This window comes from Nymphaea colorata, chromosome 1, assembly GCF_008831285.2.
Source record: "Nymphaea colorata isolate Beijing-Zhang1983 chromosome 1, ASM883128v2, whole genome shotgun sequence".
In the NCBI taxonomy this organism is placed as follows: domain Eukaryota; kingdom Viridiplantae; phylum Streptophyta; class Magnoliopsida; order Nymphaeales; family Nymphaeaceae; genus Nymphaea; species Nymphaea colorata.
In genome coordinates, this window is record NC_045138.2 from 34,133,571 (window position 1) to 34,411,851 (window position 278,281).

General features: G+C 39.4%; 31 protein-coding genes and 2 non-coding genes across 56 annotated transcripts in view; 8 read left to right on the forward strand and 25 right to left on the reverse strand.

The window, feature by feature from the left end:
• LOC116246290 (cysteine-rich receptor-like protein kinase 15) overlaps positions 1-2,109 on the reverse strand; it is a 4,591-nt gene extending 2,482 nt beyond the window's left edge. The window contains exons 1-3 of the mRNA XM_031618096.2: positions 1,308-2,109; positions 636-743; positions 382-503 (exon numbers count right to left, since the gene is read on the reverse strand). Coding sequence (XP_031473956.1) covers positions 382-503; positions 636-743; positions 1,308-2,109 — 1,032 coding nt within the window. The remainder of the gene's footprint in view (positions 1-381; positions 504-635; positions 744-1,307) is intronic.
• A 4,597-nt stretch (positions 2,110-6,706) lies between these two features.
• Positions 6,707-9,006, reverse strand: LOC116255206 (cysteine-rich repeat secretory protein 38-like). The gene has a single exon (XM_031630992.2). It carries the CDS (start codon positions 7,837-7,839, stop codon positions 6,964-6,966), a length of 876 nt encoding a protein of 291 aa, XP_031486852.1. The 5' UTR covers positions 7,840-9,006; the 3' UTR covers positions 6,707-6,963.
• Positions 9,007-10,772: 1,766 nt separating this feature from the next.
• On the reverse strand, positions 10,773-33,152 carry LOC116255154 (cysteine-rich receptor-like protein kinase 25). 5 transcript variants are annotated; one of them, XM_031630922.2, is made up of 7 exons: positions 16,898-18,590; positions 16,121-16,231; positions 15,004-15,173; positions 14,719-14,929; positions 13,869-14,106; positions 12,611-12,764; positions 10,773-11,239 (listed from the first exon to the last, which is right to left on the reverse strand). In XM_031630922.2, exons 1-7 carry the CDS (start codon positions 18,390-18,392, stop codon positions 10,946-10,948), a joined length of 2,673 nt encoding a protein of 890 aa, XP_031486782.1. In that variant the 5' UTR covers positions 18,393-18,590; the 3' UTR covers positions 10,773-10,945. The 5 variants fall into 5 exon arrangements, with proteins under 5 accessions (XP_031486782.1, XP_049933978.1, XP_049933983.1 ...); XM_050078021.1 differs by lacking the exons at positions 14,719-14,929; positions 15,004-15,173; positions 16,121-16,231 and having other exon boundaries at positions 16,898-18,592; XM_050078026.1 differs by lacking the exons at positions 13,869-14,106; positions 14,719-14,929; positions 15,004-15,173; positions 16,121-16,231; positions 16,898-18,590 and adding an exon at positions 33,135-33,152.
• Positions 21,390-26,581, reverse strand: LOC116246299 (cysteine-rich receptor-like protein kinase 44). The gene is made up of 7 exons (XM_031618108.1): positions 26,021-26,581; positions 25,783-25,927; positions 24,499-24,671; positions 24,149-24,359; positions 23,142-23,379; positions 22,079-22,232; positions 21,390-21,686 (listed from the first exon to the last, which is right to left on the reverse strand). Exons 1-7 carry the CDS (start codon positions 26,579-26,581, stop codon positions 21,390-21,392), a joined length of 1,779 nt encoding a protein of 592 aa, XP_031473968.1.
• LOC116246303 (cysteine-rich receptor-like protein kinase 25) lies at positions 30,911-36,921 on the reverse strand. The gene is made up of 7 exons (XM_031618123.1): positions 36,111-36,921; positions 35,889-35,996; positions 34,626-34,798; positions 34,314-34,524; positions 33,135-33,372; positions 32,108-32,261; positions 30,911-31,207 (listed from the first exon to the last, which is right to left on the reverse strand). Exons 1-7 carry the CDS (start codon positions 36,919-36,921, stop codon positions 30,911-30,913), a joined length of 1,992 nt encoding a protein of 663 aa, XP_031473983.1.
• A 2,710-nt stretch (positions 36,922-39,631) lies between these two features.
• Positions 39,632-44,496, reverse strand: LOC116262859 (cysteine-rich receptor-like protein kinase 10). Its single transcript, XM_031642389.2, has 7 exons — positions 43,536-44,496; positions 43,296-43,439; positions 41,827-41,948; positions 41,085-41,295; positions 40,608-40,848; positions 40,321-40,471; positions 39,632-40,219 (listed from the first exon to the last, which is right to left on the reverse strand). The coding sequence occupies exons 1-7, from the start codon at positions 44,323-44,325 to the stop codon at positions 39,896-39,898; spliced, it is 1,983 nt and encodes a 660-aa protein (XP_031498249.1). The 5' UTR covers positions 44,326-44,496; the 3' UTR covers positions 39,632-39,895.
• Positions 44,497-47,536: 3,040 nt separating this feature from the next.
• LOC116246309 (uncharacterized) lies at positions 47,537-60,173 on the reverse strand. The gene is made up of 15 exons (XM_050075636.1): positions 59,269-60,173; positions 58,997-59,128; positions 57,559-57,680; positions 57,259-57,469; positions 56,738-56,978; positions 56,484-56,634; positions 56,121-56,354; positions 55,693-55,807; positions 52,200-53,063; positions 51,813-51,947; positions 51,141-51,286; positions 49,952-50,162; positions 49,314-49,554; positions 48,358-48,508; positions 47,537-47,993 (listed from the first exon to the last, which is right to left on the reverse strand). The coding sequence occupies exons 1-15, from the start codon at positions 60,083-60,085 to the stop codon at positions 47,631-47,633; spliced, it is 4,134 nt and encodes a 1,377-aa protein (XP_049931593.1). The 5' UTR covers positions 60,086-60,173; the 3' UTR covers positions 47,537-47,630.
• Positions 60,174-61,559: 1,386 nt separating this feature from the next.
• Positions 61,560-65,673, reverse strand: LOC116253068 (cysteine-rich receptor-like protein kinase 6). Its single transcript, XM_031627807.2, has 7 exons — positions 64,252-65,673; positions 63,966-64,100; positions 63,421-63,542; positions 63,123-63,333; positions 62,673-62,913; positions 62,403-62,553; positions 61,560-62,278 (listed from the first exon to the last, which is right to left on the reverse strand). The coding sequence occupies exons 1-7, from the start codon at positions 65,081-65,083 to the stop codon at positions 61,937-61,939; spliced, it is 2,034 nt and encodes a 677-aa protein (XP_031483667.1). The 5' UTR covers positions 65,084-65,673; the 3' UTR covers positions 61,560-61,936.
• A 1,517-nt stretch (positions 65,674-67,190) lies between these two features.
• LOC116253102 (cysteine-rich repeat secretory protein 38-like) lies at positions 67,191-69,051 on the reverse strand. The gene is made up of 2 exons (XM_031627869.2): positions 67,973-69,051; positions 67,191-67,593 (listed from the first exon to the last, which is right to left on the reverse strand). Exons 1-2 carry the CDS (start codon positions 68,778-68,780, stop codon positions 67,406-67,408), a joined length of 996 nt encoding a protein of 331 aa, XP_031483729.1. The 5' UTR covers positions 68,781-69,051; the 3' UTR covers positions 67,191-67,405.
• A 2,610-nt stretch (positions 69,052-71,661) lies between these two features.
• On the reverse strand, positions 71,662-76,867 carry LOC116253056 (cysteine-rich receptor-like protein kinase 10). Its single transcript, XM_031627798.2, has 7 exons — positions 75,928-76,867; positions 75,561-75,713; positions 74,395-74,516; positions 74,098-74,308; positions 73,000-73,240; positions 72,707-72,857; positions 71,662-72,427 (listed from the first exon to the last, which is right to left on the reverse strand). Exons 1-7 carry the CDS (start codon positions 76,721-76,723, stop codon positions 72,071-72,073), a joined length of 2,031 nt encoding a protein of 676 aa, XP_031483658.1. The 5' UTR covers positions 76,724-76,867; the 3' UTR covers positions 71,662-72,070.
• Positions 76,868-79,814: 2,947 nt separating this feature from the next.
• LOC116253077 (uncharacterized) lies at positions 79,815-85,722 on the reverse strand. 8 transcript variants are annotated; one of them, XR_004172396.2, is made up of 6 exons: positions 85,507-85,721; positions 84,568-85,385; positions 81,637-82,176; positions 81,271-81,484; positions 81,080-81,143; positions 79,815-80,117 (listed from the first exon to the last, which is right to left on the reverse strand). XR_004172396.2 is itself a non-coding variant. In XM_031627820.2 (4 exons), exons 1-4 carry the CDS (start codon positions 85,634-85,636, stop codon positions 81,374-81,376), a joined length of 1,599 nt encoding a protein of 532 aa, XP_031483680.1. In that variant the 5' UTR covers positions 85,637-85,721; the 3' UTR covers positions 79,815-81,373. The 8 variants fall into 8 exon arrangements, 1 of the variants encoding a protein (XP_031483680.1); XR_004172395.2 differs by having other exon boundaries at positions 79,815-80,543; XR_004172392.2 differs by having other exon boundaries at positions 80,925-81,143.
• Positions 85,723-86,986: 1,264 nt separating this feature from the next.
• Positions 86,987-90,970, reverse strand: LOC116263779 (probable galacturonosyltransferase 12). The gene is made up of 6 exons (XM_031643563.2): positions 90,587-90,970; positions 89,339-89,391; positions 89,005-89,154; positions 88,033-88,623; positions 87,646-87,948; positions 86,987-87,521 (listed from the first exon to the last, which is right to left on the reverse strand). Exons 1-6 carry the CDS (start codon positions 90,795-90,797, stop codon positions 87,237-87,239), a joined length of 1,593 nt encoding a protein of 530 aa, XP_031499423.1. The 5' UTR covers positions 90,798-90,970; the 3' UTR covers positions 86,987-87,236.
• A 1,709-nt stretch (positions 90,971-92,679) lies between these two features.
• On the forward strand, positions 92,680-101,776 carry LOC116246218 (histone-lysine N-methyltransferase ATXR2). Of its 6 annotated transcripts, XM_050075648.1 has the most exons (17): positions 92,706-92,831; positions 92,961-93,065; positions 93,595-93,670; positions 93,888-94,112; positions 94,643-94,728; positions 95,189-95,517; positions 96,420-96,538; positions 96,633-96,664; positions 96,856-97,007; positions 97,449-97,536; positions 98,907-98,955; positions 99,069-99,123; positions 99,266-99,335; positions 99,447-99,516; positions 100,723-100,799; positions 101,392-101,448; positions 101,557-101,776. In XM_050075648.1, exons 4-17 carry the CDS (start codon positions 94,094-94,096, stop codon positions 101,659-101,661), a joined length of 1,308 nt encoding a protein of 435 aa, XP_049931605.1. In that variant the 5' UTR covers positions 92,706-92,831; positions 92,961-93,065; positions 93,595-93,670; positions 93,888-94,093; the 3' UTR covers positions 101,662-101,776. The 6 variants fall into 6 exon arrangements, 4 of the variants coding, with proteins under 4 accessions (XP_031473834.1, XP_031473833.1, XP_049931605.1 ...); XM_031617973.2 differs by lacking the exon at positions 93,888-94,112 and having other exon boundaries at positions 92,694-92,831; positions 93,000-93,065; XM_031617975.2 differs by lacking the exon at positions 92,961-93,065 and having other exon boundaries at positions 92,795-92,831.
• Positions 101,777-103,024: 1,248 nt separating this feature from the next.
• LOC116245819 (peroxisome biogenesis protein 22) lies at positions 103,025-108,664 on the reverse strand. Of its 2 annotated transcripts, XM_031617386.2 has the most exons (9): positions 108,327-108,660; positions 107,071-107,304; positions 106,902-106,949; positions 106,312-106,368; positions 106,129-106,230; positions 105,164-105,229; positions 104,291-104,392; positions 103,554-103,681; positions 103,025-103,472 (listed from the first exon to the last, which is right to left on the reverse strand). In XM_031617386.2, the coding sequence occupies exons 1-8, from the start codon at positions 108,435-108,437 to the stop codon at positions 103,568-103,570; spliced, it is 834 nt and encodes a 277-aa protein (XP_031473246.1). In that variant the 5' UTR covers positions 108,438-108,660; the 3' UTR covers positions 103,025-103,472; positions 103,554-103,567. The 2 variants fall into 2 exon arrangements, with proteins under 2 accessions (XP_031473246.1, XP_031473247.1); XM_031617387.2 differs by lacking the exon at positions 106,129-106,230 and having other exon boundaries at positions 108,327-108,664.
• A 2,372-nt stretch (positions 108,665-111,036) lies between these two features.
• LOC116250297 (cyclin-U1-1) lies at positions 111,037-114,090 on the reverse strand. The gene is made up of 2 exons (XM_031623923.2): positions 113,546-114,090; positions 111,037-111,773 (listed from the first exon to the last, which is right to left on the reverse strand). The coding sequence occupies exons 1-2, from the start codon at positions 113,974-113,976 to the stop codon at positions 111,533-111,535; spliced, it is 672 nt and encodes a 223-aa protein (XP_031479783.1). The 5' UTR covers positions 113,977-114,090; the 3' UTR covers positions 111,037-111,532.
• Positions 114,091-115,289: 1,199 nt separating this feature from the next.
• Positions 115,290-140,286, reverse strand: LOC116247285 (serine/threonine-protein kinase TIO). Its single transcript, XM_031619367.2, has 23 exons — positions 140,103-140,286; positions 139,053-139,155; positions 138,898-138,972; positions 137,577-137,669; positions 135,922-135,996; positions 135,656-135,748; positions 134,858-134,921; positions 133,390-133,474; positions 132,285-132,357; positions 132,125-132,193; positions 131,939-132,019; positions 131,084-131,195; positions 130,840-130,986; positions 129,282-129,417; positions 121,711-121,882; positions 121,437-121,535; positions 120,801-121,337; positions 118,281-119,432; positions 117,972-118,205; positions 116,375-116,518; positions 116,203-116,283; positions 115,672-115,860; positions 115,290-115,605 (listed from the first exon to the last, which is right to left on the reverse strand). The coding sequence occupies exons 2-23, from the start codon at positions 139,140-139,142 to the stop codon at positions 115,360-115,362; spliced, it is 4,047 nt and encodes a 1,348-aa protein (XP_031475227.1). The 5' UTR covers positions 139,143-139,155; positions 140,103-140,286; the 3' UTR covers positions 115,290-115,359.
• Positions 140,287-146,541: 6,255 nt separating this feature from the next.
• On the reverse strand, positions 146,542-155,695 carry LOC116254176 (autophagy-related protein 18g). Its single transcript, XM_031629363.2, has 8 exons — positions 154,928-155,695; positions 151,171-151,635; positions 150,664-151,056; positions 150,272-150,502; positions 149,349-150,179; positions 149,084-149,250; positions 147,187-147,464; positions 146,542-146,908 (listed from the first exon to the last, which is right to left on the reverse strand). The coding sequence occupies exons 1-7, from the start codon at positions 155,177-155,179 to the stop codon at positions 147,188-147,190; spliced, it is 2,616 nt and encodes an 871-aa protein (XP_031485223.1). The 5' UTR covers positions 155,180-155,695; the 3' UTR covers positions 146,542-146,908; position 147,187.
• Positions 155,696-160,629: 4,934 nt separating this feature from the next.
• Positions 160,630-171,426, forward strand: LOC116256252 (uncharacterized). Of its 2 annotated transcripts, XM_031632561.2 has the most exons (20): positions 160,630-161,035; positions 161,215-161,303; positions 162,868-162,977; positions 163,089-163,143; positions 164,729-164,817; positions 165,502-165,568; positions 165,654-165,716; positions 166,080-166,250; positions 166,332-166,425; positions 166,502-166,581; positions 166,714-166,789; positions 166,954-166,997; positions 167,083-167,150; positions 167,369-167,451; positions 167,558-167,718; positions 167,802-169,101; positions 169,760-170,034; positions 170,193-170,402; positions 170,482-170,638; positions 170,810-171,426. In XM_031632561.2, the coding sequence occupies exons 1-20, from the start codon at positions 160,924-160,926 to the stop codon at positions 171,112-171,114; spliced, it is 3,609 nt and encodes a 1,202-aa protein (XP_031488421.1). In that variant the 5' UTR covers positions 160,630-160,923; the 3' UTR covers positions 171,115-171,426. The 2 variants fall into 2 exon arrangements, with proteins under 2 accessions (XP_031488421.1, XP_031488429.1); XM_031632569.2 differs by lacking the exons at positions 160,630-161,035; positions 161,215-161,303; positions 162,868-162,977; positions 163,089-163,143 and having other exon boundaries at positions 165,641-165,716.
• An 870-nt stretch (positions 171,427-172,296) lies between these two features.
• Positions 172,297-173,575, forward strand: LOC116264012 (protein CHLORORESPIRATORY REDUCTION 41, chloroplastic). The gene has a single exon (XM_031643893.2). The coding sequence runs from the start codon at positions 172,600-172,602 to the stop codon at positions 173,224-173,226; it is 627 nt and encodes a 208-aa protein (XP_031499753.1). The 5' UTR covers positions 172,297-172,599; the 3' UTR covers positions 173,227-173,575.
• A 2,906-nt stretch (positions 173,576-176,481) lies between these two features.
• Positions 176,482-188,076, reverse strand: LOC116254918 (zinc finger CCCH domain-containing protein 13). Of its 2 annotated transcripts, none has more exons than XM_031630569.2 (12): positions 187,809-188,076; positions 186,805-187,090; positions 184,206-184,334; positions 183,613-183,646; positions 182,779-182,920; positions 182,362-182,418; positions 182,014-182,111; positions 180,022-180,093; positions 179,607-179,818; positions 177,654-177,874; positions 177,231-177,437; positions 176,482-176,741 (listed from the first exon to the last, which is right to left on the reverse strand). In XM_031630569.2, exons 2-12 carry the CDS (start codon positions 186,926-186,928, stop codon positions 176,646-176,648), a joined length of 1,392 nt encoding a protein of 463 aa, XP_031486429.1. In that variant the 5' UTR covers positions 186,929-187,090; positions 187,809-188,076; the 3' UTR covers positions 176,482-176,645. The 2 variants fall into 2 exon arrangements, with proteins under 2 accessions (XP_031486429.1, XP_031486437.1); XM_031630577.2 differs by having other exon boundaries at positions 187,800-188,076.
• Positions 188,077-189,684: 1,608 nt separating this feature from the next.
• Positions 189,685-212,024, reverse strand: LOC116258697 (pentatricopeptide repeat-containing protein At4g21880, mitochondrial-like). Its single transcript, XM_031636023.2, has 15 exons — positions 211,629-212,024; positions 209,776-210,405; positions 208,203-208,382; positions 205,782-205,846; positions 204,285-204,392; positions 202,269-202,382; positions 200,721-200,816; positions 199,288-199,386; positions 196,140-196,259; positions 194,781-194,885; positions 192,686-192,850; positions 192,457-192,584; positions 192,311-192,380; positions 191,042-191,259; positions 189,685-190,441 (listed from the first exon to the last, which is right to left on the reverse strand). Exons 1-15 carry the CDS (start codon positions 211,792-211,794, stop codon positions 190,306-190,308), a joined length of 2,400 nt encoding a protein of 799 aa, XP_031491883.1. The 5' UTR covers positions 211,795-212,024; the 3' UTR covers positions 189,685-190,305.
• A 1,786-nt stretch (positions 212,025-213,810) lies between these two features.
• Positions 213,811-218,773, forward strand: LOC116249275 (uncharacterized). Its single transcript, XM_031622536.2, has 9 exons — positions 213,811-214,571; positions 215,446-215,493; positions 215,619-215,675; positions 216,066-216,155; positions 216,315-216,419; positions 216,926-217,039; positions 217,492-217,592; positions 217,727-217,838; positions 218,339-218,773. Exons 1-9 carry the CDS (start codon positions 214,035-214,037, stop codon positions 218,465-218,467), a joined length of 1,293 nt encoding a protein of 430 aa, XP_031478396.1. The 5' UTR covers positions 213,811-214,034; the 3' UTR covers positions 218,468-218,773.
• A 1,678-nt stretch (positions 218,774-220,451) lies between these two features.
• Positions 220,452-220,579, reverse strand: LOC116246542 (small nucleolar RNA snoR80). The gene has a single exon (XR_004170726.1). It is a non-coding gene; the product is annotated as a small nucleolar RNA snoR80 (small nucleolar RNA).
• A 259-nt stretch (positions 220,580-220,838) lies between these two features.
• Positions 220,839-220,921, reverse strand: LOC116246532 (small nucleolar RNA Z157/R69/R10). Its single transcript, XR_004170716.1, has one exon. It is a non-coding gene; the product is annotated as a small nucleolar RNA Z157/R69/R10 (small nucleolar RNA).
• A 2,453-nt stretch (positions 220,922-223,374) lies between these two features.
• On the forward strand, positions 223,375-224,222 carry LOC116245792 (uncharacterized). The gene has a single exon (XM_031617348.2). The coding sequence runs from the start codon at positions 223,397-223,399 to the stop codon at positions 223,904-223,906; it is 510 nt and encodes a 169-aa protein (XP_031473208.1). The 5' UTR covers positions 223,375-223,396; the 3' UTR covers positions 223,907-224,222.
• Positions 224,223-226,920: 2,698 nt separating this feature from the next.
• LOC116249006 (protein NDR1-like) lies at positions 226,921-228,236 on the reverse strand. The gene has a single exon (XM_031622094.2). It carries the CDS (start codon positions 227,691-227,693, stop codon positions 227,133-227,135), a length of 561 nt encoding a protein of 186 aa, XP_031477954.1. The 5' UTR covers positions 227,694-228,236; the 3' UTR covers positions 226,921-227,132.
• Positions 228,237-230,967: 2,731 nt separating this feature from the next.
• LOC116268407 (NDR1/HIN1-like protein 10) lies at positions 230,968-231,841 on the forward strand. The gene has a single exon (XM_031650065.2). It carries the CDS (start codon positions 231,043-231,045, stop codon positions 231,685-231,687), a length of 645 nt encoding a protein of 214 aa, XP_031505925.1. The 5' UTR covers positions 230,968-231,042; the 3' UTR covers positions 231,688-231,841.
• Positions 231,842-236,388: 4,547 nt separating this feature from the next.
• LOC116268237 (peroxidase 3-like) lies at positions 236,389-238,118 on the reverse strand. The gene is made up of 4 exons (XM_031649972.1): positions 237,909-238,118; positions 237,339-237,530; positions 237,067-237,229; positions 236,389-236,955 (listed from the first exon to the last, which is right to left on the reverse strand). Exons 1-4 carry the CDS (start codon positions 238,107-238,109, stop codon positions 236,540-236,542), a joined length of 972 nt encoding a protein of 323 aa, XP_031505832.1. The 5' UTR covers positions 238,110-238,118; the 3' UTR covers positions 236,389-236,539.
• Positions 238,119-241,971: 3,853 nt separating this feature from the next.
• Positions 241,972-243,651, reverse strand: LOC116265373 (peroxidase 3-like). The gene is made up of 4 exons (XM_031645947.2): positions 243,409-243,651; positions 242,897-243,088; positions 242,635-242,797; positions 241,972-242,531 (listed from the first exon to the last, which is right to left on the reverse strand). Exons 1-4 carry the CDS (start codon positions 243,607-243,609, stop codon positions 242,119-242,121), a joined length of 969 nt encoding a protein of 322 aa, XP_031501807.1. The 5' UTR covers positions 243,610-243,651; the 3' UTR covers positions 241,972-242,118.
• Positions 243,652-248,147: 4,496 nt separating this feature from the next.
• Positions 248,148-249,853, reverse strand: LOC116267173 (peroxidase 3-like). Its single transcript, XM_031648777.1, has 4 exons — positions 249,610-249,853; positions 249,155-249,346; positions 248,899-249,061; positions 248,148-248,789 (listed from the first exon to the last, which is right to left on the reverse strand). Exons 1-4 carry the CDS (start codon positions 249,808-249,810, stop codon positions 248,377-248,379), a joined length of 969 nt encoding a protein of 322 aa, XP_031504637.1. The 5' UTR covers positions 249,811-249,853; the 3' UTR covers positions 248,148-248,376.
• Positions 249,854-258,120: 8,267 nt separating this feature from the next.
• Positions 258,121-268,038, reverse strand: LOC116252844 (ras-related protein RABB1c-like). 4 transcript variants are annotated; one of them, XM_031627416.2, is made up of 8 exons: positions 267,782-268,038; positions 265,879-266,020; positions 265,028-265,114; positions 263,601-263,740; positions 260,114-260,196; positions 259,823-260,027; positions 259,150-259,218; positions 258,121-258,447 (listed from the first exon to the last, which is right to left on the reverse strand). In XM_031627416.2, exons 3-8 carry the CDS (start codon positions 265,071-265,073, stop codon positions 258,358-258,360), a joined length of 633 nt encoding a protein of 210 aa, XP_031483276.1. In that variant the 5' UTR covers positions 265,074-265,114; positions 265,879-266,020; positions 267,782-268,038; the 3' UTR covers positions 258,121-258,357. The 4 variants fall into 4 exon arrangements, with proteins under 4 accessions (XP_031483276.1, XP_031483286.1, XP_049933006.1 ...); XM_031627426.2 differs by having other exon boundaries at positions 265,611-266,020; XM_050077049.1 differs by lacking the exon at positions 265,879-266,020 and having other exon boundaries at positions 267,782-268,037.
• Positions 268,039-271,042: 3,004 nt separating this feature from the next.
• On the forward strand, positions 271,043-274,054 carry LOC126409606 (uncharacterized). Of its 2 annotated transcripts, XM_050075518.1 has the most exons (4): positions 271,043-272,733; positions 272,804-273,032; positions 273,116-273,178; positions 273,746-274,054. In XM_050075518.1, exons 1-3 carry the CDS (start codon positions 272,179-272,181, stop codon positions 273,139-273,141), a joined length of 810 nt encoding a protein of 269 aa, XP_049931475.1. In that variant the 5' UTR covers positions 271,043-272,178; the 3' UTR covers positions 273,142-273,178; positions 273,746-274,054. The 2 variants fall into 2 exon arrangements, with proteins under 2 accessions (XP_049931475.1, XP_049931474.1); XM_050075517.1 differs by lacking the exon at positions 273,746-274,054 and having other exon boundaries at positions 273,116-273,676.
• Positions 274,055-275,109: 1,055 nt separating this feature from the next.
• LOC116266251 (uncharacterized) overlaps positions 275,110-278,281 on the forward strand; it is a 5,577-nt gene continuing 2,405 nt past the window's right edge. The window contains exons 1-2 of the mRNA XM_031647394.1: positions 275,110-275,243; positions 277,674-278,281. The exon at positions 277,674-278,281 is cut by the window's right edge and continues 510 nt beyond it. Of these exons, the coding sequence (XP_031503254.1) occupies positions 277,813-278,281 (469 nt within the window). The 5' untranslated portion in view covers positions 275,110-275,243; positions 277,674-277,812. The remainder of the gene's footprint in view (positions 275,244-277,673) is intronic.

Genomic DNA, 278,281 nt, shown 5'->3' on the forward strand with positions numbered 1-278,281 from the left:
ACCAGACAATTTCGCACTTGCGTCCTCCCCCAACTGGTCCTTCAGTTCAGTTAGCTCTCTCTTTTTCGTTTCTCTTCTTCTAATACCAATGAAACTGTTCAACTTGAAAGTGTAATAAATTGGTCCACCATAGACAAATCAACTTCCTATTGGGTTAGTCTTAATGAAAACACTCCGCAAAATCTGCCGATCTGCAACTGAATCAATTATTTGAGCCTAGAAGGCCGATTCAATTACCTCTAATTTTTTCTTGATGCATCTGGCCGTCAGATTAATGCGTCTAGTTGTTAGAAACTAATTTTTTGAACAATTCTGACTGAAACCAACTGCAAACAGATCTTAATGAAGTAAAATTAATAAACTCATTTGTTCGATCGTTACCATATAGACAGGGCCGTTTCCACCTTCTCCAATCCTGTTTGCGTCAGAGAAATTGTTCGTGGCAGCTCTAATTGCATCAAGATCAAAACGCAATGAATCGTTAGGCCTCAGATTCTCCACACCTGCTGATAAGTTAGATTAACTTTTGTGCTTCAGTCTAGAGAACTTTTTCTCAGGGCACAGCGAAAACCCTGCTTTCTTCAAAATAAGGGAATGGCAATCATGATAGAACGTAAAAGCACATAGCTCATCACCTTGTGGTTCTGTTCTTCTTTTCTTCACTAAGCAAGCACAGAGGCCTAAACCAGCTGCTCCGAACAGAACCGCAGCGGAGATTGCAATAATAATTATTTTCACTTTTCCTGCGTTTGGGATGAAAGTCTTTAGGCAATTCACGTTTCACCGTTTCCAAAGTCGGGAAAAAAAAATCGTAATGATGAATTTTGTTAAAAATCAATTAATGGCAACAAAAAAACGATATTAATGATGAATATTATGCAGGCATCACTGATGATAACAATTTTGAGGGAAGATGTGCGTATCAGATCTGTGAATTGTCACACACCCTGCGTACTGCTTAAGAGGTCACAGGGGTGAGGAAGGAGGAAAATAGTTTTAACATATCTCATGTCTTAAAGGAGGACATAACAGGTTTTCTATGCATACATACTATCTTTTATGCAGCACCGTTAGAGATGTTGAGAGGTGCTTGATGCGTAACCTGAGAAATGCTAAGATGGATAGCCTACATATGTGGAGATTGGCACATCATCAGATTACATGCAATTGCATGTTAATTAATCTTAATCTGAGAAAGAAGATTAAGTGCGGTGTTTCACTGTCGGAGGTTCATCTTTTAACGAAGATAGTATTGGGTGGGTGTGTGTGTGCTTCTGTTCTTCACGATCAAACCCGAAAGGACTCACCGCTAACAGCGCTGCTTTTTTTCAGCTGCGAACTAGACGGTGGCTGCGTGCCTGAAACTTGCAAGAGAAAAGGTTGTACATCATACCGTGCATTGCAACCGTCATGCCAAACTCGGGCGCTATTTGTGGAACTGCACTGGCTCGCACTGAAGTACACCAGAGCTTGCAAACAAGCAAGGCAATCGTTGCCACTTAGGTCTCTCCTGCACTGCACCATGCCGTAGATCTTCTTCGACTCCGTGACGTCGATCTCGCCGGCTGCAAACATGTTGGTTGACGGATCAGTAGCCGCAGCGGACGTCAGGTTCAGCATCAGGGGCGCCAACTGCTTGCCGAAAAGGCTTGGGTTCGATTCACCGTTTCCGCCGCAGGTGACGTACAGCTTCCCGAAGGGGTCGCCGAGAAAGGAGTCGTTGGAGTAGCGGATGTAACAGTGATCGTACCATACGCTGGCGTCTGTGCTTTGTGGGCAGAGCTGCATCATGTCTGCAGTCCCATTGCTCAAACACGATTGGCAGTCGTTGACGGAGACGTCGCCGCGGCAGAGAGCGACGCCGTAAACTTGATCAGGGGTTTCGCCGGCGGTTGTGGTGATGTAACCGCCGGTGGGAGGCATGGCTGTTAGGGAACGAAACACCTGGGTCAGGCTTTGCTGGAAGGCGCTGTTGTCTGCGTATTTGATGCCGTAGTAGCATCTGTGAAGAAGGGGATTCGCTGAGCAAGGCGAGAATATGAGCACAAGGACAGCAAGAAGAACGTAGCGGTGGCGCCATGGATGCCTGGTTGATCCTGGTGGATGCATGTCATTAAAATGGTTGACAGGAAAAAAAGGAACGTTCTTCTTGGAATGATTGATTGATCGATCTCATTCTCATCATAGAAACCCACAAGAAAGAAGGGAATCCAAAAGTCACAAGTTGACCTCCGGGTGAAAGGAGAGTTGAAAGCCACCAAAACTTAAATTTTCAGAATGCATGACGTGCAGATCACATCATCGATTTGCAAACAGCCAATCCAAACCGATGGGCAAATAGTCTCCTAACCAAGATGTCATCAGCCACTGCCTTTGCGTATTAATTTTCATCAGTTATTTTAATAACGACAAAAGAAATTTTTGTAATGAAAAAAAAAAATAAAAAAATTGCGAATTCGATAAAAGCAAATTTATCAATTCATATATGCAGATCATTGTGAACAATATATTTCTTTAAAACAGTAAAATTTCGTTTTTTTTTGTCTCGTTCATATTGTTATTTTATTATTTCATAAATATTTTATTATCTAATACTTACGTTTACTGTTATCTCATATATCTTTTATTATCTTGCACCTATTTGTTATTTCATATTTATTTATTATCTCACACAAAATAAATATAATCTTATTGGACATCTTATATATACGGAGGCAGCCTACAAAATTCAGTCATGCCGATTGAGAGGGGTTGTGAGCTCTCATAATTTTTAGAGAAATTTAAACATAGCAAGCTAGTTTTTAGAGATCGGCCCAATACTTAGAAAAACACAAATGATCGGATAACTCTACAAAACAATTTTAAGAACGTATGATGCCCAACCATTTCTTTTAATAAAAAGTACCCGCGAATGAAGTGCTCTTACAATTTACTTTTTTTCTTTTTTTGTTATTGTCCCTTTTAAGCTATAGCCTTTTTTTTTTCCGTGAGATTATAGAAACAAAGGCAAGAAAGGGACAAATATAGAATTGTGTAAAAATGACTTAGGGAGACCCATGTTAGTGAAGTTCTCAGAAGAAATTATCTCTTAGGCAAAATAGTTGTTTTAAGTATACTTTAATGTTCACGTTCATATGAATATCCATGAAAAAGTTGAAATGTGTTTAAAAACATTATTTGAGCTTTAAATAATACTTCTAAATAGCAATTTTTTTTATTTACAAAAACCATTTTTTGAAGGGGTTCATCCAAACGCTACCAGTATTTGTTTGCAACTTTCCCTTCAAATTTGCCTCTTTTTAAGTGTAATTATTAGAAAGAAAAAGGCAAGAACGACAGAAATACAGAATTCCGAGAATTTGACTAAAAAAATGACAAACCTGTAATATCTTTAATTTATATCAAGGTAATTAGTCCTTTTAGTATATTTTAATATTTTCATTCATAAAGCATGCATTTACGAATGTTTTATAAAATCAAGTATTTGACTGTTCAGTTATTTGTGAATATAGAAAATATTGAATAGCTTTTTTATATTTTTTAGTTTTTTGAATGGCAAGGAAAACACTCGAGGATGGACGCTTTAGTTAATGGCCCGCTGTTTGAGGCAAAGACTTGTAGTTAGTAGGGGAGCTATTTGTTGGTTAGGGTGGGCTATTGCCCACACCAACCCGTCAAAAATTGCATTACAAATATCTCAACATTGCATTGGTCTGACTTTAAAATTATATACAATGCCTACGCCAAATTTGTGTCTGACTTTAAAATTATATACAATGCCTACGCCAAATTTGTGTCACTAATGCAATTGCCAAATGGTAAATTAAGTTAATCAAAACATTGCCTAATGCTCTCCACAACTCTCTTTTTTGTGGTGACCGTTTACCGCCAGTGGTGTAACCAGCTATGTGTTTGACGGCATCAGTTTTCCAGACTACGTACCTTACCTCTTGTTGCCACCTGCGATAGTGTTTGTTTTTTTATTACTTAGAAGAATTAGATAAAACAAATATTTATCTGTGATTTTGGTTCACCTTTTCAGATATATATGCTTATAAGTTTGGTTTACAGGAGAGATGACTCCAATGAAGTTTGAACCATGACTATCCAGGTAACAACCGAGCTAAAGGCCCAACCTTTTGCAATATCTATATACGTTTCGCTGAAAAAGACAAAAAAATTATCCAAAATACCAACTTTGTATGCACAATTTCAGGAACCTTCTTGTTAAACGTTAAACCTTTTTGGAAGTGTGAAACAACAAATAAGCCCTTCTTTGGTAAAATTGTAGCAAGAAATTAAGAAAATGCAAGCGCCTTTTCAAAATTTGGGGCTAGAAAGTCATAAGAGGCGCATGAAAATCATCTTATATGTATTATTTATAAGTGCCCTTTAAAATATAAAGGGCTAATGACGGTTAAGAAGAGAGGAGGAAAAGTCAAAGAGGAACTCTTCTTTAATGCAAAAATGGGCGGGCAGTATGACGTCGTCTTGTCATAACAGAGGGGGCGCTGCGCTGCGCTGCTTTCAAGGTGCGACTCGTTGCCGTTGTAGTTATTTAATTGTCGCTTGTGCGACCTGATAAGATGTTATATATGTTTTACTGCAGCTTTACTTTGAGTTGTTTGGTCCTGGAAGCACCTTTGAAAGGTTTATATGGATAGCTCCACGAGATTTCAGTCTACAGTCAATCGAAAATTTGTCAACCAAAAAAAGTTTTGGCTTTGGCCCATCATTTATGGCAATGTCTAACCTGGACCTTAAACATATTCATGGTGACGACGGCCTTGTCAGTTTTTATAGGAAGGAAAAGTCAGGAGAGGGGGTACCCGATCGGAGGCTTGTTTTGAGAACACGGATTTTGACTGAACGCAGTTTTAATTTCGAAGATGACGCTGTGGTGAGTGTGACCTCCCGATCAATAAATTTGCCATGAGTTAATGGCAGAGCATGAATGTGCCAAAATCTTCATATGAATAATTGTAAAGATGGCCTCTGTGCCACCACCCCTTCTCCTCTTAAACTAAATTTTACACCCATGTTTCATGCTGTTTCCTTCCCCCCCGGATTTCAAATTATGGGTTGACCACTGGCCAATGGCTACGAGGGAAGTTCCTTTTATTCAGCGTTATTCTGGTCGCATTGAAAGTGGAGGCATCTTGGGCAGGCAGAGGAATGAGGTAGAAGCATGACTGCAAGGCAGCCTTGGATAAGGGGAGAAATTTCTTGAGCTGGGGATCATGGCAGAAGAAGTGGAGCTGCTGTATGTGATAGGAACGAGGCCTTCTTTCTGTCCTTGGAGAAAAAACTGAAAAATAGAAACAAGAAGAAAGACACAAAGATTTTTCGTCGTTTAAAAACAGAATTTTCATAGATTCATGACTGTTTCCAGAGAGTACAAGCGCCTGTGTGCCTTAAAGCGGTCGAAAAACATATGACGGGGTTTAAATTAGTTTTACATTTTGTTTCCACCCCCTCATAAACATGAGGCTGCAAAGCATGAATACCCTTATAAAAAATTCACTGTGCAGATAATGGAGGAATCTTCGAACAATAAACAAAGAGGATGGCGACAGGTAGAGGACCAGCTTCGACTATGAAGACAAAGAGACGGAACAGAGCCATGGAAGCATGAATGCATTATTCCAATGTAGTTGAAGTGGTGGTTTTGATGGGAGAAGGGGAGGCTTTGGATCCTGGAGGTCGTGGCTCCTCATGAACATGACAAGGGTTCCCTGCAAATAAAGTTGTATAAAAAGCAAAGGAACCTTATCTACAAAGTCACGACAACTTTAATCATGAAGACCAAAGCAACTAAAACCCAGTCGGCGGCCCCGACCTTTCACACCTCGCAAGACTACCTTTTTTTTTTTCAATAAAATGCCACCACAACTTTAATCACCAGCGAAAGGCCTGTTGAGGAAAGTAATAAACAATAGAAGAAAAAGAACTCTTACTTGTCCTAATCTTCCTCGTTTCTCTGCAGGCAGCGGCTTTCACGCCAAGTTAAAGCTCAGACTAGAACACCTCTTCTCCTGAATTTTCGCTGATTACAGTAATCGTGCAAACAGTTTTCATGCCATTCAAGATCTAACGCTAACGGTTGAGATTAATTTTTGTTTGTAAATTTAGCAGCTTTGACATTTGATATTATTAAAATTGTGAGACTTTAAACCCGGGGTTTTCAATGCATAGATCAAATCCTATGAGAAAAAAAAAAAATCGACAACATTATTGATCTTTAAACTCTTTCAATGCCCATCTGCATGTCGAAAATTCACAAGTATTTTCTTTTACAAATTTTATATTAAGTTAGAGACAACTAAAATTTCATACCATTGGATTTTTTTATAAAAAGCACAGTTATACACTTACACTGCCAAGAGGGTCGGTTGACGGCTCGGATTTGTGAACATGTAAAATTCCTTAAAAGTGGTTCGACTTTGTAAAAACCAATGCAACAATTTTGGGACGTTAGGCAGTCCTGATGAGCAGATAATAGTCAACAGTGACCTTGGCCTAATTTCTCTCAAAAACCTTCGCTTTTTAAACTTGATGATTGAATTCTTATATCGGCCGCCAACACAAATATTACTGGAACAACAAAGCAGCCAAATAACTATCATTTGTTTTTTGGCGACGGCGATCGGCTCCTTTTATAACCATTTTGTCGTTTAATTATTGAAGTAGACAGCCCTGGTTGCACTTAATTTGCAAACTGCCATGCGGCTGGCCTAACAAATGGACCCTTATTTGGAGCAGGCCATAGCATCTTTCCATGCTTCCATGATAAACAGGCAAAGAGAGGTAAAACTTAAGCTCTCCTTATTCCTATTGACCTTGGATCAGGCATACAACATACTTGGCATTTTGATCCTGAACAAGCTTATTCTTTCAACACTTTATCTTTTACAAACCACACACACATATATATATCAGTGGCGGCGATTGAAGTTTCCAGACTTACGCCCTTCCTTCTCGTTGGGCACCGGCCGAAGGTGGCAGCACGTTCCCAAAGAAAGGGTAGATCTCGTACCTTATCACGCAACTTCCAGACAGAACTCTGGCACCCTGTTTGTCCGAGCAGCACTGATAGATGGAAGTTAAGGACGTTCTCAAACAGTAGCTGCAGGAACTGGAGGACAAGTCCCTCGTGCATTCCATCAGGCTGTATAGGGTGATGTTCTTCGTGTACGCCACAGTTGCGGTCGCGTACCTAAGGCTGGAGCTGTTGGTGGTAGCCGACGCAGCAAGGTTTCTGAACACGGAGAGCATGAGCGGCTTGAATTTGGTGGGCTGGTAGATGTCCTCGACGTTCACCAAGGCGAGCTTCGACTGGTCCACTATTCCAAAGAAATTGAAGCTGTTATAGCGCAGAAGGCAATTGTCGAACCAGATGACGGCCATTTTCTTGCTGGGGCACACCTGGATGATCTGGGACGCAGCGGAGGTCGCACATGTTTTGCAGTCGTCTGCGGAGACGTCCGGGTGGCACTGCACGAGGCCATGGACCTGGTTCCGGCCGTTCCCTACCGTGTCGTTGTAGAAGCCGGTGGGGGCGACGTTGGCTGTTAGGGAGGCTAACAGTTGGTTCAGGTGGCGTTCGAATTTGCTGTTGGTCTTGTAGGTCAGAGCAGATTCCGGGCAGCTGTAATATGGACTCTGGCCCTTGATCGTAACCAGGAACAAAGGAAAAAGAAGGATAAGGATAAGGCTATGGCTATGGCCAGCCATATCAGCCATTCCAAGACTGACTGAACGCAGTGAGGGGAAGAATGGTAAGGAGAGGGTGGGGGAAGATGGGTTACTTATACTTAATTTTTTTTTTTTCTTTTGCATCGACGAGTGAGTCTCATAGCCGTCAGAGTGGGCTTTTTCCTTCTTTTCTAACTGGGGAGCCCTTCCAACGGAGTTGACTCAACTAATTAGCAGCGGGCTACGCAGACTTCAGAAAGTCTTCTAATTAAGTCTTGATGTTTGTATGAACCTAATTAACCATGGCTGATGATTGACGTGTTCGCAGCAAGTATGATGCAACAAAAATTGCTCTGACCTGATCACCACCCGTTGTTGATGTTCTTCTTTTCTTATTCTATGACCTATGTGGTGAAAGGCTGATAAGGTACACGAGTTGTTCCTCTTTTTAAAATGATAAGGAGAAGGACACGACTGGCAGTGGCACTCCCAGATCCGCCCATCAGTTCTATCACAAAGTATTTGAAGAGCCGAAACGTTTTCCAGAAAATCAAGTATGCGTTCCATCACCTGGACTAAATTGATGATGCACTTTGTGGCCAGTGCGTGCTGTGTGTTCGTGGTCCTCGCGACGTTGGGTTTGAAAAAGGATGTTTTCTTCTTTGTCTTTTTAAGAGGCGGGGCATTTCTTTTCCGGTTGTTAACTAAGCCGCCCAATGCCAGATGGTTTTGTTTTTGTCATGTCTACCATTGAGCCATTCAACCATTGAATATGAATATGAAGCTTAAGGCGCAAACATGAGCCAAATGTCGATAGTTGTAAAAAGGATGAAGAAAAGCATTCTTTACATGGCAACGTGGGGCTGCTGCGAGCATTGGACCCGGAAAATGATGTAGGCTAATATAATATTATATGTAGTCATAGAGATGGAATAATTAGCTGTGGAGAATCATTTGGAGTACAATTATATAATATGTGCCTGCTCATTGAGACCTAGAAAATTTATCCACTTGTGCAATTTTTTCCCTGATCCGGGGTTTCATCTTCCCTACATCCTCACATGGCACCAGAAGAAGACTTCACGTACGTCCAAGAAGACGCCAGATTTGTCCAAGGAAAGGCGGCGAGCAGCTTTCTCAGAAGATCGGGTCCTACTGCGGGCTGACCCCAAATGATCGGCCAACGACTTTGCATCTCCCACGCACTTTGTGAGAGAGTTGGATCACCTTCAATAATGCCTTTTTCGGTGGCAAGCATTCTGAGACAGACTTTCCCCATCGAAATCTTGGCTATTGTGAAGGCTTTCCAGCCACTGGACTGCTTGTTGTTTTTATATGCCCATCGTTTTTTTTTTTTTTTTAATTCAAGTGGAAGTGGTACCATTGCATTCTCGTTTTCTTCTTTTTGTTTTGTCTTATTGAGGTTGTATGCATCCATTACTTTTTGGATGCTTTTGGTAACTTGAATTGAATCTCTCTTTCTCTCTCTCTTGTTCATTTTATAACATGATTGAAATTATATTTTATTGCTTATGGTGCTAGAAACTCCACAATTTCTTGTGGTTCTGCCGGGCAACTTTGGGGTTAGCTTTGTCTGCTATTCACGACTTTTCAAATGGTCCAACGCCTTTCATGCTTTAATGGTTTTTTTGCTTTTTTTCCTAGTAACGTGGACCAACAACAGACTCTAGATGCAAGAGAACAGGCGATGGGGAATTGTATTGCGGTCATATCGAATTGAACCAGGGTAAGATTAAAAAAAAAGAAGAAAAAAAGTACTACTTCAAATTTTTGTTAAGGAAATTTTGGATAATACTTATACACCCAAACGATTGATCTCAACAACAACAACCACAATTTCTTTTTTGTGTTATACAAAAGAAGCTTAATTCACTACCGAACGTCTAATCAGGTTCGGCAATGTAAACGTCAAAGTAAATGCGCGCAGGCTTTACACATCATTTATCGTTCACGTTCTAACCTGAATTTGAATTTGATACCCAGATTGGACCGGCGTGCAAAACCAAACCTGGCTCAACCGCGACCAAAATGAAGGATTTATTAAACGTCTCTCTCTGAAGGTTTCAATGTTTTAATTTCATGGCGGCATGGGAGAAAACGTCTCTTTTTCTTTCTATTCATCAAGAAACGGAGAACATTACCTTTTAAATCTTTTCCCCCACATTAAAAGCAGGCAATATTGTTTAATAAATCAATGATATAAATAATTGATTTTGACTTTTTAAAATACTGCTCTGACGATGCCGGCGGGAGCCAGTTCAGCATCTGCTTTCTACAAATATCAAAAGTCCATATCACAGCATTTGGAGGACGCGGAACACGTGATGTGGGTTTACTGGATCGGGTCAATCCGTGGATCAGATAAGGTCGAGGGTTTTTCGCTCTACGTGGACTTCCAATTCAATCCAATGCTCTGTGGATTTGGTCGATTCAGATTCAAACTGCTTCGATGAGCTGGATAATAAGATTTTTCTAATGTAGGGCCTTGAAAACACTATTAGATATGATTTTGTATTTGACATCAAAATTAATTGTTTTCCGTTCAAAAGTCTTTAGCCATCCATATCGTTTCGGCACACATTTAACTCAAACTTACACAACATATATACCGCAATTGTTTTAAATTGGATTGCTTTTTTCGGTTTACAGCATCCAAGTAAATTGACCCGGTTTGAGATACCATCGTCAACCCTAGGTTGATCGAGTTGCATTGCATGGAAAAGGAATACGAGTAGTGTATCCTCCTTGAGTTGGTCTACGGATAATACTTTTTATCGAATTGATAAAAACCGAAACACAGTTGCCACATCCATCATCCAACTCTTGTCATTATCGTTGGCAAAAGATATATAAATTATGCAAACAGGCTCCGGGTTTCAATTGTGTGATGCTTGAATTATATCTTAACGTGGTAGTCCAATGAAAATCTTCAAATTATGCTCGAGTATGTTTTTTTCTTTTTCTATTTGTTGTACCAACAAAAAATTGGGACCTATGCGTGGAATGCCACCGGTAAGTTCATCCCTCCATTGCATATGTAAGACAGATAACCCAACTCAAACAAATACTTAATCACTCCCAATTGTTTTTCAGTGGACAGAAAGGTTTTACGTTCTTTATTACAAATGAATTTTTCTGCACAAGCTTATGCACAAAAACGGACAAGGTTCCTGATCTATCATATAACTGATTAATGGCAGACAGTCTTTGCTGATGACGAATGTCGATTCTACCTTGGAGAAACCTCAGTGTTTGTAACTCCATTTACTGAAGATTGTGGTCCGCTTGAAACCTTCACACATCTTTTGCTAGAAAATAGAGGTTCTGTCGGCACCGGAAGCGCCAAAGAGTCGCTCCCAAGCATGAGAAGAACGGAAGCCATGGTTGGTCTGCTTTCAGCATCATCTTGAACACAGAGCAAGCCTATATGTATGCATCTTAATATTTCCCGAGTTGGGCTTGTTACTCTCAACAAAGGATCCACGAATTCCAGTCCCTTTCCTTCACGCCATAAACTCCATGCCTGTACCCCAATTTCAGTGGACGTAGCATGGAAGTTGTTAGCTTTAGCTTTTAATTAGAGAGCATGAGAAAAACAAAAGACCAATTTTTAAGCATATAATGATCGACTATAATCAGAAACGTATGTCTCAACAGTTTAGATGGATTGTGTCTCAAAAAACATTTTTCTGCCGCATAATTTTAGAACAATGTTCCATCCCATCCAATAATTTTAGAACAAAGTTCAAATTTCACAAGCAGAAGCTCTGACAGCAACTTCCATCCCATCCAATAATTCCATAGAGAAGTTTGTCCAATTCAGATGTCCCTAATGATGCAGAATATCCACCGACAACAAACAGATGAGTATTTCTTTCTGATTGTCAGAGGAACCCCAGTTGGTGTGATCCGATTTTCCTCTGAGAGGCTAAGAGATGCGACACGGACCATGCCCTGTTCTCCTTCTATTATTCTTACGGTAACTCCTGAGTCCTGACCTTAGATTCTGGTTGATTCAAAATTGACTGCGAAAGAGGCGCAACCCAATTATCAATCTACATTCTCTTTCAACTTGAAGCCTTCAAACCAAGCCACCAGGGGTCCAACTGAATGAATCTGAAACCATGTCACAGACGTAGCTACCCAAACACAATAACTAGTTTTTATTCTAAACCAGCTTAGTTCCTAATATGCTTACAGCATCATCCTAGTGGATCATAAGTTGTTTGCTTTTGCTACATAAAAACCACTAAACTCTGGGATCAATTATTTAGACAGTCAACAAATGATGCACAGAAAACTATCATTTACTAAGCCAAAAGTTTGCAAGCCACCTCCTCTGTTGTGTTACTTTCAGGTTCTGGAATCCTAAAGGAGATGCAGACCTCAGCTGGTCAACTAGACCAGGGCTCGACGCTGGTGCTTATCCAGGAGGTTCGCATCAATGCAGAGTGAAACATAGAAAGTGATTAACTGTAGTCTGTCAAATTCTGTTGACCCATCACTCACCCGATCGGTGACCTGATGTGCACTCTCCTTTGTAGAACATAAAACCAAAGGCGATTTCATCATGAATACAGAAAATACCGGAAAATCAGAACAATGTTCCATTAACAATGCATTTAAGGAAAATTAGATGAAAGACGTCCTCTGTTTGTATAATATCACATATCATCATTTAACTTTGTCAAAATTTTTGGAACACAATTAGGCTGTTACTGAATTATTTCCAAATTCAGCTGCACTACTGGCTTGCTATAGCTAGCTTTAACAAAAATATGGATATTATTAGCTTCAAGAATAAATGCGCATATGCTAACGAAGATAAATCATTCTATGATCTAGGACTGAAGAGGGGGATACGTATAGAAAGGAAACAATGAACGAGACTTACGTATCCAACCAGACTACGCGCTTCCTTGTGGGGATGGTGAAACTTTCTGTTGAGTTGGCCGCTGATGATTTCGAGGAGTAAGATGCCGAAGCTGTATACATCTGATTTAATGGAGAACAAACCATCCATCGCATACTCCGGAGACATGTATCCACTGTTGAAGGAAAGCAAAAGATAGATGGATTATAAGTGTTTGGCTTTCAGTGAACATGTAAAGTGGAGATGCCTTGCTATTCTCTACTTGGCGAAATATAAAATGGGCAGTTCATCTAACTAGGGAGAGCAGTATACGTTGAGAGCATCCACTAAAATATATCCACTAATAAAAAACCAAACAGAAAAGTGTGATACCTTTCTCCGTGTTTATTCAAGACCGTCTGCCGATGAATTGAGGGAGATAACTACAACTCTTTTCTTTTCTGAAGGAACAGAGAATACATTTGGGGAGTTCTCTCAGAAAAAGGTGGAGAGTGTAATCTTATTATGCCAGTCTTTTTACATTTAGTTTGCTGGAAATGCCAATGCAAAGGTGGTAGAAAGGAATGCTTTCAGACTAAGAATTAAGAAAGAAGCTAGCAAGGTGCCATCCTCAAATTTTACTGCAAAATTCGAGAAACAAAAGTTTTTGGGACAACCAAAAGCATGTCTAAGTTTCGGGAAATTGCAGACCTGACCTGAACTTTTCTTCTAATTTTTAAACTAACTTAGGAGAGGCTAGCAAGGGAAGAAAGGGAAAAAAGGAAGAAGTAAAATACTAATTATGTGTTTGGGTGACACATGCAAAACACAGGTTTTTGTGGGAGAGGGTTCAGGGTTTTCAATTCTTTTTCAAAACCAGATTTTGTCAAAATCGGGCTTCTCTTAAACTCAGTTTGATGTCACCCAAACATTTCAAAATGATATTCTAGAGGTAAAAATCAGAAGTTTTGTATTCGAAAGGACACTTAAAGTGTCATCCAAATACACTGTAATTGGCACTTGAAGTAGTTAACTAGGAAACTTTTGTGTTCCCAGTAACTGAAAGAAAAAACTATGTGGATTTGAAAATCGTCTACTGCCTTCGTCGTTGCTTGCCAGAAGAAATACATACGTATCTAGCACTTTCCATTATCAGAACTATAACAAAAGACAAGGTTCCATGATGACAAATATACAAATGACACTCAACATGCGCTATATGTCCTCGAATAGGAAAGACTTTTAAAAGCCTCAGAGAGTTAAAACTTAAAGAAGCCCTCGTGTATACTTAATTACTTACTATGTTCCAACAATTATTTTGGTGTTCACTTGGGTCTGATTGCCACTGAAAATCCTTGCCATCCCAAAATCTGAAATTTTGGAGTTCATCTGCTCATCCAAAAGAACGTTGGCGGCCTTAAGGTCCCGGTGGATGATGCTGAGTCGGGAATCATGATGAAGATAAGCCATGCCCCTTGCAGTTCCCATTATAATATTCAGTCTCTTCTCCCAATCTAACAGAGCACGCTTTTCTGCATCTGAACATCAGCATATATAAATAAAATAAGTGATGAACTCTCTCTACCCTCTGCTCTGATGTAATATGCAACCTTTTCTGCAATCAGATGTCAAAAGATAAAAGCTTTTCATGCTTCTAATAATTCTGAGTTTATATAATTAATCAACATGTTTCACAAACTAAGCATGTTTCAGACTTTTCGTTTCTGTACGACATAAAATTTAATCAGTTACAACACAGATTGCTAAGTCGAGAAACGAAGAACGCTAATGAAGTAATCAATAGTTAATTTAGAAAGGAATGAAGTCAATATTTTCATCATTTAAGCGCAGTTTTTCGAGAATCCTGCTCTCGCCCTTTGCCCATTCCCCTTTATTTTCTGTGGTGGAAATTGTTTGGGATATGTTGATGCACTCGTACGTATGAATATTATTAAAAACTGTTAAAAGAAATTGTTGCGTTTTTCTGGCAGAAATTAGTGATGATTTAAAGAGCCTTGAAGAGGATTGTGAGTTCTTTCATTCACACGCACACCCAACTCTGCTTGCCGATAGTGTGTCCGTACATGTGTATATATGCAAAGGTGTAAAGATTATGTGAATATAATTTAGGAGTGTAGCATAAATAAGACCATTCAGGAAGGCGTCGACGCTTTTGTTGGGCAGATACTCATAAATGAGCATCATTTCATCCTCCTCCAGGCAGCACCCCAAAAGCCTTACTAAGTTCTTGTGTTGAAGATTTCCTATCAAGTTCACCTCATTCTTGTACTCGCTTAAACCTTGCAAGGAATGTCGGGAAAGCCTCTTCACTGCTACTTCCTGCCCATTGGGGAGAATACCCTGAAAAGAAGAAAACTCAACCAATTTCCATTTTTCTCAAACCAAACTTGAAGGAAAAAAGTTAAGTGAATTACCTTGTAAACAGGGCCAAATCCACCTTGGCCCAGCTTATTTGACTCTGAAAAATTATCCGTGGCTATTCGTACAGTCCTAAATCGTACCGTTGGTAAGTCGTGGGTTTTCTCAAGCTGGTCGTCGCTGCCGATATCAAGCATAGTTACCTCGTGTCTATATCTCTGCTTTTCTGTTAGTTGTGGACAAATTGTTAAGTTGGCAATTGCCAGTGAATTTGCATGAAAAATGTGCATTATGTGAAAGCAGAAACAGAAATTGAAGTAGAGGAACTTTAATGTAGTTTAGCAGACTACATCTACGTTCACCACAGCTCTCTTCTTTAAGATAATAATATGTAGGGAAGCACCCCATAATGCTTCTTAAATACTAGATACCACATGAGAGGGCATCCCTCAACAGTTTCCCTACAGGTCTCTTGACAGATTTAGTTACAGAAGAATAAGGATGGTGTATTCTATTTAGCATGACAAATCCAACATTTTCTTGAATTACATTGATCTGATGTGGTTTCTGTTCTGCCACCTTTGATGCTATATCCACATTTTGACTGCTCTTTTTACTCATATTGGTCTATTAAGTGTCTCTGCCTTACTGTTTTGCTGCCTTTGATGCTAACTCCAGATTTAAAATGCTCTTGTTCTTTATCACATCTACTTACGCATACAGAAATACACAATTGCTCCTTCGACTACTCTTTTTGGAACCGATATAGGGTCTATGACTTGTTTCTCCTCTTCCTCTCTCCTGAATAAAAGAGTATTTGATATGTATATATATATATATATATATATATATATATATACGTTTAGTCAGGCCCACTTTTTTTCTCTTTTTGGTTTGAAGAGAGGAAGGCTCTTAGCCTACAAATGAATTAGAAAGAAAAAGCAGAATCGGCAGATCAAAGTGGAACATGCAATTCATTTTGCGTATGGATGTGATTGCAAAAAGGGTTCGAATTTGGTTAGTTGAATTTGAACATGCGACTATGTTGTACAAGAAAGTAAATTAATAAAATATTTCTTCTTTAAGTTTAGACTAGTGAGTGACAAATTTAACTTGCTGAAGTGTATAAAATGTAAAGGACACGAATATTAATAAGGTCGGCTACGTGTTTACCCATGTGTCTTCTTCTTTGTTGAACGAGGCACAGGGCACAGACAACCATGAATACACTTGCAATGGAGCTTGCAATGATCACAATTCTCTTGGAACTTTTTCTACCTTGCCCTGCAGCATGATGTGCTGGTTATTTTTCTCTTGAGGTTAAGAAGAAATGATGGTTTTTAAACAAAAAAAATTAACGGAAACTAAAGAAACAAATGTAAATGTGATCTCTATGTTTAGAAATGAGCGTAAGCAAAGACGTCAGCAGATAGGCTTTTACTAAAATTCTTGCATGGTAGGGGAGAGAGCCTGGCCTCATAAATAAATGGAAGGATATTGCAATTCTGTGTACATTGGTGAGGATTGACAGAAGGATGGTTCAACGCAGAGATGGGGACCATAGCAGCGAATAGTGGGCCAATTCCTTACGCCACCCGACACGTATTTGTGACAAGAATTTTTCTGAATACATAATGGTTGCCTTGCACATTTTGACCGGTTCGCTACTGAAAGAATAAAAATCTAACTAACTATTTTTACCTTTGAAAAATAAGCCCAAGATTGTATTTGGACGATGCCATTAAAAGAGCACTTTGTGAGAGCCGGGTTATGATTCATGTTTAACTAGTTTGTGAAAGTTTTGCCTTCCTGAAAACATCATTTTCTTAAAGTTAGGTTTTTTTATAAACCCCAGTTCTGATCTCCCAAACACGCCTTAAAATTAACTTTCCCAGGAATGGGTCGGAATTTTTTGAGGTCAAAGTGGCTGAGGGTAAGTTGGGGACTCACCGCCAGAGCTGGTTGGTGGTGGCCTTGTGGAATTCGGCTCATCGGTGCCGGTGCCGGTGCCAGTGGGGACCGTGACGTTGACTTGTTGATCGAAAAAGAATTTTGTGAGACCATACTCCGCTCTGCAGCTCCCTGTAAGAAGGATTGCTCTCTCCGAGCTTCTACTGACGGACTGTATTTCTCCCGGCAACGTGTCCAGGCACTTGTAGCAGTCGGACCTCGAGATGTCGTCCGTGCATTGCACCAAGGCGTATAACGTCTGACTTCCGTTGAACGCCCTAGATCCTGTCTCGAACATGTTGGGCGAATCCTTAGTCGTCGCAAGAGTCGTGAGGTTGTTGATCAGAGTGCCCAAGGTAAAAGAGAACTCTGGGGGTCGGCCTTTCGGTGCCGAATAATACTTGTCCATAATGTCTAGTTTGCCGAAGAAACTGGTGTTAGAGTAGCGTAACTGGCAGTAATTAAACCATACGATTGCTGATACACTGTCGGGGCAGAGATCCGGGATTCGTGTGGACGCACTCTTGGCGCATCGCCTGCAAACGTCCTCTGGGACGTCGCCTCGGCATTGAAACTGGCCGTAGACTTTATTGACTTCCGAACGAAGACTCGTGGGGGTCGTGTTGGCGGTGCTCAGGGAGTCGAGCAGCATGTTCAGATTCTGCCGGAAGGAGCCGTTTGACCTCTGATTCGTGTCCGCAGGGCAATTGTGGCCTACCAGGCTCACATTATCGAACATAGACGGCGTTAATGTTGATAGGTTTCCGAAGAAAGGATAGATCTCATACCTAATAACACAACTGCCGGACAGAATTCTAGCTCCCTGTTTGTCTATGCAACACTGTGACATGGATCTAATGGAATTGCTCAAACAAGAATCGCAGAATTTCGGGGACAAGTCTCTTGTGCATTCCACCAAGCTGTAGAGCGTCGTGTTATCTGTGTAGGGAACAGCACCGGTGGCGTACGAGAGGGAAGACTTGTCGGTGGTAGCCGACGCGCTGAGATTATTGAAGAAGGATATAGCAACTGGTTTGAACTGTGAGGGGTTAGAGATGCCATCGGTGTTAACCAGAGCCAGCTGGGAGCTATCTACCACGCCAAAGAAATCGACACTCGAGTAGCGTAAAAGGCAATTGTCGAACCATATCACAGCAATTTTGGCACTGGGACACACTTGGAGGATTTGAGAGGCAGAAGACACGGCGCAAAAACTGCAGTCATCGGGAGAGATGTCTGTGTGGCACTGCACCAAGCCATAGACTTGGTCGGGGCTCCTGCCAACTGTGGTGTTGTAGAACAAGCTAGGACTCACGGAAGCATTGGCTCTGAGAGAGGCCAAGAGGGTGTTGAGATCTTTCTGATAGGCACTCCCAGCGGCGTAGGTTGGGCCGGTGTTGGGACAGTTGTAGTAGGGGCTCTGGGCCTCAGCAACGAGGAAAAGAGGAAGAAGAAATATGAAGAGACTGAGACACCGAGTTGCAGCCATCACCATGCGGTTGGAGATGCTTTCAGGCTCGCAGCATCGCAGGGGAAACAGCAGGAGCTTCTTTTATGGTCGATCTTCTCAGCTCTTCTTGTCGACTTCGTCAGACAGTTTTACTCCTCCTAGATTTTTGGTGGTTGGGTCCACTCAGCACATGCAAAGGTCATACAGCCCCAAGCTGATTGCTGCCTTCCCTGCCTTCTTCTTCCATTTCCACAGTCTCATGGCTGGAGGTTGTTCCCATGAAAGCGGATGATGTTTTTCCCCAAAATTTGCAGGGCCCACATACTTTGCATTTACGTTGATGACAGGGAAAAAGAGAAGGGTCTTGCGTTTCTTGATAAAGAAAGCAGGAACAGAAATGAAGAGCGAATTATTATCCACGATATTGTGAGGGGCAACAGAAATGAAGAGGAGACTACCGAAACCGATGGGTCATGAGGGGAGAGCCAACTTTCGTTTGTCCTCGTCGACTTGCGAACGAAGGCAGAGGAGTTAGGCGTCCCCATCCCAAAGCTCCGTTGTCCACAAAACGGGGCTGGACAATGACAATGATGCCGTTTAGTCTATGGAGAGAGATTCAGTATGCTCCGCATTAGTTTACTTTCGAGTCAAGTGCGCGTTTGAAGCCACCCACCTGGCACGACACAAAAACACATCTTCTCCACCCTCTCTATTTCTTTCCATTTCCTGGCAATTCTCCAGCTACCTGCCCTCTCCTTTTTTCTATGATACAAGAAGTGCGACAATAACTTCTCGGAAAGGCATACTTTTTTTTGTGCATGTCCATTCTTAATCACTTTGTCAAAAATAATTTTTATACTTACTGTTTGTGTTTAAGTTTAGTTACTTGAGATTTGCTTTCCTTCTTTGTTAGAAACAACAACACCAACTCACTCAACTCGACCTCTAGTATTTAGACTGCATCCATTACAAGAGGCAACGCCTATAGGAATCAAAGTAATGACTATCCTTCTTCTACTTAGTTACTGACAGGGCGGAGCCAAGATTTTGTTTAGGGACGGATCAAAAAATTCAACCTTAAATTTGAGTAGGGCCAAAATGAATTTAAATAAAAAAAATACATTGAACAATTATTTTTTTTTTTTTTTTCTAATGTAAATTTTTTTTCTTCAGCTACCTCGGGGCGGGCCACGGCCTAGGTGGGCCCTCCCCTCCCTCCGCCCCTAGTTACTGGTCCTTGCAGTACGTGAAAGCACTTGGAACAATAGCTTCATATAGCTCAAAGTTGATTCATTTGTCAAACAAAGCAAATGAATTATGTTCGAGTTGTTAATTCAATTCAAATAATTTGGCGAGATTCGTCCAAGCTACGGGTATGAACTTGCCTCCTTAAAACTCCAATAAGGTCGTACAATCATAAAAGCTCATTCAGATGACTTGGTTTAGGTACTGTTTATGCAAATAACATTTGGTCGTCTTAGTTAACTCTGGCTTAACAAGTTACTAAATGATATATGGGGAGTTCGATGTTTTCATGTGTATGTTGCTCGATAGCAAAAAGATTAAAACAATGTCACCAAAATACGGTTGCTATATGAGCGTTAACGACAGTTGATGATGCAACAACGGTTCATGTTTTAAGCAATATATATATATATATATATATATATATATATATATATATATATATGAATGTTTTTATTTTATTTTAAATATTTTTTAACAAAAATTTTGAAGGGTTTGATTTTTAACCTTGATCTAGTGGCTCGGGATTTGCCAATATAAAATATATGACTGCATGATATTCTTTTTATGTTGTGTTACTGAAATCATTACAAAAGGTGTATTTATGACCTTCAATTGCTTGACTATAGTTTTTAGCTACAAAACACACTTTGTACAACAGTTTTCAACGACACAAAATAAATAAATAAAAAGTAACTATTCGTTAATACAAGTAGCCAACTGATTTTACTTATAAAAAAACAACAAACGAAGAGATTTCTCGCGAGGTGATTTGACATGAGGCAAAAGTTTCTCAAAATACAACCTTATCGATCGATCGCCTGAAAATGTTGTGAAGCATGGACATGCACATTTTTGTATCATTTTAAAGCATAAAAAATCTAAAATCTTCACTGCTTTGTTCAAAACATTTATACGTGCGTTAAAAAAGAGTCAAAACATTTGCCCCAATGTTGAGTGATTTCCAAAATCTAATTTTACAGAAGAAAAGCTCTGGGTTCGAGCGTTTTCTGCTCCCAATGAAATCAAAAAAGAGTTCGGCAGCGGAACCGGCCAAGGTCAAAATTGAACAGGGAGGAAGTGGTAATCGATTGCGGTCTACGCTGGGCTCACCGCCATAACTGATGGTCATTGCAGGCCGTTGGCTTGGCTTCGGCACCGCCATTTCAGGATTGAAAGTCTCCAGGCACTTCTGGCAGTCGGATCTCCTGATGTCCGTCGTGGAGTGCACCAGCACATGCAACGTCTGATTGCCGTTGGAGAAGCAAAAGTATTCGAATTTTTGAGTTGAACCCTTTTAAATTTGGAGAAGCTATCACACATTTTTGTAGCAGTATGCATGTGGTTGACTATTCCACACCCCAGATTCCTTATCTATCTATGAATTATGTTATTCAAGCAATCAAAAGGCCTGAATTATAAGTATCAGTCAGTCCCGATGTTCAATTTCACGCCCAACTAGCTAGTGAGCAGCAGGTTTTCCTTGTTGATGGATAGCTTGTAATCGGGGGCTAAATGTATCAGGGAAAAGCAATGGATTACTGTGTCATCCTGGGTTACGTTTCCTAATTATTGATGGATATATGTAACAGGGCCCTAAATATAGCAGGGGAAAGCAGTGGAATACTTATCATCCTGGGTTAAATTAAGGAAGATGACTAGTATTTCCTTGAGTTGGCCTTGGGAATCATTTTCCATTAAGCTCATAAATGATTGGCACATCAGTCTTCTGAGATTGGTGACTCTTACAAGAGAATAAAAATAGATTCATGTATAAACTGGTATCGAGCAGCACCTTTACCTTGGATTAACTTCAGTATCTGTAACCCCGTTCACGGAAGAAGATTCTGATTTGCTGGAACCATCTTTGATTTTTCTCGTCGAAAATGCAGGTACCGTCGGCATCGGAAGTGCCAAACATTCACCCCCAAGCATGAGAAGAACAGAAGACATGGTTGGTCTACTTTCCGCATCTTCTTGAACACAGAGCAAGCCTATACGTAGGCATCTTAATATTTCACGAGCAGGGCTTGTCTCTCTTAGCAGTGGGTCCACGAATTCAAGTCCCATCCCTTGATTCCACAAAATCCATGCCTATAACGGTATAACCCAGTTTAATTCATCCACAATGTTTCGTGTGAGTATCTCGAGTGATCGAATATCAAAAATTTGATAAAAAGTATGCCATGCTTTTCAATGTCACGTAAGGTTATCAAGCTTGCAGGACAATATTTTGAAAGAAGACAACTAGGCCTTGCTAAAGAATGAAACACCTTACAGGGCAAAATAGGCTCTTTTCCAATTTCGCTATGTTACTGGGTTTCCATATCAATTTTCAAAAATCATTATGGTATTGCTTCAAAACAAAAATATTGTCACTTTAATTTAGAGAAAAGGGTCCACCTATGCTAACTAGGAGTTACTCTACACTACAGTATTCCATGACTGAAGCAGGAGATATGAAGCAAGGAATCAATGAGACTTACAAATCCAACAAGACTACGAGCTTCTTGATGGGAATGATTGAACTTTCTGTTGAGTTGGCCGCTGATGATTTCTAAGAGTAAGATGCCGAAGCTGTAGACATCCGATTTAATGGAGAAAAAACCATCCATAGCATACTCCGGAGCCATGTATCCACTGTTGGAGGGAGAGCACAAAAGCAGAACAACGTAAGCGTTGGCTTGCAGTGAAGTGATTAAGCACTGCCTAAAGTAGATAGATCCGAGCCTCTGGTTTGCAATTCAAATAGAAGCACATCGGTTGAAAAAAAAGGGGCTAATCATCTAACTTGGGGAAGGGTCCAACTTAATCGATACCAAGATTTACTGAAGTATACCTACTGATTTATAAATAAATGGAGAAGTAGGGGAAACCTACTTAGATATCATCAGCCTTATGGGAATCAAGAAAAGGGCCCCCTGTATACGAAGTTAAAGGACAACAGAATACATCGGAGTTCTCAGAAAAAGGAAGCAGAATTTAATCTTGTTGTGCAACAAACTTAAGGAAAATAATTCAATCTAACTAGGTTCCACCATTAACTGACTAAGCCCCCCAAGAACAAAATGAAGAGTCTGATATCGTTTCGCAACAGTCTTCTGCACTAATTTTGCCGTCAAAAAGCAAAGTCAAAGGGATAACAATGAGAAGGCAGAAATTATTCACTTAAGAAGAAAGTATAAAGGCACCATCATCAAATTTGCAAAGAGAAAAACTTTCAGTAACGTAAGTTTTTTTGTTCACAATCAAATGCATTTCTGAACTTTAGAAATAGCAAACTCAACCTAGGAGCTAGAAGAGCTGAAAGGGCAGCGGTTGTGCTAAGGAGAAAGGAAAAAGCGTTAAAATAGTAATCCACTTCATGTGAAGTAAGTAATTTGGCATTTGTATATTTCCGTCAACAGAAGTTAAAAGACACAAGCATATGAAAGCTGTCATGTCTTCTTCATGTGGCCAAGGATTGCGTAATTTTAACGCTTCCTTGCAGGATAAAGCACTTAAGAATTTTAAACGCTTCAAAGTGTAAAAGAAAGCTCTTATACTCACTATGTTCCAACAATTATTTTGGTGTTTACTTGAGTTTGATTGCCACTGAAGATCCTTGCCATTCCAAAATCTGAAATTTTAGGGTTCATCTGCTCATCGAGTAAAACATTGGCTGCTTTGAGGTCGCGGTGGATAATGCTGAGTCGGGAATCATGATGAAGATAAACCATGCCCCTTGCAATCCCCATCATAATATTGAGTCTCGTCTCCCAATCTAACAATACTCGCCTTTGTGGATCTGTATGCCACCATAATTAACTTAGTTGACCTCTCTCTCTCTCTTTCTCTCTCTTTGATATGGGATGCATTCCACAATCATTTTGCAATTACATATCAGAAGTTAAAAATTCTCAAGTACTATTTCTTGGTCAGTCTGATCTGATGCACCTGATTAACATTTTGTAGAACAATAAAAAGTGTGTTCCTAAGTTTTTCATTGGGATCTCACGTAATATTTTGTTCACCTACAGAAATTTGCAATGCTTGGACCATGGATCCCAATTCCAAGGAGAAGATCAACTTACAACCCAATGCTTGTAAAGTTGGTCCCATTGAATAGCGTCACCAAGAAAACGCCAGCCAGGTTTTTCAACACCAACTTGCTGGACCACGTAACTTGGTGTTGCTTCTTCTTCCTCTCTTACATTTTCACAAGATTGTGGAAATTGCAGTAGAAGAATGTTATTCTCTAGACATTTCTAGGGTCCAAGAGAAAATCTGAGTCTTCTTGTTGTATAGTCAGTGGGTCATGCGGACCACACCTTATAATAGAAAAGAAAAATTTTGTAGATTGGTGGAAATTTACTTGTATGACCGACCTAAATCCTAATTATGAACCACTAGAGTTAGGGGTTACGCCTCAACATTGTCCTAACTAATCAGCGGTTATGGATGTCCAAAATTTTCATATGCATCTTTCACCCACCAAAGAAGAGAGAGAGAGAGAGAGGAAAAAAAAAACATAAACGCTTAGAAATGATATTATATGAAGAGCGTGGAATTTGTACCAGTGAGAAAGGTGTCAAGGCTTTTGTTGGGGAGATACTCATAAATGAGCAGCACTTCCTCCTCCTCCGTGCAACACCCCAAAAGCCTTACCAAGTTCTTGTGTTGAAGATTTCCTATCAGTTTAACCTCATTCTTGAACTCCCTTATGCCTTGGCCCGAATATTGGGAAAGCCTCTTGACTGCTATTTCCTGTCCACCTGGGAGAATACCCTGAGAAGAAAAACTCAAGTATTTCAACCATGTATAATTAGTGGGTAGACTTTTTCTGGAGATGAAGTGGTGTTTTGAAACGTAGGAGATGGGAGTGAAAGTTTTGAAATCGCGTAATATGGAGTAGTTAATTAAGTACCTTGTAGACGGGACCAAATCCACCTTGGCCGAGTTTGTTCAACTCTGAAAAGTTATGTGTGGCTGCTCGAACCGTCTTAAGTCCTACCATTGCTACTTCATAGTTTGTACCATGCTGGTAATTCGGCCCGTTTAGGTCAAGCAATGATGTCTCCCTTTCATATATCATTTTTTCTATTCATCATGAAAAAGCTGATTTGTTATTTCAACCCAAATCGATAAAAAATGAAATTAAAGGAAGAAAGAATATGTGAGCGAAACAAATAGGAATAAAGTATCAATCCCAAAAAAAGTTTGTGTATGTGTGTGGTGGATAATTTAATAGTGGATGTGATTGGTGTATTTGATTCGACGGAGCTCAGACTTGTATGATCATGGCTGTAGTTTCGAATGAATTTCACTGATTTATGGATACAACCCAGAATAAGACGTCAATAATGTTACAAAGTACCTCTCATTTTTTATTGTCTTTAACATTATTTTTCGTTACTCGGGCGACCCAACGTCGGCCCCCACCGACAAATTGACAAGAGAACATATGAGTAGACCTTCTATAGAGTCGGTATTGACTATCGGGCAGTGAGTAAAACATGAAAGGAAGAATTCATGAATGGTTTTATACATAAATAAATGTAACTTGTATTCGCTTACCTTGAGAGGAGGCGCTGTGCAATCAATGGATGTGAAAGAGGAATATAGAAATGTTTTTTTTCTTCATAATTAAATGTTAATTAAAGTATTTCTGGCTACTCTTAAAACTTAGAATGAGCAATAATTCTGTAGGAGCACTGTTAGTTAACATTTTAATTTAAATTATGAGATAAGGTCAGTAGCTTCTTTACCCATGTGTTTCCTTGTTCGAACGATGAACACGATACAAGCAACCAAGAGACCACCTCCTATGGGGCATACGATCGTAATAATTCTCCAAAAAGCTCTTCCACTGTTTCCTGCATTTAATTAACAGTTTTAGATAGATTGTTAAGACTGTAGCTAATAGAAAGATGGATGTGTTCAAACATTATAACTGGTAAACAAGATAGAGTGGATAATTTAAAATAATAACAGTAGCAAGCTCACAGCCAGATATGTAACAGTTATTATCGGTTTTTCAGAGCGACAAAATGCAGAAATGACTTGGAAATTACGTCCACAAAAGCGAAGATTAGTGGAAAAACTGGGGACTGATTAAGTAACAGTATGAAGCTGGGCATCTTTCCTGAGTAAAAAAAAAAAAGAAGCGGGATACATCAAACAGTATTGAAGAGAGGACGGTAGCATGCACCTGAATGATTATCCAGAGGTAATGCAGGAGAGCGGGGCCCATAATTAGCCGCCGGGGACGGCGACTCCGTCGGCTTTGAAAACTTTCCGAAGAATGGGTAGATCTCGTATCTCAGAACACAACTTCCAGATAAAATTCTAGCCCCCTGTTTATGTAGGCAACAAGATGAAATGGAATTTACGGAATTGTTCAAACAGAAACGGCAGGCAGCAGGCGACAAGTCTCTTGTGCACTGCACCATTCCATAGACCGTCACGTTGTCTGCGTAGGGAACGGCACCGGTGGCGTACGACAGGGAAGACTTGTTGGTGGTAGCCAACCCGGTGAGTTTGCTGAATAAGGATAGCACAATTGGCCTGAACTGTGAGGGATTAGAGATGGCATTGCTGTTCTGCAGGGCCTCTCTGGGGAAATCTGCAACCCCAAAGAAATTGTCACTTGAGTAGCGCAAGAGGCAATTTTCTTCCCAAACCACACCAGCTTTGAAGTTGGCGCACAACAGGAGGATCAGAGAACCAGCAATTGCTGCACAACTGCGGCATTCATCGGCCGAGACATCTATGTGACACTGCACCAGGCCATAGACTTGGTCCGGCTCCTTGCCCACCGTGGTGTTGTAAAAGAAGCCAGGAAGGGAGGAGGCATTGGCTGTGAGAGAGGCCACGAGGGTCTTGAGGTTTTTCTCGAAGGTGGCTGTGTAGGCGGTTGGAGAGGTGGGGCAGGAACTGAGCTGGGCCTTGGCAACGTGAAAGAGATGAAAGAGAATTGCAAGGAACTTGATGCCTGTAATGCCATCCATCCTATAGGTGATCCACGGCTAATGTCGTTCTGGTTTTGGATGCCAAGGATGTATGGTAATAAGAGAACGAACAATTGGGCTTTTAAATGGAAGAAAGAACGAGGCCAACAACATCTCTCGAGTCTTTCTCGCCGAGTTTGTAAAATCGGTGACAGACTCTCACCCATTTTTAGTTTCTGAAGTATATTTTCTTTGGTCGCCTCTCTCACTCTTACACGGATCAGCTCATTAAAGAATGATAAAAGGGAGACCACCGACCCTTTCCTTGACTCTGTTGACATGAGAAGCAACCAGGCAACTGACATGAAGCGGCAATTCATCGATTTAACAATATTTTATGCTTAGTGTAAGTCAACTGTGAATTTGGGTTGCTCTGATTTCACATTTGCTGCAGCAGTCGCGGTCCTTTAGTATGCGATATTGGTCCAAGGTCTTGGGAATACCCATTTTCGTTTTATGACTTGTATACTTCGCTGTTTGGAAAGAGCATCATAATATGCACCTATCTCAGATCTATTAAACATTTTTAAAAGTGTATCATGTATCTGCTCCACTTTTTAGAGCAAATATAGCGTACTGTTACTGCTGCCATAAAAAGTGCAAATGACATGGATGTGTATATCTTTATAACACCATGTATGAGACGAGAACGAATATATGGCAGGATACAGATGAATTTCAAATGTGTCCCTTTCATCAAAATTCCAATCTGAACGTGTTCCTTGCGACTCCAGGTAGAAAAACTGGAGAAATTGACGAGAGAAGTTTCGGAGGATCTTCTGCTTGCCTGCGTCCACTCGCTTCCTGGTAGATGATGCAACTGATCGATATGTGCTTCGCACTATCTCATTTCCTCAACATTGTGCTTAATAACCACTTTGATGTTGATTAATGAGAAGGGCAATTCTACCAGATCGTGAACATATCGTTTATAATTTGGAACTCATTTCAGGCTGATTTCCCTAAATTTTCGACATACTCGTGATTTCTGTTGAACAGAAATCAGCAGTTCAAGGACTTGAACCGAATTGGCCTTTTAAGATGATATGCCATTCAAGTGGGTTTTTTTTTGCCGGTTTCTGATCCGACAGATAGTGCGATCTTAAGCTAGAGTAGTTTGATCGGAAACATGCATAACTGAAGTTAATATCATTTCGTTTAGATGTGTTTTTGAACAATAAAAAAAAATTAATAGCCCTGATTACAACGAATTAAACTTGGTTGCCACATTTTTCAACTGTGAAACTAACTTTAATAAAGTTTGTTTTATCTTAAATTACTAGTCATAAAAACGTTGGGATATATATTATATTATATAATATTTAATATATAGATTTCTATTCTCTCATAATAAATCTCTCTCTGTCTCTCTCTCATTTGGTCGGACTAGGGTTTCGGCAGTCAAAACCCTTGTCCAACCATCGTCTCCCTCTTTTGTGCGGCGTCGTTTCGCTTGAGCCCGACCCATCGTTGCTCCTGGTCTCACCATTATCGTCATCCCCTCCTTCAGTAGCGAATACCGCCGCCTTCAAAGGAGGAAAATCAAGCCCTTCACTGCTGCAGCCTATTCCTTTCATCAATTTGCTGCATTATTGTCTGGTATATTCTCCCTTTCTTTCTTCAGCAATGACTAGCATCTATCCTAATTTAATGCCTTTTCTCTTTGTTGATATTTGAGAAATGCCAAAAACCTCTTATGGTAATTATTGGCCTTTTGTAAATTTGGCATAAACATGACATCTAGGATGCAAGCGCCCTGTTTTAACCTTGAAGGTAACTTATCTCATTGTGATTGTAGAAAAGGGGACGACTTCAAGTGAAGGAACTGAAGCTCAAAGTGGAAGCTGTAAATAAAAGGGAACCACCGTATACAACAATCAAGGAGATCGATGATTTGTGTGTTCTCTTCAATAGTTGTAAATTTGTAATGCTTCATGCATGACTTCTCTGCTTGGTTATCAGATCTCCTAGTTGTTCACTTATAACACTTCTCATGTTTGGACATTCATAGTAACAAATATACACGACTTTACAGTGCATACAGTTAGCTGGTATAGCAATGGAGGACAACTGTGGGATGGTAGCAACAGTGAAGTTGATGATCCAAAAGATGATGTTGCAAATAAGTGCAGCCACGACACTAATAGAAAAAGAACAATTATGAGGTTATCAGTTGTAAATATGTAGTTTAGCTATTATTAAGAATCGATTAGTTTAGTAAAATGACTTTTTGTAGCAACATTTTAGTTTGATAAGATAAGAAACAGTATCTATTATCCAGTAATGGCCTTCGTTTATTTACAATGGTTTTTATGTAGTTTTACCAAATATTGTCACCGTTGTGTTAATTCTTTTTTTCTCACTTGGTGACGTGGAATAATTGCAGGCTCGTTTTATGCTTGGTCTAGAGCACTATTACAATGAAATGAACATGAACTAGGCACTATGGAATTAGAAAAGGTAAAAGTATACTTCTTGAAAGCGGTTGAAAGATTGTTTACTTTTGTCAACACAATTCTTTCTGGAGTTCTACAAAATAATATGGAAGCAAGTCCAATTTTTTTTTTTTAAATCTTGGATAATAGGACGATTAAGTTGAAAATTGCCGTATGACATTTGTTTGGGTTGGTTGCAGCAGGGTGGGTTGAAAAATCGTGTGGCAAATTTTAATGAAAATGAGAACTTTGTCTCGTCTGATGTAGATCTTATCATACCTTCATCTAGAAGGTAATGATTCAGTTCATAGTATTAGTTGTTTGACAATCTACGGAGTGATTTCTTTTACTTTTTCATTATTCTTCATTCATGCTCTCACATGTTGTTTGTTAATTTATAAAAACTATTATGTTGTCAATGTCAACAAATTCTAAACTGTATCACGCAGGCAACCATCATGTTCATCTAGGAGGTCTTTTGGTAGCGGTGAATCAAATCACCGGCATATATAGAACATTTCAGCTTGCCAATTCCCCACGGCTCACCCGTTGAATAGAATTCCCCACGAGACCTTTCCCGACAGCCCTGAATCCGTTGGCAAATGAATGGCCGACGGCTTGTGGGGGGTTTTGCCAACAGTGAGAACCGTTGGCAACTCCCAAGATTGTTTAGTGACGTTTCGATTACAGTGAGGTGCTTTAAATTAAAATAGATCGGAGTGGAGGGTTTGCAAAGCTCATTGCTCGATAGAAAAGGTACACTTACATCGGTTAAAGTTCATTTATTAACCAATATACCTATTGATTAATAAATGAGCAAAAATTGGGGAATGCTTTTTACCATATTCATCCTCATATGCACACTTTAGGAAATGGCTCATTTATGCATTTAAAGAAAATGATTAACCTCTACTTTTCAAATGGACAACATGCATGGATAGAGCCCCGAATTTTTCATTATAGAGGCCAAACTATAGTTTGAAAATTTAAATAGGGGTTGAAATATAAATTTTTATACAAATTAAAATAAAATTTTAAATGTAGTTTTTTTTCCCGCTTCCTTCATTTGCTAACGGAACTGGGGGAAGGGCCTATCAAATCATCCCTCCCTTTGCAGCTTGTTGCTGAATTTTGTGATATTCTACGACACCTTGCAACTTTAATCTTGTTTTAATGCATCTTTCATTTGATGCTCTCTCTCTCTCACACACACACTCACACACACACACACACACACAGAAATGGGTGCCTATACTTTTGTCCTTAAGAAGGGCGTTTTCCATCTAGCCGGCACGGTCTTTTCTGGTCCAAAACAAATCCTTGACACACATTTATCCTTGTGCAAGACTTTCATGCAAAGAAATATATTTACAATTAATTGACTTATATGTTATAGATAAGAAAATATTGTTTATTTAATTAAAAGGCCTTATTTTTTTTCCATTTGTTATAAGATTTTAACAGTGAGTATTCAACTACCAACGAGTTGGTTTACCTCCCAGGGAGGATGCTTTGGTCTTTTGATGACCAGATTCCACAGTTCTCGCACTCCTAACTATATTAACCTACTAAGATGTCCAACGCTATATGTTTTCAAAAGACAAATGTTTTAAAATCTGATGAGAAAATCAGATTTTCCAAGATCACGAAAATCATCGGCATTAATTAGATTGGTTTTTCGGCAACTATAAGCGCCTACACATGTCCACTTGGGTAACAGTTGAACTTGACTTTTATATCAAACACACAATCTCTTTCACTTTTCCACTTACAAATGAATTTTCCTGCACAAGTCTTCTGCATAACATGACTAAGTAATTTCCTTTTGTCGCATGACTAAATGGCAGATATTCTTTTTAAAGGACTGCCAGAAACCTGACATCAAGCAGCACCTTTACCTTGGAGCAACTTCAGTATATGTAACCCCGTTCAGTGAAGAAGACTGTGATTTGCTGGAACCATCTTTGATTTTTCTCATAGAAAATGCAGGTATCGTTGGCGTCGGAAGTGCCAAACATTCTCCCCCAAGCTTGAGAAGAACAGAAGACATGGTTGGTCTACTTTCGGCATCTTCTTGAACGCATAGCAAGCCTATATGTAGGCATCTTAATATTTCTCGAGTAGGGCTTCTCTCTCTTAGCAGCGGGTCCACGAATTCCAGTCCCATCCCTCGACTCCACAAACTCCATGCCTATATCCCAGTTTAATTCATCCAATGCAATTCCGAAGATGTTATTTATAGCTTCGAGTAGGATGAGTGAGAAAGCAAAAATGCTAGCCATTAATCATCAGGAAAAGACCAAAAAATAGCAACAGTTTAGACCTTGATATCGTGTCTGCTCACAAGACATTTTTCTGCTGCGTAAACTGAATAGTAGACAATAAACAGTCTAGCAGTTGATTCCATTAATGGCTAAAAGAACTCCAGCTATTGCCATTCAATCGTCCTGTAACAAGCCAAGAGATGCCACGTTGACCATGGCCCTGTTTTGCTTGCTGCTTTTATTAACTTTTACTCAGGTACTCCCGTTCTTCCGGTTAGCTTTAATCTTCTTCATATCAAACAATGCGCAACGCATAGTTTTTTTTTTTTTTTTTTTTTTCAGTTTGAGCCCTCAAACCGACCATAAGGACGCATGTCAATGACAAGGCTAGATAAGCTGTCTAAAACTAGTTTTCATGATGAAACCAGATGGTTCTTGAAATACAAAGCATCTTGCTAATGGGGCAGAAGTTGTCAGCACATGCAAAACCAACACTAGACTCTGCTTCCTCAACGAGTTATTTAGAGAAACAAACAAAGGCTAATACCACGTCAAGGTTATCAAACATTGGCACTTCTCCGCCAATGCATTCAATTATAAAATGTGATAACAAATATCTTATGCTTATTTAAAATCGCATATCACAGTATTTTGAAAGCCAAATAGGATTTGCTCAAGAATGAAACACATTATAAGGCAAAATAGGTTCTTGTCGAAAAATATTTTGTAATTTAAACATAAGGGTTCATATATGCTAGCTAGGAGTTACTGCACAGTATTCCATGACTGAAGCAGGAGATATGAAGCAAGGAATCAATGAGACTTACAAATCCAACGAGACTACGAGCTTCTTGATGGGCATGGTTAAACTTTCTGTTGAGTTGGCCACTGATGATTTCGAGGAGTAGGATGCCGAAGCTGTAGACATCTGATTTAGTGGAGAACAATCCATCCATAGCATACTCCGGAGCCATGTACCCACTGTTTGAGGAACAGTACAAAGGCAGAATAATGTAAGTGTTGACTTGCGGCAAAGTGATTTAAGTAATTAAAGTAGCCAGATCCGAGCCGATGGTTTGCAATTCAAATAAGGTGCATCGGTTGATAAGAAAAAGGGGACGCCATCTTACTCGAGAAAGGCTCCAACTTAATCTGATAAGATTTACCCACTGACTACTAAATAAATGGAAAAGTGGGGTGGGGGGAAGCTTCTTAATATCAACCTTATACGAAAAACGGCCCAAATGTTGATGAACTTAAGGACAGCAGAATACATTAGAGTTCCCTCAGAAAAAGATGCATAATTTAATCTTATTGCGGCACAAACTTAAGGAAAATAATTTATCTTAACAGAGGGCCAGCATTAACATTACAAATGGAGAGTTTGATCTCATTGCGCCAGAGTCTCCTGTATTAAGTTTGCTCAAAGTAGAAAGCATAGCAACTAGAGAAACGATTTATTGAATGAAGAAGAAAGTACAAAGGCATCGTCCTCCAATTTGCAAAAAAGAAACTTTCAGCAGCATAAGTTTTTGGCCACAATCAAATGCACTTCTAAATTTTGAGAAATGGCCAAACAAACCTAGGAGCTAGAAGAATTGAAAAGGTCTGTGGCAGTGATAAGGTAAAAGTGGTAAAATGGTAGTAATCCATCTCATGCGAAGTAGGTACATTGATAATTGTTTATTTCCATCAACCGAAGTGAAAAAATATAAGCATCTGAAGGCCTTTATGTCTTCTTCACGTTGCCCAAAATTTTCATAGGTTTAAAGCAGTAATAACATTTTGTGCTTCCCTCGATCGATAAAGTAAGAAATTCAAACGCTTCAAAGGGTAAGAAGTTCTTATACTTACTATGTTCCAACAATTATTTTGGTGTTTGCTTGAGTTTGATTGCCACTGAAGATCCTTGCCATCCCAAAATCTGAAATTTTAGGGTTCATCTGCTCATCCAGTAAAACATTGGCTGCTTTGAGGTCGCGGTGGATAATGCTGAGTCGGGAATCATGATGAAGATAAACCATGCCCCTTGCAATCCCCATCGTAATATTGAGTCTTGTCTCCCAATCTAACAGTTCTCGCTTTTGTGGATCTGTATGCCACAATAATTAACTTAATTGACCTCCTCTCTTACTCTCTCTCTCTCTTTGATATGGCATGCATTACACAATCTTTTTGCAATTACATGTTAGAAGTTTAAAAAATTCTCAAGTACTGTTTCTTTGTCAGTCTGATTTGATACACCTGATCAACATTTTGCAGAACCCAGAAAAGCATGTTCCCAATTTTTTATTTGAGTGTCAACGCACTGTTTGTTCAGCTACAAAAAGAAAAATGCAATGCTTGGACCATTGATCCAAATTCCAAGGACACGACAAACTTACATGCCAATGCTTGCAAGTTGATTCCATTAAAATCTAATTGAATAGCCTCATGACCAGTATGTTTTTGTCTCTCCTAGCTCCGGAAGACGCCAGCCACGTTTTCCAACACCAACTTGCTGGACCACCTAACTTGGTGTTGCTTCTTCTTCCTCTCTTACATATTAGCACAAGCTTGTGGAAATTTCATAGAACAGTGTCATTCTATAGACACTTCTAGAGCTCAAGAGGACATCTGAGACTTCTTCTTGCAATTTAATTAGTCGGTGGGTCATGCGGACCTTACCTTGTAATAGAAAAAGAAAAACCTGTAGAAGATCGGTGGAAATTTACTTCTATGAGCGTCCTAATTATGAACCATTAGAGTTGGGGGTTATGCCCCAGCATTGTTGTATGAAGAAAGTGTATTGGCTTATCATGAACCCTTAGAGTTCGGGGTTTGAGTGAGCTGCTTCGCGAGCTTTGTAAGAATTTGCTTGTGAGAGTCCTTTGTTGTAAGCGGGTGATCATCTAACTAATAACGTAAGTTTATGGATGTCAAAACATTTCTGTATGCATCTTTCACCCACCATAGAAGATAGAGAGAGAGAGAGAGGGAGGGAAAACATAAACACCTAGAAATGATAACATATAAACAGTGTGGAATTTGTACCATTGAGAAAGGTGTCAAGGCTTTTGTTGGGGAGATACTCATAAATGAGCAGCACTTCCTCCTCCTCCGTGCAACACCCCAAAAGCCTTACCAAGTTCTTGTGTTGAAGATTTCCTATCAGTTTAACCTCATTCTTGAACTCCCTTATGCCTTGGCCCGAATATTGGGAAAGCCTCTTGACTGCTATTTCCTGTCCACTGGGGAGAATACCCTGAGAAGAAAAACTCAAGTATTTCAACCATGTTAGACTACTTTGAACCTAACATTTATTTGGTAATTAGTAATTAAACTATGGACCACTTAATTAAGTACCTTGTAGACGGGACCAAATCCACCCTGGCCGAGTTTGTTCAACTCTGAAAAGTTATCTGTGGCTGCTTGAACCGTCCTAAGTCTTACCATTGCCACTTCGTAGTTTGTCCCATGCTGGTAATTCTGCCCGTTTACTTCAAGCAAGGATGTCTCCCTTTCATATCTCACTTTCTCTGTTCATCGTGAAAAATGCTAATTTGTCATTTCAACGCAAATCGGGGTAAAATGAAAAAAACGAAAGAAAGAAGGAAAGAGTGCGTGAAAGATTGAAAGAAACAAGTAGAAATCAAGATTCTATAAAAAAAAAAAAAAGTGGTGTATATATATATATATATGAGCTAATTATTGAGACGCTGATCTTGACACTTGAACCTATCTGGGTTTATATTTTACAAATCCACCGGTAATCAGATCGTTGAGATTTACAAAGTTAGATTGTAGTTTCATTTAAAGTATTGGTGAAACTCAACTGTTTTAAAAGAAGAAGTAAGCAACGGCCATAATAAACACCATTCGGAAATTTTGGAGACACTCTACGAATGTGCATTTATTGATTTGACTGTCCATGGCGTTCGTTTGATGAGGTTCATGTCTTGGGTAAGTATGGGCTTTTGAATAAGGTTGAAGCATTTCAAATCTATGCCTTCAAAAAAGTGAACATTTAATAGTGAACGTGATTAGTTTTCTTAGTGATTTTGATTTCATGCATGTAGCTCAGACTTGTATGATCATGGTACGTTTGATATGTACAAATTTGTTGGATCTGGACATAACTCTGCTACCAATTACAAGGAATTTGGACCTGGATATAGCTCACCTACAAATGACACATGCTGTCCAAATCCAAATTATCAATATTGCATCCGAAGAAAATCCAATAGAGTCCGGCATCCCAAATATTTTTTTAATAAAAAAATTAATAGAGCTTGCCTAATCAAATCTTGATAACTGATTAACCAAAACCAATTCACTAAGTGAACCAACAATACACAAACACTAAATAATGAACAACTAGACTACTAGAGAAATACAATGAAAAATAACAAAGAGCCACGCTAAAAGAGGGTAACTAACTTGTATTCACTTATCTTGAGGGGCGGTGTTGCGCAATCAACGTGAAAGGGTCCGAATTTTTTTTTTCCATTTTCGTTATTAAATGTTAATAAAAGTATTTCTGGCTGGTGTTGGAACTTAGAATGAGCAATAATTCTGTAGGAGGGATCTTAATTTAAAATTATGAGATAAGGTCAGCAAATTGTTTACCCATGTGTTTCCTTGCTCGAACGATCAATAGGATACAAGCTGCCAACAGACCGCCTCCTATGGTGCTTAGGATCGTCATAATTCTCCAAAAACCTCTTCCACTGTTCCCTGCAATTGATTTTGAAATTACTCCCATAAGGCAAAGATTAGTGGAAAAACTCGGACTAAAATTTAAAGGTGGGACACATCAAACTGTACTGAAGAGAGGACGGTAGCGTGCACCTGACGGATTATCCAGAGGTAAATGAGGCAGTGGCCCCGGAGAGATCGGCCCATTAGCCGCCGGGGGCTGCAACAGCGTCGGCTTTGAAAACTTTCCGAAGAATGGGTAGACCTCGTATCTCAGAACACAACTTCCAGACAAAACTCTAGCCCCCTGTTTATGTATGCAACAAGATAAAATGGAATTTACAGAGTTGTTCAAACACAAACGGCAGGCAGCAGGCGACAAGTCTCTTGTGCACTGCACCAGCCCATAGACCGTCACGTTGTCTGCGTAGGGAACGGCATCGGTGGCGTAGGACAAGGAAGACTTGTTGGTGGCAGCCAATCCGGTGAGCTTGCTGATTAAGGATAGCACAATTGATCTGAACTGCGAAGGATTCGAGATGCCTTTGTCGTTCTGCACAGAGTGTCTGGGGACATCTGCTACCCCAAAGAAATGTTCACTTGAGTAGCGCAAGAGGCAATTTTCTTGCCAACACATAGCAGTTTTGAAGGTTCTGCACGACCCGGTGATCTGAGAGGTGGCAACTGCTGCGCAACTGCGGCATTCATCGGCCGAGACATCTGCATGACACTGCACAAGGCCATAGACTTGGTCCGGGCTATTGCCCTCCGTGGTGTTGTAAAAGAAGCCAGGAAGGGAGGCGGCATTGGCTGCGATAGAGGCCAGGAGGCTTTTGAGGTTTTTCTCGAAGGTGGCTGTGTAGGTGGTTGGGGAGCTGGGGCAGGAACAGATGCCCTGGGCGTTGGCAACGTGGAAGAGACGGAAGAGAATTACAAGGAACTTGATGCCTGTAATCTCAACCATCCTATCTATAGGTGATGACGGCTAATGTCTTTCTGGTTTTGGATGCCAAAGATGTATGGAAATAAGAGAATGAACTATTGGGCTTCTAAATTAGGTTACGAGAACGAGGCCAACATCTCTCTTTCTCGCCGAATTTGTAAAATCGGTCACAGATTCTCACCCACTTTTTATCTTCTAATGTATATTTTCATCTGGTCAGCTCTCTCTGTTATTCGGAGCTCATAAAGAATGATAAAAGGGAGACCACTGAGACTTTCCTTGACTCTCACGATATGAGAAGCAACCAGGCAACTGAAATTATGCTGGAATTCATCGATATAACAATATTTTATGCTTTGAATAAAATATGTCTTCATATTCATCGATATAACAATAAAATTTCCAACTGTAGGAAGTTGGGGCATCTCTACATACATCTTCTCTGATTTCACATATGCTGCAGCGTTAGCGGTCCAGCAGGATGCGATATTGATCCGAAGCCTTGAGAATATCCATTTTCTAAAAATGGGGATACGTTACTGCTGAATTTTTTACGATCTACACTAATGGTTTGTCTTAAAAAGTGCAAGTTACATGGATGCATATATCTTTCAAACACCATTTATAAGACAGGAACGAAAATATATGGCAGGGTAGAGTTGAATTCCAACCTGGACGTGTTCCTTATGACCCCGGGCAGAAAAAATGGAGAAACTGGATATAGAAGTTTCGAAGGATCTTCTGCATGGCTGCGTCCACTCGCTTCCTGCCATATAGATGTAATTGGTTAATATGTGCTTAATAACCACTTTGATGTTGGTTAATGTAAAGGGCGATTCCACCAGATTATGAACTTTTATCCTTTTTAATTTGGAACTCATTCAGGCTTATTTCCCTAAATTTTCCATTGCTGTTGAACCGAAACAAGTAAGCGCAAGCTGCAACCTAACCTTAAAACCAACCCAGTTCAAGGGCTTAAACCAAATTAACCTCTTAAGATATGCCATTCAAGTGGGTTATTTTTTTGCTGCATTAGGATATTACAGATCGTGTGATCTTAACCTAGAGTAGTTTGTTCGGAAACATATATTTAATGGCCCTTATAACAACAAATCTTATGGTATAACTAACTTGAGTATGGTTTGCCTTATCTTCCAATGCAACTCCCTGGAGGAAGGGTGGTTTTATCTTAAATTACTAGTCACAAAAAATATCCAGGCCAAGTGCCAAACCTGATGCGCAACCTTAATATGGAACATCCAACGCCAACATTCATAGGTGGATGAGTTTTTTATTATTTTTTTTTTTACAAATGGTGTTTTCACTTCCTTAATATGGGCATCATTTTAAAAACACAATTAAATATTATAAATTCTGTCTTTTTTTTTTCTTTTATGTAGACCAAAAATATGATTTTAGCAATTCCTTCGTTTTTATCCAAATAAGCCTTATAATCAAACTTTTTTCTTTTCTTTTCATTCCCTTCATTTCCATTTTTTTTCATCTCTTTGTTCCCTTTCCCTCCATCGAAATAAAATAAAGAGTAACTGTTCATATGCATTGAGTACAGGGTGGTGTGCAGTAGGCGCGCGGTTTAGAAACGAAAGTGATCAATTATTTTAGTGCTCATAAGAATATTATAAGTTATCAAGTTGACCTCATTTTTGATCAGGTTGTCTTTCAGTGAGCGCGCATTTGGGGTCAATGGTTATATATATTCTTCGTGGAAGAAGAAATGCGTCGACGAAAGCAATCTGAATGCGCTGTCAGCCTTGCTTGACAAATGCTTTTCTTGCTCATGAATGCCATGACACGAGAATGGAAGATATATAACCTGCAACACTTCTAGAAGATCCAGCAGTCCACCGAGTGACGACGACTTTGCCTTACTGAGATTAGTCGCCCAAGAAAAGATTGGTATGCATTCATTTATAATGAGTGAGCAGACAACTCAAAGCAAATGTGAAAGGCGTAAATGGTAGTGGTACATTCGGTAGTGGCTCAGCCTCAATTACACTAATTAGAAACTAAATTATCGGATAGTTGTAGACTATCTTTCTTTTTAATGTTCAGTTTTACAACCAGCAAGATAGTGGCAGAGACAAAAAAAAAAAAGGGCCGAAAGACGTCGATCGATCTCGAACTTGAACTTGGTAAGATGGGTATGCGGGCACCACCCATGGCCAGATCCTACTTTAACTCAGTGGCCGAGCTACATTGTAGTTGGTGTGGACAACCCACAAAATTTACTTTATTTACATATAAAAATTTCATTAGTTTTTAGGAACATGGTCAATTCGGATTGCTACAACCTCGAGCTGATGGTTCTAAATTGCTGGCTATATCTATTTAAATTCAAAGCAATTTTAATCTGCCATTGTTTTTATTATTTATAATGAAAGCGTGCATTTTGTGGATAACGTATGCATATTTTTATTTACTTATGTTTATAAAAAATCATTTTTTTCTTGGAAAGAATTTTTTTAATTAATTTTTTTCAAAATTTTAATTTAAAAGTCTATGATTTATGTTTTTTTGATACAGATCATGTTACACATTTCACAATGTTGGCTAGTACAACAAGGCATTTTAATGAAGGAGCTCCTCCAAGTCGAGAGTTGAAACCGTTTTCCAACATTAGCTTCAAAACCGTGCACTAATTAGCTTCTTCCTGAATTTTCTGTAACTAAAATTTTGAATTCATTTTCAAGAATGGTACATGACAATTAAGTGTACAATAACTTGGGTGCCCATGAAATTTAACCATTCGACCGTCTACATTACAAGAGTTATTACTTAAGAAGAAGCAAAAAGTAAAGCCTGTCCAATACAAACGCCTTATAAATCTGTCCCATTCAAAATTGGATGACTCTCACATGCAATATTTATTTCTCATATGAGCAATTCTTCCGTTTCAAATGTCTTGTTAAACAGATCGCGTAATTTCCTTCACATTAAGCTCATACTCCAATGTGGGATAAAAAGAAACACGTCCTTATCGTGCTTCTATGTCGCTCATCGTCACCTCATTTTGAGACCTCCCCTCCATTCCAATCATAGGGTACTCCAACTTTCTGCTCACCGTCTCTCTCGGAGAGTATCTCCCCACAAATGCAGGGTCCAAAGGAGAAGGAATGCTTATGGAGGTGTTACCAAGCATGAAAACCACTTGGGACATTGTTGGCCTATCTTCTGCTTCTTCCTGAACACACAGCAGACCCACATGGATGCATCTCAGTGCTTCACTTGTTTGGCATGATCCAGCTATCTTTTCTTCAACCAACTCCAGCGCTCTGTCTTCATTCCACAGTCTCCATGTCTGTGATCAATATCCATCAACATACACGTCAATCTCTGCATGAAAACTAAAAATTCTCTTGTCTAGGTGTGTTTATTTGTGATTGCAAAATCTTGACTTACATATCCCACAAGGTCCAAGTCAAGCTCAGACTGAAAGAAAGAAGCATTCCTTTTACCAGACACAATCTCTAACAGTAAGATTCCGAAGCTGAAAACATCGGATCTAGTGGAGAACCGACCCTGCATTGCGTACTCTGGTGACATATAGCCACTACAGAAAGAAAATTTAGCAGAAGTTAGGACCTCTTTTTTACTCTCTGTTTTGGTGAGGAAAATGTGTGTGTACAAAACACAAAAATCTTAGAAGAAAGCGAGAGAACAAAGGGTAACCAGATTGTAAAACTTACAATGTCCCAGCAATTCTGCTAGCATCACCTTGTGTTTGGTCCATGCCGAAAAGCTTGGCCATTCCAAAGTCTGAGATCTTGGGATTCATGTCCTGATCTAGCAAGATGTTGCTTGCTTTTAAATCTCTATGTATGACCTTGAGCCAGGAGTCTTCATGAAGGTACATAAGCCCCTTTGCAATTCCCATAATGATTTTAAACCGCGTTCCCCAGTCTAATTTCTCACTTCTTGCCGAATTCCCTTTTCAAATGAAGAACACAGTCAAGCTTTGTGCAGTTGAGAAATGTGTGAGTTTCAGTACCTCATGGGATGTTTGTATGCAACAAAACGCCCTAAAATCAGGATAAATTGACTTTCATTTTTTTTTTTTCTAGATAGGTGGAAGCAAGTACTAGTCTCTCGAGCAACAGTTGTTGAAATGAAAAACAAAGTCGTTCATATGGTTTATAGAGAACTAAAATTGTGGAAATATTTACCAAATAAAAATTTGTCAAGACTGGTATTCGGCACATATTCATATATAAGGATCTTCTCTTCTCCTTGCAGACAACAGCCATGAAGCCTAACCAAATTCCTATGCTGAAGTTTGGCAACCAGTTGCACCTCATTCTTAAACTCAGCTGCTCCCTGCGAAGAATATTTGGAAAGCCTTTTTACCGCAATGATCTCACCTCCTGGTAACTTTCCCTGAAACAACAGTCTACGTCATTAGCCAGATGCAGAGACACGCACCACAAAACAATGGGAAAAAAAAAAAACTCATCAAGAGACTAATTTCCTGCTAGGTTGGATCAACACATCCTCTCTAGCTACTTTGTGGTTACGTAAAATTCAGTAATGGTGTTCTCCTCTTAGTGTCCAAGTTCCGGAAAATTCAGGTTCATAAGGCTTGGTAAGAAGTATGGGAATCGGAAATAGGTCAGCTTAGGAATTTCTAGGTACATTGGTAGAGATTGCAGAGACAGGTTTACTAGATATTCCAAATTTATGAACTAGTTAATATATGTTGTTGTCTCGTATATGAATTAGAGAGAGAGAGAGAGAGAGTACTCCCTAATTATGCGGTCGTAGGTATATCCCACTCCAGATACTCATTTAACCACCCTATTCATCCTCCACTGCCCACGATGCTTCTCATTGCAGATCATATACCAATCTTACTGATCTATATACTTACTCGGACTACCAACATTTGTGGGTAATTGGAGATGGAATTACCTTGTAAACAGGGCCGAACCCACCTTCTCCGAGTTTATTTTGCAGGGAGAAGTTGTCAGTGGCAATTCGTATACTGTCTAGATCAAAAAGTAGCGCCTCCACGCTCTGCAATTCATCTTCACCTGCAATGGAAGTTTCAAGTGGCCATCAGATATATTAATTAGATGCGTCGGTCAAAGAAGCCCGCCTGCCTTTGTTGTACAAATGCATGGCCTAGTCACTTGCTTTCCCACCTAAATCTTCAGAAACATTTAATACTGCAGAATCCCAATTGGATTGTTCCACATTAAATGTTTAATGCGTTTTGACAATTTGAACTGCGATTTCTTGGACAGACGCAGGCCACTCAAAAGTTATGGGGGTTGAACAGATTGGACCACTGTAGATTGGACTACCAGTTCCTGTCACTAATATCGGATCAGTCTAAAAATATATGGCAAATGAATGGCCATGCCTGTGTCCAAATGGGATCACATAAACTCAACCAGTCCCTTATAAGCCGTATATGATAAAATTATTGCAGATACAATCACAGAGGAAACTGAATCTGACGGAAAGTCTAAGTCATCCATCCTTCTGTTTCTGACAGAATGCCTACTTCTACCTGCTCCGATACAAAGTCCATATCCGATTGCCAACCTCACTGCAAGTTGGGTTTGGGTCATATGGATTTCATGAAGGCCCTTGCTGCCATAATACAGTAGTATTGTCCCGGTGCATGCCGTGCACTGTCAAAATCATGATTATTTGGATTTGGACAGAATTTGTTCTCGAGTAAATGCTTCCGCCAAAAGTGGTTGAATGACGCTACCCCCCCAATAAATACCTTGCTGCGTCACCGTCCTCTGACATCTAGAATCAGTCATGGTTGAGATTGTAAAAGTTTGGTCTTTATCAGCTAATAGAATAGCTTGGTGAATCGGATTTGGTACATTCAAAGAAACTTAAAAAACCCTCTGCCTTATTACACATGGACAGTAACATATATGTAGCTATTATATCCAACACATGGACGATATAAACACTTGGGTATACTTAAAATGTTGTTAAAATATGTAGACTAAAGTAAATATGAAAAATTATGCGACTGTTCAGTTAGCTTAGACGATTTAGAAGTTACCCACATGTAAAATCATGTCTATAATAACATACACATAAAATGTCGTGAACTCTCAATCAATCAATCAATATTATATATATATATGTATATATATATATATATGAAAGGAAGGAGTAGGCGTTGACTTTATCCGCCTCTTTGTCATTCAACCAAAAAGGGGCAGTGAGGCGTGGCGTCAAACCAGCTGCACTTTTTTTTTTTTTTAATTTGAAAACAAAAAGAAGAGCCTCTGTTTCATTTGGGCGTAGAAGTTCAATGCATTTAACAATTCATTGGGTCGTCAGGTCGTAAGACTCCTGCTATTGACATCTGTTCACGACCAAGAAACGGAAATTTTTACTCGACTCACCATTTTGGGGCTTCTTCCTGCTTTTCATTTTCCTTTTGAGAAACAGGGCGCAGATAACACACAGGAAAAGCACAGACGGCACCAAGAAGGAAAGAGTAGTGACAACGATTCTGGACGAGCTTACAGCAGGCCCTGCATCATTCGCTGAACACAAGCTTAATAATTTCAGTAAGGCTCAGTACTGAACAACCAAGTGAAATACATAGAAGGAAGTAAATTTCATGGTAGTAAGAACAGAACCAGAAGGCCGCGTTGTATGATTGGCAGGGTTCACTGGTGGTGGTGGTTGAGCAGATGTGCTGGAAGCTGAGCTTGGAAGGAGAGGGTTTGCGCCATACCAAATGAAGCAGCTCGCAGACATCGCTGAAGATGAGAGCTTGTCCGTAATACACTGTGCAATATTGGAGATGGCCTTTGTTAAGCATAAATTGCAGGAGCTCAAATTCAGGTCTCCTGTGCATTGGGTTACACCGTATATCTTGATGACATCCGTGTATCCAATATAACTGGCAGAATACATGGCAGGAGATGAAGTGGTTAACCCTTTAAGAACATTGAAAAGCGACATGACAGAATTTCTGAATTTCTGAGGGGTGGAGACGCTTAAATTGCAGTAAGAAGGCAATCTATAGTTGGTGTCGATGACTCCAAAGAAATTCTGATCAGAGTAGCGCAATTCACATTTATAGAGCCATATGGTGGCAGATCTCTTTTGCGAGCAGTACTCGGTGATTAGGCTGGCAGCGCTGGAAGCACAGTCCTGGCAGGAGGCTCCAGTAACATCTCCTCGGCACTGAACGACGCCGTAGACTTGATCGGCCTCCCTTCCAGCGGTAGCCTTGTAGGATCCAGTGAAAGAAACGTTAGCAGCCAGGGAAGTGAACAACTGGTTGAGGTTATGCTCGAAGATGCTGTTAGAGGTGTAGGAGGCCGCAGAACTGTGGCAGTCGTAGTCGTATAGAGACTGGGCGTTGATCAGGTGAACCAGTGCTGGAAGAAGAAGAAATTCGAGCCCACCAATGGCGCCCATCTTGAGAGCGTTGAAAATTCCAGAAGAGAAGACAGGACAGGAACACAATCACAGCTCCAAGGGCGATAGTTTATTCCACAGTCCAGACGACCACATCTCTGGTTTGAGTTATTGTCCCACGTGCATAGTTAGTGCGCGTACCTCTCTCTTCGTTGGACGAAATTAATGCTTCTGTTGTTTCGTGAATTAACCTGAAAAAGAAAAGGATTTGCACATCCTATCAGCAAGCTTTGCATGCATGTGATTTCCCTTTAAATTTTATGTTTTATCTGCAAGGCAGGAATCAGGGCATGGTCCTGTTTACTTAGAACAGGTTTTTTCTTCAGTAGTACTTCCAGAAAGTGAGACAAGGTTTGTGGTCCGGAGTGCTGTAATTTTGACATCCTGCCGCTGAAAGTTGTAGGTAAGTTAACTCTAATCTGTTTCTGAAGAACAGGAACTATATGGCCCACTGTGTTGATTGCATTCAAGCCCACGTATTTAGTTTACATTATACAAACAAGAGACTTTCTGCTGATAAAGTCCCTTTATCAGGGTCTGGTTGTTGAATTTCTTGTGTCACACTTTGGGTTATACTTGTCCTTAGTTTCCTGTTGTCCGTATTGCATATAAATACAGATACAGGACAAAACCGACATCTGTCTCTGTTATGCCGGCTGGAATTGCTGGGGAGTTTTCGCCACAAAGTAAAATTTCTCTGATCCAGAGTGGTCTTTAACCATTTGTTCTTCTATCTCTTTCATTTTTCTGGTGAATGTTGTCACTTTGTAAGCATTTATGGAGGAAAATTGGTGAAAGATGATTATCTTTGGTATATATGGAATTGGAGATAACTACGTGAGCGCAGGCACTAAATTGACCAAAATTAGCTTAATTTATGGTGAGCGTGGACCGGATTACTGATACGCCCAACAATTATGGTTGAAAAAACTTTGCTTCCTGGACCTCAGTTACTGGTAAACGCAAGCAGCATGACCTCCAATTCTTTTAAAAGCTGATGTTATGGGAAATCATTTCAAAGTTGTTCTACTAATTTTGGTAAGCTGTTGTGAACATGGGTGATCTCATTCTTGTGGAGCGTGGAAATTTAGAAACCACTGCTTCTTCCAAGTGGGTACCTTCTTATGGGCTTCTTTACATGTGCATTCAGAAGATCGCTCTTCCAATAAAAATTTAAAATACTTAGGAGAGAATCTGACATCTATTGTCTTCTAAGTTGGAACTATGTTCTTTATCCTCCATATAAAGTTGATGACTCCTTGTTATGCCCTTACAAGTTACATATTGGATTGGAGAGAGAAAGAGAGAAATGATAAAATGGGAATGAATTTTGAAGACAAGAAGTTTCCTTGCTACAATAACAAATCGCAAAAACATAGAAGGACGAAGACAACATAATGTTGCAGGGTCCGTTATGCCGTTAGGACTGCGTGACAGAACGAGAAACCCGCGGGAGCTCCTCCTTTTCCCACGGTTTCCCATTTCTCCGTCGAAAATATCTGCATCATAGTTCGTGGCCCAAATCTCAGGTTGCGGGGGAGCTCTCTGGCGTTTAGCTTTATGCCGCCTATCGCCATTTCAAAGAGCAGTGGACAATGGCGAGCCCTCCGCCCTTTCCCCTCCGATCACCATTTCATAGAGCAGCGAATGGTTGCATTAACGCAAAGAATTTTCTTTAGCCATCTCTCAGCTTGGATTTTACTTATATATGCCTCTTGTAAATTCTGTAAATGGATAAATAGTGAGCTCTAGGTCTGGACATTGTTCACATGAGATCATAGATTGGTGCTTGTTTGCAGCGCAGCCCAAAAGAGACACAGGCCTTTTCGTGTTTTCTCCGTACCTTCAGAAAAGGAAATAGACAAGAAAAGCAGATAAGATCCATACAGAAGAAAAGAGCAAGACAAAAAATCAAAAGTAATACGGTTAAAGACAATCCTTTTCCCAAGAAACCTTTTCACGTTGAGATATCAAGAGCAGTCATCTGGATATCCAATAGCTATGTAATTGTGTCGAGATGGTTGCATCACCATTTCAAATTGTCCATGTGACATAGGTCATCATTGGAGGTAGTTGTACAAAAGACAATGGCTTGTTTACAAAATATGGTTCTCATTGTATGATTTACTGTTCTACAAAATTTACAACAGTTGTAAGTATTATCTGACTATCCAGCATTATCTGACCACTGAACTTGATATTATATTTACAAATTTGCTGAAGGCAAATATTTGTTCTTTTCATATATTTGTGCACTCTGTTGAAGATAATCTTCAACATACTCTCCTGTGAAAATGAGCTTCTTGTTTTTTGAATTCTCAATACTTCATCACAAATGAAGAAAAGAAAAATTAATCTTAGTGCTTGAACTTCCCCTTCAAACTGACATATTTATGCTGTTTCCCCTGACAATTCTATGTAATTGATGCATTGGCTGTGAAACATGAGAAAATGATCCTTTTGAATGGTTGCTTTCTTGGTTTTTCTTGTATGTAAGTCCATCTCCTGTACTGTTATTTCAATTACTTGTATTAATTTGATATGTCTTTGCAGCTAAGGACAGAGGTGAAGAAAGAATTATATGCATTATTTTTAATAGGAGAGATCATTTTGATCTCAATTGATGCTTTTCAAGTAAAGGAAGTCTATTCCAGGGACACAAGCAGTATAGACAGCTGTGTTTGTGGCACAAATGACTAATACAGATATTTATTCTGGCGATTAAAATAAGCAATCCCACAAGTGATTCCAATGCTATCTAGAGTAGTAACCGTGGCGGCAAGAAAAAACACCAGCATAGACCTCAAATGACAGTCGAAGAAGGAAGACAAATACCAGCCCAAGATAATTAGAACAATATCTTTGGAAAAATAAAGCAAAATTAGATGATCTGCAGAACGAAGAATAAATGGTCCGTGGCGACACATCGAAGTGATACGTCCCTGCAGTTGAAGGATAACTGGATTGTAACGACATAATGAGGAGATATGTCTGTCAACCATGATGTACCTTTGGCAGTACCATGTGAAACTTACTAAAACAAAAAAAATTAAAGAAACAGGATTAAACATTCTCTTTTATTTTGTACTATTCAATATTGACTTGTATATTTATATGAATAATTACAGATAAAAAACAATTGCAACGTTTAAAATACAGTCATGATAATATTTCTTTGTTGAGGAAAAGGGATAATTATGGGGGGTAAGGGCCATTTTGTAGTACGATCATTCCTAACAACCTCCAAACTGTATTCCATAACAAAGCCTCCTAGCCTGCCGTCTTTCATAGAAGGCATGACAATGTTATCTGGCTTCTAACAAGGTGATGGTGTCGCTGGACGGGAGATCTGAGCGGGCGTTGGCTGGATCACTTGCAACACATGATCCAACAATTTCGTCAACGTCTGAACCCTTAGGTGCTCCCCCCGTGTTCCTCGCTGTAGAGAAGGCAGGTGGTGAGGGAGATGGGAGCTGCATAAATGGGCTGTCCAGCATGTGGACGACCTTCGACATCTTCGGTCTGCTGGCTGCTTGCTCTTGTACGCAAAGCAGCCCAACTTGAATGTATCTCAGCACTTCAATGCGGTTGCTGTTGTTACTTTGATCGACCATGACATGGCGATCCATCAGTTCAGATGCTCTCTCTTCGTTCCAAAGCCTCCATGCCTACACAAATCCGCCGGGTAAGGTTGCTTTAATAATGGTTAGTTGCCCATTCAAGAACTCACTTCTTTCCGCTGAAAATTTTCATGAAAATTTGTCTCCTTATATCTAGATGGAACATCTTTTCATGTCAACAGAAATGCTCTCTCTCTCTCTCTCTGCTGTCTCTCCCTCAGATGGAGTGGATTTCAAACTTTAATTATCTAACTCTTACGAAGTTAGTTCCTGTTTGGACTTTCATCATAGCACGAGTACTTTGTTTATAAACTTCTCCAAATGCTTTTGGGACCGCAAACGCGTCTCATGGAAATGTTAGGAAAAAAAAATTCACATGAAAGAAGAAGAAGAAGAATCCTCCCGCACTTACATAATTTGGAAGGTCCCGGTCCCCATCCGATTCCTCTGCAGAAGCATTTCTCCTACCACTGATAATCTCCAAAAGGAGAACTCCAAAGCTGAAAACATCTGCCTTTACTGAAATCTGCCCTTTCATGATGTACTCCGGCGCCATGTAACCACTGCAACAAAACATGCTCTACAATATTGCAAGAATTTTCAACATCCATACAACATTCGTCACACCTGGTTTGTTCATCTGGCAAATTTAGCAAGAACGCAGACTTCGATTCTTTCGTAAACTGACCCATCCAATGCCTATGGAATGGTTTGACAGTAAAAACAGTGAAACTCATCAAGATAAGCGCTTGAATTTGCTTCTCAGTATTTTATCTTGCCTCTGGTGCCTAATAACTCTAAGCACATTGACTGCTGTCTTCTACAAATCCAGCTGATTGGGTAACTTAATACAAAATGTTCAAATTCATAACATTAAAAATCTGAAAATCTTCTATGTAAATCAGTTTTTATAATATTTTAAAATAATAATTTTAGCTCTCTCAGCTCATAAAACCTACCGAAACATCAATATTTTGGGATTTTCTTTTTATTTATGCTTTTTCACATCCATCCATATGGCTAAATTTGTAAAAAAACAGGTTAAAACATTGAGGTATATATATATATATATATATATAGTGAATGTTTCCATGTACCGGATAATTACTGGACGACTAAAATTTAAAATTCATCGTTAAAAGGACTATAAATCATTGGTCAAGCTACTCTAAACAGTAGTCATTTTATACAGCGTGCTAAATATCGACTTAGAGATTGTTTTTTAGCAATAATTTTTAAAATTTTAAGCATCCAGCCTACCCAAATTGAATCAATTTGCTATTAGTTGGATTCAAATGGACTAATTGAGGTCGATTTTGATAACAATGTACAAAATATTTGGTAGGCGTAGAAGAAAGTGTAACTTACAAGGTTCCCGCAACTCTGGTTGTTATAGCATGTGTCTGGTCGTTGGCGAAGAGGGTGGCCATCCCGAAGTCCGAAATCTTTGGTTTCATTTGTTCATCCAATAGAATGTTGCTGGCTTTGAGATCCCTGTGGATGACCTTGAGTCGGGAATCCTCGTGAAGATAAAGAAGTCCCCTTGCCACTCCCATTATGATGTCCATTCTTGCGGGCCATCCCAGGAGAGCGCGTTTGGTTGGATTCCCTTTCACATGTACATAACAAAAGGAAAATCTTATTGTTTCCTGCTTTTATTTTATTTCTGATGATGTCTGTTTGGTCGATGAGTTTCTGGGGAAAGGCAGTGCATTGAGCAGAAAGGGTAACTTGAGATAGAAATCGTTATTTTAAAATAACCTCTTGCGGCCGCATCATCATCATAAAGGTCTGGAGTGATAGCAGGTAAAATTCTTATGCAGATTTGGTAGCTTGTTTCATTTCAACTAAACTAACGAGCTTCATTATTGTTAGAGACAGGGAAAGAAAATGGAGAAAATATGCTTTTCGTGGGTTCTGATTCCTTAAATTAAAAGCAACTTCAAATTTCTGACCGACAGTCTGAAGTTTTTTGACAACTATGTAAGAGACGAAACCCCACTCACCAAAGATGAAGTTGTTTAAGCTTCCATTGGGGTGGTAGTCGTAAACGAGTAGCCTTTCATCTCCTTCCATGCAGCCGCCCAGAAGCGGAACAAGGTTATTGTGCTGAAGTTTTGCTACTAATTCCACCTCATTGTTAAACTCTCTTGCACCTTGACGGGAGCTCTTTGACAGTCTCTTCACTGCAATCTCTTGGCCGTTTATCAATGTTCCCTGTTACCAACATCTCATGTATAGAAAAGATGTAATGCAAATAGTTGCCTCCGGATTCAATTGCTTGAAAGCCACACAAGCAAATCTAGCTTTTGAAGCAAGTGAAACTCCATGTGAAAGAACCAAAAATAGCTTTGCATTAATGTTGAGAATCTCTAGGTGGTCCATAACCGATGGTCTTGGTTTCAAGTTTTCTTTAGACATCAATAAAAGAGTGGCGGTGCAGGTTGAAATGGGTTCGACTAGGCATTATTGAGGTCCGAAGCTGGTTTGTGTATCTACAGGGGTGTAATGCCCTTGATAAAGTGAAAAAGAAAAACGTTTGAAAGGACAAAATAAGAATTATGAAAACATAAAAAGATTAAAATGTGCATAACTTACAAAAATAAAAAATAAAAATGCCACTGTCTTCTTCTTTCTTTTTGTTAGTGTATATTTGTTGCGTGCACATAGGTGTGCACGCAACAACTCAATCTCATTGAGGTCAGTTTTGAGTTGGACTATTATTAATAGAGTTTAATAAAAAAATGACCCTGTGATGACTTCAGGATTTTGTAATGAATGTGACGCATACTTTATTTACTAAATACAGGCTTTATCCCTCAAATCTTAAGTGACGGCTTTACTAAGGTATTCCACTAGATAACATGACACTTTTGACTTTGACCAAGCCAAAATGAGTTAATCTTCGTCCTTTCTTCTCATTTTTCTTTTTTTTTTTTTCCTGTTCTGACGCATCAGTTGTCTTGTTCCGTATTACCTAACCATTTAAGAAAGAAAGAAAATTACTTGCGTCTTACTCATAATTATTATGAGCATAACATGCCACATATACAAATAAAATTAGTTAACCAATTATGATCCAACAAGAAATTAGAGTAACACAGAGATTGGTTTAGAACCAAACAAAGACACCCTATATGATTGCTTAAGTCGGGCCTATCTCCGCTTGTAGGTGTAAAAACAGTTGGTGCTTACCTTATAAACAGGACCGAATCCACCTTCTCCAAGTTTGTTTGCCAGAGAGAAGTCGCGGGTAGCAGCTCTGATGGTGCCAAAGTCGAACATGATAGCTCTAGGCCTTTCTCTTTCTCTATCTTTTCCTTCTAATGCGCCTTCTTCAACTGCAATGAAGTGGAGACTGCTTGTCAATTTTTCTTCATCTATTAAAAACACAACGACCCCTCCGAAGAGAAAAAAAGAAAAATGCACACAGCGTAAGACTATAATATTCTTATGTGCAATAATCTCAATCATATGATTAGGTAACCTTTGTTCTTGAAAACTACTTTTTAGTTGACGGAGAACATATCGGTGAGGTACGCACACTTCAGTTCTCATGTTCCATTGGAAATGTTTATATTGATTTAATTTCTTGACCATAATTAATCACCTTAAATACATCATAGATTCCTGTGCCTAAGAGGCTAGAAACTAATTAACGCCCTATTCTTAAAGCCCACATGCTAACCAGCAGTTGGAGCTCTCTTGCAAGTAATTTTGGTCAAGATGTTCTCGCCGGCAAAATTCCACTACCCAGATGCTAAATCCGTATATTTAAATGGATTTGGTTTTTTAAGAAATTACATATTAATTCTGATCTATGTTGAAAAAAGAATCATATAGGAGTAACATCATCTTGCAGCCTACCTCTGCTTTTCTTTGTGCAGCTTCCCCTCTTCAACCACCAGCAAACAGCACAAGTCAGGAGGTTAAGAAGCAAAAGGACACCTGAAACCGTGATTACTGTAACTACAACGGTCCCTTTGTTGCCTCTTTCACTGCCTGCATCCACCAACGGAAAGACGTTGGCCATTCAATCACTAATTAGCAAGGACAGATAGTTTACTATGAATATTGGCGAAGCACAAAAAGGTAAATCAAATCGATGGGAGATAAAGAAGACAAGGGAGAAGTAAGAAAGAAGAATAGATCTCTTCCATTCTAAGCAGTTCCTTACATTCGTAACCATAAAAATTTGAAAACGTTTGCCATGGTTACCGCTACCATGTATGACAGGACATGATGACCACTAACCTTTCGCTGATGAATTGTCAGGATTTTCAGGCGATATGACTATGGATTTGGAGTAGAAAAACGGGATATTGGTATCGAACCTTGCATTGCAACTTCCCTTGAGGACCTGACCACCCATCTTCCCGCTGCAGTAGACGGGGATAAGGGAGACGGCTTTTTCCAAACAAAACCTACAATCACTCATCGATACGTCTCTTGTACACTGCACCAGCCCATATATCTTCTGACTCACCGACAACTCAATTTCTCCGGCAGCGAACATGAGCATGGAAGGATCAGTCGTCGTCATCTCAATTAAATTATTCATCAATGCGGTGAGCCCTTTATAGAACAAAACTTCGTCATTGATTTTGCGGTCTATCCAACACCAATAGGCTTCATCCTCGTAATCCACCACACCAAAGAAATTCTCATTCGAGTAGCGTAGTTCACAGTTTTCGTACCATATAACCCCTTGTTTGGCATTTGGGCACAGCCGGACCATCTCCATAGTTGAATTGGTGGTGCAAGTGCGACAGTTATCAGCAGAAACGTCATTTCTGCACAGAACCATGCCATAAACTTGATCGGGAGTTCTGCCAAAACTCATGTTATAGAAGGTAGCTATCGAGGCATTGCCAGATAAGGAGAGAAAGAGGCTCCTCAGATTGCGCTCGAAAGTGCTGTTTGTAGTATAATTCAATCCGATCGGGCACGAATTGCCAATGAAATCATTTGAACTGAAAGCATGAATCAGGAGGAGAAGAAAGATAGCAAACCTAAGCTTGAACTCCATTTCACACCTTCTTCTTAGTGCTTGAGGACTAACTGATGAACCAACACATGGAGATGTTTCAATCTCCTTAGATTTAAGGAAGGGAAATCCTGCAGAAGGAGGTCCACGGGTTGTGAAACAACTCGTCGGTTTCAAGGAGGGACTTGGTCAAGAAAGATCAATACTAAGACCAAGAACTCACAAGATGGAACCATTTAATCATTCATTTGACTGTAGGACAGAGACAGAAAGCAGGGGCATAACAGATAAATCAATAAACTTATGGCATCGACTGTTGGCATAAGAAAAAAATGATTGCATAGCATATAAAATAATTGAGCCAGGGAACAGATGACATGTTATATACTTAATTTATTTTGCTTCTTCAAGTATACTTAATTTATTTAGATCGACTCGCCTGGATTAAGTACTTATTACCTCCTGTAACTGATGAGTATTATGCATATTTTTGAGGGTGTGAAACTTTATCCAAGTTAGGTCGGGATAAAAATCAGACCCTTTAATTTTTTGTTAAAATGTTTTAAACAAAACAAAAACATCCTAATGTGTTCATAAAAACTAATTTGATACGAAACATGCTATGGTTTAAGTTATTTTTATGAAAGATGGGAATTTCTCCATCATCAAAATTTTGATGTTATATGAACCGTTCAATTTTACTTACTATAAAAATATGATTAAATAAAAAAGAATAACTTAACGTATGTTTGCCATCAGCTTATTGTTAAGATCATATGAGTAAGGTTAGATCACGAAAAACAGGTATTTTAGCAGTCTGATTTTTGTCCCCTGACTCAGTGGTCTGGGACCTACCAGTTACTCATTGCGAGTTATTTGGGTTGGTTCAAAGGGAAAATATGTATCCTTTTACAAAAAATTTTGCTGTCACTGGGAGTGTGAGTGCGTGTGGTTGTGTTCCAAACGAATTAAAGCTTGGTATATAAGCGTCGCCGCGCTGCTTCTTCAACTCATGAATGAACTTAACATTGTGCTTGAAGACGTCGTCTGGAATTGGTCAATGTCCCTTGCAACGATGCAGTGGCTTCTCCACCTCGCACACAGACCCGCAAATAATAAATTTGCTCCTGCCATGTTGCTGCTAACAATTTTATGTCTGCTTTGTGCTTGATTGTGTCAATTGAATCTTTGATTAAAAATTGTTAACCAATACAAAAATCCATGCAATAGTAAAACAAAAGAAAAAAAAAGTGAACGAGTTGTTTATAGCAGAAAAATGACTTGATTTAAGGTGCAAATTGTCAGGGTTGAATTTATCAAACACCATAAAATAATCATCAATTTGTTAGTTGTTTAATAAGTCAAGGACAAACTTGGTTACAGAATCATACAAGTAATATCCCCTTACTAAAACTAAATGAAAAAAAAAAAAAAAAAAGGAGGGGTGTGGATCCCATAAAAACCACAGCTAACCCTCATGAGAATCTAATAAGAGACATGTGGATAACATGAAGTTAGTTACAGAGACAGAGTGAGTGAAAAAGAATATAAAGAAGTTTTGGACCGTCACATGATTTTCAAAGAACTTCGTCTATAGGTCAAGTGCATCACACTTTTAGAATGATCACGTGGAAGCGGTGTTAATAGTTACATACTTTGATGCTTTTAGTCGTTCTTCCTTGGCTTTCACACATGTTATCGAAACATCGATTTTACGAACGCTTTGCAGGCCTTTTCAAGAATTAGACATAAAATGTAGGTTCTTCGACTGAAATTCGATTTAGCCCAATATGATGCACGGAAAGGGCATCGGGATCCAAGTGGTAGATATAGAAATCAAGCCTCTATCTTATTAAATATTTAAATTAATAGAAAATGTGACGCATATAGTTTTTCTCTTTTACGAAAAGGGGTTATAGCAGCGAAAGGACTTGATTTAAGGTGCAAATTGTCGGTTGAATTTATCAATCACCATAAAATAATCATCAGTTTGTTAATTGTTTATCAAGTCAAGGAAAAACCTTGGTTATTGAATCATACAAGCAAACGACATGCTAAAATTAAAACTATGGGCTTCCTGGGAGGTCCGTTGAAATTGGGATGTTGGGACTTTAACAAATTCTCGTGGTTTAAATTAGAGAAACAAATATTAATTTGCTAACAGAAAATATGTCTGCACAGGAAAGACATGGTTTGAAGTTTTATGCTTTATCTATTTCATTTTTATTCTAGTGGTAAAAAAAATACTGGGAAGCCAATGAAGCAGATGGTGGGAAAAAATGAATAAAGATATGTCCAAAAAACCAAGCGCGTAAAATGAAAATCGAGAAATTTACAAACACTCCCCCGTCCTTTTGTTCGTTTAAAATTTTGCGTTAGATTTATGGAACTCATCTTCGGGTTTTAGTTTCCGTGCCAATATCGTGTCCTGGTAATAACCATTTCTGAAACATTTAATCCAGCTCCTTATAAACGGTTGTCAACAAAATTGTGAATTCTATCCACAATAAAGGTATGAGTTAGCATTAAATCAGAAACATATAAAGTGGGTTTTTAGGATATCGAGGTGCTGTCCGATCGATATACATTACTATTTGCACTATTGCATAACAGTATCGTATATATCATATGCTGAATTTGTACATAAATATATGCAATGTTTCTTTCAAACAAGTTTCTGACAGTATTCTTGTTGTAGGTTATCTGTTTAACATCCGGACGCTGGACTTTCTCTTTTATTTTCGACTTACACCCAATGACCTGGACGGCGCTTATGGATGATGAAGAAGGTCCGTTTATCCTCGCAAGCTACAGATGAAGCGAAGAGGGGACCGCTCATCCCTTGCTTCGAATCATGCATTCTCAAAATGGGCTTCTACAGGGGAAGAGACCTTTAACCAATATTAAGCTCGTTTTGTTCCTCACTTCCCGATCACATCACCCTCAAAATAATGTCTTTAATTACTTGTTCAAGGCTATACATAGTCAAGGGACTGATACAATTCCAAGAATGGGTGTAATGTTCTAGCTGTCGGCCATTGCACCAAACTAATGAAAAATTAATGTGGGCTCTAATAACATGAGACTAGCTAGTTTCAATAGTATCCAGCTTCTAGTTTAATGATCGTTACAGCATTTTCAGGTGACGTGGTGGCATGTGTGCTATTGACATGGTGAGATGTGAGTCAACTCATTTTGCTTCTCCCTCCCAATGATCCGACACTAGAAGGGGCTGCAAGTGTCATTGAGGTGTTGCTGAGCATGAGAACCACTCGAGACATTGTTGGTCTTTCTGTTGCATTTTCTTGGACGCATAGTAGGCCCACATGAATGCATCTTAATATTTCATTTTTTTGCAGTGGCTCTGGCATCCTTTGATCTACCAGTTCTAGTGCTCTGTTTTCTCTCCAGAGCCTCCACACCTGCACGATAGGAATCCAAAGTACCAATATGTGAAATCAATTTGGGTAACTTTTCAAACTACCCTTGACTCAGACTTGGGCTTAGATCGACAAAATTCTGGTGCTTGATTTAGCAAATCGTGTACTTACATAACCAACAATATCACCAGAATAATCTGCTCGATAGAATGCTGCGTTTCTTTCGCCAGTAACAATCTCCAACAACAAGACTCCAAAGCTAAAAATATCTGATTTAGTAGAGAATTGACCTTTCATAGCATACTCAGGTGACATATACCCACTGTAGGAGCCAGAAACTCAATTAGTAACATAAACTTTATTGTTTGCAAAGTTGGCATGTCCAAATAACTATAAACTGCTAAGGAAACACAACGACAACTTACTATGTTCCAACAATTTTGCTTGTGTTGCCATGTGTTTGTTCCATCCCAAGAAGCCTTGCCAGTCCAAAGTCGGATATTTTAGCGTTCATATCTTCATCTAACAAGATGTTGCTTGCTTTCAAGTCCCTGTGTATAACCCTTAGCCTAGAGTCTTCGTGAAGATACAAAATGCCTCTTGCTATTCCTGCAATGATCTTAAAACGTGTCGCCCAGTCCAGCAGATCCCTTTTTGATGCACGCCCTGTTGATAGTAAGATGATGTTACCAAAGGCATGATGAGGAGGATAACTTTTTGGAAGAACATCAATTTCACTGCTTTAACATAGCTACCTATAAATGACTTGCAAATCACCTTCGCTGACTATAAATGACTTGCAAGAGGAATTCGTGGCAAACCAAAATATCAACAAACAAAACATTCTTACGAGTAATGACAAGAAAATATGGATAATCAAGTTGATGTAACAAAATGAATGCAGGATAATGACAGTTGAAAGCAGATAAATACTAAGGTAACTTACCAAATAGAAAATTGTCTAGGCTTTTGTTAGGCACATATTCATAGACAAGTATTTTCTCGTCTTGTTCACAGCAACAACCAAGAAGCCTAACCAAGTTCCTATGTTGAAGTTTGGCGACCAATGCTACCTCATTTTTGAATTCAGTGACTCCATGCGTAGAATTCATAGAAAGTTTTTTTACTGCAATTATTTGACCATCTGGTAGCTCGCCCTATCCAACAGCTAAAAGACGTTCAGTGAGCCATCAAGCAACAGGAAAGTCAAGGTAGAGAAAAGATATTCAAATAGTTGGAGAACTACCTTGTACACTGGGCCATAGCCACCTTCTCCAAGTTTGTTTGCCCCAGTGAAGTTGTTGGTGGCAACTTTAATAGAATTCAAGTCATAAATCATTGATCGAATGCCTTCCATGCCACTTGTATCTGCACATAGATTTCATATAATATGTAAGAAGTTATTGATACAGAATGATGCTTTTGTGTTTTATAGAAAATCCTTCTCTACAAATCGAGGTAGGCAATTATGCAAATTTTGTCAATTCTGGAATGATCAAAATGTTCAACTTGGAGCTGCTTCTGGTGGGACTTTCTTCAAGATGATCGTTTGAATTTCCACCATGTCATGAGAAGATATTGAACGCATGATCGCAACATGCAAATGTAGCACCTTCAATATTGTCCTCCCAAGCAGCTCAAATACTTGGCAAATTCCGCTTAAGGATTTCTTGCAATTAGAAGGGAGGGAGTATCCCATTGGGTATCAGACACCTATATGGCTATATCTATAGATATTTGCAATCAAACCAAGTCCCTTTGTATTCTCAATTTTGCAAAAGCATACCCAGCTTCCATCACCAGCCTAAAGAGGGCATTTTGTTCACTGAAGCGCACAGAGTCCATGAAACACACAACGATGCAAACATGGGACATGTAGAACAAGCCCTTTGAAATGCCATTATGGCGAGTAATCGAGGAACGCTGATGAAGCAGAGAATCCATTTGTTAGGAAGCAAACACAGCTCGGAGAGGATCAGCAACAGGACGTTCCTTCCTGGAACACCAAGAACAAGGTGCAAGAAACGGATATCCCATTCCGCAACCAGAGACAAACGCCCTTAAGTATTTCTTTAAGTTGGGCTAACTGACTGTAGGCATCATATGTGTACCACAACGCCCATTATCTCCTTTGCAAAAGCTATTCGCACAATGGTCAGATCAACACGAATTATCAAGTATCTCCATTTAGGCAGAAAAACTTTTGCAGAAAGAACTTTCTTTCCAGGTGGACAATACATACACATTTAGAAAGAAATGTCTGATGTTAGTCAAAGTGGCCCTACATATGTTTCTATTTTCCCCATCTCTTTGCATATGAATTGAGGTGAAGATTTGACACTTTAAACAGAGGAGGAATCTAAAATTGGCTCCAATTCACTAAAGATTTCTAACCAAGAAAGATCTTGTCAACAGGGGCAGCATATGTGATATGTTTTCTTTGCTAACAAGGTCTGATCATGTGCAGGATTCTTGGGGGATCTCGTGTTAATGGCAGAAAACTTGTCGCATCTGTCGCACGACACCACACAAAAAAGACCATCCCTGATCAATATTGATAAGGAAAGGGCGATGGTTCAAGTTCGAGAATGGTGGCAGGGCCCTTTGGTATGTATAACCTGCACTAGTTAACTAAACCCCCAAATAGTATCATCTAACTTTAACAAATTTCTGAAGTTGGTTACCTGGTGTACCCTGACGCCGACTCTTCCTCCTCTTAAAGAAGCATACCAAGAAAATGCACAACAGCAGCAGCAGAAATACGGAGACTGACGTGCCCAGGATCACCGCAGTCTTCGAGGAATCCCCACCAGATACTTCACACGGAGAACACGAAATGGACAACAATTGAGAAGAAAAATGAATGATAACAAGCTATTTTCTTCCGTTTCTCAAACATGGAAGAACGGAAAACAGAAATGGAGAGTGGAGCAGAGAGGATGCACAGGATTAGTACCAGGAAAATTGTCCGGAGTTGAGGGAGTCGTAGACTGGTTAGCTGGTGGTGGTGGTGGTGAAGAAGCCGGCCGTGCCGGCGCCGGAGTTAAGCTTCCATAGAAAGGGTAGATCTCGTATCTTATCACACAGCTAGGGGACAGAATCCTGGCACTCTCTCTGTCTGAGCAACACTGCCAGATGGTAGTAATGGAAGTCTTTAAACACGAGTCGCAGGATTTCAATGATAAGTCTCCTGTGCACTCGACCAGACCGTACAGAGTGATGTTATCTGTATACCAAACATAACCAGTCGCATACATGAGGGTTGAGTTTTTAGTGGTGGCTGACATACTGAGGTTGTTGAAGAAGGACCGCAGAAGTTGTTTAAATTGTACGGGGTTGGGGATGCTATCTCCGTCCACATAACTGTTTTTGGACTCGTCTATGATCCCGAAGAAATTGAAGCTGGTGTAGCGTAAGAGGCAATTGTCGAACCATATGACGGCCGCCTTGCTGTTGGGGCATAGTTCTAGGATCTGAGAGGCAGCGGAGTCCGCACAGGTGCTGCAGTCACCGGCGGAGATATCTTTGTAGCACTGCACCAGGCCATGAACTTGGTCGGCGCCCTTGCCGACGCTAGTGTTGTAGAAGCCTGTGAAGGAAGCGTTTTCTCTGAGAGACGCCAAGAGACGGTTCAGGTTGTTTTCGTAGGTGCTGTTGCTGGTATAGTTTAGAGCAGTGGTGAGGCAGTCGTGGTAGGGGACCTGAGCGCAGATGACGTGGAAGAAAAAGAAGAGAACTGGTAGGGATTTTAGGTAATGGAGACAAGCAGCCATCACCACGAACCTTTTTGGGGAAGGGGAAGAAAGGGCAGAAGACGGCGGCAGGTAGGGAGGCCGTGAGAAAATACTATGGTCGTCGTTGTACCGTATTTAAGATTTTCCTTGTTGTTTTCGTCAGGACTGTTACGGTGTTACCGACTTTTGTCAAAAAGATCTGCCTTGGCAAGTCGCGATCCAACTGATCAGGCACCGTAGCAACTCTAAAGTCGATTTTTCAATTGTATTTTCAAAAGTTACATCTTCTGTGGTTAAATTTTTCAATTCTGAGCATTTCAGAAACGTTCCAGAACCCGAAAATTATTGATCAACCAACTTTGTCTCGGTATCTTTAACATCTCCATATGCAAATGGGGATATTATCAGGGGGAAAAGTCAACCGTGCAAAAGAGATCCTCGTTTTGTGGGCTCGTATTACTTGTGCTGATTATGAGCAATTAAGAGGTGTTTTATGAGGTCCTGTAAAAACAGAGAAGCTTGTTACAACAATAAAACCTCTATCGCTGTGCCTCTAAGCCGAACATGGCTGAACGGCCTTAAATCTAGTGTCTCTCATCTGTGATGCTGTTCACTTTCACTCGTTCTACGGTTCTGAAGCACGTGGGCTCTCATCTCGGTTGTTAAAAGTTTTAACGAAATGCTTGATAATTATACTGCAGGCGATCTGCGCTCAACGTTTTTTATTGTTATCGGAGATCAAATTTGGGTTTTGGGAAGATGGAGGTTTAGCTTTTCTTGCGTTAGATGAAATGCCCCTCCTAGTCCTACTCACCCAATTTAACTTTATTTTGGGGTTTGACGGTAGAGCATTTTGATGCCTTACAAATATCGTCAGAACAAATTTGGTTGTGTCCATCTTTCCAGCCCATTCGGTGTCTTAAAAATTCAAGGTTGTTTTCGTTAGAGAGGTTTACATCGAAGTACTTTGCGTGGTTTCTCTAGTAATAAAGATCACCAGAAAATCCATTCGTTTTCTTGAGTTCTCAGTGAGTAAAAAAAAAAATGTGGTTAAAAACTTTCAAAATGTTTTTTTCTTTTCGAAGAAAAAGAACTCAAAAGGATCATCTTCCAATATTGTTTTGATAAAAGGGCTAAAAAATCTAACTCCTTCAATGTCTGATGAGATTTTAACTGGTTCAACATAAGGTCTTAAACGCCGCTCGCGAAGTTTTTATGAATGTTGGGATATCACCGCCTTCATTAATTTCTCCGTTCCGACTTAAATGCTTAGATAAAGATGCGAGAGCTGATCCAAAGTGACTGCTGGCAACTTCGATCACAGAATTCTGTCTTCTTCGCATGAATGCGACACCTATCAAGAGTATATGCTGAGGTTGTGAATGGAATTCAACTGCTTTTGTTCATCGATTGCTTCTGCTTTCTCTTCTTTAATTAAAAGCAAGCCCTTTAAAGAAAGGCAATTTACGGCTCAAGGGGATAACTCAAAAACCAGTTCAGTAGCTAATGAAGCTTGTTCTACCACTAATTAAAGCCTTCCCACAACACCTTTATGCGTATTGTACTACAACATTTCATTACAGGACGAACATTATGTCACCAAGAGATGATTTGTAGCCCCCTCTGTGCCTGAAACCTGTGGCTGTTTGTCTCACAATGGTAATACCGTGCCATCATTCTATAGTAATCCCTTACAGTTGATTGGTACACTTGTACAACATCATGTGTCATATGTTAATGCGACAAAAGATCTTAAGAGACAATTGGTAAACAGAAATAGGACTTAAAATCAGCAAGCAAACATAACGGTGCCTGGTTCGCTCAACGGTAGTTCTTCTGTTGCATTTGGAAGCACTGGCTACTAAATCACACTGCATTAGACAATCAATTCTACCGTGCTTCTAGTTCAGAAATTGACACATCATTTACCGACCACTTCGGTGTGCTACCCATGGAATGATCTGGAGTGGAGGAGGTGACATGTGATTCAGTTTCTGATTGAACTTTGCTGATCCCTCCCAAAAAGGCTGGAGGAGAAGGGATTGCAAGTGTCATTGACGTATTTCCGAGCATGAGCACCACTTGAGACATGGTTGGTCTGTCAACTGGACTTTCTTGGACACACAGTAAGCCTATATGGATGCATCTCTGCATTTCACTTTTCTGGAGTTGACCGGGCATTGTTTTATCTATCACTTCTAGTCCTCTGTTTTCCCTCCAGAGCCTCCATGCCTACATGATAAGAATCCAAAAGTTTCAATCTGTGATGATGCAAAACTTCAAGCACCATTGCCACAAAATTGGTGCTCGATTTAACAAAATCCATATAGCTTGACCTAACAAATCTTATACTTACATAGCCGACAAGGTCTTCAGCACGAGCTGCTTGGTAGAAACTAGAATTTTTCTCACCACTAATAATTTCTAACAGCAAAACTCCGAAGCTGAAAACATCCGATTTAAGGGAGAACTGACCTTGCATTGCATACTCGGGTGACATGTATCCACTGCAGACAGCAGAAACTTGATCAACATGAGCTTAAGAGTTTACAGAGCAGGCATATTTGAATTAGGGCGTCAACTATTAGCAAAAGCTCAACGTTGAGGAAACAACAAGAAATCTTACTATGTTCCAGCAATATTGCTAGTACTGCCCTGTGTCTGGTTCAAACCAACAAGCTTTGCCATTCCAAAGTCTGATATCTTGGCATTCATATCTTTATCTAACAAGACGTTGCTCGCTTTCAAATCTCTATGAATAATTGTGAGCCTGGAATCTTCATGAAGATACAGGAGGCCCCTTGCAATTCCCAGAATGATCTTAAATCGTGTCATCCAGTCCAGCTGTCCACGTTTAGAAGCATCCTCTGCTCAAGGAATCACAGGCACCAAGACCATGAGAAAATTGATTCAACAGAATCACAAAAAAAAAGCAATAATGGTAAAATACATTTAAACAGACAATTTTGGTTGTGGATGCTCAAATAAAATAACCCACTTCATGCTACAGTAACGCGAAAATACAGGCAACATGATAACAGTTAACAGGAAAACAAGTAGAAAAGAAATCACTTACCAAATAGAAAATGATCAAGACTTTTGTTAGGCACGTACTCATAGACAAGTATCTTCTCTTCTCCTTCGAAGCAACAGCCAAGAAGCCTAACCAAATTTCTGTGTTGGAGTTTGGCAACCAATTGCACTTCATTTTTAAACTCGGCAGTTCCCTGACCAGAATTTCTGCAAAGTCTTTTCGCTGCAATTTCCTGACCATCGGATAGCGTACCCTGTTCAACAAAATAGAGCTCAGTAAACTATTAAGCAATAGTGAGGAGAAGCAGAAACATGACTTCCATATATGGTTGGAGAGTTACCTTGTAGACGGGACCGTAGCCACCTTGCCCAAGCTTATTTGCTTCAGAGAAGTTGTTGGTTGCAGCTCTAAGAGAATTAAGGTCAAAAATTATGGAATCATGGCCTCCTATTTCACTCCTAGCTGCACACAGAAATCAAAAGACTATGACAAGATTTTCTCGGTATATGTGGGAGCATGCTCTCGACCTCTTCATACAAGAATTCAGGCACTTGATTGATAGTTAAGCGGTGAAGGACAGAAATTTCAAAAAGGGAGTGGGCCATTAGCATGAATTTCCCACGAAAAAGAGATTCATTTAAAGAGGTATGACGCATGATGCTTAGTTTTCTAGTATGACTACTCTTGTAAAGTGGTGATCCGCGAGATCGGAAGGTAGAAAATGTTGTGCATTAAAATAGGTAGAAAAATCAGCAGAGACCTTTAACGCAAAGCAAGAGAGTACCTGCCCTCTTGTCAAAAATTATTAAGCAACTAAGCTTGTCTACCAAGTCCTAGCCATCCAAATAACCAGTTGAAAATTCATGAATTTATGTAGCTGGTTACCTTGTGGTTGTGCCTCTGCTTTCCTTTTTCTCGCGACCAAGCACACCAACAGAATGCACAGTAGCAATCCCGCTGGTATCGCTACTGATGTGGCGATGATGACAGTTTTACGCTTCGAGGAACTCCTACCAGATCCTTTCACACGGGAAACAAGAGATCAGCAGAATTAGGACGAAAAACAATTCAAGCAACAATAACAAGATGTCTTCCCTGGGTGTCTCCAAACTTTAATTAAAGAGAAAATGGAGGGACAGAGACTGAATGGAGGACAGCTCGGACTTGGCACCTGATGAATTATTCGTAGCTAATGGGGGTGGTGGCACCGGAGAGGTAGACCCGTTAGGCGCCGGCGGCGAAGCAGGCGGTGCTTTGGGAGGCGTCAGCGTTGATAAGTTTCCGAAGAAAGGATAAATCTCATACCTAATAACACAACTCCCGGACAGAATTCTAGCTCCTTGTTTATCTATGCAACACTGTGACATGGATCTAATGGAATTGTTCAAACAAGAACCGCAGAATTTCGGAGACAAGTCTCTTGTGCATTCCACCAAGCTGTAGAGCGTCGTGTTATCTGTGTAGGGAACAGCACCGGTGGTGTAGAAGCGGGATTTATTGGTGGTAGCCGACGCGCTGAGATTATTGAATAAGGATATAGCAACTGGTTTGAACTGTGAGGGGTTAGAGATGCCATTGGTGTTAACCAGAGCCAGCTGGGAGCTATCTACCACGCCAAAGAAATCGACACTCGAGTAGCGTAAGAGGCAATTGTCGAACCATATCACAGCAATTTTGGCACTGGGACACACTTGGAGGATTTGAGAGGCAGAAGACACGGCGCAAAAACTGCAGTCATCGGGAGAGATGTCTGTGTGGCACTGCACCAAGCCATAGACTTGGTCGGGGCTCCTGCCCACTGTGGTGTTGTAGAAAAAGCTAGGACTCACGGAAGCATTGGCTCTGAGAGAGGCCAAGAGGGTGTTGAGGTTTTTCTCGTAGGCAGTCCCTGCGGCGAAGGTTGGGCCGGTGTTGGGACAGTTGTAGTAGGGGCTCTGGGCCTCAGCAACGAGGAAAAGAGGAAGAAGAAATATGAAGAGAGTGAGACACCGAGTTGCAGCCATCACCGTGCGGTTGGAGATGCTTTCAGGCTCGCAGCATCGCAGGGGAAAGAGCAGGCGCTTCTTTTATGGTCGATCTTCTCAGCTCTTCTTGTCGACTTCGTCAAACTGAGTTTTAGTCCTTCCAGATTTTTGGTAGTTGGGTCCAGTCAGCACATGCGAAGGTCATACAGCCCCAAGCTGATTGCTGCCTTACTTGCCTTCTTCTTTCATTTCCAGTCCCATGGCTGGAGGTTGTTCGTTCCCATGGAAGCGGATTCGGAGGAGGAGAGACGAAAATTAGAGCATCAGTCTGATGCCTTAATCTCTTGAAAGATTGTCAATCGTTTGCCTCTAATGGTTGTTCCAAGCACAATAATTGATGGTTCAATTGGTTTGATGGGTACCTAAGAGCAAATAAATCGATGGTTGTATTTGGAGGGAAGGATGGGGAACTGCATGCGGATGTGAACAGGTGGATGTTTTTCCCCAAAATTTTGCAGGGACCACATACTTTGCATTTACGTTGAAGACGGGGGAAAAAGAGAAGGCAGAAGGGTCTTCTTCGTGTTCCTTTGTACAGTGCGACTGCTAAACTTTGCCACCCATCAGGGAGAAACACCAACACAAGCCGCCATATAAGGAACACACTTTCGAAAGAATTTGTATGTACTGGAACGCTACCTGAATTACAGATGAGGTTGAATCTATACCGCAAAACCAAATCGAAATCTAATTGCCGACATCTATACAAATAAAGCTCGGGAGGCCCGGGGGGTTCGATTGGATTTGGATCAATTCGTTGTAATCGGATTTAATTTAGAGAATGGGTTGGAAGGATTCAAAGAAGATAAATTCTTGAAAAGAAGAGCGAATTCTTAATTTCTTATCCATCCACGACATTGTGGGGGCAACTTTTATAAATGAAATGAAGACGGAGATGGGGACTCAATTGAGAACCTGAAAGCACCTTTGTCCACAAAGGCAACATTAATGATGTTGTTGAATGTTAAGTATGATGCCGCTACTTCTCCAACAAGCCTGCATTGTGCCCCACTCTATGTAATGTAATGTAACGACCATAGTACCCTACCCTGTTTATTATTTTTCCTCCGTATTAACTTCCGAGTCAAAGACGCGTTCACGCACATCGCCCTCGACCTCGTGGCCCGTCACGACAACTATCTACATAACCACCACAGCTCTCTCAATCTCCCCGTCCTCCTCCTTTGCTTTCCTTCTTTATGTTATTCGTTGATTGGTGACACGTCTTAATTCATTGTCACCACATACATTTTGATTTGAATGGATTTCTGGGCACATCTCTCTCTTTCTCCGTTTCCTAACAAAATTCTCCAATTACCTGCCCTCTTCTTTCTTTCTTTTCTATGATATAAGAAAACACGAAAAGAAATGCTCAACACGCGTGCTTCCTTTCATTTAAACATGTCTATTCTCAATTACTTTGCAAAAAATAGTTGTTTAATGAAAAAGGTAGTTACTGCCCACCCTTGCGATTAGGACGTATGAGATGACTAGGAGTTAATGGCTATAATAACCAAAGTATAGACTAAACTTTTGTAAATTACAAGGAGATAATATTAGCCTATAAGAACCGAAGCTGACTCGTTCGTTGAACAAAACAGATGAATTATGTTTGAGTTGTTCATTCAATTCAAATATTTTAGGGAGATTAGTCTAACCTTACCCTCCACAAAAGTTCAAGCTCTTATGGGAAACGTAAAAACAGTGCCGTCCCACTTGGGGCTACCAGACCCTCCGCAGAAAGTCTGTTCAGGACATTCTTGTCCACTTTGAAACGCCCAACCTCCACCGCTTATCCACGCATCAGCATCGTACTGGAGAGAGTCGTCCAGGACAAACATGTTACAGTTCCCGTTTCATTTTGAACGTTGAAAGAAAAGGGCATGACGGCTGACCGTCGATCGAGACCCTTCACCCACAACGACTAAAAGGCGGACCTCGTTATATACGGCATACTAGTTTATTAATTTTTCGTGCGTCAGTGAAAATACGATTTTTTTTTTTTTAAAATGAAAACAAAAAACCCTACAAAGTGCATAATTTTTTTTAATTGTTAACTACGGATGACGGTGCAGGCAATTCAATCTTACACAAAAAGTCACTGCATTTCATTGTCTCGCGACTACCAGAAAGATACGTAGAAGGGCATTTAGTCCACCACAGTCACAGATTGGGACCATTTATTGGCGACTCTTATTCTAGCACACAAGGAGAGGGACATTCAAGGACGGAAGCACGCATTTTACATCATATACGGCAGCTGGACCTTGTCTCCGAGCTCGTTCGTCGTCGTTGTTGTCCTCATTCCGAGGCAATTAAGTGGCTCTTGGAGCTCGACTGCTGCAGCAATCTTCTGTCTTCGATTCTCCTGTTTTTCCTGCTCACAAGGACGTGGCAGATGGCGCTCACCAGTAGGGAGGTTGTTGCAGAGACTGATGCAGCGATCACGACAGCATCTCTCGATATTGAGCATATACACCTATTACATCCTTCAAACATACAAAATCAAATATGAATGTCAAATGAGTCATCACAATTAAGGCGGGCGGTTGAGTGTAACGTTAGCAAGTAGTCTTTGATTAACAAAATAAATGTTGAGAAGACTCCGCTCTCAGTTGAGGCTGAGCGTAAATCCTCTTAAACAACCTCTTTTACTGGATAACACGGTCTCTGCTTTCATGGGGGTTTTTCAGTCAAAAACAGGTTCCCATGTAATCGAAAGAAGAAAGCGAAAAAACAGAGGCGAAACTTTCAACGAAATCATCCTCTTAACGAACGTATCTCTGTTTTTTTTTTTTTTTTTTCTCCAAAAAAATTTCCTCTTTGTTTGTTGCAAGAAAGATAAAACGATAGCAGAAAAATGCTCACCAGTAACAACAACAGAAGAATTCGTCGGAGCTCCACCCGATGTGGAGGAAGGCGGTGGTGGCAGCGTCACCAGCGAAGTCGACAAGTTCCCGAAGAAGGGGTATATCTCGTACCTTATAACGCAGCTGCCGGACAGAATTCTAGCCCCTCGTTTGTCGGAGCAACACTGAGAGATGGCACGCACGGAGCTCTTCAAACAAGAATTGCAGAAGTTGAACGAGAGATCCCTCGTGCACTCTGCGAGGCAATAGAGGGTGACGTTGTCGGTGTACTTAACACTTTCAGTGGCGTACATGTGGCCGGAGATATTGGTGGTAGCTGACTTAATGAGATTGTCGAACAAGACCTGAACGATTGGCTTGAATCTTGCAGGGTTGGACATGCTGACGGTGTTCACGAGAGCCATTTTCGATGCGTCGACGATCCCAAAGAAATTGAAGCTGCTGTAGCGCAGGAGACAGTCGTCGAACCATATGACGCCCATCCGCTTGCCCGGGCACACTTGGACGATCTGAGAGGCAGCAGAGGCCGCACAACTGCGGCAGTCGTCGGCGGAGATGTCTCCGTGGCACTGCACCAGGCCATGGACTTGCTCGGGGCTCTGGCCTACCGTGGTATTGTAGAAGCCACGAGAGACCGATGATTTGGCTGCCAGGGAGGCCAAGAGGGCGTTCAGATTGCGCTCGAAGCTGCTGTTGGTGTTGTAACTGAGAGCAGAGATGGGGCAACTGTAATAAGGACTCTGAGCGCTACTCAGGCGCAAGAAAGAGGGAAACAGAAAAATTGTGATGTACCAAATGGAAATCATTTCAAGAGTGCGATGATAATGGATTCGGGACTCGAGGAAGAAACCAGAGCAGGAGGGAAGGTTCAGGTGCTGATAGAGGGAGTACTGTAAAGCTCGTTTCTCGGTTGATACTTTGACTGGTGGTGCTGATGATTTTCGTAGCTCTTTAACCGCTACAAAAAAATTTCAATTTCAAGATTAAGACAGCAACCATATTTTGTTGTTTGAGATATCTATTCCATATATCTGCCTGTGTGGGACCGAAGTAGATAGTCAGAAAGACCATGGCTTGTGAACACGCACGGATCATTAGTCGGACGCACTGAAGCTGCACCTTTATGCTAAAATGGTTTCACTTTTACGGAAAGGCAAATGACTTCTTTCTCTGTTTTTTTTTTTTTTTCTCTGTATTTTTCTGAGGGCATTAGGGTTAGGCAGATTGCCACTTGTCATATCAAAAGGCGGCCAATCTTTGGGATTTAGGTCATGTGCACAGAAATTACCGTTGAGGAGATTTGCATCGACATTTTTCATCCAAAACGATGTGTACGGCGAGGGTAAAATTAACCCGCAAAAAAATCTCTCTCTTGAGTTTGGACCTTTTACCGTGGGGAATTTCACCCGCAACGCAGAATCTCCTCTCTGGCTGCCTCTCCTCTCTCGCTCTCTGGTTCCTCTACGCCGATCATCGCTGCAGCTATTGAGCTCCACCACCACATTCCGGCCGTGAAAAGAAGGGTTGGAGCTCCATCTTGCATGGTCGTTGTTAGGTGGCGTGGCCTTCGTCGGTACTACGATGCCTAAATATATGTACGGGAAATTTCGGCTTCCAGACAGTGCATGCCGGGTTTTTGAAGAAATCCCTCAAAGGAAAGCTTTCTCCTGGAACATTTTGATGATGGGTTTTGCTGACTGCGAAGGGATCACAGACGCACTCCAATTGTTCGGCGAAATGCCTGAACTGGAGCGAGATGAAGTTTCCTGGAACACCATCATCGCAGGATGAGTTCAGAATGGTCGAGGTGAGGAAGGCCTAAAACTATTCATCCGTATGTTTTGTTTTCTGATCATATTCCTAATTCGTTTACCTTAGTCAGCGCCCTAAATTCTTGTTCGAGTTCGTGTTGGATTGGCCTTGTTCACAAATTCATTCTTTTTCCCTTAAACTGGACGCTTTGGTTGATGACCATTCGATCCAGTGTGCGCTTGTAAGTATGTACATAAAACTTTGTGATATTAAGAGTGAGTGCGCAAACTGTTTTCGGCATATACTCTAGTGGAATTCCATAATTTCTGGCTTATTTTATACTGAGCGTTATATTTGAGCATTTGCGTTTTTTTTTTTTTTCTTTTTCTTTGTGTTTATACTCTATTGCAATCCAAATGCAATGGAATTCCTTTGTTGTGAATTTGCGTCTCTACTAGAAATAGAACCGGTTATTGTAAGGAATGAAGTTAGGAATAATTTTTGTCTGAAATAGAATGAGACATTGCCATGCATTCAAATAGTATGCTTAGGTGTAAACCTTAACATTTTGTTGTCTTGAAATATCATTTTCTTTCAATTCAATTTGTTTCCACGTGAATTTGGAGGGAAACAAAAAAAAAACAATTACTACTAACGGTTTTGAAACATGATTAATTTTACAGTGCAAAAAACTACTTTGTCATCAAACAGGGCTTAGTAAATTTTTCCAACCATGATAAAATTACCACGTTCAATTCTTACATGCCATCAAACGAACTCTTAAGGGTGATTGAGATCTGATTTGAAATCCCTTTCAGTGAGCCCCCCGCATTAAGTTTCAAGATTGGAGATCACCAGCATGGTGCCCAAACCTCAAATATATTTGAGTTTCCATGGAAAGGGGATTGACTTTAAATCCTTGAGTCTATCAAATCAAATTAGCTTGGAGCTCAACATGCCCTAAAAAATTTTAACTCCGACTTTGTTACCAAGTGGGAGGACAAGTAGTTCATGAAACTGCCGAGCTTTTCGGGATATATATGTATAATAATTTCCTGTGTTTTGCGCTAGCTAGTTGTTCCTTATTCCTATTTCACAGTCCTTCCCCTGCCTCGTTGAAGTCTACTGTATTTTCAACTTTACCACAATGCAAAGGCACCGCATCCAGCAAGATATTTCAGAAACAAAGAATAAAGTAAGGGCTCTCTTCCATGACGCCCCCATGAACCCTTTAAATCTCATTACCGGTGCTACAGAAATTTCGGTTCGGGGAAAAAAGTTAGCTAGATTGATGAAAGCTGTTGCGTTTGGAAGGAAAGTGTACGGTCAAAGTTGATTGAAACTATACGAATCCTCGTGGATGCACACACGGGCAAGAGAGTTTTGAGTTTATCAAAGCGACTTCCACCACATGAACCGAACGTTAGTTCTGTCTTCGCCATTCAAGCAACTTCTTATGGGGTCGTTTGATCTTTTGATTCTGGAATCAAAATTCCATAATCAAGTTTTCACCTCAACCTTGAATTAGAATGAAATTTTCAGTTTCATTTGATAGTATGGACTTTTGATTCTAGATTTAAAATAAACTTGTTTGATGAAAAAAATAATTAAAATTCTAGAGTTCATGAATTAGAGCTCTAGAGTTCACGAACTAAAGCCTTCATGTGGCCAAAAGAAATATGAAAAGATTCTAATTCTATATAATCATAATTTCATCCCCTAGGATGGACTCGTAATTCTGGAATTTGGATTCTAGAATGAGCCAATATTCCAAAATCAAAAATTTTTGTTCGAATTAATACAATTCTCATTTTTAAAAAAATGAAAATAAATGACTTTAAAATTCCATGGATTCCAAGTAAATCAAACGCCTACTATATGAATGCTGCTGCCAAGAACGTCCTTAATGAAAATAAAAAGGGGGAAAGATCAAGGTTTGGAAATTTAAAAATGTGTTGCATGCAACTTCGAACTCTGTTTTGTTTTTCAAGAGTAACAAAAAGTTTTGTGCGTAATCACAATATGCTCGAAGCAGAGAACAACGTCGACACAGGAGATAAACAGGCCACTAAAACCACAGCTACCCATTTTTCGTGGGACAAAACTAGAGAACCCGTGTAAAACACGTACGCAGGCACGCACACCCTCCACACACATACACATAAGCTCGAAAAATGGCAGATATCTATACCCCATAAACTCGAAATGATGTTGCTGAACCTCCTTGGTGGCGATTGGAAGTCACTTACCAAACCATAATTGTATGAAGTGGTCTTGGTTCCTTTACGAGTCTAAATGCAAGCCCAGGTTAAGGAAGAAAACTAGAAGGACTGGCATTAAGTCGTTAGTTCACGGAGGTTTTTGGTCCTGGTGGGTCGCCCCATACACTGAAGGTGGCATTGCCAGGAGTAGACTGAGCTGACCCAGCCGCACCCACCTCAGACTCGCCGATTGAGATGTCTGTTTCGGCAGTGCCTTTCATGGCAAACCAGAAGGCGGGAGGGAGGGGGAGAGGGAGGACCGTCGATGCGTAACTGAGCATGAGAACGACCGCCGACATTGTTGGCCTCGCCTCTGCATCTTCTTGAACGCATAACAAGCCCACATGGATGCATCTCAGCGCCTCGCTTCCCTGCAGTGAACCCAATAATGCCTCATCCACCATCTCCAGTGCTCTGTTTTCATTCCAAAGACTCCACGCCTGCTTGTTGCCCATAATAAGGGAAAAAAACAGAGTCATATCTTCAGAATGAAAAGATACTTAGTCTAAATTGAATACTGTTCTATGGCGTCTCTTGTTTTGGAATCAGAATTAGATGCCAAGAGTGCCCGGATTTCCATGTTGGCAGGACACAATCTTCTATCCAGGCAGGGAGACGGTGCAGAAGTGTGAAGCAAGCAGGCACCCAAGGTGCCCAAATTATAAGGAGGCGAAGAATCTCCAAGACGGGAAACTCTGGCAAGAAAAGATATTGCTTACATAGGCTGAAAGATCTTGACAACGATCAGATTGGTAGAAAGAATTGTTACTGCGCCCGCTTACGATCTCCAGCAGCAACACGCCGAAACTGAAAGCATCTGATCTAGTAGAGAATCGTCCCTGCATTGCATACTCGGGCGACATATATCCACTGCATGTACCAGTGAGGATGCCACCCGATCATTCTCTAATAAGTTAAATAACTGACTTGATCTTGCCTTGCGTGCATCCGACAACTACTGACCTAAACCAAAATATCTTAGTTGAGATTAATAAAAATCAAAATAGCTTACTATGTTCCTGCAATTCGGCTCGTGTTTCCCCTGGTTTGATCCACTCCAACAATCTTTGCTGTCCCAAAGTCTGAAATCTTTGGATTCAATTCCTTATCCAACAGGATGTTGCTTGCCTTGAGATCCCTGTGAATGACCTTGGGCATTGAGTCTTCATGGAGATAGACAAGTCCCCTCGCAATTCCCAGTATGATCTTAAATCGTGTTCCCCAATCCAGTTGCTTGCCTACCGTTCTCTTCCCTTTCAATGACGAAAAAAATGGAGCAAACAGTTATGATTCTGCACTGTCATGGCTGAAAGCAACTAATTCCCATCTCATTATCTTCTTCCATTGACATGGGGAAATGCTCATAATATTGATAAGTTCCTTCTTGTGCCACGCTGAACCATGGCATGACCGGTGCCTGTTTGAAATATTTCTCACTTGAAGGTAAAAACGCCCTTTTTCATGTGTTCCTAAAGCATGATTTCGTCAAAATATAGCTATCATAAAGGGAATGGTGCTACGAGAAAGGAACTCCCTCTCTCTCCCCCTCTCTCTCTCTCTTGAAATCATAGTCATAAAAAACGTGTTTTGTTTGAAAAAAAAAAAACGTGAACTGTTTAAAATTTAAAAAAATGTTCTTTAACGTTAAAAATTAAAAAAAACCTGAAACAACATGAGAAACTTATTGTTCCATGTATTGTTTTCTTTTTTTTTATGTTATTCATTTCTGTCATGTTCTTTTAATGCCAAACCTTTTTTTTCATTTTTTATTTTTTATTTGTTGGAATTCTACTTAGTTTTTGATGTATGTGTCATTGGTTTCTCATTTATTTTATTTTTTTTTAATAAAATTTACTGTATTTTTCTCGTTTTTTTTTTCAAGCTCATCCTATTATACTTGAGAAAACCTCTCCGCTTGAAACTGAGAAAGTTTTTTGTGACTATGTTTGCCAAATCGATGAAAGGAAATGTTGTAACCTCCCTGCCATCGACTCTGCTGATCATTGGCTGGAAATCGTGGCTTCCAATGATCATGTCGTCGACACATTAACCTACCACTTAGCTAGGGTCACTATTATTTGCCAATGAGCAAAGTGGAGAAGTCACTTACCGAATAAAACAGTATCAAGGCTTCTGTTATGGACGTATTCATAGATGAGCATCTTTTCTCCTCCTTCTAAACAACAACCCCGAAGCCTAACCAAATTCCTGTGCTGAAGTTTTGCAATCAATTGCACCTCGTTCTTGAATTCCGAGGCTCCTTGTGCGGAACTCTTGGACAGCCTTTTTACGGCAATTTCTTCGCCATTGGGCAGCATTCCCTGTAATGGTTCATAACTCGCTCATTTTCTTCCCTCCTCCTAGTTGAGAAGAAACAGTAACTTTGATCAATGTTTCGGAAAGTCACCTTGTAGACAGGACCGAATCCGCCTTCTCCGAGCTTATTTTCTTCTGCAAAATCTTGTGTAGCAGCTTTCAGAGAAGCCAGGTCAAAAATCAAGGGCTCCCCACTTCCCTTTTCTTCCTCACCTGCACATAATTTTAACTATGTTTGAATGTCCACACTTAGATCGGAGCTCAATTAATTAGCCGATAGATACTAAAGTAAGTTTGGTTTCTGCAGAAGCTCGTGGACTTAAATTGCGGAAAGTTTTCAAGGAAATGAGGTTAAACCGAGGTAAGTTTATCTATTACTTTGGTGGAAGTGTTCTGGAAAAGCAGCTAACAGACCTAAGTTCTGAAGATTACGTTAACTGTTACTGAGTTGAAAAAATCATCAGACCAATGCGTGCTAACATCTAGAAAATGTAATTTGGAACTTTGTCTCAGAGAACAGGATCACGTGTCTTATCTGGGGAGTGAGGCCCCTCATAGGACTGCGTTATTTTTTTTTTATATTCCCACGATACGGAAACGATAAAAAGCAGCATCATTTTCTTTTCTTTCTTTTTTTGTCGTCTTTGCTATGGACATATAAAATGTTTCTCTCTGCTTCTTTCCGACCTTATCACCACAATGTGGCTCGTAATAGACGTTCACTCATTTCTCATTTCTCATTTCTCTTTGTGATTGGTAAAGGAAAAAAAAAAAAAAAAAGTTCGGTTTGGTTGGGACAACACCCTCAAAATTGGTCTTCTAGTGAAATCACTAATCTTATTAAATAAATAGTTTCGAAACCTGGTTTGTGCGTTCGAATGACAAGACATAAAAATGGATTTTCATTTTTCGAAACATAATTTTATTTGGATAATAAACATGAGTTGATATATAGTAAATACAGATATTACTAAAAACTCTAGTTTTATGTGAAAAAACTGTTAGATGTTTTTGGGGCCTTTTGAAAAACAAAAACATAGACGGGGTTGGCACGGCAAGGGTGCCAACGACAAAGCCCTCCATTGATTAGAGTTAAGGCCGAGGTGACTCGCCCGAATAAATTGGATCAGAGTAGTCCCCTCGCCTACGACGTGAACGGTAGTAGCATGCTGATAAAAGTAGGGTCAGAAAGGCTTTCATGGCTGACCAACCTTGACCTTAGCAACTAAAATGGCTGATAAACAGTTGTTTTCTTACCTTGGAAATTGCCCGCTTTTGTCCATCCATCCCTGTGCCTCCTCCGATAAAGTATGTACAAGACACAGTGCGCGCACAGAGTTGCCACCAAGAAAGACACCCCAATCCCAACCAGCAGCTTTGCCCATCGCCTCCCATGAGATGTTTCATTATCTAAAATATTCAAAGCACCCATCGCAGAACAGAAAAAAAGTAAGAAACATGCTTTCTTCAAGATATTGGGATCTTTAATCAACCTATCCACCCAAATGGAATCCCCAAAAAAACAAATAAAAGAAAAAGTGAGATTAGACATGTAAATTTTGTTCATATGGTTTAAGGATTGAACATGTTTTCCAGCACACACATGAAAGGTTCGGTGACTCACCGGTAGATGGTGGTGCTGCCGGTGAAGAAACAGACGCCGCACTAGTGCTTAGAGGATACGTCTCACGTCTCACAATACAGCTTCCTGTTAAAAACCGAGCGCCCAAACTGTGACTGCAACATTTAGAGAGAGAAGCCACTCCGTTCATCAGGCAATAATTGCAGTCTTGGAGTGACAGGTCTCTCGTGCATTGTACTAATCCGTAGACGGTCGTGGAGGAACTGGAGTTTGTATAGGTGATGCTGCCCGTGTTATACATGAGACTCGACCCGTTCGATCTAGTGGCCGATTGTGTGAGGTTGCGCAGCAGTGAAACAACCTGTTGATCGAACGCTTTTGGGGTACGGAGAGGGTCAGTGTTCATTAGAGTCATCTCGTTCTGTGAATCAACGAGACCAAAGAAAGATTCGTTGGAGTAGCGCAGGAGGCAGTGGACCGTCCACAGGACAGCTGATTTCTTGTTGGCGCAGATCTGGAGAGTTAGTCTCCCGGCAACGGCTATGCAGTTCCGGCAATCATCGGGAGTGGCGTCTCCCCGGCAGAGGGCAAGGCCCATGAGTTGGTCCGGGAAGCTCCCCTTGTATTCCCTGCTGAAGCCATTGTTGAAGAAGGCGGTTGCTGCCAAGGAGGAGATCAGACTCTCCAGGTTGGCTTGGTAGGTGCTGTTAGTTGCGTACGTCGCGTTGCCTGGGCAGCTGTAGTATGGATCCTGGCCCCTGCTATGCCGAAGAATCAGCAGGAGGAGGAGGAGTACGATGGAACGTCGGATGGCCTTGCCAGTCCCTCCCATCTTCATGAACTGGTGAAATGCAGTGAACTCAAGGAGGTACAAGAAGGAGAGATACGTCTTTGGAAAAGCAGAGCAGAACCTACCATCTTCCAAAACATTATTCGTGCACAGTTGAAATGTTGGACAAATGTTCGACTGGCGGCTTAGTTTGGAAGATGTAGGCGTCAATAATTAATAATTGTAGGGGCAGGGATAACTTGCATTTCTTTATTCCGGACTATACAATTACATTATTTTTGCCAATGTAGATATTTCTTTCCATGCGATACAAGATGAGTCCCCACAGCCTCTACATCTCGAATGGGAACAAATGGGATGACGGTTTTTCATTTTTTAAATAGGTAAAATCACAATTTAAATCAAACCATACATCGTAATTTTTACCAGGTCTTCTAATTTCATAACAAGTTAAAAAGATTTATCATATAATTAAGAAGATTCAAATGACACACGAGCCACCCGGTTGATGTATTACATTTGATTTACTGGCACCGGTTAGAGTTTATGTTCGTCTTCAATTACATTTATCTCTTCCAATATTTTCTTATTGGAGCTTTCCTCATTTTATTTATTGAGAACCATGTTGTGAATAAGTTTTAGGCTATGTTTGATAGCCTTGCCTCATCTGAGGTCTGACCTCCACAAGAGTTCCGTAAATTAACAAAAGATGTTGAGATTAACAGTGGATTTCAAATCCAAAAAATGGACGAATTTATTGAAGATGGGGCCGGAGCCCGTCGTGGAAGGCTCCACCGGAATGCGTCAAGAAAGACGGCTCTGCAAGTGGGGAAAAAATGGAAACCGGTGGCGGATCCGAGGCTTGGCATCCTTGTAGTCAGTCATTCATAATATTTTTTTTTTCTTATTAAAATGAATGTTGGTGAGACGAAGACTTCAACTTGTTCACATGGGCGCTGTGGCTTTTACGGATCAAGGATTATGGGCGGATTTGTGTAGGAAAAATTACTTTGGGTGACAGACATTTGGTGCTGGTCAATTCTCCCATTTGGAAAGACATCTTAAAAGATTGAGCCTTGGATGAGCATTTGTAAGGGTGTTCCCTAGGTCCTGTTCAAAGGATGATGTTAACTTAGGTTCTTGGAGAGGCGACCATCGTAAAGGCGATCTGGTGGGGCGTCTAAAGAGGCTCTGACTGTCAAGAAGGCTCTTGCCGGTTTCAGAGAGGATTGGACAAGGTGGGATGACAGGTCCTGACACTATTGGCGGTTGGCACAAACTAAAGATTTTCTTTGCTGGAATTCTCATGGCTTGCTCTTTCATTGAGAAAACAGATCTGGCAACAGCTCACAGTTATGGGTACGGTTACCGTGTGGAGGAAGTTTATATGGTGCTCTAAATCTCTTCCCAGGGGTTATCCAGATGCTCTCTGTGCAAAATGGAGATGTAAGATGAGGGTCCCCTTTTTTTGGGAGCATTTCAAAACATGTTTTATGTGTTGAGACTCCCTGACATGGATTTTCGTTCAATATTGAAGTGGTGGGCTCGAGACATTTCTCTTGTAATAATGAATTTCAGTTTTGCTGATCTTCGTTTTCAATGTCGAAGTGTGGAATATTTGGACGTTTCGGAATCAGACAGTTCATGAAGGATTGATTAGATTGGAGCATGAAGCTAGGAGGGAGGTCTGATAGCCATGCATGGAAGTCATTTTGGTGCATTGTTGGTCTGATTCTACTAAAACATCCATCCAGCTTTGGGTGAAGACTCATATTTTCAGTTCCTCTTGGAAGTGGAAAGAATTTGATGGATGGCTGTTACAAGTCGCGGTGTCCACCTGTGGTGTTAATAGGAGTTACTTCTGCAATTTTCTGGTATCGATGTCTGATCGAACTGAAAGAGTTTTCTTCGTCCTTAGACGTGCAGGAGTTGTTGGATAATCAGCAATTTCTGGAGCTTTTTAACAAGGAAGCTGCAAGTTCTCGGGAATTACAGATTAGATCTAATTGCATGTGATGGAGAAGATAGCTTAAGGGGCTCAATGACAGTTGATGTGTTGAGCGGTGGTTGCAGGTGTTCTGAACAGGACGGCGGTTGTTCATTTATGAACCGTTACTAGGAGGTTATTGAAATGCTCCCTAACGTGGGGCTATCTATGGCTTGGTGATTTTGTTTCCTGTTCCAACTTTTACTTTTTCCCTCTATTCTTTCTGTAATCCTTTTGAAGATCAATAAAAGGGAGCTAGCCTCTAACCATGTTCCATTGAGAGAAAACCATTTTCGAGCAGCTCTTATTAGTATCTGTGCATATGACCGTTCGATCATCTGTATAGATGATTTCCCATCCTCTACCCTTGTAGGAGTCACCAGCCAGAATTTTCCTTGCAAGATGTAAAGGAAAAACGAATGAATATGATTGTTTTCAAAGTTGAATATGATGGTTTTCAAAGTGCAACTTTGGTAAACCGCGGTTGAGCGGTGGCGAACTTGTACTACGTATTATTCTTTTGTACATTTTATTTATAACTGTTAAAGTGTGGCTAAAACCGAACTTATAATATGTATTATGCTTTTGTGTATTTTATTTATAACAGTTAAGTGTGATTAGTTTTAACTTTTAAGTAATGAAAGGAGCAGGTGCTAACCCTAATGCCCTTCTTTTCTTCTCCCTCTTCTCGTGCAGACTACTTCTCTCTTCTCTCCTCTTCCTTTTTGGTGATCTGACATAAATCTGACATAAATCTAAAAGAGTGGTCTCAGTTTCCTTTGAAGATTTGATGGAGAGAAACCAACTCCTGTTTATGGACGCATGACATCGCTATTCCCAATCATATTACCGCTGCCATTCAGGATGTGATGGAAATATGACAGACAGGTATCAGATGAATTTTTCTCATCGTTAAAAAAAATAACAATCCAGTTTTATCAAATCAAATGAGAAGCACGGTGGTTGCACACGGAAGCCAGCTGCCGTCGGTGCTGCCGGATTCAGGTTGGTTCGCCCTTATTTGGCAGTTGCCCACCACCTCTCAATGCCGATACGGTTGGAAGTTCAGGGACTTGCTTGCGTGAAAATCTCATTTGGGAAAATTTTCACCTTTTGGGCGAGTCGCCTGAATAATTTTCACATGTATGAAAGTCATGGAAAAATCCCATGGCATTTGTCATTGTGAACTCAATCTATACATAAAAATGAGCCCGCACTGCCAAGGTTACTAATCAAATATATTGAAAGTCATCATTTCCTTTTATCCAAATGCATCAGAAACATTTACCAGGAATTTCTGAGACCACCTCTCGAGTACTAGCATAAGACACGCTATCTACATCTCCATTTCCGTCCTTCAAGCTTCACATTTCCTCGTATGGATCATCCTCGAGGCATGCCATTCCTAAGATAATGATGGCACGGAGACAGGGTAATAAGTCTCAATCACCAATTCTGAAATTGGAAACACCGAGCAAGGAAGGAGTTGTCAGTAATCTGCAAGAAGTTAACGGTGATAGAAATGGCAGAAAGCCTAGTATAAAAAGAACACTTTGAGAGGAGAATATACATGGATTGCCAACGACAATATACATGGGGCCACAGCCACAGAATACAAAGTACAGGTCAAGCTACTTTGGACAAGATGATAAGATATTACTAATCAATTGAATTGTCCTGAAGAGCTATACAACTTTAAAAACTTCAAGTTGCCCATGATTGCAGTATTCGTTGCCTCAAAATTTAAATCAAAATAATAAAAACATACAAGGATCAAATGAGATTAGCGTTGGACAAGACTTGGGCAACATTGAAGTTGCCAACTGCAAGGTTCCAGCTATCACCAATGCAGATCCGAACAGACTTTGAGAAAGTCGTAACCTGCAACGTTGTTGAAACTTGAAACAATCATGGGTGCTAAACTGAAACATTTGCATAAATCTCAAAAAATGGAAGTGCACCAGATCGTACACTCATAAGTGCATGTCTTAAACCTGCTCTCAAGAAGCAGGAGCCCAAAAAATATTTCACACATTACATGCAATAAAAATATCTTCCTTCATGCAAACACCAAAAGATCGAGTTGCAGGTTTACATAGCACATGTACATGCATGCAAACTACCACATATTAAGGATGAAGCTAGTTCACATACAATGTGTGCATTCGTGTGTCCATCATTTGATGATGACATCTCTCTCTCTCTCTCTCTCTCTCTCTCTCTCTCTCTCTGATTTTGAGTAATATTGATGTTAGGGCATACCCATCTACATAGCTCAGATTCGTGATCAGCCATTTTTGCAACAGAGATGCTACTAACTAAATCTTTTCAAAGAGAAACTCCTATGCACATAAATAAGTGCCGCGGCAACAATACAGAATCATACGACACAGTGCTGAAAGGGCACAACTTTCCACCTTGGCAACATTTTTGTATATATGATAGAATGAGTTTAAAGAGGAGCAACATGTTGAGGTACAACTGCAATGAAGAAATAAATCACAAGTCAGCATCACAAAGAAAAAACATCGTCAGCTTGATAGTAACCCTAATCTATGTTTGTACTAGATGATTCAAAGTAACAATCTGTATATGATTACCTATTTACCTTAAATAGTTAATTTTGTGGACCTGTGTAGCTCTAGCATCACCATTTGTTGCTTAGCAACCTTTTGTCACAAAAATCTCGCTCCGACAGAAGCAGTCTGCAGTCATGATTCCAAAAAGACAACTTCCTCATCCTCACACTTCCTAATCTTAATATTCATTACTTCATTAGTGAGGGAAATAATGTCACAGCACTGTCTTCGAGGTGCCTGCAACTGGAAAGGAGGGAAAAGAAGAAAATGAGGAATGCCAAAATAGAAAATAATGGATTACTAACAAAACTGCCTAAATCTGATGGTCTTGCAGGATAATCCACATCACAGGAAAGATCAACTACAAAAGGTTGAGTAAAATAAATAGCAGTTACCTGCTTAGTGTCTAAATCCAGTTCTGTGGACAGCACACGGACATATTTCAAATCCCAGGGTGAAAATTTATTTGAATAGCAACCCACTCCTGAGCTTCTGCTGTAATTGCTCTCAATGCCAGTCTCACCAGCAAGTACACTCTCAAAAAAGAAAATGGCAGGTCTGTTACATGGATTTCTTGGTAACTCCCTTGTATTGAACATATAAGGAACAGATGAAGCATTTTTTTGTCCTCTGCGCCATGGCATGAATGTCCGCAACAAGGGAAGAAGGTCTGGAACTAGTTGAATACTATTATAGATCTGAACACTGTAACCCCATGAAATAGAAACAGTCCAGGCCTTTGAATTTTCATAGCAAATAGTTTGTTGAAGAATCCTCCCTGAGTCAGCTTTAACAGCTTCAAACAAATGCTCTAATGCATGCAATCTACTTAATTTGGGGAAGACAGGGGCCAAAATATCAAGATGATGAAGTGTTACTAAAGGGGCCAAAGGATGTGCAGCCAGCATTCCAAATGCATCTCCTCGAAAGTCAACCTGGCAAAATGTATTTATTGTAACAGGTAAACACACACACACACACACACACACAGAGAGAGAAAGAAAGAGAGAGAAAATGGGTGAAAGCACTTAATGACCCAGATATATACTCAATGCATTTTCCCCAACCACTTGAGCGCATTGTCAAATGATTAATTACTCAATTGGACTCTCACCGTAGTAATGACTCGATTGGACTCTCACTGTAGTAATTGTAACCAATGTGCAATCGGGGAGCAAATTTTTCCTATTTCTTTTCATGTTTGAGGATGGAAACCATGAAATGGCACCTGAACAATCTCTAAATGGAAGCAACTGTATGATATACTGCAATTAAGATGTATACATGAGCTATGGTCATAATTAATTCAACAAATCAACAGATGAAGTCATCGATTTAAGATAGGCATTCATAAGCCACAGGATGCTAACTGGGGCATCCACATGCCAGAATCATACAGGATTATTTCAATAAACGAACCAAGATGCTAAATTTGCTTCTCCTTTTTACGATTAATTTGGGCCATATGACTCATTTTAATAACTCTCATTTTTTAAACACGCAACATTTAGAAATTTTCTGTGTGTCCTTCTGTAACTGATCACAGATATAGTTTATAAGACAGAAGTAGAAATTCTTATGGTTATGTAGAGCAGCAGTTCTTCAGTTCTTCTAAACAGACAACATAAGAGATATGACCTGCAAATATGTTTCCCAGTACTTCACTAGGTCAGAATGAAGTGCACACATCAAAAGATATATTTGCAAATATCTTCCTTTCTCTGGCTTAACATAAACAAATTTTTTGCAGAATCAAACATAGAACTGTACCTACATTTCTCCACTAACTCAGAGTTCCTACAGGTTGCTCCATTTGATGTTCACCAAAACCAAATAATAACTAGTTCTGTAAAAAAATCAAATCATTACACGTAGCTAATTGAAACAAAGACTTGAGGGCTTCTCTGTCTTTTCCAGGTATTCACAGGAGACGGCATTTGTTTCGCAGAAAGTGCCCACAATAGCAACAGAGGCATTCCTAGACAGCTCCAGCAAATCAAAGACTGGACATCAGAAAGAGAACGCTGTGGTTGGCGAATAAACTATCCATCAGAAACTACTTGTGACTCTCTTTGCCCCAACAGACTACACTCGCTCTCCCCCTTTCCCCATCTCTTCATCCTCTTCCTTTTAGGATAGTTTCTTCTGTTTCCACATATACAAATAAAAGTCCATTGATGGAATCAAGAAACAGGGCACCCATCCTTCTAATGCCCTCTCAGTTCTCAGGCAGCCCAGTATCAGAAAAAGATGTCCCTAAAACTGTCATAGAGACAAACGAGAAAGCACTGATCAAATGCTTTCCAAGCGCAGGTGCTAAATTTTATTTATTTTTCTTGATCTACACTTGATCCAGTCGATGCTTTGTTAAGAATTAATCTATATTTTGTTTGGTCGCCGTAATATCCTTTTCATGTGAGTATTTTGGAAGTGTGCTCATATTAATGCTTTATTATTCACCATCTTTCAATACTTGAATGCCTCATTTTCCTTATGGCAGTTTTTCAATTTATTCCATGAATCCTGTGCTTTTCTTTTGCTTTGTCATAGCTTTAGAAGCAATCTTCTGATTTGTCTTGGTTCTTGAACAGCCTTATGTAAGGGGTTCAAAGTCTAGAGCCCTAGCAAATTAGCAATACATACACATGTTTTTGTTGACAAAGATTTCTTTTTTAGACAGGTTCAATTCCATTCACATATGTGAATACCACTTACAGATAATAGACGTATACAGTCCTCAGTGTATCACATTTTTTCTAAAGACACCTTACCTACCGAAAACGTAAAGAATGATCTGCAAAAGCCCACTCAGCCAGAAACAGCTTCCAATCATAGTTTACTAGGGGCCAAGACAAATAATACTCGCAGTACTAACATACAGCAAAAGTAAATCCAATACGGCGATACCAATTAGTTTGAAGAGTATTCTCAAATATGGAAGAGCCAGGAATACTGCATTAAAGGGTACATGTAGCATTAACTGAACAGCTGCTGTTTTAATGAGATCGCCATCAAGAACAGCACAATATTAATGATCTTCACACTAGCATTAACTGAAATTGAAGTTGACATAAATCGTCTCCTAACCAAGAGAAAACAGAATCCTCAAAAATGAATAAAAGTTTAAACGAATGCTTGTACTTGCCAAGCAGCATCGCTATTACCATCATCGTCATGCAAATCAACAAAAGTACCTCACCAAAATATTATTCGCCAAACACTAGCAGGGGAAAAAAAAATCTACAGAAGGTCATCGAGAAGAAGAGAAAATTTTCGGAAAAATCAATAAGGAAAAGAAAACGGGCAAGAGCAGAAACTTGACCAACCTGATGGAATCCCCGTTCGTGGGTAAGCCCAACGCCGAGCTCCGCCAGGCATGCGAACACCCTGGCATCGCTGCCGTAGAGATGGGCGTACCGCACCAGGCAAGAGTCGAACACCCGCGCCAGCGCCGCTGCAAGTCGGTGACTGATGGCGAATCCGCCGCCGCCGAACCCCATGTCGAACGAGTTCACCCTGTTCTGGTCGACGTTCTCCGAAGACTCCCCAACGTAGAACCACATCTCATGATCGTACTTCCGCAGCACCCTCACCAGGTTGTCCACGAAAAACACTGTGTCGTCGTCTCCGAAGACGAACCACCGGACGTCCGGCAGGCCGAGGCGGACAGTCTCGGCGACGATCCTGGCTACTCGGATAGCAGACCGGAGGCCCTTCCGGTAGGTGTAGGGAAAGCGCGAAGTGTCCTCGGAGACGCGAACGGTAGGGAGGGAAGCGTCCGTTTGAGGGAAGGAGGAGTTAAGGGGGCGGTCAAGCCAGACGAAGCCCCTGGTCTCGCCAGGGCGCCACCATGCGCGGACGTAGTCCCGACGGCGAGGCCAGCTGCTAGCCGAGGAGGCGATGCCGAAGACGAGGTGGCGCGTCTCTGTAGGCGGTGATTCGGGAAGAATCGGGCGGTGGGCGAGGTGGAGGGAGGAGAGGCAGCGAGGGGAAAGGCCGCAGGGATGGGTGGAGAGGACGACGATGGCGAGGTAGGCAATCCAGAAGGAGCACGAGAGGAACGCGAGTCGCTTCACAAGACGGAGCGTGAGGCCTCCGGCGGTGAAAGGGTGGGGAGTCGTCATTGCTCGAGCAAAACGGCCTGCTGAAGAGGAGAACATACCACACACGGTTCAAACGAGAAAGGCGACAGGACAGAGAGAGGGAGAGAGAGACACACACACAGAGAGAGAGCACCCCCATGAAAGAGGCGGAGTAAATGGTACCGTTCAAAAGAAAGGGAAGAGACAACAGTAGTACGCCATGTGGGAACAGAACACCCCGCAGATCACTCCGTCTGTCTGTGCTTCGGAGTTGGACCTTCCTCGTCGCGTTGCCCCTCTCTTCCTTGCACATTCGGTCAAGGTCTCGTTTTGCTTATTAAAGAAGCGTTTTGCGTCACGGAGACCGGAGAACGCGGGCGCCCGCTCTTTTTAATGGAGAGAGAATCATTTTCAATATTCTGTGAAAGTGGGCCTCGCCTTCTTTTCCTTTCTCCAACTCCATGACTATGATGATCGCCATTCATGATGATGCCGCCATCAACTCCGCTCGTTCTTAACACGGCCTTCAGTTCAGTCGTCCATTTTACTTTCATCGTCTTGGAAAATTTTACAGGGACACGCTCAAGTGCTCAACTTTTGAGAACACACGCTTTAAGCTGCTAAACGTAGGAAAATTTAAGACCTAGGTGCTCTTGTGCACGCATATGACTAATGGAGTTGCGAGAAGCCCTACTTCCTTGGTATTTCATTTCAGATCTCACCCTGTTATCCTGAAGCGCGACGTTCCAAGGGATCACTTTGTTTGAAATAATGAAGGAACAAAGACCTTCCAACGCAAGTTAGAACCGTTCCTTCAAGTGCACGCAACCAGAAACAAAAAGTTACTACACATGTTAATTTGTTTAATTAAAGCTATATGGTATTTACGGTTATTTTCAAACAGTCTTGGCATCGGCACTTATTAACTTAAAGGGAAGGGCTACAGCGTCTGATAATGGCTTTACTGAAACGGTATATATTAAGATTTTATGAACTTCTTCAGTCACTGCATTTGTGACTCTACCGTCTCAAGTACGTGTATTATATTCAAATTTTAAAAGCAAGTGTTTTTCTCTAAAGTACGTTAAAATGGAGGTTTGGATCATTATGATTTGTTGCCTCTTAATTTGTTATTCTTTAGCTTAGATGATAGATAGAAGCAATGCTATCAAAATTGAGATGGTAAGTGAATTGGAACAGAAATTAGTAGAGAGAAAATCACAAAGCAAACAAAGTGAAAAAGAAAAAAAGAAAATATAAAGTAAAGTTCCACCAATGACTAGAACAAGACAAAAGGGTGGTCTGCATTGATTTACCTCGAGTGGTTGACGCTAATTTTAACTGCAAAAGTTAGATGACTCGAAAGAGTTGGTATAGCGGGACGGATGGCAGTCAAGTTTTGAGTTTCTGAAGTGCCACTTATTACTAATTAAGTGTATTTTCTAGAATCAAAGAACATTTATAAGATTTTCTTTCGAGTGGGTTTTTTTTTTTCTCCTGGCCTTTGAAATATACGCTTTCATTAGCGATCGAACACAAGATGAGGCCTAGTAAAAATAGTCAGTGAGCCCCATTCTTTTATGTTCATTTCTTCACATTAATACAAGAATCATTGATCTTATGCGTGTGTTTGTGTGAAAAGAACCATTGACTTTAGACAAGCAAAAAAAAAAATAAAAATTAAACATTGACCAATACACAATGTTATATCGTTACATTGAATTGCTATAATGGCCATAACGTTCCTCAAACAACAGAAGTACCCCTTCGCAATCAAAGTGCCCTAAACTTTGTGAACTACGGACAGTGCTTTTGGTGGGGGCACTTAAGCACCTCTTGTTGTCTCTAGAAAGAGAAAGAATATAACAGGAGCGGATGGCCAGAAATTAAATATAATCCAGAGGAGGCACTAGTTAGGAAACCATGATGCTGCATCCTCTTATGAATTTGTCATCCCGATCAACGTACTTGGCCCATAGTGGCCTTAGATGCGGGAAGGCGATGTCCAGCCATGGCTTGGCTCGGCCATTGAAGTGAATGACTGCAGCCCTGCTAGCAGACTCGACGCTGGTGTTGGCCTGGTAACCCAAACCCAACATGTGCCACACTGGGTCGATGACATGAACTTGGCCGTGGAAGGCGATCAACCCCGGCGGCAGCGTCCCCAGTTGCCACAAGTTCAACCCCGACCTTAGATTCTGCAGCCACAAATATCATCACCATTAGTGCTAGCTCATGACGATGGCTGTTCATCACAACAATCAAAGGTGTTAATTTCAAGATGCTGTGCTCTCTGAATCAACCATGGAATTTGTTAGATACCTCTTGAAGCCAGTAGTGGTAGGTTTCGCTTATGTTAGTCCTCCTCCACGCCTGCAAGTCGAAGACGTTCATGCCATACGCCCACGCACAGTCCTGAGGATCGAAGTTCTCTGCAATTAGGGGATGAGAGAAATTGAGGTAGCTCTTCAGCCTCTTGGACATCACAAACGGATCGTCTCCCCTGCATGTCTCCACTGCTCCGTTCACTTTCCCTTTCATATCAATCTCCCATAGAGGAGAAAGATCGCTTTGAACCACAACGTCGTCGTCCAAGAACACAACTTTGTCAAGGCTTGGAAACAACTGCAAAGACATAAAGGAACCAACAAGTTAGGACAACGTCCAAATTGAGATTTTGAGTAAAGGTGTCGATTATGCTTGTAATACCTGTGGCAGGTAAATCCTTATATGGTTCATGACAGAATTGTACTTGGGGCTCAGAGCTTGAAGCCTTGAAGCAACTATATAGGGACGCTCGCTGCGATTAGCGACGATGGCCGAGGAGCCGCCTCGATAGTGATACCTGATCTTCTGATCCCTCTCCATGGCTTCCAAGACAGGAACCTTCCCCTTCGTGAACCAGTCAAAGTGGTGCAAGCTCTTCACCTCTATAACGGCCGGGGCAAGCGAGTGCAGCGAGAACCAGGCCTGCATCGGAGCATAAGTTTTCCGGTCGGTAATGACATGGAACACCACCTTCTCCGGCATAAGGGAGTTGTCGACAAGCGAAGACGCCACCACCCATGCTGCAAGGATGTTGTCGGAGGCGAGGATGAAGTGGTAGTAGGAATTGTCGACAAGGGCTGGGACGAGCTCCGGGGAAGGGAGTTGCAGGCGAGCCTGAGCGTTGGAGGAGTACTCACTAGCAAGCTTAAGCGCGAGGCAGTGGAGTTGCTTCGGAATGCTGCTGGATGCCACATGACGGTACAAGTACTCTTGGATCTTGGCTGTTCTAGCCTTCTGTTCAAGAATTTCTACCTGAGAAGATGAGACGGAACAAACATCTTAATTTAGGTTTTCATGTGTATACGTATTCAAAACTTTTAAGATTCAGAAGGATTATGTTTTAAAAATTTTGATCTTAATTTTCACTTATATCTATTACATTGCATTTGAGATCTTACTAAAATTTTGATCCAACAGGTACAATCGTATACACGTACATGTGTCCCATAATCTGCCTTACTAATTGTATGCTTGTGCAATTTTTTTTTTCCTTCTCAATCTAGAAAGTGCTAATATACGCCTGAATAACATTTTCACACAAACATTTCCAATATTTCTACGTAAATGTAACTATTGGAAAATATAAGCACATTGAATCTGCTCTAGTAAAGTACGAAAGATGGTCAATCTTACGAATGCTTTCAGCTTTAACGCAAAGGTTCTGGAGTCAGTTCTGTTTGTCTTCGTCTCTTCTATGAAGTCTTCGAAGGTCTGTGGAACCACAATGCTCTCTGCCATCCCTCCAGTTTCGCTTTGGAGCACCTCATAGATGTCCTCTGGAACCTTCATCAAGACTTTGCGTTTGTTAGGTTTCTCTCGTAAACCAAAATTAATGAACTAAAAAAGAAAAGACATTCTGCATCGATCTGAAAATTTCTTTAAAAAAATATAAACAATGGTGATTCGCACATTCTTAATAAATACACAATAACATTGAACTTTTCGATTCAGAAAGGTTAAAATTTACCTTCGAACCCCTTCTGTCCCACAGCCGAGGCGTTAGTCTTCTTCCAACGCATCCTGATTTGAATAAAAAATCTAAATTAGGATGTGCACTATTTTCTCAACCTTATATATATATATATATATATATATATATATATATATATATATATATATATATATATAGCGAGAGAGAGAGAGAGAGAGAGAGAGAGAGAGAGAGAGAGAGAGAGAGAGAGAGCTGTTGTTGGCATGTCAAGAATAACGGCAGTTCTTTTTACCCGGAGGATCAACCAAAGGTGGATGGATATATACCTACCGGAAGGTGTTCATGGATTAGTTTGTAAGCAAAACAGGTTTCTTAAGAGAAGAGGCAAGCTTCTACCCAGGCGGCTATAAAAGGATTGCGGTCGATAAGGAACTGGATCGGAATCCAACCCTCACGAATCCGAAAAACCCAGTACTTTACTGATTAATATCTCCGGTTGATAAGGAATAAAATGAGGAGGAAATGATGGATTACCGTTTTAATTAGAGATATAATTAGTTGTTTTCATATTGACGTTTAATTTTCTTCCATGCCATCTTTCAAATTAAATCAATATTTTTCTTGGCTTTCTAAGGAGGCCTTCTGGTTGACATTCTTCACTTTCTCCTCGTAGCACCAATCAAAGTCCCATTATAGAGTGAAAGGACATGGTTTATGGTTACCTTGAATCATTGCTGGCTGCTACTGTTACAGTTTGAAGTTCATCATTTCATCATTCAGAAGATATTCGTATAAAAGCAGTCTCTACAAATGCCAGCATAATAACATAAAGTATTGTGTATTTAATTCAATAAGCCAACATTTAAAGGGGTCCGTATTATACCACCAATATGAGCCGAACTGACCAACATTCAAAGGGGGTCGTAGCAGTCCCAGAATCATTTTAGCAACGGGCTCTCTCTCTCTCTCTCTCTCTCTTTCTCTTCACACACACACATTGATACTCAAATAATGTCTGGAAATTTAGATAAAACTAGAAAAAGATGAGACGAATGTTAAATGGTTTTATGTTTGAAATGCAGAGGATGGAGATCATGTGGATCGAATTGGGCTAAGGAGAGAACATTATGAAGACATTCTACATTTAATAAACATGCGCGGATGTAATATACTGGCGGCCTTCATTAACATGTTAAAGCTCCTGGACTGCAGATTCAAATCACCAATATAACACCACAAAAGTAATTTCAAGATGAGGATATGTATCGAGAAGACGAGCAGTACCCAATGAAGAACACCTGCCGCCGCCGTCGAGCTTATCCATGGCCGTTATCACGAACACGAACCGAACCATGAAGGTGAGGAACAGCAGGGAGTAGAAGAGAGTCCTGTAAGACACCCTCCTGGGGCCAGCCTTCACCTTGATCAGCTCCCTGAACCCTTTCCCCGTCGAAACCGTCACGCTTTTCAAGCTGGGAGAGATATGGAGCTGCATTCTCTCCTCAGACCCTATCTCCAACTCTTTAAGAGTTCTTCTCTGCCTCCAAACTGGAACAGATGGGGAAGAGGGAGAGGGGGAGAGAGAGAGAGACCCAACAACCCCTTTCTTTCTTTAGCTATATTCTGATTGTTGGTGTTTGAATGGTGCGGAGTGAGGGTGGAGGGGGAGAGGGGAAGTATACCACTGTTAATGGAGGACAAGTCTGGTTTCCTTGTTGCTTTCCGTCACCAACCTTTTTGCCTTAGCTTGCTTTGCACTGAAACACTGGACTTGAACGTCTCAACTCTTGAAAATTCAACCGGTCTTCTTTCTCTTTCTGCTTCTGCTTTAGGCTAAACTTTTGTTGGTAGCTCTCTAGATAAACGAGAGCGAGAGGGATCGTGAGCAGGGTGCCTTAAAAGTGCGGTAAGCCTGCCTTCGTTGCCAGAGTTGGGGTCGCCGTTTGTTCTGTGATGTGCTGTTTCTATTGGGAGTTCTATGCATCGGTTGTTCGGAAAGAGACTACCCACTGAACTGAACTGATGTTTCCGATATAAGCACGCGGATCGAATCTATTTTAGATAGAAATCAGATATATATTGGATCTAGTTCTTGAGTCCAGCAAGACCAACGGTAAAGAAAAGCCTGCACAAATACTCCATTATATGCAAGCTTCTTCTCATATATAAAACTTGCCTGTGTGAAGACACTTCTTCAGGAAAATAGATCACAAGTTAATACTTCATTAATTATAAATAATAACTTTACATGGAGCAACTTGTGAGTAATCAACCCAGTTGATTATATAACATATGATCAATACGTATAAGCTTTAATTATATTTTTGAATAGCATTTAGAACACACTGTAGGAGGACCGTTCGAGTGGTCTTTTGGGTTTGATGAATTCCTACTTTTGTGGCTGACATGAGTGAGGAGACAAATTTGGTAAAGCCGCTACCTATGAACCGACATGAACGTATCCTTTGAATTAGACGGGAGAAAACGTGAGGTGAGAAGCTTCCTTGATCTATTTAATGGTTGCTTAAGGAAATCTAGATCGTTGGCTTCAAGGATCAGTTTTATCAGAGGTTGGTGAGACTTCATTCAAACAGGCACAACTGATCGTCGGATCAGGTCCAATTGGTTTTTTTAAGTGTGCAACTGAAATTTTAATAAAAGTTTAAGAATCCATTCACATCTCCCCATGGATTGCTTATACCCTTAGCATGCAATATGTAACTAGACTTGATGCACCACAGTGTCCATTCATTTGGTTTTGGATTCAGAATTTGGAAAACGATATTGTTAGGTTTTTCTTTTGCCAAATCAACAGCAAAAAAATTAACCAGAAATCCATAAGCAAAAACAAAGGTTCATATTGTAAACAATGAAACAATTTCTTCGCGTTTTTTTCACAATCATATCATATGCTGTAGGTGAGCAGAAATTGTTTTCCTCGTTGTTGAGAACACCGACTGACAGAAAGGTAAACTTTTAATCAGTTACTCTATATCACTATGAATTCGTGTTATTCTCGTTTCAAAAGAATACTGTAATTATGTATAATATTTGATTATCAAATTTAGGGACAATATTTATAATCCTTTTATAAAACGAATATGATGTTTCTAAAAATGTATGATATAAGAATTATGTTCCAAAAATATGATACTGTTCTTCCCCAACGTCCTCTCCTTGAATCTCTATGATTCAGGTTATAAATCTGAGAAAGTCCGTTTGAAACCATTTGTAGACCATCTGATCTGGATATGAAAATGTGAATCGGATCAATATCGGAGCCCTGATCGCTTGCACTGGACTATCTTCCGGGTCCAAATCCACAATGAGCCTGACAGAACACTTGGAAGACCGTGCGGCGTGCAACCTAAGACTAAGAGCATCCTTCCGCGGTCTCGGTGACTCGGTCCCTCCGCAGAAACAACTGGGGAAGCGGTGAAGCGAAATGGAGATACAGTGCTCGCTGGACGTCCGGTACGCCGAACAAATCGCTGCGCTTCTTCGACCGCCGTCTCCCCAAGAAATTCAGGTCTCTTCCACCTCTACTGTTTCTGCAGTCTTTGTCACTTCCCCTTGCTTCCTTTGCCCCTCATATTAACATAGTGACGGGTGTTCTACTGTTCTCACTGAAAACACTTGATACCATATTCGGGATAAGCTGAGATATTCCATTGTTCTTCATGAATCATGAAACAAGTACTCACACCGTCCTACTGCGCTGGATTGTTGGCATAATTCAAAGCACCCCACCATTGTACAACAGGTTAGGCTTTTGGCTCAAGTTTTTCATGGTGTGCGTGTTAAGATGCCTTTCGCGGTTCCTTCATCTTGGCCCCCAAAAAATGGTGGGAGTGCTTTCCTGGCGTGAAGAATGGGCCATTTTTAATTTTTTGAGCGACGTACAAAATGAGAGGATTGAGTTTCTCTTGCATCCGGCTTATCTTGATCATTTTCTGTAAATTCCTTTTCTTTTTCTGTGAGCGTGCTAACGACAAATCAATATACTCTTCGGGTTATGGTTCCCTGAACCATTAGTGACTTCATGCTGCTTTGACGTGAAAGCCTAGGGCATTCATCCCATTACTTTCTGCAAGACTTGTCAGTCACATTAATTCTTAGGGGAACTTTTATCGACATTAGTCGTACTGGTGCAAGTATTACATATTTCATTGGCTGTCCTGGATCCTTTGATCGGGTTGAGTTCAAATCAAATGTCAAGTTTGTTTTTGGTCGTCTGTTCTCATCTTATGTATCTGAACTCTAATTGCATGGTATGATTTTTGGTGGTGTAGGACTATTTTGAGCATCTCCTAGCTGCGAGAAATTGTCATGGCCTTAAGATCAAGCAAAGCGGAGAAATAGGAAAAGGTATTTTTGTTTTACTCTTGGATGCTAGATAACTGAAGGCTCGACTAGATGATTGGTTAAAATCGGGGAACGGATAATGCATCAGGCATGCGCGCTCTGAGCGTCCTGACCCACGATGAGCCAGCTTAGTGAGCGAGTGGACTAGGCTTAGAATCTTGGAGTGGTCCTTCGATTGGCTAATCAAATACCTGCTGTACCTTCCAATATGTGGCCACAGGTCAGCCGACGTGGTGCCTAGAATTGTGTTTACATCAAAATCAACGCAGTCCTGCCAATGAAGCCTTGGGCCTTCATCTATGAACCACAGGTTGCGATATTAATATAAAACTGGCCTAGCACTTTGATTGGCAGGGTTCCATTTGCCAGAGTCATCACAGCAGCACCTACCATCAATACAGGAGCCTTGCGATCTATGTTCAACGTATGTCCACCCACGTAATAGGTAAGGCTGGAAGCCTGGAAGCAATGTACCCGTAGACTTTGGAATAGTTACAATCAACATAACATAAAGTCATCACTTATATTTGGAAGTATTTGGCATGGGAAGCTTTCTGCTAATCATGCATAAGTGGCTATGATAGAACCACCATGATTGATGTCATTAACACCACACAGCTTGCTGGATCTATTTTTGTGTGTGTGTGTGTGCCATCCGTGTTTTGCTCGTTCTTGAATTCATTTCAGTGAAAGTGATTCCTATCTACGAAACCTGCATTACACTTATAAAACAACTGTAATATGGAAAGAAGCTGATTCTATTGACGTTAGATAAAGTGGTAAACCATTACTCTTGCTTGTATGATCTTTTACATATTAGGTTTTTATAAAATTTAGTTTAAGAAGGTGAGTTACTCTATTTCTTTAATGGTATTAAATGATCGCCCAAGACGCGATCTTTGTTTTCTGCCCATATGAGTTGGCTGTATGATTACTGAAGCTTGAAAGTTGTTTTATTGGACGAACAAACTGCAGGTGTATATGCGAACATGGATTTCGAGGAGGAAGATTTGGTCTTGAAGGATCAAATGTTGGTCGGTGCTCAGCACTTCTCTAATAAGGTAGTATGAAATGCATTTTTGAGTTTGCTGGTTAATATCATCCTCTAATGCACATTTAATTGTTATCATGCAATTAGTGATGTAAGTGAAATTTCTCTCTTGAGACTTTCTTATACAATCTCTTTCTTATACCTTGTGAAGTCTTCTTATTTTTTCCTTGACAAGTTTGTGAGTTTACCTCACTGAACCTTTTGTTTTTCATACTGATCAGTAAGACAAATCTATATTTCTTGTAAAAAAGGAGAGGTGCTAGTTGTAGAGCGCATTATTGTACATAACTAGTTATTTATTCCTTTTGATTGTGTGATTGCTTAGTTAAAAAGTTTGTAACACTATTTATTTGTTTATTTATTTTTTTTGTTCTGTTGTTTATAAGCTAATAGATTGCATGAGCCTCAAATTCGGGTCACAGGATGGAAAACCACCTGTTTGTTTTACTTCTTCTTGGTTCATTTTCTAGGCTGAAGCATTTGTCTGTAGCCACTGTTTTTGTTATATTGGCTCAATAGAGCTCCAAATTGGAAGAAGGCTCTATCTTAGAAGTTTGAAGAATCGAGATACTGAAGACCTTAAGGATCATGTGCATACATCAAAGCAGTCTAAAGTGCCTGAAAGTAATGTCTCAGATGTTCATGTCCAAAAAACTGCAGGCTCCTCAAAGGGTGCCATTCCTGAAGGAATGGTTGACGCTTTGATGAATGGTGGATTGACTTTACCATACTCAAAAGAATTTCCTTTGCCTCCTGTTTTTTCTTGTATTGGAGGATGCAGAGAGGAATACTACTGCAGGTATTGAAATTCATTTTCCTTTTGCTTCACTTTTTTCGCTTTCATCATGTTATTTTCTCTGTTTTGTCACAAATTGCCTATACTCTTATAATGTACTGTAGCTTTTACTCTGTAGTGATTCCAACAATGTACTTTATTTTTGCATTATAGGATAGGCTGATGGCTGATCTGCCACATGTTATACTTCAGTCATTGCCATGTTGGCACTGAATACTGATGGGAACCTACACCTGAACCTGCATCTATTCCTATCTGACATGTTTGCGTGGAGAGCTCTTCTTTACTAAGTTGGACACTACCAAGGACAAAAATGTATTGTCTGGTGCTCCCTTTGTTTGAATAAAAGCCACAGTATATGCAAACAAACATTTGGCAATTTTGGGATGATATTATCTATGGCTTCAAACTTGACCCAGGTTTCCAATCATTAATGCATGCAATTCATAATGCCTTGAACAACTCCATCTGTCCATCCTTGTATCCATGACCATTAAATGAACGCCATAGGAGCTCCTCTATCTGATCTTAATCTTTGAAGTTTTGGACTGCTTATTGTTGGTACTGTTTTTCCAGCATTCCGTTTTCTATTGTTGATAAAATAGCTAGATTGCCATTATTTTTCAGTCACTAGAACTGTTTACTTAGTGAAGTTCATTCTTATTTGTTCCGTTTGTTCTACTTTTGAAACATGGTTGAGTGTGTCCCATAGTACCCTTTTCTGAAGCTTGATTGACTTTTCAATTGCTTAGTTTGTGTTACCTATAATCTAGAAAATCTTTGACCCCTATTTTCTATTTAAGTTTGTCATAACTCATTTACTGCAGTTATTAGGTACTACTATGTCCAACATCTCATTGGTTGTATGATTCTGGCTCGTAGTGATCTGATATCCTGTGTTATAGCAAGTCGTGTGCAGAGGCTGACTGGGAATCATGTCATTCTTTATTATGCGTTGGGAAGGAATCAGGTGGAAGTGGAACATGCCGAGAAGCACTTGCTAGGTTCTATGAACATGCTGCTGGTATTTGGTCATCACTCATCAGCCCTTTAATCCTTTACAACTCCTTGCTGTCCTCAGCATTCCATTTCTAATTTAGACACCCTTTTCTGTGTAGAAACGAATGATATTTTCATCCTTGCAGCCAAGGTATGCTCATGTTTATTCCTCTGGCTATTATTAGTCTTACTCAGTATTCTTGATGAATGATGATTGATGATGGATGAGTTGTTTTGAGCAAATATGTTGGATATCCTAAATAAGTGCTTCAACTGAATGTACTTATCTTACCACGGTGATTCTTAAGGAAGATTATGATGCTTTTATAATTTATGCTGCAGGTAATCTCATCTACTATTCTAAAATACCAAAATTTGAAAACAGCTAATCATGAATGCCAAAAGAAGAAAATGAAGACAAGTGAGATAAGCGGCCCCAACTTTCCTTTTCTTCTGGAGGCTTGGAAGCCTTTCTCCATGGGGTATAAACAAAGGTAGGTTGCTATCCACTAGCAATCAAGCTACAGAATCCTAACTCATTTAGCTAAGCATTGGTTGGAAAGAAACTTCGCAAGTTTTTCTGGGGAGGTTGTACATATATTTTGCTTAAAAAGGACAAAAGGGAATGGTACCACATAGAATGGAGGTAGTAGAAATGTATGCTGATTTTTGTTATTTGATCATTTTATTTGGAGTTTATAGGCACACACACTGACTTCTATGTGTGTGTAAGCCATATTTAATGTTTATACTTTATATTGTTGGTCAATGGGTGAGATTAACATGCAAGTTTGTTTAGCTTTCACATTAAAGAATCACATACGACAAATTCCCTCTTTGTTTATTGTGAAACTGATGAAAGATTTTAAATCTAAAATATTTATTTTACCATGTCCAAATACACATGCACCTTTCTCATGTTTTATTGTCTGTAGATGGTGGGATTGTGTGGCTCTGCCAGATGATGTTGAATGTTCTGAGGAAACTTCCTTCAGAATGCAGATGAAAGACCTAGCATTTAAGGTAATCAAAGTATTTCTGCATGATCTTCATCTCCAGTTGTTTTCTTTGGATATACAAGTAATATACATAAATTGCATGCTTTTGCAATTTACTTTCTTGGACTGTCACTGCCATTTGAACTTAAATCCATAAGAATTGCATAGCTATGTAGCAAATTTACTGTTCAAATATGTTTCTGGTTTCTGTATAGGAGACCAACTTCTTTATTGGTGGAATAACTACTTGAGTAGGACCAAAGAGAAGAATTATGATTTAGATTTTTTTTAAGAATAAAACCATAACTTCTTCTAACACTTCTACATAATCCATGGATTTTCATTCCAACCCTCTTAGGGGCATTGATATAGCTTGATTGATTGATTACCATTATATATATTTGCTAGTGCACACAGTGTGATGTAAGAAGTTTAAAAGGAATAGGTTGTTTGAAGAGGGGGGGTGGGGGGGGAGGTGGTGGTGGGGTGTGGTCGTGTCTGGGTTTGGTGTGGAGAGAGAGAGAGGTGTCCTAACTAACAGGGTTTTCCATGAAATCACTAGAGATGCTGGAGGTAAGGGCATGTTTTGCATGCCTCGACAAATTAAAACTTCATAAGCTGTTATATCCTCATGCAGGTTGCTGGATTTTTCTTAATTAAGAAAGTTCAAAACTGAATGATGTTATTGGGAAGGTTTAGGGAAGGTCTACATTTTTACTATCTTGATTAGTTGCTGCGGCCTAAAAAGTGGGTACAGCCTTCCGATCGTTTTAGTTTAACAGGTTTAAGCTGTCATTTAATTGGAGAAAAAAATACAACAGTAGCAGCAGACTTTGGCTATCGCAGCTTTTATTCAAAATCAAGTAGGTCAGACAAGCATTGGGTTTTGTTTCTGGCAGCATTTTCCAAAATAAAGACCATGCACGAAACAAGTAGTGATGAATTTTACCTGAGATTTAGCACTGTAGACATACTTTAATATATTCTTTTCTTTTTCCTTCTGACCATCATACTCCGGACCTCATGCAAAGGTGGTCTCTGGGAAAAATGAACCAAGACACAATGGCAGACCATCTTAACATGCAATGAAAAAAATGTAAATGGAAGAAACATGTTTAAACCCTTGCATGTCTACTTTTTTTCTGCTCTATTTCAAGTCTGAATTGTATCTTTTGTTTGTAATTATTTTCTTTGTTTTTTCCTCCTAATGGTGCCTAAGATTGTTCCACCTTGTTCTAGGAACTTATCTGCATGATGTTGGTTTTTAGTGTAGTATGCTTTTACATTCTCATTTTGACATTCTCATTTTGACATGAATTTTGTTGATGAGTTAAACTGTAAATTAGCAGTTTCTCTCTTGGAATCCTCTTTAAACTTATGGTTTGAATATTTCAGTCATTGCAGCTTCTGAAAGCAGCAATATTTACGGAGGAATGTGCACCTTGTATCCACTCAGAGTTGTGTTTCTTCATCAGGCCTGCATTCTCTTTCAAGTAAATGACATTTTATTCATTGTCATGCACTTCCTCCATATTTGGCTCCTTAATGTTTGATCAGTATTTTCTCTGGAAATATATGGGCATATCATTGGCATGTTCGAGCTAAACAATCTGTAAGTTCTGTTACCTTTTAGAGGAAATTTGTCTTGTTTCCTTTGGCTAGTTAGTAAGGCACTTCTGACATTAGGGTGCAATAGGAAATTTAGCAGGTGATTTATGGTCTGGTTCAAAGTAACCTTGATTGCACTTCTTCAGAGACTTGGTTGTTGCATCTCCTGTGGAAGACTATTTTATCCATATCAGTGACCTTCCACCCCTTGAAATGGTTAGATAAAATACAACACATAGGTTGTAGGTTGAATTTATGTGCCCTTTTTTCAAATGAAGACCACATGTACTAGTGCAGCTGAACATCAAAGTCGCACATCTATTTCAGGAAGAAGCTGACAAATTCACACGACCTCTCTTAGATACTCTTGGCGATGATTATGCAGTTTCTTGTGAAGGTAGAGACTTCTAGCTTCTTTGTTTTGTCTAATTTAGTTTGCTTTCATCAGTTTGTCAACTAAGCAAGAATTTTAAAAAGCACTAGTATTGTTTGAAGGAATTAAAACATAGGAACTCTCTGTCCTATGATCTGTTTCAATCTTCAGGAGTTTATTTTTTTCCCTCTGTTTTATTTGAGGCAGTGGCTCCAAATAGCTGTTAGTTGTATGACTACCGGTGACTACCTCATCAATGGCTGTAAAATTTCAAACGAATATTGTATGTCAGAGACTTTCCCAACTTAATATGTCTAAAGTGGGAGTTCAAATTGGACACTTTACGTGTTAGAGAACTGTTTAGAAAGTTTGAATACTCTCCATCAGCTAATGTGGTATTAGATAACTGAGTTCTCTGAATAACAAGTATTCACTTTATTGCTTTTCACTTCAAGAAATCAAATTTGGAGAGCTCAGAAGGAGAAGCATGGAGCTTTTAGGAACAAATTTCCAGTTAAAAGGAGAATTTTTCATCCGCAAGCAATACAATTCTATTTCTGACAATTTGCATGTTAGAGAACTGTTCAGAAAGATTAAATACTCTCCATCGGCAAATGTTGTATTAGATAACTAAGTTCTCTGGATAGCAAATATTCACTTTATTGCTTTCCAATTCAAGAAATCAAATTTGGAGAGCTCAGAGAAAGGAGTATGGAGCTTTCTACCCTTGTTTCTAAGTTCAAAAAAATATGCTAGATACAAGTGATACATTTGTATCGCTTGTCTCTTAAGGAATAATAATCATACTAAATTTTTGCATAACAGAAATTGTAGCTTGACTCTATCTTGGAGTTATTCAAGAACCGTTAGAATTTATTACTGAATTTATGCTTCTAATTTGAATCTCAGATTAGATAACAGGGAACCCTTTAGTTTTAAGTTCTTCTACTGTCATGTTTCAGAACCTGTTATCATGTCAGAAGACCATATATCACAACATAGATTCCCTGACCTTGTGGTTTTATACTGACCATGTTGTGATGGATGCACAAAACTCAGTTGCGAGAAACTTCATAGAATAACGGTAGTTTTTTTGGTACTTGTATTATAATACCTTGTATGCTTATCATGAGAAAACTCCCTACCTTCTTCAAGACAAATTTCTTTCCTGACTTAGGGAAGCCTTTATCGGTATGGACACACAGCATCTGTTTTCGTGTTATTTTTCAGGAACAGCATTCTTTCCTATTCATAGTTGCATGAACCATTCTTGCTGTCCAAATACGAAGGCTTTCAAAAGAGATGAGGTAATGCAGTAGATATTGTTCACTACTGAAGCTTTAGAATTATCAACTATCAACTTGTTGTAGATATCTTTCTTCTTTCCTAATGTAATTTTGCTCACCTGAATTTAATGTTGGAATCATATGCTTACTGTTATATCGAAGGAGACAGTCTGGTTCTGGTTGGCTGATGGCATTGATGAGTGCTAGCAGGTTCACATGCTAACATGAAATGTCTGAGATACCTTTTGGTAGTAAATTGTGATAGAAATTTAGAGATTTGAACTAGATCCAAATCCATTCAGGGTAAATTTTTCTATTGGAAACCCATTTAGTATAAAAAATGATTATCCCGTTAAAGCAAACAACAATGGTCTTGATGTGTGTACAAGCAGTTGAAGTTCATATGATCATCAAATTTAGGAACTGGCTAGAATAAGCAGGATTTTCCAACTATCAGATCCCCTTTCAGGACCTTGACGATTAAAGCCAGATAGATGGGGGTTTGGTTACACATAATTTCATGGTCCAGCATAAATGCTTGAGTCTTTGCCAAAATGCTATTCCCTTTATTCGTCTAGTAGCAGGTAATAAAACAAAGTTATTGCAACTGCAGGATAGGGATGGTCAAGCAACAATAATTGCACTAAGACCCATATCGAGAGGTGAAGAGGTACTTAATCTTCAACCTTTTGTTATTATGTATGGTCACAACGTTTGAAGTGTAATTCATGCATGTGCTTCCGGTGGCTGTAATTTTCCAATTCTGAATTCCTAGCAGGTTACCATCTCATATATTGATGAAGACCTTCCATGTGAGGACAGGCAGGCATCACTTGCTGACTACGGGTTCCAGTGCAACTGTCCTAAGTGCCTCGAAGAATAGTGACCATCTTCATTGTTCCTGATTGATTTTTGTGAGAATACTATAAGATTCACTAGCATTAATGAGTTCAGAATCCTATATTCATTTTGCCAATTGAAAAGGACATTGAGGTTCACCTGGTTTTGAAATTACCGAATCGTGTGAAATTTTCTGTGATACTGTGATGTTTTCACGTGCAAGGCAACATGCAAGGGTCATAATGATGCAATGTTAGTCTCAGCCCTTTATGTAAACTTGAGAAATTCTTGTGAGTCCATAGGCTGAAGATGAAGTTTCTCTGGCACTGAAGTGGAATATGTAATCCATCGGCATAGTTGGAGCATGTGACTGCAGTGATTGCCTGGGCTTTCGGAATTAACAGCAAAAGCAATAGCCTTTTAACCTCCTGTAAGGCTGGTCGTATCACCTAATTAGGTTAGATCGACATATAGTTTGCAGATTCAGATTCCACATGTATATCTCTAGCATCCGACTAGCTCAGATCTGCATAACTGTGGCTACTTAGGGCCGATCTAGATCGGTTGTTGATGTCAATGGTGATGGCTCCCTCTTACTCCCTCTACCTTGGGTAGGCGTAGCTAGTCTGGACCAGCACGTGACCTAGGCTGAAGGCGATCCGTCAAGTAGTTCCGTTCTTACAAGCTCCTCATATATATATATATATATATATATATATATATATAAAGACAGATGGAGGGCGAGAAGATAGCGGGCATTGAGGCTTTGTCGCGATAATGAAGGACCGACAGCAGCGCATTTTTTTTTTCCCTCTATAATTACACGACCAAGGACCAAACCAAGTAAACCCACTAGTAAGTCATTCTGATTATAATCTGGAGCAACAGATGCAGCGTGATTAACTATACCTGTTTCCCGTACAGACTGTTAATCATGTATTGTTGGCCACCAACATGTGACTTATAGAATAACTTCCACGCAAGCCAACAACGAAGTAACATATACAGAAACTGGTTTAGACAAATCAACCTGAAGGAAAGGGAGGATCTAGTGCGGTTCGGCAGGTCTAGTTGGGGGAGGGGGCCCATATAAGAGGTATGATATTAATTGTGAGCTGCTTAGTCTCAGTTACAATTCGTTGTCCTACCTAATGGCAGGAAACTAAATCTAAAAGTTTGCACATGGCCCATGTTAAGTGCCTACTTTCAGATGAATTGACCACATTTTCTTTTCTTAATTTAGATCCCATACATGCTACCATCAACGCTTTTGCAATTGAGACCAAACCAAAAACAATTTTGTGGAAAACAAGATCTGGTTTATCATTTCTGCAGAGGACGGACCCAATCAAGAAACAAGACTCTCAGTCTATCTAGAAACGTAATTATAATTTAAAATGAGAATATAAAGAAAACATTAACTGCAGAGTAGATAACTATAAATAATGTTAATAGTAAAGGATTACTGGAACATGAAGCTACATGCTTCTCTTCAGGTCAGATCTACGATATTCACATAAGTATATTTGAATTTCATATTACATGCTGCAAAAAATGCAAAAATGTGTTTGTTTATCAAGTTTTCTCCGAGAATTAAGGTTCAACAGCAACCAGAAGCGAGAAAAGTAGAAAAAAAAATAATACAACCACTACGCTTTGCCAATTCTCACAGTCCTGAAAGAGTGCGCAAGACCAGCTTCAAGAATAATCCTTAGTCAAATCAGTTTATCAACTCCATATTCAAGACCTTGAAAACTTATCATGACAAATGCTGTTGATGTGAAAATTTCTCACGACATGGTTGTGTGCATCCTTTCTTTCTGAAGCTCCATGCAGTTGTAGACATCTTCAATTCTGTTATCACAGAAACTCACAATTGGCACATTTCAGAATGAAAACAGCCCTTGCATAAAAACCCAAACAAGTGAAAATTACCGGGTATCTATGAGTTAATTTCTTCTTGGAGAGCCAAAAAATTGCTCCAAGCTCACTGAGGTAAACACGTTAGGAGCTATATGTGCAGCCCCAGATGGAGAGATGAAAAGCTCATATCTGATGAAACGCTTAACTCATAATATAAAAAAATGACAATTATTAATATAATTTGTAATAAATATAAACACAAAAAGATAGCAAGAAACAAGTAATGGCAATGGTAAGATAATCTGATAAAGATGATATTCGAATAGGACATCGTTACATGAACACATACAGGCATCAATAAAAAATAAAACCATCTAATGCCATTTTTTGTTGACTTGAAGTCATTAAAGAATTGAATAGCACAAACAGTATCATGCATGGATGTTGGATGCCACAAGTACAAACTCTTCAACAATTAGAGTTAACAAATTAGAAGTAAATGTGAAAAGAATAAGAAGTGAAAAAAAAAGGACATAAGAATAACAAATTACAAAAGTAAAGCAACAGGAAAAGGGGCATCAGTAGAAGTCCAGAACATGTTTTACAAGTAGTGCAAATCTTTTTACGTGTATGTCATGTATCAGTTCTCTAAAGAATCTTCCTCTTTTTTAAACTAAAATACACTCAGTAAGAAAACCAAGTGAATCCTTCACAATTGCTACACGTGCTAACCTGTCTGCTAACATTAACTACCAATTCATGTTTCAAATTAGCTAATGGCTTGAGCATATGAAGAACAATATACATACAGCCAACTGGGAGATAATATCAAGATTTGAGTCGATATGCCAGTCCGGTTCAAGTTGGCGAACAAAAGATGTCCTTCCATTTTCTGTGCTACAGAATAGAACCTGTAGGGATTTGAGGACAATATATTACAGAATTGCTAGGTGAAAACTGAAGGAATCCAGATATAAAAGTAATAGAGCATAAAAATTACAAAGTGAACAAACTTATTACATGAAGAAGGCGGCATACATGCTGATGCAACTATATATTGAGGACACAATCTGCTCACCTTATTGAGAATGTATATATGATGTATTAGTAATGAAATGACATAAGCAGGAGTAGTTTATAAAAGGCAGTAACTTAGGTTATCTGCAACTCAATTGGATCAAAAATCTTATCCAAAGGAAAAGTAGGGGGAACACATGCATCAAACACTCTTACTAATGCAATACCACTACAAGGAAACTCGACATACTTCTTAGGAAGAAGCTTTGGATGTTACAAATGTCAGGAATACATTCTTGATGTTATAAATGGCATGCTAAGCTAAGTTGCCAGTTCCAACATATCTGGAAGGCAGATAATTCCTATGTCATCCTAAATCAGGAATTAAGAGTCACACTCATCTATTGCCTAAACACTTCAAACTGACAAACAGAACAGGCGTTCTATTTTTCAGCCATAAATGGATTAGTTAAGAAATCAAGAAAACTGATTTGCAGAAAGAGAAACAAGCATAAACCAAATGAGCAATTTGTTTAACGGTTCTAAGAAAATCAAGAACGCAAACCTCAATCCAGAGAAATTAAAATGTCTAACAAGCTGACATCCTGAAGTAGCTAGAATACTTTCCTCCAATCTTGAGATTACAAATGTCATCTAATTTATACCTTATCTTTGATCAGTCCCCCAGAACCAAAAGCACCAGCATCCTCCAAAGCCTTGAGAACTCTTTCCTGCAAATTAATTTAAATAGAAATAGAGCTATATCAAGTTGTTACGACAATCAGAAAGCCTGCAATTCAGATTGTTCTGATGCCATACAGAAGAAGTGTCACTATAAGTGTCAAAAGATGAGGTAGCAATATACAAAGATAAATGTATACGTATTTAATTCATCTAAAGTACTAGCCTACTAGGAATGGGAACTCTAATATTGTAGGACAATATTGCTCATAGCCGCTTGCCCTTCACCAATAAGCATAGAAGGTTCAAAAGAATGGTACTTGAGAGCTCCATTAAGCAAATATTAGGGATTGCAGACCAAATAGGAACAACAAAATGTGAAAGGCTTCAAATCAACATAACAGGGAACCATCAAGCTAATCATACAACAGTCTTCTCCCAATACAACACTTGGAGCTGGCATGCTGAATGCTTGCAAATTGATTACTTTTACCCAACAAATAAGCTATTTATATCAAGAAATCTACAATGAAGGCTGTAAACTTGCAAGGGAAGTTGTTTTGTCACTTCAAGTCAGTTTCACTTTGTTTGGCACCTCTTCTTCAGAATGTCTAAACATTGCTTCAAAAATAAAATACCTAAAAATTTTCCATATTTACAATGATAACAAGCAAACAAATAACACAAATTGCGCAAAATTAAAATGCAACACATCATTAAGCACAACAAAACTAGACATGATCCCAAGTCATTAGACATTCAAAGCATGTAGCCAAGTTTCTGAAGAAAAAAGAGCTTAGTTTCTGCTCAAGTGTACCATAAAAATAAGAGAATCACAAAGAAGAATAAAATGTTAATAATGAAACACTGTCAATATAATAAGTTCAAAAATGATCATGTGCACACAAAAAAAAGCTAAATAATCAGAATAACAATGAATTTCACGCACCCCACTTTCATCATCCACAATTCTCTCCATAAGATACAGATCACAGATTTTGGCAACTTCAACCAACACTTCCAAAACAGATTTCCTGATTGTTGCATGTATCTGCTCATGAATTATTAACAAAAGGTCATTCTCACATTGTGCTAAATATGCGAATTACAAGAACAAGACCCTCCAGCAGACCTGGAGCTCTTCTGGATCATTCTCCTCAAGCACCACACCAAGTAATCGGCATGTGACCTGCATGGGAAAAGAACAGGAGATGGGGTGAGAAAAATAGGAATACAGCAATTGTTCATATATTCGGTACCAAAAGTTTAACTACTCCTCTGCACAAATTCTGAAGCTTTTCTGTAACAAGTAAAACATGCATAACATGACTCGAGAACCTGACAAGCACCAAGGATTATTGGCATTCAGAGTCCAGACAAAGTGACTGGACACAAACCAAGTGTGTGACAAACAGGTCATTCGAGCTCTTCTTCACTGAAAAGGGTGTCGCAAGTAAAAGAGAATAAGAAAATTCAAGGGAAGAACTAACATGACTTGGTTAAGCTAGTAGTGCATTATACACTTTATGTACCTTTAGCAGAAAAGGGCCCCATCAAGCAATATGAGTATTGGAGACAATTTTTCATGGATTAAGTGATTAAGTTGATCTGATTTCTTAATCAGCTTACATTATGGTTTCTATATCCAATACATGCAAATAAATACAGAAGCATTCGGAGATCAGACCCACTACCGTCTATAAGCAACAGTTCTCATGATACCTTTCTACCTTCACTTAGTCTTTGCCTCACTATATGCCCAAGAGTTAACTGTCAATGAAAATGAGGAAAATGTCAATGACATACCATGGCCTCATGAATCATAAACTTGTAAATAGTTCATCTTTTTATTCTCTTTAGGGACTACAAAGTATTGGACACAATTTTGTACCTTTGCTGGTTGAAAGAAGTCACTTATTGCATCCTGTGTCTCTGGGTTATCCAAAGATGAGGTTAACCTGGATGTCAGTATTGACTCATTTGATGGGCCAACTCCAGCAGTACCTGACATAGAACCTTGTAGATGGTGTCGCCCTCTGTGTTGTCCACTGGGGGTCCTCAATAATTTCCACATAAAGACCACAGTTACAGCTAAACCGACAATAGCTCCAATGGAATGAGCACTCTGAAGCACACAAAGTAAAAATGAGAAAAGCTCTTGCCAAGACTACCCAATTTCTCAAAAATATTTGATGGGTCAATCTCCATGCAGCTTCTTCACTACTGCACCGAAAGTCTTTTAGTGGATATTAACACTTCGATATTTTCAGGCCACATTTATCCGACTGCAGTATAGATCCATGGTTCTTTAGAAAATAAAATCCAGTTCCATCATACTGAGCCGCTTAATGAGATAATAGGGTTTGTATCATCGATCCCAACTGATTTATCAGACGCAAAAGGAGTCCCTAAATAGACAGCCACGTTCTCCCTAAGTTAGATAACATTCAGAGGTGTCATGTTAGAGGAATGGTTGTTGCCACAGCCAAGAAACATTGCCGATTTGAAGAAGTGTCGGCATTTACAATCATATGGATGGACTTGTAAACAGATTCAAGACAAAAGCCTCTCAAAACTGAGGAAAAAGGGCCCAGAACGAGGAATTGCAAATTCATCAAGGGGTTCAACTCAGACACACGGTACGGGCACGTGTAACGCTGCCTAATCCAGGTTCTGAAAGATGGATCGTTTAATGCTTCAATAGTTAATCAAGCAACTAAGTATGCAAATACTGAACAAGGGGGCAGGACAAAAATGTCTACATGGTATACGGATACGGACTCCATTTCGAATGAGAAAAGATCAGCACACAGGCGCACAATTGATCTTCTTGCATAAGATGCAAACCAATATTGAATTCCTATCCCAATACAACATTAAATCCATTGAGAAACCTAGCGAATTGTGGTAGCAAGCGCCAACCACCAGCATAACTTTATCAGTCCCAACTAAACAATTGGGGCTTCAATAAATGGTTCCTTTGGAAGGTCCGTATTCTATGTTCTTGACCACTTGCAAAAACCAAACCAATCATGGATACAAATTTGTGAACAGAGCTTCGTGATCAATAATCAGCGGGGAAAAATTTTGTAAAGAAGCGGAAACAAAGAAAAGAGAAAAGGAAGCAGGAAAGACATTGTGGGGTACCCAGTCATGTGCAGAGACGCGAAGGAGGCTTGACATCTTGAGTGTTAGATAGGTGCCGATCTTCTTTACCATCTGGGCCAGTTCTTCTTCTTTGGAAGAAGAGTCGGCCATGGTGGTGTAGGAATGGCAAGCCGCACGGAGAACTTGGCTTCTATGGACTCAGATGCAGAAGGTAGTTGCCCGGTTGGTCCAGTTCGACGGGTACAGTAAACTCAGAACAACTTGACTTGAATCTGACGGAACCGTCTACCTTTGCCTTTTACTTTTCGCCCTTCGTTTTTCTTTTCGACTCGGTTTGAATAGAACCAGAATTGATGTTTATAGCAATAAGGAGTGTTCGAACCTTTGAAAACCCAGGAAGTAGAAAAAAAATACGAAAAATAAGGATGATTTATGTGGTTCAATGACTCCATCCAATGGAAAACAATGAACAGCTATTACTAAATAATAAGAAATGGAAAACGGAAAAGTTATTGCAGACCTAAACCTGTGCACCTACTGCCGTACTTTTCTTTTTTTTTCTTTGTCATCACTCTGATCCATTTTCAGCAGACACCTGAATCAATGCACCTGCTGCGTTATTTTCTTCTGTTTTCCATTTGAATCAGCCGATTCATTTCACTAACTAAAGAAAGTGCAAGTTAAATTTCGAGTATTCGAATTGGATTGGCCAAATCAGGGCGACTTAAATGGACTTTTTTGGGTGGCTGATTAATGTCGATTTGACAACACAATTGTGTGCTTATAGTCTAATTATCATTTTTAGGTGGATAGCAGATAAACCACTCTCTCTGATGAAGACCTTTTCAAGCCTAAGAAGTTGGGGCCCAGGATTTTTAAGGAGACGCATATCTTAAATTTTCATAAATTCAAATGTCTCGTTTGAAATGAATTTGCAAAGGCATGAGAACCGTTTACCGCAGTTCTCCAAGCGGGGAAGAAAATGCTACGCTTTAAAATGAAAATCGCACGTGAACGATTGGACAGAAAAGGCAGCATACATATCAATCAAAAACTAAATGGGGCTTTTCATTCTGCAAGTTTACTTTACTTTGCTGGGAGGCAGGAAAAGTTTGATGCATCCTAGTTTAACCCTACAATGGCGATCGAGTAGCCGAGTACTTTCACCTTCAATATCAACATTGTTAGGGGGTATTTGGTAACCAAAAAAACACTAACACAGTGAATCTGTCTCAAATATAATATTTAAGTAGAATATATTAGAACACAATGTTGTTCCATAAGTTTTTGCCCCAATCTTCTGAAACAGATTCGTGGAACACTGTGTTAGTGTTTCTGCGCTCCCATAAGGCTGCACATGGGCTGAGTTCGAACTGAGCTTGATTTGTCACAAACCTGGCCCAACCTGGACGGGGACAGACCAAGCCTGGCTTTAACTCAAGCCCCTCTTAATTGAATGAGTTGAACCCAACTTGTTAAAAGTATATAGATTACCCAATCTGACCCGGCTCGTCCCTGTTGATAAACTGACATTCACATGGCGCTTGATAATCAAGTCTTTTTAAGTTTGAATTTCTCTATGTAAATCGTTATTTTGAAAAAGACAATTTTGATTCTAAAAACTGACAATTTGATTCGAACCCTTGAGGTGGGATTTAATCGAAAAATATATTTAAAACATGCTAACCAATGATACCTTACAAAAGCACAAATACACATGTGGTATGCAGATAAACATGATGACTAAAAAAATAAAGCTATTTCTGCCGGGCTGAAATTGGAAATTTCAAGTCAAAGTCAAAGAACGCACCCAACCCATTAGCACGGGATGGGTCTTGGATCACTCACCAAGGTGCCGAGCTCGAGCCGGGCCACGACAGATTGGTGTCAACACCGAGCATGGCCCCTAATCGCTCCCCTAACACTGCAACATTCTGTTCAAGTTTTGGAATGCAGATTCAACTTATGAATCCGCTTGTATGGGCAGCATCTTTGACTATCTTATAGAAACCCCATCTAAAATCCACAATCCTAAATAAATCTGAGCTGCCATTTTACATTCGTAGATTCCTTTGATTGGCGAAGCTGGCATGGGCAAACACAATAACGCACAATACCATGCGGTTTAGATTCCACTGAACTTGATGACATAATATCTTTCTCGGCCTTTTGGCTAAGATTAAGTGCAGGATCTTGACGAGACACCACAAGAACACATGCTATTGGTTTAGAAACTGTTAACAGGAACCCTTGGGTACCCTTTCGGAGCCTTTAGTATCATGAACACTTTGTGGGTATTTCACGAATCTTCCTCACAAATTGGATCAGGTTTATGAAACATTTAAACAAGCACCATCTCAAGCTCACATGAACACCGTTAGATTGCACGATAGGATCAGTATACTGTAAAGAGATCGTAGAGATGTAATGCAATGTGTGGAGGAAGGCATTATTTCTTTTTATGTACAATTGATTGAATTTCAAACTTGGGCGATACATACAAGGTAGAATGCTGACAGAAAGATGTAAACAGAAACAAGGAGTAAGAGAAAAAAGATGGTCAATCATTGCAAAAACTGGAATTCAATAATTTACAAGGGGCTTAGTGCATCTTTATGCTTGTCTGCATCCAAATTTCTGTTTCGTAGCACAGAGCAAAAATTGAAGTCTCAAGATCCATAAGAAAAGGCTATTTCAGCTTTCGTCACACCCAACCTTCTTGTCTGCATGATTAAGAAGGAAGAAACAGTTTTCTGAAATAACCAAATTGCTGAAATAAGCTTCCACTAATTTTTTTAAAACACACACACACACACACACACAAGAAAAATGTCAAAGTTCGCCAGCATAGCTTCTACTTGCTACAGTTCCCTGTTTACATGATGTGCTCTATACCTCCAGCAGAACAGTAATACTATGTTAAGCCATCACACTTGTTCGAAATGAAAGCTTTCATACAAAGAAAGAGTAAACTGTAAAGTGCTAAAGGAGGAGAGAAATGTAACTTTTTTCTCGCATAGGCATTGTATACGCTGGGACCTACATTCAAAAGATAGCCCAAGTTGCTAGAGCAGCAAAATCTTAATTTACGTTATGATTGCATCCGTGGCGCTTAATTCTCGGTGTTTCGATATTTAACAGTTGCTAAGATTGGAAAACCAAGCTAGTCTGACATACATAAGATCTGCAGCGGATTGCCTATCCCACTTTTGACAGTTGACGCCCTCTCTGTACAGTTTACAGAATCATTCCTCTTCTGTAATGGCCTCTTCCCCGTTGTCCAAGGACAATGGAGGCAACTTTTCAATTTTCCTTTCAGATGAATACCACAACATTTCCTTTTCCAGATGCAGGCAATAGCTCTCGAAAACACGAGAGGTCACCATTACACTGAAGTCAAGGAGAAAGAGCAATTCCAGTTCCAGCCGGTTCAGTTCTTCATTGCTTACACCACCAACTCTAGCATAAAATGCATTATTGTAGTGCCTGCAAACCCAGAAACAGCATGGACAGGCGCATGGTTGATTAGCTTTAAAAATAATCATCTCAATTAATATGATACCTAAGCAGAATGCCCAACATAAATGCAATTTGTGAAGAATCAATAAACATACACGCACATGAAGTCTCAATTAAGCTCATGGATAGGGATCTACCCACCTGTTCCAAGTTTGAGGCCTCATGCAGGCATGGCCTGAACAAGAGGCATAATGAGAAAAAGAAAAGAAGTTTTCTCAGGATTAAGGGAACTGCCCTCAGACTTTTACTATGTCAGAACAGCAACAATAGGTACAATGAAGCAAAGAAGAGCACAGCTGGAGGCTGGGTCCAGCAACAATAGGTACAATGAGGCAAAGACCAGCACAGCTGGAGGCTGGGTCCAGCAACAATAGGTACAATGAGGCAAAGACCAGCACAGCTGGAGGCAGGACACTGTACAAGTTAGAAAATTTTAAGCAGCAGCAGTACAGCCTGTCTGTAATAATAAACATTGATGGACCCACAAGGTGGGATCCCCCTACAAAAATTAACATCACTATCCTAAGATGCCATTGACCTAGAAAATGAAGGCACACGGTCGACAGATTCAGGACGTCCCCTGCTGCCTTGGATTCTATGAACAATAAACTCCAAGCAGAAAAGTCCCTTAACGTCCTGTTCTGATAGAAAAGAACAGAACCGTTTGGCCATTTCGTTTGGGTTATATGATTGTCGGCCTCAGCCTTGAAGCCTACTCTTGCATGGAGATCCCTTCAAATTCGGGATTTTCAGTAAAAGTCCGAACACCTAACAATGTGAGTCTGATCAGATGTTTCAATGATCTTGGTAGGAGTTCCTTTTTCTTTACAAATACAAGTACGCAACATTCAAGCAAACAAGATCTCAACCAAAACACACTTACTTCCTAGATTTTAGAAGTCACTGCTACTGCTGCTAAAATAGTGGGGATTACTTAATCGTCCCAAATAGTTCCAGCGGTCCGATCAAGAATTTCAAGCTTTGGTGGGGATACTAGTAGGTTAAACCGATTTTTATGGATATCACGGACATTAATTTGTTGCGTTGCAAATAATAAGAAGGATATTAAAGACTTCATGCAAAAACCCAAAATCTGATCAACTTGCCTTTGGTGTTTGTTAAACAGCGTCCAAGAAAGAAAGATAAGGTAAGAATTGCATCAATTGTGTAAAAACGGGCAAGAAGTGGGGAGACAAAGACAAACAGAGAACTTCGGAAGCGCCATTCTGAAGTATTTATTTCCAATCAAAAGTGGAAAAGAAAGCAAAGATCACATGAAGCATAAAAGTTGCCACGACAACCTTTTCCCGCATGATATAGGGAAAGGATTTCACGTGAACAAATTCGCGCTTGAACGCAACCTTTTTTGCCGGACCCTCCTACTTCTTTTCCTCACTTTTTTGTTTGCAAAGCAACTTAAATCTCGGGAAAAAGGAAAAAGAAAAAAGAAAAAAAAATGAGAATTTTCACAAAATCCAGCATGTCCACCACAGAAAACCAAAAAGGAAAAGGTGATAAAAAGAACCAAAGGACAGGATCAGACTATCAGTCAGATCCCAACTACCGTAAGGACGAAGGATAAATGAAAGCCGGAAAAAATACTACAAAGGCCGACTGCAAGGCCCCAATTCACTTCAGGCAGAAATGATCAAAGCTATTTTTCGGTTTCAATTGGTATAAATCTATACCTTACAGGTCAAAAGAAAAAGGCGAAGGAAGGAAGTAAGCGAACAACTTACACGTCATCGAGCACCTTCGTTGCCACCATGATACTAGTCACGAGCAGACGGTGTACATTGAGGGAGACGACCGGCGAGCTCGGGTTTCTGTGCACCAGCCTATCAATGAAGATATAGCCGACCACAAAGCAGGAAGGGCTGCAGTTGGTGTACCTATAGATTCTCTCCAGGTACTTGGAGATGCTGATGCTAGGAGCCTTCACCCCATGGAACACACTTAGTCTCGAGGTCTCAGCAGTAGCCAGGTCCAAGCACACCTGGTCGTTCCTGGCCACCAGCCGTTCGAGCACCACTGACAGCATTGTGAGTACCCGCGGCATCGCGGACGAGCTCGCCTCAGCCTCGTCGGAATCCGGCGCAGCGGGGCTGCCGTCCTCTGTTCTTTCATAGTAGTGGTCGTCATCGACGGCGACCAAGCCCGCCGGCGGCATCTAGGTTGTGTCCAACGGAGCCTCAGCGCTGCCCATGCCCGGACCGGCAATCGCCGCGGCTAAGCATGGCAGGCCGGGCTTTTGTTTCCCTTGCAAATGCCATGTAAGCACGTTCCGATTCGTCGGGCTGATCTTATGCCGTCGGGACACGTGTCTTTCTTATCGACTGGGGCTGTCTGCTTGTAATGCAGCCAACAGGAAGCTGACACGTTTGACGGGATAAAGCTGCGAAAAGCATGAATGCTACAGCTGGGATCGGCTTTTTGTTTTGGCCAAAAATGGACGGATGAGATTGGAGCGAGTTTCCTTCCGACCGTTGGATACCTAGTTTTGCCCGGTGAGACGCCCATGACCGATGGCTTTTAAACCGCTCCGGTCCAAGGCTTAGTCCTTCGATTATTTGCCGACTCATATTTGACGTTTAAGGGAGTTAGCATGCAGGAGAAATAATTAGTGGTGGCTGTGAATAAATGATTTGAACACCAAAATTTACGAGCACTCGCTGTCTGTCCAACCTAAAAAAAACCATAAAAGATGAACAGGAAGGCACTAAACCACATGGTTTCACTTCTTCAAGATGCAAGAATTTGTCTCCGTTGCAGTTTGCTCCAGAATACATCATACCTACACTTTACTCCAATTAGTCAGTGCTAGGAAAAATAAATAAAAGAAAAGCCCGAGTGAGATTAATGGTTATAGCTGGCTTAATTTATACCCGACACTCTATTTAAGCGAAAATCGTTGAACACCTATCAGATAAGCGCCGAAAAAAAAATAGGAAATTAATTAGCGTGGAGACGATCCCTGAAGTTACATAAGGGGAAAAAACATCATAAAAGAGTATAGGACAGATCAAAAGGAGGCCAGGTGAGAGAGAAAGATCAGCCGAAGGGAAAAGATCCTGACCCAATCGGAGGGCAAAGTGGACGTCGTAGCTGGTAGCAGTAGTCAAGGGAACTGGACACATCCACTTATCTGACAATATGAATTTATAATGCTTACGGATGACAATAACAAAACATAAATCAGATGCTCTATCGGTTGATATCAAAGACGACCACCAAATTGTTGCCACCCAAGAGACAATTTGGCGTTTGGGTTTCTGAACATAGGGTTTTTACAATTCGATAAAAATCGTATCATCGCCACCGCCCTACTTTTCAATTTTATGAATTAAAAAAAATAAAATATTTAAATTGATTTATTAAAAATTAATAAAAATCTGCATTCGCCTGGTATCGTATCGTCGCTGATACTTTTGGAGCTTTTATATGATGGGAACCGCTACTTCTGATACAGATTTGATTGATAACTCAGTCTAAACGCTTTGGTCATTTATACCAACTTACATACACTACATACAAATGTTTTGGGTAAAACCAATCAGGCATCATGGAATCTAGTTAAGATTCGGGATGCATACTTCGAGATTGTTGGATCAGGTGACTGTCTCAAACGGGCAAACACCGAGAAATACTCTGAAGAAAGAAGAAAATGCCTACAAGGAGCATGGACGCACATATTTCCAAGAGCAAACAATGCAATTTTTAATGGAGATTCGCCTGCAGCATCGCCTCTTCTGGGACTCATGGCTGCCAAGGAACAGTCTGAAACAAGCTTCAGCAAAGCCTGCACAGAAATAACCGGATCAGAATCAGAACAAATGGGAAGGCAACCTCCACTATAAATGCTCACCTGCATCGCTCCATTGGAAATGATGTCCTCGCATAGCTTGTTCGAGTTGCGCACAAGGTTACTGAGAGCACCTGCAGCATTTGCCCTAGTCTTGTCTTCTTCGCCAGCTTGCAATAAATTAGTCAGCTGGGGAATGGACACTCTGAGCTCATCATATAGCAGGTCATTGTGGTACGCAGCATTGCCAACCTGGATGACACCAAATAAGATGACGAGTGTGCACCATGAAAGCTATAACAACCGAGCCTTAAATGTAGGATTTTAAAACAAAAAGAAAAAAAAAAAGGAAAGAACTAAAAGATGTATAACCACAAACAATCACAGTATTGGTGTCAACGAGCTCCAGAAAAAACACATGTCAGAACAGAGTCATGCAGATACCCCTTAAATAAGTGAAAGCAAATAACATTAAGAAAATCAACATTAAAAAGAAATTTACAAACAGTTGCAAGAAACACAAGAAATGCGAAGGTAAAGTAATTAATGATGCACTAAATGTCAAAATATAACTTTTACATATTAGGATCTTACAGCAAAACAAGCAAACTTTCTAGTCCGTTTGTCTGGATCTGAACACCGCTCGATGAGGGGATCAATTATATCATGCTTGATCTGTTCAAATTAAACAAGAATGACTACCGGATTAAACTTTGTCTTCACCACTACGTATCTATGACCAAGTTGTCATATACTAAAAACTTACTAGAGAATCATAGAAATAGGGGCTGTGACGGCACATGTTCCCAATCGCACTGCAGGCTTTTGCTCTGATATTGGAATCCTGATGAGTTAAAAACTTTCTCAGGAACTCCAATAAATTTGCTTTGTCTAAGGCTTCATAAAAATCCTGGAACAGAGTGAAGATGTTATCAGCTTGAAATTCATGGATTTAACTTACTAGAAAAGTCAGCTGGAGAGAGAGCATGTCTATGTGTAGCATTGTAACAAATATCATCTACGGGTTTAATCGGCGAGGTTTTTCTTGGGTATAATACAGCGAAGTTGAAAATCTCAGCAAGTTTTTAAAAAGGAAAACATGAAAAAATGAAAATAAAATGCAGTAATAAAATGCAAAAAGAATGCCAAAAAACATGAAAGAATGTGTTTTTTTTTTCACTTTCTCATCATTTTCAGCATCTTTTTCAAAAAGATGGGTTTATTCGCTCACCTATTTTTGAAGTATAAAAGGGCTTTTTTGAAAAATGTTGGTTATCTTTGACAATGGTGCATAGTACACATCTAAGCCACATGGACTCTTCAAAACAAACATTATAGCTAAGTCGACATGACTCACAGGTGAATGCAGATGTAGCAACCAAAAATTTGCTTTCTTTTATGCTAAATCATTGATAGAATCATAACTCATTCAATTGTTAGTTTTCTTGCTTGATATATATATATATATATATATATATATATATATATATATATATATATATATATATATATATAGATATATATATATAAATATAAACTGAATAATGATTCTAGCTATCCAAAATCGCCCCAGCTCATTCATGAAGGTCATCCGCTATGTCACACAGGTACTGCTTTTATGGAGCGGTACCTATGCCATACGGGTATGATACCAGTACAAATACAAGTATGCTTGTGGGTACGTTTTGAGTAAGATCAACGTACCACTCATTCAACGTTGACCAAGTCCATTTCAGTCCAAAAATTAGTTCTTTTATTTTTTAACTCAGTGTGTTTTTTACTTTCATGCATTGTTCAATAGTTTCTCCTCCATAGTCTATAACTGAATATGTTGTTTTGTTTGTTTGAATTCTTACGTTATATATATATATATATATATATATATATATAGTTGTATTCCTGTACCCAAGTTTTTTTAAAATAGTCTGCACTTGTACCCATATTGGCACCCATACCTATGTGACATAGGTTGCCTGATTCCCCATGATGGATGGTTGAGAAAAAAATATGATGGGCATTTTTATTTTCTAATATTAGTTCATATTTTTTTCTCCTTGTTTTTCCCTAAACCATCCATCATGATGGGTGGGCAGCCTCATAAGTGAACTGGGTGACACTGGATAGCCAAAGTCACCATTCATTCATTTTATATATATATCTATATATATATATATATATATATATATATATGCACCTGCACCTATGTATTTCTGAAAAATGTGCACCCACGTCCTGCACCTATGTGAATACAACATGCTACAAAGCAATTGATAAAATATTAAAACTCACACTAAAGAAAAGAGAAAAAAAAAAAAACAAGTTTGTGCAGCACTGAAGCCATGAAAAGATGAAATTTTACTAACCTTTGACATCCTTGCTAGATCAGAAATTATCATTAACAAATCCAGAACCACTTCCAATGGACTAGAATCTTGAAGAAGCCCTTTCATTTTATGTTCTTCCAACAGGCCCTCTCTGAGAAGCTGAAGTACCAAGGGTCGATAGCCTACCATTTTAGCTATGAAGGCAACAGTTTTTCCCATTTGTCTCACATCTACATATCCCAGACACCTGAGAACTCTTCTAGGAATGGAGGCCTGCATATTTGGGGGAAACAAATCAAATATATAACCAATAAACCAGGAAAATGATAAAAAATATAAAACAACTACCTCAAGAAGCATTTGAACATACTGAGGCATGTTAGCTTCAATTATTTTCACCATGTCAGCATTTTCGGCACACATTCTTGCACCAGGTGATCCTGAATTAAGGAGATAACCACTGCTAACGGATGCAGAGGTAAGTGGAGAACCAGGAACGCTTTGCACAGCAACAAAAGGAAATGCAAGAACATCAATAATAGAGTTGACTAAATCTTTTATCCCATCACTTCCACCACCATAACCGGTCCAGCATTTTAGAGCATTGAGATGAGTCTCAGACATCAAATCAGACAGAAGCTTAAGAGGCTCTCTCCTATACAATATATCATGGAAAGAACCGCCAGCAAGACAATGAGCTATGGAAGAAAGAGTCCAGACAACACCAATGGGTGACAATCCAGGAAGATCTTTAGCTATCACCTTTCCCTGAGAATCTTCCTTCTGAGGATTGGCCAATAAGCAAGTAAGATGTGCTGGAATGCCATTTGAGCACGCTTGCTCAATGGCCAGTGGACCTCCATACTTGAGCCGTTTCTCCAACAAACCAACACAACCATCCCTGACCCCATGCCAGTAAGTAAGCATGACACTGTTTTTACATGGAACACTAGATTCATCAGGAAATGCAAGCCTCAGATGCCCACGCAGCGTGGCCGTGGGAGGTATTAGAGCAAGTGCCATTTCAGCAATATGAGAATTCATATGGCCCATATCATCATCAAGAGATATGATGGATGAAAGTGCTAACATTGCCGCCGAACAGTGAGGCTCAATAGAAGCTGTCGATCTATCATCAGAAGCAGCTTGATGAGCAAGAACTGACAAACGAGCACGTTGTTTCTTCTGAGATGCAGTAAGCATGCAAGAAGAGGTAGCTCTACCAGTTAACTTCAAGCCTTGGGCAACTGTAGCAACCGTCAGGCAAGAAGACCGAACAAGAGCTCCAGGGTTTGATATTTTGTTAGATTTTGAATCATATGTATCACCAGTCATGTTCTTGTGTGAAGATGATGAACATAGTGATATGATGCAAAAGAGATCTGCCAGAATTGTTCCATCCCCACCTCCATCAATTGCATTAGCAGCAGGTAAGGGGCTTGGAAGACCACAAAGCACATTGCAAATTGTTGCACAAGATAGACACCAGCGCATCAAAAGCTGAGAAAGTGAAAAAACATTCTAAACTGTTAATGTCTGCAAGTATTTGAATTTTGATCAACCATTCAAGATGTTATGCAGAAGAAATTGTCTGGAGTCATGAAAGTACACTAACCAGAGACTTGAAGAACGAATACAGAAAAACAGGAAATAGAGAAGAGAATCTTAGACATAGATATCTTGTACAATTTGTTTGAAAAGTTTTATTATTACTAATAATGCAAATTTTACTAACTATTCTATACATGATGTGCATATAAAATGGTTGGGGGGAAATCGACAACATTCATCAAGGCAATGGCCTTGCAGCAACTTCTGGGTCTCTTTGACTATCTCATGGCACTTTTCAGGTCACTTTTCTCTTTTCAGCTTCCTTGTTTCTTTTAGTTACTAAAAAATTTCCTCCAATCAATATATTTAGCTTCAGTGCCACATTCATATCTTTCAGTCACTGGTTAGTGGTTACAGAACCTTCCTGCATTGCAAAAAATATACTCCCCTAGTTATGGTATTGAATTTAATGCACATAAGTTATGCTGACTCTTTTCAATGTGTGCCCGGGCCTCAGATATAAAGGAAATTAGATCACATGAAATGAATACATGAAACACTAGCAAAAACACTAAACATTTCATTTTCCTTTATCCCAATTTGCGAACATAATTAATAACAAGCATTGAGACAAGGCGAAGGGTTAAGGTGGAGGAAGTGAACCTGGAAAGGTTAGCCCTTGACCCACATGGTTCTCAACAGGATTCTCAAACCTAGGTTTGTGGTCAGTTTCTCATTTACAATTTGAATGACATACAATATATCAGTTTCCCAAAATTTAGAGTGCCTTAACAGAGTTCTCCCACAAACAGTGGTTGTTTATAATGTTTGTTTATGGTTTGTGCATTGTTTGTGTTTCGTGGACTTGCTTCTCCCTTGTTTATTCCATATCCATAATGAGGTTTGCTTGCTGTTGCAGTTTCTGCTGCACATTTAGTTTAGTGACAATTTTTTTTCTTATAATTGTTCATGGTATCAAATCTGCATGACTTATTGAATGTTAAAACCTTCTTTTACGTTCATGTTATAATTTGTTTTATGAACATGCGTTAAGCTTTTTCATGGCTTTTTCATGTCTTTCATTATGCACTTCTGAAATAATTCTTCCATGCATTGACTCTGTTGCGAGGTTCCTTTTTCTTTTTTTTTCATTTAGGCTGCAAAGGTCAAGTGCATCATCAAAATGGAACAAGTAACTGAAGGGCTGAAAATAAATACTTTTAATAAAAAAGAAAAGCTAAATGAAAATACCGATTCCCAAAATAAGCCTTTCCAAGAAAAATAATCAACATTTTTTAATGTGTAAGAAGAGAGCACCTGCATACAGGAGGGCAGCACTGACTCTGGACCTTGATGCAGCACATAGTAAATGGCTATCTGCATTCCCTTCGATTTCAAAAATTTCTTTGCCAACATATCAACAGAAATGGAGCTCTTCATCTCAGGGTTCTTACATTGGCCATGGCCATTTTCTTCAAGTAAAGGGCCTCGTGAAGCAGACAATGGGAACAAAGAAGTGGCTCCTTTCATAGATGCAGTGTCCATTGCATCCACCACAGCCCACAGAGCTTTGCAAGCTTCACAAGCAGCAGGCAACAAATTGACAGAACCAGACATAAGACTGGACCCTGAAGATGTTAAGCAAATAGCAAGTAGGTCCACGATATTAGATGTTATAGCCTGGTCAAGTATTTGCATCAGTGTCTCCACTAACAATCTGTCAGAAACAACATCATGGCCAGCAACAAAGCTTGATGTTTTGAGCCCATGAGGAACTCGACACATCACTAACGCAATGCACACTGTTGATTCATATAAGAGTCTTCCAGAAATATCTTTTGCATACCCTACAACCTGCAGAATTAAATATGAGAAAGAACAAAAGAACAAAGTTAATTTGCTAAAAAGAATAAATCAATGATTTGATGTGCAAAATCCACATGAAGAAGGCACCTGTGCATAGTATCCTAAAAGAGTGCGCCAACTGGGCCCCAAGGAAGTACCCATTCTGGATGCACCAGCTTCCATTAATTTCCTGAGAACTGATAATACCTGAACAAATGGAAATATTTAGAAAATTTAGCAAACCATTGCTTCCCCATACCACAGGAGATCTATTTAGACAAAGAATGTATCTGGTTGTAACAATCACTATATCTGAGAATACATGATGTTCAGAAGGGGGAAAAAAAAAAGGTAAGCTTGAGAAAGGCTTTCATTAACATACTTTGCAAGACAGAGTGTGACTGTCAGATGTTTCATTTGTAAACAGGGCAGTGAGAAACGTAATTATTGTAGGTATCATGCAATCCAGTATTGCATTGGAATGCAGTGTCCCTGCAGCTACTAGATTTGCAAGAATTCTTAACGACTGGTTTATGCAAGAAATTTGCTGATCACTGCAAGGAAATGAAAACAGAAAAATCAATACGATAGAACATGCAATATCCTGGCAGAAAAAACATTTGATTGCAATAATAAGAGAATAAAAAGTGTGTATGATCATCCAAAAAGGCACAAATTTCACCTTATCTTAAATTACTAATATGCACATAAAATCATTTTCAAGCATGCATGCAAGCACATTAAAATCAATTTGTTCGAAACAAAAAATTCTTCCATCAGTTACAAATTACAATCTAAAGATCCATTTTTATGAGTTCAAATTCCAAGAAAAATCTGCTCAAAATAGTCAAAATGGATAATCTGTACAAGAAGGCAGTTCTTTGTAAACAAGGCTCTTGAAAAGACCCAGGCTATGTTCCCATGTCAACTATATAGCACTGCTTGTAAGTGCCAAAGGCATCTGTGTTGCACTAAAAGATTGAAGTTTTATGCACTAGCTGGTCCAGTGGCCGGTAAGCAACCAGTCACTGATTCAAGTGGTATAGGTGCCCATAATCCTAGTGCCAACGGGGAGGAGGCGATGCACTAGCTCACCTACAACGCAGGCTCTAACACAGGCACCAATATAGCCCTGAAGTCCAGGGGGGTCGGTGTTAAAATATAAATCCTTCACCAGCACGTTGAAGAGGAGTCTCTTAGGATTCCACCTCCTTGTAGAATGTGTTAAAATATTTAATGTCCTTGTAACATGTGAAGAGTCTCCTAGGATTCTATGTTGTAGTTAATATCCTTGTTATATGGGAAGTCTCCTAGGATTCTATGTTGTAGTTAATATCCTTGTAATATGTGAAGTCTCTTAGGTTTCTATGATGTAATTAATGTCCTTGGAGCTTGTGAAATCTCCTAGGATTCTACGATTGGAGACTCTTAGAATTCTGGAAATGGGATTATAAATAGAGGCCGTGCAAACCATTTTGGCTACGGCTTCTTCTCCTCAGTTTCTTCTTGTTTTCATTCTCTCTCTCCCTCTCTCTCTCTCTCTCTCTATCTCTATCTTCCTGCGTGAGTGTTGTTTTCTGGTTACAGATATTGGTGCTAGATTTCTATCATGGTATCAGAGCGCCAGGTTACGTTATCTCTACCAAACGAAATGCCCAAACAGGTCTGATCTGGTTAGAACTCTTTTCTCATCTTGTCTCTATCCTGAATTTACTTTTCTCTTGCGAAATTCTTGTTCCTTTTTCTTCTTGCTTACCCAAGGACACATCTTGTTATATCGTGTCTTCTTTCCCCCTCATCTTCTACCTATATACCATTCCTTTCTGCTGTCATGGAAAACCTTTCGCATTCTAGCATGTCCTCAAGTTTTCTTCCTCACCTTATTACCGAAAAACTCAACCATGAGAATTATCTGATCTGGAAAAGGCAAATCATGCCTTTCATAAGAAGTCAAGGCCTCTTTGGACATCTCGATGGTTCAACAAAGGCTCCACCAATATCCATCTTACAGGAAATAAAAAATGAGGCAGGAGAAGTTATTGCTGTTCATGAAGACAACAATCCTGAACATGCTATGTGGATGAGACGTGATCAAAGTCTGGTTGCGTATATTTTGTCCACTTTATCTCAACAAGTGTTACTTTCAGTTTCTGATGATTGTACTGCAGAAGAATTATGGGAAACCCTTGCTGATACCTTTTCCCAAATATCAGAAGCTCGAATTATGTACTTAAAGAAAGAATTTCAGAATTTGAGCAAAGGTTCAACGTCTATCATGGATTATTTGGGGCGTATTAAGGCCGTCGCAGACCAACTTGCTGCCTCAGGGAATAACATTTCTGATAAGGAAAAGGTGCAGCAAACCTTGAATGGACTTGGGCATGATTATCATGCTTTTATTACAGCTCTTGAGGTCCTTCCTGTTCTGCCTTCCTTCAACGAACTACAAGGTAAACTTCTCCAACATGAAATGAATATGAAAAGAGTCATTGAAAGGACTGATCAAGGGAACTCCCAAAATGTGTTGGCTATGAATGTAAAGTTTGGTAAGAGCCATGGGAACTCCAACCATGGTGGTCGTGGCATTCTACCAACACCACATAACCAAGGTATGTCTCCTTTGGATACTTCAAGAAAAATACCAATTTGTTTTCAGTGCAACAAGAAAGGACACATGAAGGCACAATGTTGGTTTAATCCTCAAAATAAAAACAAAGGGGTAAGACATGATTATAAACAAGGAGGACAAAGTTCTAAATCCACCGCTGAAGATATGCAACAGCTATTGATGACCGCATTCTCAAAGATGACTATAAAGCAAAATGAGCAGGGAGAATGGTTCTTGGATTCAGGTGCAGCTACCCATGTGACAGGAAATGCAGGTAAATTGACTAACTTATCCCCTCATTACGGTAGAAGTTGCATTATAACAGGTGATGGAAAATCTCATCCTATTACACATATTGGAAATGCACATATTCCATTGTCATCCTCGTCTCTATCACTGTCTAATGTTGTTCTTGCTCCCAATATCAAAAAGAACATCATATCCATTTCTAAACTCATTGATGATACAAGCTCTTCTGTTGAATTCACACCTTCTTCTGTCTATGTCAAGGACCTCCAAACGAAGAAAATGTTCGCTAGAGGGGAGCGTCAAGGGAATATGTACGTCCTCAAGGAATGTCTACCCAAGGATTCATCCACTTTTGATATAGGATTGAAGACATTTTCTCTTTCTCATAATGCGTCATCAGTGCCAAGTTCTTGCCATTTTCAATCAAAAGTAAGGGGCCCTAACCAATTTTTGGAGTCTGATTTGTGGCATAGTCGGCTAGGACACTGTGGTCGACATTTCATTGAAAAACTTGTCACAGATAGTCTCATTCCAAGATCAAGTTTACCTCTTACTTCAAGTGTCAAAAAATGTTCAAGTTGTGGACTTTGTAAGAGTCATGTTTTACCTTTCCATAATATAAATCAAAGGGCTTCCAAACCTTTTGAAACTATTTTTTCTGATGTATGGGGGCCAGCCCCTATTGATTCCATGTCTGGGTCAAGATATTATGTCTTATTCATTGACTCTTACTCACGTTTCACCTAGATTTACTTCATGAAACACAAATCAGAAGTACCTCACATATTTCGAAACTTCTATGCCATGATTCAAACTAAATTTTCATCCAATGTGGTGCATTTTCAATGTGATGGAGGGGGAGAATATTCCTCGCTTGATTTTATTGAATTTCTACGTGAAAAAGGGATAACTAGACAAATTTCCTGCCCTTACACACCACAACAAAATGGTGTAGTTGAGCGGAAACATCGACATATAGTTGAAAGCGCCATGAGCATGATGCATGATACTAATGTGTCCATTTCCTTGTGGACTGAAGCCTTCCATACTGTTGTATACATAATAAATTGTTTGCCTATGACACTCTTGATGTCTAAATCACCGTATTTTACACTCTTAGGCAAACAACCTGATTACAAGAACTTGAAGGTTTTTGGTTGTGTATGCTATGTTCACGTTGATGCTGCCTTGAGGAACAAGTTTCAAGACAAAGCTATTCAATGTAGATTTGTTGGATATGCTGATGAATATAAAGGTTTTCGATGCTATGATCCAACAACTAAACGTATCAAAACTTCAAGAAATGTCATTTTTGATTAACATAGTTTTGATAATACAAATGAAATGCCTATGACCATTGAATCTTATGATCCCTGGACCAGTACACAGTTATTCAATGCAGATCCTGTTATAGAAAATGATGTGCCTCAAAGTGAAGATTCAGAGAGAGCAATACAACCGTCGGATATGGCTCAAAGTGAAAATCAAGAAGATCCAACACAGTCATCAAGTCATCACGAAAACAATAATGAAGAACAGAACAACAATGCACATCGGTATTCGGGTCTTATCTACAGTCGACGACTAAGGGACAGAGATGCTCACAGTGAGGAAGACAACATGCCCCACCTTAGAAGATCCCAACGCATTCGTCATCCCATTCACAGGTGGGTTAGCTATGATTCTTTATCACTTGATTTTCAGTTATTCATGGCAAAAGTTGGCAAGGAGGAAGAACCTACTTCATTTGATCAAGCATCAAAATCACATCATTGGAGAAAGGCTATGAAAGAAGAAATGGATGCCTTGCATGAATGTGGAACATAGGAGATTGTTCCGAGGCCACACGAAAAGAACATAGTGGGCTCCAAATGGGTATACAAAATTAAATACAAACCTGATGGCAGCATAGAAAGACACAAAGCAAGGTTAGTAGCAAAAGGGTTTACACAACAATATGGAGAAGATTATGATGAGACATTCAGCCCTGTGATCAAAATGGGAACAATTCGCGTGATTATATCATTGGCAGTTGAATATGGATGGAGACTACATCAAATGGACGTGAAGAATGCTTTTCTTCATGGTGATTTAAGGGAGGAAGTATATATGGAACAACCTCCAGGATACACGAAAGGAGACTCTCATGCATGGGTTTGCAAACTAAGAAAATCTATTTATGGACTTAAACAGGCCTCACGTTCGTGGTTTGACAGTTTCTCTTGCAAGATTCAAGAATGTGGTTTTCGGAGATGTCCTTTAGATCACTCTCTTTTCATTTATCGAAAGGAAAACATATTTACTTTACTTCTTATATATGTTGATGATATTGTTATCACAGGCAATTCAGAAAAACATATAAAAGAATCTAAAGTTTTGATGATGCAAAACTTCAAAATGAAAGAGCTTGGTGATTTACGATTCTTTCTTGGAGTGGAGATTGATAGGCACAATAATCGCCTCACATTGACACAACAGAAATACACGTTGGATCTGCTGAAAAAGTCAGGTATGTCTGATTGTAAGCCTGTTGGAACTCCTAGTGTTCTAAATCAAAGACTAAGTGCTCAAGATGGGGAGTTATATGAAGATCCTACGCAATATCGAAGTATTGTTGGGGCACTTCAATATCTTACATTTACTAGACCAGATATTATATATGTTGTGAATCAAGTATCTCAATTTATGCATGCACCTAGAGATACTCACATGGATGTTGTCAAAAGAATATTAAGATATCTTAAAGGGACAGCAGGAGATGGCTTAGTTTATGGTAAGAGTGAAAATATAACTACTGGACATCAACTTATGACATTCACAGATGCAGATTGGGTTGGAGATCCCGATCAAAGAAAGTCCATTTCTGGTTTTTGTATTTTCATTGGACGTAATCTTGTGTCTTGGAGTTGTCGAAAGCAAAAGGCAGTAGCAAGATCCAGCACTGAAGCTGAATACAGATGCATGGCTGCAGGTACTGCTGAAGTTACATGGGTTAGACATTTGCTAGAAGACATTGGAGAAAAGATTAAAACATCAATGTTAATGTGCGATAATCAAAGCGCTATTAACATTGCCTTTAATCCCATACAACATGGTCGAACAAAGCACATTGAGATTGATCAACACTTTGTTAGACAAAAGGTGGAAGACAAGGAGATTCAGCCTATTTATGTTCGTACAGATGAACAAGTTGCAGACTTATTTACAAAAGGATTAACAAAGGAACGATTCTGGTTTCTAAAAGGCAAGTTGTACATGGTGCAAAACCATGCACAACTTGAGGGAGGGTGTTAAAATATAAATCCTTCACCAGCACGTTGAAGAGGAGTCTCTTAGGATTCCACCTCCTTGTAGAATGTGTTAAAATATTTAATGTCCTTGTAACATGTGAAGAGTCTCCTAGGATTCTATGTTGTAGTTAATATCCTTGTTATATGGGAAGTCTCCTAGGATTCTATGTTGTAGTTAATATCCTTGTAATATGTGAAGACTCTTAGGTTTCTATGATGTAATTAATGTCCTTGGAGCTTGTGAAATCTCCTAGGATTCTACGATTGGAGACTCTTAGAATTCTGGAAATGGGATTATAAATAGAGGCCGTGCAAACCATTTTGGCTACGGCTTCTTCTCCTCAGTTTCTTCTTGTTTTCATTCTCTCTCTCCCTCTCTCTCTCTCTCTCTCTCTATCTCTATCTTCCTGCGTGAGTGTTGTTTTCTGGTTACAGATATTGGTGCTAGATTTCTATCAGTCGGTTCTCATTTGGATGGTGGAAGCTTTTCCCACTCACCCTGAACCACAATCAAAAAGCTGGGAGATAGATACGCAATTATAGCCTCAAAAAGAAATAGTGAAAATATCATGTCTTAACATAGGCAAAGTAGGTGCAATATAGACAGGACCATAAGATACATACAGCACTATAAGGATCAAATTGCAGATAGGCACACCAGTGGCATACAGAACATGGTATACTATCGCATCTAAAATACAAAAAGGAAAATGTCTTAGCATGAGTAAAGCAGGTGCACACTGGACAGTCTAAATTATTAAAACAGTAGATGTTGACGAGTGTGTGGATCAAATAGCGAATAAGTTCACTAAGGGCATACAAGACATGGAGCATCGTTATGCTTTAAGTTCATACTTCGTTCCTTCAGGAATTCCCCCGATTGTACTACCATGAAAGCATACATATTACATAATATTGCTTTGCAACCTTGAAGCATAAGCTATTTAAAGTAAGTATTGTGTGTATCATATGACATGAGGTTGTATCATGTGACACCTATCATAACGTTTATTACATGTGATACATTACACCCAGGTGCTAGTCAAAGGGGTGTAACAAACCTATATGACACTGTTAGTATGATATGGGGTTTATGATATAATGTAATACACCATATATCGTACGATATGGAGGCGGCGGCAAAAAGAGGCAGCCAAGTTCCAATTTTTAAGTTTTGATTTTAAAAACTTCTCGGATCCAGCTTTTAGACATTCTTAGGAGTTGATTGTGGGGGACATCTTGCCACTTTCAAGGAGAAAACATCCATTTGACGAAAGATTTGCACATGGTTGAAGAAAAGGGAGTTTCTGATTTCTACCATGGAAGATGTAAAATCATATTTTCATTTATTAATGGTATTGAACAAATAGATTTTGTGATGTATGACTTTAAACTTATTTTTTCTTGTGTTATAACATTATGTTACTGTAAATTGATAAATGCCCACTGCTATATTTATGTGTGATATGTTTTTTATAGAAAAAAATATTTTTCTTGATTTTTCCTAATTGATTTTTTTCATCCTTTGTTAATTAAAAAAATTGTGATTTATTACGATATGTTATGATACATGCTAGCTATTGGCCCAAACAACATATGATACGTACTTTGCAAATTACAACAATGAAATTCAAACTATTGACAGAAAGGATGATTTTTGCAACTGAAAAAGCCAATAACAAAACTCATGCATTGTATCTTAGGATAATTCAAGCAGAAGCAACATAAAACCAAGGATACAGACAATATATGAATCAAATACTCAAAAAGTTCATCAGTAACAAGAAATGAAAGATCAACTTGCACCTTAACTGCATTCCCTCAGAACTGAAGGCTTTGAAAGGTTGCAGTACAAGAGATAGTGCCTCATTATCATGACAAATATCATGGGCACCTTTCATCGTGCGAGAGCTGTTCTCCAGCCTATCAACAACATTAATTTCTGGAACATTTTGAGCCAATAAGACCAGCACATAATTATACAATATTTCATATCAGCAAAACAATTAGTGATTAATTTCCAATAGTAAACAAAAGTCATTTTATTATGATGCTAAAGTATCCTAAAATGCATTGTATAGGAAACCGAATGCACAGACCTATAAGGATTAAAAAGAGATGCATACTCACGAGAACAATCTGGGACATGAACCAAAAAAATATAAACAAATTCATCATCAATCATAGCATGAAAGTCCAAAAGTGCATTTGAGAATCAGATAATAGGTTTGATGAGACACCTTGACATACTTAAAAGAACACAATGGTTATCCCTTGCTGAAAAATGGGTTACAGCACGAAAAGGACAGGAAAAGAAAATGCGTAAAAAAACTTTCCATTTAAATCCATGGTTTTAGGGAGTTGAAGGAGGGGCCGTCCACCATAAACAAACTAATTTTGGTACTAAGGTGACATCCAGAATTTTTAAAAGACATATGCAAAGAAGGTTTTGAGGCACCTCAATTGTAGGCAGTGTTGTACGTATACGTATCGTCGTGTTTCAAAAATGCGATACGATACACCACATGTATCGTACAGTTACGATACAGGCATTATATCGTACGATACGGCAATGATACGATTATGATACGTACGATACAAGTACGATACGGTAATTTTTATTGATTTTTATTATTTTTTGAGAATTTCTTATATTTTTTCTAATTTTTTGTTAAATACAATACGGTTACGATATTTTACGATACAACATATCTTAAAGCCAGACCGATACGGCTTACGATACGCTTTTTAGAACATTGGTTGCAGGTCATGCAAAGAACATAAAAACAAGGTTTTATGTGTCATTTAAGGTGTTACAAACTTAATCCCTAGAAGAATAGAAGAAATGAACCATTTGTCAACCCAAATCATCTTCAACATCCAGACATTTTGATCACATTCCAGACAGAAGAATATTCAGCCTAAGCCATCTAATGCATGTCCCAGTAGAACCCAGCAAAAGCATGACTATTGATATTTTTTTCTGAAAGACAGTGAATACATAATGCCAACCAAAAAAAAAACATCTGCTAGCATCATATTAGCACCTTTTTGGTGTCCACATCAAAGAGAAGAGGTCTCACATCATTTCCTGGTATCTTACATTCAAAAATTGGCAGTATGCGACTAAGCTCTTACTAGCAAATAATTATCAGCATAACTGGTACTGACAAAAAAAATTGTAAAAGAAAACAATTTCCAGGTGCATGAGAAGTTACCAAAGTAAATTTTGAAGATATCATGGCCATGCAGTTAACATTAAATCATTCTAACCAATAAAAGATGATGATAGCTCAATATTCAACAACAAATTGTTAATGTTGGACAATAGCATATAATTTAACATTATAGCAATTTTGTAAACCTGAAGCATGTGCAATAGTGACAGAAGGATTAGGTTCATGATGTTGAGAAGAATTTGTCATATCCAAGCAAGGGTCTTGTGTCGACCTATCATCAGGACAGATAGGAGCATCCCTGCTCCGAGGAGAAATGCTGAGTTCCTCTTTGCCTGCAAAAGGAGACATCTCAGCAATAAGAAATCCAAAAAAAAATGCTCAATCAACACAAATTATGAGGAATAGAACCATAATAAAGGAAAAAGCTACCACTCTGTGAGCTTGGAACAGGACAGGTAAGCGTTGAAGTGAGCATGCAGTTTACTTCACCTCTCCAAGCTGCATCACATCCCCTAGCAGCAGCATTTGCAGCACGTAGCTCCTGGAAAAACATGGATATCAGCTATATCTCAGCCAAAAAATCGTGAGCTGTATATAATCTTTTGTAGAAATAAAAACAAAACCATAAAATTCTTCATAGGAAAAGAACAGATTTTCTGATATTTGTTATTTTACAAAATGTAAAAGTATGAAAAGCTTTAAATTCTAAAAGAAAAATATAGAAAACAACAATCTCTATAAGCAAAGCAAAGCAAAAAAAGTAAAAACTGTGAAAATTGATGTCTACGTAGCAATTTGTATCATGACAAATGATTTCATTTTTCAAGTGGAATCCATGTTTGTAACAGTGGTTCAAGATAATGGATCAAAAGAAGCCATTTTGATTAAGATGCCAAGGAGACATTCTGTGTGTAGAACCAGAAAAGATCTATGGATAGAATGTTCGTGTGCTATAGCTTATAAATTCAAAATACACATTAACCACTGGCACATAGCCGCCATTCTGTCACCTTCTAAGGACAAACGGAGATGAAATTATGCACAGATGAGACAACCTAATTGACATTTAAACATGTCAATTCATGAGAATCCTGTTTAACATCGAAAAGGTGCAAAAGAGAATCCATCCATGAATAGAATCCCTGATCTGCTCTTTCCAAAGACGTGAATAATTAATGCCATACAAGGGTTCACTATAAGGGCAAAAAATATGACAGAGAGAGCATATGTTAAACTCAAAAGTTGATGCACAATAACATGCAAGGAGCGGCATAAACTTCTCACCCTAGCTGCAATTTCCTCTGTATTTTCCTTGACAAATGGATGATCAAGAAGTGCAGGCCATGTCAACCGCTTTTGAGAATCCTAAACTCACAAGACCATAACTTCGTTAAGATACAAAAGGAAAAATAAGGTACACCATCTTAATCACAAATTTTGTAGTGCAAGCACAGTGTATCAGGTAGAAACCTTGTTAAGCAATCCCTTCAGAAAGCTCTTAAAATTTGGACTCATATCTTCTGGATATTTAACTGGATCCTGTCAAGAGGATAATCACTAAAAATATAATCTTTTGAATTCATGATCTATATTGTAAATAAATCAGCTGAAGGATCGCCAAAGAAAGCACCTTCACTATATGGCGAATCAATGCATAAACTGAGTTGGTGTAAAATGGGGGTTGTCCAACATAAAGTTCATACCTGCATTACTCCATACAAGGAAAAAATTTACACCATTAGTAGCTAATACAGGAAACTTATGTGTGGACACAGTAGTTGACCTGCTAGAACGTGAAAGAGATGATAATGGCATTACAAGCTCGTGATATTGGTGGAACACCAAGTACAAGGGGAAATTATTCAATGATAGAGAGATGGATAACAAGAGGCTAGTGAACCTAGCTATTTCCTAACAAGAAGAAACGATAACAATTATAAGGCATCCCGTCCTTATTAGCTTTACTACATTTGCAACTGTTAAGACACATTTATCCTTCTCTTAGACAGCTTTAAGCTGGCCCAGGCTAATAAAACCATGTAATGATGACAAAGCTACCATAAAGATATTTCGGATATCTATGTCAATTTCTTAGGTGTTTTAAAAAAAGTAATTTTGTGCAAGTTGATGAAAATGCATTTGCATGATTTTTTCTCAAAACGGCTACCTTGTATTCAGCTTTCAGTTGTTTTTGCTGCAGGTAAAAAATGTTATTTTCAAGATATTAACAATTTTGTTAGGATGTAAAATGGATGTTAACCTAAAGAGGCAATCTAGGTAAGCTAATAAAAGCCAATGGCATTTCAGAAGAATGGGCAACGCAGAAGTGTCTCTGTCTGTAGCCAATAAGGCAAGGTTATTATTAGAAAAGTAACTTACCATAAAAATTAAAAATTCAATAAAATTATGTATTCTAACATTTTAAAGCATCAGAAATTCTAGAAAAAGAAACAAAAGTGACTCCGATCCCCCGCCAAGGTAAATAGAATCTATATGGAACTTTAATTACAAAGACAAACTTGTCGGTCATCCAAAAAACAAAAACCAATAAAAAGGCAATCATTATCGCTACTAATAAGGAAGCAAAGAACCTTAATGAGAGCTTATTAGCAGGTCAAAATCAAATACAAATAGAAGCATTTTGCACAAATGCATCCAAAATTAAATATAAAGAAACAAGTGAAATGTGCAGTAAACAAGGCAGGCAAATCATAAGCAAAGACATTCTTACTCACAAGATAACCCCAAGCGACCACAAATCAGCAGTATGATTATAGGGTTGTTCGCGAACCAGTTCTGGAGCCATGTACAATGGTGTTCCTATAAAGCATAACAAAAGATCAGTGGACGCGCGCACACACATTTTATATGAGTGCACAAAGTAACTAGATCGGTTGATTGGAACAAGACAAACAAGTAAAGCAATTTCATTATTTATGAGACAAGACGCACGCGTGCACATTCACAGTTTCACATGCATGCACTTACAACCAGATACTTTGAAGTTTGAAGCTACATTTTGAAGATTCATAGCAAGTGAGACATGGCTTTTTGTGTTACATAATTTTTTAAAATGAGAAAGGAAAAACGAAATCATTTACAATAATATCCCAATAATTTACTAGACATTTAACATTTCCATTTAATTTTGGATTTTACAAAAAAAATGTTTTTTTGAAAGAACCATTCAGGTATCTAGTTGCTTTAATTGTTGATATTCAGCATGCAGTGCAAGCAAAATAATTGCAAATGATTAAAAAATGCCTTTATGAATAATCCTCATAACAAAAATAAAGTCGCAAATATAGTTCTTGGGTAGCTTAGATGTAACGCCTCAAAAATTTAATCTTGTATTGAAGATTGTGAGGGATCTTCAAAGGCTTAAAAAGAGGGTTATTAATTAGATGGTTGTCCTAGTTCTTTGTCTTTTTCAGGTTGGAGCCGAAACTGCTAGGGAGGCAGGTTGGGATCCATCGAACCAGGAGCCCAGGCCAGAAGTGGGTCAGGTTGTTATAGTGGTATCAGAGCCGGTTCAATACTCGAACCTGGGGTCCCACATGCACGAATGCATGTGCCTAAAGGGGAGTGGATTGTACTCCAAAAATTTAGTCATGTATTGAAGATTGTGAGGGATGTTCAAGGGATTATAAAGAGGGTTATTAATTAGATAGTTGTCCTGGTTCCTGGCCTTTTTCAGGTTGAAGCCGAAACAGCTAGGGAGGCAGGTTGGATCCGCCGAACCAAAGGGCCAGAGCCTAGAAGTGGGTTGTTACATGATAAGTATCTTTATGTTGGGAAAATTTAATGAATTTGAATCATTAAACAGTACAAAAATATAATAAAAAATTTTGTTAAAGTATGGGTTCTTCTACAAATTTTGTTACAAAAAAAATTAACAAAATTTTAAAATGATTAGTAAAATATTAAAAAAACTCATTGAAATTACTCATATGAAAACATCAAGACATTTTTTGCAAAAAAAATGAAACTGACAATATTTTTAACGGTGCATTTTTTATCTTTTTTCTCTTTTGCATTATATTACATCAATATTTTGAAAATATCGTATCTATGAGAAGGGTTTAAGCGATCAAACAAATATCTGACAAGGTCATTAAATGCAAATGGCCAACCCCAGATGAAGTCAACAACTAACACTACATTATATGAAATCTTTTTATGGGAATGGAACTTCGAAAGCACCTTTAATTGAACGGAGAACAACTGTATTTAAAGACATTGCCCGTGCAAATCCAAAGTCACAAAGCTGTCAAAGAAACCAGAGGGACATAAAATTAATCAGTTCCAACCGATACAAATCCATCATTTATCCCCACAAAAGCATAACAAAACTAAAAGACAGTACATATAGCAGAAAGATTGCATCTGCATGTGAATGTCGCTGACTTCTATCAGGAGACAAGAAATATCAATACATTAAAGGATCACAAAATCATGTAACAAAACCAAACAGGAATAGTTGGAAACACTTCAACGAAATAAAAATTAGCAGTTGAAATCTGAAAAGTTAAATATATAACAAGATATTCTGTTCTTAAAACAGATCAAAGAAGTACATTAGCATGCAAAATAATATGTCAATCAGCTCTCTCCTCAATTAAAAAACTCACACTACCTATCAACTTCATTTCCAGTCAATGTTTCTACTAAAGCTTGGCATAAAAGGGACCAGAAGCAAGGAACACAAACAAAAAAAAACTTATCAGTTGAACAGGTCGCCACTATCATGTAAGCCACTTACAAATACTAACAAACCATAGCCAAATTAACCAATAAAGAAATGTAAATGAGAATTCACATGAATAAAATAAATAAATTTTCAAAACCATTTTCAAAATTTAAAAGGAAAAAGGAGAAATGATTTATACATGAGTAATTAAAAATCTAAAACCGTCACCTAAGGAGAACAATATGCAGCCAAACAGCAGTAAAGCAAGCACACCCCTAAAGTCTTTAACTCTTTATGAAGCAAATCCTGACCTTTATGATAGAACCAGCTCCGATAAGAATGTTCTGAGGTTTCATGTCTCGATGTATTATACGATTAGAGTGCAAATAATGCAAAGCCCTAACCTGAAAAACAAACACATCGAGTTACCAGAATGCATTTGTAGACAATCCATTATCCAGAAATGAACATGGTCATGTGTACATCCAAATATGATATAACATACAACAAAAGTTATAATAACCAACCACTGTTGCATACCAAATCACCTAGATGGAATAAACATAGACTAATTTACCAATTGCTTGGCAATTGCTTGAACTTGCTTCTCAGGCAGGCATTTATCATCTTCAAGAATCTCAAACAGCTCACCCTGAAAAATAATAAGTTCAGAAAAACCAAGGAATCAAACTCAAGAAGTCAAATACATAGAATTCTAAGTATTTAATTGTGTCTTTATAAGCTTACATCAATAAAGTCTTGTACATGAGCCAGCTAAACAGGGCATCTGCTAGTAACAGTTTCATAGTTTTGTACATATATACATACATAAATATATTTATATATATATATATATATATATATATATATATATATATATATATATATATATATATATATATATATAATTTAATCTATGCGGCAGCCTCATCATGTAATCAATGACTTTTTTTCTTTATATTAGTTTAAGAAGTTCTAATTTTTCATTAAAAGAACAGCATCTTCTAGAATTGCAATTGTCATTCTGGTCATCTTTTGTCTTGCCTTGTAGATTCCTCCTCTTTTATGCCTATATCAGCTGCCAGCATTTCCCTCAACATTGTAGAGCCTATGTTACATGGATGTAGGGTGTGGATGCTGATGTAGGTGCAGATTTGGCAATTTTCAAAAAAAATTAGACGCAAGCTTGGCAAGGCTATATATATACACACACACACACACAATATATATATATATATATATATATATATATATATATATATATATATATATATATATATACACACACACACACATGCATACATAATCTATTATATAGCTAGTCTTATTGGTCATTATAAACGTTTGTACTAGGACTAGTTTGGTAAGGTGTGCATCTAAAATGGTCAGTTTTGGCCTAATTTGGTTGACTGCAATAGACGTGTTGTGTCAGAACCGCACCAGCACCCAACTCATGTCAACATGGGTGCAGCAGCTCTTTAGAAGCACCCATGTGACATCTAAAAATTTTCATAACATCACAGATAATAAATACACTGTACAATTCAGGGTTATTCATATTCTTTAGATATTAAAAGAGAAAATGTTCTGAAGCCATAACCTTGTGGTAGTATTATCCTATGGTTAAAGCACCTATGAACTTCAGCATTACCAAACAGGTGCAGCCATCAATTCAAACACAGGCAAAATTCCAAGTGCTCAGCATGGGCAGAAACAAAAGTGGTACTATATTTTAGTTTTACCTTTGTAAAACATAATTCTGCCATTTCTGTTATTTTCTTTTGATGGTGGTTGAGTGAGGAAGGTTTTAAGATTCTGACTCTTCTTTCCTTCTCATCTTTCCACTTCTTTTCTGTTCTCCGTGCTTTCTAGGACAATATCTTCTCAGACTTTCGTAGGGTTTTTATCTAGATGTTGCCTAGCTCTTTTGACTACCAAGAGGAAAGTGAAGAAAACAAAAGGACTGAGAAAAACTAGGTAAGACAAGAGCAAATGAAAAATAGCCAATGATGAAGATTGAGGCAATGAATACAACCTTTTCTATTCATTGTTATTCTTCTACTATAAATAAATGTGTAAAAGACAAATGTCCACGGAATGTAAGAAATATCTTTGCGTACATGTGTTTGCATGAAAGTGTACATGTACATACACACTGACCAGTGTAAAATGCAACTACATTTTCACAAAAGAAAAATCACTAGAGCATCTAGTATGTCTCACTAAACATACCTGAGCAAATTCCGTAACAACACAAAATTCTTGAGGACTCTCAAATGCATCAAGCATCTCAATTATGTTTTCATGCTTCAATTTCCTTAGTATCTGTACATAAAACAACAGAATAATTAAGAAAAGCCTGGAAAGTATGAAATTCAATATATAACAAGTAGAATGGTGATTAACAAATATGAACATGTACTACAAACATGGGTCGATAACAAGCAGGCCTGGCAGCCTTGTCTCGTCGGCCAGTTTCTTAAGTAACAGAGGAACAAGAGATGAAAAAATTGCATAGTAGATAATGTACTCTTTTCTCATTTAAAAATATTTCCACTAGAAGAAAGGAAGAAAACAAAAATAGTTCCACAAAATAAATCCCATGATGGCCAAACTAACAGCCTTCCTGAATTTAGAAGGATGGACCCTCTCTTGTGTGTGAATTCATGCATGCAATTCCATGTAACAATGACACTTATAAAAGACAGAAGTATAGGGGTTGATGCAACATAAAAAAGGTGCTGGTACCAGACACTACTTGGACACCGCAGACTTAATTTATGCAATTTTTGGTATATTTTTGTAATTTTTTATATGTTTGTATATTTATATTTAGCATTTTTTACTCAGTGAAATATATTTTATAAATGTCAACTCACCGCAAGTCAAATGTGAACCAAGTTCGTGAGAAACCAAGGATAACAAACTTCCAGAAGTTCAACATTCTAGAATGAGATGGATGAAGGATGCAGATTAGAAGAGTCCAAAACAGATGTAACCAAGTGCGGAAGCCTTTGAGTTTGTTAAGCAACATCAACATTAAAGCACAAAAAAATAAACGCAGTCAATAATTTTATGAAGAAAAAAAAAACAGAAAAAGAGAAGAAAATTTTCAAAATGCTACCAGAGTAACAAGGATGACAATGATAATTCATAGGAGAAACTAAAAACTGCACAACTCATATAAAGTTGGGACAAATTTTAGCTCACAATGGAGACTCGGCCATCTTCACCAAGACAAAATCAAACCAAACTGGACCAACCGAAAAAAAGGTTTACCAGACAAAGGTCCTTTCGAGAATATCATGGAGCTTTCAGACATCCTAAATTTTAAAGTTGTGAGCAAGGCGCTTAAAACTGATGATGAGATTTTTGTTTATAATTGGAATAACCTATGCACTTCAAATAAATTAAAGGAATCCAAAGTTTTAGGGGAAAAAACCGCACATAATCAATCATGTGTGAGTCCGTGTGTGTGGGTGGTGGTGGTGGTGGTGGTGGGGTGGGTGGGGAGGGAGGGAGGGGGGATGGTTACTGGGGAGAGAGAGAGTACCTCAATCTCCTGCCTTAGATTCAAGATATCTTTCTCGCTTTTTCCATGTTTGAGGATGAATTTCATGGCAACAGTCTGGGAAAGAATAAGACATGAACGTACCAGAAAATTGAAAGTAAACAAAATAAACAGGCAAACAGTGCGTCCAGTTGTACCTGTCCCGTAAATTTACGCCTGCCTTTGTATACTTTTCCGAAAGAACCTTCACCCACGAGCTCGATAACATGGTAGTTTTCCACGCCCATTCTAAAGAACAACCTGAACGGTTCCAGTAACAGAAAGGAAAATAAAAATCATTACACAAAAGGATACTTGACAAGCCTGTACATTCGAACAATGAATAGTTATGCATAGAACTTATGCTCATCCAACCGTTTATTATAGAAATCCAAATCACAGCGGACTAGCATATTTAAGTCTACCAGACGGATCTTTTTACTTCAGGAAGAGAGCACGGGGATGAAAAAATTAAAGTAGTGCAATGCTTTCTTTGGCAATCATGCAAGATTGCGTACATTAAAGAGGAAAACTGTGAAGAATGAATAAAGAGTGACAATGGGTCAAAAATTGGTTTGTGCTGCAGGTGGGGATTTTGAATTGGCATGGAGAAGGAATAGAAGGCACAAAGGGAAGGATGCTAGTGGGTGTCAACATAGAGAATAGAGAACTGCAATCGGCATACGTACAGAAGACGGACAGGGTTGGGGAGAAGAATCCGCCCGAGCGTGTGACAAAAGGACACCAGGTGCTTTGGATTTTGCCCGAAAGGAAAATCCTACCGCAAGAATCCGACGTCTCTATCTTTTCCTATGTCAATGATAGCAGAGAACGTGGGATGATCATCTTTGTAATTCCGTCTTTAATCGGCGATAACAACATAACGAAGAAATGTTGGAGGCGAAGTGGTCGATCAAAGCCCTGCCGTTCTTCAGAGAGATGCCATCAAATATTAGGATCTTGAGAGAGAGTCAGCCAGAGGAAGTAGATAAATGTGAGAGAGAGTGAGAGAAAGAGCTAGCAAGAGAGAGATTGGAGTTGTCACCGGCTCTGCGGATGGCCATCGGTGGCTGCTGAGGCGACGAAAATGATGACGAAGCGACTATAGAAGAGAACGCGAGGCTGAGAAATCGAGACACGATTCCAGCCAAACTCAACAGATAGATGGAGATACTGCTACTACAATACAAATAAACGACAAGGAATACCTAATTTATCCTTAATTTTGCGATCGATCGTCTCCCAGTACTCGAAGCAGCCACCGGCGATCGCGCCCTGAAAATGAAACCTCCGGTTATGAAGGCGTGTTGGCTCGTCCCCTCAAGAATTCGAGACGGGAGAAGAAGCACTGCCTCGCCGGGATGGTTGTCTCCTCCTATCCGAGCGTCGCCACATCGCTTGAGAAAATGAGATGAGATCGACCCGCGGTTTGTAGGTCTTTTAAACTGTGTGGGGAAAGTTCTTTCGCGCGCGCGGCGCGCTCACTCGACAGTCAGTTCAAATTTTCGGCTCCGGGTTGGTGGTGATGGGACCCACGACCCAGATTCATTTCCCTCACGCTATTCTGGACCCGGGTCCCGGACCCCGTCCGATATCCTACCCAACCCATCCAGACCACATGCTTTAGCCTTCATGCGACCCACAACAAGTACATATGCAAAAGTGTTGGACTCTATATATTATGGTTTTGGAACTCATTGCAGCTCTGGATCCAAAATGAATCTCTTGAATCAAGCATGGAACGATCCATGTAACGACGTAAAACAAAGGCGAGCGTTCATATCCTCCAGCATGATTAGATTCTAAGGCAAGTGTTTAAAGGATAAAATTTAGTGTTTGTTTGCTTGTAATTGTTTCATAAATCTATGCCAAAAATTGAGGCAGATTCATAAAATACTTGTTAAGGTGCTCTATGAATCTGCCACAACCTTTGAACCATGTTAATGGAACAGTTACGTACTGTTTCATTTACAAACAAACCTTTAAAAGTTACTATCTTCCCTTTTTTCTCTTGTCTAGTTTTAATAAACCCCTTGAATTAGTCTGCCCGTCTAAGAAAGAGCATCTTCTAGCTACTATGTTGCCATGTGACCGCAACACCGTTGGAAAACTCAGATTACGGCTGGATTGAAACTCAGTTAAGAGTTTTTTTTGTATCAATTGTCTCTTGGTTTTCAGCAGTGCTAATTTGAGCGCTTGAATGGCTTTATCTAACCGTTTAGACCACATTTTAAAAAAGCATAGTATTTTAGTCGCCACCTTATCTTCTTTTTTCTAACTATAGAGAACAACAACAATCCAAATCCTTGGTTTGATTCATTAAAAACTCGAAATCGTCACTAACAAGCCAATTAAAATGCCATTAATTTACAGTGTGTGTACAGGCGATAATTATCTCTCTGCCTCTCCTTATCTTTCAAGGACTTTCATGAAGGTGTCACCAACAATTCCATCTCATCTACTTGGCTAGGGGTTTTGCTTTGAGGCTTTCAAGATGAAGAAGGTCAAAAAAACAATAAATGACGCTCTCCAAATTGGGGGGGAGGCCACCTACCTCTTCATAAAGAATGAAATAATGTAACATATTTATAGATCAACCACAACACTGTTGAAAAAGACCCACCACCTCCACTGAATCCCCTGTACAAGATTACAACCAGAGGGAGTTCGTGCCATCTGAAGATGAATCTCACTAACAGGAACCTGCAATTTTCCTGTATTACGGAAAACGTTCCAGTGTTACAAATCTGGCCTGACGTTCAGCACCTTTAACCTATTCATATTAGATGACAAATAGTTGTTCGTGACTGCTTTCAATAACTAAAAGTAGCTAACTTTTTGTTATGTTATACCTGAAAGCTCGATCATATGCTCCAGCCAATGACAAAGTCCCCTCCAGGTTTGTTGCAAGAACAACAATGTTCTTCACACCCATGATCTCGTTCGAGATTAGCTAATAATCCAATGGCTGCTACCATTTTCAGGATTTACCTTCACCCCCAAATTTAACCGATACTTGTTATTGTCAAATAAACTCATCATTTTTCTTCGAGTAAGTTTTCCCACATGTTTGACAACCATCAGCCACCGCCTGTTTAGGGGATACCGAAAGCACCTCAATGCAACGCTATATTTCTCCAAATGCATGTACGCGATATGATGAAAAAATACATACTTACATAGCTTTTTATATTTTCTTATTGAATTTGCACCTTCTACCATAGGATGAGCATCAGATGGAATTCCTTTTTTTTTCTTCCAAAAGACCTGACTAAAGAAAGCCAGAAGTTAGCTGAAAATGGGGCATCTACAAAAATAGATTATGATGATCCTCACCAACCTCCACTGCCAAGGGAAACCCAGATTTTTGAAGTCTTGTATCAATAGGAAGTTTCCTAAGAATAGCAACTAAGATGAACCACGAAGCTTGTCGGATCTCTTTTGACATTTACGTATCAACTCCTTCCAGTTCGCAGCCACGACTTTCTTTCTAACTGTCTCCCAAAGAGAGACCAACTTAAGTAATCTGAGACGGATGTTATAAAGCGCTAAACTACAGATGTGCTCCCCGTCCCTAGCCTAACCGGCGATTTATTCGCAACTGAAGATCTTCTAATTCTAAAACCTTCCTCAAATCCAGGCATGGTCCTATGTCACCAATGAGGTTTTTTGAAGATCTCCTCTTTCCCCAAAGAAAGTATCTGCTATGTTTTTTCAGCTTTACTAGTATCTATCAAGGGCATGTTAAAACCATCAGCCAGTGTCGAGGAAGAGCACTCGGAACAAATTTGACAATACATTATTATCTCAGAACACAAAAGAAATCCCATTTTCCACCGTGATACTCTTCTTTGAAATTTCTGGATGACTAAAAACCATTCGCTTGCTCCAATTTCAGAAGGGGGAGGTAACACCAGGTGTTTAACCGGAAAAGAACCTTATTCCATCATTATTGGCATACAACAAAATCATCTAGCCATTGATGCAGGGCCTTTAATGTAGATACCATTGGCGGCTCCGTGCTAGTAATCTGTATCTTCCTTAAATTTGATAACGCTCCCAGAAGACTCTTCAAAAACTTTTGAGGCCTTAGTGTAAAGGATTGCTTCAACAACGTAAACTAGGGAGGTCATACTAGATTCACAGTTATCAACGGGAGGGGTTTCAATTATTCTTTTCCATACCTTGATGTTAATGTTTCTCACCATTGTCCCCATCACAATGGAGGAGGAGACAGAGGATCTCCTTGTCCAATTCCTCTAGCTGCACTGAGAAAGCCATCCTCTCTTCAATAACTACGCTGACGCATGAGACTGTAGCCGCACATCATATTATTTGATTGATCAGTGTTGGTTTGAACCTCAATTTCAATATTGCTGCGCAAGAAACAACCATTTTACCTTGTCAAGTTGCACCATTTTACCATGTTAATCTGCACCTTTTTAAAAGGTGCAACTTAACACAAATAGATGAAGACGCTGGCTCATGAAGATAATGAATCATTTCATAGCAATTAGGCGGCACTTTTGAGTATTCCAACCCTCTAGACAAAGCAAATTAATTACTAGGAAACTTTTATTCAATGTTGTTTTTCATTTTTCAAGATCATAATACTATATATAAATTTGTATACACTGTTACATAATGGGTACGTTACATAATGGGTACGTAATCAGTCAACCTAGAGGTGGATTCTCAATTTGGTAATTAGGACATTCCTTGTTTTATTAACTTTTTCAACTAGTTTTCCCTATGGAAGGAAGTTCTAAATAAACGTTAGTAGGCCTTCTCCAATAATAACCCAATGTTTTGGGAAAAGATATTAAGGAATCCTTCATGGCATGGACTACTTTCTTCAGATAATTCCATATCTAACTGTGGCTTTTCTTCTTATACAGGCGAAAGGAGAAAGGCATTCTCTTCAACCTTGCTGTCACCTTCTTCTCGTCGTCTAATCTTATAATTGTCTCAAACAATTTCCTCATCCTTCAATGCTTGCTTCAAGTCTTCCTTAATTTTTGTTTATTATAAGATCAAATCATTTGGTGTTGGATGATAATCGCTTCAGAGTTCCACCACCTTTTGTTGTTTGTCTTTGATTCGTTCCTACACATCCCCGCCAACTATCTTATTCTGCTCTGCTTCACCCGACCATTTGCCTCACATCACCCCACTCACTACGTTCCCCAAAGGGAAAAATCTCCAAGGGCCTGTTTGTACACAGAACGTGGTAAATTTACCATGGTAAATTTTTTTGAAAAAATATACATGATGAAATTTCTCCACCTTCCAATCTGAGGCCTTCTTTGATGAACAGGAAGAATTTAACATGGTAAATTTAACCATGTTTGATGCACATATTAGTTTTTTGCAAGGTAAAATTAACCATGTTTGATGCACAAAGTAAAAAAATTGAGAGACTTTTTTCAAAACTGTTAGTAATTGTTGTTGTTTTTTTTCTTAATGTTGATGTCTACACCTACGTATTAAGCAAAAAATAACACAATTAAAACGATGACATCAAACAGTGCAATATAGTTCACAAAATAAAATTTATAACCATAACAAAGTTAGCTAACTCATACAGGTTTTACTATGTAATGAGTACATGTCCACAAAAGTTTAATGAGTACATATCCACAAAAGGGTGTATTCTCTACCATCCATAAAAAAATAAGTTTAATGAGTACATATCCAACAAAGAAAACATGTAATCCAACATTTGTGGCTGCACTTCCGTTCAACAAACTTTGTGTCTTCTATATCTTGCTTTACGATGACATTTTCAATGACTAGAGGCCTACGTACTTGCACTACCATACTTGTTGTGGAGATACTCATTCATGTAATACTCAGCTGCTTCGATTGAATCAAACGATCTGAAAAGGGCGCCCTTGTATCGATATACTAAAGGTTGGCACCGCTCCCAACTGTCATATATGTCTCGCGACCGACCTTCGAAAATGACATAGTACTTTTGTTGAGGCATCATCTTTGTTGTCCTATTCAAAACAAAAGAAATGTCAAACAATTAAATGAAACAATAGTCAAAATTCATAAATAAACTTACTATTCAATTGAAAATATGTAAACATTTGAGATGTTATTGTTGCTCTCAAAGACTTGTTGCTTCCTCGTTGATGTGTTTAGCTTGCGAATTCCTATTCGCTTAAAACAAAGTTATCATTCAAAGGTGCATCTTCATCAACAAATTGTTCGGCATTTAGATTTTGTTCAATTATAAAGTTGTGCAATACACATGTAGCAAGAACAATTTAAACTTGTTTTTTGAATGAAATACTGCACTTGTATATTCAATATTGGAAAACGACATTTCAACATGCCGAAAGTTCTTTCTACTGTACTTCGAAGTAGTGAATGCCTATGGTTGAATAATTCTTTTTTAGTTCTAGGTGAGCGTGCTCCCCGAGTGTTAAACTCAGAAATATGATAACGATGCCTTCGATAAGGTGTGAGCAAACCTATGCAACGAGAGAGGAGGAGGAGACCGTCGAGTGCGAGGGAGGAGGAGAAGCAGACTTATGGAGTGCAGCGAGTGAGGAGCCCTTTCGTCGAGTGCGAGGAAGGAGGAGACGCAGACCTGTGGAGTGCAGCGAGAGAGGAGCCTTTCCGTCGACTAAGAGGTTGGAGGAGATACAGCAAGGTGTAGCGAGAGAGAAGAGGGAAAAAATGGGCGTCCACGGGAAAAGGGGAGAAATTGAGAGCCCTAACGGTTCTCAATTTTGTCTCCGCCAAAAAGTCAGTCCTGTGAGGACCGACTTTCTCACGGGCGAAATTTCACCCAATGGCAAAGTAAATTTCGAGTGAAATTTTGTGTGTTTGTTGCGAAGAATGGTGAACGGGTGAAATTTCACCCTCCCGTACGTTTTTAAACCAATGCATATGATTTTTTCAGTGCATCAAACGGACCCCAAGAGACCATTCCACCCCCATAAAAGGACGCTTTGTCCATGTCCAGTAGTATTAATTCGGAGGTGGGCATGGTAGAGTGTCCGCTCAGCCCCAATACGAATATCCAAGAAAGAAAAAAAAAAGGATATAAATCTAAAAGAGAGAAAGTTCCCAGAATTGTGATCAAATTACGATAGTTGTTTAACTCAAAATTGACGAGATGAAAACAAAGAAAAACACGGGAACTATGAATGGCCTTTGCAACTACGGTTGGACAAGGTTCTTATTGCCCTTTCGAAAAGAAAAAGACTACGAACTGGTTCGAATTCATTAATCCTGGTGAACACCAAATATGTTTTGAATAAGTCAAACTCAAGTCTTATTTTCACAACTAAAAAATGAATGGACGATATACAACCTAGCTACCTGATATATACCCATAAATCAAGGTGGAATCAAGTGTTATACTTTGACAGGTTAAAGCAAAAAGAGAAGAAAGAAACAAACCCAAGTCCGACAAGTTAGAGCAAAAGTTTTCGAGCCTACTGCTAAATTATTAGTCAAAAACGTCCTTATTTCCCGACAAAGTTGGTCTGCCAGCTTTGGCGTTCTCCCAACCCCCCAAGTGAGATTGCTGCCCTCTTTGCATAAAGGCAAAGTTCATAGCGGAAAAACGCATAAGCAAGAGGAAGCTACTTGGCAAATTTACTAGTAAGAAACAAGAAGAAACGCATCTAAAGTGAACGAACCATTCTTACTAAACAAATTGGAAGGGCCCATTGACCTCATTACATTTCCAGCAAATAACCAATGTGGCTACGCATGCCACATGGCCACCAGTCAACTTCCCCTGTACAAAGAACAGTGTAATCACATTATTTACATTACCATCAATTATGTAAGAATATTTCTCTTCTTTTTTTCGCTTGTTGCCTTCACAATTTTGTATTTACAACATATTACCAGATTCCCAACACCATGACACAGAATTACGCCACAGAGCGAACCCTCATATTAACATGTTAAAGAGCCTCCTTAGACAAATAAAAGAATTGATGCACCCGAGGAACGAATATGAATAGACAAATTTCTTCATTCATTCCTGCAAACAAAAAGATTGCGCCAAGTGAGCAAAAACAAAACCAATAAGCAAGGTGGACGAGTCCTAGAAATCTTATGATAATCTAGGCAAGCAGAACCACTGATGGACAAGTATACAATTAGACAAAACAAACGACAGTTTCATATATCCCACCGAGATGGGAACACACAACGCCTCAAGAAAGAGTTGAGTTTCCAATCATAAAGACCACAACTCTAAAAGCCCAGAAACTGCAATCAGACTGCTAAGCTGAACGAAACTGCCACCAAACTATTTACCTTAATCTGAAACATTCCCATCATCATGGTGCAGGGACTCCTTGGGGCTCTCATTATTATTTACAAAGCCCTCCATCAATTCCGTAGAAGTTAGCAGATCACCCCATCCATTTTCTTCTACAAGGGTGGAACTGGTGTCCGTTTCAGCTCTAACAGTAGCTTCTGACGCTCTGTCAGGAGAACTGCAGCTGCTTTGCACTGACAGCTTTCCATCACCCAAAGGTTCCGGCTTCTGATGCAGTAAGGATGTGCTGGAACGGTTTTCGTGAACAGGCACACTGTAAAAACAAGCGTTTAATTTCAGATTGAATTCACCCACACATGCACATGTCAAAGAAGGTCTGTGTGCACTAAGATGCATTTCCTAAGAAAAATTGAAAAATAACAAAAACCTCTCTCTCACACTCATGCATGTACGCACATAAAGGTTGATCGACAAGGCAAATTTTGAACCAAGGAATGGCCTAATAACATCAATACTAAAAACACCAGCCACAAGCTGCTAAAATTTCAGAGGTTCATGCAGGAACATGATATAGACTCCATTCAAACTTGAACCTGGCAGGATGTCAATCTGAAATTAAATTAAGGAATAAGGACATTACAGCTGCTGACCGACCATGAAATACTAGCAACCATTTAGTCTCTTCTTATGCTTTTTCTATGTTTTATGATGCAACAACACCTTAACAACTAATCATTATGTAAAGAGAACGCCTTACCTATGGAAGCAGCAAAAGCCCATCCAGGACCACACGACTAATAATCTATATATTGCCTCATTTTCACTTTTCACAACATACTATAACACATGACTTCGAAATGGTAGCACCGATCCCTTGTTCATTATTTTCTTGATTTGATTTTCTCAACACTTTTATTTTTTAGCAGTACTTTTATCAATCTTCATCCCGACAAAACTGGACAATCACTAAGTATCCAAGCTGACTTAGCTTTGCATAAGAATATTCACAGATCCATAAAAGGAAAGCAGATATATTTCCATGGAGGCTCTTCTGTGTACAATGTGACTCATAACACGTTTAATGAAGCAGCTAAATACACCTGATGTTGGGTCAGATGCGGATTTGGTACAGAGGAGAATGATAAAAAACACAACCATATATGACCCATTTCCAACCCAGACATTACTGGATAGAAGGTAAAAGATGCACCCTTAAAGAAGGTTCTTCATAAGGGCCCATGGATAAAATTCTTGTTTTTACTAATCTTGCTTGTCCCAAACCACAAGAATATGCCCCCAGAGGGTTTAAGAGCTTGTGACAGAAATTATGAGTTCTGCCCCCTTCCTTTCCATCCATAAGATGTGAATTAAGGCAACACATAACAGGTGCTGTTAGAGCTTGTGACAGAGAAATTCTGAGTTCTGCCCCCTTCCTTTCCATTCATAAGATGTGAATTAAAGCAACACATAACAGGTGCTGTTAGAGCTTGTGACAGAAAAATTCCAAGTTCGGCTATTTATTGCTCTACATAAGAATGGATTGCAGCGACACATAAAATGTTGTTAGAAAGCTATCAAGTGCATTGTACAACACTACCTCTAAAATACCTTCTTCAAGTAATGATTTTTAAAGAGAAACAGACTAATGTGTCTGGAAGCCACAAATACACTACTAGATGTTTAACATCCAAAAGACTATCAATCTTCAATTAGGATATTGATCAACTTCCCATACATTAGGCAACAAAGTCTAAAGGCAAAAAAAAAAACATGTTGAAAATCGAAAATAGAAACCTGTGAATATGCTAATACACGTTTAAAATGTGGAAGATAACATAGCCAATTTTTAATTGAGAAAATTTAAACTAATGATACATTATTAACAAAATTTACAGCCAGAATGGCATGTTGTAGATACAAATGAGCAATCACCTTAGTTTTTGAAATTTAGAAGCCTGGGGATAGTCAACTGCAGGCACCAGATCTTTGACTCTTGCTTCAACATTACGAGTTGGAACTCTTTCAACCTCGACCTCTCCACAAGAAAGATTCACATTTTCCATTTTGACATCATCCAGCAACATCACTTGAAAGTATATCTAAAAAGCAATTAAAAGAGATAATGAAACACACCAACCAATCTATTACAGTTTTTTGGATAAAATTTTTGCTCGTTAAACAGCTTAATAGTTAGTACCTGTGATCTTGCCCACAATGGAAACCCATTTTGATGCACATGCAATTCAGCTTTGGAGATATACAAGTGATGGTCTTCCTCAGGATTAAACTTTTCCTTTACAATAGAACCTTTATCAGAATGATGCATATCTGTGGTTCCATTTTTGTACCTCATTGAAACTTTGTTGATGTTGCCATTTATGTGGTCATAATAAGCATCAATATTTTCTTCTCTTTCTATTCTATTTCGCATATGACACACATCCCATTTCTGGAGTGTCTCAACAAGTAACTTCCCATCAGGATTATCAGCTGACTCATAAGGGCCAGTATTTACACCATGAAAAGCTGACCCTGACTCCACATCAGATGGAACACGCAATGCATACTGTACCACAGAACCAGATGGAGAGAATACAAGCAAATGATACTTTGGGCTCCGCAAATTGAAGTCTGCATGAAGACCATGACCATTGCAGTTGTGGAAAGAAGATGCAACAGCTCCAGGGAGGGAATTTACCCTGCCCGTCGCAGCTGCAGCAGCACCACTGACAGCATCTCTCCAACTGTTACCACTCTTGATCCTGCTTACAGCAGATAATGTGACTGGAGTGCCAGATTCATATAATGTCTGCTGACTCAATCTTGATGGACCAGAGGTAGGTGGTTGACGAATTGCTGATTGAGCAGTCAAACCAAAACCCTGGTTGCCATGGGTGTGAATGACTTCATCTGAATGTACATTTACATTCCCACCAAAAGGGGACATGGCAAACAAATGGCTAGTTCCTCTAGAAGAACTTATCATAATCCATTTGCTATCAAAACTAAAGCTGATATCCTGTATAACCTGTCAAAGGAGAAGCGTGATCACCATTGTCATGACAAAGTTTTGGCATTATAAAAAAAAATAGAGAGAATCTAGCAAAAAGGTTCATTTACCGCATTTGTAAGCCCTCGCTGAAGCCTGTAAAGATGCACATGTGCGGAAGCCAAATCAGCTGCTGAAGAGCTTCTAGGAGGGTTTATCCGGAAAACATTAATATTGTGACCCTGAACTGAAGCAGTCACCAACAGTGTTCCACTAGGATCAAAGCACAACGCTGATATAGGACTTCTATGTGCCCTAAATTGAGCGATAACACATTTGCGGACAATATCCCTGACAATAACCTGCAAAAGGCACAATTCAAATGACTCCATAAATAATTTCATCTGCCCATAAATAACAAATTGTTCCGGGTATTCTTTTGCAAATTAAATCTGAGAGAAGGGCAATGATCAAACAAAAGGCGAGTAGGAAACAACACCATAACTACTTTAGCACTACATACTGTTCCAGCATGCTCTGCTTCAGGACAACGTCCATTGCAGCGTGCCCTATGGGAGTTGTTTGAATCAGGAAGAAGTTCTGAACAATATCTAGAGAGCTTCTTATATCCCATGTCGCCAATGGTTGCTATCCCCGCAGCAAGATGTTTACTTGATTCTTTAGCATAATGGGCCACTAAGCTCCCATTTGAAGTCATGCGAGTCAAATGCTGTGGACTCACACGGCCTGTGCTTGAAACATCAACTGGATTTCCAGCATATGCTAGCCACCTAGAGCCAACTGCAAGTGGGCCATAAGCAATAACACCACTCCCGGATCCATGACACCCTAAGGCCACAGGGTATGTCACAACGATATATACACTTTCGAGTGTTACAGCATCAAAGCAATGGATCTGTAACATAATTTTACTCATGTCAGAAAGCAAATTAGTGAAAAATTTCTTCAAAAAACAGAACTAGAGAGATACAATTCTATTTGTCAAAGTACATATACATGACACACATACCTGTGATGCCTGCGCTATGGCCACAATACGAGCACTGCACCTAACTGAGTGAACGGCAGACCTAAACTTCAACACATGTACATAAGAATGGGACCTTAAGGAATAAAATCGAACTACAGTAGGTATAAAATTTACATTTCCTAGCTCATGACTACTAGGAACACTGCCATTGGAATATAGGCCAAGGCCATCATGACTCACATCCACTCCATTAACAGTTCCATCCCCAACAACAACCAATAATGGACGAGAATCTAGGAATTTGTCTTCTGATCTTTTAGAAGTCATTGGCTTTGGTTGCATCTGCAAGAATGAGACAGGACCATCTTGCTTACACACTATCTCCCGCACATTATGCGCCTCCTCAACGTCCCAAACTTGAAAGCCAGTCTTGTAACCTAGCAGAAGAACCTGGCGGACAACATTTTCCTCAAACTGTAACCTATCAAATCCAGCCCATATCACCTATAACACACAAAAGTCAGATATCGTTAAAAATAACAAAATCACAGTAAAAAGGTACTACCTGAAGCTTTCAATAGAATAAAACAAAAAGAGATGCACAAACATATTCAATAGTCTCCAAACCCCAAGAGAAATCCATTGAATACATCAAAAATGTTAGCCAATTATATGAGTTTCACCTAATTAGACTTCAAACCCAACATCTGTAAATTGATCAGCAATTATTATTAACCATAAGGAGTACCACATGTATGACATAGTAATACTGTAGTTCTCAACTAAGCACTTTACTGCACAAAAAATTGAAGAAAAATAACTTTTAGAGCCATGCTAAAAAACCTGGAAAAAGACATTAGTTAGAGAAAGACCATTCTCCTCAGCTTTTGATCTGTGAGCCAACTAATCTTGGTTGTATAAAATGAGTAAAACCAGGGTTCACCAATTCTGGGGTGGATAGGATCAATATAAAAAGGAAAATGAAAAAGACAAAGGGAGAGTGAGAAAAAGGGGTTGGAAAAACCAGTCCCTAAGGGGTCGTTTGGCAGCAGGGACACTCTGTGAGTGTCCCATGAATCTGCCCTAAAGATTGGACAGATTCATAGAACACTAGTATGAAGCTATCCAATTTTTGGGGTAGATTCATGGGACACTCACAGAGTGTCCCTGCTGCCAAATGACCTCTAATTGGACTGGTTGAAGCCATTCCCTAAATTTACATGTGTGTGTTTTTTATAAAAATTAAAAAAAAAAGGAACTCAGTAAATTTTACATTTAATGGTTCAAAACACTTCCTTTTTTTCAAAAAAAAAAAAAAAAAACCACTTCTGACCCTCTGGGTCTAGTTATTCAATGCTTCATCATTGAGTAGTCCACCAAGTCTACCAACTAGTCCCTATCATGGACTAACTAATATCTGGGGACCAGCTGGATTGACTATTCTCTAGGTTGACAACTAAGCAACCACTAACTAAACACATAACTGAAAAACTTAGATTATCTTGCTCTTATTAGGAACTTATATTCAAGAAGACATCAAGGGAGTTATATTAGTTTCATAAAGTCCAAGGAACCCTTCAGTTTTAATTTTTATAAATGCTATATGAATGAGACCATTCCACTACATAACAAGTACAGTAAACAATAGATTGAAGAGATACAGCACAATGCTTTATGACATTTTCACAAAATATTTGAAGAAAAAATGAATAACTAATGACACCCACTTGAGGATTTTACCAACCTGCATCTCATCTCTGAAATAACAATCACTTGCCTTTTCGGACCCCTTATTCCACCAAGAATTGCATGAGAAATGAGTCTCAAAACCAACTTATTAAATGCCATATGATTGTGTTCATGTATAGCGATATCATTCTTTGAGGGGAATGCCTTCCCTTCATTTGAGCTTCAAGCAGTTTACTCGAGAACCTCAACAGGATCACTAAAAGAATCATTAAAATAAGCAACTACCAAAAGAAATTGATGTACACCTAAAATCTTCCTTATTGCCATCATATGTTGAACACATGCATTTGCCCCTTCAGGAAGCATAGTCAGTTATATAAAGCAAATTAGCTAATTGACTCCTATATGTTCCTTCTATAATAAAGTTTCTTTTACATCATAATGTCTTCATCAAAATCCATGAATCAGCAAAGGTTCCTCAGAGAAAATTTCTCTTGATAAATTCACAATGGGAGGCTAACCACCTTAAACATTTAAAGACAACTCAAGGAGTTCAGTTGAACCTTACAACAATCCTGAAAGCAGCATGATATCTAATGCCTACCTCTACACTCAAAGCATAACAGGTTACAACTCAAGTTAAACATACTGCACATTGTTCTTCAACCGATGATAAGTAGTGCTGGTTGTCTACCAGTATCTATGAAACTAATAAGATGTAAAGCTGAAAGGCATCAAGACGTTACTTATTTGGCCATGTGCCTGGCTCTTCCATTTGAACACCTCACATTGTGTGGAAACTGCACAAGGTCCTTATCTATTTGTTTCTAAACAGTCCTACTCAAGTTGTTTAGTGCTTATCCCAGTGTTACTTTTGCATGGGAACTAATAGAATACTTCCACATCCTTCAAAAGGAAATGAGCAGAACATTCACAAAATAAGGCCAACCTCTTTTCTCCAGTAGCTAATGATAATTATAGGTGTGATATGCATAAACAAAGTGGATGTGCACCTTTAGACAAAAACTCTAGTGCCAGCTTGAACTTTTCAAGATTAATTTGAAAGCAATATCCTATAAGTTCCATAAGAAACAAATCACATCATCAAATTTTCCACGCAAGTTCAACATAATGCTTTCACAATCCAATGTCTCACAATTATGCCTCTAGAGGAGACATTATATAACAATAACTACCATGCCCATCATCCATCTATGCAGTCACTTGGAGTAAACATGAGATGAACCAAACTGCACTGGTGTGACTTGTGAGAGCTTAAGAAGGCTAATAAAGTATAAAGGCATTTCAACTTGCATGCCCTCTCTTTTGGAGAACAGTGTTTGAGATATAAGTGCATGTGAGGACGGAACCAAGATGCAATTAAAGTGAACTGACGTTATTGCTCGAATATATAGTTTTGCAACATAACCGGAACATGTGCCAGCACGCTCAATTGTTTTTCTTATCTAGACTAACTTCTCTTAAGCGGACCACAGAAGATAACGCAGCATTCCATGGCCTGATTGGGTAACGCAATCTTGGATAGCAAATCATGTATAAGAAACAAGCAGAACAACTTCCAGCCTCAGCCATGCCAAACCATGAAACCAGAAAAGTTAGCCTTCGACTTCTAGCTACATATTGCTGGCCATGTAACTTTCACATGTAAGAGCGAAGCCGCACTTCCTGATATTTTAGAGGAAACCGTTCAAATTGAAGATTGATTCCTCGGGAGGATTGAGTTAACTTACCTCACCTCCAACGAGAGAGTTGTACAAGTACAGGAATACCATTTCTCCTTGTTTTCAAAAATTTCCTCTAACGATTCAGAATACTTTATCAAATTAATTGTCAAGACAACAGTCCATAATTATATTCCCCATAATTCAATAAACAAATAAATAATCTACCTACAGAATATTTGAAAATTCATAAAGCCGAACGCAAAAAATTAAAACTGACAACTTCCTCGTTTCAAATGAGCAAAGCAACTAAATTTTCCAGTTCCGAAATTCATTAATTTTCACCAGCTAAGCAGCAAAAAATCGTCGCCAATAAACAAACAAAATAAATACTGTAAATACAAGAAGAAAATATGTGCCGTTACCGGATCAGAGCCGGCTTCGTTTTCCCTGTCCGCAGCAACCGCAGACGCAACCGAGGAGCTGGCCGAACGAACCGTGGAGGCTACTGTAGAGGCGCCGGAAGAGACAAACCGCCAGTAGCTCGAGATAGCCCTCTTGGAATTGGGGAAGAACCCGCCGCTGCGGCCACCACCACCACCCACCGCCTGCTGCGGCTTCTGGCCATCGCCCCTCATGCCCCCGATACCGGTGAAAAACCCCAATTCGCCGATCATATCAAGAGCTGACCTCGGCCGTCGCTCCTCACCCGTCAGCCGCAATTGGAAAAGTATCCCTTCCTTCCTTCCTTAGGTCACCAACTTCCTCACCCCCATCACCCCCCTCACCAAAAGCAATCAAAAAGAAAGGCCGGAAACCCCCTACCCCAAAAAAAACCTAAGATTCTATACAAATAAGAAATCCATGCCCCGATATCAACAATCCAACTTCGATAATAGCAGGAATACGAAAAGAATGATAGCAGAATAAAATCTCTCGAAGAAAAAACTTTTTTTTTTTTCTCTGAATCCTTTCTTTCCTGATGACCCAGGCAGAAAATTTTAGAAGCTAAGAGAAAATCAAATGGGTAAAGAGAGAGAGAGAGAGAGAGAGAGAGAGAGAGGAAAGGGGAAGCGAATGGATGGTGACGATGACGATGTCTCTGTGTCTACGCCTCTGTCTTGAATCTCTTGATGGCTTGAACAACTCTTCACGTCTCGTTCTTCCACCTTCCCCCTCCACAAGACTTCCCTGTAATTACGAGACAAGATAGGGGCACAGTTAACGTACAGCTAACCCCGAGTATCTACCGAGGCATAACGAGATAACGAGAAGCTTGTTTACTTAGGCGTCCGTAAATAAAATACATAAGAAAGAGCCTTAGGTTTGAGAAAACTAACGAGCATTGCCATGCTTCGGTAAGCTTAAACGTGGCTTGGGAGGACACCGACGAAACAAGCCACAGGGTCGACAACCGACGTCTAAAAGTTCAATGGTTGTTTAGCCATTGAAAATACATGCAAGGACGATAAGGGAAAAGAAAATTTAGGACTTCAAGCGTGGCAGCTAAAGGCCTCAAGCTTACTTTTGAAATGTTCGCTCTGATTTTGACAGCCTGTTGCTTGTCGGGCAAAACGGGTCGACCACTTCCGGGTCTACGTGAAACTGAATCTGAACTCGTTTAGTGTACCATGGATTGGATGGTCCCGAATCCATTTGATCCAGAGGGATAAATACTACGCCGTGGGTATTAGTGTAATACTGATCGGACGCATAGGATTCTCCACCATGCCAGCCCAGCAGAGGTAACGGAACAGCCAGCGGTTCAAATTTAAAAAGCCACGGATCAGAGTGGCGACATTTGAGTTTTCAAAAAAATCAAGCAATAGTGGTGAGTGGTGACCCAGAGTCTAGACAGTGGAGGAGCCAGCCACAAATCAAATTTCAAGGACACTAATTTTGGAAAGGAAAAAAAAAAAAAAACTCTTTAGGAGCACCATTATATATAGTTGATGACACTCGAGTGGAGCTAACAGATTTTAGTTAAAGAGCTCTAATTATAAAATTTTGAATTCCTAAGAGGCACCGACCGACATTTATTTTAGATAAGAAAATTTGCACTGAAGCATCAATATCAAAATAAATTTTTTTAAATAAATATAACTGCTGTACTATTGTGTGGGCAACTGCGCATACATACCCACCCGCATGTGGCTTTGTGACGGATTGAGAAATAACAGAATATCATACAGTGATAAGCACGAGTGAGACAAAAGATGATGATAGTGTTGTTGTCATTTTTTTGGGTTTAGATGAGAGTACAAATCGCAGTTTTCATTCTCATCGCAAGCCCTCGGTGTCACTGGGAATTTGGGAGGGAAAGGCAAAGAAGAGTAATCTTTTTAATTGGTCTTTTAAATCTCATTGCAGCTTATAGAAACTGGATCTCGAGTACAATTGTCCAGTAATATAAAGCGTTTGATAAGGAAAACATCGTGTTATTGCAGTACATGCTTTTATAAGATATGTTTCGAGCATAGTAGTTCGAAAATCGTGGTTCATTGTGTTCTTATAACACATGAACTTTCTATGATATATATTACTGTTTTGTTTCACAAGGTATAGTACCGTCGTGTACAGCATTTAATTGTTGGACTTACAAAGATTACTCATATTTACGTTACATCATGCTTCCTTGAATAAGGACGTGGTATTCTTAGGCCCTGTTTTCGAATGAACGCACCTTTAGAACTTACAGTCTTCATCTGCCAACAGCTTCTAAAAGCTTTTAAATTCAAAAAATTACTGGGAAGGTGACCACACACCGGCGGAGTAAAACAGCATGGATGGGTCTTCTGCTATAAAGAGAGGTTACTTACTTTTGCTAAAAAAAAAGAAAAAAGAAGACTTTATTTTTATAAGCAATAAGCTTCGCCGAAGCATGGAGTGGAGACTGAAGATGTTGAAGAATAAAGGGTATGAAAATTTTGAAACCTCCGAACACCCTACAATCTAAGTTTGACAGGACATCAATGGAACTAACTACTCTCGGGGCGTAAAGGCAAATAACAATAATAAGGTAAATTATTCTTTTCAGAAAGTTTTTATCTTCTTTGATTCGGGAGTCTGTAGTAGGCAAAACTGACATCCGTCAGTACACCGACGAGTCTAATGCACACAATATGCCGATTTAATAATTAGTGTTATGATATATTTCCGTAACGAACGTTTCCTTTTCAAATAATGTAGGATATAAATGAATCGATAATTTATTAAAAGTCAATTTACAGCAATGTAAATCGGTATACGATTTATTTCGGTAACCAGCTTCTTTTGGAACAAAGTATAATATGAACGAATTTATAAAATTAATTAAACGTCAATTACAATAAGTACCAAAATGACCACTAATCCAAAATTTTTCATGTTTGAAAGAGCATGATATATATAAATAATCAAATATTTGAAAAGGTCATTCATGTGAAACTATTTTACCCTGGGCTGGGTAGAGGTAATGTTATCCACAACGGTCGCCCAATGATTGATGGTTCAAGAAGCTGCTGCCTGCAAGAAATGACGGATGGAATCATGGGTGAATATCGATGTCTTTAAGCAACTGTGATGGGAATTTTAACCGATCGACGGAATTGGAATAAAGGTGTCCTATTTATCGGATGTTGGCATATTAAATTTTGAAAACAAATGAAAAAACGTTTATGCCATGCGTGGATCTTATGACTAATTCAAAATCTAAATCCGTTTTTTATCTTTCACAATTGAATTTGGTTGGCATTTAAATACACAACCAAGTCTTAATGGCATTAGAATATATTAATATCCAATTTTCAAAATGCATGAACATTAGATGTAGAATATTGATTGGAAATTCAATCCGAATCAGAAGCTTGTCAGATGTTTATTAGCAGCGACCGTCCAAAAATCTAGGTATTCCGTCCTGATATTTGATACGAGCGGCATGCTAAATTGCCAATCCCAGATCTCTTCCCCTTCCTAAAGAGCGGCAAGTACATGGGACTTCAATATTTGCAGCTTCGATATTCTATTGATTACTTTTTTTTTTATATATATATAAAACAGTTTTTAAACATTAAATAATACAATAATGATCATTGAACATAAATATAAATAAACAATATATAAATATATATATATATATACATATACCAGTTTAAATATGTTGGAAGCCTAAAAAAATCTCTAATAGCGATGGTTTACAAGGTAATGATGAGTTATGGTGCTTTTAGTATTAATGACCTATGGTGCTTCTATTCTAGCTGTGGAATTTTAATCGACTCCCTTGTGGTTGTGGACCTCCATGATAGATGGCGGTTGAAAGGGTGGGTGGTCAAGGAACCAAGTAGGGAGGAGCCATAAATAAGGGTAATCAGATCCAATCCAAACAGGGGTAGTCGGTCTAATGGTTAAATTATATTGATGAAGGTACCAACCAGCTTATTAAGTTGTCTTGGCGTTTTACCATGACGATGACGAGCAGCGGTGGCCTAACAGTAACAGAACAGGAGCATGTCCACATGACGGTGAACTAGGGGCAAATGTGGTAAAGACGGAACATAGAGGGTATAGCATGGTCATATTAGAACGTCAGATTGCTTATTCCTCCTACAGGGTTCAGGTTAATTGTAGCGAACAATGGAGGACCGAGCGAGCGCAAGATTATATTTATGGTTGAGATGACGCCATAATCAAAATGACATGAACATGTACAGATATGAACTTAATCTAAATCACATCATGATAATGCGAAACTTGACGCAGGCACTCCGTGCACCTTCTTTGGCTCTCTCCTATGGTATGGTATGGGACAAGGACAAAAAGTGTTACCAGTGCTTCCATACGTCGTCCATTTCACAAAGCTCCCAATCCGAGGGTGAAATTTATATAATGCAGAAATCCACTGAGCCTCACTACTAAGTGTGGATTTTCACTTTGTCAATGGGACTGCTGCTGCATCTTCTTTCTTTTAATCATTGACCCGTCGCTCTTTTTGGCCCGACCCGCATATGGTTTGGCAATGGCTCCGCCCTTCATTATGATTTATGACTATGATTTGTAGAATGCTTGTGTCTGTTTTTGCTATCTTTATTTGCCATGATTGTTTCTCCTTCAATAACCCTTCAGCGTCACCACTTTGTGTCGATGTCCAAAATTTTGTGCCATTGTTGGTTAATTTGTCTCTTACCATCGCCAAACATCGAGTCCCTCAAATTTAACCTGAATATTCCAAAGTCATTGAGCCGTTGCTTTCTAGCTACGGTAAAATGGTCTCTCCCCTTTGCGTGTAATCATCCCTTATCAACTAATAATATATTGGTACGAACTCAATAACATACAAATTAACAATCTAATAAAAACTGAAGTCAAATTATTCGAGCTTGTTTTCTGCCAAATTATTTAGAATTGGTTTATACTTTATTGATTCCTGAGAGCAAACTGATTTTCTAAATTCCATATTTTTGAATTCACCTCATTTATTTAAATTTTAAGATAAGCGTTTTGAAAAATGTCATATTCTTTCAGAAATCGAACTTAATTATTGCATTATGAGTGGGGGCATGCAATCGACCCTTTGGAAATGTTTTTCATGCAACATATTCACGGAACACACCGTTCCCCTTACCAAATGCCCTCATAGAGATTAGAGAAGGCTTCTCTTTCAGCTTGAAACTTTCTATCTCTCATTCAATCTATGCGAAACGATGGATAGCAGGACAACACGCTTCTACCTTTGTGCAAAGCATTGGACTGATAGAAAACTAAAACCAGCAGCTTTATGCAGTTGTTTTTAAAGATGCGGCACTCTTTTGAATATGTAAAACTTTAGCCTTTAATTAAGAATTATCATCGTGCGCGGGACGCTTACTTATAAGTTATATATCATATGTATGCAAACGAATAATTAAAATGAGATAAAAAAAGACGGTGTGAAAGTGCATGCCAGATTTGCCACCCTTCGTCAATCGTCATGGCGCAAACCCGCCTAAATAGCACACTGCCGATACCGTTCATCCAGAAAACCAACGGCAGAGTGGCTGCAGTGCAGTCGAGGGAATACCGACGAACCGCCGATCCACCGTCCATCGTCGCATCGAAGGATGCGAAAAAGGCAAAAAGCAACACCAAAAGTGACGTTTTATTCAGCCTTCCTTCTTCTTCCGTCTCGCGTCGTTTTCGCTCTCTGCGTCGCCCTTTCTCTCTCTCTCTCTCTCTCTCTTCCGAGGATTGGATCCAGAGAAGAGCAAAGATCAGAAGAGCTATTCGTTCCTCTTCCCCCCGGATCCCGCCCATCCCTTCTTCCTTCATTTCGGGATGACTGTCGATCCGCGTTTCTTCGTGGGCGAAGAGTGAATTGGAACTCGTCTGCCTGGAGCCAGATTCCGGAGGGATACGGAAGTGCTTCTAGGAGCTTCCTTGGTCGGAAGCTTCTAGAATTGATAGGGCGATGGAGTCTATCTTGGCTAGGGCTCTGGAGTACACCCTCAGTCGCTGGCTAAAGTCCTTCTCGAGGGAGCAGTTTAAGTTGCAAGGCCGATCCGTGCTGCTGTCGAATTTAGGTAATTTCTGTTCGGTTTTCGCTTCTTTGTCTCTCGCTTTTTTAAATTCACGGACGACACAATGTGGTTTGTCCATTGTATTGGAACACGAGAGGTCTTATTTAATGCTATTGGTTTTGGAATTTTTTGGTATGCTCATTTTGGTCTGGATGGTGTTTGGGATTCGGAAACTTGTTCAGATATCAATGGAGATGCTCTTCACGCCAGCGTCGGGCTGCCGCCTGCGCTGAATGTTGCGCAAGCGAAAGTCGGGAGGTTAGAGATAAAGGTGAGTTGTTTCCCTTTTTTTCTTTCTCTCTCTCTCTCTTTCTCTCTCTCTTTTTAAATTCTTCATTATCTTGAATTTTTTTTGACACGTTATTTGTAATTTAGGGTAGTACGGGGAAAAAGTTCCGAATTCTGCCCTGGCATTTTTTTTTTGGAAATTAGTTATTGAGAAAGGATCTATTGAAATATGGCATTTTCGTAGAGAATGGAGAAGTCAAGTGGAAACACAGTGGGGGATGATAAACTTGATCATCTTAAAGTGAACCGGCATGGATGTTTATTGGCTTACCGTGGAATACGTCTATTTGAGAATTCCGAGTGAGTTGCGAAGATTTCTGATAAGCTCTTGGAATGCCTACGTTACTGCTGGTGTCAAATGGTGTCTGTGCTCAATTTCCTGACCATTGGTATCGCAGGTTTATGTAAAACTCGTTGGTACGAGATGATTCTTTACAATTACCACCTAAAAACCAAGAAGGAGCATAATTTACGTGTCTGTCCACCATGTGATGGAAAGCGACATTTATACTTACCTGCCTCCTCAGCCTCTTGAAATGTCTCCGATTAATAAAGAAAGTGATATTTTACTTCCTTGTTCACACTAGTATGCGAGGCGACGTGTTTATGCACAAGAATAGGAGCAGATATACACTAAAATTTAAATTACACGGGGTAGAATGGCAATTAACACCAGTGTCATTAACTGTTTATGTAGCTTTCATTGCAAGTGCAGGAATTAAATCCTTATCATTCTGAGCTGCATGATCACGTTACCAAGCTGTATTCATCGATAACACTTTAAAAGGCAGGTCTGTTAATGTTCACTAGATTTTAGACATTTTTTATCTAGTTAGTAGGGAGTCATTGATCATTTCCGACTAGTTTATGTAAATGTACTGGGATATACAGCAAACATGTGTAACTCATGGAGAATAGACTTAATTGGTATATGTGTTGACACTATATGCATAACCAATTAACCGTATTTTTTTTTTCCCTCGGTTGGAACCTTTTTCTCTCTTTTCTTTATTGATCTTTAAACACTATCATTTTCTGGTTGAAACGCCACGTTTGGGCCTGTTGACCCTGATCATTGAAAGAATAATTGGGTCATCCTGTTATCGACTTAAGTACGTGGTAATTTATCGATCCATTTATCCCGTGCCACTCTGTTCTTCTGTACTTTACTACAAGCTATTTTGTGAATTCAGTTATTTATGCATCTTATTTGCTCCAATCTAGTGGGCGTCTTTAAATTTAATTTGCTCATTGGATATTCTTCCCAGCATCTGGATGCAAACACTGAACAGTACAGTTTCTTCATGTTGAGTAACTTGTGTGTCTCTGTTGTCCTATAGAAGTTCTTTCTTCTGAATGCTGAAATTTGTTGCATAAAAGTGTTGTTTCATAATCCTGATTATTACTGTAAAGGAAATTACATTTTACAGGATTATTGTATTATAGTTTCCTATATCTTTTCTTGTGGCATTTTCTTATTTTCCTTTTAAGTACATGATTCTTGGACTTGTCATTTATTAAGTCTTCTATTATGATGCCTGTGCCAGTTGCCATCTGTTTCCTATGTGCAAACAGAACCAATCATCATTCAGATTGATAAACTTGATTTGGTGCTTGAGGAGAATTCTGACTCTGAATCTGACAAGGCTATTCCCAAGTGATTCTTCTCATTCTTGAATTTTTTCCAATCCATGATACGTCTCTTTTGTTGGTGTTCTTTCCACAAGCTTTGGTCCTTGACCTTGGTGGCTGTTGTATTTATTTACAGTTTCCAACCATCCTCAACTTCTGCAAAAAGTAGTGGCTATGGCTTTGCGGATAAGGTGATAAGTGCATACTGTTCTAATAATTTTGATGTATCCGGTTTTATGTTTAGTTTATTGACTTAGATGTTTAACCTTTTATATGGTCTTCCAATTTCCTTCCAAACCACCCCAAAAAAACCCCACAGCCGCAAAAGGAAAGTACTAGGATAGTATGAGTTTTAAGTTAGTGATCATGTGATTCGGGATGTTAAAATTAAATTTTCTGAATCAGTTGAATGACAAAGTACTTCAAAATGCATGGTTTTCTGGTTCATATTCCTTACTATTTTGGTGTAATATTATTCGCTTATGAAGTATACTGCATAAAATTGCAAAAGGGCTGGTTGGATGACAGCCCAAAAGTGGGTTTTGGAGGCAAAAAGTAACTTCAAATCCGGGTTGCTCAAAAATCCAGCTTTGACTGAACTCATTTTTAACAAAGGGCCTCAAAAACCTGCCCCCTCCCAGTCTTTTTCAGGCCCTTTGTAAAAATGATTTTTTGGCATGCCACCCAAACGCCAAAATCAGTTATTAAAAACTACTTAAAAAATCATTTTTCCAAGACATGCTCTTCACAAAACACCATTTTCAAGGGTGTCACCAAACGCTACCTAAGGTTTCTCCTTCAGGGTTCCTCTGGAAGAGCCAGAGCTGTCTGTTAGGAAATCATGAGATTGTAGAAAATTATGCTGAGAAATTGGTTGTATAACTTTGAAGGTTTGTTGTTGAATGCTTAATTTTTCATTCTTTTACACTTGATTTAATTGCTTTGACGATGATTAGTCTAGCAAGGTATATATATAAAGTAAAATAGCTCATTGTTTGCTTATGATACCCCACATATTATTGATCTAAACAAATTATTTTTGCTCCACATATTGTTGTTATGAACAAATTCGTTTTGCTACAGTGATGTACTTCCTTTTTATTAGCTTTTCATTGTCCCTAGGTGTGCAATAATTTGTCTAGATGATTATATGGTTCTGCAGTTTGGTCTACCATGTGTGTACATCTGATTATGATTGAATTTCATATTGGTCTGAGAAGAATCAGAAGATTCATTTCCAGATCCATAGAGAAGTTTCGTGATAAAAATATATATTCTGGTAGCTCTGTCAAATGCTACTCTTAGGCTTAGGCGATCTTTTTTAGTGCTTGTTTGATTGAATGCATATTTTCTATCCTGCATGCAGATTCTGCATCTTTTTCAGCAGTTTCAATGTCTCTTTGCGGGATTCTTAATTGACCTCACACAATGTGTTTGAGCCTTTGGGAATCTTTACTTTGTTATGGCACAGTATTGTTTATTTCTTTTACTAGGAATAGGAAGGCAGTGTAACTCCATTGAATCATAAGAAACTCACCCTTGTGCATCTATCTTGAAGAGCCAAGTGACTCCCAACTGAATTCTTGTTGCAACCCATTTTAGTCAATTAAGCATTCCTCGCATCAGTTTCATGTCATTCTGTGTATACTATACTACTGGGTCTGCATTAAGAAGCCGAGTCATTTCTGTGTGACCAAGAGGCCTTTGGATTTTGTTTTCTGTTGTTTGGTGGACTGTCAAAGTGTTTGGTGTTAATATTTCATGGGAACTTGTCAGATTGCAGATGGCATGACCATACAAGTGGGCCAAGTCAATCTTATGCTTGAAACTCGAGGTGGTGCAGGAGGGCAAGGAGGTGCAACATGGTACATTTTCTCCTCCCCTAAAAAAAATTGATCAAGCGATGCCACCATCTGTCACCTTGTTAAGTCAAAATTTCACTGGCACTTGAGCAGCATGCCAAGCTAGGGACATGCTTTGTTGGTCTTAATGTTCAAAGTTTCCGTGATGATTGATTCTTGTTTATCTTGTAACAGTCACCCACAAAATTAATTTAGGGTTTGCTATTTGCATAACTTGGAGAATGAACAGGCACAAGGAACCAAAGAGGTCATCTGATTTTCACTCAGGATCGAGTTCTAAACTTTTAAAGAAAGATAATTACTGTGATAAGCTCCAGGGAAAGCCTTCCTTTTATGTTGGTTTTCCCTACCCTAACGGATCAGGTCCACAAGTTTGGAGTTAGCAACTTACACAACCTGTCAACCCCCCTTGAAAACTGCTTGTCAATCTTCTTCGAATAAGTAAATCATAATACGGTATCAGTATTTGACCTATAACACCCTCTCTTAAAATGCTGGTCTTAATGCATTTTTTTGATGTATATTTGTATGTGTTTGCTAAACCTTTAAGTTTGCTGATGTGAAACTCAAGCTTCAGACGACAAAGATTATATGAACACACAACTTTTACTCACTGCATCTGATGGTATCTAAATTAACTAATTTTTGCTTGCATGGTTGGTGTTATCGATTTTTTTTAATGATCAGGACACCACCTATGGCATCTATTACAATACGCAACCTTTTGTTATTTACAACAAATGAGAAATGGCAGGTAATGCTTTGCCATTTTTTAAAGAGACTACTAATTGTGTCTTTCTTTCTCTAAATTCTAATGCCTTATCAGTTTGTGTTGGCAGTTTGTAAACCTTAAGGAAGCTAGAGATTTTTCCTGTGATAAGAAGTGCATATATGTCTTCAAGGTAATGATCACATTCGATAGAGTAATTTAACAATGTTACCAGAGGTATGGAAGGAAAGATCTCTGCTGCCTTTTTTTCTTATGTACATTGACCATAAGAAGCACAGGTCTACTTGGAGATTCGGGCCTTTATCTTTGTCACTGGTCCAACCACATGATAGAGGGGACATTCAATGAGTTGGACTAATTTATTTAATCTGCTGCTGAGGAAAATGAGAAGATGCATTCTCCCTCTCTGGCCATTCCTAGAATCAGCTGAAGCTTCTTAAGCTGATTCTCTAGTTCTTTGCACCATTTCTAACTCCATGTATCTGAGCACTAGATAGTAGAAGTTGATTTTTCCTTTTCCTTCGCCAATTTCCAGAAATTGCAGTGGGAATCATTATCTGTTGATCTGTTGCCTCACCCCAACATGTTCTTGGATGAGCACCTCACACGTGGAGGTGTTGGAAATAATAAGCGTGATGATGATGGTGCAAAACGGCTATTCTTTGGAGGGGAAAGGTTTTTGGATGGCATATCTGGAGATGCTTATGTAAGAAATGTAGACAATTTGGATTTCATTAGTTTAACTGTTGGCACTTTGCACTTCTTTTCTGACATACTTAATATTCAGATCACTATCCAAAGGACAGAGCAAAATAACCCATTGGGACTTGAGGTTCAGTTGCATATTATGGAAGCTGTGTGTCCTTCTCTCAGTGAACCAGGTATGCAAAAGAAAAATTGCATTTCTTTTAGCCTTTTCACTCTTGTATTTGTTTGATCATGCGAAATACTGAATAGGTTTGCGTGCTTTTCTGCGGTTCATGACTGGATTGTATGTGTGCTTGAATAGGGGAGATGTGGACCCAAAGGCAAAACAGGTCTGTTTGCTAACATGTTTTCTGTTTTTATCATGGATTGGAGACAAAAAAAAAAAATTTAAATAATTGTTGTTGTGGTATTGCAGGCCATGCTAATCTTTACTGTTTCTGTTGGAACTTGTTTATTGACAGCGCTTGAACGAGGCAGCCGGCTGTTCTCTAGTGTCCATTATTGTTGACCATATTTTTCTTTGTATTCGAGATGCAGGTTAGTATCTTTCTTTGAACTGGTTTGGTCTTCATAGGACCTTTTCTGTACATCTCTTTATGCTTCAGTTACAAGTTCCATATTGCTCCAGTTGTTCCTTTATTGGGGCTTCTGGAATGCTTCAGTTCCAAATATTCTCCCTTATCAAGTCTATTTGATCACAGAATTCCGGCTGGAACTATTGATGCAGTCACTCTGCTTTTCTCGGGTAACTTGTCGAACATGTATGCTATACTGATTTGTTTGCTTCATTCTGTGTCTTGTCTCATTAAACAGAGCTGCTACCTGTGCAGGCTAGTATATCTTGGGGGGATAAGACCAAGAACATGACCCGTGTGATGGTTGGCGGATTGTTCTTGAGGTGCATTCCAGTTGGATCAATTTGCTATTGTTTTTTTCTCCTTTTTTTTTTGCATTTTAAAGTCCTCCTTTGTTATCTGTGACACTTCAGTTTTTCCTTATCTATATGCTTGGGCATGCACTTTTTTAATCACAATCTATAAAAATGGCACAAAATCTGTGCACATTTATGCTTGTCCCTACAAATTCAACAATAAATTTTATGTGCATTCTTGGCAGGGACACATTTTCTCAGCCACCATGCACCCTTGTACAGCCTTCAATGCAGCTTGATCGACAAGACGCTACTGTTCCAAACTTTGGTATCTCCCTATTGCTGTGTTCACCTATCAGTGTGGTTTTTTCATCTGTACTCAGCAGCATGTTGTCTTTATTCAGTGGTTCAGCCTATGTTGCTTTTGTTTGCAGCTGATGAAAATGTTTGGCCTAAAATTTATCCACTTGGGGAACAGAGCTGGCAAATATGTGATGCTGTTCCACTTCTTCACATCTTCTCTGTTCAGCTTAAGCCTTCACCTTCTCCTCCGTTGTTTGCCTCAGAAACAGTAATCAGATGCCTGCCTATTATGGTAATCAGCGATCTCACAAGTGCTATTCCCTGTCTAATTTATGGAAAAGTTGTAGATAACAGTTTTTCTCTTTTGGTTTTCAGATCAATCTTCAGGAAGAGAGCTGCTTGAGGATTGCATCATTCTTGGCTGATGGGGTTGTGGTGAGCCCAGGTGCTGTGTTGTCTGATTCCTCAATTAACTCTGTTCAGTTCACCCTTGAAGAGTTTGATCTTATAGTTCCACTGGTTGCTGGAAACTCTAGCAGTAATTCCTTTGCTGGTGCTAGGCTCCATGTGGAAGATCTATTCTTATCACAGTCGCCAAAGCTGAAATTTAAACTGCTGAACCTGGAAAAGGATCCTGCTTGCTTCTGTCTGTGGGAGGATCAACCAATTGATTCCAGTATGCGAAAATGGATGACAGGAGCTTCCCGTATTAGCCTGTCTCTTGAAACAGAAGGCAACTTGTTGAAATGTCAGGATTCTCCTGACTGGTCTGGGGGTATGTGGAGATGTGTTGAACTCCATGGGGCTCTCTTTGAGGTGGCTATGGCTACTGCTGATGGTTGCCCACTGATAACTGTTCCACCTCCTGGTGGAATTGTGAGAATTGGTGTAGCCTGTGAGCAGTACTTATCAAATACTTCAGTTGAGCAGTTATTTTTTGTTTTGGACCTTTATACTTACTTTGGGAATGTAAGTGAGAAGATATCAAAAGTTGGAAAAGTTAAGAGTCCAAGGAGAAGAGAGGAAAGCTCCAGTGGAGGACTGTTAGATGTAGTTCCAAGTGACACAGCTGTCAACTTAGTTGTAAAAAGTCTCCAGCTTAAATTTCTTGACTCATCTTCGAAAAGTATTGAAGGGATGCCTTTAGTCCTTTTTGGAGGAGACAATCTGTTTATAAATGTCGCACACAGAACTCTTGGTGGTGCAGTAGTTGTTTCATCCAGTCTGCGGTGGGATGGTGTTCAGATAGACTGTGTCGATACAGATGGAACTCTTTTACATTCTAACCTTAGTGAAGCTCACTTGGGGAATGGATCCATGTCACCCGTTGATGTGTATCCCCAAATGAGGGCTGTTTTCTGGATTGAAAAAGGGAGGGTTAGGCAGAATGGGTACGATTCACCTGCCCCATTTTTAGAAATAAGCACCACTCATGTTATTCCTTTTAAAGCTCAAGATTCAGAATGCCATACTTTGAGTATATCAGCTAAGGTTGCTGGAATACGGCTTGGTGGTGGGATGAATTATACGGAAGCATTGTTGCACCGTTTTGGAATACTTGGGCCAGATGGCGGGCCTGGGGATGGCTTGTCAAAAGGATTGAAGAACCTATCCGAAGGACCACTGGCAAAGCTTCTTAAAGCTTCTCCTCATGTTAAGATGGACCGGGAAGAGAGTATGAGTTACAGTTTCTCTTTCTCCTGCTATTGGAAGACTTTCATGAAACATACCTTTCTATTTCAGGACTGTAATAAGCATGATATCCCACTATTTCATTGCATACTTCTCATGAACAAGGTTAATATTTTGGGCCGGAAACACCTTTTACAAAATTAAAGCACCTTTCACAAATCACTGCAATTCTCGTTTTGATCTTCATGTTCGACCTGGGGGTTGTCATTTTAGGTCTTGTCAGTGAAACAGAAAGTATCGCTGCCAATAGATGGTGATCCTTGTGCAAACAACAGCTTCTCTTTATTTTGATGATTAAGCAAGCACTCATCTGTAGCACTGTGGAATGAGCTAATGCCTTTCCTTTTTCATCTGACAGCTACCATTTGGGGATCAAGTAACTTCTGGACATCTTTGCTTTCCTTCCTTTCCACTAGGAAAATTAACCCACTACTTTGGCCTTGTTTATCAGGCATTGCTCTATAAAGCTCTTCCTGGTGGAGGACAGGAGCCCATGCAATCATTGCGACATATATTTTACATTGTTTGCATTACCAGATTGAAATAATTGCCATTCTTAAAGACAGGAATATCATGCATTCAATTTAAATCCCTGCTATATGAACTATTCCGTTATCTGATCCTTGATTTGACTGTCACAGATGGTCGTTCAGACGAGGGAAATGATGAGGGAAATTTTGATATGGGAATGCCAGATGACATGGAGTTGTTTATAGAATTGAAAGACTGGTTATTTGCATTGGAAGGTGAACTAGAGATGGCAGAATATCGGCAGTCAGGTGGTGACATTAATGTTGAAAGAGAAGAAAGATGTTGGCACACAACTTTCCAGAGTTTGCAAATTAAAGCCAGTAGTCAAACTGAGAACACAGAGAAAACTGCTTTGACAAAAAAATATCCTCTGGAGTTGGTCACGGTTTGTCAACTCAGAAGCTCGATTTTCTTTTTGCTGTTCACTCGTTCTCTTATGCCATTTTTCATTTCCATCTTGGAAGCGCATATTGGATGATTTTTTAAATTTTATTTCTATGATCTGTCCTCTGTGTGTATAATTGCTCTTTTCTTTTATTGCAGGTGAGTGTAGATGGCTTGCAGGCCATAAAGCCACAAGTCCGAAGTCAGACAAGCCAGGCTAATGGTGACACAAGTAAACATGTAAGTGGATCAAGTAGAAATGGTAATGGCATTAGCCTTGAAGCCCATTTGGTGTTAGCTGAGGATGAGGAGACCATGGACATGACCAACTGGGTGGTTGAGAACTTAAAATTTGCTGTTAAAGAACCGGTAACATGATGGAGAATTTTCAGTTTCTTTTTCTGTCGTATGACGTGTGTCATAGGTATTGAGGTAAAGTTGCTTGCAGATTGAAGCTGTTGCGACCAAGGAGGAACTGGAATACCTTGTCCTACTGTGCAGGTCTGAGTTTGATGCTATGGGCAGAATAGCTGCTGGGATATTACGGGTGCTTAAGCTTGAAAAGTCCATTGGGCGATCCACAATTGATCAGCTAAGCAATCTTGGTAAGAAAGAAAGTTACATATAATACTACCTTCTTAATGTGAAAGGGCAAAGTTGAATTTATTTCTTTCACATTTTGTGTACTTCAATAACTACCAATTGTACAAACTTTCAGGTTCTATGGTTTTGAGAGATCACTTTTTGAGTAAAACTTGTATGACTTGATGATGCAGGAAGTGACAGCTTAGACAAGATTGTTACTCCTGAGAAATTGAGCAGGCGAAGTAGCATTAGCAGTATTGGATACACTCCACGAGCAAACCTTACAAATGGAGGCAATCAGTGTTTGGAATCAACAGTATCGTTACTTGAAACTGCAATTGCTGACTCACAGGATGTTTGCGCTGCCCTTGTGTCAGAATGTTATGGTTCAGATTTGCCGACTAAGCATCTGAAAGACATGGAACAGCTCAATCAGAAGCTTAAAAAAATGAACATTTTACTTGCCAGACTACGAACAGATATGCTGATGATGTGATTGATGAGCGTGCTCATGTTATATAATTTCGTGTGACGTGCTTGACATAGTTGGCAATTTTTCATGTATATAGCCTTAGTTACTAGTCATGTTATAGTACAGCCTGAAAATAATCAGAGGCGCCCTTCTGTATAAAAGCAGCTGTTGTAAAATGTGAGGACACAACAGGGTGCGGCATGGATTTTGATCTATATCTTATTTAAACCTTTTATGTGTATTTTGTTTCATCTGAAAGCGTTAAGCAGACGATTGTTATGTAGTCTTCATTGGTAAGAGAAAAGAAGGTCCAATAAAATTGAGTTTGGAGTTTCAGATGTTCCTTTGGTTTGTGGTTTCTTAACGACTGTTGAAACGTATACTCTGTAGGTTCATGAACAAGGACCTAACCCACTCCCAAATGAAGAACCAAGGATGGTCATACCAGCAAAGGCCATCTTCACACGCATCTGCAAATCACAAAAGCCTTGATCTAACCATCTCAAGAGGAACGAAGATGGTGCAGAAGTTGACTCCTGAATTGACGAATGCTTCATTCTTCTGGTCGTGTTTCCATGGTTTCCTGCTGTTTTGGTTTCTCCACAATAATAAAGATGTACAGGAGTCAAGGTGGTTCGTCACAAGGGTGTAGGCCGGAGCAGTTCACTTACAGATGGGTTTAATTGGATGAAGGAAAGCGTTGTCCAATGGATCTTATAGGGTTTGATCTAGTCGAGCTGGGATCTAAAGAGTTGGATAAGTTGTATATATTTTTATAAGCAAGATCGTACCTTGTGGCGTGGATTAGGGTTTCGCTCGATTCAAATTCGGATGTGAGGCAAACTGCGGGATCTAAATCGACAAGTTTCACTTTTCACTTGCTTTGCGGACCGAGAAATGGAAAGAAATTGAAATTGGACCTGGTCCACTAACTCTTGTTCACCATCCAGACCTCACCAAGAAAAACATAAAGGAGATCTTGAGGAGCGGAATGCTACGCAAATGTCCCCAAATGAGAGCTGAAGGACTTTGAGACGCTGAAAAAAGCCCCATCGAACGTCAATCGATCACATTGATAAAATGACGATACAACAAGTAAGCACTTGAACGATTTTAGGAAGAACGAAGCAACCACAAACAGACCCGAAAGGTAATCATCGTAATTTTTAAGAACATGGTCGAAGCATTCTAGAGGAAGGGACGGTGAAGAACGTCGGTCGAGGTATGCAGTTAACTCTGGGAGTGAACGGTTTGATTGCAGCTAGCTCTGGGACTGAACGATTTGATCTTCGCTATTTCCTCAGTGGGAAGTAACTGCTCCAACATTCGGAGATATTGAGCAAAGATCCAAGGTGTGACATCAGAGATGTGGCACATCCACGTGTAAAGGCATGTCCCCAGCAAAGATATTTCCTAAACCTATTTTTTCTTATATTTGGAACCTCCCCGGGCTGTCCATTTGTTGTTGCTGCAAGCCTTATCTTCTCTCTCACTCCCTTCCTCTCACTAATGGCGTCCACCTCCTTCTTTCACATCTTCCCGCACCTGAAACCCTCTCCATCTTACAATTTATCAAACTCGCCAAAGCTTTCTCATTCATCAAAGAAAACAGTCATAAAGTGCTCCTCCCAACCTCAGCAATCCCAATCCCAATCCCAACTGCCGCAAACAACGGAGCTAGAAGAAGGGCAAGAGAATTCCCCAATCCAAATAAGGTCTAAAGCTCAGCTAGTGAGGGAGAAGAAACCATCAGACTTAGCCAAAACCGAGCCACCCAACTTCGAGATAGGATGGAAGAGAACAAAGAAGCTGCCGCTAGAGAAGAAGAAAGGGTATATGATCATGGACTTCTTGGACAAGTTGGAAGGTTTGATGAGCAGGCAGTACGGAACCACCGAGTTGTTGGCAAAGGCTGGAGGAATAGTGGCAGAGAGGGTGAGGGAAGAGGCTGAGATCTTGAGGAACAAAGGAGAGGTCGATGACAGGTTGGTAGTTGAGCTTTTCAGAGTGCTGAAGTTGATGGAGATGGAGCTTGAGATGGTGAAGGCTGCCAAAAAGGAGGAGACGTTGAATGAGAGGCTGGAGCAGGCTAAGGCTAGGTGCAGACAGGCCATTCTGGTTGCTGATTCTTTCTGAGTTCCCGAGTCAATCTTTTGTTCAAACTGGGCATGGTAATGAGTTGGTTTCTTTGTAGGAGGGCACTGTAGAGATCCATAGTGACCTAGTTTCAAGTCTTTTGGCTTTCCACGCCGGGATTCGGGAACATGAATTCGAGGGTAAATTTGGTTTTGCCTGATGAAATTCCACATTTCCCTGAGAATCGTGAGCGTGTTCGTGAGCTGCGCACCTTAGAAATGGAGCTCATGGCCTTGGCTACATCCGCGGTGATGAAAAGGAAATCAGTTGCCTATGACTTTCTTCTTTTTTCCTTAGATAAACCAATCACCTTCTGTCGTGTGTTTCGAGCTAAATGACGTTTTCTCAACTTGGTGGTCTCCATGAATCGGATTCCTTGTGGGTCGCTTGGAATGTACTTTATTGGCTTGATAATGTTCATAAATCACAAGTCTCCTCCGGAGCCATTCACAAGTCCATGAGGCCTTATCGGAGACGTACATTAGCGTAAGCGACGCGGAACCGTGAAGTCCTGACAAATTCGATTAACTCTTAGTCATATATGCGGAACCAGGAATGGCTAGATTTAACTTCTGAATGCCAAACAAGCATTATCAAGTAGTTACTTACTGAAGCCCATGGAGCAGCTAATTTTCGCATGTCAAAGGTTTATAAAGTTTAAGCCATTAGCATAACGTAGCTTCGAATAAAAATTTAATGATTAAGCAAAGGACACATCGGTATCTGCTAAGGCTTCTATTGTTCTTCTACTTCAGCACCAATTGCGTCTTTTTGACCATTGAGGAAATCTGATGACGCATATCATTTTTTAGATTGGAGTTTTTTATGATTGTACCATAGGACACGTTGATATCCACCGAGGTATTCTATGATTTTTACTTTCTCCATCCATTGCAAATGCTTGAACATAGAATCCTTAGTGTTAAAACTTATTATAGGTTTTCCTTGAGAACTCCCTCTCTTCGAACTGCTCCCACTGGAGCTGCCACCGCTGTCGCGTGCTTTCCGCCGGAGCATATAACTTTTCTGTCGTAGTGACGAGGGACTATTCTAAGGATTAGACCACTTAACAACCTGAGAAAAGGAAACGCTGGTTGAGTTATCAAAAAGGTCGAGATGTCTGCAAAATGGCAGTGATAGGACTTGATCTAGAATTCCATTTTAATATTTTTTCTGCGAACTCTCATCTTTCACGTGCTCTCCACCTAGATTAAAGAAAACAGAAGTTTATGAATGAAACAAACTTTGTCATGCACTCTTGGATGTTCAAGAACGGTTTTGCTGCTTTATTATTGAACAAATTCATGTCAATAGGAATGGTGTAATCCCGTACCACACGTTAGTCGGCGCTCAAACTTATTTATTAGGAACAATGTATTAAAAGGAATTAGGATTACAGATGAGTTGGAAGTAAGACAACCAGGCATCTGAAATATTATATTTGAAGGATCTGATATAACATTAAACGGCAAAATCCACACAGTAAATCCTATTCACTCCTAATGCACTATGGCAGATTAGTCCTTTTCTTTTCTTACCCCATCGGCAAAACTTTAGTTGGCAAAACTCACTACATTTCCTACGATTTCTGAAGCTTGGATGGCTAATGCTGACCCCTCGTAGAGAGAGATGATTTGTTTCTCCCATTTATGAATTTTTCGTTTCCTTATCATCCATCATCAGCCGAAGGACGGTTGCTTTCCTCTTTGCCGTCATCAATAGACGGAAGATCAATTTCTTTCGTGCTGTCGTCGCCATCGATTTCACTGCTGCCGGAAACCATTTTTAACTCTTCACGAGAGAAATGGGCAATTCCCACCGACTTACTGTGACTGTCATTTTCTTCGTTCGTCGTTCAATTGATGAGGAATTTCATCCGCGTTGTAGTCCCCATCTCATTTTGCATCGCTGGAGAATGTTTGTGATCGTTTTCCATCCACTTCCTCCTTTCCCTCCATTCCTTCAGTGACCAATCGATGATGACTTTCTACCACATTGTGCTTTCCGGCCAACTCTATATCATCACAAAGATTTTCGGACACACCATTTTGGAAATATATCAATCCTTCGTCAATCGGCACACCCTTGCTCAGTTTGATTTACTCATCAAGCAATTGATCACGAAGATCCATGGCATTGCTACCCGTTGCTGTATCCCGAGAAACAATACAGTTTCCAGACTCACCATTTTCACTCCCCGAAGTCTTCCACAAAGAATACGATAACGTCAACTAATACCTAAACCATAAACCCTGAGGTTTATTCCCAGCCAAAAGTATTTGAAGAGCTGATTAACGAAGAAATGACTAAATCCAGCCTAGGCCTTCCAATTGCGCCACAAGTTTGAGTGGCTTCTCTTCCTTCGGCACTCCTTCGCCCGAAAACCTTATTCTCGCCCCAGAAAGTCCCCGCAGATACTCATCAAGAACGGCCGTGTGATCGATTTCAGTTGAACGCCACTGCCATGGTACGAGCGATCTTTCTTTCTGAAATGCGTCTCGTTCACCATGATTTCGAGACGGTCACCAAAAGCGAAGACGGAGGACGCAAAGGAGGCAGTCACGATGGGCTTGCCGGCGAAACTCCGCGGTATGTTCAAAATCCTTACGAGGAATGACACGGATGAGATGTACTCAAGCTGGGAAATGGCGGAGGCACTTATGAGCCTCTTGCACATCCTGCGACTCAAACGCAGAAGGGAATGCCAGCCAAATAGTGTCAACAGCAGCGGTCTTCCACTGGGGCACTAGAAATTCGTTTTAGAGAATGAGTTCATCAACTTGGCGTCCCTGGGATACTTTTGGCAACGTACAACATTTGCGACATTAAGCAATTTTAACGCAAATAGATATTATTCTCCACACGGAGAAAGGCACAAGAATTGGCCTCCAGTTCTCTACTGCCTCCATGACTGCACCTCTTGGAGATGAACACAAAAGAGCACATAAATAAGCTGCATTTTCCAAAATGTTGGCAACCTGGCATCTTAAAAGCTTGCTCCATGGATACCTAAAATTCTGTAAAAAACCGCGGCAACTTCAACACAGGTACAAGGGCAATAAGTGAGCACAAGTGTGTTGCCGCAAGCCCTTATGAGAAAAGGGTGGACGCACTTCTTTTCTTGGGGTTTAAGACATCTACGTTCTCACTGTCAATCAAGTGGAGGTTCAGAATTGGTTTTCCCTTCAACTTTGCTTGGAAAAAGGAAAAAAAAAGAAAAACTCTCAAAAACACAAATGTTGGAAAACCCCGACAAAACTCAAGAAACTAAAGTGATTAATTAACCTTCCGTCAAGCATAGAAGGAGAACTTGCAACCATAGCAGATTCTACAACTGGAATTTCAGCCCAAAAAGAAAAAAAAAAAACTACTGATTTTTTTTTTCCTTCTTTTGCCAACCACCCTATTCAGCATAGCAACTAGTTCTTGATTCCACCTTCATTTAGATCAATTAGACCGAGGTCATTATGAACTCCATACACAACCACGTCCGTGTCTTCGTCATACCTCTTGTACTGCAAAACAAAGAGCATTCAAAGAAGCCATCAAAAATACATATCCAGAAATCGTGAATTAAATAAGAAAAAATGGGATACAGAATCATCATTAAAAAAAAAAATCCTGCAAATCGAAGGCGGTGTTCCCTGATAAAAAAAAGAAAACACAGGAGAAAAGATAACAATTGGTAATATGTAACCCATATTCTTGTTACTTTCTGTTTATGGCTTCGTAACTATGCCTGTCCACAAATTTGTAAGTTCTGACACAAATTTGATGAGCCTTAACCAGAAACTCAACAGCAGACCAGAAACTACGGTAAAAAGAGTCGTGGAGATTTAAATTCACTACTGTTGGTTGCGAAGGATTTAAAAACAATCGTTTACAACAATACTGGAACTAGCAATCTCTCATTACAAAGTTCACGATTCTTCAAATAATTAATCAAATGCCAGTAAAGGCATGAGTCCAAGTTCGTAGAGCATTAAATGCAATAACTTCTAGACCTTGTCATTGTGTTCAAGGGCATTTGGAGGACCGGCTGGTAGTGAAGTCCGGATGATGTGCTTATCACCAGCAGCATCTGAGGCTGCATTCGACCCATTTGCCACTTCAGGTTTATCATCAATGTCGATTGCTTCTGCAAGTTCATCCTCCGCATGAGCAGCCATACTAGTAGATGGCACTGTATGTACTAAATCTGAACCTCTTGCCTGTTCACAAGCCAATTCAACAACATTACATTACTTTTGCTCAAAATAAGAAAAGGCAACATACAAGAAAAAAAAAATGCATGAACATTAGCATGCTAAATAAGAAAATTCACATATTTGGTCTCCAATGGCATCTACAACAGTCACAATTTCTTCCCATTATATACCATAAGTCAGACCAATAGAATCATAACCACAAAAAGGGGTAGCATCTACCTTCTCTGTAGCTGCAATGGCAGGTGGAGAACCAATTTTCCTCTGCCTAGGTCTATCTACATGCGCCACATATCTAAAAAGGTTCTTGCTCGAAGATACTCGGTATCCTAAAAGTGCTTCTTTCCCGCTATTTTCACTGTGGCTTACGAACCTATCACTCTGAAAATGCTTATCATATCTGGTCAGCTCACTAAAATGTCCATCTCGTGTCCTTAGATTTGCTGCAAACAGAAAGAATATTATACTTGCTGCAAATAAACATAAACATAACAATATCCACTTCAAAATACATAGCAAATAGTTGTTTTAAAAAATCATATCTAAACAAAAGAGGGTTCACAAAGTTCTTCCCCTGCACCAATCTTTTCCTAGGGACTTCTTTTCTCCATGCAGTAACATTTGGTTGTATTGCCATTGCATCGAAGAATATCACCTTAATGTATGTATACTGGAAATTCTTTTATGGCATGGATCAGATAATTCCTCACCTTTTCCATTTCTTTGTCTCTTTCTTGTTAGATGATATTTGACCGCTGCATTATATTCTCATGTTTGATGATTCCATTAGCATTCCCCGTCTTGAGAATAACATAGTTACATCCATTCTGTTCTCTATAATATTCCAACACAAACTTATCAAATTTACAATCAGTACACATTGTCTTGTGTAAAGTTTAGGATTACTAACTGAAACTATTTCACAACGGCATTAAATAACCAAAATTATGTATTTAACCAACATTTGTTGGCCAGAGCATTGGACCTTGTTCACACTTCGGGACAGTACAGGCCCCTACTCCATGCTGCAATCTACATGATTTGTTTTTAGCTAGAGATTGCAAAAGTACTAAGTTTAATTTTAGCTCTATATGCTCTATGTGACTGTCGTACAGTCACGGTCAGAATCCCAGATGTCACTCATTGCAAAAGCTGAAGCAATGGTCATTGCCTGGGCCCAAGGAGGCACATACACAGATCCAGGTTTAGCTTTTCATCCACCTTGTTTGAGGAGAAAAAGGGGAAAAAAAATGAAAGCCACCAGGCATCCTTGCAAACATTATATTGAACCTGAATTTGGATTTCAAATTCAGGCTCTGCATCGTTTTATTTGCGTGCCAGTTTAACATGTTCAAACCTTCAAAGCAAAAGCACTATCTAGGAAGAATAATCATGACCAGAGTATGGAGAGTTGAAAATGCCATCAGCTCTCTCAAGAATCATTTTAAAAGGGGATGTGCTTGTTTCTCTGCAGAAAGAAGAGAAAAATGAAAAATCTGTCTCAATAGCAAAGGGCAGCATTCTTATCAGATCAAAAGTCATGCATCAGAAGCAAATAGTTGTTTTCAAAGACCAACTCTAAACAAAAGAGGGTTCACAAAATTCTTCCCAAATTCCTAATGTAACAATCTTCTCCTATTGCTTCTTTTCTCAATGCAGCAACATTTGATTGCATTGCAATCACGTCCAAGAACATCACCTTGATGTATGTATATTGGCAAGTCTCTTATGGCATGGATCAGATGACCCTTCACCTTTTTCATTGTCTTTCCTTTTTTTCATAGAAAATATTTTATTGCAGCCATTGTATTCTCGTGTTTGGTGATTCCATTAGCATTCTTCATCTCGAGACTAACGTACTTATGCCCATTCTCTTCTCCATAATATTCAAAACTCAAATTTATAACCAACAGCATTACCTTAATGTTTCTAAAGTTTAAGATTACTTCTGAAACTAGTTCAGACTCACATTAAATAACTAAAATTATGTACTAAACCAACATTTGTTGGCAGAGCGTCAGACTTTGTTCCAACATTTGGATAGTACTTGCCCTACTCCATGCAGGAATGTAAATCTTCTGTTTGTTAGCCATTTCAGAAATATCAATTCTAATTTTAGCTCTACGGTTATGATAACATTAAATAAATAAAGATCTTCTTGGTATGAAGAGTGACCTGATTTAGCTTCTTCACCGACTACATGGCTGAGACGGAACCTTTTTCTTTTCAGGGTGATCTCACTCTGCTTATCAGCCCTAGGGCTCACCTGGTCACCATCTGCATCTCCATCACTGATGATGTTAATACTTGAATCATCCTCATTGGCAATAGGTTTTGCAGCATCTAATGACATATGATCCCCCAATTTTTGTAGCCTAGTTTGAGCCCTGAACAGTTTGTATGCAAAAAACAAAATAATAGGACGTTTTAGTACCCTTATAAAATTTACATCACTAAAAGCATATTCCACAAAAGGCTGGAAAACATGAATGTACGACCAGTTGCAAGCGAGGCTAGGAATCAACAATTTCAACAAACAGGTAACCTTAATCATAATTGGAAGGGAAGAAATGGAAGAGAACTAACCAACCTCTTTAGTTCATCTTGCGCCCTTGAATGACGGTTGTAAACTTTAACAAACTTTTTTATTTTTAAAGTGACCCTGAGCAGAAGGTGGAAAACATGTTAAACAACACTAAAACATATTATGTGCATCTTTGAAAGCAGAAAATAATGTCGAACTATATTCAGAAGCGAAGACCAACATATAGAGGCTAAGACAAGCTGACGCAGGGGTGATATGTTGGGAGCGGGTCATGTAGAGGGTCCATTCTATGTACCTGCTTTATTATGGATTATTAGATCTTTTATTTCTGACAGAGCTTTCATTAGGATCCAGATCCATTTTTAGGCTATTTAAGTGGAACGTGTGATTCACTTGAGTTTAGTGAAGTTCATGATTTAAGAAACCCTAATTATGTTTTGATTATTAAATTTCTTTTGTTTTCATGCAATTTTCACTTTGTTTGCATTTTTTGGTGCCTTTTCCGCGGAGATTAGAGTGAGGAATTCTAACTACTGCCTAAGTTTTTTTTTTTTTTTTTTTTCTCGCTCCTGGCAATGGCTGAAGTCCCAAGGAACTACCTTGCCGTGGAAAAATCCAAAGAAAAAATTAAAAAATTTAGAAAAAAGACTTGAAGATCTTGTGGCGTGCATAGAAGATTGGCTGGACCAAATGGAAAAATCGAACCAATAAACCCTAAATCGGATGAATCGAACCCTAGCAGCACTCACCAAGAGGAGCCCCAGCAGCGCTCACGAAGAGGATGGACGATGTTGATGGCAGATTGGATGCGTCGAAAGGTAAGAAAAACTCACCGGTTGATGTCCAACAACAACAAGAAGAAATCGGACGGCGTCGTCGGGTTGAGGAACATGAACCGCCCGTAGTTCTGTAGCAACCATTTAGTGTTCAAATGCACCGGCCCACGTGGATCCACCGGACTTCACCAGAAACCCCACGGAAGGCTTTCCAGCCGCCGCCGATGACGTCACCCAAATATGCTGAAGAGTTTCCACCCACCGCTGGAAGGTGTTACCGCCCAGACCACCAACAGCCACCACCACCCGCCGACCACAGTCGCCGGGACGGCGCCAGACCCGGCGGACGGCCCCCTACCAAGCCGGAGGCCGCCATTGGTGCCGACTTCTTCCAGATGGGCGAAGGGAGATTCCCCTCTGTCGCTGTCTGCACCGGACAAACCGTCCCCGGATGGGCAGTCGGCGAGTTGGTGAGCGTCGCCGGACGGCCAGTCGGCGAGTTGGTGAGCGTCGCCGGACGGCCGACGATTCCGCCGGATGGCCGACACCGACCGGATTTCCCGCCCACTTGGGGATGCAACCCGACGCCTCTGTGCCCTCGTGCACAGGGAGCGCCGGGCGCCCTAGCGGGGCGGAACGGGGGTCGGGTCCCATGTTGGGACCCGGAACCCGCTGGGTCAGCTAATGTACCACCGACCCGGGTCAGGTTTCCCGACCTGGTACGGCTTCATAGGACCCGGTTCTGCCCGGAGAGAGAGAGCGAGAGAAAGAAGAAAAGGAAAGCCTTTTCCTTGCAGACATTGCAAGCCTTTTCTGAAACAGATTTGGGATGCGCAAATCTAGTTCGTATTGTCGCCCATTACCGAGTTCTACATCGTCGAGGACGACTCTTCTTAAACTCGGAGAGAATGGCGCAGGGCTGTCATGTTGGGAGCCGGTCTTGTAGAGGGCCCCTTTTATGTTGCTTTATTATGGATTATTAGATCCGTTATTTATGATAGAGCTTTCTTTTGGATCCAGATCCATTTCTAGGCTACTTAAGTGAAACGTGTGATTCATTTGAGTTTAGTGAAGTTGATGATTAAGAAACCTTAATTCTTTTTTATTATTAATTTTTTTTCCTGCAATTTTCCCCTTTGTTTGCATTCTTTGGTGCCTTGCCCCCAGGGATTATAGTGAGGAACTCTAATCACTGAATCACAAGCTAACCTATTGAATACTTAAAAGTAAAAAAATACAGGATGAGCTTTGTGACAAGCACCTTCTACAATCTTCTTGCATCTGCTTCAATTGAATGTCAAGGTCCTCATTTTTTATGGAAAGTCTGTCAACTTCTTCATTTGTCTTCTCCAAAGAATTCTTCAAATAAAACAGTAAGGCAGATAAGAAAATTTGTGCACAATTTTGTGGCATGAAAAATCCCGAGGATGACATTTATTATGTATCCAGAGAACACTATCTAGTAAAAAGGAAAATAAGTTGAAGGAGAAAATCCGTCTCAATAATGCACAATGATTCATGAACAAGGAACATTGAGAACAACATAATATCTCTAGGCCAAAAGCATGCCTCACCACCAGGGCAAAATTATAAATCATCAATAAGTTACCTCTAATTCACGCTTTTGAGCATCAAGCAATTCGATGTCTAACTGAACCTGTTTCAACTGCATAATGGAAGACACAATAACCAGTTAAAACACAAATACCACACAATCTTCAGTTTCACATGGTAAGCAACCCCTTTGGTCTCCGGTTTGGAGCAGAGATGAGAAGATTGATGAGTGCGGTCAGACATGGGAAACTGGAGTGTAGTCATCAACCAGGACATCATTGAAATAGGAAAACATGCGATCTTCATTCCCAGCCATGACTCCAAGGAGGAGGATAGGGTTATGAGCCCACACCACAGCTCCTGAGGAAGCTTGGAGAACAAGGACAATAACAGAAGCTTAAGCAAACAACAAATACGTCGACTAGCTAAGACATGACCACAACAAGTCAACAACCACCAAGCAAAACAAAACCTGTTCTTCCGCAATGTCTCTGTCACTGTTTGAGTATGATTTGGTTTCCTGTGCTCGACTACCACCAGCATCTGAGAAGTTTAGGCTGTCAGAAGCATCACTATGTCCACTCACATGCTGCCTCTTTGAACTTCTCCTCTCACTGGAAAAAAAAAAAAATAGTGTAAGAACTGAAAACAGCTTAAACCTAAAGAAACATGTCAACTAATAGTTAAGAAAGGAATTCATGAATGGCTTCACTAAAATGACCAAGCTAAACAAGATAGACGCACAGATAGACAATGATGTGTGATATAAAATGAGAAGACAGAAAAGTTGCACATAAATTTAGATAAGTTTAGCCGAACTTAAATTGAGTCCCATTATCCATTTAAGCACATCTGTTGGGCCTGAGAATCGACGAAGGAAGGGGCCAGTGTGGAGGGTCGCATCAAAACACAACAATATCCTTTCTTCTCATTCTGGCCCTTGGTCACAGTCAGAAACCTGTCTGAACCTTGAGATAGGACAAGCAAACTAGAGTACATCTGCTGTAATGTCTTGAGCAGAATAGAGGGTCTCCAAAGAATTAGACAACCAAAAGAAAAGATGAAGAAAGATCTGCAATGTTCTTTATTTACTACAATGGAGTGTAACAATAATTAATTTGTGAATTTTCAAACTGCAAAGCTATGTAACATGGATGTCGCTGCAGATATGCGTATCCAATAATACCTATAAATTCACAACATGGCATATATATACAAGGGCATGCTGCAGGAGTCAAATTGGGGAATCTGTGAATGTAGCTGCATAGAGATCACCAATAATGAAGTAAATAGCAGAGATCCAAACCTGTCCCTTCCAGGAGAACGAGAAGGGCTGTGTCCTGCACATCAAATTCCAAGATTCAATCTCCATGTAATATACAGGGAAAACTTAAAACATTCCTAATCATAATAAACACATAAAAATGCACCAACTAAAGTAACGTCAAAATAAACGGCTGTACTAAGCAAATATTATGAAACGCATATGTAACCCATATTAGTAGGTTTTGATAAAAAAGACAAAATATAAAAAAATGAGGAAAAGTTTTTTTTTTTTCATGCAAAAGCATGAAGACTGTGTTTGAATGACACCATTAAACAACATTTTGGAGGCAAAACATGGTTTAAGCCTTTAAGGTGTGTTTGGGTGACGGTTGAAACTGGGTTTGTGAAAAACCAGTTTTGACAACAGTGCATCGTGCCATTTCTCTTCACAATCACAGTTACGCTGCACAATGTATGGTGGCTGTGGGGTACACTACGTTATGCACAACAGTGGTACTAAGTATTCCTTTCCCTTTTGTTGCTTTTACTAGATTCATCACAAGAACCTATTGCTCTGTTCTTCTGAAAAAGAAAGAAAACTGGTAAAAAATAAGCAACAAAACCTCTTCTTACCCCTATCATGCTTCCTGCCATGGAAGACATGTTGTCCTCTGAAGCCTCTACCCTGGGGAGACCTCCGATAAGGAGATTTCCGTCTATCAAGCCTGTCTCTCAAGTCACTGCCTCGATAATCCCTCCTACCTGCAAAAAGAAAGAAAGGATAAATTCTTCCTTCTGTAATTTTGCTATGGATAACAACAGTAAATACACAAGGCATGCTAAAAAAAATTAAGCTTACATCACATAAAACTTACCCTTGCTTTGAGTACAATGAGAAAACTAATAATGACAACAAAACTCCTCCTTGCCAGATCGAAAAAGGGTTACTGTTTATGTTGCCCGGACAAAATTCAAAACATATACTTATACCCGGGCTAACACTGAGAAAATCCTTTTGACAATGAGGCAAATAAGAGGCGAGGATGGATACAGCTGCCTTCTTGAGAAATAAGAAAAATAACAAAATCTGAATCATGCAGAGCCTGCCTGTCCATAAATATATAGGATAAATAAGAAGCTTTCTGTCCCAAAGAAATATGTCAGTACAGTTGAGAAGAATTCCACCATAACCAGCAAGGCTCCCGGCTTGGAGTGCTTCATTCATGGATATGAAAAATAATGGTTGCTGGGATGTGATCTCCTCGCCATTACACAGATTGGAACTTTATCGGACATCAGAAACACTCATACAACAATGAAACTGCCAATCTTGTAGGAAACCCATTGCAATGTCAACCATATTAGAACGCAACTTGCACAATCTCCTGACTTACGAGAATCACTAGCAGATAAAATGAAAAGGATAAGATTCCCTAAATGAGCGCAATAGCAAGTTCTACCAGCTGCCTGATGTTGGCAATGATCGATGGAGCAACATGAATAAATAACTAAATTCCCGACACAGAAAATTCACTGCAATTAGGACAAATTAGGTAACTGGAACATCATGGAATGGCCACACATCAAACACTTTGATCATTTGATGTATGGTCAACCAACTGAGTTCACAAATAAGGCAGGATGAGTTTGTGAATATGTACGCATGTACTATTGAAAACTGCAATGGCTGCAAGTACCAGAGAGAAGTCAAAAAGCCAGGTTAAGAAAAGGATAAAAATACGAGGTAAAGCAAGTTTTTCTGCCATCAATATGAATATCATCGGAAGACCCAATTCCAAAGAGAAATTTTGCCTAATGCAACAAAAAAAATCATTTCAAGCAAAGCATATCACAAAAGCAGGTTAAATTGTTTATTAAACTATAAACAGATCAAAAAATCAAATGCATCAGTTTCTCATATTTGAAAAGGCAAGTAAACATACTCTTATGTCTAGGATACACAAGCAACCATACACTTTTCACACTATACACAAGTAACCATATACTTTTCACACTATGTACTAAAACTGGAGCAATATCATTGACCCAGTTACATTTAGGCATAGATTCCAGGGTTAAGATAATGCAGTTATACAGGTATACTAATTATGAGATCCTCATTCAAAGTCCTAGTCTGTATCCAACTTCAAAGGGGAAATGATAAGCCAAAACTCATCTGAGCAACATTTAAATGAGGTGCAGGTAATATGCTTTGGTATTATTTATTTGATGAAAGATAGCATCTTTCAAGTATTCAAGGGATAAGCATCAATGCTAAGCAGAACAAAATGAAAACTCTAGAATAACGTGATCTACTTGTCAAAGGCAATAAGATGTTCAAATAACAAATATGCAAAGTATGATCCTAAAGAATTGTATGCTTTCTGAACTAAGTACATAGGAACCAAGAAGTACGAATTTTTTTTATCTCCAGATTAAATCTTCCTAGATTTTGAGCAGCCAAAATGTGCATTAGCATCCTTCGATTTGAGGGCAATATTAACATACAAACAGCGTCAGGTTATTATGGGCTCCTTGGTTTCCAAGTACAACTTTTCTAGCCTGATTGCCAAACCATCTGAGTTTCTGCAGTTATAATCTCTGGCATAAAATGACAGGAGTATCAAAACGCTCTACTTCAAGGTTATTGACATACAAACTTACCATGCATCATAAACAATTTTACACAATTCAGCAAGTAAAAATTCAGGCTTGAAATTTACATAAAGTGCCGCAAGGATTCTCTCACTCTCGCAGGCTCCTCATCTTTCGGAAGTAAAATTTAGTCTTCTAAGAAATCACCTATGTTGAGGTATAATATGAACTTAACCATACATTTAATTCTAAAAAGGACATTTTTTCTTCTTAAAATAACTTCCACTGAACATATTCATGCACTTCCTTACATACAGACGCTAATTACAGAACCCTACCAGTCCAACATGAGGACAAATAATACATTTGGATTTCCGTATTTAAAATTGATTACTCATTTCATGCATGACGAATCAATTCACAGCCCATCAAGAAAATCTTTCCTGTACTTAGACAATAGACTGTGATATTATTGACAGAATAAGAAAACAGGTTATCATCTTTTCAAATACATATGCAAATTTACGTGAATGGAATTGCTGTCGAATTAATTAAAACAGCTTCCTAGTTATTAGAAAGAGAAATTAATAAGACAAAGGGAATCGTCATCAGCAGGGAGCCAACAAAGAAAACTCACCGCCAGCTACAGAGAACCGCCTAAGTTCAGCCTCACCATGGGCAAAGGTGCAACTCTGTCTTGGGCAGCGACCTCTTTGATATAGGATACATAACTTTGTTTTAAACAGCTTGCGGTCAACCATATTGAAGGAAGTACCTCACAGATAATAAGATGATTACAGCCTCAAAAGAACACGAAAACCGCTGTCCAGGTCTGAGGGCATGCAACGAATAACCGTTAACTCGCCCAATTATGAAACCAATCGCCTTTGAGATACTTGACCCAGCAGAGGATGGCCGCTTCCCTGAAAATGGAAGAGACGAATCACCTCAACGTCCCATATAAACTCACCTAATACGTACAATAACCTCCGGAATTAAAGAAAAACCCCACAAATAGGAATCATATCATGTGAGGCAGAAAACAAGGTAAATTCTGTCGACCAGCAGACAAAGCCACGACCATGAAGACCGGTAGAACCGGCAAAGCAAGCGCTACACAGAAGACAACAATCAAAGAAGCAAATGACGGCATAACTTGTCCAATTAACACATTTCTTGCTCAAAATCCATTTCTTATAATATAAGCAGAAGGTTTAACGACTCTAACCAAATCAGAATTTCAACTCTCAGATCATTTCCATCCTCCAAGACAAAGGCGTTTAAAAAGAAATCAAGTGCTTCAGAATAAAGCACTGAAAGAGAAATACAATACCAACTCACTCGTTCCTTGGTCAAAACCGATTTTTTTAAAAACATATACCTAAATGAACAACTAGGTTGCGATTAACCAAAACGAAAATTAATTTCCACAATAGCGGAGGTGCCAAACAAATCATAGCATCAAAATGGAAACAAGGAGAGAGGAATGAGAACCATTGTCCTAGACCACTCCGATTAAAGAAAGAGACTCGGCACAAAAGAGAAAAAGTCCTAAAGAAATCAAGTTAGCGGCAATCTTTTCTAAAACCAAACATCTGAAAACATGAAACATACGATATTTCGGTCGTTTACCTCATTTACCTCGTTAAAAGAATCGTCTTCTGTACAGAAATCAAAATCATGTAGAAGAAGAAAGGATGAGAAACCGTGAAGAAGCAACAATTGCATGCGCATTAACGGAAGCGAAAGGCAGGGACGGAAGGCGGGAGGGAGGAAGGAAACTACGCGGAGCCACAGAGACAATAACACGGTAGGGATGCCAAAATACGGAGCGGTCCGTCCCGGCTCTCCAAGTGGTCGCAAGCCAAGCTTCCTATGGGCAAAGTTTCTATAGGTCATTAAAAAACTTGTTTTTCATAAAACCTGGCTTTTATAAAACTGGATTAGGAGAGGGTGTCATCCAAATGCCCCATTGGATCCTTAAAAAGCTTTGGTTGACATCTAGCCATTAGATTGAAATTTCGACCAACAATTCTCTCTCTCTCTCTCTCTCAGTTCATGTAGTTTCCAAAGACATCCACCTGCCGCACAAACACAACATGCATATGGGAGCAAGTTGAATTCTTCTTTGGTATGGGAAAACAGACAATTTCATGGAAAACGATTTATGGGGCATGTACTGAAAACCGTGGCGTTCTTTTGGGTTTTTATTCACAAAACTATGAGCTTTTCCCATACATCGGGAATAAGCCATTTTTCTTTTGTGAAAACAGCGTTATTGTTAGCATGGTAAGCGATCGTAGCGAAGTCTACACACATATATATATATATAAAATAAGGCTACAGCCCTAATCCGTTTGGAACAAACACGAACGAGTTCGCCACAGGGTGGACTAAGACAGAACACAAGCGCTCCAACTACCGAACGGTTTTTTCTTTATTCTGAATGGACCGTGTGGAAATTATTTGGAAGTTGGAACTTGGAACTCCAAGTCGAAGCCCTAGACCAGATGGACTAGGCAACCGACTGGGCTGATCAGCACGATACCTGTGCTTTCTTATTTGGAACAAATTTTAGCACTCAGACATATGATGCTTTTACACATTCATTAAGACGAAGCGATGCTTTCTAGAAAGGGATCACATTCTTCAATGTACCATTTAGGACCTTAAGTTATTAAGAATCTAAGATCCCATATTTCCCATCCATGGAAAGGTTTGCAAAGCACTAGTCAACTTCACTCGCCAATCCGTGACGTGCTTCTTAGGAAACGAAACCGAAGAGAGTGGAGGAATCGGGCATGCAGAACGCTTAAAAATGTCCATGAGCTACCGGGCCCCGAACTCGACTCTAGTGTCTTGAAAGAAACTCGAAAGAAACTCGAACTTGACTCAATTCGAGTAGTTTAAGCTTGAGCCAAACATTGGCTTGAGGAAAGCCAAGCATTTCATTAATGATTTATTTTTTAAAGAACGAAGCTACAGTAGATTTGAGAAAGTGATACGTGTTCATCAACGCAGTTTCACGCTAAAGCCAGTTTAAGCTTAATAGGCAACCAACGAGTATTTTTGCTCCTTTAAGACTGGTTTAAGCTTAACTTTTGCTACGTTAACAACAAAAATTCAAGAATTAAAAACAAGGATCTAGGTCCTAATAAAAACACCAAAAATCACATTGGGTATAATTGCAATTTAGAATGCCATTGGCAGCCCAAAAGATTGCAACCGTATGACTACCGTTGCGCCACACCACTCATAAACAGCAAAGTGCATACAGCCATCGGGCCAGGAGGCAGTCGACATTATGATATGTCGCAAAGACTCGCAAGGTGTAGAGCACTACAAAAGAAAGCATGCATACAAAATAGTAAATACCGCTTTAATGAAGAGAAAAGATCCCACAAAACCAAAATCAGTGAAAAGGGCGTGGGTGCTACGTATGAGCTTGACAATCATAAAAGGATATGATATCACAGATGACTTCACTGAATAAACAAAACACTCGACCTAAAACACATTGAAGAAAGCCCACATGCAGTGAGAAAAACTGAGAACATATATCTCCTAAAAAATTGGCAAGAATAATTATGCAAATACACCAAAAAGATATCAAATTTTCGTGTCACATGTTGCCATGGCTGAGCTTCTTTGCGAAAGTGCCAATGTCAAGATCACTTATTTGATGCAGAAATATATATGTCCGTGCCTCCCAACGTCTCATATCTTTGTTGCTAAAATATCTGTGTGCCAATTTGGCGGGATAGAGAAGACAGACACTCAGGGACGCAACTAATATGGTGGTTGCAGCAATGGGCTCAAGAATGGAATCCTTTTCCTTTTGTTCTTCCCTACGGAAACAATCCCACTATCATTAACTGCAAATTGGCCAGCCTCAAATAGGTAAAGACCAGAGTTCCCCCGGACCCATGGGCTTTGAGACCACCAAGTTTAGAACTTGCTCCCTACCAAATATGAGTAGCTATTGTATGCAAAACAGAGGAATTTACTTGCATGATAAGAAAGACTTATCAAGAAATTTACAACACAGATTTCCTCAGGCTTGAAAGCTTTCTTTGCTTATCTGATGCACAAGCTAGGGGAAACCACTATGAAGTTTCATTCGAAACCATGCTGATAGCTACTTCACACGCTTGCCAAAGATAGAATTTGATGCCCTGATAATGTCACGAACATCAGGATCAGTGTATTGCATTTTCCTTAGAAGGAAAAATGCAGACGAATGCTGGCCAGCAGCCAAGAAAGCCTGGAACATCCTGCAGCAGTATGAAATAATATTGATAAACCAAGTTAGCTCAAGAAGGCTTACTTTCAAAATCTTCAGGTGGATACTCTCCTACAATGATAGGACATGAAAGGGTGCACACGAGAATGTTGGTCTTTTTTCTGGGAAAGAGAGGTGGTAGTAGGCTTGTTGTTTCTGGGAGAAAAGATTTCCAATGTAGGTTCAAGTCATCTGAATATCCATAAGAACTTATGTTATGTGCCTACAAGTGTTAAGCTGATCAAGCATCCATTTTCACGTTCGGCTTACATCTTCATTCAAAAGCATGTCATGGCCAACGTCTCTAAGGACCATTAAACCTTTAATAAGGCGAGCTGAATAAAGTCACTCGAACACACAAATATGGGAGTTGCCAACCTCATTCAGAGACCATGTACACACAACTGAACATTTAAGCAAAATTATGATTGGAGATATGAACATGTGCCATGTCCAGCCATAAAATTCTTCTGCAATATTCTAGAAGAAGATGTTCAGTAAAGCACAGAGAATACGTGTTTCCTACGCTATTGATAATTGTACCAAAGTTCATATATGTATCCATAGAAAGATTTCCAATAGAGATTCATACCTTAAAAAGGTTAGCACATTGAAAGGAATATTAGCCTTTTCGTACTCCTTCCAAATCAGTCTTGCACTGTCAGCATTTTTAGCACTAACACAAGTGCTGAGAAGAAAATCTAGACTTGTTCTTGAGGGAGCAAGACCAACATCTTCCTTAATACCTTGAAGCAAGCTTAAGCCAATCTCCACATCAGCAGGATCCATGTTATAGATTAAGCCAAAAGCCTGTTCCATCTCAGTGATGAAAAATAGATGACGATACCCAAAAAGATAACATGAGTACTTACTAAAACGACATCTTATCATAAACAAAAAATTTAACCTTTGGGCCTGCCTATAATTCTATACAAGGTATTAGCGTTGCGATTTTCCAAATAAGGGCTAAAACTTTTCATGAAAACTGTCAAGGTTTTGAATTTCTGTTAACTTGAGAAATATAAAACTTACTTTCAAGTTTCAATATTACCCTCTACCATTAAATTAACATGAACAACTTGTTCTATTCACAAAACCTATTTGGACCTTAAAAGACTTAGCATATGGGGGGTGAGTGTTTATTTTATCATATTAAATAAAACATGAACAAATTCTATTCACTATGAAACCAAAAATCTACTTGGACCTTCAAAGGTGTGGAATATGGGGAGGGGTGTATGTATAATTCCTAGAAAAAAGCAATTTAATGTGCTGTCCGACTTTTTTGACCACCTGAAGTTGTTACCAGTAAATCCATCTGTACAAATGCGCTAGAAATATCCATTTTTATAGGATCAAACAAATAAAAGCTACAAAGCCGTACGTCAGATTCAATAAATTAGCTCACTTAATGGCATTAGATTTATCGTTCATAAAATCTGATCTGGTATTTACACATTTTTTTAATATTGTAGTTTCGGAATATCCTCCTACTCTCTCTCTCTCTCTCCACACACACACACACATATATATATATGTGTGTGTGTGTGTGTGTGTAAAACAACTGTTCAACTGGTGCTATTTTCAGGAATGACCCAATTAGCTCCTTCATCTCATTTCTGACTCATTTTATCTACAACCTACCTTATGGATGCAAGCCTTATATCCAGAAGATTACAAATATATGAAATTTAGAATTATAGGGCAATGCATGAAAAACTAAAGCCAAATAGAATCGTATTTGGATTTGTATTTCTTGTTTCAGGAGTTTCTCTACAAGTGCTTAAGATGAATGCTGCTCATCTAGAATCTACAGATTTCAGAGAGCAAACAAAAAAGTTCTAAACAAAATAAAGCATACCTGATCGCAAAAGTAATCTGCTGCCAATTCATCTCTTTCTCTAAGCTGTTTGAGTAGGTTGATTGCACAACTGGTTCCAGAAAAGTAGAAAAATAAGACAAAAGGATGTCATGGACAAATTAACAGAATTTATTCTATGATGCAACCTTTGATTTTTGTACTGGACGCAGTACAGAAAAACCCGGCCGCACCCATCACACCAACTGGACTTATCATTCAGGTCGCCAAGCAATTGAAGCAACAGGTCTAACTTTCCATCGGATTGTGTATGCTCCTATAAGAGACAATAATAAGAGAAAATAGGAATCATGTTTATGCAAATGTTGAACAGAATCTACCTATTAAAGCAAAGCAGTCCAAAAGAACAAAACTCACAATAAGGCTGATCACAGCTTTTGGATCTGGACAGCACCCTGCTAGCTTGATTTCTTCATAAACATTTAGAGCCTCAGACATTTGTCCGCATGATGCAAAAGCTAGGACAAGTGCACTTTTTATCTCAACAATATTCTTGGGTTGTATCCGACAGTCTAAAGCCACCTACAGCAAAACTATTATATCAGAAGCACTTCAGCTCTACCTTGCACTAATCGCATAGAAACGGTGACAGTAGAAGACAAGTATATGAGGAGAAAGTGGAGGCATTCATCACGATAGAGGATAACTACTAACACCATGAACCAGTTTGCCAGGAAATAAGATTCTTTATTTTCTAAAATTGGAACAGGAAACAAATAGCTCTTACATGTCAAATGAACATGCACACACCACAGTACACATGCACACCTTCCACAGGCACACATAGTCAGTAAATAAATGATTCCCCACGATTCGCTTTGTAAGTACATCATTGAAAGGTCCCAAGAAATATGTTCATGTCAATGGTGAAAGAATCACACCTTGAAAGTAAGCATATGGTTATGCTGCTTTACAAAAGTCACAAAAATAAGTTTCAAACAAGTCCTAAATCTGTAAGATTTAGACATAAAAATGCATTCAAAAAATAGCTTAGCATGTTTCCACCTTGTTAACATTCAAATATGCAAATACCAGATTTTTATTGAGTAAACTGACTACGCAAAATTTTAAAACAATACTGAAATTTGAACTATATGCAAATAGGAAACTGGTCTCCAAGGTGAGGAAACAAGTTTTAGAGCTGTGAGCTTCATGTTTCAGAAATGATTTCCCAGGAATCGGTGGTGTCCAGGTATAGCCATCATTAACCCAGACCCGACCTGAAATGAATACAACAGTATATGAAACAAGATATCATGTCCAACCATGCAGATGCACTTTTTCATGCAAAACTTCCTAAAAGTAGAAAACAAAGTAATTGTAGTCCATTTATTGGGTGGTTTGAACCCTCACTTTGTAAGCTTCTCTGAAGCTAATTCACTTCTGTTTTAATAGAATATTATTCCCTTAGTTCACTATTTCTTCACTCTTTTATGAGTGATAATTGTGTGAAGAATATAGATTTTATATCTATATCAGGTTCTTGTGTGATTCAAGTATTGTAAAGACTCTAAGAATATATCTTTGTACCTACATTTTGCTTTCTTCTATGTTCAAGAAGAATAATTGAAGAAGAATGTGGATTTACTCTTATGTCACTTTCGAATTTCAATTGACTAATTTCTTCAGCAAGAGGTCCAAGTCTCGGACTTGTCGAAGACTTACATATGCTGTTATGTATCCTTCTTCTAGCTTATTTCCTTCTACAACATTTATTTTGATATTTACATTTTTGTGCCACAAGTTCATGAGAGTGTTTAATGGGCTCCTATGACTATGAGAGCTCTTTCCATCTTCACGGCACACACATAAAATCCAGATAGCTAATCATCTTTATGAGGTAACTATGTTAGTAAATCAAATAAAAAAATATGCATTTAAAGAATATTAAAACCAATACTATAATAAGTTTAACTGCACATAAAGAACTGCAAAACAAACAACAATGATGCTACAAAAATTTGAGATCATCAAAAAACCAATGTCTTGTGGACTAGTTTTAGCGCCACAGCCATGCTGACATGGCTCAACATGGATGTAGACATGGAATGTGGCTCTGGACATGGCTTAGGCATGGTCAAAGAAGTACCTCTGGTGCAGTCAAGGAGCCCATGTCTATTTTGTTCATTGGCCTTGGTCAAGGTTGCCAAGTCTAATTTTGTCTAGGAAGTGAAAACGACTTTCTTTTTAACGCCATTTGCTTATGCCTCCTTAGTTTATATATACAATTTTTGTGTTAGTCACTGAAAAATTAGTTAGCTTTCTTTTCTGACTGTGCTCCCAACCATGTAAGATGGATCAAAAGTTTGTCAAAGCACAACCTTTCAGTAAACAACAAAATCAAGTAAGAGAAGTTCTTAAATACAGTTATAGTCCATTCAGGAAACTAAACATTTTGAGTCAATGGTTTGGCAGAAGATAAAGTTATTGAAGGGAGACAGTTGCCAAGCACCTGTTTTGCCTTGTCAAACTGCCCACATTTTGCATAGCCATTAATAAGTGCCAAGAAGAAGTGCTTGTTCAAAGCAAGACCTGATTTCTGCATCTCTTCACAATACTGCAGACATATAATCATTTGAAATAGTGATACACAAATTAATAATTTTGATAAACATACGTATCGAATGAGGCATACTGATGATATTCTAGAATACAAACCAACCAAATTTTTGTGAAAAAATTTATAGATCAACACTTCAGTATTCTATAAAATGCCACGATGAAAAATCTAATCCCATCATTTCATAGGAAACAGATGCTGAAGCCATTTCAACATACAGAAGAAAAATTACCATCATGTTCATTAAAAAAAGTGGCTTGAAATCATTTTGAAGAAACAATTTCTTCCCTATATTCTTGCAATGATGAAATCTTACATAACTTACATTCATAATATGTGCACGCGTGTGATGAATGCAATGTGCATAATTACAAAGCTTTCCATGACAGTATACCATTATAACTTTTTGATGTTACAGTCAACTTTCATAATTCTAATCTCCCAAGAAGACAAAAAAGGGTCATGTTTAACATAAGTTATTCACTACCCTCTTGATTCTTATCATGCAGAGGCTACTAAAACTGTAAGGAATGTAAATAAATGTTTTCAAACACATCTTGAAAGTTATACAAAATGGTGACTAATCCCCAGAAAGATGAGCACTGCCACATGGCGTTAAGATTTGGAGCCACCATAGCTTATGTGAAAACATGCATATTTGCTTTGCTGCAAAGACACAATATGAACCAACATTCCGTGCAACCAAGTTGTCTTTTAAACATTCATGTATCCTAATCCAATCATCAATCCTATTGAAGATAGCTTCCTGTAATGCCCTCCCAAGGCCAAGGATTACCATGACTCCATGACAAATTCATGAGCCAATCTGACAAAATACAAGAATATAGTAGCATCAGAAAGTACAAGTATCTGGACCATAAGGCTGATCTATATCAACACTGTGCGAGGAAGCATTGATATGCAACAACTCCTATAACCATTTTATACATACTCATCCAGGTAAGATAATAAACTGCACTGCTCAGTCCATTTCAGAAGTACAATGCCATGGGTTCTCTTGAAATTTGGAAAACCAGATCCCCATTTTTTCAGAATTTGGCAGTCCAACATAACTTTTCAATAATATAAGTGTAAGTACTTATTAACAGTGTAGATTATTCAGAAGAGTTGCACATGTATGGAAAATAAAGCAAATTTTACACCCACCTTGTCTCCATCAGGATAGTCTTACTCTTTAAACTTGTTTTCAGAAGGTAATATTTAACTCTAACCCTTTTCAAATATACCTACCCTTTCAATATCTTCAACACATTGAGAATTAAATATCAGGTGACAAAATGTTTCTGAATCTGGTTTAACATCTGCAAGTTCCATTTGCTTCAGAACCTTCATTCCTGATTCAACATTTTTCTGACAAAAAATAAAAGATAAGTTAATAGCAACCAACCAAGAAGTAGGAAACATTACAATAATTAACTACCAACAGTTCTGTGTAGTAATCGGGAATCTCAAGTATAACTGGCTGTATCTAACTGAGCATGGCAAATAGAAAACGAGATAAGGTAAAACAAGAGGTTAGATACAGAGTTGAACAAATACCTTTTCTAAAAATACATATGTACACATGCATAGATGTATAATACTACACTGATAGCATCAATCTTGCAAACATTTTCCTTGATGAAAATGTAGAAACTCAGAACTTGTCAAAAGAACTATCTGGAAACACCAGCCCACAACATTAAAAATATGTCAAGCCAGACGGATCTGCTAAATGACCTCCAGAATGCTGGCCCAAAATGTAACCATCATCATCCACTTTCAATTTGTGGCTTACAGCCACATGACCCCTTTAATAGGCATGTTCCTTCAGTTATACATTCAGTGTGACCCTCAACCTTGCTGAAAATGAGCCCCAGAGTAGGGTCACACCAGGATGTATAAAATGTTATCATTCATCTAAAATGGCATAAAACCCTTTAAGAAAATCAACTTTGTCCTGCATGACAAGAAACGATAATATTTCTGCAACCAGATTAAATTGGAGGAGAAAAATAAAAACAGCAGTCTGAGCGAGATGCTCAGTTGCAGTATGAATGAGAACCAGTGGAGGCAGCACTTATATCTTGTGAACAGCAAAAGGAGCAACAACCTCATGAGCTAAAAAGTTCTCTGATGGAGATCTTCAGATCAACATAGTTTTGAAATCTTGCACAAGATACCTTCTCCAGTTTGGGATGGTAGGAAATCTTGATAAATTTTTTTTGTTGTAATCCTTACTTTATTGTCATTTTCATCACTAAATCTTAAGACCCTGGAGATATTTACACTTGAGATCTACAGATGGTCCTGTATTTAATTCATATTAATTTCTACATTTTCACTATGATATTTCAGCCAATATATATGCATGTAATAAAATGTAAAGTCAAAATTACTTAAACAGGTTTTGTTGAACAAATTATCAGTGAATGAATTAAATTTTGGTAGAAGATGGTGTACTGAATAATTGAGGATGGAAATGCTGCCCTTGAAGCATATAATTTTGTTCGGACATGTAAGTAACCGATACTTGGTTGGCATGAACCCAGCATCCCTATCCAAATCAAGGATGACAAATCTAGAGACCAGTTAGGCATTACACAACATGCATAACCATTCCATCAACAAAGACAAGATTGTAGAGAGCTAGGGCTGAACAACGAGCCGAGTAACTCGAACTCGACTCGTTAAAGCTCGGCTCGAATTTGAATTCGATCCAGCTTTTATACTCAACGAGCCGAGCTCGAGTTATCCGTTCAACTCGTTTATTTTATCGAGCCAAGTACGAGTTCGGTTAAGAAGCTCGCTTAACCCAACTCGGCTCGCTTAACCCAAGAAAGGATATTTATTTTTTTCTTCATTCGCGCATCTTCATTTCTCGTCTTTTTTTTCTCTCTCTTCACTCTCTTCCTCCTTCTGGCGATCGGTGGAATCCTCAAACCCTCGTTCCTTCTCTTCTCTCCTTCTCTCTCTCTCTCCCTCTCTATCTCTCTCTCCCCCTCTCTCCCTAAATCAGAGAACTGAAACCCTCTCCCTCAAACGAGAGAGGGTCTCAAGAACCCAATGATTTCTAACTTTGTTTTGCAGAAGAGAAGAAGAAGAAGGAGAAAGAAGCGTTTTTTTGGAAAAGAAGGCGCCCAAAAATCACTTGGTTATGGCTCTATGAAGAAGACCAAGCGAGAAATAGGGTTCTCCCTCAAACCCTCGCAGCCTCCCTCCTTCTCTCTCTCTCCCTCTCCTCAAACCCTCGCAGCCTCGCCCCTTCTCTTCTCTCCTTCTCTCTCTCTCTCTTCTCCCTCAAACCCTCGCTCGCAGCCTCGCTCCTTCTCTTCTCTCCTTCTCTCTCTCCCTCTCCTCAAACCCTCGCCCCTTCTCTTCTCTCCTTCTCTCTCTCTCTTCTCCCTCAAACCCTCGCTCTGTTTCTTGTCCCTCAAACCCTCGCAGCCTCACTCCTTCTCTCTCTCTCTCTTCTCCCTCAAACCCTCGCTCTGTCTCTTGTCCCTCAAACCCTCGCAGCCTCGCTCCTTCTCTCTCTCTCTCTCTCTCTTCTCCCTCAAACCCTCGCAGCTTGGTGGGGGGAACAGGTGACGTAGCTTTCACATACCACAGTGCTACCCTTCGTCGTCTCTCCTCGAGGCGCTGCTCCCCTCACCACCACGCGCCTTCAAGCTCGACCTCCAAACCGGCGAAGGACTCGACCTCATTGCCGACGCTCTGGGACAATGCCTAACTAAACAAGTTAAACGAGTCGAGCTCGAGCTCGACTATATATAGTCGAGTCGAGCTCGAGCTCGTGTTGGGGAACTCGACTCGAGTTCGAGTTTGAGCTCGAGCTCTTTGAGCCTGGCCAAGCTCGGGCTCGACTCGGCTCGTGTGCAGCCCTATAGAGAGCCCACCAAAGTCTACAAATTTATCAATGAATAAAACAAACAATAAAGAAAGCCAACAAAATGAAGCCATAGATGCTGAGGTACAAATTGAAGAGCATGGTCAAAGTGGGGTGGAAGGGAGGATCCTGAAAGGGCCTAGAAGCATCTCTAAAACAAGAGAGAAAAACTAAGCAGGCTAGATTCTATTGATTAACCAACTATCCTTGAGCAGATAACAATTATTATATCATTTGATAAGATTAACAGTCTTCCCCATTAAAAGATAAAGTAATGCAAAATACTTCCACAAGCAAAGATGAAAAAATACCAAATCTGGTCCTATAAAGAATTATTATGTCAATGAAATTTTTAGAATTAGAAAGTATATGGAATGCCCAATTACTTTATCCCACATCGGATTAAATCAATGCAGAAACACTATACCATCCCAGGAAAAAATCGCAGTTATACCAGAGGTAACCCTGACCTTAAGTCCAACAATCAGAAAATGTTAAAAAGTGCATTACCTCTCGAAAGTACCCCACCATGATTGAATTGTAAATGCTTGCAGTTGGCACAATTTTCTTCTCATCCAAGCTAGCCAATAAATTGTATGCCCCATCAAACTATAACAATGTGAAACACATCCTAAAGTAAATCTTTTGCAAGACATTTCTTTGTCAGAATCACAATATAGGACAAGCTAAACAGTCTTTTTTTATATGCCAGTAAAGCTCCTATTTAGTGCAATCAGTATGAAAACAAAGAAATTGATGACAACCAAAACATGAAGACAAGAAAATGAAGTTCTTCCAAGAAAATGGAATTTCTAATAATATCAAAAGATGAAATTATGCAAGGTATTTGTTGCAGATGTAAGTATCTACAACCTACTTCAATCTAAGAAAGTATAAAATTTCTCAAGGATCATTTCTTGTGTTTTTCTTCCCATATCCATACAGTTTCTCAAGTGCTGACACCACCAGATACCCACACAGACTGGTTAACTGCACACCCACCATCTACCAATAACATTCAATAGTAATGTAGTATTGTAGTGTAGTATATAAATTGCCAGCCTCTGATTTATTGTCACAGGCAGGCCAGTGACCTCACAAAATGTAGAAAGAGTAATATGAGATAAAACATGAAGAGAGAGGAACTATATTCTGTAAGCAAAAGCAACTTGGTTTGTTAACCAAACTTCTGCAAAGGAAATAGACCGCATGAGCACCAGTCACATGAGAACAAATCCAACACTGAATTAACAACTATGAGTAAAAGAAGGCTGAAATTCATGGACAGAAATAGTACAAGGAACACTTGCAAGTTCATGATAACGCAGAAAGAGCAGCAGCAGTGTGAACAGGTTTAAAGCTTTTAAGCTTAAAGTATGAGGTCAAACATACTTGGAATAAAGTAGTTGGCTAAATATAAGACTTGACATAACTGACGCAGCATATGGTGCAAACATGCTTGTAGAAGATAATGGACCAAACACTAAAAGTCAAATAAAAAAGGACCAAAATATATATCTTATACTTCAACAAAAGATTCATCTCCTATGTCCAATTAAAAGAAAAAGGAATAACTAAACACTGAAAAATATGAAATTTCATACAGGATACTTAAATCTAACATCAATAAAAAGCAAATAAAAAATAAAAAGAAAATAAAAAATCTAGAAATCTCTCCAAGAAAAAATAGTCATATTTCATATTGCAGACGATAATATATTTAAACTGCTACTTCACCAATATTTCTGAAATATAACAAGTCAAAAGTTCACCAGTAATGATATGACCAAACTACAGCAATAAGAAAGAAAGTTATGAATGTTTGTCTCATGCAATAGCTAGCTCACTAAGGCAGGTTCAACCAGAAAAAATAGTGTATTAACAAAATTGCAAGAGAAGGGCTCTTGTAGAAGGGAAAAAGGAAAACAAGATACATGACTCACATCTTTCATCTTGATACATAAGTTTATCATGTATTTGTAGGTTTCACAAGTAGGCTCCAACCCAAGCTGATGCATCACTGAATAGATGGAGTGGACCTTACATTTAAAAAAAAAAAAGGAAAAGAATAACCAGAGGAATCAGACAAGAAAATGAACTATCTATGAGCCTATAAATTAGAGACAGACTGTAGAATATCTCCAAATGGATTCCATGAGTCATAATCCCAGAAGAGAAAACCAATCATCAAAATCACTATTGACATCAAATTCATTACATGAATATATGAACAGAAGCGGCATCAGTGATCAAATTGAATGAGCCTTTAAAAAGAGGGATTGGAGAAGTATTTGGAGAAGCAAGAGAATTAAAGAACTTGCCATAGATATAAAACTTACAAAATTCCTCACCAGAATGGATCCAATTATCATTAATGGGAAATGTGTGCATATACACATAATAGCAAGAGAGGGAGTGTGTGTGTGTGTCTGTGTGTATATGTGGATTATGTATCCCAATTATTATGCACCCTGCATTATCCACCTCAAAACCATTCAATCAAGTAATCACTAAACAATGGTCAAAACAATTTGACAAGTGTTCAACATAGTTTATTTAACAAACAACAACCGATGAATCACATCATTTTCTGTGTGACAACAAAAATCAAGTCTCACAATGTAAATGCATAAAAATTTGATGAGTTAAAAAAATCATAATTTCTTTTGAGAAGCATGACCAAAATATGGTTAGATAGAGGAAGGAAAAAAACTGTGTTGATCTGTCCTTATCACCAGACTCTTGAAATAATACTTTTGTGGCCTAGGGCACTCGAGGCCACAACAAACTTAACACATTTATATGAAAGGGACACACATGCAGCAAATTGCATTTGATAGCAGGATAAATCAAGGGGAAAAAAAATCTCTAAACCAGTAATTAACAAAAGCACACCTAAATTTTCAATAATTTCAAAATACACCTACTTTTTTCATGGTTATTAAACTGCCCCAGAAAATTAATTCTGTCAAGTTTTCATAAATTAGTGAAAATTATTATTTTACCCCTAAAAGATAGAATCAGAAATACACCTTTGCGAAAAACACCTACACTTCCCTTGGCTAACTTTCTAGCGTTAATAAAGAAAAAAAAATCGCCTAATTAATTAGATACTGATAAGAGAACTAACTATTTTATTTAGTTAGTTATGCATTAATATAATTGGGAATGGTTAAATAGGACAACGTAAACTAATGAAGTTGACATTTCTTGTTGAGGCCATTTTATCATATCAACCCCAGAGTAAGTTGGTACTAGACAAGGGTTAACAAGTTGAACAAAGGTTATTTCCTTATTAAACAATTACATGTCTTCTTTATTACTACCAATTCTTTGGTAAATAGAGTCTTCCTTGAAAAATTACCTAAAATATATCATAGAAATGTGCGCTCAAAATGTTCAACAAAGAAAAAATAAAGAGCAGGTACTCGTTACAAAGAAACGCAAGAAGAAGACATATTGAAAGACTACACTGAAAAACTAAAATCTACCAGATCAAAATCACAAGTCTGTTCACAGGCACGAAAAATAGGGTGCAGCGTTTCAATAGAGACAGATGACCCTGATGAGCACATTCTATCCACAACATCAAGAGCAGCTTGCACCTGTCAGCAAAAGATAATGGTAGTAATCAACAGGGAGGAGGGGGAGAGAATCAACCGGGATAAAGAAGTAACTAGAACGGAAAGCAAGACCAGAACTAATTGAGTATGGATCAAATTAAACCATATGAAAGGCTGGCAAAAAATTATAGAAATACCTACCGAGACATGAGAATAAACTGAAAGGCAAAAAAAACCCACAGTTGGATGACGGAAATAAATCATATTCAGTTTTTTGTAGACATCCATAAACTTAGCCTTCTCCTTTGGATTACATCTTTTACAAGCTTACATTTCCAAAACATAATCTTATACTTCATGTTTGCATGTCCAGCCACCAATGGAAATGGATATTAGGCCAAGTGTATAAAGCTATAAACGTCTTTCTCTCATCTGCCACCTATAGAGTAGCATTAAAGAAGAAAGTGAGATCAGTAGGAAGCATCAAAGAAATTTCATTTGGATGGTCTGTTTCCTTCATGAGTTCATTCCTTGGAGTAGGCAGACCGCCCAGAAGCTGTTCTTTTGATGCTTATACTGAGAATGAGCACATAAAGAGACAAGTGTGAGAAGTTCTAAATATTTTCTTTGACTCTATTCACACCTTTACAGAGAAGAATTTTGGGATTGAGATCCTCTCCAAAAAGTAATAAGACACTTTACTATCAGAAGTTATGGATTATACAATAGCTAACAAAAAACTTGATTGATTCTTGACCTCTGTAACACCAACTTATATGGTAAAAGTTAAAACTAATAGCTTATGATGTTACAGGCTTGGAGTCAGACATTGCGAGGCTATAAATAACAAATGCATTTACGCCTTCAGTGCCCTCGGCCAATAACTCTCATTCACAATAATAAGACTTATATTGACCCATGCCCCTATGCATGGAGTGCCAAATTTTTCTCGTTGCCACCTTTTGTGATTCCTATGCAAGTGCTTATGGCCCATAAATGTTGCACAAGGTTCCTACTAAGATTGGTTAATTTAGTAACCCGACATGAACATCATATATTTCTCACATTGTCAGGGACCCAGGACACAGTCAGACAACAATTTACAATATATGTTAGCCATGTGGATCTCAATACAGGTGTTAATCTTGGTATGAAAGAAGTTTCGTGAACGCTACGTCACATGGATATGGGTATGGAAGATGCAGGTATGGGCATGACGATTTTAGAAAATTTGGGTACAGGGTACGGCAAAGTGTATATGTAAATATGTATATTATATATATAATAATCCAAAAAAATCTCAAAATTAAAGAAAATGAAAGGAAAATATAGAATCTTAGTGGAAGGGAAATACAAAAGAAGGGAAAAATCAAAATTAAAGAAAAATTAAGTTTGAAAATATAATTTTAAATGTCTTAAATGCAGCCGTACCCAGCCGTACCCGTGTCACCATACCCACGTACCGACAGGGGGACCTGGGCAAATCCCACGTACCTGTGTCACATAGCTTGAAGGAAATAGAAAGACAACCCAATGAAGGAAACTTGGCAGACACCTACAACAAAGAGAACTGATAGCCTCTGCAGCCACCAACATGTGAAACATATAGATCAAGATCAAGAGATCTAGAAACACTTTAATATTCAAGAATAGAGGACGACCAAACCAAAAGACATTGAACAGCATGAAAACCAGAATTTAGGTAAGTATGCTTCTAGTAATTAGTTTATGTTAAAAAAAAAAAATCTATCAAGGTGAACAGGAGTAGTGAAAGTCAACAACACCCAAGGAAAAGCAAAGAGAGATGTTGGACAATATTAAATAACCAAAAATTACTGCTTGTAAAAAGCATCAACACTAAAGTTCCAAAAAAAAAAAATGCTACTCATACGCTTGGTCTCTAAAAAAATTACTGCACACTTAGTCTCTAGAAAAATTAATTACCTTCAAGGCATCACAGCAGTAAGTCACAAGCGTGCAGTAAGATGATGATGACGGTTGAACTTCAAGCTTTTCATGCAATTCATTGAATTCTGCAATAACTTCATCAACCTTCAATTCAGAACGTTAGCTGCATAAGAATTATCGTATTTCTTTCATATGTAAGAAACATGAGACAAACAGATAAAAAAGCAAAAAGAGGACTAGTGAAGCACCTCTATCCAATAACTTTTACCAGGACAACTATAGTTGCAACATAAATGATCCAATAAACCTTTATATTTTTCCAAATCAACTCATAAATAAAGAAGAAACTTATAAATGCCAGCAGAAATAAATCTAAAATGCATTATATCCAAAAGAAAACCAAAGTACAGTAACATTGTTGACATTGAAAAGAAGACACGTAAACTGAAGGGCCCAACTCTTAGCAAAGCAAGGCCGTCATTTTTCACTTGTTCCTTGCCTTGCAATGGCTGCTCAAAGTAGGTCACTGGGAAGACCTTTTCCCAGCGTGCAGAAATCAATCCTATTGGCTGGCACCACTATCCCTTTAACCAATTGCATCTTGAACTTGTGTCATCCACTTAGAAGTGCAATTTCCACTTCACCTATTTCTAATCTGCAGTTGATGAAGATTCATACCTAACGAACAAAGCAATATGACCTGCCAACTGGAATGCTTGGCCTTCTATGAAATAAACTAATCCCTTCCCTTACCTATGTAAGTACCATCACTGTCATACTACTTATCACATGAGAGAAAGAGATCATGTCCCCACTTATCATGATCTACTGACTAGTCTATAGAACAAAGAAAGAAAACTAAAAAAATAAAAAGTTGCTAGAAGCGATCCACCTGCAGGGCCAATTGAGGTCAAGGAGCCTGGGCTGTCCGTAAATTGAGCTCTGGTTCAGCTGACTAAATTTTTTACAGAAAAATTCAAGCACAACTTTTATGGGAAAGATTAAAAATAGCCACTTTTCGTATAAAGGATCAACATCCAGACCATCCACATAACCAAACCAAGTGATCCTACTCAGTTGTGCTAATGAAGTTTGTTGTTTGTATGAGACAAGCGTGCTTATGCTTCAGCTTTGCCATTTGTTGTTGCAGCTTAAAGAACTGTGGCTAAATAAGCCGACCCAAGCTCTCCTAGGCATAATTTCTGCCTTCTCCCCAAAATTCATACAGATGCAGTGACCATGTAATACAACATTTCAACGCATCTGCAGATTCTGCACTCTAGCAAAAGCCATACTAGTAAATTAGTGCAGTAGCAATAACCAAATATGCCTTCGAAAGGGAGCCTAGAAAAACACACCTCAATGAGAGGATATAATAGATAAAGAGGCAATTGCTATAAAAACTTCCTAATACAATAACGCTTTAGCTTGCAACAGGTAAGCACTTTAAGCTCAAAGAGGACCATGTATTCTTGCAAAAAACAGACCCTAGAAGAAGGACGAGTATCAATTGCTTTTTTAGGATATACTGACCTTCAAATTAGACAGGTTGATAGTAAGACTGCAAATAAACGATGATAGATCATCCATTTCTCTCCCTGCAACAGAGCAACTGCTCAGTATCTATCAAATATAAGCTCAAGGTAGTGACCAATATGCCAATTTCAACAAAAAACATGTTCAATAAGATGCTGTTTTCACCATGCAAAGAAAAAAACTTCAATCTTAGTAATTGGTTGAGCAACATACTAGACGGACATGAAAGAGATGTATACTCTGTAGGCTTCTTGTGAAGCCAAAGCATCCATCGCAAAGATGTCCAGTAGAAAAACATACTACAGGCTAGAGTTCTGTTGCAAAATTGCAACCTTCTCTGATTAAAATTAGTAAATAATTATCCAAAAAACCTCCAAAAAATTATGTTTATTTGTACTCTGCATCTACCATGCAAGTTCACATACAATGTATATGCTACACACTTTCCCATAATGCTCAATGAAACTGGTGGGTGAACTGAAAAATTTGTTGCTGCTGAACACGGATCTTATAGTAGAGTCTCATACTCAAAAATTATGGCCCCTCCTGAAATACTAAACAAAGGTGAATAACCATTGGAAGTGTATAATGACTGATAAGTGGAAACAATTAGCAAACCTCCGCCTTGGTGCTTGACAAAAATTTTTCGACAAACGAATATATAATTTTGCATATATGAAAGAACTTCTACTTGCTCACTTTATCTAACTGCAAGAAACAAAATCAAAAGCTACACCTTTTTGTTAAGTGAAAATGAAACTCATTAGTCATTAGCTTAGCACCAATCAACCATGAGTCAGCCTTGACTGAGTTTAAAGAGACGTGAATGATAAGGAAACCTTTTTCCTTTCCCTGGCCTGCTTTTTGGCTAATTTAAGTAATTCCTGCCCTTAACATGTCCATATCCTGTGTAACAATAAGAAACAACCCAGTTCGCTTGTTTTGTGCCTGAACCAGTTGGATCTGGTAGGCACAAAATGCTGGAGCAAATCATCAATGAAGTAGGAAACTTGTCAGTATTTTGTTCTGTCACATGGGTGCAGTAAATATGCAGCTGCATCTGAGCTGGGTGTGCTGTGGGGCAGCCGTTAATATTGTTTGGTTTTTGTATTTTACTCTCTAATTCCAATGCATACATTAATTATACTTCTTATATATAAATATTTTATATTACATGGAACCCTACATATATGTAGGAAATGGGTTAACTAGCCCCATTGTGGAACTGTCTTTATCTGATTTTTCTCTAACACCTACGTTTTCTCTTACCCTTTTCTTTTTCCTTTTTTCTTTCACAACCATCCTTTCCACCTAAGGATTGACAAATCCCAAGGATGGAAAGGGACCTGAAAAACCAGTCCTATAATAGGCCTGGGTTTATTACTACTTCCCGCAAACAGATACATAAATACATATATAGCCTTGCTGCATCCATGGCCAAGTTTATTTCAATAGGTGGTGCACTCTCGTTCACATCCAAGCTCATGTGAGAGTGATCATTAATGACTATATACATACATACATACATATATAGCCTGGAAGCCACAGCAATTCCATAATTGGTAAATTCTCACTCACACCCATGCTCATGTAACATCGTAACAGTGATGCTCTATGACAAACATCATATCAATTCCCTATCATAACGCACTGAGTACTCAGTTCTTAGTTAGCAGATTAATATAACTGACAACCAGATACTGGAAATTCATGCATGTTCAAGAGAAGGACTTCTTGATAAAGAAAGCTGGAAGGCTGTTTGATGACATTTAGAGAGAATCGTGTAACCTATGTCACACAGGTATGGGGTGTGGATGCAAGTGCTGCAATTTTCAAAAAACCATGGGTGTTGCAGAAAGGATAAATATATGTATGTGTATGCATAAATAAATACAACGGCTTACAGACAATAAAACTAGCGATAAAATTTTCACAAATAATGAAATAACAATTAACGATCAGCAAACTACGGTTGTATCAATGATTCAACGGAAAATAAAAAAATTTGTTTGTTGCTGCACCTATTACTTAAGATGTAACAGATATAAGAAGCAAGAATTTAAAGGTACGAGAATATAAATATATCTTTGTTCTAGATGGATGGACAACCACAACTGAGAGCAAACAATGCAAGACTCAATTCCCAAGTGTAATGATAATAACAACAGCAATAATAATGGTGTTGATGAACATAGTTCTAGCAACAGCAACAACACCATTAGACTATTAATATTATCACTATTATTATCACTTACTACTGGGAAAACAATGAAATTATAGGATCAAATCTTGCAATTCAAGTATCAAAGGCAATTTCTCAGAAGAAACTGAACTCTTTAACTATTAGAGTTTCAACATCAGAACTACAAAATCAAATTTCCAAACCTAAAATAGCAAAGACAAGTAAAGGCCAATCACCTGACTGTTTGAAAGTCAAAATGCATTCCTCGGCAACATTCACAAGTGATAATCTCCCAAAGCACTCAAAAAGGCTAGTCAGGAACTCTAAGGATGAAACTTTTGTGATATCCACAACTTCCAACAATTTCAGGATCTCGTTCTTCTTGTCAGTCTTACAAAATGCCCACAAGTAGTTCTCTGTGAAGGATGCATAGTTAAAAACCATCTCCTTGTTTGCAATTTAGTTTAAATACAGCAGAATGCATGAGGTAATTAACACTCCTATGGAGAACATTTAAGGCACAAAAGTCCTTCAATGATAGGCATTTTCTCAAAGGTGAGGCTACCAATGCAACAAGTCTGAACCAACTCATCATGCGCTGTAAACATCCCATGACAAAATAAGATTTCTCCCAATGTGCATGTGCATGTGTGTGAAACTGTGGAAAGTACGTGTGTGTGTAACACTTCATAATACATCAGATTTATTGGATGAGACATATTGTATTGGCCCCCTCACCAAACCAATGCAGGAGCCTGTATAGGACCTTCGCATATTGGCCATGCAGCATGAATTAGCTGGTTTAGCCTGTGCCAGCCTTTTTTTTAGGAAGACAACAATTTCAAGATCTCATTCTTGCTGTCAGTCTTACAAAATGCCCACAAGTAGTTCTCTGTGAAGAATGCACAGTTAAAAACCATCTCACTGTTTGCAATTTAGGTTAAATGCAACATAATGCATGAGCTAATTAACACTCCTATGGAGAACATTTAAGGCACAAAAGACCTTCGATGATAGGCATTTTCTCAAAGGTGAGGCTACCAATGCAACAAGTCTGAACCAAATCATTTTGTAAACATCCCATGACAAAATAAGATTTCTCCCAATGTGCATGTGCATGTGTGTGAAATTGTGAAAAGTACATGTGTGTGTGTAACACTTCATACTACATCAGATTTATTGGATGAGACATATTGTATTGGCCCCCTCACCAAATCAATGCAGAAGCCCGTATAGGGACCTTCGCATATTGGCCATGCAGCATGACTTAGCTAGTTTAGCCTGTGCCAGACTTTCTTTTAGGAAGATAACAATAAATATTTGTTTCTCAGACATTTCAAATAACAATTTCTTTTAAAATCACCAATTCAGGCTGATTCATATCTGCCAAAATGACCTAATGCACTGCATTGTTCAGCAACCTGATACAGCTCAACACTGACAAACAAATTCTCGCTTCTCAGAATTGTTATCGAACACCTCTCACTCAAGGACAAGTCAAAAAAATATTCCTTGTTCAGGACAGAAGCACAAAGGGAAATGAAGCTAACAAGAAGTTCGGGAGGGTAAAAGCACAATGCTAGTAAGAAAGAAAGGAGAACTTCACTATCCAATCTGACATGAATGACGCATTGAAGTGTTCGGCTGAATAAGAGACTGACCACAACAAAACCAATTACCAGAATTCTACATTACGTTGCTTTCCATGGACATTAATTGAGATTCATAAATTATCAAATGAGACATTAATGCGTAAAAGAAAGCAAAATGTTGGAAAAGGGACAAAAATAAAAAAGCCATAATGCTTACCAGCGGTCTTCAGATGTTGCTCACTCCTATTTGACTCCACATAACTGCACAGCTGCTCAATTTTATCATTGTTGTTGACGAGAATCCATAGAAGCATCTCGTAATAACCTATCCTGAAGCATGAACTAGGATTTTCCTCCATTATCAATTTACTAAAGGACTGGAATTCCTCTATCATGCCCATGTCAACGAAATACTGAAGCAATGGACCATAGCTTCCTTCTTCAATCGGGAATCCCTGTTCTCTCAATGACTGTAAAAGTTGTAATGCTTTGTGGATTTGATCTATTGAATCATCCTCTTTAATACAGGTCCTTGCTGTCTCCACACTGAGTTCGATCAGTGCATTGTACTCTTTGATGCCATTTTCTCGACCCAACTTACTAAACACCTCCAGAGTTGTTTCTGCACCCAATTTCTTTGCACAAGTTCTTATCAACTTTTCGAACCTACGACTCTGCATGTGTTTGGATACCCATTTTTGCTTTCTCCCTCTCAGTAGTTCTTTGCGATGCAGTGTGACTGATTTAGAAGTGTTTGAAAACCATGGTATATCCAAAATGCTTTCCAGCAACATGACATCTTTGGATGATGAAGAAGGCCGTTCAGAAAGTTCAACAGAAGCACCATCTGAGAATGAAGATCACAAATGTAATATTAAAAGTAGAAGAGAGTCAACGTCTCAAGCAACTAGGGGCACAAATTGCATAGGTGGGATCTCAAATTCACTTATTATTTTCCAGTACATGACTACACTCGCTTCAGGTTCCAGACAAGCACTTGGGATTTTTTATTCTTGTAGAAAACACAACTTCTTCGGATTTCAGAAGGCACATGCATCCAAGCAACCATCCGAATGTTTTGCCAGTTGGCACCAAGGAGGACTAAGAGAGTATTGCTCATCGTATCGACGGAGCGATGGAACTCTTCAAGATTGGGCCATGGATCGGCTCAAAATCTTGTAAGGGAACATGCACGGGAAAGAGTTCGAACCATGAAGGTGCAGACTAATTAGACAAGTACACTAACCTGAAAACAGAGCCCCAAAATTTAAATTACGAGAGTGGATAACGACCGAGCATCAAACCCACTAGAAAGCAGAAACCAGCAGCAAAAATATTCCAGCGAAACATTACAAGCACATAACACTAAATAAGAGTGGACACAGGTCTACAAAACTTGGACAATGAACAAAAACTTCGGTTCTCTGGGTCGTTGATGCACCAGAAAAATCCTTAAGATTTATCTTGTGTATCTTCTAATAAACAGGACACATTGCTGACCGCACGCATTGCAGACAGCAGAACAAGAACATCAAAATAATAGCAAAATTTGAGCGTAAATTTGGTGGAAAACAACCGTGGGCGGCAAGAACAGGGTCGAGCATAACTAAAAATATGTAATTATACGGTCCCAACAGGAAAAACCTACTCGCTTTTCGCAGGCAATATGCATTTTCACAAAACTAAACAATTCCACAAAGCGGATACATTATGAGGAGACAAACAAACAAAGATCGAAAAAGAGAGTAGCTAGAAAATCCACGTATCTTCGTCCAGTACGTTTCGAAAAAGATAGAAACTAGGAGCAAAATTCTGAAAAGATTGCTCCTAAAAGCAAAGCAACAAAGAGCGTCAAGGACATATGAGCAATGAAAACCAGCGGTCGGGCAGCGGCCAGACGATACCACACTAGAAAAAAGGTCCCCGGCATTCTTCACCGCCTCGTCTTTCGCAGAAGATGACCCAAAAAATTAACCATAAGAACAGAAAATCTATACAGGAGCAAGCAGCAAAAATCAATCATATAAACGACGACATAACAGATAACGAATAAGAGGATTAGATAAGTACTCAATAGGAAGGGGGGCCGCTGCTTAGGTGAAGCAGGGGCGGAACTCGCGGGGGACTGGGGCCACAGGGAGAGGGCTTTGAGCGAAGAGAGGTCCAGGGCTTCCTCCTGGACGGACTTCTTGGCAGCCTTCAGGGAAGGGAGGAAGAAAGAGGAGAGTTTGCTCATCTGGCTCTCTTCCCCTCACTGCCACCGCCACTGGAGGGCCATCGCCGGCTCGCGCCAACCGCATGCGGTACAAAACTGTCGAACTTACGACGTCCCCGTTTGGTTATTCGTCCCTCCCTGGCTTCAGCCCTCGCTTGACGAGGTAGATACTTTGAAGCCACTCCGTCCCCGGACCTCGGTGAGTCGACCCAGGACAGAGAAGGCACCGTCTGGTAACACGGACACTTCTTTTAACCCATCTTTCTCTTCGGTTGTCATCATCCTGCGTTTCGACTCTACGCCCACCCATTTAACGTGATCATTCAATCCATCATAGACTCATAGCCAATAAAAAAAATTATAAGAAAAATGTGAGTTACATTTTCATCATTTAGTCTTAATTTATTTTTTTATCTCAATCATCATTGTACTTTAAATATACGGTTCTAATTAAATGGCTATGTTTATTATCGTTCATTCACTATATACATGTATATATTATTTTCCATTCAATTTCAACTTTTACAGCAGTGGATAAAACCAAAAGATTATATGGTTTCGAATTCGATCAAATTGTTTTCTTCTTCTTTTTGTTATTTTTTACGAAAAAGGTATTTGTTTGTCTTCTTTGGTTTGCCCAGTGGAGAATATAGTTGTGTAATAGTTTACACGAATATATATAGGAAAGACCTGAACTTCCGCTCGAACGTTTTACATGTAAAATCCAAGCTGCGTAAACACCGATGATCGGTCGGTTTGGTCTATAGTTTAATAAATCAATAACGAGTATGTATGATGTTTCTGAAAGGTTGCATTCATTCATATACTTTACCTAAACTGCAACATTAAAAAGGTGCATCGAAATTAGGATCATTACTTTAAAACACGAAGCAAAAAACATAGCATATCTGGTCAGTGTATTCTTAAGCAAGTGATAGGATGCAATGTTCAAGTTGAAGAATATGTAATTGACATCGTTGACGCCAAAGCATCATAAGACCTCAAAGGTATGAAGAATGAGAGGACATTTAAGCTTTTTTTGTTGGGTAGTGAATGATTTATTAACCTTTTGTTCACTCTCAAAAATTACAAGCACATACATAGCGACATATTTTTTTTTTTGTAAGCCATTGTTGGGCTCAAAGGCTGAAAATAATTTTATTGCATTTATCATACAATAAGAAAAATACATTTTAAAATTTTATGATGTGATTTGATCGAGTTGTCGAGCCAGGTCCAATTCCAAGTTTACAAACGATGAGTTTTGATGAGCATACCGGTAGAGCGACCAAAGAATAAAGTTTGGCTGCAGTGCAGCATACCATATCCGACCAGACCAGCTCCATTAGCAGCACCAGGGTATTTATGAATCACGTGAACTTTATTTCCTTTATTGTTATTATTTTTAATATTTATTTGTTAACTCCGACTGTTCATTTTACCCTTTTTTAGATTAGCAAAAATGCGAACATAAAACCATGGATTTATTTTTAAAGACATAAAATCATATTAGAATAAAGGTATTCAAACACCTGCAGGTCAGAGTGAAAGACCAACATAAATGCAATTCAACATTGAAAGGAAGGGCTCGTTATTTCCAAAAAAAAAAAAAGGATGTCCAATATAGGCCACTGCAATCATCAAAGGCCATTTCACAAAAGTAATGTTTGTTATTTTGAAAGCAGTTTTATGAAACACCAGTACATTACATTTATTACCAAATGACAAATTTAAATTCAAACTTGTGTGGTGTGGGGTCAATATTTTTATTTATCCTAAACATTTTTTAAAATTTAATAAAACAAAATAACCATGAATTTTTCCAGCAAATTTTTTTTTTTAAAAATGTGTACGGCACGTACTAAAAAATCTGAATCGATCACCATTGTGATTAACCAGAAAAGAAGTATCAGCCGTTGAAAAGGAAACAGCAGTTTGCTGGGCACGAAGAATGCATGAAATAAAAAGTCTGTATCGTCTTATAAATATTCGCGTTATTTTGCAAGTTTCCTTGATAAGAATGATGGATGGCCCGCTCGGCGAACCCGTTATCGGAAAACGTCGAGATTCGAACCCGATATTCCAAGTAAAGCGCTCTAAACCGCTGCCGCCAACTCACCTTCTCCGCCACTTCCCGCGGGCACGCATGTTCACGCCACCGGCTGCGCCACCGAGAGGGTAACCCCCTCTGTCGCCACCAGTGTCCGTTTCCCCGGTCGCCCACTCTTTGCCCCAAATCAACGGCGGCGGTAGTCAGCTCGATGGACTCTTCCCATCGACCTGGTGATGCCCAGGCCGCAGACCTCTCTGCCAGCACCACCGATGACTACGTCCACGTTCCGCCTCCCGCTGCCTCCGGCGAGCCCGATGAAACCCTAGTCCCCGTCGTCGCCGCCCCTTCCGAGGAGCAGTACGAAACAGTGAATCTCATTGCCGATCCACCCTCCGGGGAGCCGGACAGTGCCGTGGCCCCCGCAGGCGATGCCTCAACCCGTCGGCCGAACGAAGGCTTAATCCGAGTTGACTCTGCGAGGTCCGAGCCAGAGGAGGAAGGGGCGGCAGGAGAGCCGCTGTCTCTGGAAGATTCAGAGAGCGAAGAAGCTGAAACGGAGCATGGTTACCTTCCCAGCGAAGAAGACCCTCGAGAATTGGTAGATCTTGGGGGTTGGACCGGCGAGAACGTGAAGTTCGAGCTCCCGCCGGAACTCACGAAGAACGTCGTCTTTCTGGAGTGCGAATCATCGGCTCCCGGGGGGGTCTGCCGGATCTGTTTGGTTGGAACTGCTCACGTGTCGAAGGTAATGTTCTGCGGATTTCTCTTGTGCCCTTGTCAATAGTCACAGCGCCTGTTTACTGGCCTTTATAAGCCTTTAGGGGAGTATAGTTCGTCGTTCTAATTGATATTGCTCAATGTGTTTTCTCCCACCGATGTCCGATATACTGGAAATTAGATGTGCGTGTGGATTTCTTGTTAATTGGCGATTCCACTTAAACCGGAATTGCAGTTCAGGTTGAAGGCGCGATTTACTCCACTTCTTCTCGCGGCATTCTGGGCTGTTTGTCCATACGCTTTCACGGCAGTCAGTTTTTCTCCGACTAACAAAACTTTGATTTGTGCTCGGCAGTAAATCGTGAAACAAATTATTGGCAATCCGTTGTGAGTGAAATTGTCGGGAAGCTGATGTCATGATCTTATAGGAACAGCCAAACTTAAGGCTCTTAGAACTTTTTTGGGTTGAATGATCCTACTTAAATTTAGAAATATATATTTCCAGAAGATTGAGGTAGCTTCTGCAACGCCTTGCAACCCTATCTCATGCATACAAATCTTGGTAATTTGTGTTATGTAAAGTGTAAAGAATTGATGCCCAAAGAATTCCAATGTGGTTGTCTGTGGTACGTTGTGTTGCTTTGCTTAAGTTGATTGGTCATCTTCGGGCTGCTCTAAGATGGCGCTTCAATTTGCACCCGAGTTCTCTGGCTCTATTCAGATATTTTAGTCAAGTGTTTATCAAATTCATTTAATAGGTTATCCGTTATTCGAAGTAACGAATGGGCAAATGGATGAAAATTTGTTAATTGCCCATTCCCTAGTAGTGAATAGCCAACGTGCTTTTGATACTACTTTCATTTCAATAATTTCATGTGTATGACACGTTAATGTGACTGCAGGAATCATGCGATGAAGTTCAAGCGATCATCAATCTCTTGAAACCGCAGGTGCTTCCCTCTTCAAACTCTCCACTTGATTGACCGATGGATCATTTAGCAGGTTAGCTGCCTGCATTTAGGTAATTTTTGGTTTTGTTCCTTCAATGCAAAATTCATGAAGATGTTTGCTGCAGGTGGTCTTTTTGGAGCTATGCTCAAATCGGGTAGCCTTTTTATCTCCCAATGTTCAGGTACCCACATCTCCTCCCTGGTGGACCCCTTTTATTGATCTGTTTTTATCGGTCATTTACAGTATTTCAGCAGAGTAATCGCTTTGATTTTTCTGTTTTTAGTACTTCAAGGTACGTTATTGTTGTATGAATTACTTTTGATAACTAATTTGTTTCTGTTTGTTTAAAAGAACTAACCTACAGGGCCTTCTTGTTGAACCTTTTGAATTTGCAAATTTGCTACGTGTGCATGGTCAATTATTTTCAACAACGGTGACTGCACAACTTACCGTTAAAACGTTTTCACATGCGAATGGAGCACACACCATTCCCACATGATATTTTCTTGTTCTGCTTATATTTTCTCTGCTGTCATTGCATTGGACTGATTGTGTTCCATTTAAATTTCAGCAAGTCCAGTCACTGCGGGAAATGGTTGATATATGGAAGAAAGGGGAGATGAATCTTTTTGGACTTCTCTACAGTTGGTTCTTTTCCAAGGCAATGCTATTTCCATGTCATGGCTATAGGTTCTTATTATTTCCGTCAATGACAAGTTTAGATGTTAAGGTTTTACATTCTTTGTGGATTTTATTCCATTTGTTCAGCTGGGTCTACTATTTATGTTTTTCTTTCGGACCGAAACATTGTATGTTGCAGGTCGCAAACCAACTTGAAGTGACACCTGGTGCTGAGTTCCGTACAGCTTATGAAGCAGCAATTAGTTACGGGGCAAGGGTTATACTCGGTGATCGTCCTATCAAGGTAATCTGATGACTTTTTGTTGGTTGTGGAGGTGAATATTCTGGAATGTTTGGGATCTTATATTGCTTAGACATAGAGAAAAAGAGTAGGTGGGCCTTTTCCCTGCCCTTTCAGTCTTTTCTGGCATTTCCAATGAAGCGCTGGTGGTGATCATGAAATTGTTGTCATGGTTATAAGTAACTGCAAACAACTTCGTTTTTTATTTAGAAAATAAGAAAATAACTTCCACCACAGTCTGGGAATCAGGTTCTTATATTTATAGCTCGAAAATGAGATTGGGGTCCTAATATGTATCTTGGAGTACTGTTTTGTCTCTTGAGCATCCCATATTCTATTTATATGCATTTTTCTTGTATGGAGAATCGAGTTGATCATTTATTTAGTCAGTTTTCCAATGGATGTTAATTTTGGTACATTCAGTTCACTCAATAATTCATCTTCCGCAGAGTATTCTGTAGTGCATCTTTGGTTGCTCATGCGTGTACTTCTGTTGGCTTTTTAACTAGGTGACATTGAGAAGAACATGGGGACTGATGCCTTTGTGGCAAAAAATAAAGCTTCTGCTGCACATGTTTTTCCAAGGAATCTGTTTACCAGGTGCAAAAGATCTCAATGACATGGTCAGTATGGTCTTTGATTATTTCCTTGGATTTGTGATTTCAATTCTATAGGTTCTAACATAGTCTTCTGATTAAGATTAGATATTTTCAGCTGTTTAACCATTCACAAATAACTGATGGTCTGTCAGTTAATTGTTTGTGGACAGGATCATTTGGTTTTGCATATTTGTTCATAAAACCGTGGACCAAAATTGAAATTGGTCAGAACTTTCTCAAACAAGAAACGGTTTTTTTTTTCTTCTTGTTTTTTGAAAACATCTCGTGTTGAAATAAGCCCTAATTAGGTCAACATTTCATACTACGAAGTGCATCCCTTCAATATAGATGCAACAACCATCTCATTGGTGAAATTTGGTGAAAGCAAAATGCCTGAATGCCCTTATATTCAGTCAAAAGGTTTCTATTCATGGATCTTGTACTTTTCAAAGATAATCACTTGATATTTTCATCAGCTGAAGGCAATGGGTGATGTTGACATGTTCACATTTGTGGTTCAAGAAATGAGCAAGTCTTACCCAACATTTATGGAGACCATTGTTCATGAACGTGATCGGTAGTACATTGTTTTCTGCTTTTCCTTCAGTAATTTATTATTTTTTATTGTGAACTTCGTTTAGCATATTTTGTTTACCTTGAGTTTACATGACCTTTGGGTTATTTACTGCCCATTTCATTTTATTGCTTCAGGTATATGTCACATACATTGTTACGGGTTGCAAGTAGCCATAATTCTGTTGTGGGTGTTGTTGGCAAGGGTCATTTACCTGGAATTAAGGAGCACTGGAAGCAGCCCATTGAGGTAAGCAATCCTATTTTATTTAAGGAATTCCTTTTCTTCCTTAAATTGCTAATGATGCACTGATGTCCTCTTCAAAGTTAGATTTACATAATGTTAAACCAGAAATAATTTAACTGTTGGTTCTGTGTCCTTTGTTTGGTTCGTTAGAAATTCAAGCGAGTCTTTATGTTAAAAGGTTGTAGTAACCAGACAAACATTAATGATTGTGATACCCAATTGACGTATGGTGCATCACTGAATATGGCATGCCCTAGCAGTGTGGATTCAGTCGTTTTTGTTCTTCTCTTTGTTATATTTCAGAATGCCACCTTTCTTTGATATACCCAAGAGTTGGTATGACTTTGTTTTTTTAAAAAAAAGGAGGTGGTTATGGAGGAACTGCTGTTTACTGTAAAAACTAAAAAGTTGGTGTCAGCTTGCGCTTTTTTGTAATGGGCCTTCAATATGTGTTCTCCTGAGGCACACTTCTTATGTTGTTTTTCGTTGTTCCTGACTGGCAGATGTCTGATCTGTTGGCAATCCCAGAAAGCATATCATGTTGGTCATCCAAGAAATTGTGGACCACCGTTGGCATTGCAGTTGTTGGGGTGGCTGTTGCTTCTGGTTACTTTCTTGCCAGCAAGAGGTAGACAGGGTGATTACAGGATCCTTTCTCTTCCAGCAATTGGTTCTTACATATTACTTCTTTTTTCTTCTTGGAAGTTAATTTTGTACATTTTTAGCCAAGTGCATAAAATTTTCAGCTGGTCACTGATTCATAACTTGTTAAACTTGCATTTGCACTGTCTTGTGCATTCTGGATGTGCTTGGACAGAGTGCTGTAGAGTGACTAATCTTGTGAAATTTCATTTTACATCCATTTGTTCTTGATCTGGGTTTAGGTTGAGACAGGGTTATGGATGGACTGATAATGGAAAGTGTTGGTTGTGTATTTACCTGTTCGCGTGAAATTTGGTTATTCTGGCTAATAAGTACAGGTTTCTTTCTCTTGGCCTGGAAAACCAGGTGTTCGTGATGAAGCAAGTGTTGGCCTATGTACGACGCATTAAAAAATGTATCTGCGAAAATCACTGTTGGTACCAATACATAAAATGTATCTATGAAAATCAATATTGGTACTTTGATACGTTTATGGTCAAAGGCTTTGAGTTGGCAAGGCCACCACTAATCTGCTGCAAGTACTTCCCAACAAATTCTCTAGGTCGGAAGGGTGAAGACCACGGGGAAAATTACACACAGGACCGAGTTTGTGGAGTATCTCGTTTAGGTCATTAACTGCCTTGTGTTACTTCAAAGGACATCTAGTTAGAAATCCTCAGTCATCCCCCCCAAAATGCGAACTTACGCATCCGTGGGAAAACCTTCTTTCACGTACATGAAAAACGTTGCTGATTGTGAGTAGTATCTTGTTGTAAGTTGATTGCTTTACCAGGCTGTTTATGATAGAAGGAAAGCAGGCACACAACTCACACAGCAGGAGAAATGCTAAACCGAGTGCTTGCTTTTTAAGATCGATGTTGACGTCCTAATTTTTTATGTTCCCGTTCGAAACCCTTGTTTCGTAAAACGCATATCTTGTTGTCACGATTCAGGGGAAAGGAAGCATAATCGTCAATGGAAAGGCTTGCTAGTAGTCTGCAAATACTTGGAGAAGTTAACAAAAGGGTTTCCCAAGGCTTGGAGGCCAAAGTGGCATTGACGGACTGCGCTTGAGTTTATGTCGGTATTCCGGAATTGTTCTGTGATGTTCAGCTTTGTTCAGTTGTATTCTTATGGTTATGGTGAAGCCCGGTGGCTTGCCCGGCAAATACTGGGCATTTGTGAAAGCCTGACTCAGGCTATAGGTTCCACTGCTCCAGTACTCTCGAATCTCGCCTTGGAAGTTTTATAAAAATGGGGTCTTCTTTCAGGTTTTTTTATCAATGGAAAAACTCGTTCACATGTAAGCAGGCGATGAGAAATTACCATGTCAAAGATTAGCACATGGTTGCCCTTCACGTATGCATTGTTTAAGGGATTCATCTTTGGACTTAATTAAGTCTTTTTAAAGGAAAAGAGGCAAAAGAGTTCAATGGCCTGGTGGTGTGTCTGCAAAGGATGGCCTGGGTATGTAACTTGGAGTAAACTGGTCGAGTTTTATGACTAACCCAGCTTGCATTTGCAAGTCATAAAGAAAAGGCAGAGGAGCTACACATCCCCGTAGGGGTAAGTTCTGGTACCTTTGGAATTGGTGCTTCTTAACTACGTGTGTTTATGGGTCCACGTCAATTAGACACGGATCTTTCTTCAAGCCAACATGGGCAAGAGATGGATGCTCTCCTTCACTCACTTGGCAGTTGGCACAAGTTCTCAGTGCGGCATCATCATTCTAACTTCAGGAATTTGTTCAACTTCATTACATTGAGGTGTTCAAGAGACGAGACCACTCGCAAACAGTAGAGGCGTAACCACCAGTAGGGTTGTGGCTAAGAGCATGATTCACTGCCAATTGGTCATATTGACTATCAATATACGAAGACAGGAAAACTTTCAAGACACCAATGCACTGTCTTCAACTCTCCCAAGGCAGATAGGAGAAAGGATAAAGAGTGGAAAAATATAGGATGGGAGGAAGCATGTTGGTGGTGTTTCCAGAACAATGGCACCTTTAGAAAAGCCACAATTCAGGATAGCCACGCGTTCCACTGTAGCGCCCGAGCCATTACATTGGGAAGAATGGTGAGTGTCTTCCCAAAATTGGTAATGGGCGCAGCATAATACCGACTGCAGGACCAAAGAGAGGAAACGAGTTACAGGAATTTTTTGTTTAATGCTAGAGGACCCAAATACCTAACTGAAAACACTCATGTAGAGATTATAGGAAAACGTTTTCTTTTTTTTTTTTGGAACCCTACATACAGAACAGAGAACCTGAAGAGCATCCAATGAAGCGTCAAAAAAGAGAAACAACCAAAAAAAAAAAAATAGAAGAAAGGATTGAACAATAACAACGGAAGATAGATTAGTGCTCAGACAGCCAAGGGTTTGTCTTCAACCGCTAGATCAGAAACTCTAGTCCACAAACAGTTCCTCATAGCACCAAACCACACAATCAAGAGGAAAAATCAAGTGGTAGAAAGAAAAAAACATTGAACCAGATAACGCTATAAAGCAGACTATCTTCAGCAAAGGTAAACCAAAAAAAAAAAACAGAGAAAGACAGAGTGAAAGGTGAACGAGGAGAAAATAAGAAGAAGAACGTCGGGAAGAAGGCAGCCGACAGTACCAGACGGCACCCGGACGAAGAAGACCTCAACAAAAAGATGGAAGAGAGGAGTATGGGCGCTGGCGTTAGGGTTGTTGGAAATTTATAGCGAATGAGGAGCGAGGTAGAGCGGGCGGGTCGAGAGTTGGCGAGTCGATCGTGTGGAATTCCGTATTTCTGGATCCAACTCAATCCAGATCCGGTAATGAACACAGAACACATTCCAATTACGGCCGGCACGGGTAAGAGGGTTTTATTTGGTATCTTAGAAATCCAACTATACTTTTTTAACAAATCTGATATAAAAGAAAAAAAAAAAAATAACATGCGATTAAGAAATCAAATCGGACTTAAAAGGACATATCCAATCGGATTCATATTTAAACAAGTATCCGGTTGGATTTGAATCTATTTTTAAATAAACATCCTATACTCGGTGTCTATTATGTTTTGAAAATCAGTTTGGATTCATTTTAAAAGTCGTATTCGAATATGAAGTTGAAAAATCAGATGTGGATCAGATTTGAATTTATGAACTCAGATTTAGATACAGATACGGTATAAATTTTTTTCTTCTTTCGTGTTTGAATCCAAATTAAATTCGATTCTGAAAATGAGAATATCTGAAAAAACGGATATTGATTCGATTGGTTGACTTGAAATGCCATTAGGTTTCAGCTTCTCCATCCACCTACTTTTGCGATGCTGCAATTACCTATATGCAATATTGATCTGCCAGTTTTTGAGACTTTTGTCGTCATATAAATCAAAATAACCAATATCCATGAAGTAACCAGTTTGAATACGACATGAAAACGAAAAAATGTGAAGTAGGCACTGTTGTTTCACTGCATATTTCTTTACGATATTGAGTTGAAATCAATAGAGAAAGATCCCTAATCCTAGTGGACGCGAGCTAGCTTTAGCTTTACGCATGGACTCATTGAAGAGGCGGAGGCCGCCTTATGCCATAAGATTATGAATAAATTAATTCTCGCCAATGCCATGCCGATACAACAAAGTTCCCTCTCGAGCGTTAGAGTAATCCTTATATTGACAGGAAATTAACTGAAAATGTCAGGAAAAATGAAAACTATGGAAGGGACACCAAGAAAATGGCACATACCAGAATCCTAAATCCATGATAAAGGCATTAGTCTCTTATACCACATATCGGATCTGCAAAGAGACATACTTCAGTTCAGCGTGGTGCGTGTATATACATTTGTAAGTTGAGTCAGCCATTATAGATAAAACTAACTTAGAGACTCATTACAGTTACAAATGCTTTTGGTTGGAAGGTTTTACAAGAATTAAAAAATTTTGTCTGTCACTGGAGGGGAACTTTTATAGAGGGGTTTGTCCTTCTTCATTCTCAACTATCAGACTCCATCGTTGTCCAAGGCTGAGAGAAGTATCGGTATCGCTATAACTATTTTCACCCACTTTTGTGAATCCATCTCTTTCTACAATTAACCAATTTTATAACACCCCACAACACAAAAGGATGATGGTCATAATATTTGGAGACATAGATGAAATCATCTTAACCTTCAAAAGGTCAGCATAAATATACCGCGGGAATGGTTTTCACCTTACTTTCCTTTTCCTTGAAAAGGACAAACAACCTCACGCTTCACCTACAAGTACATCCTCATGTACTTCCAAGTTTATTTCAGGCTGTAATATTAGTTAATAGTATATACATGTGCCGATCTGACATTAATTTAAATGATTCTCTCTAATATATGTATGTATGTGTACATACACATCAGACTTAGCTTGGGTCATCGATTTTAAATAAATTAGATGATGAGGAATAATTGAAAACATAAAAATCAACCTGTTTTTTCAAAGAAATCTAAATACCCTTTAAAAAATGTATGTATGTATGTATGTATGTGAGAAAGAGAAAAGCAACAAATTATTTTTCTTAAACTAGAAAACTTGCTTGTTTTGCGGGGTATTTTCTTCTCATTAAAAATAATTTGGTTTTCATATTTTCAATTTAATATTTACCATTAGATTTTCTTATATTATTTATCGGTAGTAGCTCATATGATTTCTATTGTGTGACATGTAAGGGTGGCAACTTCAAGCAACGACGCTCTCATTGGCAAGATGCGTTGCTTTTGATAAATTTAATCCTCACGTTGGTGCCGTCCATAGTACGGCTACGCCAAAGGGCGAGGGACGATCCAACCCGACTTGTCTGACTTACCTATCAACTTGAGCTTCAAGGATTGTCTCGTCAGCCAACTGTCCTTGTCTTTTCGAAATCAAGAGGAAAGAAAAAAAAGGTAAAGAGTGCGAGATGGGGAAGAAATGCACTGCCACAGTCATCGTCCTCATGGTGCTCATCGGCGCCGTGATGGTGTTTCTCTGGTTCGGCGCCGGCAAGTACCCAAGGTTGAAGGGCAAGGACTTCTACGTCCCCGCCCTCGATCGCTCCTCCTCCGTCCCCAGCAACAACAACACGATCGTGCTCGTCGTCGAGGTGTTCAACCGCAACATACTCAGCGGCATCTATTACGATGCGGGCGTGAACCTGAGCCTCTACTTCGGCCCGGGGCTCGTCGGCCAGGCGTCGATTCCGGCGTTCTACCAGCGCAGCCGGAAGCGGGTGCTGAAGCAAGCGGTGCTTTATGGGAACGGCAGAGCGTGGGAGGCAGCGCTGCAGGAGGACGTGGAAGGGCAGGTGGGGTTCGAGATGGTGCTGCGGATGAGGGTCAGGTACAAGGGCGCCCTGTGGAAGAGGCGGACGTATCGTGCCCAGTACGATGGATACGTCCTTGTTGGACGTGATGGCAGGGGAAGATGGTAGCTCTCGTTCTATTCTTTCTTCCCTCAAGGGAGCGGCTGGTTCAAATCTACACACGCAGTTATTAGATCAGGTGATGTGGAGAAAATCGATTTCAGAGTTTGGTTTCCGACTCCTCTGTGCTTGGGAGGTGGATGGAGAAAGCAACAGATTCAATGAAATTGCACAAGATTTATTGCGATTTTATTTTACAGATCAAGTTGAAGCAGCATGCATATCGAAAGTCGAAACCAACTTGGTAGATGGTGTAAACAGGAAGGTTTCCTTCTCCGTTGGAAGTGATGAACCAACGGAGAAAGTGAATCGCATCCATATTTAGAATCTCAATGACAAAATTCATTTCTTCTGTTTGATTGATGGCACACACACGACTTTCAGTTGCATTTTTCTGTCACTTGGGTCGTCGTGCTTATATTTTCGAGCGAGAGGGGGAGGGTTTGAGTGAGGAAAAAAATTTTCTCAGAAATCATGCTTATCATCTCCTTTGGAGGGGATGTTCTTTCCGTCGACCTGAGAAAGTATAAGACGATGCCTATGCCCTGCTTTCGCTTGCTTTTGGGTTTTAATCAGAAAACAAGGTAGTACCCCTTGACTTTTGTAAATTTTTAAATTTAATTTGGGAAAGTTGTACCTGTTGACTTTTTGATAATTTTATTTCCTTACACGATTTTTTATTAGAAAAAGAGAAAAATAAAAAGAGCAAAACATAGCACAATAAACCGGTTCTACTACACAAGGTGGCGTCAACTAAGGCTGGTAACAAAAGGGCTAGTTGCCTTTGTTACCCCCTTTTGAATTCATATAAATACGAGCGATTTCAAGAGATTTAGGATGTGGATTTAAAAATTTGACATGAAAAGAGTTTAAGAGGTCAGTCTTTTGAAGGCGATCTGAAAGTTGGGCTGTAAGCTTTGAACGTCAGCGAAGGGAATGAAAGGGTAAGTGATGGCAATCCCCTACATAATGAATTAAGAGGCGGTCCTTCTCCTTCTCTCTTTCGCCAGAAAGTAGAAGAAAAGCTTTCCAGTAGAGATATGATCGGAAAACAACAAAAAGACACTTTTCCTAGGTTCATGGGCCAGACGTGACCACCGGTTGGAGGGTTTCTGTGATTGATCCCGTTTTGGGTGGCAACAATTTATATTTAGATTTTATAAGAAAAAATATTCTTAAATTTAGTTGGCAGAAGAAGAAACCTGGTTTTATCTGCGTCCAAGTATACAGAAGATTTTTTTTTTTTTTTTTTCACGCACGCGCATGCACGCTTACCATATCTTTATTGCTTCGACCTTCCCAAATATTTCTAAAACACAAAGCTCTTTTATAATCAATACTTGTGATGCATTTATTCTTGGTACTTCACTAAGGCTATGTACGATTTTTAGGCTGATTTTACATTGGATGTAAAACTTGAGCCTTAAAATGTCTGATGAGGTTTCAATTTTGATTTTCTGCGAATGTAATCCCTTGACGCCTGGTTGGGGTTCTTTTAGTAACGTTGAGTTCATAATATTACGCTTTCACTCAGTCTCAGCTTATGTCTTGTTAAGTTTTCTCACCACCATCTCGCTTCACTTCTACCTATCCCAGCCAAGGTACTCAAAGAAATCAATTCATTGCTTCTCCAATTTTTTGGAGTGATCTACTTTCTTCAAGGCGGAAGAGGTACCATGTCGCTATTTCCACCCTTAATTTACCATATCTGATTCATATATACATTAATATCCAATAGGATGCAGATTTAGATTTGAATCAGATTTAGTTTTAAATAAATATTCTACATCCAATGCTCTTACACTTTGAAAATTGAGTGGATCCAGTCCAAAATTTATAATGAATGCAAAAGTCAGATTTGAGTGAAATCTAGAGTGTGAAATCGGATTTTGGATTTGGATTCAGATATGTTTTTTTTTTCATTCGTATTCTAATGCAAATATGTTAATATATGAAAAAGCAATACAATTGAGTGTATATCTGATTCAAATCTAATCCATTGATACCCCTACTCACCCAACTCCACCAGTTTCTTTTTCTTGTCATGGGCTGAGGATCACAAGGGGAATAACACTGCATCTTAAATATATTCCATCTCGGCGAGAACGGGAGATTTGCTCCACCCTCCTGTCACGCAATGAGAACTTCATGCACATTGATTCAACCTTGGAAAGGCTCAGTTAAAAGGGAAGTGATGGAAAGATTGATTTCCTACCCGCTTCATCCTTGCCTATTTGTTAACAACAACAAGAGATGTTGAAGCTGAGAACGAATTGCAGGTTTTCGGAGGGTTTATCCTTCTGACAGTGTTGAGGGAGCTTGTTTCTAGAAACTGGGAGCCCGACACTATTCAGATTCATAAGCTTGGCAGGTTCAAATGGAGTTAAGAAGATTGCAATTGACGCTTCCAAGCCTTTGAAAAAGTTCAAGGGGCGGATGTGCACTGCATTTAACTTCTTCGTCCTCTCGATAGTTTCAATTTCAAGCATACTGAAGATGAAAAGTTTCAATTAGTTGCCACCCTTCTTCTTCATCTGGCAAGAAGGGAAACGTCAGCCGGTGCTTGAGTCGCTACCGCCCTGAGACGGTGTCATGCCTGGAGACCAAAATGACGTTTTGTGTTCATGAAGCCGCTCTCTGAGATTTTTACTGAAATGTGCAAATGGTAAATTTGCTGAAAATTTTGAAGAAAAATATCAGCAGTAGAGCATTTGCACGCGCTCTTATTAAAGAGCAAGTAATTTAATAAATAAAACCATGACATACCGTAAACATTGAATGCTTCCAATAAACTCGACTAAAATCTGCCGCTTCGACTCTCTTCTTTTCTGTGAAAGTTCGTTTTGAAGTCCTCCGTTCTGAGGTGTTCTTAATTCAGCGAATCAGGAATCGTTGTGAGCGCCGGATGGGGAAAGGATCAATCGAAAAAAGTTGTGGGACCTAGTCCTTAGGATTCTCTATCTGACGCCGCGTACTATTAATTACACAAAGGCTTTCACATATACAAATAGGAAAACTCAAAATAGGAAATGTGAGACCAGAAAATGAACTTCTGGCCACTTCATTCACTTGTTTGAAGAAGAAAATGTAAAAATGGTTGCACATATACAAATTACATACATTTCGGAAAGAAGGGAATGCAACAATTCTGAATCAAAGACAGTAAACCAAGTTACCAACGAATAAAGGAAAGAAGAATTACGACGAAGAAGAAAAGAGAATCAATCACTTTTTCTCACTTGAGCCTGACTCCATTCTTGCCCACCCTTTCTCCGTCCGTACCCACCGGGACGTTACCCACGTACTCCCCGGAGTGGTGGCCCGTGTTCCACCACACGACCTTGTATCTGACCCACGTCTTCAAAACCACCCGGAAAACCACCTGACTGGCGTTGGAACCCTCCCGCAAAACCGCCTCCCATCCGTCTCCCGTCCCATTGAACACGGCCTGCTTGTGCGCCGTCTTCTTCTTTCCCTGGTAGAAAGCCGGCAACGGCGACTCTCCGACGAGTCTGGAACCGTTGAACCATAGGCTGACGTTGAGGCCGTCGTAGTGGATGCCGCTGTCCTTATTGGTGTTCTCCAATTTGATGTCCATGGCGATGGTGTCGTTCCGGGCCGTGCCGTTTCGGCCACCCTCACCGGCCGTCCGATTGAGCGCCGGCATGTGGAGGGCCGTAACGGAAATCGTGGGCCCTTTTGGTCGGATCGCGAGCCAAGTGAAAAGTGCAGAGAGGCCCAACAGGAGGAGGAGGGAGAAGCATTCGCAACAGCCACAGCCACCGCCCCTAGACATTGAGATTGAGATCGAGGTCGGGAGAGAGGGGGAGGAGCTTTGCTAGCCCTAGGTTAAGTAGGAGGTCTCTAATTGGAATCCTGTTCCCCCCTGCTGGACTACCGACAAGAAGTGTGTTCGAGGGTAGTCACTCAGCTAACCAAGGAACTTGGAGAATGTGAGGAGGAGACTACAGGACGGCTACTTGAACGATTCTATTGAGCAATTTGTCTTGCCAAACCAACGAAAGGCAGATCAGATGGACTCTTACCGGTTCAGATGAAGATGAGCTAACTGCAGTTTTGCTTGCAGGAATCCCATATATATGCAAAACCAACGAAATTGGAGGTTTGGTTTGGAGAGATACTGTTGCGGGTGGAAGTTGAAGGAGGAAAGGGAGAAACTAGAAAGCAAGGACGAGGAAGAGGCAAGAGATGGGACCTAAAGCGTCTCACGCGGAAACGCTGATAAACGGCAACGCGGCGGGGAACGGGAAAATAGCGGCCATCTCATTCTCATCGTGTTGAAGACGGTGAATCTGGGAAAGGGATAGGCCAAGAGGATTGCGTGTTTGAGAGAGAGAGACGCCGCCTCGCAACTTCGGGCCACGCCAGGGAGACGGTCCGAGTGGGCCTTCCTTTGCTTTACCATGATTCGGAACTCACGTTTACTTTTATGAAGACCGAGTAAGTAGGCCTTTGCTGGCGAGTGGCGATTGTCAAATAAAGACGCAATTTTTCTCCATTTACTTTTTTCAATTCAAATTATACCTTTTGTTTTGAGTGAGCAGTTCGTTTTTTTATCGTTAAAATGACAATAATTAAAATATAAACTCACATTTCTTGCTAAATATGCCTTAAGAATTGAGATCATGTTAACCATGCGGAAAGTTACTAGGCTTTTATCGATAGCAGCAAAGGATTATTGATTAAAAGTAATACTAATAAAAAAATGCAACTTTACTTTTACAAGTGAATCATGATTAAATGACTAACTAATTTGTGTGATTAATCTCCGAACAGTGCGCTGAATTATTTGCAACAACTGCACTGATAAAAAATAAAAAAGGAACAAGCAAATCCGAAATGCCTTTTCTTTTTTACTACCACTTTAAAAGCAACTTTGCCAAAGCTTTTAGCTTTGCCTTGAAAAATACATTTGAGCGCCTGATATATAGCAAAGAGGCGATTGAATAAATGAAATACATTACATAAGCATGTTTTCGTCATACCAACAAAAAAAAGCATATCACATTTTTCTGTAATCCTTTATTTAAATCTTTGTTTCTTCTTACCTTTAAAAATTTGTTAAAGAGGGGTGACCTAAGTGTACCAACATTTTTCTCATCTCAACACACATACACACACACAACACAATTGTCAGATTCATAATTAAGAACCATTTTTCTACAGATATTTGAGAGAAAAAGAATGATACAAAGTTGTAAATGAAACTAGGCAATAAAAGCCAAAGGTTGAGATGGTTTCTTACGAGCTTAGCATACTTTCATTTCTTTCGAATTTCGTGCTAATTGAGAGGTTTTTTCAAATCGCCATTGTGAATGAACCGTAACATAGATAATTGGCAACGTATGCGTTCGAGCTTTGACCTCCAAAATTTAGACTTTAGGTTTTCTAACTTAAAAAAGGCATGATAACAATTTGAAATACAGTTTCCATCATAAATTTGAGTTTCAAGCATTATGTTATGTGAATTTCAAAACCCCGGCATGGCCTTCTGGCGTTAGAATGAACATCCATTCTCAACAATGTCCATAATTGGGAAGCGTCATCTATTGCTAAAATCATAGTAAATTTGGATGAGTTTTGAAGCCCTAATAATCCACCAACTATAGTTTTGTTTTCTTTCAATAAAAGGAAACTAAACCTAACCTCATTAGAATAAGCTCTCTCATAAGAACAACTAAACACGAAAGAATTAGGAAAAAGCCTCCTCCCAAATTTTACAAATGAAAGAGGTTTATGCTATTTTTAATGACACCTATAAATGCTGTATGAGCTTTCCCTCTCTTCATTGAGTTCTAAAGATAACGTCCGGAAGTGAATCCTTTTGAGAGCAGCTTTAAACATGTTAGGTTTGTGCCTGTCCAATAGACATGTTAATGCACGGGTAGTGCCCGTTTATGGATCAAAATCTATATCCACTCGATCACATTCATGGTTCCAAATACTAACTAGGTTTGGATTCAGCATGCAGCTATCAAAGGGTAAGAGGAGAGGATATTGTAAAAGATGTCGAGTTAAAAAAAAAAAACCCCGAGATCAAGTCTTAATGTCTGTCACTTGTAGTTTGATCCAGTGTCATTAACATAACTTTTTGTGAACCAAATCATCATTATGGGGTCATGCATATATGACATGAAAAGTTATCTGAGTTTTTGTTGTTAGCCCAAGAGCTGGCGCCGTAAAAGATCAGTTCAGCGCTGTACTGGTTGACATATATTTGACCCACATCACATCAAGTATCGACACAACCGAAAACGACGGGAGCAGAGGAGCTTTGGCTCTCATTTGGGCATTTTGCTCTCTCGTTCGTTCACGTATAATATGATTGATTGAGTAAGCTTTTCTATGGTCAAGCCCCACTCCCAAATACATGTATGTATGTATGTATTTCTAGAGATAAGATTTTGAGCAGGGATTCCATAGAGCAAACACCACGGACCCACCGATCCCAAGTTTCCCCGCCCTCAAGAAAACGTCAAGACAGCTGAGCCTATAAATTCTTTTGCCATTTTCTTTCTCAAGCCGATGCTTTCCTTCCTTCTCCCTCCGCTCATGTACACGCATTCTCATTACGGGGAAGCAACTGCTAAAAAGTACTGGTTTCCTTCTTGAGCTGCTTCATTCTCCTATCATCTTCGGCAATAAACTAAATAGCGATTCTCAAAAGCATGTGGACGCGATGGGTTAAATGATAAAGACATATGGTAGGAATTAAGATCGAGTTCCCTTTCCCGTTGTCTGGAAGAAACAGTAATTTGAGAAAGAGATATTCGCATGTACGTCAATGCAAGAAGAACTGATTGATCATGCTGTGAATTTTCAAGTTATGAAAGACGAGCCGCTTTTCACATTTACTGCTTTTCACCGGGGTACAGCTGGCCAAGGATGCAAGAATTTAAATTAACAGAAAGGAAATTGCGGTACAAAATTACAATTAAATTGTTTCTTAAAGTAAATATTCTTTTCTTAAAAGGCCCCATCTCCCATCGCCGTATAGAACCCAATATTCCACCACATCTTTGTGTGACCGCCAACTGTAGAATAAAACCCCATCCATAGGAGCTGAGCAGCATTGCCCAACAACCCATCTCCTTTTTCCTCAACCAACTAAGCCTGTCGAGCCCATGTCGAACCCAGCCGCCCAGCCCCCGCATTCGAACAGGCGGTACTACGCGAGCCGAGTGAAGGAGAGCCTGACGGGGCGAGCCACCAAGTGCATCTGCTCCTTCTTCCTCACCCTCCTCCTCATCGGCGCCGTCGTTGCTTTTGTTCTATGGCTCAGCCTGCGCCCGCACCGGCCGAGGTTTCACATAGAACAGTTCTCCATCCCGGGGATCAAGCAGGATGGAGGCTTCCAGAACACGGTTATCACGTTCAATTTGACGATCAGGAATCCTAATCAGAACATTGGCATCTTCTACGACCAGATGGAGGCGCAGGTGTACTATAGGGAGACACTCTTTGGGGTGACTGCCTTGGGACCCCCGTTCTACCAGGGCCCCAAGAACACCACGGTGGTGGCGAGCAGGATCAACGGCACGCCTTTGCCGGGGGACAATCCCGTTTGGCAGATGGTCCTCGCCGATCGATTTACCGGCACGGTGGTTTTCCGGCTCGATATCACGGCCGAGGTCCGGTCGAAGGTGGCGGCGATATACAACGGTCGGAGGGACCACACCATGCACGTCGACTGCCAAGTGGAGGTGGGTCCGGATGGGGTGATCCTGCCAAGGTCGGTGGATAGGAGGTGCCCGGTCTACTTTTACTAGGCTTTCAGCGTCGGGTCCGACGGCCGGAAAGCTTTAGCCTCATGTCCGATCACTTTCTCTTTTTTTAAATTTAGACATGTTTGAAGTGAATTTGTGCATGAAGACAAAAACTAAAGCCAAAGAGATTGTTAATAAATTTTCCTTTTACTTTGTATGACACGGAAGCATAAACTGTTTCTTACTATACACATATATAAAAAGCATAGCGAAGTGAACCCGTGTTCCTCAAGGTGAGATGGCTATTTAGACGATAAATCATAGCAATGAATATTCTTTCCTTCGACCACCGAAGCAGTGAATATGAATGCTCCTTAGTTGTGGATATGCAACCAAATCTTGACTCATTTGGCCCCAATCGTTGTGGTTTAGCTTCTTGTTTTTTTAATTTGTCCTGAGGGTGATTGGTTTGGCGCTTTGAACTCAAGCAAGAGCCTCAGACTGTTTTTACAATTGTAGTTAGTGTGATCTAAATCTAAATATGGATGCCGGAAGAAACCTTTAAACAAGTGGCACATCAAATTTGGTTCGATTCAACGAACAACAAACTTGGTTTAATTATGATTCTTTAAATTAATTGGGTTGTAAGGGAACACTCAGTTCTTAGAACAAATGTTAGTTAGTACAACACATGTTTTTTTGAATTGTTGTTTTATGCTTTGATATCAGCATTGCATAATTCATGTAATTTGTTTTAATTGGGTCTGGAAATAATATAAATCGTCATATCATAAATGCCGTTAAGAATTACAATTTTATTATTTTATTTTCTTTTCTATGCACTTTTTTTTTTATAGATTTTCCAACTTATTACAATTAATTGCTGCATTAAATTGTGAGTAAATTGAAATTTATATTTCAAAAAGATTCCCATAATTGGAGAGGGATGAATTCGCCGATTGAATTGAGCAAAAAATTGGAAAGAGGGTCTTTGCAAATTTCAGCTACAAGGACAAAATTATCAATTTCATATTTATAAATACGAGTGACTTAGATCTTTCCAGAAAAGAAAAGGCAGGACGCCACAAACAACACTTCACTTGACGCGGTCTTTCCCTCTCCCTCTCTTTTTTGAACTTTCCCCTCCTCGGTTTCTTCTTGGGATGTCTCTCTCTTGATTGGTCGATTATCTTATCTCCGGTCGATGCAATGGAGAGGATGAGGATGTCAGTCTGCACTGCAGTCGATGCTGTCAGATGAGATCTATTGGGTAGCTGCTCTTCTCTCTTACCCTCCCTCGATTCTTGCGTTCTTGGGCCATTGGTTGGCTTGGCGCGAGAGTCTTCTTCTTTCCAAGCCTATCGATTTGAAGAAGGTTTTAATGTTTCCAAGCCTTGTTTTGTTTGGCTAGTTGAGTTATATTGGCCTTGATGATAGTTTCAGTGCTTGGAGCCGATTGCTCGGTTAGGTGAGGAAACGTCTCTCATTTTTGTTCGAACCTGTCATTCACCGGCAAAACCCAACGACATTGCCTATGGCTGGGGTCTCTAGCAGGCAGCAGGCTCATAACTGGTGTAGAGCCCTGTGTTATTTTATAAAAGTTCTGCAATTACTTGCAAATTTCTTCCACAATTGTGCAATTCCATGTAAATACACCAAGAATTGATGGGAAGGAAATGAAAATAAAGAGAAGAAGGAAAGGTAAAGGGAAAAGAAGGAGAGAAAAGGAAAAAAAGGGAGTCTTTTTTTTTTTTTTTTTTCTTCTCTTCCTCCTTTCATTTTTTTCTACATCTAAACATGATTTTGCTTTCTTCTGTCCTTTTCCCTCTCCCTCCTTTCTTTTTCTCTACATCCAAACATGATTTTGCTTTCTTCTGTCCTTTTTCCTCTCCCTCCTTTCTTGTTCTCTACATCCAAACATGATTTTGCTTTCTTCTTTTCTTTTCTTTTCTTCTTCTTTAAGTGAATATCCAGGCACAAAAAAGTCCATTCCTTTTCCTCCCAAAACATTTTGAACAATTATAAAATATTTGGATGGTCGAATAATCACGAGTGCTACAACTAGTTTTTCCATGATATCAAACGAAAGCTACACCACAAGGACATAAGTGACATCTAAAACTAATACAAGTTTACAGGGAAACTATTCGCAGTTTAATTTCAAGGATTATGCTTGCAACGCAATTGCAACTATCCTTGCTATGTGGTGGTCAAATTATGAGTTTTTTAAAAGTTTTAGTGATGCCAAATGATTTTTCTAGCAATTTTTAAGGAGGGGCTGGGTGACAAACTATAAAAATTTAAAAGATTACAAACAAACCGTAGTTTTCTTTAAATTTAAAACCTCGGTGGCTTCTGCCAGCCCTATTTGGAAACACTTTTCTGAATTTTGCGCACAATGGTGACCCTTGTGAAGCATTTAAAACAATCATGTAGAAAATATTTGGATAAATAGGAATATTGGAGCTGACATCTAAACTCGAATCAAGCTTGAGCTTGGCTAGAAAGATTGTATAAGCAAATGGAATATGGAAAAAAGGTGGACATTATGCCAATAGGAACTAATTCTTGCCTTAAATTAAGTAGCTCATCTAAGAGCTGCAGGTTCAAGAAAGAAGCTAATTATGCTGGACCTGGTTAAGTTGGGTTTGGTAAATGTTTAGACTTGACTGGATTCTCATCCGTTTACATCCCTAAAGAGAACGTATGCCTGCAAACATCTTTCTTGATGTGTGTCCATAATTTTATCGGAACAGCCACTACTTTTGCTACGGTTTCACTTGGAATCTGTTGCACCATCTTTAAAACATTTTAAAGCTCTGGACTAGAGGCGTGTCCTATTTTCAGACCGTAGATGGACGACAGCTACATCATATGAGAGTTCCATTTGGTCATCTGTCTGTAACTGGCGCTTTCCTGGGACCCTTCCCAGTTCTTGCTTGTGTTCGTGTGGTAATTTCCCACGCTCTACTAGAGGGGTATTTTATTTTCCTAATGTTATGAAAACTTTTCATTTTTGTCTTTAATAGGAATAATAGGTGCATTTTGCTTATTTCTAGCCACATAAGGGCCATAACATATAACCAGCTTCTATCAAATTAACACGTTGCAGTTCTAAGTTTTCTTTCACATTTCGTGCTAATTTAGAGGTTTTTTCAAATCGCCATGATGGCTTTGTGAAATTTACGTAATGAGCAGAAACACAGATAAGTGGCTTAGTATGCTACATGTTTATGTGGCCGGGTTTAGAAAACTCGTTTTTTACGTGCTTTCACCTTTTACTTCAAAACATTATTCTATGTCATTATGAATTTCAAGCATTATGTTATATGAATTTCAAAAGCCCGGTGTAGCCTGCGGGCGTTAGAATAAACAACATCGTTCTCAACAATGGCAATAGTTAGGAAGGGACGCTGTTCCTTACAGCACTGTTGGGCGCAAATAGGCCATTTGAAATGAAGATGCGTGAAACTTGTTGGGACACCTACTTGTAGCATATATATTGCCAAGGTCTAGTAAGCTTGGATGGGTTCTTGAACTGGGTTTTATCTTGATTTCGCACCCAGCCAGCACCTATGCTTATATAATCAGCGTTTTCTGAGGGAACTAAGGGCCCACAGTCGCAGAGTTTCCAATTTAATTAAGGAAGGGACCTATCTAATTTTCCTGCAATTTTGACGGCAAGCTTGGGCGTTAGGCACGACGAGCGTTCTTCATTTAGGCTTTTTAAGAATGCTTGTCCTGCGCCTTGCGCATTACCGTCGGAACTAAAAGTATTGTGTTATGCTGCAAAACCATCAGAAGTGAGAGAGACATGTAAGTTGTAACCCGTCAAGTTCATAACAATTGAAAGCAACATCAATTTCATCAAAATAATCAGAGAACGTGGACCAACTTCTAATCAAAGTTAGATTCATAACGTGGAAGTCTAATTAAAGAACATAATTAAAATTCTAAAATATATATAATTAAATGTCTTCCCTCTAAGGGGCGTTTGGCATGCAATAGAAATACTGAGAAAATTTTCCTTGAATCTGCCTTAAAAAGAAGACTCTATCTCTGTTGTCAAATGCTGCTCTAAAGAAGCATATTGTTATTGATTCGATCGACATCATATTGCCAAATCACAACGGAATACTAATTAACTATGCCTTCTCCTACGTATAACCAAATAAGCGGATCATAGCTCAGCCAACTTAAAACCAGTCTGTTGTTACTACCTAGGGTGCACAAAGAAGATTGCAGTATTAACATCCAAATATGAACATCTTCTTCTCTCTCTCCCTCGCACACAAGCGCACACCCTTAATTTTGTTGGGTTTCATGTTTCAGAATACCATGAGTTGGGGGATTGAATCACGATCGACTTACTGAATATTCAAGTAGTCGAGTTTTGAATGAGTGAACATGGGAGTGCCCACGTTCATTCCTGCTGTCATTTAAACGATTCTTTTCTTGTGCCTATTGTCCACATCCCAGAATCGGTGGTTTGATTAATTAAGTGTTCCTGTTCGCAAGTGCATCCACTTGGAATCGTGTTCGGCCGAGTCGATTAATTAACTCGTTTCTCCACATCAAATTCGGAATGCCAGTGTTCTAACTTCTAGTGGTGGCCCAAGGAGAGATGCAGCATCGACTTGTTTTCAAGAACATCGTGGACGTAGGGGCTTGTATGTACTCCTGGGAGACAATATTAAGCGGGATTTTGTTTCTTATTGCCCGGATCTTAATCTAGATCGTTACATGATCAAGTTTTCACATACTTGCAAAAGCCAAAGCTAATGAGACAACTCTCATGACTTCAAACATATTACAAGCAGAAAGAAATCTATTTATTATGACAATTCAAACCCATTATGGCCGGTGCCGATCAGATGGCGGACTGGAGCACTATATATAGAGGCCTCTTGCTTTTTTAATTAGAGCTGTTCACCACGCCGCAGACCTTCCTGATCTCGCCCTCGGTTCCGGTCTTCACTTCGATCCGACCCATCTTCTCCATGGACAAACCAAACTCCTTGAAGAAGTCTATGGATCCATTGAGTATTCCATCTATGTAGGACCGGGCGGTGCTGTCGGTAAGCAGGGACCCGTCAGTGGTGAACAGTCCCCTTCTTTTCACCACATTAGTGTAGTAATGAGTGTCAAATGTGGTGAAGCTCCCAGGATCCATTTCCAGAATGGTCTTGTCTGCAGGAGTTTTGCACTTGTATTTCTTTAGGTTGGCGGCATAAAATTTGTCGAGAGATGGGTCTTGATCACCTTTTCCCGTGAAGTTGTAAAGCCTTTTCGTGACGAAGTCGCAGCTAGTAATGCCAATGGTATGTGCACCTGCAACAAAAGGAGGGACGTGTAAGAAAAATTTGTGTCATCTGGGGCTGCTGTCAACATGGTAACAAATGGGTTTGACAAAGAAAAGTAGAGGGTAGAACGAGGTCTCGCCTGAGAGGATGACTAGATCCTTCACACTAAGATTCTTCTTCACGAAACTGTCCTTGAGATCACTGAAACTGAGAGTTGGCGGAGGAATGTTGTTTAATGTCTCGGATGCCAAGGAAACTGTTCCGTCCCTGCGGCCCGTAGGAACATTCCAGTAGGGACCTCCCTGTAACATCGAGAGAGAGGTACGTCGCATTTTGATCATAGTGACAAGTGAAAATTTAAAACACAAAAGTTTGATTCCTGGACTTTCGTGTTAGATTAGGTGGCCTTACTATGACAACAACCGCATCTCTTGCTACCAGTGCAACAACATCTGCGCAGGAGACCACGCCTGGACACGCTTCTTCTAACTTGCTCTTCACTGCATCTATGAAATCAAAGCCTCGCATACCCATGTCTGCTTGAGAATCCTTCTCCGCTTGGTTGTCCTTGGTGGAGTTCAGCAACAATGATGCATCACAGCCCTGAGAAAAAACGTCGAGTCAGGGATCGGATAGCATAAGCAGGTCTATGTTAGAAACTTGCGCAAAGAATTCTCCCTTGATCTTCATGAAGTGGAAATCAACTCCTTAATCTTCGGCGGGAACCATTATGGCACTTTTCCTTTACAAGAAATACCAATGAATCAAATGTTGCCCACATCTCGAAACCAAAAAACGAAGCCCGAGAAATTAACCCATGGAACTTTTAAAGTTGTGGGGAAATGCTCCAGTTTAGCGGAACAAGTTGCTAAAATATGTTCACAAGCTGTGTCTTTTCTGAAACCTTAAAAACAAGCATTCGAGAACAAAACGTGGAGTATGACAAACCAAAAAAGAGAGAGCACAGGAACTAATACTGACCCTGACGAAACAATCATGGAAATGCAGTCTAAGCAACGCAGCAGCCAGAGGGGGTGCATTCGGGATATGCTCCTTCACGAACACTTGAACGATGCTCTCTGCCTGTGGGCAGGAGTGATCGTAGAAACCGAGTCTGAGTTGAGCTTGAGAGGAGCTCAGCAGGCCTAAGAGAACAAAGACAAGAAGAGGGATAGAGCTCATGTTTCTGATTTTCTCCTCTCTGGGTTTCCTGTAGAAGAACTGCAGTTCAAATAAATGGTCGTCTGCGAATTGACTAAAAGGAAACCTTATTTATAGGCTTCAATCATATCAAGCGCTGCGTCTTGATCTTTTCTTAGTCAAGCAAGATTACCATTTTATTTTGAATGGTAAATTTTCTTGTGGGTTTCCACTACACAATTTTGAACCAAGCGAAGCAAAGAACATGAGTTGTTCAGCTAGTGACAGCTGATGGCGTGCGTTTTTAAATACTTTATTACCTCATTGGCAGGTTGCAGAATCTCACATTATATTTCAATATATAATGTTTCTCCCTTTTTTTTTTTTTGTCAACTACAGATGAACTCCAATATTTTGGTAATATATCTGAAGCCAGCGTCATATGACAACGGTCACAAACTTTTAATATCATTTGGGGTTCACCAATCCCAAACATGTTGACCTTTATTACTGCACATATTGCTCACTACTTCTGCCATTTTATAGAATGGCTGAAAATTGCTGAGGACTAACACAAGCATATGGCAGTTTATGTGGGAGTTCAGCATCGTCTGCTTGATCATACGAAATGCTAAGTCCAATATATTGAAATTAACGATCTGAAGTCACAATGTATACAGCATGTGGTGATGAACGCTCATCACGATGCCCACCCACCATGGCAACACATCACCAACAATCGGGTCGTAAGCCTACGTAGAGACTGGTTAGACAAAAATTATTTTTAGGGGGATGTAATGACAATTTAAAAGAGTGTGACTTGTCCAGTGCAATGTCAAACTCCTGGTGCTGATTATTTGAGAAAATATGTCAATTTCCCAATGCATCTTTCACGAGAGTACGCCTTTTCTGTTTTTGCTTGATGCTTAGCAAGTAGATGCCACGTCAAAAACATAATTCTTATTTGGCTACCTAGACAGGAAAACTTAAGTTCGTTGATGTTGATTTTGAGATCGTTTGAATGTTTGGCAACCATGGTTCCTGGCCGTCTTCTAAACCAACAAATTCGGTTCATAGTTAAACGGATCAAGGATGTTAAAAGGCAAAGATTAAAGTAGTAAAGCTGGGAGTGGTTTCCTTGTGACTATATTATATAGTTAACAGTACACCTGTCAACAAGAGATTCCTTGACTGGTTAGGAGTTTTCAAATTAAAGGAACAACCCATTAATCAATGGGCAGGGAACAGAGGCCGCCTTCCACAAATAAATTTTTATGGGCAGTATTAATGGAGATGCGTCTACCTGCATTATATGCCTGGCTCCAGCTTTTCCCAAAAAAAAGAAAAAATTGTACTCCTGACTCCAACCCGTTTATAGTTTTACCAATGGACCTGGATTTGTTAGTCTCTCAAACCAAAACCACGAGTTCGGATTGTAACGCCCTGGGTTACGACTTACGAGCAAGATGTACGATTTTGTTTCTTTCCAATCAAATACTGTAGATAACGAATCTAGTAGTGGTATTTGATTGATTGTGCAGTTATTGTGGTGCACATGGCGCGTGTTTTCTTTTTTTTAGTAGGAAACAATTTGAAGCACTCGTATGCAGAAATGGAGGGAGGGTTAATTGACACCAATCTATCAAATGGTAGCGTTACTTTCAGGGGGTTGTAAATTTTTCATTCATGAGAAGTGAGTTTCAAAATTTTAATAGGAATCGAAATAATATTATTTAAAAGCTAACATATAAATTAAAAAAAAAAAAATTAACAGGGCCCCTACCGGGTCCGCAGGTTGTCAGTTCACCTTTTCCCTTTCGTAATCTGAAAGTAGAGAAGGAAGGTGCGGCCCACAAGAATGTGAATCCGATTAGTGCAAGCAGACAACTATCGTTTTTTTTACATTCAGAGCTACCACCACTCGGGAAAGGGAAAGAATATGAGCAGGAAAAGGTTTAATGCCACCCTTGCGTCACAACCAAGACAAGTCCGGAAAATGCGGCTCACTCAGTCGGGCTTTTCACCCCTACATTATTGACTTTTCATCCACACCAAATTCCATTTGAATAAAGATCGACTTTCGATACGTAGAAATTAACAATGAATTGTGAGCTGGATTTGGTTTATCATTACGTCAGGTCGAATTAAGTTTATCTTAGCAATGCTGAAGTCCAATACCTACTTACAAATGCTGTAGACACAAGGGATCAGATCGTCTGTGGGTTTTGCTTAGTGACGTGGTTCCGTCCAGTTGCGCTTTCTTCAAGGCTTTTACGACAGCTTCCATTGAATTGAACTCTCCTCTCCTTCATATATACTTCACACCATAAATACTCTACTCTCTCTTCTTCTATATATATATATACATATATATTGTACTGAGACGATGCTATGTGTTTGGCGCTGAACATATATATAAAACTACACGATCAACTTCTCTTTAAACTTAGCGCCACATCAACACAAGAAACTGTCCTTTTACTAGGGCTATTTATAGGGTTACTTGGCCTTTTTGAGAACCCAAACTCTCTTATTTTGTTTGAGATCCAAACACCAAGCATTATGTTTGAGTTGTGTGTGGGTCCAGGACTTGAATAAAACCCTATTAGATCCCCCAGTTAACAAAAGCCCGGATCCCCCCCTCTCTCCAATAGCGTCGACTGATCCTTGTATGGAACAGAAAGAGAGAAGTATCCCGAATCCCGATATCCAGATGGCCCTTAAAGAGGGCAGCCCCACTACATAACAAGCTTCTAGCGATCACAACAAAATTGGAAAAAAGATCCCTTCCCAAAACAAAACGGGACAAAAACAAGTTAGCCAAGAGCAATAAAATAATCTTCTACATCTCGTCCGTGCATGCAGACGCGCCGCGGTCTCCGGATTTTCTGAGCAGTTTCTTTCCAGTAAGTTGCCTCAACGGAGCCGTCCTTTTGTAGTTATCCAACCGTGCTGATCGATGCAGAGTTTCGTCAACATTTTACAACTCAGGGGAATATTTCTGTTAAAGTACCCAACCACGGTTGCGACACCATTACAAAATCTGGATCACCTCTCACATTACAGTGGAATCGTAAGTCGACATCCATCGTGTAATTCATAATTGTTGCGTCTACCAAGTTCTCGAGAGCGACAGTTTCCTCTTCTCTCAACAACTGAAACTGAAGTTTTAAATACGCAAGACAAGAATTTTGAACTGCAGCGCACGTAATGCCCCAATCAGGAAAAAGGTTAGTTATTCTGCGTCTCTGCCCCTCGCCCATGATAGCAACAAGGCCATGACAGTACAGGACACAGCCACTAACTGCTTAGTTCATGGTTTCCAAGCCCCAACGGTGTGATCTAAGTACCCACGTGCCCAGATGATAAACTTCTAGCGATTGTGAGATCCCATTGCATTTCCTTCCATTGTGATAAGTAGCATTTCTTGTTTTTAGCATTTTTTTATCAGCTAAAGTTTTATTTCGCTTTTTCTCCCATTAACTCAGGCCACCTCTGATACACTTACCAGCCAAGTTAATCTAAGTGCCCCACCACACCATAATTAATTTATAAACGACTCGTCGTTATAACAGGTGCACTTGCATGGTTCCCGACTCAAGAGATCATCTGACCAATTGTAAGGTTAGCGATTGGATATAGTTAAAGGCTGAGGGAAAAATAAAAGGCCTTAATGCTGTACTATGACAGCAAGTTGAACGTTTTGAGAAAGTATTTACTAAATGGAGAACATGGGGAGCTTGTTCAGTTTTAATAGCAATTTCTAAAAATATTTTCTCAAGTTTGAGAACACCAACATGCAGTATGTAGATTATATTGTGCACGCTTTGGAATGCAACAACATTCATCTTGCAAGTAATGGCGTGAAAATCAAACAAGCATGATCTTGTTCTTATAAATAGACCTTCACTTACAAGATCTTATTCTCGCACACAATAAAACGAACCCGAAGAAAATGAAGACGAATCAGATAGCCTAACATACTAGAAATTGAAACGAATAAAATAATTCAGATGGGCTTTTACACGATATGTAGAACTCCCTCGGCTTTTCAGCTATTCACCAGGCTGCAAACCTTCCTTACCTCACCTTCAGTTCCCGTCTTGACTTCGATCCGACCCATCTTCTCCATGGACAAACCAAACTCCTTTAGGAAATCTATGGAACCATCGAGCATCCCGTCAATGTAGGCCTTCGAAGTGCTGTCTGTGAGCAGGGACGAGTCACTTGTGAACAGACCCCTTCTCTTCACCACATTGGTGTAGTAATGAGTGTCAAAAGTTCGGAAGCTCCCGGGATCCATTTCCAGAATGGTGGAGTTATCTGCAGGAGTCTTGCATTTGTATTCCTTGAGGTTGGCGGCGTACAAGCTGTCGAGATCTGGGTCTTGGTCACCTTTCCCTGTGAAGTTGTAAAGCCTTTTGGACACGAAGCTGCAGTGAGTAATACCGATGGTATGTGCACCTGCAAGAAACAGGCACAAGAAGTAGTGTTGTATTAGTGTCAATATTGTCATGAACAGGATCCTGAAAGAAAACTAACTAAATGGCGGCCGTTGAAGGCTCACCAGAGAGCACAACTAGATCCTTCACATCCAGACTCTTGTTTGCAAACTTGGCCTTGAGGCTGGTGAAGTTGAGTGTCGGAGCAGGAACATTGGCTAATGCCGCAGAAGCTAATGAAACAGTTCCATCCCTGCGGCCAGTGGGAACTTTCCAGTATGGACCTCCCTGTGACGGCAATTACGAGATCAGTTAAACCACATATGTGTCGATTAGAAACGAAAATAGTGAATCTTGCAGATCGATTCGTATTCAGATGGGCCTTACTATGGCAACGATTGCATCTCTTGCCACCAATGCAATAATATCTGCACAGGACACCGCTCCAGGGCATGCCTCTTCTAGCTTGCTCTTCACTGCATCGATAAAACCGAAACCCCGCACGCTCATGTTTGGTGAAGAATCCTTTTCGGACGTGTTATTCTTTGTGGAATTCAGCAGCAGAGATGCGTCACATCCCTAAACACCAAAGCAATCGATCCCCATCAGAAACTCGAGCTATTGCATATTTTTGCAGAACAGTCTCGTCATCTATTAGAATTAATTTCTCCAATAAAATTGTGTTTATTATGGGAAAAATACTAAAGTGAATAAGGAAAAAAAATCGTAAAGCATACGACAGACTGCAGTTTAACTGAATAGGTTGTCCAGATCTTTCTAAAAAACTATGGCGTTGTGAAGTTCTAGCATGCATGAGCGCCGACAATAACAATCATAAGAACAAGAGAATTTGGAAAAGGAAGTATAGCAAAAGGAAGGATGGCCATGCAATGACTGACCATCACAAAACAATCATGGAACTGCATTCTAAGCAACGCTGCAGCCAAAGACGGTGCGTTCGGTATGTGTTCCTTCACGAACTCCTGAATGATGCTCTCTGCCTGTGGGCAGACATCGTCGTAGAACCGATCCTTAAGTTGAGCATGAGAAGCGCCAAGGAAGACTAAAAGAGCAAAGGCGGCAAGAGCAAGGGAACCCATATTTCTGGTTCTCTGCTCCTACAGAAATGCTCTTGTAATTCAAATGAGTTGTTATCTATGAATTCTTTCAGCTCAAGGAACCACCTATTTATACATGTTCCATCACATGAAGAAGTGCAATCCTGACGTATTTCTCTTCATGCAAAACAGCCATATTGTTCTAAAAATGTTGCGTACTTTTTCAATCACAGCTAATTAGAACAATAGGTAGTAGTTGTTCGGTTTTATTGGTGGCTGACTTCAATCGGTAGGTTGCAGAATCTCACATTACATTGCAATATAAAACGGTACTCAGAAACATACCTAACTTTCCAAGACACAGCTAAACATTTGATAATAATAAAAATGCACCTAACTTTGAAAGCACGCCTAAATTTTTCCATGGTCGAACGAAAAAATTCCCCTGAGATTTTTTCGGCAAAATTGAAATTGAATCAGTAAGAAAAAGAAAAAACATATTTTACCCACTAAAAATAGCATACAAGATATACCGAACTTTGTGAATAAAATTCACGTTTCTTTATATAACTTTATAGCATTAACGAGGGAAAAAAAAATATTTGCACAGTTATTTTAGATATTAATAAAAACTAACTTACTTGGACATAATTAGTTGCGTACTAATCTTATGCAAGACAGTAAAAGGATGTTATTACAATCTAATGACCAAAAAATTGTCTATAATAAGGGCATTTTAGTTGTTTATTGGGGAATAATGATTAACCTCCGGCCGAGTGCCGAGTGGCTGTTTTTTTTTTGTTAACGAATTAAGAAAGCCGAGGTGTGTTTTTTAAAAGTTAGCAGTGCTGTCTTTCGTTTTAACCTATTCTTGATTAGGTGCATTATTTTTTTTGAAAATTTTTCTAAAATCAATCGGTATGGGTAAGTAAAGTAAGATAAGGATATTATGCGAAAGTATGGCTAACTGCTTTGGGTTTTTAATGTATCACATCCGCAGTTCACCAACTCATTTTGCACGTATTCAACAACTTTGCTGCTTCGCTTTCCTGCAAACCTTCATAGCCTGTTTGGATGACTCCCAAATCATATCAATCCCATTGTTGTTGCAACTCATCGTCACGAGCATTATAAGCATGTCCGGAACACAGTTTTACGGTGGCACGCATCTTATGATCCTGGATGTCCAGAACTTGCCTGATCAAATTGGCAGATGCTAAAGAGTAAATTAAGACAAGAAGGTATCTTGAAGGGGGTAAAAAAAATCGTGCGTTTCACGCATTGCATTTGTTGATGGATAAATTTGGAAAATGGAATAGCAAATCAGAATATTAAATTTATGCGCATTAGATTTAAGATGATATTACTGGCTGAAGTATAAAATGACCTAAGATGAGGCTAGATATACTTCTTTGGCGCAGTTACTTGTCATGTTTTAAAGGATCCCTTTACAGAGCAATTCCCTTGAATTAACAAAGATGTATACATGGTTAAGAGTAAAATATTATTTTATAATATTATTCTATTGCTCAGAAATTGTTAACCAATAAGTTTTAGTGGCACGACAAAGAAGCTTTTCATGTTTTAGCTTTTCCGTTGCAGGGTAGCTGGGTTCCCATCCCATTTTGTTGAGAAAAAAAATAAAGAATTAACAGTCAGATTTCTTGTTATACCTTTTGAGATTATATTGTGCAATTCTACTGTTCGATCATGTTATTGAATATTTCCAATTAATCACGAAGTTCATTAGGGGCTGTCCATTGTACATTGGTGGATCTGCTTTTCTCGCTCAATCTTGTCTTGCAGATGCATTGGGCGTTGGTTGTCATTGCTGATACCAAATACTTTGTAATTTGCAATCTTTCAAAAATTAACCATGATTATTTTAGATCGCGAAGCTCCCATGTATTAAGAGCTTTCATGTTTGAAGCCTACATACAATAATATCTTTTAGGACAACCACATCAACTATAGCGTTTTCTTGACAAGTAAAGGACGTATTGTATATATATATATATATATATACATTAGGGGTCAACATGTAGGGATGTTGAACGGCGTAGGTCAAATAGCGACATGGATCCCCTTACTTGTAACCTAAATCATGCATGTACGTAACTTTTTATTTGCGCGCACATATGGAAAATCCATGCCTATATATATATACACACACACACACTTTGCTTGGAAAGAATGGGAAATAAGAAGCAGCTTTCTTTAAAATTAAACAGATTCAGAAAATATGACAATTTATTATTTCAAGAAGTTGCAAATCTGGACAGTCCATTTACTTTTAAGTTAATAACAAAAGACAATAGTTTCATAGGCCATGCTTGATTCACATGAATGTACTTTCACTCCAAAGTCACATAAGAAAAGTCAGAGCTCTTTCCCTCCTATATTACTCCGAACTTACACCCGATTTCACCGCTCCATCCTTGTATGGTGGTGAAAGAACTTACTGCGTGTCTATTAATAATGATTGTCTAATGTATGGTAAGAATAACTTTTGCATAGAGCAATTGTTCAGAGAAACAGATATACATTTTTTTTTTTAAGCAGGATTTTTCATCTTTCTCAAAAAAAAAAAAAAAAAAAAATCTCTCTTTTTCGCAATTTTCCATTAATTCTATGGACTCTCCTTTTTTGTTTTCCTTGTCACGTCGATCGATCAGTTCCGAGGCATTCTTGTTGTGGCACCGGGACTGAGCCATCGTGGTACCAAACGCGCGGGATCGTAAGTCCCCGACTCAACCTCAAGTTAACTGGTCGGTGATTCCTGGATTTCGACTCAAAATTCCCGAATGACTCATTAATGAGGGGTGGATAAGTTGACTCTTATTAGATTAAATTAGAAAATTAATTGCAATTAGAGAAAATCATTGCAGAAGCCATTTCCCTCCCCTGTATTCGAACGAAGGTTTTTTCATTCTCTTATTTATTTTTATTATTTATTTGTTGGTAGGGGCCCTTGACTATTTTTGGTCGTCATACATGTCGGAAACCAACCATATAATCTGCTTTGGTCTCTTGTTTCTTAAAGCCTCTCAACACCAATAAAATGTGATTCTCATGGTGCGTGCACACAAATTGACGGTTTCTTGGTGTTGCACATTGTCAAGGCAGGGTGGTCGATAAATCACCCACACCAGATCAAGGAGAGATCGGCCTTAAGTTGTTAAACCAGTGGTGGTATTTTACAGGCGTGCTATAAAACATATGTATAACATCGCTTCACAACCGGCCCACTTGCAATTTATTCATTGGCTTAGCGATTCACGGTCCGTCTTAGCTTCAAAGGCATAATCATTTCATGATATTGTATGACAAGAAGTTGCAAGAGATTCTGAAAATCATATGAAGTTGATCCATATGTGGATGTTGATTGAGGATTCCTTGAAGCTTGGTGGGGGGATGACCCCCTCATAGCCAGAGAAATTACTAGGCAAGGTTAACGAACGAAAATGACTACTATGTCGCGTAATTTGGTTCACGCCAGATTTAGATTTAAAATCCAACCTTCTCCTACTCGCATGTTATGGTAACTAATATATACAGTAACGTCTTTTATGTATATCCTCTACACGTTCGTATTCAACATGTTAGTAATAGGATCATGCAACCTACGGGAATAAATTAATAGAGGCCTGTAGTGTACAAGTTACTGTTTACACAGACCTGCACAGGCATATTACTAAATGCATCCAAATGCACATAGAAAGGTCGTTGTCCCTAGGTTAAATTCACCATATTCATTATTCCAACACCCGATAATGCTAAATATGTTAGATTGAGTTCTCCAATTATGTTTTTATATATACTATACTGAATCTAGCTTCTTTCTAAGCGATTCAATATGCCAGCAGTAAATTTAAGTCCAAGTAACGCAGTTGTTGATGGATAAATTTCGAAAATAGAATAACGAATTCTAATCAGAATATTAAATTTATGCGCCTTAGATTTAAGATGAAATTACTGGCCGAAGTATAAAATGACCTAAGATGACGCGAGATATATTTCTTTGGCGCAGTTATTTGTCATGTATTATAGGATCCCTTTAGAGTGCAATTCCTTTAAATTAATAAAGATGTATACATGGTTAAAAGGTATCTCACGCATTATAGCAGAAATTACTCGCATTCAATTAGAATATGAAAGTAAATTTCTTTACTTGGGAGTCACCAAGAGTCAAAACATGTCTTGTAGAATTGACTCGATTCTTCAAAGATACCATTTTTAGCCTCTAAAATAATTTAAACTCAAGGATCTTACTTCCATGTCCTCATGGTTTTGGGTGACCATGTCAGTCCTGTAAAATTTTCTCCATAATAGGACCTCATCTTCTTCTCATCAAGGCAATGCTTCAAATCACATATATAACGTGTCACTAACAAAGTTCCTACCAACATCTGAATCTGCATGCTTTGGACTTGTTCATTTCATCTCTACCTGATATCAAGCAACACGTAAGGCGGTCAGAAAAATCTTGGCTTGGTTGTATTCGATGCTTAAAATTAAGAATTATAATAAAATTGAACAAAGCGGAACACTTAACATTACATTTTATTAAGTCCCATAAACTTGTTGAGCACATCCGTGGCTGCTAGCCTAGTCACAATATCAACCAACGGATATTCTTGTAATGGTGGGACCTTAATTTCACAGGCAGGATCTTATTTTCATAGGTCGAAATAAAACGAAAGAAAGCGAAATCATTCAGAAGACATCACAAGGTAGGACGTTCGGTGAAACTTGAAACAAAATATCATAATGACTTCACGCCGAGCTATAGGGCATGTGGTCAGCTTCTTAGTTGTTGACGACGCTGCAGACCTTCCTTATTTCACCTTCATTTCCGGTCTTGACGTCGACCAGAGACAACTTCACTGCGGACAAAGCAAACTCCTTCAAGAAATCTATCGAACCACTAACTATTCCATGAACATACGACTTTGAGAAGCTATCCGTAATCAGGGAGGCATCGGACGAGAATAGACCCCTTCTCTTCGCCACATTTACGTAGTAATGATTGTCAAAGGTTCGGTAGCTCCCGGGATCCATTTCCAGAACGGTGGTCTTATCTGCAGGAGTCTTGCACTTGTACTTCTTCAGGTTGGCGGCATAGAACTTGTCGAGAGATGGGTCTTGATCACCTTTTCCAGTGAAGTTGTACAGCCTGTTTGAGACGACGCTGCAGTGGCTATGGCCGATGGTATGTGCACCTGGTAAAAGCAGAGAAATTAATATAATTTAGTTACATTACTGTCGACATTGTTGTGTTTTTGCAAGCGGGATTTAGAACGAAAATTAAATGGTAGATCGGACACCCACCTACGAGCACAGTTAGGTCCTTCGCACTAAGACCCTTCTTTGCAAATCTGTCCTTGAGAGTACTGAAATTGAAAGTTGGAGCAGGAAGGTTGGTAAATACTTCAGAACCTATTGAAACGGTTCCATCTCTGCGGCCTGTGGAAACTTCCCAGTATGGCCCTCCCTGTGACAGCAAATGTTAGACCACATTTTTCTCAAAATAATTATAATCAAAACATAATTCTCGGTTTTAATTCTGATTGTGCTCTGGTCTTACTATGGCGGCGATTGCGTCTCTTGCCGCCAAGGTAAGGATATCTGCGCATGAGACCACTTCTGGACATTCTTCTTCTAACTTGCTCTTCACGACATCAATGAAGCTAAATCCACGCAGAGACGAGCTTGGTGCCACATCCTTCTCGGCTATGTTGTTCTTGGTGGAGTTGAGCAACAGAGATGCATCACAACCCTAAAGAACATGGACATCGAAAATATTAAGAACTTGGACAGTGTTCTATCTCCATGTTCCTTCTAGCTGACAGAAACATTTTCTCATATAATTTTCTTTAATGAAATCATATCCTGAAATATCTTCTCCAAAGACGTTAGAGTAAAAAAGAGAAACTAAAACTGTTCGATAGATCATTATATAATGGAGTACCGCTATTTGAGAGAAATTCAAAAATGGAAATGAAGGAGAAGGATGCAGGTGTTAGCTTAGCTAATACTGACCCTTACAAAACAATCATGGAAATGCAGTCTAATTAGTGCAGGTGCCAGAGAAGGCACATGCTTTACGTATTCCTCCACAATCCCCTTAACGATGCGCTCGGCTTGTGGGCAGACATGATCGTAGAACCCAAGTTTAAGCTGAGCATGGGAAGCACCAAGAAGGCCTAAAAGAGCAAAGGCAACAAAGGCAAGGGAACCCATTTTATCACTCTCTGCCTCCTACAAAAAGGCTCTTACAATTCAAACGAGCTGTTCTGTGTGAATTGGCTTCGGCCTATAGAGCCACCTATTTATAGATCTTCAATCATGTGAAGAGGTGCCATTTCGAGGAATTGCACTTCATCCAAAGCTACCATGTGCTTCCAAATCACTAAAATATGCATTTAAGTTAGTTGACTCTTGATCTAACTTATGGCGTGTAAAATAGACCAAAAAAGAGGAGTTGTTGGGTCTAGAGATCATATCAGAAGTAAAGTAGGATCCAATACCTCGGCCTGTTCGTCGGCAGGTTGCAGAATCTCGCAACCTGGCATTTTTTCTATTGTTTATACCTCACCAAATCCATAATATTGCAATTTGCTGTATGTTCCACCACAGTGCAAGCTTTGCTTCGTTAACTTTAAACCGTTCAACGGTTTGGAACTTTGGAGATTAATTTTTTCGCTTTTGTTTAAAGTTGGTGTGGACACCGCTGTTTATGAACTCTTGCCTTATTCGACGCATTTGTTTGAGAACTTGACTGGAACCCTGCACATAGTCAAAATACAATGTGTACATAGACGGGTGTAGCATGCCATATACATGTATTTATTGATGCTAATTAATGGTGTTGCGCAAGAGGAGGTAAATTTATAGCGCAACAAAAAAACATAGGTCCTAATCTACCTTTAGGAACCCATTTTGATTAATGTGACCCAAGGACACGCCGTTTTTGCTTTGTACATGCCTGTGAGTACATGAAGTAGACTGTCACCAGCTGTGTTGTTCTCATAGTAACGGAGATCAATCATCTGTAGTTTCGATGGTTAACCTCTCTTACATATATATATATATATATATATATATATATATATATATATATATATATATATATATATATATATATATATATATATATATATATATATATATATATATATATATATATATATAGCAGCGGAGATCAATCGTTATGTAATTTCAACTGTTAACAGCTAAAACCCAAGAAATCCAAGCTTCGTGCGAAACTTCCCCGCAACTTTTTGAGACGATGAAGATGAGTCGATGTTTCATTTTTGGTGGAGTTGAGGGAGGAAGATGTTGGCGAGAGTAGTAGCGGGGAAGACGTAGGTCTGCCTCTGGTGGCGCCAAGTGCTATCTTCTGGCGTCTAAATTAAGGACCAAAATCCGCAAATAAAGGGCTGGGAGAGAGCTCCAGCTTTTCAACTCGACCTGGCTTTATTATTTTGGAGGTTTAAGATGCATTCAACCAGATTCATGAGTGACAGTGACGGAAGGTTGGAGTTACTTAAGTACTTGAAGGAACTGGACTTGAGAGTTGGCTGAGAGTCCAACCCTTTCACGTCCCAAGGCAGTGAAGATCGCAGGACAAAGTGGAAGTGGCGGTGGGAAAAATTGTGCAGCGTCAGATTTGGGGACTGGGCTCCACTTTGCTTGTTCGATAACAATAGCTAGCTGGAAAGGAAAGTATTCAAATCCAAGAGTACAGAGAGTGATGAGGATGGTAATGGAGATCGTTAATGGCAATTGGTTAATTGGAATTAGAAAATTGTAGGAGGCAGCGACAGCGTGCCCGGTGGAGGATTCCCGACGTGGAAGGGAGGTGAGCAGACGCAGTTTGTGCTTAGTTTCGATCATCTCCACTCGTTATTATAGCAACTCTGTAGCCTTGATTTTTAGTAACGTGATCGGATGAGATATTAATTAGAAATCGCTTAATCTGCAGGTGATTTTGGATGAGAAAACCAAAGATGATGGATCGTCCATCTTAATACAACACACCCCAACGTACTTTATTAGCTACTTGGTGACGATCAAATGTAGGGAAAGGCAAGCACTGCCAGCTTCACAATCCAACCTGTCCGATATTTGTCTAAAGTTTTGGTGACTATATAATAATCGCATAGTTTTGGATGTATGATGTGTTTCGGAACGCGTGGCTTTGCCATGTCCATTTGTATTGTAATTGTATCAAAGGGGGAGAGGGAGAGAGAGATATCTGTTCAATTCCGGCAAAATATAGTGTATACATACAATAAAGATTGTTGACGAAATCTTAATCAATTGGAAAATATTCTAAGTTTGCTTAAATTTATAAAATGAAAAATGTAAATATACATGGGCCGATTCATGATATGTATGAGCGAGCTGGTATGTAATGACCGATACACGGGTAAGCGGACGGATACTACTTTTGAACAACATTGGTTCACATTACTGGAAATGTTGATCATGTTATATTCTGATGCTAATGCTGGACTAGAAGGATATTCCTTCCAAGTTAGAGATAGATAAATTAAGCATCATGTCACCAGATCTGGCGTTTGGAATCCTCGGACGCACGTGAAGCCCACCTCTTTTTTTTTTATTATTATCCATCATGTCACCATTATATATATATATATCAACGACCCATTTTCTGATCATGATTGGCTACTTGTTTAATTAACAAGTGCAAATGAATTGCTATAAGCTGCAAGTTTGCATTGGAGATCGCTGTAAGCATGCTGGAAGAAAGTACAGCCATCCTTTCAAGTTTAGATTGAAAAGATTTTGTAGAAGCAATGCGGTCTGCTTGCATCGCTGTTTAATTAAGTCCAGCAAGTACGACCCATATTTAATTTTCGATATTTTAATGAACTCTGGCTGGTCTTATTTTCACCGAGCACATGGTTGCCGTCTTGTAAGCAGCCAACTCCAGAAAACAAGGTTGCCCAAAGAAAATTTAAAAAAAAAAAAAAAGCCTTTTCGTAAAAGGGAAAAATTATATGCGTCAGAATTTTTATTAATTTAAATGTTTAATAAGATAGAGACTTGATTTCTATATCTACGACTTGGATGCCGATCCCCTTTCGGTGCATCATATTGGGGTAAAATAGAATTTCAGTGGAAGGACCTATCGTCATTCAGAGAAAGGCTTTTGTTGTCTTTGAATTAGAAGGGCTCGGGTCGGGTTAACTGCTTATACAACAACAAACAAGTTGATGACATGAGGCGGGCGGCGAAGTTTAGTTAAGTGGACTCAGAGTAAGGGGCAGGGGGCCGAGCGTCCCTAAAATCGATGTGTGAGAGCCAAGGAAGAAGCGCTATTAAAAGCATCAAAGTAAGTACAAGTTATTAATAAGACTGCTTCACGTGATTGTGATGCACTTGACCTATTTGACGAGTTCTTTCAAAATCATGTGACGGTCCAAAACTTCTTTAGCTCGTTATCCATGTGTCTCTTATTAGATTCTCATGACAAAGAAGCTTGTTGTCAAAACAAAAATAAAATGGGAAAGAGCATGAATGTTTCTAATAAGTTGTGGTAAACCGGCCCAGCTCCTTAGAAGAGAACCACGATCCAATTAGCTATTTTGTTTGCAATTAGTTGTTCGCCTCAACTTAGCCATCTTAATTAATTATTTTATGGTAAGCCAACAGTACTGACCTGGTATAAGTTCATAGATGTATATAGTTTAGAACTCAAGGGAATAATAATATTTTCTTAACTAGTCGTATTATGGATGCCTCTACCGAGTTCTTGAAAGCGACATCTTCTTCATCTTTCAATAAAATTTTAAACTAGGATGGAAATTGCAACGAACATAATCTCAACTAGAAAAAGGGTTGTAACTGCGAAAACTTGTTCTTCGCCACTAGCTGCCTGTCGTCAGTCTTTAAATAGCAAGGCAAGGCAGGTGCCATGAGAGCCCGGACGGAGATTCCAGTGTCTCGGGGTCACCATTAGATACACTTTTGTTTTCTCTATCCATTCATAACCTTTTAATTGGTATAGGTTGAATTAAAGTTTCTAAATTTTGAGTAAGGTCGAAATATCATTTTTCAAAATTTTATATAGAATAAGTGAAATTTTTTAAAATTTATTTGTAAATTTTTAAAATAATTTTTTTGAGGTGGGGCCAGGGCCCAAGTGAACCTACCTTCTCCATATTTGTGGATGTGGTTCACATATATTATTTGGTTCTTCTCATCCTTCACTTATTTGTAAGCAGTTTGTCAGTTACGTGACTCATGCATATACCATGCGAGTTTTTTGTTTGTACAAGTAATTAAGAAATTAGGCAATGCATAGAAAGTACAGGCCTATATGCTAAAATGCATACACGAATAAAGTCCCTTCTACCAAGATATGACATGGAAATGTGCTTGAAAAGAAAGGAAAATTAAAATTTTAACATTAAGAAAAAAAGATGACAGGTCATTACTTCTATAATTTGCAAATCTGGACCGTCCGCTTATTTTTAAGATAAATATCACAAGTGACAGTTGTTTCCTTCTTATGCCAAGTTTGAATATTGCATAGATTGTGCTACATGGTTCTACATTCACATGGATGTACATTCGCCCTACAATCGGATAAGGAAGTCAAAGCTCTTAATTTCAAGCTTACATTTTTAATTCCATTTCAAAGCTTAAATTAAACCTTGTATTTCTGGTGACCAAGGAGCTCCAAGTTTTTCACACAGTTTTTTTTTTTTTAATGCTTAACAACTTGAACAAATATATATATATATATATATATATAAACCATGACTCTGTTTATTATTTTATTTTATTTTGTTGCCCTCATTTCTCCCCGGCTCATTTCCTTCTTCCCTCGCTCCCTCCCTCTTGCTAGTTGCTACCATGGCCATAGGCCACCGCCGGCCATTCTTGCGGGACGGCAGAGGGCCGGCGCGCCTGCCATCATCGGGGAATGGCACCGGCGGAGGCCTTATGGCCATGGTAGCAAAAGGGGAGGGAGGGACATTGTGGGTTCCACCCATCACCACCGTTGCCACCCGACGCCTCGTCCAAGGAGTTGGGGAAGAAAATGCAGCAGCCACAAGCCACCTTCCCCAATGGTGGCAGGACCGCTGGACTTCCACCATTTCGGCAGAGGTCCGCGGGCTCGCCGGTGTTGGAGAAGGTCACCGGCGGCTGCTGTGTTGGAGGAGTTGGGGGAGGGAGGTGAGGAAGGAAAGGAGGGAGAGTTGAGAAGAGGAAGGCGGGATCAGTGAGAAAGAAAGGAGAAAAAAATATTAAAAATGAAACATAACCAAAGTCATTAGACCTTTTAACTGCCTATTTGACAAAAAAAAAAAAAAAAAAAAAAAAGAGTATGGTTCAGTTCATATTATATATATAGCTGATTTAAGTTGGGAAGTAAAAAGGAGGCAACTCGTTTCCTTAGGAGAAAAGTATATCATCTTCATCATTCCTTTCATCCGTTTCCTTCATTTTATTCTCTTGTTGGGCATCAAACATGTCATTGCAAACGTAGAACCTGTTTTGGCCCTTCGTTTTTCTTCTCCTAGTCGTGATCAGAGAAGCAAACGAGTTGTTGGAAATTTTTAGTTTGCGTTCAAGATTGACCTTAAAAGTGGTCGGGAGCCAGCCAAGGGGACATCATGATCATGGTAGATGCCAAAGACAAATTCAGATGCATATTAATGCCGTTGCCTTCAATCCCATAGACGGAAATGGCAATAAAAGTTTCACCGTTTTTAGGAGAATAGATGGAGGCATAACCAAGGTGTTGAAAAGAAGCTGCCTATTCATAGAAAGTGTGTACGCTTAAGAAAGGACCTGATGGAAGGTTCCCAAGAAGAAATTATGGAAAATCAAAGCTGAGAAAAGATTCGCAGGAACAAACAATTTATTCAAATTGATGACATCTATCTGGCAAAGCGGTTTCTTCCTCTCACTGAACACTAGACGTCATCTCCATCGAGCAAACAGAACGGGAAGTGGTAAATGGATTTGATGTATTTTTTATGGATTTCTAAAAAGGAGTTATTTTTCTCTACTACAATATTATTGCCTGCTTTTTCGCTTTTTTCTTTAGTAACGAGAACAACTTTCGTGATATCTGTTTCAGAATTTGAATCAACTCAGCAGTTATTATCTAGGAAATGGATGGTCAGTTGGCTAAATATGCAGATTATAAATGAGTTGTAACGTATATATATAGCGTTACAAAATTAAAGGTTTAAGGGGATTAGCACAAAATTATGGGACAAACTATATCTAATAAAAAACATACTAAAACTATAAAAATTTCAAATCCGAAATGCTACAAAAATTACACCAAGATCATATAAGAAATAACACGGACAAAACAAAGAACAAAAACCACAAAATAGCACCACAATCCCAACAAAACCTACACAATCAGATCACGAAATTATCGCAAAATAACACAAGTAAGCATTTGGGAAAACTTAAAGTACAGGTTATAGAAGACATAAAATTTTCGTAAAGACCACTCCTAAACTGTACATTGCAGCACATGCAGATTGTTCAATGGATGAAAAAGAGTGACAAACTGCTATGAAACTTTAGCTGCGATAGAATCCTACGACAATAAAAAAGTAAGATTTCAAAGAAGATTGTAAATCCATCCATCTTAATTATTGATTAGAAGGCATAAAAGTAAGACATGACACATGATACTCATTGCTCAATGTAACAACCATAGATAAGAATACTGACCTGTATCCCCAATGATTATGTACTTGAATAAGTATGCGTAAGACATTATCAATCAACACTTTTCAGGCTCTCAACTTACAAAAAACCTAACTATGCATAAACATACTAAAACTATAAAAACTCCAAATCCGCAATGCCACAAAAATTGAACCAAGATCAGATAAGAAATAACACAACAGAACAAAGAACAAAAACTACAAAATAGCACCATGATCCCAACAAAACCTACACAAAAAGAGTTTGAAATTATCGCAAAACAACACAAGTAAGCATTTGGGAAACTTAGAGTACGGTTATAGAAGACATAAAATTTCTGTAAAGACCACTCTTAAACTGCACATTGCAGCACTGCAGATTGTTCAATGGATGACAAAAAGTGACAAACTGCTATGAAACTTCAGCTGCGATAGAATACTAACGATAATAAAAAGTAAGATTTCAAAGAAGATTGTAAATTCATTTACCTTAATTATTGATTTGAAGGCAAAAAATAAGACAAGACACATGATATTCATGGGTCAATGTAACAACAATAGAAAAGTACACTGACCTATATCCCCAATGATTATGTACTTGAATAAGTATGAGTAAGACATTATTAACGTAATAAGCTTCCACCGGTCGACTTCTGATTACTAATTTTCAAAGCGAGCCTTTTCTGAATTTCCACATCAATATCCTACCTCTTTGGACCTCAATATGCATCTGTCCATTCATCGTCAACCTTTAGTTAGCCCAACTTGGCGGCTGGACGGTTTATTTTACTTTTTTTTTTAATATGGACATTATTTGAACAAAAGAAAAACCCACACTCACTCAGTCACTCTCTCTCTCTCTCTCTCTCTCTCTCTCTCTCTCTCTCTCATATGTTTTTATTCAACACATGACTTTTAGTTTATCATTTCCCGTTTTTCTTTTATTTTGGTTGAAAAAGAGCGTTGGGAAGTCAACCATAACATGGAGTCTGCATTGATTTTCATTTCAATTATTATTTGCAATAATAACGTACAAAACAATATGCAGATAACCAAACTCCCGTCTTCCGCATCAAATATTACAATTTTTTTCAACTTCTCAGGCTTTAATGGGCACGTTCTAAAACAGGGTATATGATCTCATTTTAAAATCTCATTAAAGAATAGTCTTCCCTTTTTGGTGTGATGTAGGCTGACAGCAGGAACTGACTGACCAAATCGAGTGCAGATCTGAATGAACCCCGTTGTTGATGGAGATCAAGAATTAAGATCTACGCAAAGACCCAAATAATACCGGCTGGCGGTGCATGAGGATCATATACGAAGCTAAACACATTGAGAGGCGGTTTCTAATTGAAAACGGTTTGAAAACCTCCATCCGGTTTTCTGAACCATTTGCAGCATCACACGAACAAGACGAGATAGTGCGAGTTCCTTGGGAGCCAGAGAAGTACCAATCTAACCATACGAATTTGTCATCAAGTTATGCCTGGCATACCAGAGATGCCCTAAGCTGCTGGTGGTATGAAATAAGAGCTGGTACAGGAAGAAAGAAGATATGCCGAACTTAAAGCAGTGGGAAGGCAATGAAGAAAATGGAACAGGTGGTTTCCTGTTTCACCATATATGTTCTGTGCTCATGCCATCCAACCGGAGCGCCCAGGTGGACGCAGGATTTTTTTTTTTACATTGAAAAAATCAAATTTTTTTAGATTGGCCCGACCTGCGAATCATCTTGGCCTGACCGTAGAAAAAATCCTAGCTCCGCCCTGCATCCAACAAAATTACGTCAAATAAAAAGTAAGACACATGATAGGCTGCACTTGTGGGAACCAAGAAAAGGACTTAAGACATGGCTTTATTTATAAGAGGAAGCGAAAGAACGACACAATGACAAAGTCGGAACATACATACAATTGAATATAAGGAACTCTCATTCACAGAATGTACAAACAAACAGAAACAAGGATGGTTCACAAGTCATCATGACAGGGTTTGACGTCCGAGGGGATTGAGTTTAGATGTAGAATCACACAAGCACGAAAAGCTGAATATTCAATCTGCGGCCACCTTATTCTCAACTGCAGCAGCCTCCTCCCTGTGTTACAGTACCATCTCTTCCAGTGGCTGGAATTCCCCCTCCAAAGCCAACTTTAATTCCATAGGACTGAAAATTATGACAAGAAAAAAAGCATTAAAGCAACAAACTGTAATTGAAGGAAAGGGATACATGATACATCAAATCCACCCAAACAGAAAAATATGCAGAAGACCAACAGGTGCTTTGATATCCTTGTCACCTTTTAAAACTAATAGAAAGAGATATTTTGGACTTGTCCCATTGACGTGAAGTTATCAAACATCCTTCAAGAAAAGGTAAACAATATGTTTGGCTCATCATCATTACATAAATGGTGACCTTTAGACATTGACCTATTACATTCATCTAAAGATAGAATCTGCATGATGATGTTTCTCAAGAATAAGGGCAACAAAAAGCTGGCACTATATCTAAACAAGGGCCCAGAATCCTATATTCCCAAATGAACCCAAAGCGCCTCTAGACTTTGTCAAGTAGTAGGATGAAAACCCTATCATATTCTTTTTCTGGGTTACCACCGAAACCGCAAAAAATTATAAACATGGAAAGAGATGGCCGAGTGAAACGGACCCACTCTAGAGTCTCAGACCCGCAGTTTCATCTTCTTCTTGGAGATGTTGGAAGGTCTCATCCAGCATAGCATCGCCAAATTGCAGGAAGTTCCAACAATTGGAAAAAGGGCATTTTCAACATGGAACCTAATCAAATTCATATAAAAAAGAAAATGCTGCAGAAAAACATAGTTGTTGCATGCAGGAAAGAACTGACCTCATTTGAGACATCAAAGACACCTTCTTGAATCTTCTTATAGATAGTAGCAGCAGTACTTATGAAGGCCTAAAGGGAGAAAGAGAGAGAGAGAGAGGTTAGCAAGAAGTGCTTAGAATTAAAAAGGAAAAAAGCAGACCAACGGAAAACAACAGTAGTCAGCAAGCATCATGGTGCACATTAAATGAGACTGGCAGCACCAATGGACCACAGCATGAAAAAATTGCTATGCGATTATTTTATATGTTTACTTAAAATTGTTCAAACATATGACTTAGCATAGGCAAGGATAGGCCGCTGGCTTCCCCTTTTCCCTCATTAAGTTCAGAATAGGATTTGCACATGTTCTAAGTTTGTAACTCTGTTACAAGAACTAAGATCAGATGTGCCAAAGTCTCCACCCAGGAACTTCAGGACATTGGAAGACAACTATCTGAAGGCTCAAAGAACCCAAAGGGAAATAATAACACCATATGGATTAGTTTCTATAGGTCCCAAAAAATGTCATGAAAAATGAGCTTAATCATGCATCGATCATAGACAAGTGCACATTCACATGCAAGCACAGCTCATCTTTGTATCATTCGAGATTGGGACAAATTTGAGCTACTCGGTTCATTGTAGACCCCTAGACAAAGCAGATGAAAGATCCAGATGATGAGCAATATATCACCTCCTCAACATTCTGGGCAGTTTTGGCAGATGCCTCCATAAATATCAAACCATGTTCCTTTGCAAACTGTTCGCCTTCTTCGGTGCTGACAGCTCTTCTGTGTGCAAGATCACACTTGTTACCAATCAGCATAATTGTCATATTCGCATTTGCGTGCTGCCTGGCATCCTCCAACCAGCTTGCTAGATGGTTAAAGGTCTCTCTCCTACGAAATAAAAACAGATAGAAAACCATTATTCATCCATGCATCATCAATCATTTACTCAAACAACAGAAGATCAACCACATTACCTTGTAATATCATAAACCAAAAGAGCACCAGCAGCTCCTCTGTAATAAGATCGAGTTATTGATCTGAAAGATTCTTGCCCAGCCTGCATAAGAGTATGAAAACTATTAGAAACATTAACGTGCAAACTACTAGTTAAAAATCGACAAGCACCCACTGTAGATTGAGGAACAAGAAAATAAAAAATCTTTCACAGATTCTGCAGTTCAAGTCTTAGAGTCCTATTTGGTTGCCTATACATGAAGTTGACAAAGGGATGCATGGACAATAAGATGCACATTAACCAACTGATATAACATATCTATATGTCAGCATCTTATAGATTTCAAGTTTTGGCAACAGTCAGAAATTTTTTGTTGCTTTTATTTTGCTTTAGTATAATGCGGAAGAATATTCGGAATTTCACCCAAAGCATTGGCATGTAACTTTGGAATTTCACACAGGCATACCATTTGGCAAAGTCTGAATTAAGCTATAACGGACATTAAGAGCATGAAGAGCATGTAGATGGTGCATATGCACCTACAACCTGAACTAATTGTAAAGGGCATCTTATTGCTCTTCTTCGTCTACGAAGAAAATGTCTTGCAAATATAAAATCAGGTGATGATTGAGCCAAACTGTAGAAAGCAAGAAAAAGTGGTAAAAGCAACTACAAATTTTGAAACATGGGGACAACTGCAACTGACATGTCAAGAGGATTTCAAATCATTTTTACTTAGGAAGCAACTAAGAACACTTCCGATCAACAAAGTGGATTTAGTGAGAACAAGGAGCATCAATCATATTAACAGTGAAAGTGCTGTTTAATCTTCATTTGGTAAGTCTGAAAATTCTCGTGGAAGAAATTTCAGATAATGAACTAAGACATGATTTTGTGCAACTTAGGGCATTTCTTTAGCAATTAATATTTGAGCTGTCCCCAAATATGAATTCAATAATGTTACAATAGATTAAGCCATTAAGGTAATCTTTAGATATTCACCCAGATCAAAGGCTTGCAGAAAACCTAGGCACTGTTCATTTCTTGAATGTTTAGGACTTTATGGTTTGGATCTTTGGGCTATCTGTTTCTCAAAGCTCAAAAGTTTTAAAGTAACAAATCCACAAAGAAGAAATTGCAATTTCATGAAGCCAGGGATTTACAAGTAGGTCACATTAGTACCTATGCCACCAAGGTGCGGCAACCTTGGCGACGCACCTGCGTCGACGCGACGCGGGTGCGGCACAGATTCGCACCCAACCCGCACCCTGTTGATACGCCCCTGCGGGCGGCGTAACTCTAGAGTTAGGAGGCGGGGAGAATCAGAGAGGGAGTCGTCGAGGGGGAGGCGAGGAGAACCTGAAAGCGTCGTCGAGGATGGCAGCCGGCAAAACCTTCAAAACTGACACAGCCTCAGACGAAGCAGCAGAAGAAGAGTGAGTACTAAGTAGTCAGTGAAGGGGAAGGGTGCACCTTACCCTTCGTCTTGGTGTACAGATTCTTCATCCCCAATGGTCTCCGCATCTCCGCTTCAATGGCAGCAGTGACTGAAGAGGGTCTCTGACTCTCTGTGGAGAGTGTGGAGCAGCTAGGGCATCATCGTCCTGAGCGTGGGGAGGGTGATTTTTCCCCCTTTTCCCCTTTTCTACATATTTTTATAATAATTCTTCTTTCACTCATAGACGAACCTTATGATCTTAATTAAACAAGTAGGCTTCACTTCCTGAAATTTCCAAAAAACAACTATTTTTTAACACATCTCAAACATGGGCCTCAAGTAAAAGTTCAACTTCCCAAAATATGGGTATCCTTACAGCCATATGGTCCTTTTCTTTACTGTTTACTCAATAAAACATTAAGGCGCTATTTATTCTTCATTTTAAATTGATTAAATTTGTGACCTAGACGACTTTTATTTAAGACTGGGCACCGGGCCGCGCCACCGCCGGGTACCCGGTACCCGGCCCGTTATGGGCCTGGGCCCTGGCCTTGAAATAATGATTTTCGGGCTGAGGCTAACGGGCTCGGCCCAGACCGGTAATTAACGGGTCGGGCTCGGGCCTGCCGTTGTGATCGTCGGCGGCCCAAGAAGCTCGATATGATTTTTTTTTCCAAAAAACTCAATGTTAGCAACTTAGCTGGTTAGGGTCCCCGCCCCCTCATTCAAGGATGTGTGAGAGGTTGAGGTATCTAAGCGACGCGCACTGCCCGAGGTATGCTGGAATCGATCTGCTAAAGGTCTTGCCAGAGAGATCGAGGGAACCGAGGGCCGTGAGCGAGGGGAAGTGTGGGTACAACATCCCCTGCGTTTGCGGCGTGAAGTTGGAGAGGTCGATCCCGGTGACCCTGCATCCCGTGCACACGATCTCCAACCAGCCGCAAGGCGAAGCATCGCCCTCGGTCAACTGGTCATACTTCCCCTGATGCGCGGCGTTGTTTCGTTGGAGGAACTGCTTGAGGTCGATCAGCGTATCCTTGTCCGACTGAAGAGAACTCCCATCCACGACCACCACGGCGACGAAGATGAGCAGCACGAAGCCGATGAGCTGTCGCAAGAACACATGGCCATTCCCCTATATCTCTCCACCCCTGTGGGTCATCTAAAAACCGCTACAACTTAAGCCTCTATTTCTGTGTGTCGCCGGCGATCTTCTCCGCCTCCTTACCCCTCGCTTTTCTTCTGCTGCACCGGTGCCAAGCTCACTTGTCTCCCTCCCTGTGTTCTTCAACTCCTTTAACCTGAAAAAGCCCAGCCCGACCTGTTAATAATCGGGTCGGGCCGGGCCTCGGGCATAAGTCGAAGCCCGAGGCCGGATAATGGGCCGGCCCGGCCCGGCCCGATGCCCAGCCTTAGCCTTACTTTTATTCAGACAGGCAACACCACTATCCGTTTGTAAAGTATGACTCATAAAAGATTGGCAAATAACATAAATGGGTTAAACTCAACCAACTGCAATTCAATATATACATATTAGTATGATCAAACTTGAGATACCATCGCTTCCATCGACACTTGAGAGAGAAAGAAAGTGATGTTAATTTTTTTTACATAAATACCCTCGCCGCACCGCCACACCACAATTTTTTGAGATGTATCGCACCGACACCGACACCCTATGCACTGGTGACATAGATTAGTACACCTCTCACTCTCTCTCTCTCTCCACCCCCTTCCCCACAAAAGGGAAGAGAAAAGAAAAATCACATGACACTGAAAGGGAGCTAAGGCTACAAAAAACTTGGTGTTGGACAATGATCTATGATGTCAACCATCTGCAGAATTGCTTATTCAAGAAAGGCTGACCATATCTTCGATCAGCAAGCCATAGGATCATGCACAAAGGGAATTGAGAGTAAGTCATTAAATGCTTTTAAAAAATAGACAACAGAGTGTGATAACTAAATGTGTCCCATATTTGAAGTTTGATCGGCTTCATGCACGAAGGGAATTGAGAGCAAGTCATTAAATGCTTTTAAAAAATAGACAACAGAGTGTGATAACTAACTGTGTCCCATATTTGAAGTTTGATCGGCTTGTTGTCAATATTTATCATCCTAGCACCAAATTCAACACCGATTGTCAAGTCATGCACAGGTTGGAAACGTTTGTCAGTGAACTGCAGGAGAAGGCATGATTTACCAACACCTGTAAGAACATGACAAAATAGATCTTCATCAACATAGCATATTATCGGCTATCAGTTCAATAAAAATAGATACATCAGACAGTTAAAAAAATGTAAATGAGAGAAGCAAAATTATAATATAAGAAGACATACATAAATCATGAATCAAGAATTACACCCGCCTAGTGAATCTACCTACATTATAAATAATAGATAGGAAAATTCCACAAAAGTGAACACAGATAAAATATTTATTGTTGAAATGTTAAAGAGGTGCAGATAGCATAGGGATCCACATCCAACCATCCTCCTAGGGCTCGATTTGAGTATGCACATTACACATAGTAATGAAGTTTGCAATGTTCAATAGCCAACCCAGGACAATGGGTTGATTAATTCTATGAGCCCTCTTATATTTTCCAGAACAAGAGAAACCCATATCCTATTATGGAAAAGTCAGAACTTAAAGCCAACAAATGTCAGTGTACTTGAGAAGAGAAAATGTTGGAATATCAATGATGACAGAGAATGAAAAAGGACAAACAAACACTCATTTCCTAATGCTTCCCCGTTTAGTTGTTGGTATCATCTTGTTCCCCGAGGTAATGACTGTATAAAAGTATGCTTTGCATATAAAAGCATATTGTCAATCTCTGTTTGGTAAAATAGTATGTTGCCTTTCTAATCCAGTCAGCCAAGCTTATTATCTCACTCCTTAATGATGTTCCTACTTGTTTATGAATGATTTTCATGTGAATAATGTCAAATAATGGCATCCATTGTTTGTACATATAAAACCTATCCTGATTTCCAGAAAAGATAAGAAGCACTTTCGCAGAAAACAAAAGAAGGCTGCCCTTTAAACCTCATACTCAGTGTAGGATGTGTTACATCAACAAAAGCAACCATTTCCCAAAATAAAAGGTATGATTCCCCAACATAAGCTCAGCCGAAAAAGTACGTTATCCATAATGAAAAAAACTATTAGATAACATGAAAAATTCAAAATAACACAACTAAGCATTTGGGAAAACTTAAAGTACAGGTTATAGAAGACATAAAATTTCCATAAAGACCACTCCTAGACTGCACATTGCAGCACATGCAGATTGTTCAATGGATGAAAAAGAGTGACAAACTGCTATGAAACTTCAGCTGCGATAGAAGCCTTCGATAATAAAATGTAAGATTCCAAAGAAGAATGTAAATCCATCCATCTTAATTATTGATTTGAAGGCAGAAAAGTAAGACAGGACACATGATACTCATTACTCAATGTAACAACGATAGAGAAGAAGAACACTGACCTGTATCCCCAATGATTATGTACTTGAATAAGTATGCGTAAGACATTATCAATCAACACTTTTCAGGCTCCCAACTTACAAAAAAACCTGCCCATGCATAAACATACTAAAACTATAAAAATTCCAAATCCACAATGCTACAAAAAATTGCACCAAGATCAAATAAGAAATAACATAGACAAAACAAAGAACAAAAACTACAAAATAGCACCACGATCCCAACAAAACCTACACAAAAAAACACAAAATTATGGGACAAACTATATCTAATCAAAAGCAACCTCCATCAACTCACAAAAGAAAGGACAACAGGAATTCCTAAATCGAAAACCTAAACACAGATACCCCCTCCCTTCCCCCAAAAAGAGAAAACAAGAAAAATAAAAGAAAAAAGAGAAGAATAGGGTCGGGAGCATGAGAGGACAAACAAAAAGGAGACGCAATTGGGACAAAGACAAGAAGAAGAGGAAGAAGAAGCGGCAGAAAGGAAGACAGATCCAACAGTAACTATCAATCTGGAGATACACCCATCGGAAAAGGGAGATCCCCCACAGTCCAGCCACAAACAGAGAAAGCGAGATACCCGAGAAGAAGATCGCTGCCGGAGATGGAGAGATCGCCACCGAACCTAGGGCACCGAGAGGGAAGAGAGAGAGAGAGAGAGAGAGGAAGCCGGTAAACCCGTTAAGGCCGAGAAATGATAATCAATCTCCAAAAAGACCATCAAACCCCCGGGTTTATAAGACTCCATCCCTTGCTCGGGTAAAACGCACAAGAGTCGGGGTTTTACCGTCACTCAAAATCTATACAAATTTTACTTAGGGTTTAGGGGGTTTAGGGTTAGGATTTACGGTTAGGGTTTAGGGTTATAATGATGCATGTTGGCCCTGACAATTTGGAGAGATTCTCGAGTAGAGGTATGATTGCCCTGAACAATTTCTGAACAACAGAAGGAAATCGCTGCTGCTCGGCCATTTTCTTTTCATGGTAGACCTGCAAGAACATGCATCATTATAACTTCTTACAAGAAAGATAAATTCTAAAAAAGTCTGTAGCTTTTAACAGGCTATAAAGAATGAGAAAAAGGATATCATACAAAATATATCCAGACATTTGAATTTGGTGGATTATCATAATTAATAATCCCTTTCCATAAAAGAATTGGAGAACATAACAATAATGAACTAAGGGTGAAGACAGACAAAGCTATTGATTTTATATCGTTATATCAAATGCTTTTCAGTGGAATGACAAATTCTTATGACTGGGGAAACGAGAAAGAAAAATTAGAATAGGCAAGAACCAAGAAGATGATAATAGGTAAAATATCAAATGCTCCAAAGTTCCTCCAGATTCCCAGAACCCTTGCATATTCTCCCACTCTCGTGTTTGGATCTATTCCAGTGTTGCTCGAGTATGTATATGTACATCTTCTTACATAATATATATTGTCTTACAGATAAATATAAATGTTTCATCAAGTTTTAAAAATCCATACACGTATCAAATAAATATTTTTAGACCAGCAAACTGGTTCTTAGCCCTGCAAATGCATTGTGCTTATAACAAATGCCAGCAAACTGGTTCATTAACAAATGCCAGCAAACTGGTTCTTTAGTCCTGAAAATGCATTGTGCTTATAACAGCAGGTTGTGATCTTCACATACGGCTTACCAAGAGAAGCTGAATATGCTCAAGAACAGTATCAATTTTTTTTTTACAGTTTTTCAGGCTGAAAGAAAAGTATTATAAAGGACCGATATGCGTTGAAGCAGTGCCATTCAAAATTTCAAACAAATTGATGATCCAATTGCTGTATCAGCTGACAAGTCGTACTGGCTAAAGATGAAACCGCCTTATTTTTGTCAATGATTTAATTTAAAAATTACAAGTAGTACGTAAATATCCCCTGCTTCAGGGCTCAAGTTCTCAATTTATCAATACATTTTTTTGTTGTCAAAGTAGCCATCACTGACATAGAACAAAAAGCTAAAAAGACTAATGACAACTGACAGGACCCAGGTTAAATAAGACAAAGTCACAAAACAGTTACAACAGACTTTGACATTAACCAACTAACTGGATTTGCTCCACTGGAATAACAGGTAGAACCTAGCAGACCATAAGATGAGCATGCGCGTGAATCATTATTATCAAACAAACTACGATGCTATCATAACGGTAGGAAAATTAAAGTGGTAATAAACATCACTAAACAGCTGGGCGACCCATGTAAGATGGCAGAGGCATAATAAGATGCTTTCAAACAGAAATGACTCTAAAAGATCGCCGCACACGACAATAGGAAAACCTTCTGAAGCTCAACAAACCGATGCGTTTCGCAAAACAGATTGACGAGAAAACAAACGACAAACCCAAATCCCAACGCCCTGCCAACACTAAGAAACAAGACCACCAGATCTACCATCCAAACAACAGATCAACGCATATAAAACCACATAAAACGCGTATTCGTCGAGATCGAAGAGGAAAAAAAAATCAAGACAAAAACAACCGATGCTTTACACGAGAAGCAACTTAAAAAGGCAAGAATGAGGAAAGAAACCTCCCAGAAAACCAAGATCATGAGCTGCAGCAAGTCGAAATCGAACCGATCGATGAAGAGGAAAAAGAAAAAACAAAGAAATGGAGGAAAAAAAAACAGAGCGAAAAGCAGACAAAAGGTACCTCAAGGAGTACGAAATGAAACAAATGAAATGGAAGAACAAGTGGAACAGAGAGACAAAATGATACCTCAACGAGGTCTTCCCGGAGGGTTGCTTCCCTGTGCCCGTTCAGACTCTTCCCCACAAGAAAGGGGGAGAGGCGTCCACCCGTGACTTCTTTTTGGAAGGAGAAAGGAGGAAACCCTAAAGAAACTTCCCCACTTTGACTGCCACTTTTGCACTATTTTCGGGACTTCACCCCTCGACTTAACCGGATCGCATTTCTTCCCTTCACGTCGGTAGCCCGTTGGCACACTCCCCCAAAGGAGAAGGACGTCCCTGAGGGCCGAGACTATGTCACCACAGTGCGGCGGTGCGGAAAGACTATTTATTGTTATTATTATTAATTTATAATAATAATATATATGACAAAATTATCTCTAAATCATAAAATTATTAAATATCAAAATCAAAATTACAATTTTTTCCTTTCCTTTCTTTCTTAATAAGGAGGTTAGGTTCAGGGTCAGAGGGATGGGGCGAAGCGCTCCATTGTTCAGTAACGAGGGTTATTCCTATAACAATTTTGGTTTTGGGTAAGTCAAATTGAATCATGATCCAAATCTAGACCCAAACTCTATCACTCGCCCGACGGTTCCCCTTCCTCTTCCTCGTCTTCCTCTCTAATCTCTATCTCCCTCTTCGTTGCCCTCTCAATCTCTCAGGTGAGCATCGAGAAGAGAGCGACGGTGCAACGCGGCAGCCATTTGGGTAACTAGGTCTTCCTCCCGTCCTCACCTCTCTTCCGCCCTCTCCCTTCTGTTTCCCCCTCGCTCGAGCCCTCTCTTCCTCCCGTCCTCACCTCTCTTTCCTCCCTCTCCCATCTGTTTCCCCCTCGCTCGAGCCCTCTCTTCCTCCCATCCTCGCCTCTCTTTCCTCCCTCTCCCATCTGTTTCCCCCTCGCTCGAGCCCTCTCTTCCTCCCGTCCTTACCTCTCTTTCCTCCCTCTCTCATCTGTTTCCCCCTCGCTTGAGCCCTCTCTTCCTCCCGTCCTCACCTCTCTTTCCTCCCTCTCTCATCTGTTTCCCCCTCGCTTGAGCCCTCTCTTCCTCCCATCCTCACCTCTCTTCCTCCCTTTCCCATCTGTTTCCCCCTCGCTCGAGCCCTCTCCTCCTCCCATCCTCACCTCTCTTCCTCCTTGCTCTCCCTCTCCCTTTCCCTCAAATCTTGTCCTTTTCTCCCCCAGGGTGCAATTTGGGTGCGTCATTCTCATCAGGTGCAGTTTGGGTGCGAATCTAGGTCGCACCTTCGCGACGCGGGTGCTGGTCCAATTCTGCCGCACCCTGGTGACACAGCCATTAATTCTTTCCTAAATCACCTAATCATTTTAATTCCACTACCACCTTTCAGTTTCTGAATCTCCACAAACCCACATAAATTTATCTTGCCCCGTTTGACGGGCTGGAAAAATACTATTTACTGAGAAAAAAATTTCAAAAATTCAAAATTTTTTCATCCAAACGCAGGAAAATATTTTCGACCGTTGAGGTCGATTTCAGAAATCTTTTTTCAAAAAAATATTTCCACTGGAAAGACGGAAATATTTTTCCAGAAATTTTTTAGCCTCTCCCAGCCGCAGCCCTCTTCGTCCTCACGCAACGCAGCCTCTTTGTCCTCACGCGCCGTGAAGCCGCAGTCTTCTTCCTGTTGCCGTGAACCTTCCCCACTCGAAGGATCCCCTCGTGAAGCTCCTTAATAAGGAAGGTTTGCCCGGAATGACGACCCTTCTTTCTTGTAATTTTTTCAAGTTAAGAAGGAACCATAGGATCAGTGTTATGAAGATGAATTTTTTCTTGGTATTTGGTTCTTCAAAGTCTTGGGATTGATTTTGTTCTCCGAGGCAGTGAATTTGCTTGATGCATTTGATGAGTCTTTGGGGGTCTAAAAGCCCCAACTCAATGTCTATTGTGTGGATTTTTTTTTCCTTTTATTGGTTTTAGTATTGCTAACTACACACTTGTAATGCATGTGTGCAGTTCTCAAATTATTTTCGTTTGTAAATTACATGACACAATCTTCGTAGCTGCAAGTTCCAATTGCAGAAATGAAGATACAGGGGAATTAGGTGGATAGCTATGGGCTTGTGGCCTTCTACAGACCATTCTTCTTCTTTAGGTTTGCAGTGAATGCTGCTTTTTGTATGTACCCTCTTACCTGGTGGTTAATGCATTTTGCTCTTAATTTTTTAAGCATTGGAATGAAGTTTCTGTACCATCCAAGAAAATTAAGAAAAATTCCCCTTTCTTTAGATTTAGACATCAAGATGCCTTATAATGACAGGGTTCAAACTGCAAGGATCATTAATCTTTCTTTTATGTCATCCCCTTCAATATAAAATTCTATTTTGCATGGGCCTGAAAATAAAATACAGTTATGTGCCTTCATGTTCCTTGGCCTGCAAAGATAATTGAATGTTAAAGAAAATTGTTAAAGTTGACAAGTTTCACAACTCAGATATGGGATTTTCTTTCAAATCATCGTGTTTAGCAGAATATATACGTAAGAAACAATCATTATCTTTCCTTATCAAACATGGGATTTTCTTTCTCAGCATTGAAGATCATGTCTTTTTTCATCCTCAATGCAAAAACACTAGTGTGCAGAAGGACCAAATATCTCATTTCTTCAAGTTAATTTGGTGGGTCTTGCAAGCAAAGGTAAAGAGCAAAAGAAGAATGGTGTCTGCTTATGAACAGCATGCTCGACCATGGCTCCTTTGCTCCTTTTTCCTGTTGAGATTTGTCTTCTTCGTTCAAAAATTTGCAAAAGGGAATGCTCAATCATCTTCAGTGGCCCTACCCTTTGCCTGCAATCATATTTGCCATAGCTCCACGTTTGAATGCATAAAAGATTCTCTCTTATCTACTACAGATTACAATGTGTGCAATCATATTTGCAATCATATATATATATATATTCATAATGGTTTCACATGTAGGGATCTTGGGAAACTTGTGAAGTTACACCTTCGCTGGGTTGTACTTAGTGATATGCTCCTCACTTGGGCAGCAAGACTGTGTAGAGGCATACATGAGCTGAGCTCGGGACAAGCTTGTTTATCCAAGCTTGAGCTTGTTCATTTCTGCTTTGGGAAGCTTACACTTCTCTGGATACTTTATCTAAGATCTCTTGCCTAACATGTTTGTTTGTTAGTGCTCATAGTAGTTCTCCTTCTCCTTCATAAGTTTTTAAATTGCCTAACATGTTTGTTTGCCACTTCGTTAGATATTTGTTATATTCAGTTGGATTCTAGGCTAATGTGAAACTAGGCTGTTTACTTTGTTTTTTTTTTCCGTACTGTAGTACCTATGGAAGGTTCAAGCTCAAGAAATGATAGTCTTGTTTGGACTGATGCTCAACTAGATCATCTTATAAATCTTCTAGTTGAGCAATCAAGACTACCTGACATGAAGTTAGGCGCCAATTTAAAGCCAAAAGCGTATAAGGCAATTGAACGGCAAATGATGGAAATGTTTGGCCCAAAATTCAAAGTCGAAAAAATAAAAAACAAGTTGAAGAGTACGAAAGCAGATTACAAAGTGTGCAGACAAATTTTGTCAACAAGTGGGTTTGGTTGGGACCCAACAAACCAGTGCGTAGATGTTGAAAATGAAGTTTGGGCGGACTACATTCAGGTAAGGCGGGAAACATTTAGTGGAAATTAATCATCATGTCTATTACATTATAGAACATATGTGACTATAATTCTAACTGCAGAAATTCCCTGATCGGCAGAAGTTCAAAGGGGGGCAAAAATGAAAACATTATCAACAGTTAGACGAAGTGTATGACCAGTCCACTGCGAATGGTATTGGCAGTTTTACTTGTTCTTCATTGAATAGATCTAATGACTTAGTGACTAATCAAGCACCCAAGACCCCTATAACCCATACGCCTGATTTGGGTTACAATGTTGGTGAAAATGTATCGTTTACACAAATGTTGAACAATGAATCTCCTGTGCCATCACCATCGCATGTTCAACAAGATTCACAACATACTGCATTTGAAAGTAGGACAACAAACTCATCAAATAAAAGAGCAAGATTAAGTATGAATTACGAGGAGTATGGAACGATATTGCATGAAATAGCTGGTAGTTTCCGTACAATGATAAACACATCTACATACTCCTACTTGAACAACTGTTCAGAGCTATTGCAAGAAATGCTCGAGTCGGGAGAGATTGATGCTGACATGCACTTAAAAGCCACGATGCTAATGGAGCAGCAAAACAAACTAGTCGTCTTCCTCAAACTTCTGTTGACCCAACGTGTGCCTTGGTTGCTGGCTAATGTTAATCATCCATAGTAAGTAGTGTGTGATCATGTGCCTTTATAATTCAATGTTGTGGTTGTTCTAATTTCTATGCAGTTGACTGTTTGTTTGTATGGCTGTTAATTCCTTTCCCCTTTCCATATTAGAATGTTTTATTTGTACATTCACATGTCAAACATGACGAAAGTTGCTTTTCTATATGTGCTACCCAGTGCTGCAGTCATGTTGTCAAATGAAGAAGAAAGAAATCTTGTTATGTTGAAAGTCATGTTTGCCATGGTCATCATAATTTTTAGACTTCTTACTCAACCTAGACGAATAGTTCACCCTTTTAGAAATGCTGGTTCGAGATTTGTTGATAATATCATCAATGGTCATCCAAGGAATTGCTTGGACTTAATGCGCATGGATCGCAACTCTTTTATTACATTATGTGATATGTTGAAAGAGAAAAATTTAGTAGAAGATGGTCGGGAAATCAGTGTCGAAGAACAATTTGCTATCTTTCTAATTACTGTTGGCCATAACGAGTGCAACCGTGCATGCCAGAACACGTTCCAACACTCAGGTCAAACAATTGGTAAGTACGTCAACATCATCATACGAGCACTATGTCAATTGGGTGAACAATACATCAGTCGACCGAACGATGAGACTCCATCAAAAATCCATCTCAATCATCATTTCAATCCATATTTTCAGGTAAGGTAGTTCATGATCACACATTACATTGTACTCAGACAGTTCGACTAATATTTTTTAATGTACATAGGATTGTCTAGGAGCTATAGATGGCACTCACATACCAGTATGGGTACATACATCAGAACAATCGAGGTTTCATAATAGAAAAGGAACTCTCTCACAAAATGTATTGGCTGTAGTTGGTTTCGACATGCGATTCCACTATGTTTTGGCAGGCTGGGAAGACAGTGCGACAGATTCAAGAGTATTGTACAGTGCACTAGACAGTGATGTCGATCCTCTTGTCATACCTACAGGTTAGGTAGTCAATTTACTATGTTGGTAGTTCTTAGCTTACAGTTGCATTTAATGTCGAACTCATAATAACTGTATTGTGTAGGGAAATACTACCTTGGTGATGGATGATATCCAAACATACGTGGTTTACTAATGCCATATCGAGGTCATCGATACCATCTCTCTGAATTTAATGCACCGGAGGCACGACGTGTTACATGTGTAGAGGAACTATTTAATCATCGTCATTCATCGTTAAGAACAACTGTGGAACAAGCTTTTGGTTTATTAAAAGGACGGTTCCCTATACTAAAAGTACAAGTGTCATATACTTACCGTACACAAGTTGCGATTGTGTTAGCCACTTGTGTTCTACACAATTTCACTATAGACCATAATCCTCAAGCAGAACAGTTTGATGTTGATGAAAGTGCATTTGACAATGCAAATGAGAGTACATCGTTTGTAAACGAAGTGGAAAGTACGACACAAAGTATTCGTCGAGGATCGAATAATGATCTGCGCAGTACAATAACATCTCAAATGTTTACAGATTTTCAAAATCGTAGGTGCAGATTAACTTATCACACACATAAACTATTCTGTTGTCGGTTTTAGTTAGGCAAATGTTCGTTTTGTTTATGTTCTATTGTTGTTAGTTTTTGTACTCAAAATATACGCTCATTACGTTTTAATCTCTGTCAAAATGTGATGTTTATGTTTATGTTTCCAGGACTAATCAAAGATGAAGCACCGACATCAGTGTGACGTATGTTCGAAGGTCGTGCAAGGGAAAAGTTTGATTTTATTTGAGTTTTTTTTTTTGTTATGGTGGATGCATGTAGAGACACTGCATATGTACTTGCTGCTATGGATACTTTACACACACACTTGGCTTTGTATTGAATGTTGAAGCTCTTCTGAACACTGAACACTGATGGGAATATGTAAATATTTTATCACTGATGGGAATATGTATGTGGTTTGTTTGGTGTTGTAGACTTTATAGTGAAATTCTGATATATATCCAATGAATATGGTTCCTGTATTTATGAATTGTGTGTAGATGTTGATGCAAACATTTGAGAATGTTTGTATTTAGAGTATGTTGATGCGTTGATCTGTTCTTCAAACCTTACTGTAGTTATTTTTGATCTTGTAGGAAAAAGACTCGCAATGGAGGGTTATTTATGTATTTGGTGTGGTTATTTATTTAATTTTTGTAAATCTTGACAAATGTTTCCTTATTATCAAACTAAGAATTAATTTTCTGGAAATCTGGAAATATATTTCTGTACCATCAAACTCAGAAATATAGAATTGGAAATATATTTCTGAGTCATCACACACACACACCAAAATTGGAATCAGAAAGATTTTTTCCATTCCATTTTTCTATTTCCTATATTTCCAGAAATATATTTCCAGGCCATCAAACAGCCCTTGAATGTCGTTGCTTTTAATCGCAAAATTATGTCATATCACTTATTGTAATGTTCTCATTTACACGTTGGTTTCTTTTTAAATTTTAAAATTAATGCTCTTAAACTGAAATTCTTTTGCTCGGTCCAACGGTCTTTATTATTGAAATATTTATAGCTATATCTCAATTAGTGAAAAAGGGAGGACCTATAATAAAGAACTTCATAAGTTGTTGGATTTAATAATTAACACTTGCGATTTTCTGGATCTCGATCCATAGCTGGTGTTAGGTAACGTTAAACCCATTTAGATCTGGACCATAGTGGGTTCAATCCACTCATGGGGATGTCCAGATTCACGTCCACCAGTAGGTGTCCAATGAGAGGTTGCCATTGGATCTGCCCGTTTTATGTCAACGATTCTTTATTTTGTAGGTGGATCGACGGACCCAATAGAGTCCTCTCCAATCGTCCCAAGAGACCAAGTCGAGTGGTCTGAATCCATCTAGAGGAATCCATATCTTCTTGGGGTCTCCAACGGCAGGTAGGTAGGTGAATAAGTAATGTAAGACCCACGTTTTTTTTAAAACTGCCAAGTTTATCAAATGGAGACAAACGTGGAAAAAGATGGAGATAAGAGCTGATCTAATCACATTTGATGACAACTAACCAACTTTCTTAGAAGAAAGGACTCAACGATAGAAAGAGAGAGAGAACGTAACGTCCTTCTTCTTGCTCTCTTGTTGGAGTAGAGGTTTGTGGCTGCTGGAAAGGAACCAGAGGCAGAAGTTGCTGCCAAGATTTTCAGAGGTATGGGGATTTTCAATCATGAATGGAGCATGAAGCCTGTATATTTTGAATTTCTAGATACGTATGCATGAGAGTTTATCAATTTATATATGCCCGAACATGAATCTATGCATGAGTTATTGAAGACTGGAACGGAAATAGCATGCTAGGTATAATTTCGTTTTATCCACAAAGAACCGAAACACAGACGACCTCAAACAATAGAAAGATTTGATACATGAACCCTCTGAGAGGGTCGGGCCACAGAAGGAGCAATACCAATCTGCAGTGGGAAGACTCGGTTGTCTTCCCGAACCTGCTATGATACTAGCAGAGAAGAAAAAAAATAGTAATAATAAAAGGGGGAAGTTCCGAGCAACATGGACAGAGGACATGACATGCTTTGATCGACTTGCGGTGAACCCCAAATCTAAAAACAAACAGGAAAGAAGGAACCGCAGTGATGCGCAGGCACTGTCACTCGATCGATCCGAAGACCAGCCACCTTCCTCATACTGGTGGAACGCAGCTTCAGTCGTTGCTCTCCTGCTTGAGAGAACGAGAGCAAGGGAAAGAGGTAGCGGCAACTGCTGTTGCAACCGGGCAGTGGAGGGCCCGACAACCCTTCTTTCTCTCTGTCAAGGTTTCTCACGAGGGCAATGCTAGAAGCACGAGAGCAGGTGGTGGCGGCGGCGGAAGGCGACGGGTGGCGCAGCGACGTGGAAACCCAACGCCGGAATGTCGCAGTAGGAGAAGAGTTTCTCTCCGGTTTTGGGTTGAGAACGAACGGTGGAATCCCCACCGCTGGTCGAGCGAGAAGAAGACGGAGGAGCAACTCGTAGGAGAGAGAAAACGAGGCGTGAAATGAGAGAAAAAAAGAGCGTCGGCCGTTTTTACGTTAAGTTGGAAAAATTACAAAGCGGGTCCACCTAATTAGCATAATTTACGAATAAGCTGTTATAAATTTTAGAAGACAATGCCGCAACGTTTTTGCTGAAAACCTCTTCAAAAAGAGGTTTGTGAGAGAAATTTTCAGTAAAAACCGGGTGTTTAATGTGAAATCACGTTTTGGTACCCTCTCAGTTTCTTAAATTGTCAAAAAGGGGGTTTTCTTATATTTGTTTGTAATTTCGAAGGAAAAACGTAATGTTATATTTTATTGCTCTGTGGTACCTTTTGGGTTATTTAAATTTCAGGAGAAGGCTATTGAACTATCTTGTTTTGAAATAGTGATTATTGTGTTAATTTTAAACGTGATGTGTTTTGCTTTATGGCATTACTACTCGACTTTGCTTCGTTGTCATTAAATTGAATTAGAAATGTCTTGTTGTTTCTGTCTGAGAAACCGAGCCTGAGGGCGGTTTCTGTGAGAGGTACTAGACGATGTCTAGTATTGAGAAACCCTCACTTTTGAAATTCGAAGGCGAAACGTGGACTTTGTGCGATGGTTTATGCGAGTGCGAGCTTTGTGCTTTGTCCAGTGTTTGGTTTTGTCCCGGGAGGTAGTGGTCACACTCCTCTGGCTGTACTGGAGGGCCCACAGGGTATTGGGCGGCACAAGGGCCCGGGGTACTACTGCTGTGTTGGGAGAGAGACATCTCCTGGTCCCTCAAACCGGGTTCCTAGAGGGGCCATGCTGCTGCAGCGGCGATCTGGGATATCTCAGGAGGCTTCACTTCAGGTGCCCTCGATCCGTTGGATCGCCTGGTGAAGATATGTTCTGTTTTGCCCGTGAGTGCCCACGGGGATTTCTGTTGCTCGGCACGATGACCATGACATCGTCAGAGAACCACGGTTGGAAGCCTACGAAATGTTTGGGAGGTTGTGCACACCTCGTTTTGTTCTGATAATGGGTCGTAACTTTTGTGTGTATAAAGTTTTGGAAAACTTATGGCTGTAGTTCATAAGGCCTTTTTGGAATCATTTTACGAAACTAAATATTATTTTGGGCCATGTTTCATTCATGTCTGGATTTTCTCATACTCAGTGGAATTCTGACCCTTCTTTCTATCTACAGGTAGCCATTGATAGATTTTGGCTTTGGAGCGACGACCTCAGTCTTGTGATGGACGGACATTGGCATTCTGGGCACTGCGTCGGTTTTGAGGATTTGTGGTTATTTTGTTTGGGTCCAAGTATTTTATTATTGAAATAAAACAATGTCTTATGTTCTGGTCATGACTCAATATTGCTTCCGCTATTATAGAAATGAAAGAAAATTTTTGGTGTCAAAAATTGGGTCGTGACAACTTTGGTATCAGAGCACAGTGTCTAGAGTCAATGTCCAATGCCAAGGTCGATCACAAGCAGAGGAACAGTCATCCAAGCCTGTTAACGAATGTGTTTTTGATTTAGTGTGAATATTGAGTTTTAAAATTTTAGAATAGTTTTAAGGAATCATTTTACTTACGAATACAATAATTATATTTTGTGTTCCTTCGTGCGGTGTAGTTCAATGGCTCGTACTAGAGGAGGAAGTGCTAGAGGCAGAGTCTGAGGACCTCGCATCACTAGGAGTCGAAATGTGGAGGCTCGTTCTACCAGAGCTAGGACACCTGTTGGAGATAATCAACAACAACAAGCGTTCATCATGAACACATTGCAGATGATTACGGGATTGATGCAGGGTTTGGTGCAGAATGCTTCTACAGGAGGAACTAGTACAGACACAAACAGAACGACAAATGGTGAGGCAATGGGAGTAACTCACCAACAGTTTATGAGCCTGCACCCTCCAAAGTTTCATGGGAAAGGCACTGTTGACGATGCTGAACAGTGGGTAATAGAAACTGATGAGATCTTTACCACCCTGGAAGTGCTTGACAACAAGAAGGTTCGGTATGAAACCTTTATGCTAAGAGGAGATGCTAAGGAATGGTGGCGGACGCAACGTGAAGTGAAGTTCACAAATCACGAAGCGACCTGGGGAGAATTCAAGGAAGCCTTCACACATGCCTACATTCCAACCTTCACACGGGAGAAACGCATGCAAGAATTCCTGAACCTTCAACAAGGGAGTCTGAGTCTGCACGAATACATCGTCAAATTCAGACATTTGA

Excerpts from the sequence above, each read along its gene's own strand:
- LOC126409606 (XM_050075518.1), top strand. The coding sequence starts at position 272,179 with ATGTTTTATTTGTACATTCACATGTCAAACATGACGAAAGTTGCTTTT. Across the intron at positions 272,734-272,803 it reads ATTTCAATCCATATTTTCAG|GATTGTCTAGGAGCTATAGA; the intron begins GTAAGGTAGTTC and ends TAATGTACATAG. Across the intron at positions 273,033-273,115 it reads TCCTCTTGTCATACCTACAG|GGAAATACTACCTTGGTGAT; the intron begins GTTAGGTAGTCA and ends TGTATTGTGTAG.
- LOC116245792 (XM_031617348.2), top strand. The coding sequence starts at position 223,397 with ATGGGGAAGAAATGCACTGCCACAGTCATCGTCCTCATGGTGCTCATC.
- LOC116256252 (XM_031632561.2), top strand. The coding sequence starts at position 160,924 with ATGGAGTCTATCTTGGCTAGGGCTCTGGAGTACACCCTCAGTCGCTGG. Across the intron at positions 166,998-167,082 it reads AGTCACTCTGCTTTTCTCGG|GCTAGTATATCTTGGGGGGA; the intron begins GTAACTTGTCGA and ends CTACCTGTGCAG. Across the intron at positions 169,102-169,759 it reads TAAGATGGACCGGGAAGAGA|ATGGTCGTTCAGACGAGGGA; the intron begins GTATGAGTTACA and ends TGACTGTCACAG.
- LOC116254918 (XM_031630569.2), bottom strand. The coding sequence starts at position 186,928 with ATGGTTGACCGCAAGCTGTTTAAAACAAAGTTATGTATCCTATATCAA. Across the intron at positions 180,094-182,013 it reads ATGCAAGAAGATTGTAGAAG|GGTCACTTTAAAAATAAAAA; the intron begins GTGCTTGTCACA and ends CCTTCTGCTCAG. Across the intron at positions 177,438-177,653 it reads CCATTGCAGCTACAGAGAAG|GCAAGAGGTTCAGATTTAGT; the intron begins GTAGATGCTACC and ends GCTTGTGAACAG.
- LOC116263779 (XM_031643563.2), bottom strand. The coding sequence starts at position 90,797 with ATGCAGCTCCATATCTCTCCCAGCTTGAAAAGCGTGACGGTTTCGACG. Across the intron at positions 89,392-90,586 it reads CGGCAGGTGTTCTTCATTGG|GATGCGTTGGAAGAAGACTA; the intron begins GTACTGCTCGTC and ends TATTCAAATCAG. Across the intron at positions 87,949-88,032 it reads TAAGGATTTACCTGCCACAG|TTGTTTCCAAGCCTTGACAA; the intron begins GTATTACAAGCA and ends ATGTCTTTGCAG.
- LOC116245819 (XM_031617386.2), bottom strand. The coding sequence starts at position 108,437 with ATGGCCGACTCTTCTTCCAAAGAAGAAGAACTGGCCCAGATGGTAAAG. Across the intron at positions 106,950-107,070 it reads ACTTCTTTCAACCAGCAAAG|TTAACTCTTGGGCATATAGT; the intron begins GTACAAAATTGT and ends TTTCATTGACAG. Across the intron at positions 106,231-106,311 it reads ATGATCCAGAAGAGCTCCAG|ATACATGCAACAATCAGGAA; the intron begins GTCTGCTGGAGG and ends ATTCATGAGCAG.
- LOC116268407 (XM_031650065.2), top strand. The coding sequence starts at position 231,043 with ATGTCGAACCCAGCCGCCCAGCCCCCGCATTCGAACAGGCGGTACTAC.
- LOC116264012 (XM_031643893.2), top strand. The coding sequence starts at position 172,600 with ATGGCGTCCACCTCCTTCTTTCACATCTTCCCGCACCTGAAACCCTCT.
- LOC116246309 (XM_050075636.1), bottom strand. The coding sequence starts at position 60,085 with ATGGCTGCTTGTCTCCATTACCTAAAATCCCTACCAGTTCTCTTCTTT. Across the intron at positions 57,681-58,996 it reads TCGGCGTCAGGGTACACCAG|ATACAAGTGGCATGGAAGGC; the intron begins GTAACCAACTTC and ends ATCTATGTGCAG. Across the intron at positions 53,064-55,692 it reads CATCCATAAGCGCCGTCCAG|GATTTCCCTTCCTTAAATCT; the intron begins GTCATTGGGTGT and ends CTCCTTCTGCAG.
- LOC116253068 (XM_031627807.2), bottom strand. The coding sequence starts at position 65,083 with ATGGCTGCAACTCGGTGTCTCACTCTCTTCATATTTCTTCTTCCTCTT. Across the intron at positions 63,543-63,965 it reads AGCAGAGGCACAACCACAAG|CTAGGAGTGAAATAGGAGGC; the intron begins GTAACCAGCTAC and ends TTCTGTGTGCAG. Across the intron at positions 63,334-63,420 it reads GCTACGGTCCCGTCTACAAG|GGTACGCTATCCGATGGTCA; the intron begins GTAACTCTCCAA and ends TTTGTTGAACAG.
- LOC116262859 (XM_031642389.2), bottom strand. The coding sequence starts at position 44,325 with ATGGGCGCCATTGGTGGGCTCGAATTTCTTCTTCTTCCAGCACTGGTT. Across the intron at positions 41,949-43,295 it reads CAGGAAGAAGCCCCAAAATG|GTGAAGATGAATTGCAGAGC; the intron begins GTGAGTCGAGTA and ends CTTCCATTGCAG. Across the intron at positions 40,220-40,320 it reads ACTTGGACCTTGTGGGATAT|ACATGGAGACTGTGGAATGA; the intron begins GTAAGTCAAGAT and ends TATTGATCACAG.
- LOC116247285 (XM_031619367.2), bottom strand. The coding sequence starts at position 139,142 with ATGGGCGTGGAAAACTACCATGTTATCGAGCTCGTGGGTGAAGGTTCT. Across the intron at positions 138,973-139,052 it reads GGCGTAAATTTACGGGACAG|ACTGTTGCCATGAAATTCAT; the intron begins GTACAACTGGAC and ends ATTCTTTCCCAG. Across the intron at positions 137,670-138,897 it reads ATCTAAGGCAGGAGATTGAG|ATACTAAGGAAATTGAAGCA; the intron begins GTACTCTCTCTC and ends TTTTATGTACAG.
- LOC116255206 (XM_031630992.2), bottom strand. The coding sequence starts at position 7,839 with ATGCAAAAGAAAAAAAAAAAATTAAGTATAAGTAACCCATCTTCCCCC.
- LOC116265373 (XM_031645947.2), bottom strand. The coding sequence starts at position 243,609 with ATGGGTTCCCTTGCTCTTGCCGCCTTTGCTCTTTTAGTCTTCCTTGGC. Across the intron at positions 243,089-243,408 it reads TCCATGATTGTTTTGTGATG|GGATGTGACGCATCTCTGCT; the intron begins GTCAGTCATTGC and ends TTTGGTGTTTAG. Across the intron at positions 242,532-242,634 it reads GGATCTAGTTGTGCTCTCTG|GTGCACATACCATCGGTATT; the intron begins GTGAGCCTTCAA and ends TGTTTCTTGCAG.
- LOC116249275 (XM_031622536.2), top strand. The coding sequence starts at position 214,035 with ATGGACTCTTCCCATCGACCTGGTGATGCCCAGGCCGCAGACCTCTCT. Across the intron at positions 215,494-215,618 it reads TCAATCTCTTGAAACCGCAG|GTGGTCTTTTTGGAGCTATG; the intron begins GTGCTTCCCTCT and ends TGTTTGCTGCAG. Across the intron at positions 217,839-218,338 it reads ACTGGAAGCAGCCCATTGAG|ATGTCTGATCTGTTGGCAAT; the intron begins GTAAGCAATCCT and ends CCTGACTGGCAG.
- LOC116246299 (XM_031618108.1), bottom strand. The coding sequence starts at position 26,581 with ATGGATGGCATTACAGGCATCAAGTTCCTTGCAATTCTCTTTCATCTC. Across the intron at positions 24,672-25,782 it reads ACCTCTGGATAATCATTCAG|AAAAAATGATATATGAAAGG; the intron begins GTGCATGCTACC and ends CATGATGAATAG. Across the intron at positions 24,360-24,498 it reads GATTTGGTCCCGTCTACAAG|GGTATTCTCCCAGGTGGACA; the intron begins GTACTTAATTAA and ends TTTTCTTCTCAG.
- LOC116246303 (XM_031618123.1), bottom strand. The coding sequence starts at position 36,921 with ATGGTTGAGATTACAGGCATCAAGTTCCTTGTAATTCTCTTCCGTCTC. Across the intron at positions 34,525-34,625 it reads GATTTGGTCCCGTCTACAAG|GGTATTCTCCCCAGTGGACA; the intron begins GTACTTAATTAA and ends TTTTCTTCTCAG. Across the intron at positions 32,262-33,134 it reads AAAATAATTGTTGGAACATA|TGGGTACATGGCTCCGGAGT; the intron begins GTAAGTATAAGA and ends TTCCTCAAACAG.
- LOC116268237 (XM_031649972.1), bottom strand. The coding sequence starts at position 238,109 with ATGAGCTCTATCCCTCTTCTTGTCTTTGTTCTCTTAGGCCTGCTGAGC. Across the intron at positions 237,230-237,338 it reads GAGATGCGGTTGTTGTCATA|GGAGGTCCCTACTGGAATGT; the intron begins GTAAGGCCACCT and ends TCGATGTTACAG. Across the intron at positions 236,956-237,066 it reads GGATCTAGTCATCCTCTCAG|GTGCACATACCATTGGCATT; the intron begins GCGAGACCTCGT and ends CTTTTGTTGCAG.
- LOC116253056 (XM_031627798.2), bottom strand. The coding sequence starts at position 76,723 with ATGAAGATGGGAGGGACTGGCAAGGCCATCCGACGTTCCATCGTACTC. Across the intron at positions 74,517-75,560 it reads AAAAGCGGGCAATTTCCAAG|GTGAGGAAGAAAAGGGAAGT; the intron begins GTAAGAAAACAA and ends AATTATGTGCAG. Across the intron at positions 72,858-72,999 it reads AGCCGAATTGCAGGAACATA|TGGATATATGTCGCCCGAGT; the intron begins GTAAGCTATTTT and ends TGGTACATGCAG.
- LOC116250297 (XM_031623923.2), bottom strand. The coding sequence starts at position 113,976 with ATGCCGCCGGCGGGCTTGGTCGCCGTCGATGACGACCACTACTATGAA. Across the intron at positions 111,774-113,545 it reads ACGAAGGTGCTCGATGACGT|GCACTACAATAATGCATTTT; the intron begins GTAAGTTGTTCG and ends CTGGGTTTGCAG.
- LOC116253077 (XM_031627820.2), bottom strand. The coding sequence starts at position 85,636 with ATGTGCAAGGAAGAGAGGGGCAACGCGACGAGGAAGGTCCAACTCCGA. Across the intron at positions 82,177-84,567 it reads ACGAACGGGGATTCCATCAG|GTTGACTTTCGAGGAGATGC; the intron begins GTTGGTCAAGTT and ends ACATTTTGCCAG. Across the intron at positions 81,485-81,636 it reads TGGATTTAGACACTAAGCAG|TTGCAGGCACCTCGAAGACA; the intron begins GTAACTGCTATT and ends CCTCCTTTCCAG.
- LOC116254176 (XM_031629363.2), bottom strand. The coding sequence starts at position 155,179 with ATGATCGGCGAATTGGGGTTTTTCACCGGTATCGGGGGCATGAGGGGC. Across the intron at positions 150,180-150,271 it reads AGCGAGGGCTTACAAATGCG|GTTATACAGGATATCAGCTT; the intron begins GTAAATGAACCT and ends CTCCTTTGACAG. Across the intron at positions 147,465-149,083 it reads TCTAAATTTCAAAAACTAAG|TGTGCCTGTTCACGAAAACC; the intron begins GTGATTGCTCAT and ends TTGTTTTTACAG.
- LOC116246218 (XM_031617973.2), top strand. The coding sequence starts at position 92,748 with ATGGAGATACAGTGCTCGCTGGACGTCCGGTACGCCGAACAAATCGCT. Across the intron at positions 97,008-97,448 it reads TCCATGGGGTATAAACAAAG|ATGGTGGGATTGTGTGGCTC; the intron begins GTAGGTTGCTAT and ends TATTGTCTGTAG. Across the intron at positions 99,336-99,446 it reads ACCTTCCACCCCTTGAAATG|GAAGAAGCTGACAAATTCAC; the intron begins GTTAGATAAAAT and ends CATCTATTTCAG.
- LOC116252844 (XM_031627416.2), bottom strand. The coding sequence starts at position 265,073 with ATGTCTTACGCATACTTATTCAAGTACATAATCATTGGGGATACAG. Across the intron at positions 260,028-260,113 it reads TTGGTTTATGATATTACAAG|GAGAGAGACCTTTAACCATC; the intron begins GTAATGTGGTTG and ends TTTATTTCGTAG. Across the intron at positions 259,219-259,822 it reads CTGCCCAGAATGTTGAGGAG|GCCTTCATAAGTACTGCTGC; the intron begins GTGATATATTGC and ends TTCTCCCTTTAG.
- LOC116258697 (XM_031636023.2), bottom strand. The coding sequence starts at position 211,794 with ATGAGCAAACTCTCCTCTTTCTTCCTCCCTTCCCTGAAGGCTGCCAAG. Across the intron at positions 196,260-199,287 it reads TGGTGGGGTACTTTCGAGAG|AAAAATGTTGAATCAGGAAT; the intron begins GTAATGCACTTT and ends ATTTTTTGTCAG. Across the intron at positions 190,442-191,041 it reads AATGTGCTAACCTTTTTAAG|GATGTTCCAGGCTTTCTTGG; the intron begins GTATGAATCTCT and ends ATACTGCTGCAG.
- LOC116253102 (XM_031627869.2), bottom strand. The coding sequence starts at position 68,780 with ATGATTTCCATTTGGTACATCACAATTTTTCTGTTTCCCTCTTTCTTG. Across the intron at positions 67,594-67,972 it reads TTCTTCTGTTGTTGTTACTG|GATGTAATAGGTGTATATGC; the intron begins GTGAGCATTTTT and ends GTATGTTTGAAG.
- LOC116249006 (XM_031622094.2), bottom strand. The coding sequence starts at position 227,693 with ATGTCTAGGGGCGGTGGCTGTGGCTGTTGCGAATGCTTCTCCCTCCTC.
- LOC116267173 (XM_031648777.1), bottom strand. The coding sequence starts at position 249,810 with ATGGGTTCCCTTGCCTTTGTTGCCTTTGCTCTTTTAGGCCTTCTTGGT. Across the intron at positions 249,347-249,609 it reads TCCATGATTGTTTTGTAAGG|GGTTGTGATGCATCTCTGTT; the intron begins GTCAGTATTAGC and ends CATGTTCTTTAG. Across the intron at positions 248,790-248,898 it reads GGACCTAACTGTGCTCGTAG|GTGCACATACCATCGGCCAT; the intron begins GTGGGTGTCCGA and ends TGCTTTTACCAG.
- LOC116255154 (XM_031630922.2), bottom strand. The coding sequence starts at position 18,392 with ATGGTGATGGCTGCAACTCGGTGTCTCAGTCTCTTCATATTTCTTCTT. Across the intron at positions 15,174-16,120 it reads ACAAAGAAGAAGACACATGG|AAAAGCAGAGATATAGACAC; the intron begins GTAAACACGTAG and ends CACAACTAACAG. Across the intron at positions 14,930-15,003 it reads GATTTGGCCCTGTTTACAAG|GGTATTCTCCCCAATGGGCA; the intron begins GTAATTCACTTA and ends TCTTCTTTTCAG.